Genomic DNA, 216,484 nt, shown 5'->3' on the forward strand with positions numbered 1-216,484 from the left:
CACTACAGGGTTGCAAGAGAGTTGGCTTTAATCATAGTAATTTTCCATCCTGGCTGCAATTTCAGCCAGTAACTTTCCTTGAAAGTGTGATAAAAATGTTGTTCCATTTGGGCTATTATGCAGGCAAGAAAAATAAGTTTTCAAGGCTGTTCATTGAAAACCAGGAACTAATTAGACAGGACAGGTTCCTGAGAGCTTGTGAGACAATTAAGCCAGTTTTATTTTTGAAGTGTTTGGCTACAAGAAGATTTAACTACATTTTTAATAAGATCTAGTATTCCTACTTATATTTTATTAAGATCATCCTTTGGCAAAAAAATCTCACCACCCCCTTACTCCAGACAATTCTAAATTTATAATCCTATTCCCTGGTCACACAGAAAAATTAATGAGGACATGGCTCAGCTCAGCCACTGAACAGCCATGAGGTTTTCAAGAATCCTGTTCTGTGAAAGCATCTACCATGGCACAGTCCTCATGGGAGAAAGAAGAATTAGGGAGAAGAAAAGCAATTGTACCAAACTGGGAAAGATGGGAGAAGTTATATTTTACTTTTATCTTTGTTTTTGCTTTTCTGCAGTACATCTTCATCTTCAGCCCGTGTCCAAAAGCACATGTTGCACACTTAGGGACTTTTTGCTGCAAGCTACAAGCTGGGTTTACTCAAGCTGTAGTTACTAGAGGTGTAAAAGACACTTTATACCACTTCTTCCAACCCACCCCACCCAACCTAAATTGCTTGGGGGTCACTGCTTGCTCCCCCTTGGCACTTCAGCTACCAATAGTTTCTGTGAAAAGCCACAGTCATCCAGGCCAATAAAGAAGATATCAAGCCTTAAAATAGAGAAAAAGAAAAACAGGGGTGACTTTTCAGATGGATCAATTTGTTGTATTTTAGGATAATCAGCTCCTCATGCATATTTCTAAATAGGAATGGAGGTAAGAAAGACAGACTCATAAAAAAAATTCCTTGTCAGGGCTCCTGAGTCTCAGTTAGCTCCGAATTTTCAACACACTGGTGATATACAACCATATAATAAAACATTTAATAATAGGAATTCTAATTAAAGAAAACACACTTTATTCTCTAGAAGATAAAGTTAGATTATTTGGGATTCAAATAAATTTACTCATAGAATATTAGAAATTAATTGTGTAGGTTCAAGTTTAATCAAAACTTGCTTACAGCTTAGCATGAGTGGGCCCCTGCTCAAAGCTTGGCATAGGTGAACTTCAACTGAACTCTGTTAGTACTGAATGGCTGAGCAGGGGAGTAAACAGAGAAAGCCTGGTTATCTTCAGATAAGGGTTGAGGGAGGAGGCCTCAAGTCTGGCCCAAGCTGAAAGATAAGAACAATTGATGGCCTGCCCTGCTGGTCCAAAGTGAGCAGTGTGTGGTCTCTGTTTTGTTGTTCATTCAGGACAGAGTAGAAAGGAGGAGCAGAGGCTGTAAGTGAGATTACCCATCACAAATCCCTGACAATGCAGGATGCTTTGTCCACCTTTCTCAAAAGCAGCCACAAGTGCAAAAGAAGGCGCATCACGGTGCTGGTTTAAAAGCAAACCAGAGGGAGAAATGAACCCAACTCGAGAGATTACGAGTCAGAGCTACAATTTGCTAAGCAGATTACAATAAATGCAATGATACAGAGAAAACTGTTTTTAACCCCCAAAGACAGATATATAACCCAGCGTCCTGGGACAAGAACAGAACAGTGTTTGGTAACCCCTGTGCTGAGCACCACGTGGGCTCCCTGGGGGTAAGGTAAAAGGAAAGGAAATCCTGTTGGTCCAGATGATGGTGGCAATCCTGTTGAAGTAAGGATTGCAGTCCTGTCAAGAGTGGTAGTTGCAGTCCTGTTGGAGTTCTGGTCCTCCTCTTGATCTGACGAGTGGTACCAGAAGTCCCAAAACCCAAAGTTGATACACTCTCAAGTTCAGGTGGGAACAGCCAGCACCTCCCCCAGGATGGGGAGTTTCACAATTTAACTCTGTGAGTCGTGGGATATTTTTGGAATCTTTGGTGGTCTAGGTGTTGCAGCTGGTTTCTTTAACACCCAGTTTGTAGCCTGAGCTTTCAGGTGTGCCCTGGGCAGCTGCTGCAAACAATCCATTTGTTTCCATTGTTCCATCAATTTGTTTCCATTGTCCAACAGTCCACTAGAAATGACATAGAGGGTGTAGAATACACAGTTTTTGTTATACCCATATAGTGATAAACTGGTCCCAGCCCCTGTAACTAGGACAATCATGTTTTGGGATTGGGAATTTTGTGGGGTAAAAGAGAAAATGAAACTTGTTCCTTGCTGTGCTTCCATATCACTGCAACATAATGGTCAGATTTTGCAAAAAAACACCACAATGTAATTTATTCTATCTTCTAGCTGCCCTGAGAGAGTCATGTGAAGATTTGGTGTAATTCTCAGACCTAATACTCTGTTTTTCAAAGAGTAACAAATGTACAGGCGTATAAATAAAGATGTCTGTAGCTTTCCTTGGTCATTCCATTCAATAATTTCTTTATTCCAAAATGGACCCCTCTGATTTTAATAAAAGCAGATTCACTTATTTCCCTCTCTGATACTGGTCAGACTCCTGAGACAAAGGGGCTGCTTCCAGTTGTTGTCATTGTTTACTGCATGTCCTCTTCCTATTTCATTGGACAACGAACTGTTTGCTCTACCAATTTGAAATTGGAAAAATACATTGGATTGTTGTTAGAAATATTCTAATTCTCCTTAAAATCCAAGGTGTCTTAACAATCAGGATATTATGTTTCTACTAAACTGTTAAGATTTAGGTCACTGTGCTATTCCTTTTGAGATTATATAACCATTCTGACCTGGATTTTGATAATACAGGGATTCTCCATAGCAGCTCCTGTAGCTGGCAAGCTGCAATGTGTTAACATGAACATATATGATATATGAATGGGAAGATAAAATGTCTCCAGCAATTATCTATTTGAGTCTGTTTTACTACATGTGTGCACAGATAGGGAGAAATTTAATAGGGTAGTGAAGAGAAAATCAATATTGTATTATTTTAGATTAGATGCTTAACCAGTGCAGACATCAGTACTACAATACACTGCAGCTATTCTTTTATTTCATATAGAAACCAAGCTGTGATAGTTTTTCCTGAAACAGAACGAAACACTTGTCTTGAGTTTTGAGCAGCTCCGCTGAGCCGAGAGAGAATTTGCTTTCTATATTATGGTATAGAAGCTATAATTCACAAAGCTTTATGAGGCAAAAATGAGAATAAGAAGGAAAGAACAAATTTATCTAGGTTATTTGCTAGATAAGGAAGATTGCATCTCTTTATGCATCTATGTTTACCAAATATGAGCTGAATATTAGAGCAAGATCTTGTTGTTTCTTACGGAACATTGAACATGTAAATTAGGAGGAAGCAGAATTAAAAATGGTGTGACATACTGCAGTAAGGAAGACAAGAAAAGAAAAACAAAACAACTCTTCACATGCGTTCACTTTTCTCATTTCACTGGAATAATTTCACAAAAGTTTTGCTGAGAACTGGTGGTTGATATAGGAAAATATCTGATCCAGCATTAGAAGGCAGGATTGTCAAACTCAGTATTTTGTATATATTTGTGGTTCTCTTTGTTGGCTGCAAATCTAAATTCTGTTAACTCATTGATAAGACTCTCATATTCATGAATCCACAAATGGCAGCTAAAGGAAGAAAACCCATCAAATGTCATGAAACTCACAATGAGTTGTCCCAGGCTCAAAACAATAGCTGTTTTTCCCAGGTGCAAGAATTTACAACACTTTAAAGGTCCAAGAGTTTCACCAGGAAAGCAGCCAAAGTCTTTACAACGCATTTGTACAGATTTTATATAAATTTGGCAAAATTACAGAAAGGAACTACTACAAATCTGTATAATTTTGTTGTCTAAATCAATGTTAAGATTAGATCTACAGAATCTGTCCCTTTCTTACATCTAAAGGCTTTTTCAGCTGTAGAGGTAGTATATTCCTAAATTTTTTTCTGAGTAAAATTTATTCATATGTAACACTAACCACAGTGCTTCTAAGGGAATTTTGATTTATTTCCAGCTTGATATATTTCAGTATCTCTGTTATCAGACTGCAGATACATCCAAGTGTAACTGCAGGTATGGAAAATGACTTGATTTCATGTGCAGAAGGCAATCTCTTTTTCAACAGTGTGAAATTGTGCTGCTTACTCTAGACACTAAGGTTCCTGAAAGTGATTGTGCTGTCTGCATGGGTATATTAGCATCCTGCTGCAAAGCCACAGGGGTGGATGGGGAAAAATGGCTTGTTTCAGAGCATTATTGCCAAGTGGGAACCCAGCTGTTTTGTATGGGATGCAGCTCATTACAGGACATAATGGAAGATATAAACTGGATTTCTAAAGGGTTACAGACTCAAAAAATGTATACTGAATGTAACCTCAGCACATGTTTTACTTTCAGTAGGCATTGCCTTTAAAATGCTCTAGGGTGCACTTATGTAGAATGCAGATGCCTCAAACACATAGATGATGTAAAGGAGTAATACATATGCTAACCAAGTGTGAGTCTCCATTGCAGAGAAAAACGACAGTTGCCTGGGGACATAATTTTGCTCTATGTGGTATCCATACATGTGCATGACTTTGGGGTAAAAAGAATAACAATGAAAAATAAATTGAGTGTTTGGCAGGAAAATACTTTTTAAAAGAATTTCAGGGTGTTAAGGGTTTCAGTAGCAGTGTTTGGGGATTTTTCTGTTCTTTATGTATGTCAAAGGCTATTTATTATAAATTTGCTTTTCATTTATTTTCAACCGTTTGTGGCAAAACAGGAATGAAATAACAAAATGTCAGAGGGGACACCACGGGTATGGTGAACTGCAATTGTTTCATTTATTTTCACTACAGTCTTGCTCTAACTTACTAAAAATTTATATCCTTCTGGATATCATTCAACCAGATCTACACTTCAAAGAACCTTAAAAAATCCCTCCCTCTGTAGAGTCTGCTGCATTTGAAGAGCCATTTCACCATCTCCTTTGCAGAACAATCACTTCAGTATTGTATTAAGGAATTTAGTGTGGCCACACAGCTTCCCCCCACGCCCCGCCAAGATGAGCAGGTCAGAAAAATTACTCCTTTAATTACTATTTTAAAATCTGCACTGAAGTGGATCAAGTCTTCAATCCATACTGCTTTAATACAGACCTGTATTGCAGAACATTGCAGGCATGGTGTTATATTCAAAACACCAATAACTTCCATAGACAACATTAGCAGTCAGATGTGCCCACAAAGGTCCTTTTTTTATTTCATTCCATGGTTTTTACTCTGTGACTAATAAAATTATGCAAAATCACAGTACATCAAAAGATGCAATTACCTTAAATGAAGTACTCTATCATAATGCAGAAAAACCCCAACCAGAAAATGTTCCACATCAAAGCCACTTTAGAAATAAACGTAACATTTTAGGAAAGGAATTTGTAAACTAACAACTTGGAAGCCACAGAGGGAAATGGCCTTCCCAAATAATAATTTTTGAAATCTTATATTTTTGTCATCATAAGAACCTACTCTAGTGATAACAGAAATTTTCCTCATATGCTCTTCATTATACATAATTTATGTACTGGTTTATGTTTTGCTGTGCTTTCTAATTTACTGCCTTTCCTTTTTCTTCTGCAGAAAAGAGGAGTTATTCACAAGTATAACTATAGTCCCTCATATCATTTTTTACAGAACAAAGAGGGCAAGTGTGTCTTTCCCTGCAGGGCAACATACAGACCTTTTATCTTGCTAGAAGGGAAATTGTGACCTGATGATATTGCACCTCACCTTCTCTTCACTGAGAAGATAATACTGAATTTCTCACTCCAGTACAAGAGGTAAAATAGTTCTGGAGATGTTGTGAATAGAAACACATGAACTGTTTTATGGTACCCTGCCACTGTCCATCATGACTGTTAGGAAAAAGCCTAAAAGTACATGGCTTTACTGGAGATGCTCTAAGAGCTGGAAAATTACAGATACTTCCAAACATAGTTAACATAGTTGTCCTTCATTACTTGCCTAAGTGCTATTCCAAACTCTCCTGTACTCTGTCCCTCCAAAGGCTGATGACTGAAGATTTTGTCCTAGGCTTGTAGGATCCATAGGTGTCTACACTACCACATTGTCCTTCACCTAATTTTTCTCTTCTTCTTTCCCAGGAAAGCCCTGTGCTCTCTCTATCCTTTTAAGCAACTCTGAAGCTGGTCCTTAGGGAGCTGTTTGTAATGGACAACATGGTTTCTTTTTTAAAGGTAGCAAGTAATTAGAGTACCTTATGAAGTGTAGATAAGGTTAGTTTTTCTTGAAAGTACTACTTTGCACTTACTGACACTGAATCAGATTTGCCCTCTCATTTGCAGTCATGAAGCATAAAACAAATTTTCTTTAGCTCTTCCTGGAAGCTTTCAATGCAAGTATTTGGATAATTTAGTACCACCTCCAAAGAACTAGTGCAGAAGTTATCGGGTTGTTTTCCCATAATTTCATGTTTCTCTATCTAAGCACAAGCCTAGATCCTGTAAGGCATTGAATTTGATCAAAAAAAACGTATTATACTGTAAGGGAATGCAAACCCTGAAAATTATATCTCTGAGGAATTTGTAAATCTAGGTCTGTCCTGTTCCTAAGTATGCTGAATTTATGGTATTGTCTCTGAATCCACATTTTTATTTCGAAAACATATATTGTGCATTTTGTATAATACAATTTATTCTTGTATCTTTCATTTTCTTTAAAGCTTTATTCATAGTAAATTCCAGTTAGATACATAAGTTTCATAACCATTCATTAAAAAAATAATGTGGTTTGTATTTGTCTGACATTTGCCATAGCTCCCGATCTCCTGCACATGGAGAACTTGAATCCAACAGATGAAGGATTTTCACGAATCTGAGGGAACTTCTACAAAAGCCACTGGAAAAAAAATCAGTCTTTGTCTTGTCCATTTCCTGATTTTTAATGTCTTTTTTATTCTTCGTGGAATTATGAGGTACTTTCCATTCCTGCAATAAGGAAGAACGTCACTCGGGAAAAAAATCAGAGACACAAGTTAAATGCACCAGCAGTCTGGCTAACGTTCTGGGTAAATCACTTCATACAAAGACACTATTCCTGTTTCTATTACTGCCCTAATGATTTGCCTCCCTAATGTTGCTAGTAAATTTTCTGTAGAATAAAAATTTTTTTCATAATCTGCTCAAGTGCTTTCATTCCCAACCACTTGTTTCTCCAATGTAGATGCATTATCCATGTAAGTAGCTTTGTCAGAAGCTAGAACAAAGATACATAAACACTTTCACATGTATATAGCTCTAGCTTCCCATGGATAATCAGGGGACTGGAACAGATGACCTCCAGAGATTCCTTCCAATCTCAACCAGTCTATAATTCTCTAATACATGTTTGTGTCTTAAGGGTAAAAATACAGATATAACAAAAAAACCCGAGTTCCACTTGGGCTGATCCTGCTTTAAGTAGGGAGTTGGATTAAATGATCTCCAAAGATTCCTTCCAACTTCAACTACACTATGTTTCCGTGATTACTGTTTACAAGCAGTCACTTTAAAATCATCATTTTTACCTCATTTTAATATTTTGAATAAGAACAGTGTCAAGAGCTATTCTTTAAGTATACAGCACACTGCAAGAAATTTTAATGAAGACAAAGACAACGCAAACAGCAGCCCTTTGACAGAAGAAAATACACATGTCAGAATGCATTATAGACATATAACACAGTTTGAACCACGGAATATAACTTTATGCAACATTAAATATAATCAGAAAAAAAAAAATAGAAACAGCTCATCATATGCAGTTTTCTTTATTTTAAGCTAATCCTCAGTCCTGGGAGTCTGACGCTGTCCCAGTTTCTGCTTATTACAGGTGGAAACCTCACAGTCTGTGACAGTAACAGTTATTATTCTTTGTTACGCACTGAAATGCATTGACATAAGGCCCAGTACCCTGATGAAGAGTAGCTCTCCTACAAATAAATGAAAAATATGCATTTATTGTTCTTTTGTGCAGATCATTATATTGCACTAAAGCAGATCACAGCAACCAAGGCTTAAGTTACCATTTCATTCTAGCTGTCCCTTTTCAATTTCTCCTAATTTTCTCACGCCTTAATGCCTTCATGAATACTTGTCGTCGGGAACAATATTTCCCACACTTGGTCTCTATTTAAAACATGAATGTTCCTCTACAGTATGAGCAAATGCAGTTACTTTCCAATGAAAACATTTATCTCCTTGTATATTCCAAACGGAAATGCCATGCTCAGAAAAACTCATAACTCAGAAACTAGAAACTCCAGTGAAAAGGAAATTAGTTTATTTCATAGACACCACTCATCAAGGACGTAGTATTTTCAGCATAATAATTGTTTAAATTATCTGCTTCACCATTAACAAAAGTTTTCCTCTGTGATTCAAGCCATTTTCACGCTCAGTGTTCACTGTTTGGAGAAGCAGGACGTGATCAGCTTCATGGAGCAAAACCAACCTGACAAAATCCATCTGGAAGTCCATAGTTTTATGGGAGATGAAAAGGTGTAAGTCAAACAGCGTCTGGGAGTCTCTAGCTTTTATAAATTATTCCAGTAGAACTATGAGACCAAAAAGCTTTCAGCAAACAAGTGCATTATTTAAAAAAAGCTCCCCAAATGGATTTCAAAGCAAGACATAGCGAAATAATTTCCTCACGCTATCTTTTTATCCCTCACCCCAACTTAATATTAAAAAACTCAGAGATGTAGAGCCCAACAAGAATTCAAATATTACCCGTGTGCTTCCACTAGAGCTTTCAGGAAATTTGTTTTGTACGAATACAGTGACTGTTGGGGAACACAGAGCCGAATGGGAGGAGTTTCAAGCTTGGCGCAAGATCTACAGCCCTGAATGAGACACTTTACACCGGATAAGACACAACCTCACCGAAATGAACCTTTATTTACTGGACTTGACATTGTACCGGACTGGACAGTTTTCTTGTTATCCCCAGTTTCCCCCCAGTTTGTTGTTATACTGTTATATGGTTGTGCGTACCCCAGTTGTTGTTTTTAAAATCACCCTCCATATTGTCTCCTTCTTCCCCTCACAGTTTTCCCGCCTTTTCCCTGTTTTCCCGCTCCTCTGCCTGCCATTGGTTAGTGTTTGGTGCAGTGCAGAGGTAGCTGTCATTGGCCCATTTCCCTGGTTACACCCAAGCTCCTCCCCTCCTTACCCAATTGTCCAATCACCTTCATCCCTGAGTTGTCAGTCCTATGCTCCTCCCCAGCCCCAACTCCACCCTTAAACCTACCCTATATAAGTTACTGTTTCCCCAATAAAGTTTGGCATTGCTTCACGAGACTTCTGCTGTGTCCCGAACCCTTCTTGCAGTGCCCGATCCCTTTCCTTTCCCCGCGGGTCGTGGCAAGTGACGATGCAGGTAAACCAAAGTAATTACTGCAAGGTCAAGTATTTGGCTTCAGAAGTGTTGTAGGGGAAAAATAGCCTCCAAAAAACCACAACTCAAAACAGTGGAATAGAATTTAGGGAAGCAGCAGTCAGACCTGTAGCTTGCTTCTATAGCCTCAGAGTTCAGGTGTGAGAGCCGCTGAGGAGGGAGATTTGGAGATAACCATTCACTGAGCAGGCTTCCTCCTACAGTTTCAAATTGTTTAAAGCACTGAACAGAAAGAGAGAAGTGGGTATTTTCTTCCTCACCTGTGTTAGAAGGGTTCAGCCAAGACTTCCAGAAGGGGAAGGATTTCTCCATCATATAATGTGTAGTAAATGTACAAGAATGTTCTGAAGAGATGTCAGAACGTGATTTATGTTTTATTTAATGCTCAGCCTGATTTTTAGTTTATTGTTATCAGCTTAGTTCATACCTCCCACGTACACGAGATGTTTTCAGATATGCTCCCTGATACACACTTTTGGAAAACCTGTGTAATTATCTGCCATGCAGAATTAGCAACCAGAGTGTGAGAGGTTAGATTTGTTTCTTATGAGCTTTGTTTACAGCAAAATAGCAATGTGACAACAAGGAAAGGAAACCATTTGCTACAACGAAAACCAGGCCAAATGATTATCTGATTTCACTGAGCCCTAGGTGATTCAGTGGAATTTTTGAAAAGATTCTATTACTAAACAAACAAACAAACAGACAAAAATAGAATAGAGATTACTTTTTTGACATTTTGGACATGATTTTGATTAAAAGCAGACTGCATAGTCCTTGGCTCTTTGCATTAATGGTTTTTCAGCCAGCCTCTCTCGTTTGATGAAGGACTGCAAAAGCTGGCTGAAAGCAATTCAAGGGAATAATTATATCACTCTATCAATTAAATCTCACCACTGCTATTCCCAGAAAATCTGACAAGCAGTGAGAGCAAGGGGAGCTGCACTGAATTTCCAGTGAAAGCCTGTGCTTACTTTTGGAGCTGATATTTTCAGAACATTTGGTTTAACTCATTGTCACAGCCCTCCCCCCCCAAAAAGGCTGAAAACAAAGAGGAGAACAGTGGAATAAAAGTTAACCAAGAAAAATACCAAGATAATTTAACACACTGCCCAAAGCAAACACGGATATTCAATGGCTGGCAATGTGGGGTCCAGTTTGTGATTTCAGACCAACTGTGAACTCATTGAAATGAGGTTGGAAAAACGAAACTAATTCGGATTTTAATTTGCATATTCCAGAATATTGCAAGGTGGTAAGCCAAAAAGAGCCATGTTGAAATAAAATATGTTAGAGTGCAGACCTTAAGGTAATTTTCATAGCTAGAGCTGAGTCACTAAGGCAGCTAGGCCACTCAATGAGATTAAACATAATAAATTAAAGGCACATGTAATTGGCTCTCTGTATGTACCACTCTCTTGCTTTTCACCACATTTGAATATGATCAGGATTGATTTCGTAAAATCTTTTTTGGCAGAATTTCTCTGTTCACTTTCATTTACTTTCCTGTAAAAAGGATCTTGGTGAACATAAAAAACCCAAAAACTATTACAACTAGTATTAAATGAAGTATATATGCAAAATTGTCATTCAGGGGCTTTCAGATCTCTGTATTATTTGTTTTCTTAACTCCACAGGGGTCTCAGAGGATAAAAAATCTGATCATTATGACCTGAACTGAATTTCTGTATGCGCCTTCTCATGCGTTTGAGGCAGTGATATTTTTTAATTTTTTTTTTTACTGTCTTGGTAGAAGCTGGTAATGCAAACAAATATGAACAAGTTAAGGCTATCTTTCCCATACACAGACATTCTTTGATGTTAATAACCTCCCAAAATCCATAATCAGTGCCATAATTACCATAACAAGTTAGAGGTGCTCCTCTTCTGTTTACTTCCACCTGACACATCTGTTACCTGTACAACCAATGCTCCCTTGCACTGACCAGTTTTACCCTAAGTGGCAAGGTAATACTGAATTGTAATAAGTGTATTGAAGTGTAAATACTGAATTAAGAATTAAGAAAAGACAAAAAAAAAACACCTCCAGCAAAAATAAATAAATAAGAGGACAACCGAATATCCACCCACCCTTTTTTGTTTCTGTGCCTGCATTCTCCTACATTTCCAGCAATTCTGTGGCCACTCTCAAAAAAACCCAAAACACAAGGACTGAAAAAAACAGTTTATTCCTATCCTGTGTAGTAATGGAGGTGGATGCTGTGGCTCCCTGGTGAGGAAGCAATAATCCAGAGGCATGTCCATAAAATCGCACTAGTCTGTCAACTACAACATGGCCTGAGGGGATTATATCCTGGACTTTATCACTCAGCATTATAAGGACATGGCAGGACACCAAAGCTTTCACCACATGAAAGTTAAGAGATGACAGCACCTCGTCTCTGGACAGCTTTACTTGTCAACAAGAAGTACAGAGCCTCTTATTAATTTTTAATGGGAACGGTAAAATACATAAATTATTCCATATTACCCTGCCTGACACTCCCAAACCCATAAACGTCCTGCTGCAAAGCCCAAGACTTTAAATGGCCAGCTTTGAACACAAAGTCTACCATGCTCCTTCTTGTTAATGTTTCTTAGCACCATGGCAGTTCTTTGTTTTTCAAGGAGAAGACTTCACCTCATTAACACTGGGCTAATTACTCCGAACAACCTTAGCACGCTTCACAAAGGAAGGAAGCTCTTACCATTTATAAAATAGATAGATTGAGCTGATACTACAGTGAACCAATCTACACATGCAGAAAGTAAAAAGGCACACATCTAACGGATTTAAAAGCCCTTATGCAAACAAGAAGGACCTTCTTTACTTTCAAGTTATTGGAATACCAAGTTTACAACTAGAACTCGTTGTTTCTGGCGGATTCACATTAATTTCTCCAGTATGTGGAGAATTAGCTGTTAGAAAAGTAATTAGGTATTGATTTTTTCCTTCAAGTTTTTTCTTAATATGTCATTAAAAGTGACTAAAAAACTGTCTTCTTCTTTAACCGGTAGGGAAAACAGAACGATTTATTTTGCTTCCTATACCACTTGAACTGCCGATGTGCCAAAAACTTCTAAGAATCATGGCATAATACAAAGAAAATGGAAACTTTTACCAGAAAAAAAAAAAGGAAAAAAAAAAGGCAAAACAAAATTTTAAAAAGCAATATTATAATTTTATATATCACAACTGCTTCACTATATTATTCTTAGCTCTTTAAAGTGCTCAGCTTAACATGGACAGGTCTACCCTGCTATCTAACTCAGCTGGTACTGGTCCACATCAGTGCCTAAGCCAGCTGGTGCAAAGCTGGCTCAGTGCTGAGACCTGTGCTGAATCAGTTGTTCCACCCAGCAACACCAGATTTGCACATGGGAAAACAAGGGAAACACAGCACAGAACCTTCTAAGACTCAGAGTGCCCACCTGTCCAAGCACTGGAGTTGTAGACTTACTTAGAAATGAGTAATGATTTTGCTTTCCAAAACAGATGATCCCACCAAGTGGAGGAAACAGGTTGCTAGGATGGGAACAGGTAGCTCACTCTTTCACTCTTTCATTCCAATTTTCTATTTTACTTAGACTGACTGACATTAATTTACAACTTTTTATCTCTTACTATTTCTGCACATGCAGATTTCTTCTGCTACCTTCTATTTCTTTTTTAAGTAGAAAAGGTGAAAGAAAAGTGTCCCAAAAATATTAGGAAGACAGCACTTCGAAGTAAGGTAGAATTGCTGAATCAATTGTATTGCCAGCTTCAATTTTCATAGTTCATAATTTCCAAGAGAATGATTTAGCAATCCTTCCAGTATTTGGAAACATAATGACTCAATGTTACGTTTCCAATGTTGCCCTCAGGGCCATGGTACAGGATGCAAAATGCTGTCTGGGATCTCCTGGCTGACCATCAGACTGGGGTTCTGCATGAATGTGCCCTGATGGGTTTCTCTTCCGAGCATATTCATCCAGATTCAGGCATCTGTTTGGGGGACTGACACCTTGAATTACCAATGACTGTCCGCTCCCTCTTCCTCCCCTTCTTCAGGAGCTGCTCAGCTGACCTGACAGATATTTCTCTTATTCTTAGGAAAAAAGGATCTGGTTTATTTTCATATGAATCTGTCAGACAGTCTCAATTCATCTGCTTCCTTCAGTGCAAGTAAATCGGTGCACTTGCTTCAAAGAAAGACATTAAGCTCAATTAACTAATTCAACACATTTCCCCAGAGGAGGCCAAGAGAGATGTAGAGAGAAAGACCTCTCCACTGTTCTCTGGTAGAAGAGTTGGCTGGAGACAGGGAGAGATCGTATTAGGTTTGAGGCAGGGGTTAGATCTGCACGAGCATTTTTCCAATTCACTTGGTCCTGAGCTGGGCCAAAGCACTCCAGTCTTCTCTGCCCAAGGGACCACGCCTAGACCTGAATAGGATGTTCCAGTGTACTAGCATATCAAAGTTATTTCAAACCTACTGAATAGAGCCATTTCTTGTGAAACAGCTGTCATGACCTGTTAAAGTTAATACATTAAAGAAGAGTACCTTTTCATGTGAAGAAGTGTGGGAGTGGCTGAAGGAGGATTCTCTTCAGCCACATTGCAGCCCTAGAAACCTCCGAGGTCTGCGTAAGGCAAGGCAATTCAAAGGAAGTGACAAGAAAGAACTCCCTTCTCAAATAGGCAGAATAATGAAAGTATCTGGGTAAATAATCTTAGTGAGGGCTCTTGCAGGTCTTCTGAGCTGTGTTATTCCCAGTACGCCCTCAACACAATGACTGTAATTTATAATTCTGAAAATGAGGAAAAAAAAAAAAGATCAGGTACATTTATTATGGAGTTGTCTAGTAGCATTAGAGACATTTTTTTACTGTTCTTCTCTCACCCACCTCAAACCCATGGATTTATAACAGTGAAAGTTGTATTGAAAAGGAAATAAAGTGGCAGTTGCCTTTATGGCAACTGCAGTTGCCTGTTCCTTCTAGTGTTTCTTTGGAAATTATTTCACCATATATATTCAGAACAGTTTATAATTTATTGATATTGATAATATTTATATGTTTTTATTATCTCCTATAGTTTAAATTGCTGGGAGATTTATTCCTTATACTTGTAAGCCAAAGCCACCACCTTTGTCCACTTGGGAAACTATCACAGCCTTCTTGTTTTGTGACACCAGGCCATTACCTGACAGAGCTTCCTCAGCTTGGGCTGCAACCTGTTTTGTGCCTGAAATCTAATTTCTATATATCTTGCTAGTTGCCACAGGAAAGAATATTGCTTTGGCCAGGAACTAAGCTTACCAATATAAGTTCCAGCTTCACCCTTTATTTTAATCCTAGTCATTTGTGCTTTTAGCAAATCCTGACCAGGTTGGAATGAAAATTTTTCCTGGATGGAAAAATTTTGATGAATTGTGGTTTGTTTTTTTTTTATTTTTTTTAAGTTTTCTGCCATCCTGTCTGCCTCATTCAGGGGCTACATGCAATAAATCTTGTCTGTATGGATTCCAGACTCGTATTTCAGTACATGGAGCTTTATCATATTTATTTTCAAATATTTGGGGAAGGTACAGAAAGGAAATGGAGAAAACAGTGGGGAACACAGGTTTGGGGAAAAACAGACTGCAATGGGGTCATAAGGGGACTATTTTAGGGAAAAATCTTATCTTAGAAAACCTTTATTTCAGTTGGTGCATATCCTGTGAACCACATAGTCAGTAAATTTGAGGAAAATTATTCTGGCAAGAACTGCCATCATGCCTCTGAAAGATGAGCAGTTTTGAATATGCCTGCATCTGCTGCAATTGAAAAGGAAAAGATGGGGTTAGCTAACAGAGATGGAATAGAGTGAGTATTTGGAAGGGGCAAAGAGAAATGTTTTGGTTCTTGTTTTTTTTAATACAGACACTCTCTGTATGAACCTACTATAAATAGTTATTCCTTAAATCACGAGATGATGTTGTCATAGCTATTTCAGGATAATTTACCAAATGTTCATGCTAAAAAAGTCAAAAAGTCATGGAAACTGGTCTTTTAAAATGTGAAAAAAACTACACCACTGCATGAAAAATAACATCTTTCCACTTTGTGTTGAGGATTGGCCTGTGAATGGCAGTAATTTTGACACACCTGTTGTAACTCCGCTCTGGTTCCAGCCTCTTCTTAAGTGTTCCCATCTGGTCTGGTTTTTCACATGGACACAGTTTTTGTTGAGATCCCACCAGCCTTTCAGAAGTTGATGCTTCAGGATCGCATTCTCCACGTTTGAAAATGGTCTAATTCCGTCAAGAAGGAAATTAACCAAAGGTGGCAGGAGGACCACACAGATGAGCAAGGAGCTCTTGACTGAACTTGGACATAAAAAGGAACTGTACAATAGGTGGAAGCAGCAACAGGTGGCTCAGGAGGAGTATAGAGTTCCTGTCACATCTTGCAGAGGTGAGGATAGGAAAGACAAGGCAAACCTGAGGAGAGCACAGGATGCAAAGGGAAAGAAGTAAGTCATCCACAAACACATGAACAGCAAAAAAAGACTAGGGGAAACATGCACCAGCTGCTGAATGGGGCAGGGGAGCTGGTGATAAAGGACACAAAGTAGGCCAAGGTATTCATGATCTCTGAGTCAGTCTTTATCACTGAAAAAACCTACAAGAATCCCAGTCTGCTCAAACCAAGAGAAAGTCTGGAGTAAGGAAGACTTAGCCTTCACAGAGGAAGACCAGGTTGGGGACACCTCAGAACACACTGGACACCCATGTGTCCACAGAGCCCAGTGGGATGCACACGAGTGCTGAGGCAGCTGTCTGATTTCAGTGCAAGGCCATTCCTGACAATCTTTAAATAATCGCGGTGATTAGTGTCGAGGAATACATTCAGTGCAAGTAGCCTGGTTTGTAAGCTGCAGTGCCAGCTGCAGGTTGAGCTCTGGGTGGCAGGAGCCCCAGGCAAGAGGCTGTGAACTGCTGACCCTTTGCAGGGACCTGTAGTGCTGGGCAGGTGACCGGACACGCAGAGACGGCGGGAGCCGACAACCCCATGGCTTTTCTGCCCTGAGACTGTGAAGGAATAAAAGCCCAGGGTTTTCTGTGCTCAGGGTTCCCTCCTTGGAGCCACCTAGCTCAAGCTGTTGTTTTGTTATTTAGTTATTGCACCAAGATTATATTATTTTAAGGATTAGGAAGTCAGAGAGTCCGCTGTGGGAAACCTGGGTTTGAGCCAGTAAGGAAGCCTGGTCTGACTGTGTGAGTGTGTGGGGTGTGAAGCTGCAAAGGGGCTTCAGTCCCAGCTCAGCGGGTGTGAGTGTGACTCCTGGATGGTCAGGCAGGGAAGTTTTCTTAACATTGGTACTGGTGCCCAAGGACTGGAATAAAACAAATAGCACAACTAACTTCAAAAAGGGCAAGAAGAAAGACCCAGGGAACTATAGCCTCGCCTTGGTCCTTGGAGAGGTGATGGAAAACTGATTGTGGAGACCCTTTCCAGACACATGAAGGGTAAGAATATCATTAGCATTTTCATTATTCTTAATGAAACTGCCTTTTACAATGACCACCTTTATGGATGAGGGGAGATCAGTGGATATCATTTACCTTGACTTTAGTAAGGTTCTTTACAGTCTCTCATAACACCCTCATCGACATTATGACAACTTACAGGCTAGGTAAATGAACAGTGAGGTGTATTGGAAACTAGATGAATGTCTGGGCCTACAGCATGGTGATCAGTATATATGTATACTAGTGCTGTACCTCAGGAGTTATTACTGAAATCAACACTGTTTAACATCTTCATTAATACTTGGACAATGGGACCAAGTGTTTCCTCAGCAAGTTTGCAGGTGACCCAAAAGTAGGAGAAATAGTTAACTTGCCATTGTTACCATTCAGGGGGACGTTGACAAGCTGGAGGAATGGACAAAGAAGAACCTCTTGAACTTCAAAACAGCAAAATACAAAGTTTTGCTCAGGGGCAACAGTACACACTAGGAGCTGAGCAGGACTGGAGGACTCAGGTCCCAGTGGACAACAAGTTGTGGACCAGCAACGAGCCCACGTGGCAAAGCAGGCCAGGAGCCTTCTGCACTGCATTAGGACGATCACTGACAGTAGGAAGACTGAGTTGATCCTTCCCCTCTACACAGCACTGCTGAGACACCTCTGGAACTCTGGATCCAGTTCTGGGTTCTCCACCACCAGGAGGCATGGACACACTGGAATGAGTGATGGAACACAGAGATGATTAAGGGACTCAATATATAGCAAGAGGCTGAGATAGTTGTGAGTGTTTGATCTGGAGAAGAGAAGGTTTGTGAGGATCTTAGCCAGGTACAAACACCTGATGGGGTCAGAATAAAGAAGACAGAGACATACTCCTCTCAGTGGTACCCATCAACAGGAATGAGGCAAGGAACAGAATGGAAAAAATCCCAAACAACAAATCAAACGATAAAATTCAATCCAAAAACATGAAAACACTTTTTTTTTTTTTTTTTTGATAGTGAGGATGGTGAAAGACTAGAATGGATTACCCATGGATTTTGTGGACATCAAACTCCAAACTCACTCTGGAGATATTAAAAACCTGATTGAACAGGGCTCTAAGCTACCTATTCTAGGCAACCCTTTTTTGAGCACTGGGAGGTAGACAGTCTCCAGAGGATCATTCTGGCATCAACCACTATGTGATTCTGTGAAACTGCAAGTGCAAGACTGTAATTTTAAGACTGCACTTTATGCGATTCACATCAGCATCATACACCAACTTAGCCACATTCAATAATATTAACTGTCAGCATCACTTGCACCAACAAAATAAGATAAATTTGAGGTCTCAGATCATTAATAATGGAACTTCCAGTTTATTTACTCTCATGTGAAAACAAGAATCTGAAATAAACTGTGATAAAAGATATATGAAATTAAGGGAGAGAATACATTTTTTCTCCATAAAGTGAATAAGAGTTTGGTTTTTCATTTCAACACAGACTATATGTGTATAGTGACAATGAATGATGTTGGAACTCATCAGAATCTTCACAGAACATACAAAGGTGCAGCTTCAAGATAGAGTAGCAGTCTTTTCGTGAATTTTAGTTCTCGCCTTTCTAAAATTGAAACGCTGATGTGCTTGGGGTTTGTTTTTTTGTTTTTGTTTTTTTTTGGTTTTTTTGTTTAATTTATATGGATAATTGCTTTAGCAGCAGTAGGTCTAATTGTAGCAATTAGCAATATCACACTTTTCCGTTTAAAAAAAAAATTCCAGCTGAGAGTATCGAAAAAATTTAGGAAAAAAAAATTAATTTAGCAGTACTGAAGACTTCCCAACATAGCATATTTCATTTATACTCTTACTAAATAAAGAGACAACAGAATGATTTTAATTTTTGAGCTTAGCATGCAGTTTTGAGAAGAAAAAAAACCATGACCACATGAAGGAATCATACAGATCACAAAAAAATTCTTTCTAGTCTAGGAGATCATCTGTTGATCACCTGAACAGATCTTCCATTTCATGCATCCCTTTGTCCTGATGTGCTGCTTACCCAGAGGCAGGTAAGTGATGCCAAATGTTAAAGTTTAGGCAACTAAATGACAACTCATGACATCTGTGCTACATTTTGCTTCCTTTCTCTTCTTGCACCTTTACTCTATCTTGGTAAAGCTAATCAGTTCACTAACTGCTGCATCTTCCATGCATTCATCACAGTAACTGGGAAAAGACATGGAAACTCCAAGTAATTTACATTTCCGAAGAGCTTCCTGAATTTTTTCTAGAAACATGTTGCATGCCCAGCCTATTCCAATTTTGCAAGCCAAACCACACCATCAATTTCTTCATCCTCTTGGGAGGTAGGTAATGAAAGAGAAGGTCTGTAGCTCCTCCTCTTTCCCCACCCTCCATCTCCACAAAGCAAGTGCGAGCAGTGACCAGCAAGGCCAACCCGGATGGTGATGCTCCACCTCCCCTACCCCAGTGAAATGCCAAGGACAGACAGTTTATCACTTACAAAGCATGCCACTGGTCAGAGACAGAGCACAATGCCATGGGCATCAGCATTTCATACTGCTTTTAATGATCAGACTTTACGCAGCAAATGGGTATCCCAGAGTCCTCAAGCTGCTTTTGACTCTTTCTTGCAAATCCATCTCAAAACCTTCTTAATCAATTACAGGAGCATTTTACACAGATTCTGGGCACGCATCTGAAATTAAGTCATGGCAGGTGTATCAGCCAAACTGAAAGAGGAATACATTTTTAAAGGAAGAAGAAAGACATTAGGATTTTGGGAATTGCTACGGTAATTCTTGTACCATTCAAAGCCTCATTTCAGATGTCATTAATATTTTAAGCCACTTTTAAACCTTTCTCCTAGCCATACAGGCTACACCTTCCTAGCAGCCTAAGTGCAATTTCTTCTTTTCTCCAAGCATTTAGCATATTTAATAGTCCATTATATATCCTGAGGTAGTCCAAAGTTATATACAGCAGTTATGTTATGAAACAATGATTTGCAGCTCAGTATCACTTCCTGGCACATCACATCACATATTAACACATTGAATACATCTCTTCTGAGAAGAATATTGCCATAGTCGGGGGGAAAGGACAGAAATACTGCAATAAAATACAGAGTTTCACTACATTTCTATTTTTCCCTTTGTGCTCCAGCAAGTGGGACACACACAGAAAGTGAAATTAACTCTGGATAGTTGCTCAGTCACTTGTGACAGCACTTTGCAGGAGAAAAGAAGGGAACAGTGAATAACTTAGGTCTCACTGTTATCTGCAGATATAAATATTTTCGCTGTAATGAAGAAGAAAGTCAGTGGTTGGAGGCTAAACCATTGTCTGGAGAAAAGACAGAAGGAGGAAGGAAAGAAGAAAGGAAAACACAGCAAGGGGAAAATACAAAATTGGTATAGAGTTGATAGAATTGTTGATCAGGAAAAAAAAAACCAAATTAAACAAAAAAAGTGTATATGAAGAGGATAAGAAAAGTTTGAATATGCTACGTTCTTCAGATGCTTTAAGTTTTGACCCCCCTTTAGGGAACACTTATTATCATCAAGCCTTCAAACTAGAAGGTGTGAATGTAAATTAAATCCAGTGATAAACTACAACCTAGAAAAACTTCTGTTGAAATTGAGGTTTTTTTGGCTGTGAAATGAATACAGGATCAGGATGTGATTCAGTTAGCAGAATTTTTTCTTAACCATCTGTTCCATGTCTTGAATTAATGTTAGAGCCTTCCCTGGAGCAGTTTTGGAGCCTTAAATGTTTTTGCTTCAAGAAAACAGCCAGAACAACAACCATCAGGGATTGGCCCTGATCAACATGAGTGATGTCCAGAACCCTTTGCTTTGGGTAACAGCAGCAGAAGCATATAACAATGTGTCTCTTCTCCAAGCACAGTGCATATTAGGTAGTGCAGATGCCAGGTTTGTAAAGAGAGAAAAATAGGTTATTATTGCCTTCTGATAACACTGCAAATGTAGAAAAGAAGGTGGGGAGGGGGTGGGGGGGATAGAGAAACACATTCGTTTTAATGGCTTTTTTTCTGGTAAAGTGAGTTATTACAGTCATAGAGAAAGTTCAGCTAGCTGAGCAAATGTAATTTCTCCTTTGCAAGTTTTCATTTTAGGATCTTTTCAAAGAGAATAATTTTATAAAGGATAACTTGGTACAGAGTCTCCTTCTCTGGAGACATTCAAAACCCACGTGGACACAATCCTGTACAACCTACTCTAGCTGAACCTGCCTTAGCAGGAGGGTTGCACCATATGATCTCCAGGGGTTGCTTACAAGCCCAGTCATTCTGTGATTCTGTGAACCTTAAAGCAGTGCTCAGGGGAGCTGCACTAAAATGTCTAGCAGCTGAGTTCAGTTTCCTTTAGATACCATTATGGCAATTAAAGACTGAAAAGCAAGATACGTAACACGTTTGTGCTATCAAATTACCATGTCTTGGTTCCAGCCAGGAAGGGGTTAATTTTTGACCATTTTTATATAATCGGATACCACTCAATGCACAGTTAACTTCAGTGCTAAAACTGTGAGAATTTATGCCTTTGTTCTGTTAAAAGTAACCAGCAATCAAATGCAACTACATTTTTCTGGCTTCAGAAAGCACTGCAAAAGCAGTGAGAAAGCTTGGGGGAATTTACTGGTTCATGTAAAGAAAGATGAACACTAAATTCATCAATTTTCATAACAGAACACTATCAGAGTTTCTGGGTGCTTACAGGCTCAGAACTACAACACAATGATGATATGCTACGCTGCATTATAGGTGCAGTTTCTTCACTTAACAAAGCATGGAAAATGTGTGGGAGGGCAGACAAAGACGGGATTTTTAACAGAGCAGGAAACTGTGCTCCTTAACAGGCTTCCCCTTCCCTCTCTCCCTTTGTCACAGCTGTCAGCTCATCTCAAATTAAGGAAGGGCTTTCAACATACTTTTCTGCATTAGCCTGTCATTAGTTTTGCACTTTCTTATTTCATCAGTGGCTCTAAATTACTGCAATTTTGTTCCACAGTCTTTGATAAACACAAGCAGTCTCCCCTTTTCTTGCTTTCATCCTACTGAATTGAAGGTGGTGATTCCAGCAGTTGCAAATGGAGTTAACACAGGAATTCCCCACCACACAGATGATTAGGTACTCACATCATGGCTCCCACTTTAGTTCAGTTATTTCAGGAGATAAAGTTTTGATATGAGTTAAAAAAAGGCAAATATCCAGCATGTGTGAAAGGGAAAACAACAAAATAGGCTTTACTACATTTTATCTGGACTGGGCTGTGGCTTCAGTCCAGTTTCCTGAACTGTTCTTTGCTGCCTGAGTAGGTATGAGATGTCCTTGCCCGCTTGCCAGCAGGAGTGACCAGCAGGAACAGCTTTAGCTGTGTAACACTGACAGAGATGGTCCACTTTGCTAACTCCCAACTGACAGAAACAGTAACAAAATGCTGAGCAGCATTACAAACACAAATATTGTTCTGAGGATAACTTCCAGTTGACAGCTTCAGAACAAGTTCAAAGGCAGGGTGCCCCCAACTAAAAATCATCTCTATATGACAACTGTATTTTCTGGTTTTTTTTTTTTTTTTTTTTTTTTTTTTTTTTTTTTTTTTTTTTTTTTTTTTTTTTTTTTTGCTTTGGTGTGGGGTTTTTTTGTTTGGTTTTTTTTTTTAACTGATCCATGAAGACAAATTTCCTCTTGCTGGCACTATTTCTCTCTCTTCTATTTCAGGTAGGCCACTTGAAAGATAAAAGTGTGCTATGTTTTTATATGCCCAAATTAATTGCATTCTTAAGCCTGTCAGAGGGACACTTAAAGTGGACAATCTACCCAGTGGTAGAGGTAATCTTCTGTAAGCAGACAAAGAGAACAGTTTTCTGGAACATAGATATTTTGCTACTGAATGCTCAGCTATAAACTTCTAAACCCAGAACCATTCAATTGAACTTCAAATTGCAAGGGGACTTAGCTGCAGAACTCATTGATCTTAATATGAAATGCAGAGCTGGAAAGGATATGTTTCTTTAAAAATGTATGTATAGCTGTTCAGTAACTTTTTTATTATTTAGTATTTCTACTTACTGAATCATTTATATATGAAGTGAAATGATTGGGAGTTTCTGTAACAGAAATTTCATTAACGTTCATATTTCTATGATTAATGTTTCTATAACTTGCAAGAGATTGGATGCTATCATATTATAGATAAAAGCATTATCTCCATAAACCTGGCCTCGTGAGATCCTAAGTCAGTATATAATTGTATTAAAGGATGAAGCAACAAATATGATATAAGGCAAAAATCACATGAGGCTAATTTGTTACTGGTGCCTGTTGAAGCCCACAGACAGACTTGGTGCCCCGCTGTACCCGGCACAACACAGACCAAGAAGCAGAATGACCTCAGAGACCTCCTACCCACCTGTCAAAGAAGAGAGAAAAGGAGAAAAATGAAGATGAATTAGTCAGCAACGGCAAGTAGAATCCACTCAGATAACTGCATAAGATGCTTGTTTAAAAAAGTAACAATAGAGTTTGGCAGTAGTATCTTAGTTGACGATGAAAAAGATGTGATGTATGGAGGTAAGCTCAGCTTCAGAAGAGCAGAAAAGCAGTATTCATATTAGGTAATACAGAAGATGGGTAGCTAACATAGTGCTGAGTTCTTAACTTTTGTTTACTAAAAGTACATAATAAAAAAATTTGCAAATTCTGTTTTAGATTTGCCTACGTTTCTAATGGCTGTCATCCTAACTCTGACTTCTAGCATGGCTTCCACCAAATCCATTAAGCTTCTCAAGTCAAAAATAAGGACATTGACAAATTTTTTTCTCATTTCACATTAAATATAAATGCCCTTGTCAAAAACGTGTGTTTCACATGAGTTACAATCTCTCTGATAAAACTTCAGGAAACTGCATTATACAAAGTGGGGCATGTGCTGCAATCAGTCAAAGGTCACTCGAGCCAGACAGGTACTTTCCACAAGCCATTAATGTTAATTGAAAATGATATTGTTGGAACTTGGAGGATTTCTGAAGGGTCAACAGTGATGGTGATGATGATGTTTAATGGCACCCTATTTCTAGGAAAGTGATCTTGATCTCATAGGTTTTAGCAGGTTGTCAAACTGCATTGCTTTTATTAAACTTTATTAAACTTTATTAAACTGCAAACCAATTGTTCCCATAATAAAAAATATAGTAGTGGACAAAGTAAGCCATGTTTGATTCCTTTGACATTTCTTCAAAAACAACTCCTGTGACTTCGAAAGTCTTCCACCAGCTTCTGCCAGCAGGGTCCTTCTGAGCCATTTCAACCCTGATAGCATGGGCTCCCACAAACAGTTCCCTAGTTTCAGTGATGTTTGTATCCTCACCTTTTCCCACGAACAAGTTGACAATCTATTTTCCAGGGTAAGCAGTGCATTTCTTCCTGATTTCTAATTCTTATCTATGTAACCATGGCATGCAGGGGGCTGGGCACAGACCTCACAGAGGTAGGCACCTGTGCACCTTGTCATTATGCTTCTCCATCCCTTCTTTGTATCACATTTGGCCGTATCAAATAATCCTTTTCCTCTCTAGGCAAAGGAAGATGTGGCAGCAAACCTCCCAGCAGTTATTTCTCCCTGTCACTCTGTGTTTCCTCAAGCTCTCCTGTATTTCTCTCTAGCTCTGGAAGCACAGCTTGCCTATTCACAAGGGTAGTGTCTTAGTTGCCTGTGGGATATCAAGAGTGCAAGAAGGGACTGTCAGGTAATCTCCCATCAGCCAGTAAACCCTGGCATAAATTAGAGCAGGTACAGAGTAGCTGCAGTGTGTTCTCACCAGCTGTGTGAGGCTACCATAGGCATTCAGTGTCATCATATGGTTTTGTTGGCTCAGTTCCATTCAGGAAAAGTGAAGATTTGTCCTAACAACCTCTCACAGCCCAGCTGTGGCCTGTTGGCAGCCATTGTTCCTGTCCTCACACTCTACAGACACAGGCACAGTCAATCTTGCCACCTTCTCTAAACCTTTTAGACGTGGATTGCAGTCCCACTAACAAACCTTACCTGAGCGGATAGTTCACAGTCCTCCTCTTACAACAGCTGCAGGAATCCTGCTGCCTGCAAACCTCTTCAGTTCAAGCAATCTACCTCCCCTCTTCCTGAAGCTGGGTGCAGCCTTTTGTAACCCCAGCAATCACCAATCCCTTCCAGGGCCGAAGCTTTACAAAGAGATCGTATGAGCTCTTAAGAAAATTGGCTTAAATTTTTAAAGCTTTCAGTATAATTACATCCAGCAAGCCCAATCCTTTGCATCCATAATCTGCTTTCTCCTAGATGATGATTTTTACATCACTTTTCCAAAAGCTGATCTTGCCCGGTGCCACAACAGCAAAGACACTGCAAAGCTTCCGAGACAATTTAGGAATTTCAAATAATCTTTAGTGTAGCTTTAATCATTCACATAATGTCATCCAAATAACATTCATCCTTTACTCTTATTCCCCTCTCCTGCAGAACTTCATTTTAACAAAAAAGCTCCTTGCAGAAAATCTTTAATAATCCTCCGTTAAAGACTCCTGTAAAAATGGGTTCTTCTATAAATGGCCCATGAAATAACATAAATTCCTTCTGTCTTAGTCTGAAAGTGAGGGCAGACGAAGATGCAGCTATGACTCACTCATATGGCTGAATGACAGTGGTACAGATGTCAAAAATAAATTCCAAAATTTAAATTTTTTTAAAAAATTATATCACAAAAGTATGGTTTATGTATAGGTATGAATCCTATCTGGCAGCAGAAAGCACCTTCTGAATCACTTCATTTTGATAGAGACCTTCTTCGATGCAGAAGTGATCTTCTGTATCAAAAATAAGGTGAACATATCCTGCTCTGAAGGACTGCTTTTCAGTGTCTCAGGAACTGAAGGAAATTTAGAAAAGGCAAGTAGTCCTGCAATTTTGTATCTCTTCACACCCCACCAATCTCATCCATTCAAGGTGTGTGAGAAAGAACAGTAAGCTCTGGTTCACATCAAGTTTTGTTGGAGGACAAGAGGGAAAACACTAAATAATCATGAATTAATATTTAAAATATTGTGGCAGGAAGAATGTAGCAATGAACCATGGGAGTTGTGGTCTCCCGGGTTCTCAGACAATATTTGATTGTCATTGGTTAGAGGGTCACGTGACATGTTCAGGTGTGGTATTTAAACCTTGGCAGTTTGAATAAACGGTAATTCTGCTCTGGCACCTGTTCGTGTCTGAGTGGGGTTCGTGCCTTGAACAGCACCTCAAATGGCCGTCCGATAAGGGACTTCAGCAGGTTACCGGCAACCAGGAGCAGAAGCTCTGGGGAACCTGTCCGGGGGTGTCCATATCGCCAAAACCAAAAGGAAGAAAAGAAAGAATTCAGCGCGCTGGGTTACCTCTGCAAAAAGGAACAAAAAAGGAAGAAAAAAGGACCAGAAGAAAGGACAACAGAGCTTCAGCACAGAGGTAACCAAAAATTGGCGAATATGGGAGGGTGGTTTACCCGTCAGGAGGGAAATACTCCAAAAATCAAACAAACAGCTGAAGCTATCTCTCAACTTTTACAAGAACAGAGCATAACCATAGAAGAAAGTAAGTTATGGGACTTGTTATATTGGATTTCGTTGCATGAACCTGCACTACCTCTGACTGGACCTTGTCAAGTGTCATCTTGGAGGAAAATAGGGAACAAAATTATTGAAAAAGCCAGTGAGGGAGAAACAGACGCCCTCAAGAATTTGGCTACATGGAAGGACATTATGATAGCCTTGAATAAGCACTACAGAAAGGCAAATGCACCCAGGAGAGTGGACTTCCCCCCCCCTCACTCTTTTCCCCTCAACCCCCCCCCTTCAACCCCAGCCCCCCCTTCGACCGAGTGGGGCAGGGGGAGAATGCACGTTGGTCAGGGGGGATGGGGGGGAGGAGGAGCCCTTGGGGGGAACAGTGCAGTGGCAGCGTGTGGTGTGGAGGAGCATGGCTTGGGGGCTGGCAGCATGACCATGGCAGCAGGGGGGGATGCTGGCTTTATACCAGCGCCCATGGCTGCAGTTGAGACCATGCCATACAGAGCAGCAAGCAGTGCTGCTGGAGCCGGGGACCGTTACAGAGCAGCGCCTAACCCTGGACTGTTACGGGACGACTGTTACACAGCAGTTGCACAGTCAACGTGCAGAAGGAGAGTGGCACCGGAGGCACCGCCATGTTGCCCCTCCCGCGCAGCGGAAGTGAGGCCGCCTCCCCCAGGTTCAAGTGTTTCGCCGGGAAGGGGGGAGAATGACTATGATGGACAAATGGACAGCGAGTCTATAGAGGACACACAAGGAGAAACAGCTTCAGGATTGGGTAGAGGTCCCTCCATAGGTTTATGGGATAAATGCAGGGAGGAAGCATCTCGTGCGGGTGATTGGAAAGTGGTAAATGCATGCCCTGTTATAAATCGACCCCGGCAAGGCCCCCAGTACCAAGCTTTATCATACGAGGTGATCAAGGATTTAAGGCAGATAATTAAAGAGAGTGGTGTCTCCTCACCATGCTGCCTTCCAGGCACTTTGCTATTCACTCAAAGCACATACTATTTTTTCTTTAACATCTGTTACTTTTTATTGTTTGTAACTAGATGTGAAAAGTTGGAAAAAATAAATCCTTTTTCAGAATTCCATAAAAAAAAAAAAAAAAAAAAGGGGGGGAAAGAGATATGGGTCTGTTCCCTATGTGTGTAAATCTACATTAACATTTCCTTAAAACAGGGATAATCACAAAGAAGCAATAAATGATACAACAGAACCAAAAGAAACATATAAACAGTAACCAATACAGAACCAAAAGAAACACATAAACAGTAACCAATACAGAACCAAAAGAAACATATAAACAGTAACCAATACAGAACCAAACCTCCATGAGTCAAACACAATAAGGGTTTAAGAGTGCATGTGTAAGGAGAGAATGAAATGGTGGCCACCGGAGTATGAATGGGAAAGTTGAGTGGACGCATGTATGTGTGTGTGAACGCAAGTACACTTTATAGCAAGACGTCTTAAACACTACTTCAAACAACAGCACGTCAGACACAACATCTACAACCCAACACATTTCCCTTTTTAATAAAAATGATGCCATTACACAAAGTCACCCTCAGATAAAAGGTTATCCACACCTACAAACCCTGGGTAATTTGAGATGTTTGAATATTGCACGAACCAATAAAGTTGTAAACAGTTCAATAAAGGCCTTGTGACGATAGGCCCTGTTTTTTATAATTAGTTGAAATAAGATTGGTTATAATAAGAATGTTAAAAATGTATTGTTTCTCAACTTGTTAATAAAAAGAAGGGGGAGATGTGGCAGGAAGAATGTAGCAATGAACCATGGGAGTTGTGGTCTCCCGGGTTCTCAGACAATATTTGATTGTCATTGGTTAGAGGGTCACGTGACATGTTCAGGTGTGGTATTTAAACCTTGGCAGTTTGAATAAACGGTAATTCTGCTCTGGCACCTGTTCGTGTCTGAGTGGGGTTCGTGCCTTGAACAGCACCTCAAAATATTATTTAAAAAAAAGAGATTTTGCAAGAATAATACAGATAGGACACCTAAACAGGTTTCGTTGGCAGCGCTGAAAGACTTGTTTCCTAAGTAAAATTTTATTTCATTAGAAGGTAGATACAGAACCAGATCCTGAGCACCACCCAAATGTGATCTTAGTGCGTGGCTGCCTTGACACTGTCTACAAGTGTGAAGCCATTCCCAACTCATCCATTTCACTTATTTTCTGAGCAAATTCAAGACTACTGAGATGCCACTCGGGCTTCTACATCAAGTAGCAGAAAATTTATGCCACACTTTGATGCTGCACATTGGGCAGGAGTCATATCAGCTTTATGCTCCTCTGTTAGTGCTGAAATGCTCTCAAAAGACCATTTGGAAGCCAGGATACAGCTTTATGTGCTTCATGTCAAAATTTGGTAAGTGAACTAGACATAAAGATGCTGTGAATAGGCCACTAAGTATGTTGATAGGGAAAATCTCTCTCATTTCAGAGATGAGTAAAACATAATCTGTGTTACTGGTGTTACTCTGTAAATTCTGAAATTGCTACAGTAATCTGGAGTGTACAGCTTGCCATTACAAGATCAATTCCTTTTTAGTCATAGGAAACCTCAGAGAAATTTTATAATGAGTTCTAACATATGCTTCAGTCTTAGAGGTATTCCTTAATAGCATCAAAAACCTGTCATTTCTTCCTCCTCCTAACTGTCAAATGCCATCAGCAAAAGTTTAATTGGTCACTTCCTGCTCTCCAGAGTCTTTACCTTTATTTATCTGTTTTGAGAGCCTTATAATGAGACCAATTTGGCAAATATTTGTTGCCACTGCTACTGACCACCCCATTCAACCAGTTTAAGTGACCCAGAGTAGACAAAAAAGAAAGAGCAGTAATTGAAGGAGCCATTTGTTCCCTTTCATAGTTGGAAATGTCACGACCTAACAAATCCTCAAGAACTGACAAAACACAGACTCTCTTATTCCTATAATCCTAACAGATAGCAATGCCCGCAGAACATTTCCTATCAGTGTCAGTGACATTTGCCTATGTGCATTTTCTTCTGTAATCCTGATATTATTATTGTGCTTTGGTTCTTTAGACTAGGTTTGTAGGAGCCAAAATAAGGTCAAAGTTTTGTCTACAGTTATCTGATGATATTAGAAAAGCACATGAAGGAGGTAAATACTCACCATTTAACAGCAGTTGGATCACAGTCCCGGCTTTTCAAATCCCAAACATGCAATGGCTTAGTTTATCAATATAAGTATCATAGCACCTAACAGATATCTCTGGCCATGGTGGTCGTCAAGATGGTCAACTTACTGTCTTAGTTCAGTCCTCAGCAGGTAACCGATTTCTTAACAACAGCAGCACTTCAGTTTATCTTAGAATTATCAATAAAAAAAATTCCCTGAGAAGAGCCATATCTTTTCTGCCTGATCATTTCTGGGTCTTTCCCCTGTGAAGTGTTTGTACCACTGAGCATCCTGCTTACTGCTGCAGGACAGGGTGGATCCCGGGCAGAATGCACCTCTGCATTCACTCCACAGATGTTTTTTCAATTCAGCGGGTTTTTTTAGCTGTAAAAATTACACCTGAAAACACATCCAGGCTACTAAGTCAGAGAGAAATCAGTGGTTTCTACACAGCTTTTAGCAGGTTTGGGGGAGGTGATGATTCAAGAGAGTCAGCATGGCCTTACTTCCTGCCTGACCAATCCAGTGGCCTTCTATGATCAAGTGACTCCAACAGTGGACAAGGGAGGAGCTATGGATATCATCTATCTGGACTTCTGTAGAGCTTTTGACATGGTCCCCCACAACATCCTTTGTTCTAAACTGGAGAGAGATGTATTTGATGGGTGGACTGTTCAGTGCATGAGAAATTGGCTGGAGGGTGGCATCCAGAGGACAGTTAGTGGTCAATGGCTCAGTGTCCTGATGGAGACCAGAGACAAGTGGTGTCAGCTGGGGGACCTGTGCTGCCTAATGTCTTAGTCAATGACACAGCCTCAGAAAATTTGCAGAGGACACCAGGCTGAGTGGTGCAGTTGAGCTGACACACCTGAAGGGTGGGATGTCATCCAGAGGGACCTGGACAAGCTCGAGAAGTGGGGTCATGGGAACCTCATGAGGCTCAACAAGACCTGGTGCAAGGTGCTGCAGCTGGGTCAGTGCAATCCCTGGTATCAGCACAGGCTGGGGATGAACAGATTGAGAGCAGCCCTGCTGAGAGGGACCTGGGGGTGCTGGTGGACAAAAAGCTGGACACATGCCAGCAACATGTACTTGTAAGCCTGAAAGCCAGCCATATCCTGTATCAAAAAAAGCATGGCCAGCAGGTCAAGGGAGGTGATTCTGCCCCTCTACTCTGCTCTGGTGAAACCTCACCTGTAGTACTGCACCCAGCTTTGGAGCCCCCAGCACAGCAAAGACATGGACGTGCTGGAGCTGAAGGAGGTCCATAGAAATGTTCAGAGGGCTGGAGCACCCCGCCTGTGAAGGCAGCCTGAGAGAGCTGAGGTTCAGACTGGAGAAGAAAGCTCCAGAGAGATCTTATGGCAGCCTTTCAGTACCTGAAGGATGCCTATAAGAAAGACGGGGACAAACTTTTTCCCAGGGTCTGTTGCAATAAGGCGAGGAGCAATGGTTTTGCACTCTGAGAGTTGATTTATATTAGATATAAGGAAGAAGGGTTTTTTACAATGAGATTGGTAAATTACTGAAACAGGTTGTCCAATGAGGTGGGAGATGCCCCATCCAGCAGAAGATGTCACTGATCTAGCAGAAGATCTAGCAGAAGATGTCACTGCTTATTGCAAGGGTGATGGGACTAGATGACCTTTAAAGGTCTCTTCCAGTCCAAACTGTTCTCTGATTCTATGAGCTCCAGAGGTCCCTTTTCATCTCAGTTATTCTGTGATTGTGCATGATTCCGTAAAATGGAATGTCTCAGAAGCTAAGCACTCTCCTGCTCCTTCAATGTTTTTTCTCTCTGAGATTTTTGTTCCTTGTGTCACTGAGCCCTTTAATGTCTGTTGAATCAGTGAGTCCTGGGTGCTTCAGACCTAATTTTGGAGATGCATTTTAAATCTGGAAAGGTTTTGTGTTCCTGTTTCTGGCAATAAACTCAAGATGTCATGAGAAGAAACTGAGGGAAGTGGTAATAAAATTCAGGATAGTCTAAAGAGAAGTGACAGGTAAATGGAAAATGTAAATGCCTTGCAACAGAGCTGGGAACTAATTCAACAATTGCTATAGTTCAGCAGTTTTACACATCAGTGATGTCACTACAGTGTCTAACTTCATATTTGTATGAATAAACTATGAAGGTTCTGGAAAATAATTTTATCTGGGATATATCGTTTTGAGTTAAATCCATAACCTCTCAACAAAATTTGTGTGCAAAATTAAATTGCTTGCTATGGTGATATTAAAATTATATAGATTCCCTTAGTTCTCTAAATTTGTCATCAGTAACCAAGTACAGCAGATGCTAGGAACTGAAAGTGTAAGGGAAAGAGAAGTGGGACAAGACTGTAAAAGTTCCTGCTGAGTGCCAACTTTTTGTAACTGGAGGACATTGTATTAAAAAAAAAAAGTGAAGTCATATGGGTGTTAGCATTGGTACTGCCATTTCTCTACCACTAAACTTCAGCTGTTAGTATTAAAGAGAGGTCTCCCATCTTATTGACTCTGCTCAGAAAAAGAAAATCCCAGTAATACAACATCTGAATAGATATTTATGACACAAGGTGGAGGCAAACCAACAGGAAAACAAATGCAGGTATTTCAGGCTCTGATAAAAAGTAAACAAAAGGAGGCATGTTTTAATATTAGCTGGGCATTTGCTCCCTCAGCCACACCCAGGGAGAGCAGTGGGGTGCAGTGCTTCCAAAACATTTCCTGTGTTTTTCAAATGGCACTGCAAAGCATTCTGTACCCAGTGCTTAATGGTTACATCTGTGCTAGTCCTTCGGCTGTTGTTTATTAAACCTTTTTAAGTTCTTCTTTTCTTTCTGCTGTTTCTTTCTGCTGTTTCTTTCCCTCCATTTCTTGTGGTATTTTCTCACATACACTTTAATGTCTACTTTAATTAAATTTTGTGTTTACACAGGGACTGTTTTCTACACTGTACCTTCTCTTTCCTGCAAATTTATGTCCTTTAATTACCCACTGTTCCCTACACATCAAGGCTAGTAAAATTGCTTATGCACACATTACCTTCTGACTTCACAAGCAAAAAAAAGTCTAGTTTCTTGACTCCTTATATGATTTACCACACACTTTCTTTCCCATTGCCCACCACTATCTGCTCCTGCCACAATACACAGCATTTATGCCTTCTTTTTACAGTGCTTCTTTAGCCTGGTGCTGAGCTACATCCAGGCAGACATGGTAGCTCCCTGATGAGTACAGCACCATGCCAAACATAAAAGAAAAAGAAGAAAGAGAATCTTCTCTTTGGTTTCTTGCTTGGTCCCCTCTTTGCCCAGCCCCATGTTTCTTTCAGAGTGGGCTCTTTTCTAAAGGTGTTCCAGGCCAAATCTTATCTCTCTGATCTCTTTCACACCAGAGGGCAAAATCCATGGATCTGCCCTTGTGGCTGTCCCTTAAACACTTGCTGACTGTGGCAGAAGTTATAACGGATATAATTTTACAAGTAAGACAAAGTTTCTGCTACCAGCAGTTTGGAGTGCAAAAAATACAGTGCTTCCCATTCAGTTTTACCACAGACATCTCCCTGCAACTTGTTTGGTTAAAAGCACCTATAGTCTCTGGATGTCCTCCAATAACAGCACATGCTGGAGGAACAGTTCATCACTTGGCCCCAGTTAAACAGATTTGTTCTCTGTCAACAGAAAATATTCAGTCATAACTCATATTCATTCTTAATTTCCCACCAAGCAAAACCATTGTCTGAATGCAGCAAAATAACGACCATAGGTGAATGCACTTTATTTCAGCCACATAGCTGTGGCTGCAGCGTTACATCAGCTGTATTCTTCTGTCCAGAAGCCTTTGCTTAAGGGAACTTCTTCATTTAAAGCAGTGATGTGCCACGTAACAGCGCAATTTATGAAGCTGCAACAGAAACACTAAAACACTGATGCATCTTTGACACGAAGCTGTCAAGGATCCCACTCCCAGTTAAGTAACAGTAAAGTGTGTCATGCCTAAAAAGAGAAGAGGAAAAACTAAAAATTGCCAGCTCAGGTACCACTTCACAAAACTTGGTCTTGCTGGTCAGAACGAATCAGGTGTGAGAGATTCACAGTTTCAGTACTGCTCCAGAGAGTCCCACCATTTGTCTCTGCATGTACAAATGGAATGCAAAGCAACAGGAAAAGCTTTTAGGAAGAAAGTAAAGCAAAGTTCTACTTCAAAACAAATTTTATGCTTCACTCTCTTAACATAAAAAGAGACACATACCTCCCTGAATTTACATCCTTCCTATCTACACTGTCACACAAGAAACACTTTTATTGCATTCCTCACTTGACTGAATTACTCATTTTTTTCTTGAAATGATGGTAGCACTGTGCTCAGACTGCACTGTGACAGCTCCTAGCAATCACAGTCTAGAAGCCTTAAGGTGGAACCCCCCAATGTCATGATGATTTGTACAGATTCAGGCTTCTACTTCTTATGTGTGGATTGTCCTTACCTGGGAGCAGATCTGAGTTTTGGTTTTGAGGCTGAACTACACTCAGCAGTTCTCTCCCTGGTCACCCACAGTTCAACCACCATCTTCAAAGCATTTAGTTAGCTTATCTTTTCTTTAGCCAGCAGTGTATGGGAGGATGTGAAAAATAAGCATAGTTTATTGCTCCATATTACCCTAATCAAGAGTGAGAGCAACAAAACTCAGCCTGCAGTATATAGCACATCTTTGGATCTCTGCCTACGGGGTTAAGCACTAAGTAAACACTGAATCAAGGATGCTTTTAATTTATCTCCAAAGTTCACTTAAATAGCAAACATCTGTCCAGTAACAAGGGGCCTAGAAAACAAGGATGTGAAATTACAATTTCTAGTATGTAGCCCATATATGTGCTGTCTTACATCTTAATAACCATTATTTATTTTATTAAAATTATGGAACTGGTAAGTATGGTTCTGAAATTCTAGATAAAAGACTAGAAGGCAAAAAAAAAAGAAAGGAGATCAAGGAAATCCCCAGATTCTGTTCTTACAGACTTAAGCATTAAGGAGTTTTTTTAATTTCCAAAGTTTTTGCATTTTCTTGCTTTGGTGGGATTTCGGTATGAAGGAGACCAGAGGAAGAGGTGAAGTAATAATATTCAGAACACTTTTAACTTACAGTGACAGGCAAATGGAAACAATCTGAATTACCACTGGAAACTCATTCAGTAAAATATTTTAGTTCAGCAGTTTTATATGGCAATGACATCATAAAACCATAACAGAAATATCATGCTAGCTCAAAAAGTTTCAATACTGTTGTAATATATACTGCAAATGAAAAGACTCAAGAAAAAGGAAAACAGGAAAGTAAGATCTGACTCATGACAAGTCATTTCATTAATCAAATGAATAAATGCTGACAGAAAAAAACATAAAGAAAATTAATCTAAGACATGAAAGGATTGAAAATGGACGACTTTATATGTTACTTACAGATGTATGACAGACATCTGTAATATTCAGTGATATTCACTTATTGTAAATAGTTAGACTTGGTGAAACACCTCATTGTGCTGCAGTTTAGGACCACAACTATCACTGATACCATAACATCATGGCTGATTTTTTGCATGTATCTACTACAGGCATTTTTTATTTTCTTTTTAAAAATAGACCAGAGAGAAAAATCTTTCCCCCAGTCAGTGGCTCAACAATTCTTAGTCCTTATGTTTCTCAAAAAATTTTAACTGATTTCAAGTTGCAGGAAAATCAGATATAATCTGCACATGTGTTTTGTTTGTATCTTAAAGCTGGTATCATTCTTTGGGGCAATATCTTCAGTGTAGCAAACTACATCTCAAGAAGTAATTGTGGTGATTAGTTAAGAAACTGAAAAGCATTTTCAACTGCCTATTTGTTTAAAAGTTTATAAAAAAGTGGTTGTTACCTCGTGCTACTCACAAGTCTCCACAGGCCCTCGGGATGTGCAGTGCACTCCCATGAGTCATTTTACCAGCATCATAATTTTTTGCAAGAGTCTTGAGGCATTGTCAAGCACACACTAGTGCAAAGGCTCCAAAAGGCACTTCTGTGCACATCCCTCTGGTCTTTGGTGAGTGCAGAACGTGCCTCTCTCTGTACTGGCACCTTTCCCCCCACATGTCCCATGATACTGCAGGATCCCAAGGGAATAGTCCAGGACCATGAGCCCCACAAAGTGGAAGGAGTGATGGTTTTGCCCCTTCCTTCACAATGCCCATTCAGAGCAAACAGGGAAGAGGTGTGGGACCAGGCTCCCTTTCCCTGTGGGAGAGGAAGAAACACGATGTGCACAAGACAACCTACCACCTCAGTGCAATGAATCCTCAGTTCGGCACCCTCCTTTCGCTCCTCCCAAACGCTGATTAACGTGGCCCTTTTGCTTCTCAAAAGCAGCTGCTGGCAGCAAGCACAGCTCTTGTCCTGCACTGGCTTGCCCTGCCTGTTCACTGCTCCAAGGAGAGGCACCTGGCAGCACAGGCGGCAGCAAGGAGACGACTGGGGCAGAAGGTGACAACTCCCGTGGCTGAGCTGCACATCTCCCCCTGGCCTTTCTGCTTTTCTTCAGCTTGAGAACCAGTACTTTGATGCAGAGTACATTCAGCAAGTCTTAGAAAGCCCAACCTGCTGTTTCCCCTTCACCCAGGAGATGCAAATGCTCTGCTAAATTAATGAATGGGAAAACATATCACGATGTGGTCGTACAGGGATTTCTAAAGTTTATGGCTGCTGAATGCTGAGATACTTTTTTTTTTTTTTAAGAACAGTAGTGTCTGAAAAGCCAAATGGTAAGCAGTCTGCAACCCATTTCCCAGCAATGAAACCAGGAAATCTATTCCCAGGGTAAGGACGTTTGGGGAAAAATTAGTCTTTTAAGTTCTATTGTGAATTCACTAGTCACACATTTACAAATGGACATCACACACACAGAAATTTCACTTTACAATCAAGATCATGATTTGGACTAGACAAAAGCAAACAGTTGATTAGCACAGACATTCCCATCCTAATCTATACACATTTAACATTACACTAACACTTTTGTGCTTTTTTTTTTTTTAATTTTAATATGATCTTCTTAGAAGGCATATTATTCCTTAGACAAACTAACACAAGTTCTCAAGTTATCTCAGGATAGTTATTTCAAAAGACAATGCAATATTTCATAATAAACATTTATAATCAGGTTTTTAACAAAGTAATTCATCATATAAACAAATGAATCAGTCAGACACTAAATAAATATTTTTACTGGTAAATACTAGCATTTTGCTTATATCATGTAGGACCTGATCCTGCAAGCCCTCTGTATTCATCTTTATCCCCACTGAATGATTGGTTTCATTGCTTGTTCTAATCTACTGTTTTACTTTGAGCTAAGCAAACGCTTTCTGGCCACTAAATTAAGTAATTGAAATAAGCACTGGAATACATCCCAGTAGACAATGATTTCCTTAGATATGTTTGTGAATAATTAGTTTTTTTCTTGTTCATGAAATCATCACAAACATTTATCAACAGGCAGTTTTTGGTATTTACAATGTGAGTTGCATTGGTTAGTTGAGATCGATCAAATAAATGACATGTTCCTTGTTCTTGGCTTTCTTATTGAAAAAGCGTGACCTTTGCACTCAATTTAAAGAGCAGTTTCCATTAATTATTTCATAAGATACTGAATTTCACTTTTGACAAATGTTTGAGCTAACAATACTGGGCAAGGAAGGCAAGAGCTCCAGGAGAACAACAAGCCAGGAACTCTCCTTGAGCAGGGCAGACAAGCATGAATTACCCTCTGTCTGTTCCCTTCTGTCACAATTACCACCCTCTCCAAGGCAAGGGAATGGCCTTATTTTTAAGCATACAACAAGCTACAGCCAGCCCTTTAATTCTGAGTTTACCCAACCCTCTTCAGGGTTGCCTTTTTTCCTTGCACGATGAATCCAGAACAGAGAACCACAGATAAAAGACCCAAACACCCTCCTCATGCCTTGGGAAATTTATCAGGATATCCTATATAAATAGATATGTCAGTGAATTCCAATCTCTTAGTTGTTTTTTTTCTGAAAGGAAATGTAGAAGTTGTTGGCTACAGCTGAAACTGTTCCAGTTACAACTTTTTCTTGCCCAGATCCATTTGAAATATAGGTTAAAATCAAGGGTACTGAAGCTGTTGGATGTACCCATTGCACTATTTTAAGTTTAGCTGAATTGTGATGGTTTCCCGGATGTCTCTCGAGTTCTTACCACAGTATAACATGAAATGTTCCAAGTATGTGGCAAAAATAACAACGATTGTAACAAATCACTGCCTGAACTGAAAAGAGGAACCTACTTTGAAATTAGTGTCTCTATATATCTATATGTATATAGGGATATACACACACGCACACAAACACATGCACACATATATATCCCTATATAAACATTTCCCTAAAATCGGAAATTTATTTTATTATTTCTTCTGTTGGTATCCCTTTAAATACTTCATGAATCCACCATATGACAACTTCAGGCTGTCCGGAGAGCTATATCTGAACACAGTCTTACAATCTCCACTAATATAAATATATAGGCAAGGAACTTTGACCAGCAATAGTGAATTTTGAAACTTAAATAATTATTCTACAACTATTTTAACAACAAGTTGCTGCTGAGTACCAATACTCATGGAAAATATATATAAAAAAAAAAATAGAGCTTTAACTTCTAACACTCTGTATCAAGTGCAGCTTTATGAAAGGAATGTAAAAGAAAATTATGTATTAGAGACTCATTCTAAAAAGAGAAAGAGCAACTTATACTGTTTCAAAATAAGAATACTGTATGCCTGCACTTAATCATACATGATCATGTTAAGTCATAGTTACTTCTTGCCTGCAAATGAAGGATGTTGGCTCACAGATCTTCTAAACTGTATATGAATATTTGATTAAATCCTGTTTGTTGTGAAAGCAAAGTTCATTTACACTTTGATTGAACAACGATGAGGAGTTTGTTTTAATAATAAGACTTTTAAGGACCTTGGTAGCCAGTACCAGTTGTATTTGCAAGTAGCTCCTCGGCTTTACTCTCTTTTTAAAAAATAAAGGTACAATTATAGTTATTCATTTACTTTAAAAATTCTAAAGATGAAGAAAAGTAGCATTTATACATATAAGTCCTCATATAAATTATAAAACTCAAGTTTATCTTACAGAGTTCCATCCCCAGAAGAAGCATAAAGCACTTTTGTGGTACCTTCACCGGTAAATATTTGTATCACATCAAATCTGAGAAATGCAACAAGGATGATACTGCATCTGAAAGCTAAAGGAGAACATTCTTCTGATACAGTCTCTTGTGATGGATATGCTCCATGGGCTTATATGATTTCCATGACTTGACTGAATTTTAAATAAAGGAAACATGAAGGAATTCACCTCACCAGTTCAGTCAGTATAAGAAACATCAGCGAACAGCAGAGTCATCCCGTTTGAGGTCAACAGTCTTTGGAAGACAATGAGGAGGGAGTTTAAAACTACAACAGCAAAATCAAATAAGACAATAATGAGGTAAACTCCCCCAAAAAGGCCAAATAGGCTGAGATGTCAGGACAGAGTCCAGTTGTACCTGACACCCAAATGTTTCTGTAGCCAGAGTCCAGCGAGCTGCATGGTGGAGGCAAATGTACTTGCTTTGGACCCCAAGCACATTTTATATTGTTTCGGATCTAAATTGGGGTCACAATGAACGGGATGAAAAATATGGACAACTCCTACTTCCTGACTTCTGAAAGCTTTCAAGCCAGACGTTATCACTTTAGTAAAGAGGTCTACATCCTCAAGTCCCCAGCCTTGAATAGAGGTATCAAATCCACCAGCAGTAAGCAGATCACTTTTGTAAATACAGGTAATTCCAAATCCATACTCCCTCCAAAATCCAGTTCTTTTTGTGAAAACAAAACTACTGTCAGCTGGAGGGTTGTCTCCATATATTACTTTTGGATCATATTGGCTGAAGATGATAGGATAGTAAACCTGTTCTCCCTGAATAGTGTTATCTCTGCATCGCTGGAGGAAGTCTGGTGTGAATACCAGATCAACATCACAGAATAGCAGCAAAGTGCCATTGTCAAACTGAGATGAGGCCATCTCAAGACCTAAACCTCTAGAAAACTTGCCTGCCATTGGAATCAGGGTCATATCTGCCTTAGGATATTTAATGCTGTATTCTTTCATTAGTTCTATGTGTTTGCTGGAGTCTTGGCCTGGCTCGGAACTGAAGAGAATTATTGCCAACTTTACATTCTGCCTGGGAATCAGACAAGTCTTCTCAAAGTTATCCATAAATCTTGAGAAAATATCAAATCTTCCTGTGATAGGGACGAGGATATGTATTTTCTTGTCACTGTGTCCCCCAATGTCTTTGGTGCCTTGGAACGATGAGGAAAAAATCTTTAAAGAATTTGAAAGGAAAGAGAAAGACTGAGTGTCAGTATTGGTATCCTCCAGCAAGCTTCTTACATCCAGCTCTTCTGCTTCTTTGAAGAAAGGTTTGCTAAACAATTGCTGAAGGTAAGCATGGCGTCTCACTGGAACTGTAACTTTCCTTCCTTTGTGCCTTTTGTACAAAAGCAGCAAATCCAGAATGTACTCCACTCCATGCAGAGGGTCCACCCTGCGGTAGCCATACTGTATTTCCTTGAAATCAATGAGCCTTCCTCTGGATCTGGAGTTCTCGTTTATCATTTCCATGACTTGCATCACAGTGTCATCCAGTGCAGCCCGCAGGACGCTGCTCAGGCTCTGCCGGGGTGGCTGGTTCTCCACCATGGAATACAGAAATTTTCCGGTCAGGAACTCCCACTCGATGACTTCACCCCTTTCACGTGGCTGGAAATGATTGAAAGATGGCATCCCTCCCAGCTGCTGATCTTCCTTATTTACTTCAGTGTTACTGAGCTTGCTCATCAGGGCACTTTCCCGATGGAGCTGGATGGTTCGATAGCGCAGGTCGGAAATCTTGCGACTCAGAATGTAATTGTGTAGCCTGTATTGGTAGGCTGGTCTTTTGTTTGGATGAAGTGTTATGGCTGCGTGAATCTTGCTGTTGTGAAGATCCTGAATGTAACCCTTGCGGTTGTGTTCATAGTTTTCGTGGAACAACTGCTGCATCTAGAAAGAGAGAGAGAGGGGGGTAGGGGGAAAAGAGACATTAAGTGGAAGTGCTTTTACTCACAAAAGGACTCACATTGGCATCATGCTGAGCATTACCAATTCTTATATAGATCTCATGGTGATTTTAAGGCATAGAACTTTAAAGCATTCAGTAGGAAATATTTACACTGTTTTGGTGTCTGTTCCAGTAGTGCCCACAGCAAGCAAATACTGTCCTCTGCCTAAGTGAAAGGCCAGGTATCTTGGGTTTAATCTGTACTTCCTCTAACTGCAGAGCTAAAATAACACCTACTAACTCCAGAGAAATAGAATTATTTCCTATGAGTAGCAGATAAAGGAAAAAAGGTTGTTTTTTTTAATCTGCAAACAGACTGGTCTGTAATTAATACATAAGGAATATGTGCTAATTAGATTGAAAATGTTATTCAATGAGATGTTCTAAGCTTGAGCTACAATCAGATTTTGAGATGGGTATTGAAGTTTATCTTTCATACACTGAAGAAATCAAGAGATATAAGTTCTGATTGCATAACGTCTCACACTCAAAACATTCATCTTGTTCTACTTCAATTCTGCCAAGAACAGAAGTTTTGCTACTGGAAGTAATACTAAGCATAGGGCAATAAACGTAAAAGAACTCCTAACAAAGCTAAGAACCATGAAAGTTATTTAAAACCATTGGCATGTATGAGAAATAAACACTGTCACACTTCAAAACCAGAACTTTAATACAAAACTTCAAGAATGCCCCTCCCATCCCATTCAGACCTCAAATGGCTCTGCTGGAGCAAACATGGTTGCTATTAGTCAGATTAAAATTTTTCAGGCTACAATCAAAGAACATGTAGAAAACCAACAGTCTAACTCTGAGAAATACCTCAAGCTATCTTAAATTTGCCTCTAAAAAACCAGATATCTCTGTTATATTAAAGCAAGAATAAATACAAAAAAACCACACAAACTTATAACCTGACTCAAATACTCTTTATTAACAAAAACTCCTGACTAAAGCTATCAGAGAACATTTGCTCTGTGATGGAAGGTGAGTATTTTCCTTGTTACATGAGATGAGATGAGATGAGATGAGATGAGATGAGATGAGATGGACCAGAGACAGCAGGGGTTGGGCAATTTCCTTGCTGTCACAGAGAACAGGAACCAACACCATCAGTCCTGTTAGTGTTTAAACCAGCAGTGCAGGAGAAATTGAAATATGGCATCCCTGAAGACGAGAGATGGACACTGGCAGGACAGGCAGATTAGAGACTGAATTGGAAAAGAGTGTCTAGGAAAGGGTTTGGTGATGATATTTGCTCTTAGAAAAAAACCAATTTTCTCTTCTCCCTCTATAATTTACATTTTGAATTATGATAAAAGAATTTGATAAAGGAACAGCTGATCTGGTTAGATTTCAACCTCTCCAGTTATAAGGCACACTTCCTTCCTGGCCTGTTACACTTTAAAGCTGTCTCCTGTGACCTCTGCAAGGTGATTATGCTTTTGCATTCTCCATTTTTTTCTGGAAAAAGTTGAAACCATGGCTTTCACATCTAGGATTTTATAGTAAAGTCCCCTTATAGGAAAAGAAAGAAAATGTGCAATGTTGAAGATAAAAGAAAGAAAGGGAGGTTGTTTTGTTGCTAAATGGCATAAGCATCCTTTCTCACAAAGCCTGACACTCCACTCTTCCTAAATCCTCTAATGAAGAATTGTATCTGAGCATAAATACAACAACCATTAACTACCTTCAAACATTTATCTTATGGGACATGATATTTCACAGTAAGTTTTACAGAAAGTAGTATACTGTATTTTCCAAAAGATTTGTAACAGACAACAAGCTACTACTGCAAAGCTAAATGCTGTCCTCCAATTGTGCAAATTCTTCTGTAACCCTCAACTTACTACAAAACCAGCTTCACAGCAGAGTTATTAGCAGCACCCATTTAACAGAAATATTCTATTAACATAATACTGCATTTTTCATACATTCCAATTTCAGATGCTTTGGTTTATTTGATGTGCTCCACTGAAACCACAGAGAGAGGATGTACTACATTATACTAATGGTTTTGCTTTTGATAATCAACAACAGATTAACAGCAGCAATGAAAAAAAATTGAATCAACTCGGCACTGTAGTATTTTCACACATACAAAAACCTGTACTAATACATTTTCAATTATGTCACTGAAAACTTTTAATAGATCTCAATTTGGAGAAAGCAGTTCAGAACAAATATGACACTGAAATCATGAGCTCTTCCTGAAGAGAGCATGTTTTAATCTTGGTGCAATGCAGAAATTTGTTTTCTATACTGCAGTACAACAATGTCTTTTTACAACTCAAATTATTAACATCCATTTGAAAGCAATTCAATTTGATCCTAATTTTGCTTTCAAATTTCTAAGCAAAGTGGTCAAGCCCAGGAGGCAAAGGGAAGTATGATTAAATTTCCTGGAAAATGGATCTGTGTGAGAGTCTGAATTGGTAAAATGCAGTCCAAAGCAATCTGAAAAAGGAGGTGGTTTGGGAAGTGGCAAGATTTACTGAGTATAAATTAGAATTACTTAGTATGCTAAAAGTAAACCTTCCAGTAAAAGCTTTCATGACTTTAAATGGCAAGGTAATAAATTCTGTGTAGATAAATGCAAAGTGTATGTGAAGAACACAGTCCTAACTATACCTGAAGAATGTCAGATTGAGTGCAGGCTGTTAGGACTCTGGAAAGAGAACCTGGTTACACAGTGTGCAATTTGGTGCAGATGTCACACTGAGGTTCAGTAGGGATTAAAGGAAAAGCAAGTAGCTTGAGGACAAGTTTAGAGCAAATCAGAAATATCATTACATGTTGTGGCCATAGTGCACCTGAATCTTGAAGGCTGTGGGCAGGTATCCTGTCAATATTGTGATTGATCTGAAATCAATCACAGAATCACAGAATGTTAAAGGTTGGAAGGCCCCTTAAAGAAGATCTAGTCCCAACCCCCCCTGCCATGGGCAGGGACACCTCCCACTAAACCAGGTTGCTCAAGGCATTATCCAGCCTGGCCTTGAACACTGACAGGATTGGGGCATTCACAACCTCCCTGGGCAGCCTTGTTCTTCTGTTTCTCCACTTTCAGTAAATAATTTCTTCCTAATATCTATCCCAAATTCCCCCTCTTTTGCTTTGCACCCATTACTCCTTATCCTATCAGTACAGTTCCTGATGAAGAGTCTCTACCTGGCTTCCCTGAATGCCCCCTTCACACACTGGAATGTTGTCAGGAGGTCCCTACACAACCCTCTCTTCTCCAGGCTGAACAGCCCGAACTTTTTCAGCCCCTCTTTGTACCTCTTACCAACTCTGTGGCCCTCCTCTGGACTTGCTCCAACAGTTTCATGTCCTTCTTATGTTGGGGACAGCAGAACTGTATGCAGCCCAGGTGGATCTCACAAGAGCAGAGTGGAGGGGGGGAATCTCCCCCCTCAACCTGCTGGCCATGCTCCTTTTTGATGCAGCCCAGGATTCCATTGGCTTTCTGGGCTGTGAGTGCAAACTGCCAGCTCACATCAAGTTTTTCTTTAATGTGAATACAAAGGTACCAACAAGGCCACCACATGATCACATGTATGGATCATTAAATGACTCGGGCAAAAGGGAGTAATCCAAAGACGGTCAACCCCAGGATCAATAAAGTCAGAGTAAGTGAGCACCATAAGGAAAATGGATAGGAATGGTCACCATCTATTCTCACATACAGAACTATGACACCTACAAGAATGCACTCAAGACTGAAAAACAGAAAAAGAAATACATAGCTCAAGCACAGATCTTACTGGCATAGCAAGCTGTTGATGGTAAAATTTTGGATGTCTTTAAAGAGCAAGCCAACAGCTTAGTGGGAGACTTAAACCATTGCTATGAACTCCTGGAGCTCCAGCTGAGGATGTATCACAACATCTTACTGCCCTACACCCCTGTCTCAGCTACTGGTTACTGCAGAGAGAGACTGTTTTGCCAAATGAACATTTAGTTTGGCATGACACAACCACTTCATGTTCACCAAAAGCAGGGAATGGGAGAAGCTGTCTTAAATTCAATGTAATACATGGAGGCACAACATTTTTTTTCATATTGCATGACTTTGTGACTTCCCTGAATAGTTTGCTGTCTTCTGAATGATTCTTATGCCACAACTAATGCAAGAGTTGGCAAGGACTTCTACTTGCCTCTTTTCATCCCAGCTAAAACTGCAAGCTGGCAAGAAATGCTAATAATCTAATCACGCTCTGAGGAACTCTGAACTGCAAGCAGGAATGAAAAAAAAATATGAGAAAGAAATAAGAATAAAGGCAATGCTTTATTTTCATGGCAGAGAAATACAATAGCTAATACGTAAACACAATATAATTTGCATTGCAAGCTCTGAAATCATTGTAATCGCTGTGATTTACTGACGTAATAAAAAAGGAAAGTTCTTATTACATATACACAAAAGCCAAAACCAACCTACTTTATTATTGCAAGACTATCACATATTGAAAGAATGAACACAAATGGTGCTTTTTTAATTAACGCGATTTTTCTTTGAGCATTAAGAACCGTTCCTACCATTTAACAGAGAAGACATAAAACTTAATCCTCCATCCACTCTAGCTCTTCTTAAATCCATGGTAGTACTAAACTGTTGACCACTTTAAACTGGACTTCTAAAAGATGCAGAAATAAGATGGACAAGAACCATTCCTGGTCTTTCTTTCCCCTGCTGTTTAGAGTTTAGCTCCACTAAAGATGAAGATTTATTCACTATTTCCAGTGAGTTTGAGGGACATTTCATCCATATGAGGTACACATGTAAATCTACTGCGTTTGAGATGATATTGTTTCCCTAAACAGCAGCAAGATGTGTGCTTTAGGAAACCCCTGAAATTCAGATGACTGCAGGCACATTAGGATGTTCTCCATAACATGTACTGAAATTAAGTGCAACACTAAGCTACGTGTGATCTTAAGTTTCTGGGCAAGAAAACAGATTTGAGCAAGCTATTTTTGGTCCTATGAGAAATACTGTGTGCCTGGAGAAGATAAGGATTAAGACTGGAATGATGAAATCCGTCCGAACTAAGTAACATGGAAGCAATAACAAGCTATGTTTAAATGGGGAATTGTCAGTTTGGAAGGGAGTTATTTTGGAGGGAAGCTTCTGAGGAACAGTATCATACCTAGAGACACTGGCACAAAGTCTTGGACACTGCTCATGACACAAAGTTGAGACCATTAGGAATAGCTGAGAGAAGACATCCCACAAGAAGAGCCAGAGAACTTGGGAGATGAAACACTGCAGAAATTAAGTCATTATAATAATATAACACACACAATCCTACACTCGTGGTTGTAAGAGGTAGGTGACTAAGTATCTTCAGAAAGTTGACTTTTTAAACAGGAAATAACTGACATGTAAGGAGAACATAAGAATATCAGCAGGCAGTAAGGTGACATGCAGAGATCATGAAACTTGAGTGCGAATCCACTACAGAAAAGGGAAACAAAATTTTGTGTTGCATCAGTCAAAATACTTCTGAAAGACACAGCACACAGTTTCACACAATTCTGGACCTGCATCTTTATCAAATGTATGAGTCCACATCAATGCAAAAGAAACTTGTCAGGACCTGAAACTATCCCATGGGAAGGGTTTAATGTTATTTGGCCTGTTTAACCTCGCAAAATGAAGGACAAGAATCATATTGTCTCTAAACACATGAAGTAAATAAGAAAAGGACGATGAAAGCAAAACAGCCTTAGGTTTACCTGAGTAGGAAATTAAAGGAAAATTTCTAGCTGTCAGAAGAAGAGTTTGGATCAGATTTTCAATATAAGTAGTGCATACAATTTAATCAGGTCATAAGACACTAGATTGCTTGTGAGAATCAATGACTTGAGATATCCATTAATTTTTTCCTAATAATACAGTGCTTGATTTTAAGTAAGAATTAATTACATATTATTAATTCCTACAAAAAAATATTACACTGTAAATACCTAACATTCTCTTTCTATTCACAGTCCTCAGCCATAGTGTTTCCTTATGTTTCCACTTAGTGTAATGCCTAACAAACTAGCTTCATATCTGTAAAAACAATGAATGGCAATGTAATAACACAACCATTTGGTTTTAATTTATAAGGCATCTGAGTAGTAATGCTGTGAAGCATTGTGGCACAAAAACAGAACAAGGATTCGGGTTTCACTGTTCAAATTATTGTAAGGGATTAAAACCTACTGCTGTCTTTAGCATCACTTTGGCACGCAGAAACAGTAGGGAAAACTGGAGTGTAATTATAATCTGTGAATGACAGTAAAATGCCATGTGTACAGGAGTTACATCCTGCTGCGTATTGAAAGGTGTATCTGCTAGTTTTTCCTGGAGAAGGAAGTTTGAGCCAACACAGCCACAGAAGAAAGTGATGAATGCTATTCTGTTTCACACACACGATTAACAGACACATTAAACAACCTAAGCACCGGAATCAAGTCTTGTTGCTGACAATGTCTCCAGGATGAACAAAGCTTGATGTATTGATTCCAGCTCTGATATGTAGGGGTTAGTAATGGGAAGAGTTACAAGTGCATACCACAAATTCAATTAATACTTACTTCAGCATTAAGACTGTTCTCTCAACAGAAAGGGATCTAACTTCTTTTTCACAGATTAGCTAGGTATGTAGCGATCAAAATAAAAACTAAAAAAAAAGGACTAATTTTTTAGACTATTTAAAAGTAGAACAGCACTTATTTATAACTCTTCTGCTGCCCCTCACCTTAATAAATAAAGGCTAATAACAAATCCTTTTGGATAATTTCCCCCACACCTCCTTTCTCACATCAGTCAACTCACTGGACTGAAATAAGCTCAACACACTCTAAATCAAGTGATATCAAGAAAAGCTAAAATAATGTGCTCATGAAACAGTGCTGCTCTGCTAATATCAGTAGGCTTTGCTGACATCTCATAACTGCAAACCAAAAAACCCTGCTCCAAATCCCAAAGTTTTCCTGAAATGTAATATGGGTAATATAGGAAGGCTGTGTAAAGTCACGCTATTTTGTGTGTGATTCCAGCTACCTGCCTGCTATGGAGATATTTAACCAAGCACACAGGGTAATAAAATCTAACGAATCAGTATAGGCAAAAGAAGCATATGTTAAAAAAAGAATGGTAAATACTTTAACTTTTCTAATCTAGCTTGTAAATACACAAATTAAACAGCACTGGTATGCAAGGGCAGCAGCACACACTGCAGGTATAGCAAAACGTTTTAAATCACCCTCTGCATTATCTAAGTGGAACAATTGTGCAAAAGGTAGCATTTCAGTAGTCAACAGGTTTAAGGAAGCTAGACTATCAGCCTTTCAGCTTCCTCAGGTTTGGACTGCCTGGGGTCACTAACCTCCTTCTTTGGTACTAACCTGCCTTCAGAGTAGGAGCATCAGGTGTAACGGGGGAGGGATGGTGTCCATATAAACTGGTAACAGTCGAACAGTTACAATGAACTACAACCCTCCCCTCACCACCAAGCTTTCCACTGGCATGTGAAAGGGAGACAGCTGACTCAGCAGTTTTCACGATTCCAAAGACCTGACTCATTTTCTGTTCTGGAAGATGAAGGCGTGATCACAGAGAAGATATAACTAATTTTCCCATCGTAGCTTAAGCTTTGTGTAATTCCATGATCTTCAGACTTGTGGCTGCTCCTACATACTCAGCCACTGAGAAAGCCCAGGAGAGAAAAGCAGGTCCACACTGCCAGGGAATTACACAGTGAGACACCAGCAAGTGCACTGGGACCAGCCACATCTTTACAACACGTCTTGAGAGCTGAACATGCCCTCCTTGGCATAAAATGAATACACTTGCAGTCCAGCAGGTAGGGGCCATCTGCAGCTTTGCCAGTCGTTTGCCTTCATTACAGAAGGTGAATTAATCACACTACCATTGCCTACTATGGCACCCAGGCCACAACCCTCAGCATGCATAAACTTTGCATCCTTTTGAAGATCTTGGTGGGACATGTGCACTGCCTTGGGCAACAGGTCTACGTTTAAACCTTTTCCAAATGCTAAAATTGTTCTCGGGCTCTTTCCTGTCTGACTATTTCTACAGATATTTTCTCCTCAGTTCAGGCACATCTGCAAGGAAGTCTTTTCATGTCTGAAATATTTGTAACCTGTAACAGTAAATCAGATTACTGATCAAAAGATACCTCGAGCACTGAAACGAGAAAAACTTTAAAAACTTCAAAATGTTTAAAAAGTCATTGAGTCAAGAAGTCAAGAAAAAAAAATGAAACTGGCTGGGAAAAAAATCCCAAAACTCTACATATTTCAACACAATCCATAATTATGCATCTAAAATTTTATTTCTCTCGAGGCACAGGCATGCAGCTTGTTTTCTTCTCTACTGTTCACCAACTACAATTGTCTTTTTTCTTTTAATCTCAAGAAGCTATCATTCCACAGCAAATACACTTCAGAAAACTGCTGGTTTTACCCTTTAAAGAAGCCTTTGAATTCTTTAATTATTAAAAGAAAATTCAATAAATGCTTGCATAGCCAATTAAGTACAGATTTATATTCTGGCACTATCAGATAATGTTGAAATGATGTATGAAGAACAGCATCCATAACCTCCATTAAGTAACGGCATGAATTCTGTGTTTAAATACTTTGTCAATCAAATAAATTAACTATCTGAATTTATTACAGATTTGTTTACATTAATGCCTAAACACCTACAACAAAAACACAAGGTTGTAAGTTTAGGAAAACACCTGGCCTTGAATGTCTTTGTTGTTTCATAATTAGCAGTATTTCACTATTAGTTCAAGCATTTTAATTCCCCAGGCCATTGGCATTATTTGGATAGACTTTTCCACACCAAATACAGAAAGGACAAGCATTATAAAGAGACATATATAACTACAAAACATAGAAGGAGTGATATATAACAGGAGTGATACTTTGTTGTATCTTTAAAGACAGAGAATGGGAATTCAATCTGCAGGATCCATTTTAAATTATGCTCATCCAGGCAATATCAGATAAAAACTCATTGCAATCTTTTAGCAGTGCTTGTGTAAGGACAGAACACAGAATGTGAGACAAAGGTAATACATGTTTTAAAACTAACTAGCAAAATGGACGAAATAAGCATGCTTCTAGGGAAGTGAACTTCTGGAGACCTAAAACTACCTGAAAGCCTTTTGGACACCTCAGAGAACTGACCATTCTTGCTTCAAGCTTAGGCCACGTTGTTTGGATTCCTTTTTTTCTGGTAATAAATGCAACACATTGATAAAATCTGAGGTAACAAATGAGATAAAGGATGATGGAAATTGGCAGATTAAAAAGACAAACAGATCAGGGCTAGTGCATACCTAAGGTTTACCAGGAAGAACACATTAAGATTAAAAACAGGCAATCTTATAAAAGACAGCATTTGTGGCTGAGTACCAACTTTCTGTTTAAAACTCTAGGGGCCTTAATATTATTTGATTTGCTTTGAAGTCTGCATATTTATTCAAACTGTCATCAAAACCTGGCTTCTTGCAAAGGTTCTCAGGTGGATTAGGTGCTCAGATATGGACACACTACAGCACAGGACTCCTGAAAGGCAGCATCTAGGGGGGGGGGGGGTAAGTGTGATTTCATATTATCCATGATTGACAGACAAATGACAGATGACACAAACACTGAAGTGTGTTTAAATACTCAGCCATGACTTAATTTATTCATATATATTTACATGGAAGTGGTCTGGGAGATTTAGAGCTATGACAAAGCGTTGCCTACAGCAGGAAGTACTGTGCTGACTGGTAATGTTGGATCATTAAAGCAATCCACTGAGTAATGCCCCCCTCTGGGTGGCATATCTTTTTATCTGCATGAGGTAAGAGGGAATTATAGAATCACAGAATTATAGAACAGTTTGACTTGGAAGGGAGATTTACAGGTCATCTAGTCCAACCCCTTTGAAATGAGCAGGGACATCTTTAACTAGATCAGGTTGATCAGAGCCCCATCCAAATTGATCTTGAATATTGATAGGGAAGGGGCATCTCCCACCTCCCTGGGCAGTGTTCCATCACCCACACCGTAAAAAATTTCTTTCTTATATCTAATCTAAATTGATCCTCTTTCAGTTTTAAAGCCATTCCCTCTTCTCCTAATACTCCATGCTCTTGTAAAAAAGTCCCCCACCAGCTCTGTTGTAGGCTCCCTTCTGGTACTGGAAGGTTGTTATAAGGTCTCACCAGAGTCTTCTCCAGGCTGAATAGCCCAGCTCTCTCAGTCTTCAGAGGAGAGGTGCTCCATCTCTGATCATCCTCGTGGCTCTCCTCTGGACTCAATCCAACAGGTCCATGTCCTTTTCTTGGGGGCACCAGAGCCAGATGCAGTGCTCCAGGTGGCATCTCACCAGAGCCAAGCAGAGGGGCAGAATCCCCTCCCTCACCCTGCTGGCCACTCTGCTTTTGATGCAGCTCAGGACAAAATGGGCTTTCTGGGCTGTGAGTGCCCATTGCTGGGTCATGTCCAGCCTCCCACCCACCAGCACCCCCAGGTCCCTCTCAGCAGGGCTGCTCTCGATCTGTTCATCCTCCAGCCTGTGCTGATACCAGGGGTTGCCCTGACCCAGGTGCAGCACCATGAACTTGGTCTTGTTAAACTGTGTAAGATTCCCATGGACCCACTTCTCAAGTTTGTCCAGGTCCTTCTGGATGGCAACCCATCCTTCAGGTGTGTCAACTCAACTGCACCACTCAGCTTGGTGTTGTCAGTAGACTTGCTAACAGCACACTTGATCCTGCTGTCTGTGCCATAGCTGAAGATATTAAATATTAAATACCACTGGTCCCAACAGAGACTCCTGAGTAACACCACCACTCACCAACCTCCATTGGAACACCAAGCTGTTGACCCTCTGGATGCCACCATTCAAACAATTCCTAACTCACTGGACAGTCCACCCATCAGTTCTCTCTCTTGTCGGCTTAGAGCCTGCACCTGACTGCTATGACTTTTCAAAAATCTTGGAAAGTGGCTTGCCAACTACATCAGCCAATTCCCTGTAGGGTCCCCCCTTTGCTCACTCAACTAGTGGTGAGGCTTTTTTACTCCCATTATACAGAGGTCTTGACTGCCTGGGTGGAGGGTCTATTCTTCCCAGGCAGGGGCAGGTGATTGAGTTGGGTACTGGGAGCAAAAGCCCAAAGATAACTGCAACTAACACTTTTCTCCAGTGAGATTTTTCTAATGCTATGAATATTAGCCTTATGGAGGAAACATACAGTCATGCAGTAACAATAACACAGCAATAATTTAGAAATAATAATTAAGGACAATCAGGCAAGGATAAAGGGAAAAGGAATAGAAAGTCAGCAAATGGAAAGTGGAGGAATGGGAAAAGCCTGTGTGTGATAAAGCACCTAAGAGAGACAGACAGACACTTTAACATCATTGAAGCTCAGAACTCAGCATGAAGCTAAAAGCATTAAACATACAGATAATAAGAACATCCAAGATGACATTAAAATGGACAAGAGCAATGAGAATCCTTGCTGAATCCAGGGCAAAAGCAATTTGGTAGCTCAGTAACAGGCCATAGGAAGGTGTCAGCATGATCTCACCACAAAGATCAAGCCTACAGAATGTAATATTAATAACTTTTCTCAGAGAAATGTATTTGGTAAAAAATATATCACATCACATTAACATATTGAAAGCAGGACTTTCAGCATCTTTGGGCAACAAAATAATAAACATGGACTGGTGAAAGAAGAACTATTCTCTTTTTTTCAGTTTGTAAATGCATCTTGGGAACACTTACATATATTGCCAAGTCACATTTTAAACTCTCATCTTAAGTAAGAAAACAGAAGTGTCAGCAGACCTACCTAGTATGGACCAAGGCTATCTGTTCCATCTCCAGTAATTAAATACTCCATTTGTATCACAAAATATACACAAAATTTTTTAACAACTCCTACTAAATTTGAGAATGATTGAAACCTGGTTCTGGTGGCTGGTAGACTTGACTTCCCAAAAGTTATCACTGGAGAACTAATGACTGAAGCAGAGCACCCAAAAAGCATGAGTTCTTCCAAAGAAACACTCAAAATCAGTGCAAGAAGACTTCCTGTTAAACTTCTTCATTCCCTTGACATAAAAGCTTCCCATCAGTCTGCAGACTGGCATGATAGGTCAGATTTAATCCTGTTTTTTATTAAATTTTCCTACACTTGTACTACATTCAGTCATTATCCAGCTGAGGAACTGAACAGCATGATCTCCTTGTCAACCAAGTTTTCCCTTCTTGCCGCGCCAGTAAAAGAAAATTCAGAAAAAGGGACACTCAAATTAGGATTTCATTTCTTATGGTGTAATCAAGGAGGTAAGTATGGCTTCCTTCCAGCTGATTATATTAACATTAAAGTTTATGATAAATTATGAACGCCCTTGAGGTAAAGATCCAATGAAAATAACATAAGCATGGCAGGATGTCTGTTATAATGTCTCCCAGCCACCTAGATGGCTGGTGTTGTCTGTCCAGCTGCTCCTACAAATTATACTGCCATTATACTTTTCCACAGGCATAACAGCTGTGTTTTTTGACTGGATGGTATGAAAATATAACATGAACATGACTGTATTCTTATAACACCACTGAAAATCAGTATTACACCAAAAATTAAAAAATCCCAAGCCTGCTGAGTTATATGCTTCACAGGGACCAGAGATCTCAGACTGAACATTGAGTCTGTCTTCATCCTTCCAGTATTATAAAATATCCTTAACAAGGTATTTCATTTTTGGATTTCTGAATTGGGAAGTGCCGTTGATTAATAAGAAGTCTTCCAGCAAGAGAGTGGTAATTTAAAGCCCACTTTATACTCCCTCATGTGTCTTTATGGCTGAAACTGGTTTTAATAGAGATGTCAAGATTTATGTTTGAAAAAAAGTGATAATCACCCTCCTAATTCAAGTCACAGAATTCAAACTGATTTTTTTTTTTTTTCTGGTAGTAACAGACCTGCACATTCATAGATTTGCTCTTCAGTAATACACTCTAGTGATTTTCTTACAGATCACAAAAGTGTTGTCTAGGCTGGGGATTAACTGACTAAGAAATTCATAACCTACATGCACTGTGTCTTGTTAAACATTGTACCACGTCATTCTGTTTATCACCATATTCTGTCACAGAATAATCAAACACACAGAAAAGAGTTCTGTAAGTATTCACTATAAAGATTTTCAACCAAGACAAAGCAAAAAAAACAACCATCCCCAAAACCAAAAATAGATAAGAAATGGGGTACAGAAAATGGGATTCATATATTTAGAGAAATACTCAGGAGAAGTGAATTCCTGGTGAAAACAATTTAGAAAAAAATTAAGGACCTCAGATTTTTTACCAATTCAACTGACCAAATTATCTGAAAATGAGTTGCCTTAGTTTTCATTAAATTGTTGTTTGGCTTGATTTGTGCTTCAAATGGAGTGCGTAGGGAAGAAGAGAACAGGAAAAGGAGAGTAAAAATTGAAACAAAGGGCAAGAATCCATTTTACTGTTCTCTTGACTCTCATTGTAAAATCTTGCAATACCTTGAAGGAACAAGAACAGAACTACAGATAGCTGGGGCTATATCTGTAGGATAACATTACATTTATTTTTAATAGCATGAGTACTAAGAAAATAATTACTCTGTCAAGGTGGCCAACAGTTCTATTTCATAACAATGGTGACACCATATATTAAGATAACCTCTTTCTCACACAATTTATTTTATGATTAGCTTGAAATAACATTACAGAGCTGTTTGAAACCCACCTAATGGGTTTAATACATTTGTCTTCTTGGATGTATGCCTACAGAGGGCTGCTATTACTGTTACAACTCTGCATTGCAAACCCTATAAAAAGTAAACCCAGACAATCATAGAATCATAAAAGGGGTTGGGTTGGAAGGCACCTTAAAGATCATCTAGTTTTAACACCCCCTGCCATGGCCAGGGACACCTTTCACTATATCAAGTTGTCTAAAGTCCCATCCAACCTGGCCCTGAACACTTCCAGGGATGGGGCATCCACAACTTCTCTGGGAAACCTGTTCCAGTGCTTCACCAACCTCCCAGTAAAGAACTTCCTTCTACAGTCTAATCTAAATCTCTCCTCTTTTGATGAGATTCTCCCTTGCCCTATCGCTATCTGTCCACGCAAAAAGTTGCTCTCCCTCCTTTTTGTAAGTCCCCTTCAAGCACTGGAAGGCCACAGTGTGGTCTCTCTGGAACCTTCTCTTCTCCAGACTGACCAATCCCAGCTCCCTCAGCCTGTCATAATGAAAGAGGTGCTCCAGCCCCCCAATCTCATTTTTGTAGCCCTTCTCTGTACCCTCTCTAGCAGGTCCATGTCTCTCCTGTGCTGAGGACTCCGGAGATGGATGCAGTACTCCAGGTGGGATCCAGGAGAGCAGTGTAGAGAGGGAGAATCACCTCCCTCTACCCGACAGTGTTTATTTAAAATACTGAATGAAATGGGGAAAGCAACGAAGAACTTTTTAGAGTGGCAATAACAGAAGTAAGTTCATTGAGATATGTGGCAACAAACTTATTTTTTCCTGCATCGTGGCTGAAGACAGATGTGAAATGAGGGGGTATAAGCAGTAAGGCAGAAAGGGTATTGCCACTCAAACTGTACTGACACAGGTTTAGGAACATGGGTTGATGTCAAGTGTGTCTGCCTCAAAACCAGGTAGACTTTGCATTCTGAGAAAAACTGTATATACTGTAAAACACTATAATGTGCATATGGCCTCACTTGTATATGGATTTCCCAAATTCTATCAAAAAGGAAGAATGAAATGGTGTGTATAATATATATAAAGCCAAAATGCACTAAAACTAAAAATTAGAGAAATAATGATTAGTGTTCCTACCATTACTGTGAATATGTTGAACTGATCAACTGTTTGCTGAAAGTTTCAGCAAGCAAGAAGATGCAGCTATCTTTTATCTGGAAATTAGATTTGGTCTTTTCTTTTAGTATCAGCTGGGTTCTTTAACACTTAAAGCGTCTATCAACGTACTTTCCTTAAAGATATCACCAACAGGAGTTTCTTTCAAAAACAGGCCTAAATATACAGATATGGCACCATTTGGAATTGCAGTGACCTCTTCCACCACATAGACATGTTGTATTTAGTCTGCTTTTAAAAGGAAAAATAATGCTGTTAGTAACTCAGATTTAAGGTTTTTTCTGTATTTATTTATTCTAGCTATGCAACAGGTGCTATATGCTAGCAACAGCTGTTATGTATTACTGTATTTCAATCACTACTAGTTTGAATTATAGTTACACTGGTGATGCAGAACAGCTCAACACCACAACAATGAAAAAAACCCACCTACCAAAAGGATCTTTCTGCACAGATGTACTCAGAAAGCACATAAGTTGTATTAAGTAATTTGTGTACTTGAAGCAGCTGAAAAACTTTTTTAGCCATTTTACAGTTTTATTCTTTCTCCCATTCAGCTGAAAGAAAATGTAAAAAAGAAACCAGTCCTCACTCCTCTTTCCAAGACGTGTTTATAAAGCATATACTTAACTCACCTATATTTTTAAAATGCCTACATTAGAAACCTTAACACATAATGACACGAAATCTATTTTTGTATAAAAGAAATTCAGCATCACATCAGCAAATTTTCATTGCAAGACTTGGAAAAGAAAGCAAAGCCTGGATGCAGCACACATAGCTAGGAGCATCCACGGACAATTATGCATAATCACTGTTTTAACACTGGCATTTCTGGTATAGGAGGTATTATTTTCAGTGTGGTCTGATCTATTAGTTTCATACAGCTGACTTAGATCAAAAGTATGAGAGGAAAACATCAGAACCACTTAAATTATCAAATGGTCCAAAAACATTGCTTCTTATTAGTCAAGACAGTCAAGTGAAGCCTCTGGTGACTGGAAAAAGGGAAACATTACACCCACCAATCTTTACAAAGGGCAGAAAGGAAGAACCTGGGCACCATCCACCCATCCAACCTCTGTGCCTAGGAGGACCAGGGAACAGATCCTTCTAGAAGCTGTGCTAAGGCACATGGAGGACAGGGAGGTGATCCAGAACAGCCAGCAAGGCTTCCCCAAGGGCAAGTCCCGCCTGACCAACCTAAGGCCTTCTATGATGGAGAGACTGCACCAGTGGACAGGGAAGGGTTACAGATATCATTCATCTGGACTTCTGTAAAGCCTTTGACACACTCCCTCACAACATCCTTCTCTCTTAGCTGGAGAGAGATGGATTTGATGGATGGTCGGTTCAGTGGGTGAGGAAGTGGTTGGATGGTGGCATTCAAAGGGCAGTGGTCAACAGCTCAGTGTTACAGCAAGCACGTCAAGATCCTCAAAACCCTCTCCATTACCTACACATTTACTTTCCAGAGATGGATTATAAATTAAATGTGCTCAATATCCGCAAATGAATAAAGATGCAAAGAATAAAACCCTGCATAAATACAGTATTTGCAAATGCAAGTAGATAAAATATGCATTTCCCAGGAACATTACACAAATTACACCCCAAACTAACAATATTTTAAAGTCTGAAAATTAAGACGCAGAAGTCAGGAAACACAAGGTCCTTTAGAAAAATACTAAGTGATTGCATTTTAAAGGTATTAAAATATAATTCACTTCCTATGCTCTGTAAACAAAAAGATCACCTATAGTATACCATCTCATTGGAATAAATTACTTTATCACTTTTTCAATCCTGTCAACACTCCCTCCCACTCACTGAAGTTTTTCCTCAGACAATCTAAGTGATTTCATGCAATGGAAGTGACAAATAGTTCTTTTCAAGTTCTATTTAATTGGAAATTAATGCTGCATTGCAGACTTCCCACCTATATTATGTCTATCTCCAGATTTTTTCTCTTATAAAAACTCAAAAGCATTGATGCAATGAATGAACTAGGCTTGACCTTCCCCAGTTACTGAGTGTAGAAAATTTCAATGCTTCTATTTTTTACTAAATTCTGGACGTAATTTTCCTGTTCCTTACCAAGAAACAAAAATTAAAAACAACTACTCATTATTCCATCCATACTACATAAATAATTGCTCTTATCCAATTTTTGGAATTCACAATTAAATTCAGGATCAAAGGTATGGTGCATGGCAGTCTAGGGCTGGAAGATTAGCAAGTTCAAAGCACAAAGGCTCAAGACTGGTCAAAAATAGTCAGGGAGGGACATTTTGACTCCTGTCCTTTACTAGTAATTTAATTAAATCCTAAAGCCTCAGCACAGGCTTCATCTTTGAATTAATGAAGACCAATCAGAAAAAAACCTGCAGTTTGCTTTTAGCTATGGCCAAACAGAAAGGAGTGTAGAAATGGGAACTCCAACTGTCCACTCCAAAAGGTACGTGCTCTAAAACCAACACATCTTCTGCCCGTGTTCCTGTCGGTACCTGGGATCACTCCTTTATTTTCTCCTTCAGGCTTTGGTCCTGGCCAGTACTCCTCTGCCAGCTGCAGTGCCCACTTCCCCATTCTCTTCCTATCTGCATTCCTCTGTGATTTTTTTCCCCTCCAGTAGTTACCTAATGGGTAACTACTCTTCTCGCCAGACAGGAATTGTCAAATGGCAAAGCATCCTTCCAGCAGATGGTACCTTTCCACAGTGGCATTATCTCCATCTTTCCTACAAAACCACAGTCAGTTTGGAGGTAAATTTCCACAGTGATGGTAAGTATACACCTCCAGTATACACCTTGGCCACCAGCCCATTAATTTTCAAGTAGTCAACCACAAGTATTAATGTGAAACAATTTGTCTCTAAGAAGGCATTTCTGCTTTCTTTAACACAGATCAGCAATACAGTTTCCCTAACCTTTTTCTTCAAAGGACAGCAACATTTAACGAATCTGTTCATGGCACAGAACATTTTACACCTCACTGTTCAAAAATATAAGCAATGAAAATAAAGCGTTTTCATCGGAAGATTTATGCAGCCCATAATTAACAGCCACACAATTAGCGCAGGATATACTAAATAACTACACACACTCTGTAGAAGAACAGGGGCAACCTTGGGCTTCTTATACCAAAATAAATTTTCCTTCTGCTCACTAAAGCTAAAGACAAATAAATGTCTGATCAAAAGTCCAGGTAGGTTTACATGAGGTGTTCTGTTTAATCTGAAATTTCCTATCACTTCTATCACTAGAATACCCTCCTCAGGGTTTGTTACTAGATTTGTAGCTGTCTCAGTACTAATTTAATTGTTTAACGATTTTAAATATTTTGCTTAAGATTTAAAAATTTGCCCGAGATTTAAAATATTGGAATTTTCAATACTTTTTAAACAATTTACTTATATATGGTTCTCTCTTTTTACGTCGTTTTCTATTACCTTTAAATCACAGTCATGATAGATTTTTTTCCCTATTAAGAGAAAAAATATGCCCTGGAACTGGCCAAAATTTGGATCAATATAATGCTCATTTCACACCAAAGATTTACAAAGTTTTGATGGGAAAACACATAATTTATTTCCCTCTATTAGAAAATGTAGGTTTCCTCAATTTTGGCTAGGCATTTTCTGAGAGGAGCCTTTTGGCTTCAGGCTGTGTTCCTAAGTATCCATCCAAAGGTGCATTGGATACTTCAGACTTATGAATACAGGGTATTACAGGCACTAAATACACAATTTGAAGTTTGGGGATTATTCTTGCAATGTGTTACCACAGATTTGAACCATGCTGAAAATGTAGGATAAAACCCTATAATCTGACAATTAAGTAAAACAAAACGGAAAACACCTTCTTTGGATTATGGATCTGATAAGTTCAAGTCCTCAAAGGCCAAAAAAACCCCAAGAAAACAAGTAGGCAATGACCAATACAGTGTTGCTGTGCAAATATATAAAAAAATTGGAAGGGAAATTAAGGCAATGAAAAATTCTTCCAGAAAATGAATTCCTGCACACTATTTTTTTTTCAAAAGCATAACCAGGCAGATAATTACTTTTTCTATGACCTTCAGGCAGGGTGCAACATGGAGACAGGAGACTCCACTAACAAAAGCCTTGAAGCAGTGCTGCAGCAGCTCTGTAACAAAATTTTGATGGAAGCAATCCAACTTAGACTTGTGAGCTCAGCAGTGTATTGTATTGTATTTATAGCCTTCTACTCCTGTAAATGAAATCTCTGCTGATAAAAGCAAACCCATCATCACTTACACTAGTAAAGTGCTTTGCACAGATGTTCAAAAGCTATGAAAAACATTACGAGTCAAGCTGATTTTATACTTGGTTGTATTTTCTTTTAAAACAGATGGGTTTCTTTTTATGGCTCGTAAAGCCAATTTTTATATATATTTTAATTATCTCTATTCGATCTGTGCAGTTTAATTACTGATTTATTTCCCTTTTTAGCAAGCTATCCATCCACATATATTTAATCCCTGTCTATATTAAGGAATGCAAATAACTTCATTTTACTTATGGAAGTGATGATGCATCTCTTAAAGACAGCACAGTTAGAACAAACTTCAGAGAGTAAGCACTGCAACTGCAATTTGCTTCACTAGCCTCTCTATTTTATCAGCTAATTGTAAAACCCAGTTTTGTTGATGAGGCAGAACAGTATATATACACTAGTATTTATACACTAATTCAATGTCCAATTCCACCTCATTTTGCATAAAGCTTGGCAAGGAACATATTACAATCGTGTCTGCATACCCACAAACTCTATCTCAGGGTCTCTGAAACAAAGTCTGTCACTTTTTAATGTAAACACTAAGGTATCAGTAAAATTCCCAGTTCAAACTTGGACAGACTCACTCTGATTTTGATGCAGTTCTAACCCTGCACATACAGCACCTCCCCTTGAGAATGTGTCTTTTTTTAGTAATGCCATAAACCATAACGTGAGTCCTGTTATGAACATTCCAAGATTTTAACACAGCCCTGTCTAAATGGCACAGGTGCTTAAACAGTCACAAGAAAGCAGAGCAACAGTTAAGAAATAGTACAATGGATTCAGTTCACAATTCACAGTTGGAAAGCTACCTACGTGAATATATATAAAATTTAGGAAAATGGTGTAGTTAACTGCCTAGAACTGATCCCCAGGATTATCAAAAACAGCATGGTTGCTTTAACAGACGAAATATTTTCTGGTATTTTTTTAAATCCTGTCACTTCTACGCATGTGGGCTGCTTCCAACCAAATGGGGTGCAAAATGCTATAAGCATTTATTTCTATGGCTCACAAATCTTTTCCTCTCCAAGAGCAATTGTCTAGAAATAACTACATTTAAATAGTTAAATTCCTAGTATAAGCAAACTGATGCACAAAGACTGTGAAAAAGCGATAGTATTGTCACAGGCTAATATGTATATCAACCCAAATTCTGCAAGGCTTTTAAGAATGCATGTACCTTTTCAACAGGCTGATACAAGAAAGACCAAACTATATCCAAACCCATGCATCTTTTACACTTGACCAAGCAAAAGTCAAAAGAAAGCAAAACCTGTATGCTGCCATTTTTTGTAAATGGCAGCTGCAGTTAATTTATATCAGAGCTGCTGTGAAAGATAAGAACTTACAAACCCATCTTATGACAGCTGAAGTGTTTTATTAGAAACAACTCGAGAAGATCCTTCCCCAGGAACTGACAGATTGCACATTCTGAAGCGCATCAAGAACCAAGAACACAGGGTTTATTGTAATTAAATTATTACACTTTTCATTGCGATCATCATCAAAGAAAAATTTCAGACCTCTAGATTGTTGTGCTTTATTGGGTTTATGTGGCCCACTTTCAGTAATGGGGGGGGGGCTACATGGCTGGGTCCTGTGAGAGAATGCCAGAAGCTTGCCCTCCAGGCTCCAAGACAAGGCCAAGCCCATCAGCAATGGTCTGGAATAACCTACTTAAGAAGGGAGTTAAAAACCTACACAACTGCAGCCAGAGAAGAGGAGTGAGAACATACGAGAGAAACAGCCCTGCAGACAGCAAGATCAGCGGAAAAGGAGGGGGAGGAGGTGGTCCAGGCTCCAGGCTGTGGGTAAGGCCAAGGTGGGGCAGGCTGTCCCTCTATAGCCCACGGAGGACCCCACGCCGGAGCAGACGGATGTGCCCAAAGGAGGTGGTGACCACATGGGAAGCCCACACTGGAGCAGCCTCCTGTCAGAACCTGTGGGCCTATGGAGAGAGGAGCCCATGCTGGAGCAGGTCTGCTGGATGTACTTGTGGCCCCATGGGGGACCCACACTGGAGCAGCAGCAAAGTATGAGGAAGAAGGAGCAGAGGAGACTGCGTGACAAACTGACCACAACCCACACTGCCCAATCGCCTGTGGCACTCTGCCACTCCACAGGAGGAGGAATTCGGGAGTGAATTTGAGGCTGGAAAGAAGGGAGGGGTTACATATTGTAAGATCCCCAAAAGACTTCTGCAGACTGAGAAGAAGCAGTTGCTCACCCAGCAAAGCCCAACTCTCCCTGAACATGCCTACTGCAAAATGACCTTCAGATCAGGTAAGTGGGTGCCATTGTCCAACTATCCCAGCTGATACAAACTCCATTTCCAGATAAGGAAATAAGAGGCAAATCCCATGAGGTGGGATAATCCTTCTTAACATGCCAATATCCTCCCTTCCACGATGATTGCTGTGAAAACCCCTCCAGGGAGCATGAAAAACTTGTGACACGTCCCGTGACATGATCCATGGTAAAATTCCCCAACTGGAGGAGGCACAAAGCGTTCCCATCTGAGTTTGAAGTGTGTAATTACTCATGAAATCTTTGAGTTTTGTGGGGGGCTTCCCCAGCTCCAATGGATCAAGGTCACCACTTCAATCAACAGTCATGGAAGCTGCAACTACCAAGTTTCATCGCTGGATCCAGAGGGCAGTGACTATATCTACATCTGTATCTATCTTTCCACCTTTATCTTTCCTTCTCTTCCTTCCCTCATGCATTTCCTTCAGTGTCATTTTTATGCTTCAATATTGCTATGCTTTAATATTGCTGTATTGCTATAGAAGATAACACCCAAAATGGTAATATAACTGTTTACCCCTGAAAAATTGTTTTAAAACAAAGCCTACATATACATGTTTACAAACACCGTTTATTCAGTGTCATTTCACTCTAATCCACGACAAGGGATTTATTAACAAGAAACGGGGTTACCCTCCCCTTCTGGGGCGGGTCATAACAGAGGGGAAGGTTTTTTGAAACATGGGTTTTATTTCTCATCACCCTGCTAGGATTTGATTGGTAAAAAACTAAGTGAATGTTCCCGAATTGATGTTTTTGCCTGTGAGCATAACAGATCAGTGATCCATCCTTTTCCCTCTGTTAATCCAGGTACCTTGGGCTGTATTTTCTCTCTGCTGTCCAGCTGAGGGGACGGATAAAGCAGCGCTAGTGGGTACCTGGCAGAGTCAATCCACCACATGTACTTCACCTTAATTTTAGATTAAGATCGTGCTTTCATGCAAGTTGTCATACAGAATTAGGAAGTCTTCCAGAAATAAAAAGATTTACCAAGCAAATTTACCTAACTTGGTCTTCTTAAGTCAGGGTGAGGCTTTCCTGGAGCAGTTAGCTCAGGTTATTATACATCAGTTGCTCTCCTTACTTTAGCCCAAGTGAAAGCAGTTGTCCTATGAATCAATACTGAACCAAGCATGATTGATTGCAATCTCAAGCACTTCTGTAACTCCAGCTTCCGCGACTCCCTTAAATTAATGTTCAGCTGTCAGCATCCCGTGCTTTTTAGGGACGCCTCCCACGCTCTGACCTGAGCTGCCTGACATCAGCTTAAATGACCACTTAACTCCAATCGAGAATTTCTGTACAGAAAATCTGTAATAGGCAAGACCAATGATAGTCCACCTTCATTATCTTGAGTAATGGTTAGAAAGAGGATTCCTGCGATGATGGGATAAAACAGATCACACGGCATTAGGCAGCAGTGGGAATGCAGTGTCAGTGGCGGTGGGTGGGTATGTTCTCTGTGGGTCTGTGTGCTGGTAGCTGAGGGTTTATCAGCCAGAGCACCCCACTGTCCTGAAGCAGCTCTTGCAGTTCACCTGGAAGCACAGGGACATATCTGTGAAGGCACTGGAGTAAGTACACCCTGCCTGCCCCAAGCCAGCTCGGCACAGAACTAGATCTGTGCCCCACTCAGTATGCAGCTCAAATAATCCAACCCTGACTAAGGGAAGTGACAACCCTGCCCAAGAGCTGGAGCACAGAGAAGGTGACCTCCAAACCAGGTGCTCCACCTATCACAGAAGATCATGAACTGCAGCAGTAGTGTCTCCTGCTTCTTGCAGAATCACCATTTATTGCAGTGACCATTTTAAATCTGAGTTCTGAAGGACTTCTTTTCCCCAAAAAGTACTCATTCATATTCCACTTACTTTAGTAGTTAAAGTCATATGTTTTGTGGTTTTTTTCAAGGTATTTTAGACATTTAAAGCCATATGGTTGGATTTCCTGCCTTAGTGACTTGTAAAAGGATACTAAAGTTCATTTTTTCCCTAGACAAGAACAAAAGTTTCCGTTATTTAAAGAGATTTCTCTTCTATAAGACTCTTTAGAAACCTTGATATTGAAATAAAAAAAAAAAAAGGCAAAATAAGAACAAGACAAGACAAATACATAACAGATAAAGTCTAGTACTTTGCAGAAAACTAACACCCATAAAGATGCTCAACAAGACGGCATTCACTAAAAACAAACAAATGGAAACATAGGAAATTCCAGCGTAAAACAAACAAAGGAGAGAATTTATAACTCCAGAATTTGCAACTTAAGACTTTCTTAAGGCTCAAAATAAGAAACCGAAATAGTTCAGGTGATCACTCTAGCCTCAGATGCTGAGATTTAAGAAACATCCAGATGGAAACAACATCGCCTATGACCATTCCTGCAGAGTTCCAGTGTAAACCCTTGCCACGTCTCACTGCAGAGACAGGACAATCTACAGTGGTGAGCTATACACAAAACCAAGTTCTGAGAAAAAAACCCCAGAAGTTCCAGAAGGTGATTGAATAAAATTATTCCAGATTTGAGACTGTTTGAGTAACTAGTCACAAAGACACACTGCTTCTGCAACGATATTGTGGTAAACCAAGTATTCAACACCTTTTCCAACACATAAAGCAGAAAAAACAAATATGGTCTGTATAGCCCACACAGAAAATAACTCAGACTTACTTTCAGCTAAATGTGAGACCATATTTTCAAATAATGCAGATGAAGCTAAAATATATTACTAAGACATGCATTAAGTTTATACCAGCAGTTAATTTTTTAGGATAATGTCCAGCAGCCTGGAGTTAATCTCACAGCTTCATGGACTATTACATAGAACCATGCACTTCTCTCACTTTGTCCCTACATTCCTCAGATAATTTTTTTAACATTCTGCAATTACTGCAGCTAGATCAAAGTTATAACTTTCATGAGACAAAATCAGAAACAGGGAGGAACATGAAAATATGCATAAAATGATGAAATGAAACCCTAAACTAGTTGGAGAGGAAATCAATTGTAACCAGGTTCTGACTGTTTTGTGTTTTGGTTTTTTTTTGTTTGGTTTTTTTGTGGTTTTTTTGTTTGTTTGTTTGTTTGGGGTTTTTTTTGTTTGTTTGTTTTGTTTGTGTTTTTTTTTTTGTGCCAGGACAAAAAAATTATTCAAGGAATTCGGAAGTGTTCCACTCAGACTAGAAGATAAATATGACAAGAAGTAACAAAGATAAAACTTCGGCATCACATCTGGGAATACTAGCTAGCTATGAATCTCATCAGAGGACATCACTTTCCCTCTCTGCCTTGACTTGGGATGGCTGCTGTAACTGAGCTGCCTTTTAGGCACCCTTTTTTTTGCTTCATCAAAAACCTTAAAAAGAAAATTGCAATTTAAGACATCATTAAATTGAAGAGGGAGCATTCTTGAGTGCAACAACAGAATTATTTTGGTTTGTTTTACAGACTCTGGTAACCTTAAGGTACGACAGCAGAGCTGGTAATCTGCTGAAACTACTGTTCAACATATAATACAAACAACTGACAACACATGGTTAAGCCCAAGCTCACACACGTCAGTGTTTCTAAATCTTTTCTTAACCTCCTGAATCTCTGAAGGAACATCTCAAAATAAACACTTCAGGGAGAGTAAGTTACTGATTAATTTTATTATAAAGTTGGATGGATAAGCTTAGAAAACTAAGCGCTCCTGCACTTTAAAGGAAGTAGGCTTAATATGAGCATAGATCATGATAATTTGAACAAAAGCTCATACACATAAAGCTTAAAAACATTTTGACTGATGAAACCAGTTAAATTTCAAGCAAAACAAAGCCAGCCATTAGAATCAGACATCTTCAGATATTACTAGATGTTACGGTTAAAACAGTGTTGTATTTCACTCAGTTCCCTTGTTATAAATACAAGCTCCACATGTTACTGACAAACAAGGTTTATTGTGAAACAATTTTGCAATAATTTTGTGGCATCTGTTATCCCTAATCTGATCAAAGCATGATTTTATCAGCATATTTTTTCACCTCCTTACATCTTTTCCCAGCTTGTGCTTCTCACATGGAAAAAACTGTAGGAAAAAAACCCCAAAACTAACTCCTTTCTGCAAACAGACTTTTCTTTTCAGCTAAAAGATGGCTGAGAGCAACTAACAGTCCTCTAACAATATAGCAATCATTATTATTGTATTGCAAATGTAAACTGAAATACAGCAATCTTGTAGATTGCATTCACGAAACAATTGTTCTTTAATACCCTTATCTACAAGCAAAGTAACACAGCTTATTTTGCAAAATTGTTTTCCTTGTGTTCTTTAGTCTCTTGCTTCACACAAAAAAAATGCCTGTTTTCATGCTAAAGTAAAAAATGAAATGCATTTGCTCTTACATTTCTTTTCCAACTATTTCCAGTGTTAATAAAAAAACCCTGTAATGTTCCAGACACAAAATTGGAATTCATGTGCTATATTGAAAAACTCACATAAGGAGTTATTCTGAAAATGAATAGTGAGTTGTAGCTGAGTAAGTGCTGGATTTTGCTATCTTCACTAAAGGACAAGGATTATTTAGGAAGAAACTGCTAGTTTCAGATTTGAAGATCCTATGCATTCTCACTTTTCCAGATTTATAAAGAAGAGTACCTCACACACTTTGTTTCAATATTCAGATATACCTGATGGAGGTATTTAATCTAACAGATAAATTATACTCCAAGCCTTGGAAAAATGACATGGCATAATAAACATCTGGTTTTAACAAACTAACCAAGGACAGTGGGTTGTGGATATTGACAAAATCCCATAAGGACATGTGAATTGTAAAATCACTCAGGAACTACCTAAAAAAACCTCCCATTCTGGTCTTACGTCCTCAAGTCTAAACACTGTATTTTCCTCTGGCAAACAGGTTGAATTTGTGCAGCAGAACCACCAGGGATGAAATCACAGCCCACTTGAAGCACTGGTCAGCACTGCAGCTAAAAGACTCTGCAGTGCCTGCACCCTTTCTGCTGCAAAAGGGTCCAGTCCCATGGGAGCAACCTTCTGTCTTATCACCTGCTTTCATCGTGAAACTGTAGTAGTACACTCACTGCGCTTCAATTAGTCACCTCTACACATGTGGCTGAAGAGAAGAAAGAGAGAAGTAAGTCCTTATTACTTTTCTGGATTATTACAATACTTCTTACGCCATCTGACTAAAAAGAAAGGAATCAAAAGCTTTCTGATTTTTCTTTTGAAATTCAAATTCCAGTTTTCAGGACAAAAACAATTTCTAAATGAAACATGGCTAGTTAGATGACAATCCAGTTAAAAAAAAAAACACAAAAACTAACAACAAATTAAAATTAATAGGAATCGGGGAAAAAAAAAAACAACTACAAATTGCTTTTTGTGTCCACTGCCAATTCATAGTAATATTTCTGTCAGAGAGGGAGCTTGTTCAGTTTTTCTGGTTAGTTTGTTGCAATAATTCAGCTCTCCGACTACACACACCATCACAATGTGGCACTAAAGTAACCTAACAATGTGCAAATGTACTTTTCAGTATATTTCAAAATCTATTTCCAGAGTGCAAACTGCAGAAATACTGTTTAGAATAGTTCTTGTCATCACTTTACAAACAACACTTTGCAAATACTAGCTCATCCCAGCAGCTAGGATGCATTAAGGGACTCCCACCCCTAGGTGAAGTAAGGGGATGATGGCTCTCCATTACAGCTGCTGGCTTTCCATCACAATACATAACTCCTGAAGAAAGATGCTAAAATTTGAACTGCTGGCATATGCAAATCTCATTATAGGTAAGCACATCATCTTTGAAATAAATGAATGCTTTTACCTTTTCCGTCAATGTCATAATGAAAAAGTCAGAAAGGTTTCTGTTGTCGTTCTAGAAGAGGTTTTTCTGGATTCTCAGTCATGGAAATAAAAGGATAACTAAAAATGCAGAATACATAAAACCAAACCCATCATAAGGATATCGATTTTAGGTGTCATATTCTACTAGAGATCACAAGTGCTTTTTCAACACAGAGTAGAATACAAAGTGTTTGCACAGAGAGGTTCTCTGGAAAAAGAGAATACCTGTAGAATTCATGTGAAAATTCATTTCCCTTACAGATTGCCACATACTGTTTTACTGTTTCAGTACTATAAATAATATCTTTTATTTCCAACAGAAAAAAAGACATATAAAAAAACCTGTACACCCCAAAATGCTTATAATCGCCTACCTTCTGTTTTTTTTCAACCTACAGGACTCTTACATTGGGTGTCAAAAAGGAAATTCTGAAAAAAAAATTGTGTAACACTAACGACTACTCCAACATGCCAAAAAACATATACAGAAAAACAGCTTCAATGATTCTGTGGAAAAAACCCCAACCCGTCACATTGCACTTTTAAATTTTTCACTGGAAGGAGAACACTTCAGCTTTTCTCTGCTGACTTTTTAACACAAACCATCTACTTTAGGTTAACTTTTTCTGCAGTCACTCTCCAGCACGTCTGACTTGTGTGCCAAACTTGGTTAAGAATTAATAACCTCAAGTTTCCATTAGGGAACACCTTGCAGCTGCAGAATGCTTGCCAAAATATGAATCCTCGCTGCTGTGTTAACACATTTTATCGTGCTCCCTTCTGGTGCCCTGCTTCTTTCACAGAAAGTCAGCCACGTCTTTCATTGCTTCAGGCAGGAGATCAGATGGCAAAACCTTTCTGGGTTCACAGAAATGTATTACTGTAAAATCTACTGCTACATATTGTTTAATGGGTGTCTTTCGGGGGGGACTTTGTTTTTAGAACAGGAAAAACGTGTCTTCGTAATTTTGAAAGCTAGGTATTATTCATCCCAGAAATGGATTGACATGATACTTGCACAAATATCGATCTTCCTCTCCACTGTACCTCAAATGTTCATTAAGCAAAGAGGGTAAGAGCAGATTACTAAAATTAAAGAAATGCCTGTTCAAGAATTCAGTCACTGCAATTTGAGGAAATCTTACACATTTCTTAATGTCACCACAAATCTACTGGTGGCACTGGACACAAGTCCTTTTGAGCTATAATGAAACAAATGAAGGAAAAAGCAAGAAGGCAAGTTGGGCCTCTAAAGTCCCATCAAAATTAGTTTTTAAGCTTATGATAATGCTTGCATATAAGGCAATACTTGCAGGCACTCATCCCAGTTTTGTTGTGCTTGCATGGAGTAGAGCCAACTGCAAAAAGGTATTTAATACATAACATCAGAAACAACAGGTACTGTCTGCAAGTACAGATACACCTCTAAATGCATCATCATACTGTTAGGGCATCACTGGATTGACTCCCAAAGATCTCTTAAGATAAAGCTGGTGCAAAGGTTTCTGCTAAATCTAAATTACCTCCGGGAATGTGAGACTTCTGCTTTTGTATCCTTTCCCTGTCTTTCCCTGTTCCCCTTTCCTATTGTGGAGGGTCCCTTTTTTTTTCTGGTCTCTTCTCTGGAATTGAGAGGAAAGCAATACTCATGGAAGTGAGATTAAAACACATCTCAGTTCAGTGAAGTTCCACCCTTCTCCACACCCACAACTTTCCAAAAGAATGCAAAGAGCAGTCCTTCTCATTAAACACAAACCAAAACAACTCTTTGCAGTTAAGGAAAAAAAAAAAAATAAAGGGCACTAAAAAAACGCAAGCCTTCCTTAAAACTGTGTTTCAAATGCTTTAGTGGTTTCCCTTCTTTCTGCATTTTAATTAAATATTTAAAAGGTTTAAGAAACAATTATTTGAAAGATACAAGTATCTGAATCCCAAACCCTGTATGACTGCTCAGTACTTTTCAGTGAGAGGGTGACACTAATACAATTGAATTTCTGAACTCATTTAGTCTACCAAAATTAAGATACTTAGAATAAATAATTAGGTACTTGCAGTGTATGAAGGAAAACCTAGTTTAAAAGCACAGGAAATCTGTCAGTTATCAACAGAAATTTATTAGTCTTGCCCAATGTGGGAGAAAGCTCCACAAGGCAATGGTTTGAAGTGTACCAACCACTTGGACATGATTTCACAGTACATTTGCAGCAGCTGACATAAACCAAACTCATACATTCCCTCTCGGTCAATTTGTCTGACAATATTTAACAAAACAATGGATTTGACATTTTCTTACTCACTGTGCTGGGCAGTTCTCCCTGTGCTTTAATATACCATTCCAAGGCCAGCTCTAATGATTTCCCTGACCATCACGTAATCATGATCCCTGCCAGCAGTCTTGGGAGTGGAGTGAGAATAAAAACAATGTGAGACAAAACAGAGATGCGAGAATGGATGAAACGACTAATTGTGAAAATGGATCCAGGAATCACTTTTCTGAAAGTTGTTAAGATAGTATCTTGAACACCTAATAAAGAAAACTTCACTATCTACTCCCTGTTCCCCCTTCCAACAGGTTCACAGATACTGAGGATAGCAGGCACCATTGTGAAAATTCACCTTGACCCTCTTACATGTTCTACAACATTTTAAGCTGAAATTCCTGAAACAACATGATGAACCATGACTAAGTCTAACCTTCTGAAAAGACTGTCAACCTTAAAAGGTAAGGAGAAAAAAAGCTTACACACATACGACAGGTGTTCAACACATCTGTTTCAACAGATAATTGCTTTAATTACTAAGCACTGTGCCTTGCTTCAATTCTGAATTTCTATTATTTGAATTTTGTTTGCTTTTGTGATGCCTCTGGGATTGAAAAGTGTTCCCCTAACGAAAACATCCTACCCATGCAAAATCTGCAGTGTTTGCAGAAAAGGGAGGAAGAATGCCTGGGGAATGTAAGATGGAGGCAGTTTTGTGGAATTCCAGTGCTTCCACCCCAAATGACTTAAAATTTGTGTCTTTTAACACATTATTTATACGCACATAAAACAAATACTGCTGGACATTCCAAAAGCAGGAAGGGAGACCATTGCAAAGAAGGGAAATGAAATAATTTCTTCTGTATGCCAGACATGTTCAACTCTTCATGGCTTATGTATTTCTAACTCTCTCTTGTGAGTATGCAATTGCCAGCATTGAGACGAGACCTGGGTATACGTTATGTTATCATTTAACCGTTCCTTTTGCCTCCTTTTTTAATATACAGAACAGTAACTTGAAAGGCAGAAAACCAGTCTGACTTGAATGTTCCAGGAGCATACTAATACAGCTTTAAGGAGGGCTCAGGACCAATCAAACCTGCTAAGGGGATTACCTGTAAACAGTGCAACACATTTCCAATTTTATCAAAACTCAAGACTGACAGTTGATTCAGCCAATATTTTGATCTTCAGTGTTTTACCATCTTCTGAAATAATACAAGGAAACAAATCTCCATTATGTCAAACCAGAAAAAAAAGAATAAATTTTGATCACTGTACAAATCCCATAACTGTACCTCACAAAATCTTTAATCAGACCCTACACATTGCTAAACATCAAAGATGTACACAAAATATTGTCTCAGACCTTAAATCTAGGTTAAGACATGGAGCCCAAATGACAGAAGAATATAACCAAAGTCTATCACTGATTATACAAATCAGCATTATTTGCCTAAGTTTGGACAGGCGACACTCAAGACTGGGTACCTGGCAGCATTCTGAAGTCAAGATAGGCAATGTTAAAAAGAAGGGCAAAGGCAGCATTCCATACACAGGGAAACAAAGAACAAGGGGGAGAAGGGGAGGAAAGACAGATAGTCACCTGTAGCAGAAATTGAAAAAATAGTTAAATGTTTTCTATTTTCAGTGGAGTAGAGGGATTAGGCTCAAGGGAAGGCAAAAGAAATGCTGGCAATTCATTAACTCCTTCCCAGAAAACAGCTGTAAAGAAAAGCAGACTCTCCTTGGTTTTGCTAGATGAAGTTAAAGGTGTTTTGTTTTCAGAGTACAGCTGCGCCTGATACCTATTTGTTTTTAAATGCTGCATTTATCTTTCAACTATGAAATGCAAAATGCCCTATTTTTAGATTTTCTCAGTGTATACACAGTATAGAAACTCTGAACAGAGGCAACATAATTTCTATACACAAACCAGTATATTTAATCTGTTAGTTCCTATAAATTTCTTCTAAGATATTAGTGTTAGCAACATGAACTGATCACTGTTCTGTTCTTCCAGAGAGAATAACTAGTTTTTCTTCTAAATTTTTAGCATCTTACCATACAAAGAATAAGACAATCTGTGAATATTATAAAAAAGTAGTACAGAACAGAATAAAAAAAAGCAATTTACAGGGATATAACTAGATTATGGGAAACTTTTAGATATTTACGGTTTTGGTTATTTTTCCTTGTCAAAACAACACTGGAAGAAATAAAACAATCTGGAAGTTCTACCTGACTTGGGGTTTCACCATTAGTCTCTTTAGGAATTTCTAATTTTTAAAGGCCAGAGAAACTGAAGATGACCAAATCTGGAAATCCCTCTAATAACGTGTAATAAGAGGGTATCTATAAAAGTAAATACCTTTTGACTCTCAACTAGCATAAACTTGGAACTGACATTTCATTTTAATCATACATACAATTTAGTCCCTTTTCAAACATAGGACCTTAGCACCAAATTTTCTATCAGAATACGTAACTCCAGAAGAAAAGTACTAAAATTTGAACTGCCAGCATGCGTTAACTTGACTATAGTTAGGTATATGACCACTAAAATAAATTATTAGTTTTACCTCTTGTTGTATCCATTTCATAAAGGAAAAGCTAGAAAGGTTTATGTTATTCTAAAAGAGATTTTTCTGGATTCTCAGTCATGGAAGTAACAGGAAAATCAAACTGTCTCTTCTTAGAATTTTGTCTTTAGAAAGATTGGATTGACACTGAAAGACCTTTCTGCCTTTACTTGGAGACACTTGGATATTCTGAATCTTTAGTTAATACATAATACTTTCATGTTTTTAAACTTTGAGATCAGCAGGCGTTAAAACAAAATACAGCTTCAGACATTGTGAACAAAACCTGTTTCCTTTTCTCCTTCATGAGTTTATTCCTTAGTTCAAAAGATAACAAATTACATGGCTCTGCCTCTAAAGGAAAAACTATAGGAAAGACATAAAATTTTAATGCACTGAATGGGAAAAGGACAGAGATTGTGTATACTGAAGAGAGGGTAAGAGAAGCAAATGAAAATTTATACATGGAGTATTTTGTGTATATTATATTTATTCCCCAGTTACATAACATTTTATACATAATATGTAAAATAATTTATACGTAGCAAATAAGATATAAAATTTGTTAGCATGATTAGTGGAAGAGAACCCACAAAAATTTGATTTTTCCTACAAACCCAAGCACGGTGTCTTAATGACAGCAGCCTTGAAATAACAGCAAATGTAAGACTGCTTAAGTAAAATGCACATAACAACAGTGACCACCAATTTACTTGCAGATCTGCTATCTGCACAGGCAGATAGCACGGATTCTCACTTTCAGATGTATTCAAACTGATATGTTTCTTCTTCGTGAGGTATGGAAACCAACGAAGAACTCCTGACATGAAACGCAGTCAAGTATGAAAATCCGGCAGTTAGGAAGGGATGACATTTCTATTTTCTGCACAGGTTTAGAGAGACGAATAATGAGTCTTTACATGATTCAATGAACACACTAACTTCCTGTTAGTCTGGCACCATCTATTGTATATATGCTGAACTGTAGATCATTTGTACCTCAGTCTGGTAAAATGTTTTTCAAACAAAAGAGATGCTGAGATAAATTAACCAATCTCATGAATTCAAATGGTCATCTCAGTTAGAAATGCACTTATTTTGATTCGGAGTTATGTGCTCTCAAAAAACTAAAGGTTTTGGTGGCATTTTTATGACTGAAAATATTGCTACTTAGAGTCTATTTTTATCACTTAGTGGATACCTCTCATATTCCTGTGAGTAGACTAGCTTTGAGCAGTTTCCAACTGCACCTAGAACAGACAGGTTGAACTCTACAGTATCTATTAAACTTCAATTTTTTTTAAAAAACAACTGTCTTTTAACATTGTTGCTCGCTGCATCTTCACTTTCCCTCTTCTTAGCACTTCCCAGAGTGGGAACAGTGAAAAGCATAGCATGGATGTCAGCTCCTCTCCATAAACTCAGGGCAATGCATTTAAAGATACTGCTACAAAACTGGATTTATTGCTGCAACTGAAGAACTCCCCACTGTGTTGCTGCTACCCATTTGGGTGTTCACAGCCACACACAGGACCCAAAGGGCAGATACTGCCCCAGGATTTCTCTTACATATCCACTTTGGGTCTCATTCCCAAAGTCTCAGATCTCTCCATGCCATATTTGATTTATTCTGATCATACAACAGCTACCTTCTCTTTCAAGTGTCATTCTGTTCTATTTTTTTGCCCTTTCTGCTGACAGTTTTTGACATTTGTTTGATTTCAATTATCTTATTATTTTAGCCCACCAGGAAGTTACAGTAACACAGCAACATTAATATGGTCCTTCAGCTGTTAAAATTATGTTTCTGCTTATTTCTATTAGCAAAAATACCAGTGGCTATCTCCACATTCTTTTAGTCACTGCCCCCAAGAAATCAGTCTAGTTTTTTAAGTTTTTTACTTTATAAGACCAACCTCACCCCCACCTCACCCAACTTTCTCAGCCCCACCTTCCCTCTCAATTCACCCTATCTCAGAGCCAGCATTGTATTTTCATTTTCTACAGTATCATGCATGCTTTCACTCTGTTGCCTCTGCCATCATTTTTGGAGGCACTGTGCCCTTGCCATTTTCTTCATTTCACTGCAGGAAGATATGAGAAATACAGTTTAAGTAGGTAACACATCCAGAGCAACCTGGCAGCAAGTGAGCCAAGAAGGATCATCCATTTTCATGGACTAATGGAGCAGAACATCCATTAGAGTACACAGTCAAGCTTACAAACCAGAGGTGATTACATAACTTTTAGTTAAACCCAGTATTAAATTCTATATATTAACTTTGGAAAAGAAGTAACTTTCAAAAAGGTGTGCTCTGATTTGAAGGCATCACAGGAAAGAGTAACTGCTGTGTGTCCCAATCGTTGATGCAGGAATTAAACATCTTCACTTAACATTGTAAAATTCTCACCTTGAAATTTTCCTCCTTCACCTTTCAGTCCTTTGGGTTTTGTTTGTTTATTGTGATAAGAAAAAGAATCATTTAGTACCAGCAATTTTCACTTCTATGTTCAAGTAATTCAGTCATGTCTCCATCTCTCTCCTATTAGCTAAACCCCTGAACTCCTATGTTCACTGACATTTTCTCTAACTCCTGGACAGTTTACTGTTTCTCTTCTGAATTATTCTCATTTTTCAAAATGCAAATATTATATGCCCCCAGGTAACATTCACAGGTTTTCTTGGTGGAAATGAATCTATTTTCTATTTACTTCTTTTCAAGGATTTCACTTACTGTGACAGCCACACTGTGAGCTCAGGTTCAGTGTTTTCTGTTCTGACTCCTGAATTCCGCATGGAACTGTTTTCAAGGACAAACAGATTCACTTGCCTCAGTTAAAAACAGACACTGGTCAATTTTGCCATCACTCTTCTCTCTTTTAACCTATGTTTCAATTGTGCCTTTCACTGTCTGTGTCAGGTCAAGCAGAAAATGCAATTCCTAGAAGCAATTGCTCTCTGCCAGCTGGCAACTCTTTTATTTGACACATAGTTAGGTGTATCTTTATGGCTCTCTTCATAGCATACAACACTATTAAGAAAAATTATGCCAAGCAGTATTAAACAGTTTACAAAAATTATTAGTTCTACACAATTTACCTTTATTAAACAAATCTGAATCTCATCAAAGGATGCAAGTGAATCTGGTTGACAGTTTTTATTTTCCGTGTAACAGTTCTGATGAATGTTTACTACATTCTTCACTTTTAATTGTAATGAATTTTTCTTCCAAAAATTACAACTAATAATGGACTATTGAACTTCAAGATGCTAATATAGTTCCAGAATGCATTTACAGAACCAAGTTATGGAAGAAGTACAATCTATGATAAAACAGAGACCTCGAGCTGCCAAAGTGTGAGCTTGCAGAATCCCTCAGAAACAGCACACAAAACAAGTTATGCCCAAGACATTTCCCTTATGCTACCAAACTTTGAAAGTAGTTTGAACTGAAAAGGTTGCAGGGCAAATGATTCCTTATTGTCGTCCCAGAACGCAAGGACAAAACAAGACAACCTTTCCATGGACGTGCAGAGAGGAAACAACCAGCAACATGTGAGAAAGGTACCTGGCAACTGCAAAACAGCCGTCCTGGTCTACAACAGACATGATATGATTCAATAAAGCAAAATATTTCATAAAGTTATTAACTGAAAAAGTAAGGTCTAACCACACCACTAATGAAAGTCCTAATAAATTAAAATGAAAATCTCTCTGTTGCCTCAGCCAAAGCTTCTCCCTCTCCTTACACCCCATAAGCGCAGGATCTACTTAAGAGGTTACAGGAAATACTGAGAACATCGTGCTGCTCTCAAGCACAGTACTCTCTTACTTTTTGCTGAAGACCTATCACAAAATATCTGGGTTAAGGAATTATAAAGACAAGAACAAACAGAATGGCCACAACGTATGAGAAGTCAATACACATTTATGAACTGCAACCATGAAACCTCCAAAGTGAACAGAGTTTCTTCTGTCTGAATGTAACCAACTGAGGCCAGCAGCCAAAATAATCAAATAGTCTAACTGCTTTTACAGTAAATTACGAAATTTCACATTTGCAAGATCCTATTAAGGGATGACATCACCTTTTTGAGTTAATGCCTTCAAACTCCTGGCTCAAATCTACTATTGTGAGTTTACTGTCCAAATGTCTGTAGCTAACGTATGTCCTGAAATCTTGTGTTTTACATTGGATCATTAAATGCACAGACCAGTATAAAATGGTGAATATAGTCATATAAAACCTCACTGTTACTCAGAAAGTGAGGTATTAGAGTGAGGTGCATGCTACCTAGAAAATAAAAAGAAATAAACCACCATAAATAGTTTAAACACAGTGTTTGCTGTGTTATGGGAGAAGACAGGAGAGCCAACTGCTGGTTTGGGTTTTTTTTACATAAACTGCACTATAATTACAATAAAACAGGACTACATTAGAGGCATGGAATATATTATTCAGGTAATATCTTACTAGGAAAGGGTGAATGAAAAGCTAACCTTTAGTCACCATACAAGCAGAATGCCAAGGGTCAGACACACTCTAACATAGTAGCCACTAAAAGGCTCCCTGTAAAAAGGGAGCCTTTTTTAATAAGTGCTTGTGCACTTTTTTAATAAGTGCTTGTGCAACTCATTTTACATCAGAGGAATCATTTCAGTTGATAAGGACACCACATACAGCATTTACTGGGAGTCACAGAAATTAAACACACCATAAATTCTCACCAGTGGCTGCAGCACAGGGATTACAACTGACTGAATTCAGGAAACAGCCTAAAATGGGGCTATTTACATCTACATATTTAAGAGTATACAACTGATTCATCTACAAAGTATATTTTATAAGTTTTTGTCTTTGACTTGACTCTTAAAAATAGAGGTGGAGAACTAAAGATTCTGAGAATTTAAAATAAGAGAAGATTGGAGGAACTGAACAAGTAAGGACAATGAAGAAAAAAGCTATAAAGGAATACAGCATCGAGAAAAAGGCAGTAAGAGGGAATGATACTATTAAGCCAGATTAATGTTTACTGCATGTTATATAAATGTCTCTGAATAATATAAACCCATACATATTATAGTAAAGAAGATATTAAGGTCTTAAGCCTGTATACAAAAGTCTCCACAAAAAAAACCCCAAAAAAACAAACCAACAAGGACAGCAAAATAAACAGGCTCACTAAAAATACATTCTGGAAAGGGGTGAAAGCACTGTCATATTATTCAACTTATTTCAATTTCCAAGAGAGTTTTCAAGATTGAAGGCCAATCTATCTTTCCTGGTGTACATTATTCATAAACAAAACAAGCGTATTTAGGGCAACATCTGTCTGAATTTACCACCAAATGTTCTTTCTAGCCACAAGTTGTAAATAAATCTCCTTAGGTTTAAAAATTAAGATAACTGATTTCTTTTATATCTAACTTTCAATGGTGTCTCTATATAACAAGGACAAAGGCGTAAATGTACCTTAACACACATTTCAAAGTATTTTGTTTCTTTTTCAGAACCTGCGGTAACAAATAAATAAATGTTGGGTTTCCCCTCCCCAATTCTTATTTTACTTTTCTGCACTGATTACTTTTTAGTCCTGCTAAAGCCCATCACTAGTTTGACCATTTCATCCAGATTTGCTTCAACAGAATCTAATCTTTATGTAATCTTTTTCTGTGTTGGTTAAATTTCAGACTCTAAAAGAGTAGGTTATATTCTAACATTTTTATCTTCCTAACCTTTTCACCTTATCATACAGTCCAAGTCTACCAAAAGTGCTTGACTACAACAATACAGCTAATGTGCTAAGAAGGCACAGAGAAAGAACTATGGGTTTTATGGTAGCATTATTACACACCAGAGATTCAATCTCTAAGGGGGGAAAAAATACACATAACCCTCTTTTCTACATTGTTCCTTTTCCAGAAACAGAGCTCCCACAATACTAAATGTATGAACATAACATATAGGAGCTTTGCAATTACAGTATTGTAGCCATAAGATTACATTATATAGCATCACTTTAAGAGGAACCAGATTGATTCTGGGTGTTCTTTTTTTTTTTTTTTACTCAATCTCAAATCCATGGATAATCACATCTGTGCAGGATGAGTACAGTAACTATCAAATACAAAAATCAATTATTTTACAAGTAGATGATCTTGACAAACAGAAGTTTCATAAAAGACAGAAAGCACTCAACATTTGTGGTACATGCAGTTCCCCTACATAATTCCCTACGCAATAGATAAGGAGCAGCTTATCCTAGGTGTTCTTAATTTCTCCACTCTCAGGTACAAGATCTTTGGCAGAGCAAGGAGAGGAAATTTACATGGATCACTGAAGTGGTCTGAAGAGCATATGACATCCTCCGACCCTACACACCATACATGCATGACATTAAATACATCTGCCAAATGTACATCTCAGGATAGCACCCGTAATCCCACTGTTACTCTGCTTTTTCAAGCATCTGCCACTCACAGCTCTCCTCCCTCACCATTTTATTCATCCTGGCAGGCAGCACTGCAGGAGTGACCAGCAGCTGGTGTCTGCACATCCTGACAGTAGATGACAACGTGCTCGAACAACACATGCTGGAGACGCAAGTGCTCCCTATTTCAGTGTGCTCTTTGCAGGTTTCTAAGTGAAAACCAAAAAACAGTCAGGACAAGGAAGTTTCAATTCAAAGGAGCTAAAATAACAGACTATACAAAATGAAGTCTCCCTCTGCCTTCCAGAAGATGCAAAGGCCTTTCAATGCAAAGTAGAGATGCAACTCCTTAATGACAGAGAGCTCAATAAATCAGGCTGCGCTTATTAACAACAATTAGCTTAAGATACTAAAACCACTTTAAAAGTATCATAAAAAATAGGCTTACAGAGTGCCTTATAGACAGCAATGAGCTCTGACAGGATTATTAGCAATTATATTGGTGGAGAAAATCCCAATAATACCCATCCCAATGCTATTAGTATGCCGAGAGCTGCAAACACATTTACATGAAGAAAGCATGAGGCCCTCAATCAATTTATGACCTGTATGCCGTGGAAAAACCTGCTGCTCAGTTTTCAAGAACAGAATCAAACATACCTTGATAAAACAGAAAAAGTTTTCTCTTCTCCCACATAAAAACTACACAAACTTACTCTGTGCTGGGGGGAAAAAAACCCCAAACCGAACACCTAGAAGGAAATTCCACTCAGCTTGCAGTCTTCTTTCCACCACAAAATTACACTGTGAAAACGCCACTATTTCTACGTGCTCCAGCCAGTAGCTAGGCAGATGTCACCTCTGAACCCACCAAGAGAAAAAGCAAAATATGATTTGCATTGATGAGGCAATATTTAAATCTGGACCGCTGGATCAAGGGCTAGGTTCTATCAGTATGTATCTTCTAGCTCCTGCAGAGGTGGGATCTTACACAACACAGCAGACTCCACGTTCTGGGAGTATGGGGTGTCTGTGTTTCAGTGCTGGTGTGGGGACAGGGGGCTGTGCAGTGCCACGTGCCCATCATGGCCAGCTCCAAACACCCCCAAGAGATCCACTGCAGGAGACAGGTGAGCCCATCGGCCTCGCCAGTGGTGCCTCTGTGAAGGCATGCTTAAGGACAGGCAAAAAACACAGACAGAGAGAGAAAGAGGGAATCAAAAGAGTTAGAAGCAGCAGAGAGAACATCACGGTCAGAGAAGGAGGTGCCTTTTTAATTGGCAGTAAATTAAATTATTTTTCCCCAAGCTGAGCTTGCTTTGCCCGTGATGACAATCCGTGAGTGATCTCACAGTCCTGACCCTTTCCCCTCCCACCCACTGAGGAAGGGGAATGAGCAGGCAGCAGGATTTTGGTCCTTAGACAAGGCTAACCCACTACATCAGGTCAAGTGCTTAACAAGTACCTTCTGGTTTACCAGAGCAACTACCAGAACAATAGTGTCCAAACACTTTTTTTGGCATGAAAAGCTTCTACATTCCAGACACAGCACTTCATTTTATGACAAGGCCTGTTAACAACCTACATTTTTTATTTTGTCTGTAGAGAGCTGCCAGGATACATACTGCCAAAACCACCAAGCCAGTTAGGTGAAGGCAAGCTTGAATCCACAGCTGCAGACAGCACCAGCACAATATTAATTTTGAATATACCCTGGCTTTACTAAACTACATAAGAATGTAATCAATAGGTATATCTGAACAAAGACTTAAATTTCTCCCAGTGTAATTAAACAAAAGGACAACCCACTGAGTAGCTGTTTGATACAATATGCTTAGTGAGCAAATGATAATGCAACACTCATTTCAGATGTAAGAATAAATTTAATCTGTTAGTGAAAAAAGGTAACTGATCTATTCAGTCTGTATCTTTTCAATATGCCTTGAGTGATGGCTGACCTCATCTTGAAAATATGTGTATCTATAGAGCATTCTTCAGAGATTCAGTAACACCAAGTGATAGATAAAAATGAGCAGTTGTTCCCTCACTTTTCAAAAAAACCAGCTTTTCACTCAGCCGAGCTTCAGAAGTATTGGTATTTAAACAGGGGAAAGCAAAAATTCTTTAATCGTTATTTGCATTCAGTGCTCTAGAGCAAATAAAGCAACTGTTGCATAATGGTCACCAAAAGACTTTTGCAAAGCCCACAGAGCCCAAACCAAAGCACCTTTGAAACACACCCTATTCACTCCTTTCCAACACATGATAGCTGTATGCAGTCTGGAGCTAATGTGACTATAGAGTATGTGATGATATCAAGAAGAACAGTTTGGGAGCAGTGAGGGTGCACACACCTTCTTAATTTTTAATATTTCTTTTTTTTTTTCTTTAATATGAGCCTAAGACAGACAGCAGCTAAGTCAAAAAATCAGGTTTCACCTTTATTCTCAAGATGTATAGTCAATGTATGCCAGAAAGCACTAAAAAAGTCACTTAGGCCAATGGGAACAGAGTGATGATAAGAGCCTTTGTATTTGTTGAAAAATGAAAGCTTGTTGAAAACAAGAATGCAAATGAGAATAGTAGACATCAAACAGAGGAGGGGATAGAGAAACAGAACAAGTTACACAGACATGGCATCAAAAGGAGAAGAAATGCCAATATATAACATGAGCTCTATACAACATCTTGATTCTTTCTTCACTACGAAAACTCAGTGTCTAATCTTTTAAGGGTGTTGTAAGGGAAGAAGAAAGCAACAAGCAATTTAGTGATCTAGGTGTAATCACCTACTTCTTCACATAACACTGATCATGAGGTTTTCCAACAAATCTTTCAAAAACCTAAATGAGAGAGAGTAGAAAATAATTTCTACAGAAACAACCATCAGAAATCCTAGTTGAGATTTAATCCTTAAATTTAACCTTTCTCACTACTTGAGAAAAGACTGAGGAGAGAATGATGTTTGATGCAAAGAGATGTTTCTTGTCTCCACAGCGGATTGCACAAGTATTAATATTAAACTGCAGCATGAGAGAGGCAGGGAGGAAAAGAGCCAGTAAAAGGAATTTGGCTTAACACTGAAATAGACTTCCGAACGAGGTTATGGGATGTCCCCTCACAGAATGTGCCTGAATAGAACTTAAGCAAAAATTCTTCTGGAGTAACACAGAAATTGATCCTGCAAGCATAAACTAAGTGATCTTGTGAGATCTGCACAAGCCTGATTTATTCAAGAGTTAATATTAAGAACTTTTGCTATCAAGGCCAATAGCAGTCAATATGGGTGATGTTTATCTTCATGGAAGAAGTGATAATATATACATGGAATCCTTGTTACTTATTTAGAAAAAGACAAAAGATTTTAATTTTTTTAATTTAGCCAACTCATAGCTCAAGTTGCTGTTGTTTTTATACATGCAGCTTTCAGAAGACAGACCACATATGGTATGCTGACCATCATTTTTAAAAGGAGCTAAAGGGATCTAAGGATACAAAAACCCCATTCTGAGATATATTGTGCATGGTGACACCTGACCTTGAACATTAACTTCAGGTTTGGACACAAATCTTTTCAACGAAGCTACCAATGATCTACAGATGTTGAGGAAAGCACAAAACCAGCTCATGCTGGAAACACAATCTAGTTGAAAAAGCAGGAACTACAAAGAGAAGAATGAGCAAAAAATAAGAAGCAACCTTCTGACATTCAAGAAAATCACTATCAGGAATGTGGTTATGAGCTCTTCCGCATGTTTATTTGGCCTCCAGGGACAGAACATGAGGAATGGTATTCAATTTGCAGGAAGAGGTTCTTTTGCTTGCACATAAGAAATAGACCCTTCACATACATGTCAGTAAATAGGATACGCCAAGAGTGTCCTAACTGGGACAATTCTAAGAACTTATGTCCGTGTTCTTCAATTTATATAAGGAGTAGTCTAAGTGGACTTAAGCAGGCCTTAGTGAACCGAATCTGTTGAGGTCAGATGACCTTAATGCTTCATTTCTGTGTGTGAAATTCAGCTACTTAAAATTTTGTAGCCATATCAGAAGGAACAAATCAGAAATTAAATATGTTTTAACAGTGAACAAGGTTAAAAAATTATCATTTTAAGAACATCAGAGAGCTCATAAAATAATTTATATACAGAAATGTCTACTTTAATACAGATACAGTTTTAAAAAAAACTTTGGAATTTAAAGCAGTACCAAAAATAATAATAAAAAATTAAGATTAAAAAAACCAAAGCCCTCAAACCTGTGAATAATTGGTATAAGATCCTTAGTATCTGGAAAAATACCATATTCCATCTAGAGGACTTCCAGTAACCTTGGAGTTTTCTAAGCTGCTCAACTCCAAAAGTCAGCTATAAAAAAACTGGTTCTATTTCAAAGGCTATGTTTGTTTGACTCTAGAATACAAAGATAGGTCAAAATATTCATGGTTTCCTCAGAGGAATGCCTTTCATGTACTAAGAAGTTCTGTGTCTACTCTTGAAGTAATCAAACCTTTTACACATCAGGTGGAACAAACTCTCCCTCTCCCTTAGATTTGTCCTCCCGAAGGCCACTACAAAGTCTTGCTTGGAGGCACTAAAGTTCGTTTTCTAATTCCTGTTGCTTTTTTGATCCTGTTTACTGACCTTTTTTTTTAAAAAAAAAAAGTGAAATCCAAAGTTTTCTTTTTAAAATGCTCCCAAGGACAGACAACATGTGGCAACTCATTCATAACCAAATGACAAAAAGGGCTGTAACACTGCATCGACTGCAAGAGCTCAAGCTCTCCAGCATGTGGGCAGCAGCCACTTGTTCCAACACATTTCACCGGTAAAACAGAGGTCAGAGTCGAACCAATATGTTATCAAGGCCAATCTCAATTCCAGAGACTGAGATTATACCCCATCACAGCTCTTTTTGCAGCTCATGTTTAGAGAGGTATAGTTAAATCCACGCTGGGTGGTCCACTTCAGCAGAGATGCCTGGAAATCACACTTATGACTTCACTGTAATCTCCCCATTTCATCAATTTTCCCACTCGTCTCCAGGGTCACTCTAACTCAGGGTTCATAATGACACGTTATTCTGAGTTTCTTCCACCCAGTTCTTTTATAAACAGACTGTCAATGAACAAAAGATTCAGCCATTTAATCCACATTTTCAAGGTGATGTAAAAATGTCATAATGTGACTCTTTGTCACCATGGAACACAGAACATTCAAATCATACATTAAAGAGCCTTCGTGCACTTTGGTCTGTTCCAAATCAATGACCAACAACTGCAAACAAGGTCTGGACGTTTTAATAGGTACTCTAATAAAACTTTCAGCTCAGGTAGGTAGAACCTGGATTTATACCTAACTAATATGTTTTGTTTGCTGGCATGGTTACTATCAGATGGTACATCTTGGTTCATTCATCTGACACCAGAATGGGTTCAGACTGCATTATACACACTCCACTTTTTAAAAAAGGCAGATGATTTCTGCAAAAGTCAATTTTAACAGTTTGGCTAAAGTAGAACTTTAAAGTGCAAAAAATACTAGCAGGATTTCAGCACACCCAAACAAATTCCTTATTAACAGAGGCCAACGAAATTGAACTTGACTACAACCGGGTTAAACATTCATAAAGAAACTTCCATGAGCTTAACATAATTTGTTTACCAAACTTAAACCACCTTAACAATGAACACCAATAGGCCTCAGATTTCTTACCCCCTCATGATTTCAGCACATTCTGAACTTATATAAATACTGAACTTTGACAGCAAATCAGCCCTGCACCATGCAAGTAAAAGTCACAGCTACAGGAAAGGGCCACGTTCTAGAAAGATGCCAGACCTGCCTTTCTTTATGCCTCAGAGAAGCTTTGTGGAACAGCATTAATACATTTTCCATTACTGCTATAATTTTCTAACGCTGTATGGTTTGAACAGCAGTTAAGTGGCATTTTGCCATCTTTGTACTGTGAGTTCAGACCAAGCTACTACGTAAATTTGTACAGATCCCATTTATGGGCACAGTCCTTTACAAAAGCATCCTCCAAATACTTCCAGAAAAACATGATTCCTCTTAATTAGATGGTATTTCAGTCGTCTGTTACAAGGCTGTCAAGGTTACATGTGACGAAGTAAAGCAAGAGCTTAAGAGGCCCCACAGAAGCGGGATGTTGATACAGCAGAGCCTCCCTGTGCAAAGCCCCTTCTCCAGCCCACACTGCAGCAGGAGGTGGTAAGAACCAGCAGCAGCTACAAAGAACACTCTGGGGCTGTCACAGCCAGTGACACACAGACAGCATCTAATTCTTTGTCATCCTTGATTAGACAGGTATTGGGAGAGATTATAACTTCTACAGTGGGCAGAACAGGAGTAGAAGGAAGGGGAAAAGCATCTGACTCTGGAAGACAAACATTTGAACTGCCTATAAACTTAGAACATAATTTAGCCTCCTTCCTTGAATAGAAAAGATAGAGGTATCTTTTTCCACTCAGTATAGAACAAGTCCAAGAAGATGGATACTGACACACAGCAAAATGATATGTAGACTCACAAGCACATGACCACAACATTCCCACCTGTACCTTTCCATCTTCGAACACGTTCTCCTTTGCTAACTAAGCCCATTCTTCTGCACTTTTGAAAGGATAAAAGGAGCACAAACCATTGTTCAAAAGTGCTCACCTAAAAGATCACACTACTTAAAACTTGCATTGCACCATTAATCATCCTGATTTATTTGGCCTCCAGTTTACACTTCACTAAGCAAGCTACACAAGCAGACAAATATTTGGATACTAACAGGGAGCTTGCACATAATATTTAAAGATATCATTTAAATGCCATCTCTTGACAGAAAGTAAGCTACATAAAGACCTGAAATATTGAAAGCAATTAAATATTGACGTAAAATTAGTAGGAATGGAAAGCTGTTAATGAAGATTAGATTCTCGAGGTCACATGAGGAGACACTGAAAATTATTCTGGAACTAGGCAAATATCACTTCTGACTACTGGCTGAGGTACTGCTTTGCTGAGACAAATCAGGAAGATGATGAAGGAAAAAATATTACAACAAGCATCTGAGATGCCAGATTTTATGTGTCCTAGGAACAGTTTTTTGGTTTACAAAAAACAGGAAATTAAACATGCCAATGAGTAGGATAACATTGAGAACACTGGGATCACTTTAAAAGAGTGTTTTATTTGCTGTCTTCCACTTTGCATTACTAATGAAAGAATTTTTACTGTTCTGTGTGGATCTCAACATGAAAAAATAAAAAATTTATGGTTTCTTTTAAAATCAAACATTTTAATATGTGAGATGGTATCCAAGGAGGGGCTGCTGTAAACCAACGCCACTCCAATACATTCTGCTGAAGAAAAGAATAGACTGTGCACTGCACATTTTAACAGTTTATAGTTTCTAAAGTAATTTGAGACTATTTCCAGCACATATTTTCAGGCTTCTTCCCAATCCCCCTCCATCCCACAGCCATTAGAGCAAAACATTTAAAATACGCCATTAATGCACTAGTAATGAATCTTTCAGAGTTCCACCCAAACTCACTAAGCCTGAAACGCAGCTGCTACCTGGGGTAGTTTAGGTAAGGTTGTAACTATTGTGTTGCCTTAGAATCATTTTGCAAGCAATTGCTCCCTGAACTTTGAGAGGAATGAATTCAAAAAACATCTTAAATCCCTTTGAACTTCACTTGGTAGCTCTGTCTGTCTTCATATGTTACCACAAGCTGCAGAAAGAGTGGACTCGCTTGACCTGACTGTTAAAATAGCACGTTCCACTTTCCACACTCAGGATCAAACAAAGGTAAAATGAAACCAGTGACCATCGCTCTGGTGTCAGCACTATCTAACTTCACACAAGGTGAGAATTCATTTTAAGAACCAAGAGCTCCCTCCCATTAGGGTTAATGTATAAAAGAGCTCCTTAGCAGAAGATATTAGGAAATGTGTTCAGCTTAGATAATGGTGAGAGCTGGTCAAACTCTGGATAGGTCATTTGGTTATAGAAACCTCTTCCTAGCTCTTTTACAACCTGCAACAGAATTCCTTGCTCCCCAGAGAACATTGCTCCTCTATGTGCACTAACAGTGAAGACTGAGGAAATTGCTCCACTTTTTTTATTCTGTTCAGCATTCAAATCTCTCTGATCGGTCCATAAAAGATATCTGAAACAATATGCCATACAAGAAGAACTTGCCAAAGGAGACTTTACATGCACAGTGAACATACAAAAAATATAACCTGTTCTCTGTTTTCTGCCACACTGAGGACTGCACTGCAGAGAAGCTTTACTTTAGGGAGAAAACAGCCAGATGGAGGCAAACAACTTGTGTCACACTCCTGCTGATAAACCTTTTTTTTTCTTTCTCTCCCCTGCTGAGTGTCTTGTAGTGAAGTGCTTCCACAACTTTGGCATTTTAGTTCAAAACTTTTTCAGATCTTCTTCCTGAAGGAGCAGAGTTTGTTAGGTTTATTTTTCTTTTTACGGAAGAACATCTGTAGTGAACCGCTTGGACCTTGCGGCTGAATTTTGCCTCAAACAAGCTGTTTTAGAACTAAAAGGGAAACCACCATTAAGCAATAGGTCCTGCAAAGACAGGGCAGGGTGGTTTTTTTTTATGCCAGTCTCTTTCCCAAACCATGCAGCTGCAAAACTCAGAGAAGTTTACTCAGAAACTTTGCCCGGGCACATCCAGACACACAGACACACACACTGACCCCCTCCTCTTGACACTGCCTGACTTCCAGAATCTTCCAGAAAGAAGATTCTGCATGCCAAGAACTCCTCCCGGACGAGGTACTGGAGGACTTACTGGAAGAACCAAGGTCACAAATCCCCCAGTATCTGATGCATATGCAGGTGCCCATCTCCGATGGACCAGGGCTGAGTGTCGCAATCACGATCACTCATGAATTGCTGGAGCCACGGGTGGCATCATCCTCCTGTGTCTTCTCCTCTCTTTCTTTCTCTATTTTCCTCTTTCTAATTTTCCTCTCTTAAATGATCATATGTCCAAGAACAGCTTACACCCTTTCCAGTCCATTTTTTTCCAGTTATGATTTCAAAGCAGACACTCTTGATAAAATTTGCTCGTTTACTGGTTATTTAGTATAATTTCACTTTATTCCCCCTCAAAGGATCCATTAATTACAAACCTGTTGCCCTGCCAAGGTGGGTCACAACAACATCTAACTTCTGTGAAACAACCAGTGTGCATGGTTGACAGGTCAGTAGGATTTCAGTGTTTGGTATCACAAGAAATGAGAGCAAGAAAAAAACCCCAAACAGTACAACCTCCCCCCCCCCCCCAATTAGCTAGTTTTAAAATAAATAAATAAATAAAATTCTTCTATGTTAAGAATACTAAGTCCCCAGGCATCCTGTGGATGATCACCTTCTAAACCACAACAGTATAGTTGGAAAAGAAGAAATATTTTTTGGGGGATGAAGATTCACAGGAATATACAATGTTGTTGTGTCATGTTTAGTACTGATATCTTAACTAGACATTTTAGTTACTCTTTTTTTCCCCCCGTAAAAATTAAGTCTAAATATCTAAATGTACAGATTTCTCCACTAGTTGTTGCATAGATCAACAGGACTTATTCAGAAGGATGACAGACAGTGCTCTAGTAAAACAATTTCCATTTCCAATCCTGCTGGATTGAGTAACAGTCCTGTTACTCAAACAGCTGCACTCTTGTATCTGCAGATGCTGAGGTAGGCACGAAGAGCAGTCACACTTCTCTGGTCTGCTGCTACTTGGCTTCTGGACAGCTGAGAAGAGGAGGCTCAGTGCTGTGCTCAAGCCACTGAAGCTGTTCTGCTGACAGCTCTCTGGTCCTGCACAACTACACCCTCCCACCACTGCTGAGTTGGTGCTTTGCTTCTGGCTGCAGCATTACACCACCCAAAATCCAGACAGGTGTCTTAGCAGGCACACTCACGCTATGGAACCACTAAGAACAACCTAACTCCCCTTATTTTCAAGCTTTCAGTCAACTGCAGGAGAAGCCTGCAGCAATGGCACAGAGCTAACCAGTTGAAAAATACTCAGCATAACACTCTGTACTGGGTCAAAATATATTCAGTCAGGAGAGCAAAGATGCAGTAAGGGGCCGTGACTGGAAGACTCAATTTAAAAGCACACTCTTCCCACAGTTAAAATGCTAACTGGAAGGGAATGGGGGTGTGTTTTAAAATGCTAAGTATCAGTGATTTGTCATTAATCATAGACACGTAATCAAAATTTGTGACTAAGGCTTTCCCTGTTAAGGAAACTTCCCAGCTTAAACATTCAGGAGACTCTGGCAGTCACACTCCTAACATCAGACAGTCACTGCTGGGACCAAAGCCCCTTCACAGTGAGCAGCTCCAGTGAGCCCACCTGACTCCCTGCACAGAATATTCTAAGTTGGAAGGGACCCACAAGGATCATGGAGTCCAACTCTTAGGTGAATGGCCCATACAGGGATCAAACCCACAACCTTGGTGCTATTAGCACCATGCTCTAACCGAGACAACCTCAGGGTCACCCCACTCACACAGTCAGACCAGGTTTCCTGACCAGTTTGACCCCAGGCTTCCCATAGCAGAGCCTTTGGAGTCTTGTTCCATAAAGCAATTTATTCACGGTGCAGTAACACAGGAACAGCCCGAGCTGGTGTCTCCGAGGAGGGCCCTGAACAAAGACACCCCTGGGCTTTTATACCCCCACAGTCCAACCACACTCAGCTCCTGCTCTCAGTGTCCATTCCCCTGGCTGGTGCCACCCGTGTTTGTGCCCTCTGTGCAAAAGCTTGGCAGTTCACAGCCTCCTGTCTCTCTGGGCTCCTGCCCAGAGCACAGTCTGCATCTTGAACTGCAGTTTGCAAACCGAGCTACCTGCCCCAGATGTATTCCTCATTTCCCGCAGTTTTGGGCTTAACACAGGTTTTCCAGGCTTGTTTCACAGACCAAAAACATGTATTAAAACCACAGTGACTTCTATAGCTAGTGCAGATATTAAAAGAAATCTAGATCTATTTAACTAAAACTTTCTTATTGTAATAGTATTTCAGTCATACCAAACATGAAATATGATAAGGAAATCAAAGGAAATTGTGTGTCCTTTTTTAAAGTTTGGAGGAATTACTTTTAATTTCTAAATGTAATAAAGACAACAACTCCCTCAAAAACGGAAAAGAAAATAACATTAGCAAATATTTACAATGTAATCAGTTATTTTTGCTTATTTTCTTGCAGAGCTGGTATAATCATTAAATTATCATCACTGCCTTCTATAGGATGCTGGAAAAAGCATTATGAGTTACATATTGCATTTAAAAAAGCCTGTTGTTTCCAGTGGAAACTAAATTAGGCTTTCACAGTAACCACTTGATTTTTAAACTTATTTCTTAAATGAGTATGTCATTGCCAACCCCAAAAATCTGCAGTCTCGAGACAGAAGGGGCCTCTCAAGGATTTGCCAATCACAGGGATATCCTGAACTTCAGGTCCCAACAAATAGCAGAACAGACTGAGAAGAAAACCTGGCCTTTGTTTCCACGCACAGAAAGCTGATTTGATCCCATGGGGGCTTCCAGAGGTGTAGGCTTGTATCTACTACAGGTGTAGGTGCCAGTCCATGAGCACAGGTATACTTTGGCAGCAGAAGAGAATACTACTGCCCAAGAGAAGAACAGCACAGGCAAGTCATTATTGAGACTTTGCTGTGTTGTGTGGTGCCCAGATGAGTAAATTTTAAAAACCTAGGTAACATGATTCCTACAGACAAGCCTGCATTGTCCTTTCTGTAGGCTAGGACATGTTTTCACAGTAAACAACATTGCACCTCGGAAATAGTTCTCAGTAATTTTGGCAATCCCAAGCCTGCAGAGATGGGCTGTGGCAGATCAGGTTGAAACCCAAAAGAGCCATGCAGAAGGCTGCCACAATGTGCTTTACACAGAATCTATCAATTTGGTATGTAACACTTCATATAATGTAAGTTAGTAATGATTTAGTTAGAATCTATAACTTTTTTCTGTTCTCTAACACGTAGCAGCTATTTCCACCTGGTTAGTGTTTTTTTGATAATAAATTACACAATTCCTTAAACCTCCACTGCACCCTGCTGTCACTGCCAAGCCAGGGTCACCTAGAGCAGATCACACAGGAAATCATCCAGGTGGATTCTGAATGTTTCCAGAGAGGGAGACTGCACGACCTCCTTGAGTAGCCTGTTCAGTGCTCTGCCACCCTCAATGTACAGAAGTTCTTCCTCCTGTTGAGGTGGAACTTCTTGTGTTTTAATTTATGGTCATTACTCCTTGTCCTGTTGCTGGGCACCACTGGAATGAGTCTGGCACCATCCTCTCGACACCTGCATTTGAGACACTTGTATGCATTGATGAGATCCCCTCTGAGTCTTCCCTTCTCTAGACTAAACAACTCCCCTCACCCCCAGAGCAACAACTTCCTCACAAACCTTTCACAAAAACAAACAAACCAACCAAACCAAATCAAACCCTCACCACTCTCTTTCTGTTCATGTTCCAAACGTCTCGTAAAGCATCAACTTCAAGTGTTTCATAGTAAGGTTGCCAACTGCACTCAAATGTTGATAATCTAAAAGGTGAGTTTGCCATGCTTTAAAGTAATGTTCATGCATTTAACACACTGAGGGACATCTGACAAAAGCAGATGCTTACTGGTAGACTATTGCAGGAAAATGGACACATTATGAACAATCTATATTTCTAAGAAGCACTAGGCCTCGCTCGACATAACTTTGGAGGTTGCAAGCCGTGCGGAAACTCTGTGTGTTTATACTTGCAAACTGTGTGAAACTATGTGTGTTTATAGTTGTTAGCTGTGTGAATACTGTATGTTTATAGTTGTAAGGTATGAGAAAACCGTGTGTTTATAGTTGAAAGTTGTGGGAAACTGGAGATAAAGGGACACCTGGAAAGCCTCGGGAAAGTCCCTAAAGGCGGATCAATAGGAGGGACTTTGGGTGGCATGAATGATGTGAGGCCTCGTGGACAGAGCAACAGAACCAATGAACTGAAGGCATGAGAAGCGTGCACAGACTGAGCTATCCAATCACCCTGTTGTAATCACATACCCAGGAAAAGCTAACTGTATAAAAGCTAACTCATTTAAATAATAAATTGAACATCGCCTGATCGTATTGATTGTCTGCGTGTGTTTCCTGAACTCCTGCCATCCGTAAGACTACTCACAGCTACATGCAGGGTCTACACACACAACAAATGAAACTCAAATCATGTTTTATACATACCATACATACTTAGCTTCTGTATAAAAAGCAATCAATAAAATCGGAGAAAAAAACCCCCACAAATCAAAAAGCAACAGTGGAGGTTATTGTCCCAGTGTAGGTTATCAAAGACATCTTAAGATATTGCCTAGCCATAATTCACCCTAAAAGCAAACCTGTGACAAATATTTTCCTGTCCCCATAGGTGTTGAGGATATGCAGCAACAGCTCTATCTATTCCCTGTTCTGTGTAGCTCCTGCAGCTTCTTTCTGGAGGGTCCTTCTCTTCCTTCACAGCCTGCCCCAGCTCCCAAATTCCCCGAATTCGCTCATCATTTTTCTCTGAGGCATCACAGCCTTGCTGCTTGGCTTGAATTACCAAGTAATTTGCTATTAGTGAAACAGAGGAAAGTAAAGGGAGGTGCTGAGGGAAAAGAAGGACGATATGTATCTTTATGTACAAAGCAGACACCTGAAGACAGAAGAAATCTGGCCCCTTTGCAAGGCAACATCACTGTTGAGAGATACAGGCTGTATCTCAGTGATAAGAGTCAGAGGATAGAAATTCATATTGCTAGTCAACATGGAAATGGACTCTTGATATTTATAATCATATATATTCATTTGGTAGACAATTAGAATTACTTTTTTTAACACCATAGTTATTAACCTACACCACATTATTCTCAGCAAGTACAATGGGGAAATTTGCAGTTTTTCAACATGCCTTATGAGAATAAGTTGATAATAGTCTCTTCTTTAAAAAAAGAACTACAGCACGGAAATTAATGTTTTATATTAATCTTGCATAGAAGTCTATTTCATGCTTGCAAACACTTCTGTCACTTATTACGTGCTATTCTTTGTTCCACTGGCAAGAACTCCATCCATTTATTTCCTAAGCATTATTTTTCTTGTATCCAGGTAAAAAGAGTACATGGATATAACACTGGAGATTGCATGACAGTGCACAGGCTGAGGCAAACAAGTTAAGCTGGTGTGGTCAGTCTTCACAGCTTCCTGATGGACTTAGTAATTATTTTGTTTTTACTTTGCTGTATTGCCAACAAGTAGTATCAGAAGATTTGAACCTGCCTATAAAATCATATGCCTTTTTCTTGCTGAAACAATAAAACAAAAAGAAGCATCAAGCGATTTAAAACTTAATATAATTTTCTGATTTGCAGTATGTGTTAGAGAAGAGCATCTTTACTTATGTTTAACAGCTCCTTTGGTAAATCTTTACTGACTGGATCTTACAGTTGTTATCTGCTTCATATTTCCAATATTTTACTTTTATTACTGGTAGATAAACACGTGTACAAATATTGTGTGTATATGCCACTTCAAGCCACAGAACATTGAACTAAGTGAAGGTAAACCTAGTTGCCTTCGTATTTTTCTCCTCTTTCCTCACTCTCTTTATGAGAATGAAAAATTCTGTTACTTGTAGATTTAAAGTAAAAAGGAGTCATTGTTTTCCATCACAAAACTGTACTCATTCTATATCCAAGTCTATTTGTACTGTATCTCTACACTACTGGTTAATATGATCTGAAGCAGGATATGCTTGTAGCAAAAACACTGTATGAACACTGAAATGTAATTATAGGATAATTAGTGCTGAATGTCTTCTCGCTGTTTTATGTTTAGAAGAGAAAAAAAACAGATAAGGGAACAGTTTTCACTAAAGAAGGTTCCACCTGATGTAATGATTACTGTTGAATCCAGCAGAACAATCTTCTGCATCTTTACATAGTGAAAATGTTCCTCTGTCTGTTTTCTCTATGCAGGATGAGGCATTAATTTAAAGATTATATGAGTTACAGTTTTATTAAAAGACAAATCATGTAAGTTATGGCCAAAATTCAAAATAGCATCTCCAGCTTTCTCAGTTTTTCCTGTAAATTCTTAGGCCTATTTTAGCAGCCATCATAAGATCATTTTCTCCTAAGGTGATAATACTGGCAGGTTGTGAATAAGTAATCTGAAATGGAGGGAATAGGAAAATTTAAAATGCCATGCTAGCAATTGCAAGGACACTAGAATTGAGATTCCTTTCACATTTGCTAAGAGTATATTTGCAACTACAAACATCACTAGGCTGGGCAGTGGATTTGCAGCTGAAAGCTACGGTAGACTTTTTGGGGGTGTTTTTTATTTTAAGGCTGTCAGAATCCAGTCAAAACACTAGGTTTCCTCTGGTATCCATTTTTATAAACCTTAAAATATACTGAGAAATTTTATTTTCAATTTGTCAACAACACAAAATTATGAAAGAGGGAAGACTTACTCAAAATAATATAGTATTCTAAAGAACCAAATACTTTCTGAAATTAATCATCAAGTTAATGTAACACCAAAAAATAGGAAGAATCTTATTTCTCTGCTTTCCTTCTACAATGTGTTTTAAGATCAAATGTTTACAGATTTGCACACAAAAGCATAGTGGTAAAATTCTCCCAGCAAGATTTGGAATGGTCAGCATTCCATGTATTTCCCTGCCATGAAGTCTGAAAGGCTACAGGTAAATCCTCAAAGTAACAACTGTTGCAGTGCAACCTTACATCTGATTTTAAGAAGGAATCTATCTATCTATCTATCTATCTATCTATCTATCTATCTATCTATCTATCTATCTATCTATCTATTTTACCACAGAGCAGATACCAAAGGCTGGCAAGAGATTTGATGTCTAGGTTGACTTGAATGAAGAGATGCTTTCAAGTTAACACAGAGCAGCTGGGTTCACAAAGAAATGTAAGGGTTTATCAGGTGAGCTTAGATGGCTTTATACATGCACATGTCCATTTTTAAGCAGAACCAGGTAGGCAAAGTTATCCCTTTTTCACTTCCAAAAGTGACAATTTCCCCTGGAAAACCTATTTAGGCGAACACAATCTTTTTCAAAGCCTTAACAGTAACCAAATAATTTACTTTCAAGTCTTCCTGCTAATGTCTGTGTTCTCTCACTGAACAAACATCAGCAGGAAGGGATACACTGGTATTTATTGATGGAAGAAGGCAGCAACAGGACTTACTGCCATTCTGTATCCTACAGAAGAGCTTCACAGCCCAACAGCCAGACCTCCTGAGTATGGAGATCCATGGGAGAGCCACCATCCTGAAAGCAGAGCATGTACATGTAAAACATGTCCCTGTGCTGAATTACACAGCTTTGTAACAGACACACACCAAACCACTCACACTTGTTTTCCGAAATCAAGGCACAGCTTGTATTTCTTGTAGCAGTTACTACTGTTTGTTATTTCTCACTACTTCTAAGTAAGAATTCAAGTAAGAATTCTTACCAACAGAACTTTCAGTTTTCATTTAAGAAAGCTACCAGAAAGATGTTGTTCTTTGGAGACTATATTCTTCTAAAATGGGAATATATTAAGGATAGTTTGTAGTGTATTAAATGCTACAGGTTTATACTATTTATTAGTAAGCCTTAAAAAACTTCAGTAATAAGGATGATGTATTCCCTCTGTGATGTTGTCAACTTATTTTTATCACTGTCTTAGGAATAAGAATCTCCCAGTGCCTTCCCACAAGACACAGTCATGATTCAAAGCTGCAAAGAGAACAGATATGAGGGGTTATATTTGCTGTCTGAAATGTGACAGCTGCTGGAGTGCTTTGGCTATACAGAGATATCTGACCATTGAGTGGACAATTAACCGAATTCTATTTCTGTAGAAATAACTAGTCCAGAACTGAACGCCATTTTTCTCATACAAAAAATTGCAAACACGGCTCTCAAAAGCTTTGTTACCATTTTCACAATCTCTGAAAGAAGACTGGCTTAAAAGTTTCCTCTCCAACACCCCAGACTCCATGTTCCTCACAGTTTCTACCTACTGAAGACCCTTACAGGGCTAGAGGACAGTAGCTGCATCATACCATCGAAACCTTTATAGCTCTGAAGCTTCTACTCTAATCTGCTGTTGGGTTTGGTATTACCTCATCCTTACTCTTCCCAGATGTCTGTTCTTGTCACTGTTTTGGACTTACGAAGTTTGAAGCCATACATTGTCTCTCCTTAGCCTACATGATTTTTCATAAAACATATGGTTGTTTGTAGTGGTGCTCACACGTTTTTTAATATGAAGAAAAAGAAGCAACAGCAACACAGGTACTCTGGAGATCTCCACTACTGAGAACAGCTGCTATAACACAGGTAACATTTTATGGCCTTTAAGACTGATGAGCAGGAAGGAGAAGGAAGCCCAAAAAAGTTCCCCACTTAGTACAAAACATCTTCAAGTAGTAGGCAAAAATGTATCAGAAGACACCTTTTATACAACACCAAACCAATCTGTCTGGTTTTATGTAATGAGAAGTTCAAATAATACAGATGTAGATGATAGCTTAAGAACAATTAGCTCATAGTCAATGAAACAAGTTCTTACAAGAATATTCTAGTTGTCTGATAATTAAGCTTTATCCTTTGTTTAATTTTAAATTAGCAGTTTCCCTTTCCAAATCAAAGTACGCTGGTATCTGATGATATATTCATTGCACATATTAATTGAATTGCTCTAAATACATACTGAGAAGATGAATCTCAGCTCAAGGGGTATCACAAGACAGCAAACTGCCTGTAAAACATGCCCACTTTATGCTACACTTACTGGAAGCTTTTCTGTGCAACGATCTGTTTCTTCACAACATTAAAAAGTGTAGTTTGCAGTACCTTAATATTTAAAAAGCTATCACTCTATAGAGAGAGTACATTATCAAAATCAGAATACAATCCCAGGACTATTTCTTTAATTCTGTGTAAGGCCCTGTTAGTTAGCTTTTGAACCTCCTCCCCTAGGTCCACATTTTCTTTAACACTCTGGATTTGTGCATTTGCTTTAACACTGAACTTACCTAATATCATCCAGTTAAGATTTTTTCAAATGCATGTGAAACAAAAGTGCTATAATATTATTATAACAATTTTGACAAAGAATTTTAAATTACTCAATAGCCAAACTTCACAACATTCATTTCCAGAAGTTAAATTTAATCAGTACTTCCATGGAGTAACAATAAAATAGAAGTTATAACAACATCAATAATATGAACACCTCTATTGAACAGTAAGCAGACATAAATGAGATATTCTTTACTCATCTTTTTATAAACAAGTGTATCTTACAAAAATGAACTCTGCAACAAAAAGGAAAGTAACTAAGCAAGAAAGAATTGTGATGTGAAGGGCAAATACAAAGACAACAAAATTTGACATCTGAAGCAAAATTATCCCCTGTATGGTGATTTGGCATGGTAAGGATGCAAAGTTTAGGCAATGTACCTATGTTATCAGCCTGCGAACAAAATGGTTCAGGAAACAACGACTGGAATGAATGGCTCTGCAACTGACAAATACAATTTATCTTCCTTACATACACTAGCACAGAAAACAGGTGGAAGACTTATTCCACTCTGGATTCAAATGAAGTATTTTTTCCACTAACTTCAACCATGTACGCACCAATGTGAGAGAAGAAAAAGGATGCATGCAACATTTTTCCTTCCTCAATTTTATATTACTATTTTAATGATTTTTTTTAAATTTATTATGATCCCATTTCAAATAAATTGTGCATTATTCACTATTAGTAATTTATCTTTGGTGTAGAATTCCAAGACTGCAAATAAAAGAATTTTACAAAAAACACAACAGCTATAATCTAAACATATTTCTTAGGCTGTTTAGCTAAAACCAGAATAGCTTGTTCACACACAATATCAATTATAAGAGGGTTAATAGAAAAAAATGTGCATGGAAGAGCCCATTTATTCTCAGGAATGCACATATTTATTCTCTGGAATGCACATATATGTCTTTCAGCCAAATACAGAATCCATGCAAAACAAAAAAGGTAAAAAAGTTACACAAGTAAAGTTATATTTACAATACATAGTGCACAGTAAGAAAATCAATCAAAAAAGAACAACCTTGCATACCAGGTCTGTGCAGTGTTCCCTGCTTTATGGGAAGTTTTGTATGTACATCTCTGTTTGCACCATCAGCTAATGAAGCATCTTCTGCAGCTTACAATTGCTTCCACTGTCAGGTTTGTAAATGCTCAAAACTTCAAATAGAGCCATCACTGCTGCAAAGCTATCTGGCAATCTACATAGGAAGAGAGCGCATTCATTTCATACCAAGAACACATTTTCAGTACATTTCCATCATACAAGAGTCACTATGAAATTAAAAACAAAACCTTATGAATGAAAATCGAGATCTCCCGTAAGAGTAGAACTGGCAATTTTCAACTTGAGTCATAACAATCTTAAAAAAAAAAAAAAAGTAAACAACTGCAATTCTGATGTTGGCACTGTCTCTTTCACGGCTAACCAGACAGAAGGAAAAATAAATAACAAAGCTGCTGTGTCCATCCCTCATCCTTTTCACTCTCCTTCTTATCTCTACTGTAAAATCAACTCAGAACTATCCAAAATGCTTGAAGAACAAGGAGTATCATCTTTACTATAACTTATCATTGTCATGAATATTATCATAAAGGTAGAGGGGAAAAAATACAGGTTCTAATGGAGAACAGGAGCTACTTTTTAATATTTTCTAATAAAAAAGAAAATTAAAAAAGTGCAGATTTTACCGCTGTAATCAGATTCTTATTTTATTTGTAGTTGACTATTTTATAAGTCTCTGAAAAAGAAGTTCTAGGTAAGAAAAAAAAACAAAATCCACAAAAACCAACACAAATTTCCCAATATGTTCTCATGGGAAAGGCATTTGATTCCAGCAACTCATCTCAATGGAGTGTAAAAATACAACCTTAATTTAATGCTCAAGATTACCAGGGCCACAGTGATGAACTATGTATCCAAAATAGAAATTAATTATGCTAGAAGTTCTAAAAATATTGTAAGATTAATCATTCTCTTCATTCACCCAGAGAGGTCAATCTACTCAGCTTTTGCTCTTTATGTTCCAGAAGTGCAGTTTACACATGAAGCGGATAAACCAGCTGTTACAGCTGAGATGATAACAAAACAGATTTCTGTCAGTCTTTTGGTTAATTATGTTACATTCCAAGTTTAAAAAACCAGCAAGGGTATCATACTTACGAAGGTGGTAAAAACCAAGCCTTTGTGAACATATTGGTTGCAATTTATTTTTGTTGTTTCTTTAAATGCTTTACTACTTCTAAATTAAAAGGCTGTTCTGCATTCAAACTCTAGAGTCTTTATAATACCACTGTTAAAAACAAACAGCCTTCTTCTTCTAATTGCATTTATTAAAATTAACTCAACTTACTTTAATTTATCTTATAATTCACGGCAACTATGAAAACATTCATGAAAAGAACTCAGTTTGTAAAGCCATTTCCTAAAAGTGAGCCATCTCATCAGAGCAGTGCCTCTCAGAGTAACTACAGCTCTTTACTGAAGCAGCCACGGACTTTCACTGAATTAGGCTGCTGGTAAGACTTAAAATGTAGAAATAAAACACAGTTGAGAAGGATATGACCATTCTTTACAGAAGAACTGAGGAAGGCAAAACCAGAAAATACCATCTGTTGAGATCTACCTCTTCCACAACTGAAATTTTACAAACCACATTCAAAACTTGCTCTAGGTTTGTTGCTATTTGGGGATAAAAGCAATATATCCTATACCCACAAAGCAGAAGAGAAAAAATATAAACCACAAAAAATATTTTTGTACTTCTTACAAACGCCACACTATTAAGGCAAATAATTAATAAAAATGGAACACTGATGACACGGACCAGATCCTCCTCAATGAACAACTAATTCCCAGTTTAGGACACTGTATCACACATTGAAGCCTGCCTATACAAGTCTATAGCCTATATAATCAACTAGAACTTAAAAAATAATTGTTCTAACTTGATTTTTGTATAAATTATACACACACACATGTATACAGGAATAATGCCCTCCTTCCAACTGAAATACTTCAGAACTAGATTATAATAGATAGACAAACACAAACAGCAGGAGTTAATTAAGGGATTTATCCCCTACAGATAAACTCTTGAATTATATTTTACATTCATATATCAGAATCCAGACACATGTGATCAAAATTAACCATTCAAAATAGTTGTCATCTAGAGAGACTGTGTAATTACCAAGAGTATTTTTTATCATAAGTAATGCACTGAATTTACATCCAAGCTAACAGTTGTTAGCGATCAAATTACAGAGATTTTAAATAAATAATGTGAGAACTAAACAAGGAGATGCTTAAGTGCCTTCTTAATACCAACAAACAAGTATTAGTCTATACCTATGGCAAAAAAAACCATGTGTGTACCTACTACCCACAGAAAACTGACTTCACTGACAGCAGGGTCTTAACTTATCATGTGTTCTGTTTGTTATTTTTAACTTTCCTTGTTTATTTTTCAAGTTGTCTTACAGCTCCTGGCTAGAGGAGAACACTACATTTGCTTCTACATTTAAGATATTTACCTAAATAGCCCCAAAAGGCCAGCTTTCCTAGGGACCTGCTTCTAAATGAGACATGTAAGTCTTGTCACATGTAATGTCTCTGCATATGTATTTTCTGCAGTCCACAGAAGTGTTTACAGGCTAAATGAGCTGCTCTAAACAGAAGAATTAGCAGCTACAATATTACTAGCTTCTAGGAGGCACAAACTTAATGTTTAAGCACTGACTAGCCAAAGGAAAATCAGCATCTGCTAAGCAGATTCATCCTGAAAGGCAGTGTGATCAAATGTATCAATAACTCGTGCTTTTTATGTCAAGTATTTGGTGACTGACAAAGCTAACAGTCAGCTTAGAGCTGGACCACAAATTCCTCTTAGGGCTAGCTATTCCAGCTGACATGACAGCAATACCACTTCAGTGTGTCTGCCACTGCCAGAGACTTCTGGCCCCTCGATTTACCAGTCAAGAGGTACTTAAGGTAATGTCCAAATGAACCCAGTTAATTTTCAATAAAACAAGACAGGGTGCAATTCCAGGGACAACAGTCACAGAGAAAAGCAACCTCACCTGAAATGACAAGGGTAAGTAGGAAGTGATGGCCTTCAGCCTGCACATTTATTAAAATCTCAACTTTCCTTTTAAAACCAGTATATTCCGATCTCAAAAAAGCTGCACGGATAAAACATGGAAAAGGCTTAGAACTGCAAAAGTACTACCATAGTCAACAGCTGAAGGTGTGGAAGGGAAATGCAAACTCTCTGCAATGTCATCACTTTTATTTATATTTTTAACAATTGCTGGTACTTAATTCATGTTTAAAAACATTTTTGTAAATAAGGACACTGAATAAATAAGTTAAGTACAAAGTGGAAGTGCACTCCACTAACTTGAGCTCAGTTCTGTTGAAATTCCTGTAGAGAATGCTTTTCCACAGGGTACTTACAGGGTGCAATTAAGCTCTGAACAGTTCATAATTAAGACATAATATAATAATTAGAAAAATATGAGTCCAGGAGTCCGAACAATGGGGTTTCCAAGAAAGGGGAGCTCAGGTTTCTAATCCTGATATAGTAAGATTAATTCACACAAGGAAAAAGACAGCAGACACACCTTTGTGCAACAACTAGTGTATTATTTTCTGTTACGTAGTAATTTAGTAAGTTATTAAGCACAGATACCTATGTCTGTGTGTCTTTAAAAGCACTGATGTCTACTGTCACCAAAACATTCACGTTCTTCAAGCAGTTCCTTATAAGAGCTCTTGTTTTTATTATTCTTAATAGCCTAAGCCAAACACATCAGTAAAAACAGCTGTGGGGAAAGGAGGAGGAAAAAAGCCTTTGACACAAGAAGGCAACACGTCGCTATCTTTCATCCTTTATCTTTGCATGAACACCACACTGTCAGCTTTTTCTGTCTCATCTTTGATGGGGCGCAGCTCTAACCAGCGGAGTCAGTTTGTTTCAAGTGCCCGACAGCTGCCATCAAAGCCTTTCTGGGTCAATGAACTGTATTCACTGCCACGAAGCTAGGATGTGCTCAGAAACGAAATAAAAGGATGTGATTTTCAAGATACCGACTAATCTCGGCACAAACATCTTGATCGGTTAGGTCTTGAAAAGCCTGAAGAGAAGTTTTCAAAGGACAGCTTTTGGCCCACTGCAAGATAATCATGAACTAAATTGCTGTTACTCCTAGACTCAGAGTAGAACAAAGCAACTTCAATTCAGCTGCAGTCTTGGCATATGCAGTTCATGTCCTTTTGACGGCTCATAAATAAGGGAACAGCTCCCCTGTGGGAGCCTCCCTATGGCAAAATGTCCCTTGTTCCAGTCTTAACCTCGAAAAACAAAGTGTACTTTTCATTGGATATTTCAGAGTGCTAATACTCTAGATTGCAAGACAGCCACGCCACTCAGACAAAGTTCCTTTCATGAATTGATTAACATTTAAAGAAACACACCTAACTAAGAGGTGGTATACTGAAGAATACTGAATCTCACAAGCCCTCACAATCAAAGATTAATTAATTAGGCTGAAAAGCAACAACTGAACAAATGAAATGGAACACTTTTATACAGCTTCAGTCAAATTCAAGGTACACTACACTACACTGATACTATTTCACTGCCTTTTGCACTTCCATGCTGATTAACATTCTGAGTCTAAATCAGATGTAAATCTGTTTCTGGGTGAGGCATCAGAGATGAATTACAATGAGAACTTTCAGCTTAATTCACCAATGTTTGATGTTTAGATTTATTGTCACTTAAGAAGATGTGGGAAATGGAGTAATATGGCAAGACCACCGTCAGTGTCAGTTGTCTGTGTGACTAAAACCATATGTGACTATGGTTTGAAGTTTTGGAGGTGAATCATTAAATAAAATACATACATAAAAAAAGGGTAAAACAAAACAAAAATGTTGCAACCTGTATCACTGTACTTAATATCACTGATTATTACTGGACACACAATAGCAACTGATACCAAACTACAATTTAGAATGTTAACCCTTCATAATGTTTCTTTCTGTCCTTCTAAAAAAATCAAAGCCTTCAAATAATTAAAATGTCCAAGATCAAGCATGTGAACAGACCAGTCAGAAGTATTCACGTGGTCATGCCTAAGAGTATTTTAAACCTGCTGAGTGCATGTCTTTGGCATTTACAATTAAATTCTGCCTTGGACTCACTTGCTCTCAGATCCACAGCTGGAATAGAACTCCACGCCTGCAATCACAGATAAGGATTTTAGTGCTCTGATTAAATTAAAAAAAACCCAACAAACTACATTCTACATTAAAAAAAATGTGGAGTTTTAAGCATGACACAAAGCTGATTATTCAAACTATTAGTGACACTGCGCGTTCGCCTCTAGGATGTTGAGATCTATCTGTTATCTGTAATAGAAAAGCTTGAAACAGCACATATTCTGAAGTGAATACTAAATGTTTGTGTACATGTTTCTTACACAAAGTTTCCAAACTCATCTTCCCTTTCTTTCCATGTAGTACACAGAGCTGCGAAAAGTATTGTGTAGGTAATGGATACAATAAAGATGGTGTGATCAATTTTACATGAAAAAAAGGGTTATAAACACTCAAACCCTCATTGTAACGTTGCATGTTTTCTTCTTCCATGGGCATTTGCTTTTCATATATAATTTTCGTATGAACATGTAATATACAAAAAAAAAAAAACAACCAAAAGAGAAAATGCCAGAGGACTCTTTGTAATCATTTAGACACTACTGGGAGAAAAACTTGCAGGAACTCCAACTGAATCTACTACTGAATGTAGGTAAAGGAAACTACTGAAAAAGACTAATATTCCCTCGAAATAAATATCACTTAATAGCTGAAATACTACACAAATTTCACTAAAAACATTGTTATATATAGTGTAGCAAGTATCTTTTAGTAGTTTCTGTACTTGTAGTATTGCTCATTAGAATCTCCATCAGAAGAAGCCCCCTTTAAAACTGAAGTCTGATTATATACTCAGATTGAGAATAAAAGGATGTATTACTCAACAATATACTAAATGGGTGCAGTTAACGGCTTTGTAATGGATACCTCAAAATTAATCTTTGCCTTTCAATGAAAATGACCTTTATCTTATCCTAATTATTGCTGGAAATTTTCAATTCTACAGATGTGAAAAGAATACTTCCAGGAAACATAAAGAAAACAATTGGCTTGCAGGTCTTTAAAAGTAATATTTTTTTTTAAGAAATTAAAAAATCACTTGCCTTCACTAAGAAGAAGAAATGGCAACAAATCTAAAGTCACATGAAACAGTTTGCTAATTACGGAATAAAGTGTATGCAAGACAAAACGTGTGTACTGTTAAATGCTTTCTGAAAATTGTGACATTTCAACTTCGAAAATCAGAATTCTTACAGGAAGCATTTTCTCACATCCGATTCCTAAAAATCAAACTGAACACAATCTGCAAGACTACTTTTTGGCAAATAAATTTAGAAAGCATCCAACTGAAGGAAATGTGCAAATGCAATCAACATGAAATCTATTAAATTTATTCCAAGTCTTTGCAATAACCTCAAAACAAATGCTGTTGGGCTTGGAAATGGAAAGCATACATTCAAATTATATTTTTTTATATCTGTTCTGTAACAGGAAGCAGAAATGTGCTGAATTAAGACACCTGTTCACGTAGTATTTAAGGAATTTTACACGGTTCTGCAATTGCAGATTTCAAAATACAATTTTAATGTAGCAAGCATGTTAATATGGAGATCATCAATTGTTTTAATAGAGAATGAAATTATGGTACAACATAGCAGCCACTCTATACGAATTTCAGCCATATTTCAAGAAAAACTCTTTTCAGATTGCTATGAAGAAAAACCCTGTTACTTATACATCATCAAAATTCTTTCTAGAGAGCAGTATTTTAACTTAGTGGAGCAGATATCACTCATCTAACTCAGATCCAGACTGAACAGGCAGAAATAAAATAGGAAGAAGTGTATAACTTTTATTTATTCTTAGTTCAGCCTGTGCCTTTTAGAATTGTGGAAGCCTGAATGAATGAACAGAATATGTACTACATAATTTATAATTTTACAATTACTAGCCAAGACTTCATGCAAGATAGCATTTCCAATTTCATTTTATGTTAATAACAAACACGATCATTTAACAAAACACTGGATACCTTCATTCTTTCCCTTTAAACTGACTTCACTTGGAACCTCCATTGATTTACTTTCATTCTCTTTAAAGCATCCTACAGGATTCTTGATTAATTACAACTAAAAAACCAATGCTCTATTTTCTGTAACAGATGTGCAGTAGTTTGAGAGACATGAAATGCTGTGATACTTTTAGAATTCAGTATGGGAACAGGTATCACAGCATGCAAGTGACCTATAGGTTCTCACAGGGTTATGATCCCTTACAACTGAAAACAGTGAAAAGGTTAAAAGATCCTTGTATCATGAAACCAAATGGATTTGAAGTATTCAAAGGTCTGAAAGTCCATGGAGATCTGTTAAAGTTACAAATTCACCTAATCAGTGTAGCTTATGAACATTAGGGCAATTCCGCTTCACGTGGGAATTTAAATTTGGATTTCAAAGGCCTGAGAATGTAACACACACTGAATCAGGGTTTGTCTGAATCAACAGGACACGGCCAGAATAAATTATTCCCATACTAATGTCTAACTTAACAAAAGAATCTGTATTATCTGTATCAAAACCAAGCAAAACCAACAAACTCCCTAAGCATTTTGACCTATTCATAGCTAATTTAGCTACAGTGATAAGTCCATATGATAGTTACAAACTGAAAAGTGTTAACTGGTAGAGTGATAAAACTGGTGAAACAGTCAAAGAGCCTGTGCAAACGCATTACCCATCCTGCAGAACCAGGAGCCTTCCCAGCCTAGCATGGGCAACTGACTGAGACTGGTTTTGCAGGTGAGCAGTGACAAGAACCCAACAAGAGGTCTGTGGACAGTCAAGAAGGACCTCAGGGCCTTGAGACAACTGGTTGAGGGAACTGGAGCACAAGTGACATTGCATTTTAGGCAGACTTGAGTCCATGCCACATGTGTCCAATCCCCCTTCCATCAGCAGTTGTGCACGTTACTCCTCCTCTGGCCACCACAACATCAGAGGCTTCCCTTACTCCGAGAAGATATATACTTGCTGTTGAACCAGGGTGCATATTCAACTTCCATGGCTACATGGAAAGCTAGTTGTAGTACCACATTGATTTTAATCATCTGAATTAGGCAAACTGAGTTACACGAGAGACAATTTTTAATTTCTTTGCTACTAGTAGAGTTGCTAAATGAATTAATTTTCTCTCTGAAAAGATATTTACAGAATGTTCAGTTTTCCTGTAGATATGGATTACGTAGTATTTTAATTCTCTTTAACAAAATAGTGCAACTTTTAGAAATCTTAAATAAGTTTCTTAATGCTATAATAAACTGGCATGTAGCCAGCACATAGCATACATATGTTTTTTCCACTGCTGTGGACCAATTATCTCAAGCAGTAAGCAAGAGGTACGTACAGTTTTAACAATTTCCTCAAAACAAAGACACTTCAGTCTGCAAGTCTACTCTCAACCTCATTTAGAGTTTTTCTCCTTATTTCTCTAATAACCCAGACCTAATTCCATCATAACTGGAAAATGATAAAGCAGTCAAAAGAAAAACACAGAATCATGGAATCATCGGGTTGGAAAAGAGCTTCCAGATCACTGAATCCAACCATTAACTCAGCACTGCCAAGTACACCACAAAACCATGTCCCCATGTGCCACATCTATATGTCACTTAAATACCTCCAGGGATGGTGACTCAACCACTTTCCTGGTTGGCCTATTCCAATGCCTCAGCCCCTGCTCATACACTTACACCACACAACACACCTTACAACACATACAGTAAAATAAATGCCCTACAATACCATACCATACCATACCAAAGAATGCAGGCAACACAAAATATAATGCAATGTCATAGCACACAATATCATGCAGTGCTGTACTATATTGCACAACACATACTGCAAAATACAACACAGAGTAAAATACAGTAAAATGGAGATGATGCTTTTCAAATGCAGGCAAAAGCTATCTTTTCCATCTTCTTAATGCAATGGTAAGTGGGCAACAATGAGAAGGAAAGACCTCCCCGTGTTCAGTTTTATTTTGCTGTGACCCTGCTCATTATTATAACACCTTCCTTGCAGGATAGATTGTCATTGGTCATAAGAAAACACAATGATTTTTCATTCCAGTATTAAACCAGAAATATCTGCCAAGTGTCTTTGAAAGTCCATGGTTACAAATACTATTTACAAAAAACCCTTCTGTTTGAATTTTATAACTGAGTTTTTTAAGGTTCTTAGGAGCAAAGCATGACCCAATCCACTGGGAGATGTGTTGCCCCACTGGAGCCTGGGTAGGGAACATCACCAAGAACCTTCTCAGCCTAGCACGGCCAACTGATTGCTATTGGTTTTTCAGGTGAGCAGTGACAAGATCCCAATAAGAAGTTTATGGACAGCCAAGGAGGACCTCAGGGCCTTGGGACAACTGGTTGAGGGAACTGCAGCACAAGTTGTGTTCTCTTGTGTCCTACCAGGGAATGATGGGGCAAGAAACAGGAAAATCATGCACATGAATACCTGGCTTCAAGGCTGGTGTTACCAGCAGAATTTTGGTTTTTTTTTGATCATGTGTTGGTTTTCACCCAAGTAGCAAAAGGAGGCTGAAGAGGGAATATCCCCACTGGGATACTGATACAATCAAACACTTCTGTAAAGTGCTTGTGCACCAATGCATGCAGTGCGGAGGAAAAACCATGAGGAACTGTGGGCAGTCACAGGGCTCTGATATCACTGTGATTATGGAGATGTGGTGGGATAGCTGACATGCCTGGAATGTTGTCATGAAGGGCCACACGCTGTTTAGGAAAAAAGGACCAGGAAGGCACAGTGACAGAGCTGCTTGGAATTTATCAAGCTCTACCTTGGGATGGATGATGAGAAAGTCAAGGGCTTATAGGTTACGATAAAAGGGCAGACTAGTGAGGGTGACACTGTGGGTGTTTGCTGCAGGCTGCCGATCAGGAGGTGGAAGTGGATGAGGATTTCCACAGGCAGCTTGAAGCAGCCTCAAAGTCACAGGCACTGGTTCTTGTGGGGGATATTAACTACCCTGACACCTGCCAGAGAAACACAAACAGTCCAGGAGGTTCCTGGAAAGCCGTGGTGACAACTTTCTGTCACAGGTAGCGGAGGATTCCACAAGGAATGGTGTGCTGCTTGACTTCATAATACAGGGAAGGCCCTGTTGAAGATGTGAAAGTTGGGGGCAGCCTTGGTTGTAGTGGTCACAAGTGCTGAGAGAGCTGTCTCATACCACAGCGAGGCTGCTTACAACCATCTTTGAAAGGTCATGGGATCAGAAGAGGTGCCTGAAGACTGGAAGAAAGCAAATGTCACCCCAGTCTTCAAAAAGGGAAAGGAGGAGGACCCAGGAAACTACCAATTAGTTAGCCTTACTTCAATCCCTGGAAAGGTGATGGAGTGCCTCATTCTGGAAGCCATCAATATCCACATGGATGACAGCGAAGTGAATTGAGAACTGGTTGAATAGCAGGTTCCAGAGGGTCATGATCAGTGGCACAGGGTTGGTCTAGTTGGAGGCCTGTCACTGCTGTTGTCCCCCAAGGTTCCATACTGGGCCCAGTATTGTTTAATTTATTCACCAATGACTTGGATGAAGGGGCAGATGCCTCCTCAGCAAGTTCACTGATGACACAAAGCTGGGAGGAGTGGTCAGTACCCCAGAGGGCTGTGCAGCCCTGGAGAAGGGCCTGGACAGGCTGGAGGGAGCAGCAGAGCAGAAACACCTGAAGTTCAACAAAGCAAGTGCAGGGAGGAACAACCCCAGGCACCAGCACAGGCTGTGAGCTGACCTGCTGGGAAGCAGCTCTGTGGAGAAGGACCTGGGGGTCCTGGTGGAAAACAAGCTGTCCAAGAGCCAGCAGTGTGCCCGTGTGGCCAAGAAGGCCAGTGGGATCCTGGGGTGCATTAGGAAGGGCATTGCCAGCAGGTCAAGGGAGGGGATCCCACTCCTCTATCCGGCCCTGGTGAGGCTGCATCTGGAATGGTGTGTCCAGTTCTGGACTCCTCAAGATGAGAAAGACATGGACCTCCTGGAGTGGGTCCAGTGGAGGGCTACAAAGATGATTAAGGAATTGGAGCACCTCTCTTATGAGGAAAGGCTGAGGGATCTGGGCCTCTCCAGTCTCAAGGAGAGACAGCTGAGAGGGGACCTCATCAATGCCTGTAAGTATTTGAAGGGAGGGTGCCAGGAGGATGGAGCCAGGCTCTTCTCAGTGGTGCTGAGCAATAGGACAAGAGGTAATGGGCATAAACTGATGCACAGGAAGTTCCACCTGTACAAGAATAAGAACTTTTCTTCGTGTGCAGTAGACCACTCACTAGAACAGAGAGGTTGTGGAGTCTCCCACTGGACATATTGGAGGAGATAGGATGATCCTGCTTGAGCAGGGACATTGGACCAGATGACCCACTGTGGTCCCTTCCAACCTGATCCACTCTGTGATTCTGTGAAAGCATTTCTAAATGTGGTTTTTCTGGCTAAAGATGGCACTTTTGAATATCCCTTTTTTTTATATGTTCCCTTATAGTTGAGCCTCTCTACAACAAGATAATGCTAAGACTGAGGAAACTGAAATACAGAACAGTTTATTCCATTATATTTGTAAAAACTATTTAAACAGCCTATTTACGACATCCTCCTACATGGATGTTTTAAAGCCTTTATAATTCTGTAGAATTTGTAATAACTACAGTGACGAAAAGAATCAGAAAGAACCTGCTGTAGCATTTCACTATGCGCACTTTGGCAAATACTTTAAGGCAGAAACTGTAAAACACACTTCCTGGAAAAGACAGAAGTTCAAGATCCAAAATAAAAATTCTCTGTAGGAGTAGAATTTGAGGGGTGGGGGTTTATTTCCTGCCAAATGCTGTATCCCAGTGTGGTCCTGAGCAACATCCTCCAGACTGTTTGATCAAATCAAAGCCTTGCTTCAGCTTCTTGCTGATTCCTAAAGCCTCCTTCACAGAACAATTTTTCCTCCAGATTTTCAGTTATCCTGAGGTGCTAGGCTACTGAAGTCAATCAAACTAAAAGGAAAAATCCCAATGAAAAAAGGTATTTTTCTCTTATACACTAAGAAAAACCAGATATATCAGTTTCTACCAGAGCTACTATGAACATTTCATCTGATGCTAATACCTGTAGCTGACATCAGTGGTACTCTTTGGTAGAATATGGAGTTTGTGTGTGAGGGTTTTTTTTTAACTTTCATGTGCCCTCTAGTATCTAAATGTTTCGGTTCCTTTTCTTTTTCTGAAATTTTCTTTTTTAGTTTTTTTTTTTTCTTTTTTTTTTTCCCAACTCACTTCCACAGAGCTATGAATATTTTTTAAGGAGATTCCATTTGGATTGTTTTGTCTCCTGGTGGGAATAGGACACTTTCACTGTGAAAACAGACGATGTTAAAAAAAAAAACCAGCTCATCCATTAAATAGCACACTGTAGACACTGCTAAAATAGTCAACCAATATACCTGTATGCTCCCTGGGCATCTACATGGGCACCTAGGAAGCATTTAACATAGAGAACCTTTTTTTTTCCTCTCTCTTGGCCTACGGGAAAAATAATTTAACTTTTTAAGTTTATTTTGTGTATGGGCTCAACCATATAAATAAATCTGTGTACTTCAAAAGAGCTAAGAGTAATAAATTTCAAAATTAATTTCACATATTGACATGAAGAAAGAGTTTCAGGTTTCACCCCATGCCAAAACAGCAGAAGCAACAGTGGAAACTGGAAGAGAATTGCCTGTACTACAAAGAAATAGTCTGATAAGAATGAGAACAGAAAAATATCTTTAAGCATCAACAGTCATCCAACTTGCAGAACAATTTTGATTTTTAAAGCAATTTTACGTAATTAAATATGCGTAATTTTAAAACACTGGCATTTTCTGTCAATACAACAGAATTGGGTTAAGTATGTAGTACCACACATTAATAACAGCATATTAAGTTCCAAGTGTCAGTATCTTCTCATCGGGAACATCACACATATTTCCAGAAGCTGTGAGCTGAACATACAAACTGCCCGCATAACTACATTTCCAATCCCCGTTTTTGAAACCAAAACACAGTATTAAGAGGCAAATGAAATTTAAATTATTATATACCATAAAATTTTAACGAAAATTTAAAGACCAAGCAGAATGCCCTGAGGAGATAAAGTTCACAGTAAACATGTCATTTTTTTTTTGTTTTGCTACAGACATTCTTATATTCAGTCTGATGTACAATCACTTTTCAAGTTAGGATATTTGAATATTATACTAAAATGGCAGGTAAAGTGAAGAGTAATAAAAGTTTTATACATGATAGTTCTGTCTTACCATAAGTGAAAGGCAATAGCACTCTTTCTAACAGGTAATTTCAAGAAAAAGTAATAAAAACTTACGCTTCTGAAATTCTTCAAACACAACACCCAGAAAGCAAAATCCAAAAATATTCCATTTCAGCTAATAAATACTCTTTTCACTCTTTCAGGGACCATGTTTACAATGCTGGGATTTTTTTTTTTTCAATACGAGGAGAAAAAAAAAATCCAACAGAAAACAGAGAGAGAAGAAGAACCATGGATACCCTAAGGATATAAATTTGGAAAACATGAACTTAGCTTGAAAAAGCCTCAAAATGAAAACGTTAAGTTCTTCACTCAGTTGTAAAACTCAATCCAACAGTCAGATGAATGAATTATTCTCCTTCTCCAGCCAGCTCATTTAGCTCTCCTGCTTTCATATTCTTTTCATCAGGAGAATGTTACAACAATATAGCTGCCATAAAATCTCAAAGGTGTCTTATGTGTGCTAATAGAGCCTTAAAAGAGATGAAAAAATCTCAAGTGTTTTATTTTTCAAAATATTCACCAAATATCAAACTAGCCACAGGAAGTTTTCCTCTGAGTTTGCTGGGGTTTTACATGTATTGAGAAATGAGTCAAACTACAGACTGCCTTTCAGAATGAATAAATAGTGAATGAAATCCCACTCGATTTAGTTCCAGGTTCAAAAATAAAAATACTTGGAGAATGCAAAAAAGAGAGCTGCAAAACTAAGTGGTTGTATTCTGTAGCAAACCTGGTGTTGATAAGAAAATCGATAGATAAATCCTCTCTCTGCAAAAAATATAGATAGATCAAGCAAGGAAGGCAGAAAGAGTAAATAACAAAGTAGTAATAAAATATTAACAGCAAAAGAGTTACACCGAAAATTTTTTTTTACTGAGAAAATTTGAAACCCTTCACAATGAAACAGAATTCTCCAGGGAGGCAAAACCTTAATTAGAAGAACTCAGATGGTCTGACTAAAGCAATACAGTAGACAAAAGGAGGTATGGAACAGAGTCTAGACATCAGCCTCATAAAATTTTGAGCAACAGGCAGCTACCCTGACAGTGTTTACCTATCTGAACAATGTGGTGGTTGTTTTAGTGCTGACCCTCACGCCTCCCATCTCACACCTCACAGCCACCAACTAAGCTACTTTACAACAATCATACAAAATAACCACACAATGTTACAAAGCTTTGCTGCTAAAACTTGAGAGTAATGGTAATTTGAAAAAATAAAAAAAAAGAGCTTTAAAACAAGTTTACAAAAACCTTTTAAAAACTGTTTAAAACACCTTTCACAATGCAGCTCTCACTAAACTCCATCAAATCAAATTCAAAACATTCCAGCGGAACATGCATGTTTTTAATACATGCATTTCTAATTAAAGAGATTTCAAGTAGAATTTTTATAATTTTTTCTGCTTAAACAATATCTGAGAAATACACTACTGTATTGTGCACTGCATTAAGTATGAAAATATGTCAGCATATTCCTGGAGAGAACAGGAGAGGAAACAGTAGGAAATTTTTGCTTTCTGCTCACATCCACAAAGTTTTAAGTATTTCTTACTTCCTACAGTTCTCAACACGATTCTCAGTAACATTAGCCATGTATTTAATTTGTATACTTATATATTTATAGTTTTCTCTAAAACTAATCGCTGAAATTTTGTAAATTATCTTGCAAAGGATAATAAATTAGATCATATGTGACAGAAGACTGTGTTAAGAATCTGTAGAATCAATGTCAACAACTTTTTTGGATATTTAGAAAACTACTGTTATGAAAACATGACTTTCCTGTTGTGTGTTAATCAGACTGATAAAGCTTCTTCAGAGCTCCTTTAAAATCCTCAGGAATGGTCATTTTCAGTTAGCATCTGGACAACCAACTTTGAGACTGATCTTTATTAACTGTCATGACTTGTTGCTAGCTGGGAGGAACATGCCCCTGATTAAGTCATTGGAAGAAAAAACGCCAAGATTTTTGTGATTCTCTTCCCATATTTAGCAGTTTTCTGGAGCTGGTTGAAGGGAGAACTCAGAAGAAGGGGTGGAATGAAATGCTTAATGAGGCAACCTAAAAACCAAATCCCTCTCTCTTTCTCTCACATGGGTACAGCACTATGAATAGTCTCATATCAACATTTTAAAAGAAACAGCCAGCCATGTGATACTCTTCTGATGAGTCAGAGCTAAGATTAAAAAACAAGACTAACACCAACCCAAACCACCTAAACAGCTACTACTCTGAACTGTAGGGATTGTAATTTTTTTTTTTTTTAAATCAAAATACATTCTAATGGCAAAAATATTGTTTCACTGTAATTTACACTTTCGAGCAAACAAATATTTTACAGAGGGTGAGACAGTGTTTGTAACCTACACTGATAATCAGCATATGGGAGGCAGCAAAAACGATAACATTTAACACTTGGAATTATTATTATGTATGGAGAACATTCAAAAAATATATCAAAAATAAAAAAAATCAGAACTCAAAAGAAGCAGCCCTGCAACAACCTACTACAGAGGTAGTTGCTCTGAATTTCTGAAATTCCAATTCCTGTTGAAACAAGCAGATGAGTAAACAACTAGTGATTACAATTTAGGTTTAAACATGTTATCAAATCTCAGTGTTACATAATACATAAAGTGTCACAGATTCACGAGAAACGTGAAAAATCTACTATCATTTCCTGATTCCATTAACTTCATGGAAGGAGTATTAGTAAAGTGGACAAAACATAAAAGTAGATTTAGTTAAAAGGTTATTCTCCCAGGGAACAAAACAAAACAAAGTCTTCTTAAAGGTAGTAATTCAGAGAAGCAATTAAGTGCACATACTAAAAGACAGTTCTCAAAAGGAAACAAACACTTTGAAGCTCATTACAGATGGAAGACCAAGTAGTCCCTGATTTCAGAAAAGGCTTCAAGGACTTCATCAATGAGAGGAATTGTAGGTCGATACAAGGAGCTTCATAGAAGGATAAACCCCCCACAATTAGAAAAGATCTTGACAAATAGTATGAAATGAAGTGAAAGAAAACTGTTGATTTAGGAAAAACAGCCTAAGAATACAGGCAGTCTGACTCCATATAGAGAATGAGAAATGTGTGAAATACTTATAGGAAATCTTCTCCTCCTATGAAATGAGGAAAAAAAGAGAGGAAAAAGATCACAGATGAAAAGATCTTTCTTTTATTTTTGCTCCCCAGTTCAGAATTCTAGGTGTGAATATGAACATTAGAGAAGATACACACATTGAAGAGAATGTATGTTGATGCAGACCACCAGAAACACTACCATAATATAAAATGGCATTTTTTTTTTACAAGAAAGAAAAAAAATATACCAAGCCAAAAGATAAAGAGATCAGAAGACTCCGAATACTGATAAGGTTTTAACAAAGACTGACAGAAATACTGACAGAAAAGAATAAGAAAAACAAAATCACAGAAAAAATAATAGTGAAAGACAAAAATAAACACTGAGTAATAGGGGAAGTAATACCCAGTATAAATACAGAAGTTAATAGAGAAAGGGAACTTGAAAAAAAATACTTTTAAAAGCTCTTCCCAGACATCAATCTCTAATAAAAGCAATATAATGTGACAATTCCAACACCAAATGCACTTAAGTACCGCACATTGCAGTAAAGAATCACCTTCAAAAAAATGTCCAGGAAAAGAATTCTTTTCTCCAAATTAAATAAATAAAAAAAAAAAAGCTATTTTTATACAAGAGAAAGCAATGACAGATAAAAACAGCCCATTGTTATAAAAGAAGGATGTAAACAATAAGGATAACCTAGAGATGTTCAGGAAGTACAATTTGATTAACCAGACTGAGTGCAAAAACAGGGAGCTGCATGAAGTCCCAAAGCAACTCACAGAACTAGAATATAAAGGAGGACTTAAGGAGACCTCCAGATATGTCAAAACAGACAAGAACACTATTGGAAGTGAGCACAGACACATTTATTATACTGCAGTTGAACACAGACAAAAAGAGGGAAGGGTTAGAAAATGTTACTAGGTAAGAGAAGTACATTATATGACACATGGATGAAGAGATCACATATTTGCAGAAACAAAAGTGATGGCCTCTCTCAGGCAGAAATGTTAATAAAGGAGCAGATTGAAATAAACACATGAAAAAAAAGCATATTAGCATAGCTTCAAAAGAGAAAGCACCAGCAATTGAATCAGATCACCTACCATTTCAAATACACCTTCTCACCTACTACCTATAACCTCCTAATTATGAACCTGTAAAACGACTACAAGAAAATAATTATTTTTAAATACAATTTGTGTGAACAAAACACGACAGAAATCACTTAAACTAAAAGGTTTGCCTTTTTTTTTTTTCCTTGTGGCAAGTGTGATCCCATGGTGATGAAACTGAAGGCATAATGTATGCTTCTACAGATGGTATGAAAAACAGCATTATCAAGAAACCCGACACTGAAAATAAACTGCGACATAATTGCCGTGATTATTTCATACAAAAATGTGTTTTTCTCCAAGAGAACGCACAAATATCTTGTTGCTTTCAAAATACAGTGTCGCCTCTGGGAATAAAGCCATATTTCTGTTTGTGATATCATGGAGAAAGAGCTGCCTGTGTTAGTGATTACTGTACTGTGAGACTAAAGGAGTTCACAAATTCCTTTCTAATGCAACAGTTGGAAGCGTGGGTCAAGACAGTCACCATAATCTGATGTTGAAATCTCCCTGCAGTTATAGTTCAGAGAAATAGGAAAAAAGAGTACTCCACTGTTTTCATCATTTTAGCTGTTCTGTTTATTTTCTCACCAGATCCTTTTGACAGTATACACACAAAAGAATCCCAGTGTTCCTAGTATAACCGAAACCTTAAAATCCTTCGTAAATAAAAAGTTACTGCATAACACACAATTTAGGAAGTAAGTGTGCCTGCTCAGATAACCTGAAGGACTGGAAGATAAGGTTCATTTAAACAACTGTTACACAGACCTCTACATACATTTGCCCAATGCTCGTACTGGCTTTAAGAACACCAAGTTCTGTGTTTGCTGCTTGTTTATATAAAACTTCACTATGTGATAAAGCAATATTATAAATGCTACACTTCCTTAAAACTGCCAAAGTCTCAAGTTTCATAGTAGATTTATCTACGAATCCCATTGTTTTACAAAGTCCTCTCCAGCAACACAACAACACAAAAAAGTAGGAAGTCTACATGACTACCAACCAGTACAATGATTTTGGATTCCTAGAACCGAGAATCCTCAGTGCTATATATGTGCTCTGCGACCTGCAACATCTGCCTGAAATACTGTCCGAGGTGACAGTGCTCTGACAGAAATAACCACTCTCTTCAAAACAGATGTTCACAGGTGTGGTGAAATGGAGAAGCCATTTATTAAACAGTACATGCATCTTTGGTACTAAATAAGTTACCATAGAAAGTCTTCTGTATAAACACACTCTATTTTGCAGTGGAATGGACAAAGGAAAACAGACACCCTGGCAGCAGTTAGTGGTAATCATTTTGAAAGCACATTTGTTTTGCAGTATTCAAGTGCTTCTGTTCTTCAAAAGGAAAACTGGAACTCATCAGGATCTTCTTGGCAGGCAAAGGACTAAACTGCTCAATGAACAAAGCATGGCTCTGTAGAACTGAATTACAACAATGTGAGCCAATCCCTCATTACAAAATCAGAATACTTGCAAGAGAGCTGCTACTTCAAATTCTGATGCAAATCCAAGAACAGCCATGAAGATCTGCCTATCCAGAATGTGTCAAAAATTTACGTTGCACTGTGTGTACATACAGTGGACAACAGGCTCCTTTTAAAGCAGTAATCCTGAAAACTGTGTTAATGTTCAATAAAAAAAAAAATTGGCTAATTTAATCCTTATCAAGTAGTAAATTACGCTGTTGTAATATTTCTCAGCAATATTTAAACATTGTCAAAATTAAATATAGACTTACCAGCAAAACTAACTGCAACGTACCCGAAACAATCACTGTGGATACTGTGGATTACTGTGGATACTGTGTCCATACTTGCCTTATATTTTACTAAGACATAAATCAGTTAAAATATATTCAATAAAGTGTCACTGTAATTAACTTACTGATTGTAAAACTTAGGTTTCTTCTCTAGTCATTACATATTCTTCCCCTTTCTAAATTTAACCGCTTTAATTTTGTCACTGCTCAGTCTCATTTATTAGACAATAATTTTTCTGTACTACTAAACTGAATTAATAGGTTTCTGCCATCAAACATAAGGGCTCTTTCTCTCCTTTCCCCTCCACAACTCATGCACCTCCTGACTGTACCCACTGCTTACCTTGGCTTAATTCTGACATCTTTCCAAGCAGAAGGTAAGCCAACTGAACTCCACTAAGCCATTTCATAATATTAATGTTTCAGGGTCATTGCTTTGATGCTGCAGGGGGCAGAGGTACCTTCTGCCTCAGAGAAACATAAGCTGGACCAGGACAGGATGGGACTGCCTGTCCTATTATGGTGACACTGGTTGACTGCTCAGCTAGAACTGCGCAAATATGAAACTACACACTTAAGTCTGGAAGAGGTTGAAGGGCCAGGACTCTTGCAACAGGCTTTGCTACACATCTGAAAAACTTTTACATCATTTGCCATCAATATGGCAGCTGCTTTGATCCTACACATTTAAGCAATCCAATCAAAAGCTGACGTAAAAGATGCAACTCAAACACACTCCCATCCTTGACAGGAAAACTGCTAATTATAGAATTTTTTTAAAAAGGATTTTAAGGAAGCATACTTATTTAAATACTCACAGCATAACTGACTGTGAAACTGTTCATTAAAAATGTTAGATTTTTTACTGTAATTTCTTCAATATAAACTTTCTCGAAAATGTAGGGAAATGTTCTATTAATAGTAATGTGCAGGAAATCAGTGTCAAGTCTGAAGCAGAATATCTCAGTTTAGCTACCGCTAAAATTATCACTTATATTTGCTCTATTGATTAAAAGAAAATATCAGCTAGCTGTTTCATTGATAAAATTAGGTTTTACCATCTTAAAAATTATACGCTGAAATATTGTCTTCCTATGCTCCTTAGTTATTAGAAAGATTACCTAATTCTAAGTAAAGAATTACACAAATCAACTTGATTTCACTCAGAATACTGAACACACTCATTTACAACACACTATTAATTGGATAGGAAAAGCTGGAAAGAAAAATACATATTGTGGACGTTGTCTGGATGCTCAGGCTACAAAACACTTTAGAAATCCATAGGAGATTTGTGTATTGGGATGGATGCTGTTTTGCTGTGGATAAAAGGCCAATACAGCCACCTGGCTGCTGTCATGCCACTTGCACAGTGGCATGTATTATCATAAAATAGTAATAAGCAACCCTTAGCTCAGCTTGCCCCTTCATTCCTTTGAATATAACTTCAGTAAATTCTTAATCCTGAAGTTTGAGCATGGTAATTGTCAATGTCTACCTCAGGATAAATACTGTTTCCTGGAGAAAAAAGGAGGGAGGCCAGACAAGGGAAAGGTCATGCCAACTGAACAAAACACTGTTTGAACACATCAAAATTCTTGAGTACTTCTCTAGCAAAGCTGAAAGCAGAAAACAGATTCCTGAAATCTGGCAAAACCTGAGTGTGAGGGATGTTACTTTCTGCTAGCCTCTTGAAAAAACTCTTGCGCAAAACAGACCTCTTAAAAGACATCTTATATAACATTTTAAGGGCTGCAGTTGCAAAGCCCAACACTCCGTAAGCTCAGAAGTAACAGCATGTAAGTTCAGCCTTAACTTGGATCACGTGTATTCACGGAACAGCCATGGGTACACATATCTCCAAAGGGGCTGACACTTCAACGAAGGCACAAAATGCACTGTGGTTGTTGTAATGTTGAAAAAATATTCACTACTCCTTTTTTTCTCCACGTGTTTTATTGTGCATCACATAAACTACGCTCTGAACGAAAAATTATTAGTTTTTCCTATGCTTTTCTGCAGTGATCACAGCTACAGTGAACATGTCTCATGAACAGTAATACCTCTCTCCCTCCCACAGACGATCTGTAAGTTTTTTCCAGTTTAACAAATGAAGCCATAAAAACAGATTAAGATCCTAAGGATGCACAAGCTCTGAATTTCTAGTTTCAGAAATGCAGACATAATTTACCAGTGAATAAATAAAGAAATAAATATTCAGCAGCCACAATTAACATACTAGAGTCTGGGTGATTTTGCACTCCAGTTATTTTTGATTTTGAAAAATCGAATATGTATTAATTACATGTACTGTTACAAGACAGACTGCCCTTTTCACATCAAGAAAATCCAATTTCTGCCTAAGACAACAAAATGGCTTGATATCTGCAATGGTAGAGTCTGTTAGAGTACTTATTTTTACAGTAACTAATTACACATATGATGCTGGGTTTAGACAATGCTGAGGCACCAGAAATACTCCTCTTTTTTTTCTCTACAAATTAAATTTATGCACAAACCTAACTAAAAAAAAATAAAATTAAATTAAAGACAACTATTTTATTATTATTAATTTTCATGAATTTCTAGTTACAATTTTGTCCTTTTTCTCAGTCATGGAGCAATTTTGTTCAAGGTTTTATGAAGACCTAAACACTAAATTTAGAAATTACACCCTGGAAGTTGAACATCTAGTAGAAATCCTAGCTTCTATTTTTCAGTGTTCTCAACTTCTTCAAGTATAATGAGCTCATCAGGGGGCTTAAGGTTGGAGAAGTCTGGTCTCTAGTGACAGTGCCCTGACTGAGTTTGCCATTTTGAGGAACATGGGTCTAACAAAGAGCAAAGTTCCCTCCCTGAACTTTGGAAGAGTGGAATTCCAGCTGCTTAAAGAATTACTGGAAGAGATCTCCTGGAAAAAAGGGACAAAGGAGTTTATCAGAGCTTTAAGGACAAGTCTTTAAGGACACTTTTCTTAGAGCACGGGGGCTCTCCATCTTCAAGTTTAGGAAATCAAGCAAGGCAGACTGGAAGCCAGTATGGCTTGAAGAGCAAGAATCTGCTCCTCAAAGTGAGGAGTAAAAGAAGGAGATGCACAGGCAGCAGAAGGAATGGTGTGTGACCTAGGAAGGGTACAGGGATATGGCTTGGATGTGTAGGCATGGGATCAGCAAAGCTAAGGCACAGATATAATGGGACTTGGCAAGAGATGGGAAGAACAACAAGATGGGATTCTATATCAGCCAAGTACATCAGAAAAGAAGGGCCAAGGAGCATGTACACCCCTCAATAAATGAAAAGGGAAAACTGGTGACAATGGATATGGAAAAGGCTGAGGTACTCAGTGAGTTTCTCTGCCTCAGTCTTCACAGTCTTCACTTTAGGCTGCCCACTTCTCTCAAGTCCATGAAGCTCTGAGTCGGTGTTGAGGGAGTGAAGTCTCCCTCACTGTAAATGAAGAGCAGGTTTGGGACCACAAGATGCAACTGAATAGCCACAGGAGTGAGGAGTCTGTGGAAGTTTGCTACAAAAGGCACCTTTACATAGTTGTTATGAACTACTTTTAAAGGGAAGCCCAAAGATACATGATCATCTTACTGGCTCCAAAAGATATTTGATAAAACAAGCACTCACGCAGACAAACAATTTAAATGTAATTTGAACAAAAGAAATTGCATTAAGCTAATGTACTGAATGAAATAAAATTCGTTGTATTTGTTATATTATAAAAAATAAAAAGAATAATTCTGGCTCAAGAGGAAAAATCATGACTACCACTGTGCTCTCAAATAGTAAATCAACATCTTACAGATTAAATTTCATCTCATGAAGCATACAAAAGATAGCAAATCTAATATTATAAATAAAACACCAGCATATACATCACACTTTCTCTATACATAAAAGTATACACATATGTATTTTTTCACAGTGAATTAGAGAAAGACAAAACTACAAACCAAGAAACTATCCAACTTATTTTGAAGTATATTAAATCTCCAAAGTCCATATGAGCTTACACGACCAAGTAGAAATATATTAATGGACTTGCTTGAAAAGGCTGAAATATATTGTTCACAACTTTATGCCTCACTGAAAACCTTTTCTGGTCTTACTCTTCATGATACCTACCTGCTGCCTCTTTTCCCATCAACTTCTCTCTCCTTAAACACACCTACAAAGCCACAAATCTTCTCTTCTTTCTCTCAGAGCTCAGCTCATTCCAGGAGCTTGGTTTTGTACTTCTTGTTCTCAGGACTGCTACCTGACTCTTGACAGCACAGAATAACTTCCTGAATAAGTAAAACGTGTCATTACAGTAGATGGGTGCCTGTAGCAATAGATCTCTTTTCCAGTACCACAGAACTGCTTTTGCTGATAGAGACATATTTGTGACGAGGTGTGAGGGAACACAGCTCATAAACACTTACTTGAAAATGCACATTACTCCCATTCTAAACATGTCTGTGAACAGACTGTGTGGTCTCAGGGGAAACAGATAACAACATGTGTGCTTGGATAGAAAAAGAGACTGAGTACCATAAAATAATAGTAAAGGTAAGAGCAATAAAAAAGTTAGAATGTTTTCAGAGAGTTTATGTTTATCCAGAAAGAAGACATTAGTTATTTCCCATATTTTGGGACATGGACTCAAAAGGGGGCAAAGTAATGTTACCAAGTGGTTTTCCCTTATGAATGCAACACATTTGGAATAAATAAAGGCAACTTAGATGACCATCAGAGAAACATACCGGTTCAGTGAAACCAAGCTGAAACTTCCAGTTAGTCATTTTTAATATTATATTCTTTATACAATAATGAGTAAAGCTCCAAGAGGCAATTGCTAAAGAATCTAAGCAGAAAATACGGTTCGGCTGTGCTGATAATACGTACTTAAAAGGATTAAATTCCAGGCAGTCAGGAAAACTCATTGAAGAAGACTCTGATACCCTGCAGTTTTAAACTGCACCTTCTGAAAGCAATTACAGAACGGATGGATCTAATCATCAGTTTCAGATGCAGAAGCTCCAGTCCATGACAAGCATTTTTTAGAGGAAGAAGAAACATACCAGACTGTCAGTTCTTAACAGTAAGGCTTCTCTGATGTCTTCTGTTTCCAAAAGCATTACACTGAACTGAAGCTTTAGGAAGTGGCAGATGAGTTCACGGAGGAAAAAAACCTTTAAATCTTGCTGAAGGAAACATACAAAGTGCTACTAAAACATGCCTCATTTTGGCCACTCTTGATGAAACAGAAAATGCTTGCAAGATGCAATACCCCCTTTCCAAAACGATGCTTTTGAGAACAAACTTAGCAAGGTTCAGAGACTACCAGAATCAGCAGCTTCTTGAGGCCAAAAAAGACTCAAGTTATCATAGCTCAACTTAAAAAACCTGCCCATACATTATGCTTGTGTTCTGAACACCAAATTTAAACCTGAGGAATTTGTTACCAAGACTAAAACTTCTTGCTCCTTGTAATAAGCTAATAAAGTCTTATCTTGCCCTGGATCTAACACAGTTGTGGAGACATGGCTGTGGATGTCTCTGCAACTGCAACTGCATGCCCTGCAGCAAAAGGAAGATTTGAGGGGATCACTTGTCAGTGGTCATTCATAAGACTTACCAGGATTGTTACTAAATCAGATGTGAACACATTGATTTTCATGCGCTCATTATAAATGGACCTGTATAATTACAGACACAACTGCTTGTAAAAAGCAGTTTCATACACCTTTGACTATTCCTGGCAACAAAGGTGATGGAAGAAGGAATCTCAGATCGTTCTCCCCGTGCCTAAACTGGTTGTGGAAGAAGGTGATAGGAGTTAATTACCATACGTCACGGAAATAAAGAATGAAAATAGTGATCCTATTTTTTTAACAGCTCCGGTTCTTACCCTACTTTTCTATAAACCTGTTTTCATATTGTGCAACTCCCAAACGTAACTGGTTTTTTGTGGCTTAGATCTCCATATATCACTGTCCAAGAACTTACTGAAACCCAAGTGATGCAGGCTACATTACTGCATGCAAGCTCCGTGCTGCCATGCCTACTGCACCTCTGTTAATCCCAGTTACTTCATGTAGTTCTTTATTATCCTGAAGTCTGCAGCCAGCATGGAAAAACTCAAGGTATTTGAATGGAAAAGGAATGTCACCACACAATTTTGCCATTTATATTATATTGCTCTGCAAGAATTACAGTTTTGCGCTGATCTAAATCCTCAGATGCTAAAAAAATAGCAATTATACAATTGTGTCAGAAGGGAACTCTATCTCGTATTTAACCTGCAGTAAGATTAAATAAGAGGATTACTGAGTTATACTTAACAATACTTTCACATATTTTTCTGTTAAATCTTTTCCTTACGTAGGAGTTAGCCAAATAGGAATTAAGCCACCAATATTCAAGAAACATCATTAAAAATATATTATTTTCTTTAACCCACCTAGGGAGCATTCAAAGCAAATTATAAAAACAGGGAAAAAACAACTGAGAAATAACATATAATAGTTACGATACTAGTACCAATCAAAACATGCAACCTCTAGATCCTCATTAATCTGGAAAAACAGCAGAGACACCAGGTTCCCTTGATATAATTTAAAGTGGGATAACTCTGAAGACACAAGGACTGCACTTAACAATCTCAGTGGGATTAAAAGGGAAAGAACCATACCATTCTTGCAGCAGAAAAAGATGCTCACATCCCAGAGGAATGAGAGCAGACCAGACATGTTATTCCTGAAGATGAAACTGTCAGAGTTTGTAAAACCCAAGTGTCTGTACCAAAGACACACAATGGAGTCGCAAAAGAAATGTCACATATACATTTAATCAAGTAAGTGTGAACACTATTAAGGCAACACCCTCTCACACTCCTAGTCCCAAAAGACATCTCATCAAATTTTAGAGAGTCAAATCAGGCACTATAGATGCAGAGCCAGTCCCTAGGACAAAAGAGGAAGGAAAGAGAGAAATTTTAAAAGGAATGGAACAAAAATTTCTTATTTTTCTTTAATAAAAGACTGCTTCTCTACAGAACCCCTTAATTCATGAGACAACTGAAAATGGAAACCCAGTGGCCAACTGGGAACATTAAGATTCTGGAAAGGTCTAGTTTCTTTCCAGCACATAAATGCTTGAGGAATATTCACCTGTCCTCCACTCTTGAGTACAACACACGTTTAAAATTTCAAGGTTCATGAGGATAAAAGCAATTAAGGATAAAAGAAATTAAGGTGACGTTAGTGTACTGACTGAAAAAATATACATTGCATTCTCCTCGACACAGGTGGCACTGTAACCTACCCACCATACCTGTACACGTGCCAGAAGAAAGCTGAAGTTCCCTGTTTCAAGAGTCCTGTATCTATGAGTAAGACACAGCAGCCTGGAGAGAGCAATGGACATCTTTTTAATCTATTTCTGTTGAGCAAATGCAAGAGAGAAAGGTATGGAGAGTTAGCAGGCTGAAAAAAAAAGGATCATGAGATCAGGAAGTCTAAGAGGTGAGGGCAGCTACTTCTATACTCAGGTTGCCTTCCTCCAGCAAAGGCAAGAGAGGAATTTACCTCTTCATTACCTGATTTCAAGCAGTGCCTAGGGACCCTGTAGAACACTAACCTTCTCACTACCTTCTGAACACACTGACTTCTGATGTATAGTGAGCTGACACTGCAGGAGATCCTTTGCAGCAAAGTCATTACAGTCACTCAAAAGTTCTCTTTCAAAGAAAACTGAATAGTGCATAAATCAAAAATACTTACCCATAATCAAATCCAACCCCATCTCAATGGATATAACATCACAGGAAAAAAACATCACAACCAACCATACTTTAGCATGACACACAGTAAAGGGAAATAAATAAAAAAAGAAAGAAAGAAATAGAGAAGAAAAGTGACATGTCAAAAGCCTTTATATACTACACTTTCATACAAAAGAAAATGGAACAGAATTAATTTTGGTTCATCTTCAGTCCTATCAATTTCTATTTTTCCTCCTCAAATGCAGAAATGCTAAATTAATTTATATTTAGTAATAATGAAAAAAAAAACAACAAAAGAAACCCCAGCACTGAAAAGGTATTATTCATATAAATCAATTATGTCCACTAATGGAACCCATTACTAACATGGTTTATGCTTTGTGAAAAATGATGCAATTTTGCACATTTATAATAAATGATGCAGCATTCACACAACTTCTAGCAATAAAATTTGTTACAAATGCTACCAATGCTTGTTAAAATACAAAGCAATCCCTTGATGAATGTAATGACTTATTACAACAAAAGGGAAATTATTCCAAACAAAAAAATGCCCAGTAACAATTAATGTCTTTATTTCTATATAAGTATCTGTAAGAGTAAAGCAAGGACTATTTGTCTCAGGACAGATGTCACTGACACACTGCTCAGTGAAATGCCACACACACAGCAACAGCATAATTGCTGGCACAACAACAGCAGCAGGCAAGATTAAGGTTTAACTTTTTGTTTTCTTGAGCTGAATGAAAAACTCATTTTCCACCTGCCTTTATGATACAGTAATTTGACAAAGTCCTCAGCTTGACTTAAAATTTGTGTGCTCTAATATCCCACTCTCTAGCATGTAATAACATTAAAGGTGATAGAATCTCTAAACTCCCTCCCATGATGAAATTTTAAACAAATTTAATCAAATTAAATTAATAGTAGTAGCTTTGCACTGTGTTCCACTACTGTGAACACTGGAAATATTTATATGTTAAAATCTAGGCAAATGTTACTTAGAAAAAGACAAAATATACTATTTTTCCAATTCAAAGTGTCTTCTCTAGTTCAAAGTCCTTCCAGTTTTCAAGATGAAAATAATTTTGGCCTATGTGAATTTCCTCTCTCTTTTATCTAAAAATGTCGTGGACTTTTGGAAAACAGCCTGCTTTAGATCTGTGGTTTTTTGGACAAACTTCATGGTCTTCTCCTGGCAGATGCCCTGCACTATTTAGGGGTATCCAATGTCATCCAGAGAGTGAAAATGCAAGGCATATGTTAACAACAAATTTATCCTCTGCAAGCATAAGGCTTCAAGGTCAAAAAAAAATCATACACAGCAGTTCAAAACGCAATTGACCAAAAAGAACTTATTTTCTCATTTAATATAACAGTTTTTAATATTTCGGAGACAAAATCAAGAAATCACATCCAGGAAATTGCTACCCACATAGAGGAAACTCTTTTCATTTTATCCTACTTTCTCCTGAGTTAAGTGTTTCTACACTTACAACTTAAGAACAACTAAAATTTCCTTTCACTGGCTGTACTCAATAGTTGCCTTCCAGCGTAAAGAACCTAATTCAGTGTCCTCTCTTTCTTTTTTTCCCACCAATCCTTTCTGCACTTCTGATATACACATATCAATTTTCTAACAACACCAAGGCAGTTAATAATCACATGGATCACAGGACACAGTTGTAAGACTGCCACTTAAAAAGTAATATATAGCTTTATAGCCTGCCTATCTAAAAGACTGTACCTGGTTGACAGATCCCAGGTATTAAAAACTTCATAAAACGCATCATGGAAGAGGTTCGAATGAGAAATGTAAGTATTCCCAACAAAATACAAGACTAACCAACAGGAGTAGCTGTAAATATGGAAAAACAATCTGCTTCACAATCTTCAGGAAAGATTCAGATTCAAAAAGCTTTCAAAACAACAATAACTACAATCCAGATAACAGGCAACAGAGAAACACACTGGTGGGAAGAGCAACAAAATAGAGTTTTGCAGGAAAAACAAGTGTGTTACGAGCATATGTGAATTCTGCAAGGCTTGATGAGCAGCATCAAAGGCCAAGTTTAAAGCCCCATGTCACGCTGAACTTGCACAGTCAACCTGTTTCAAATAGTTCCCTTCTGTACCTTCCTCAACTGGAAAATCTGCCCAAGAGCCTTCTGCCTCACACCGGGCAGAAAACTGTTACAGAGCTTCCTACCTTTTTTGTCTCCTCTTTTCTGGGCTTTAGGACTTGCATTCCAACGACAGAAGCTGTCACCTCTGATCTCGGTGATCACCTACCCTTGGACAACACAACTGTATTGAGGTCCGTGTCAATTAATAACACACACAAGAAAGATGGGGGGATGCACTCGGGTGTGTTGTTTCCACAACATACTTCAAGCACCAGGTTTCCGGAAATACATTTTCAGAATCCCATTAAAAAAAAAATAAAATAAAAAATTAACAATACTGAGCATAGAAGTGACTAACCCTTGGCCTTCTGCCATCATAAAGTACAAGTTTTCCCAAATTACCCTGTTAAGTTCACTGCATGGTTCATCAAAAGAGCAAAGAGCTGAAGAAAATTAAAACCTGCATCATCTAAAATATCCCTGCCCTCTCCCTGCCTCAGTATGCTGATTATGTCAGTCAAATGAAACATGTAAGAGAGAAATATGCCTGAAATCTCACTGTGACAGGTTTCACATTAAAACTAACGTAAAATTTGCAGCATTAAAACACACCATTAAATCCAAACAGCCTCAAATGTGAACTTCATGAGCTAACATCTGCCAATGTCAATGCTCCCGGACATGAATAATACCAAAGCACCAGACACCAGGTGATTATGATATTCTGCTGACCCAGAAGAATAGGTGAGAATGCACATCTCGGCCTTCAGTATCTAAGTTCATCCCACAGAAAAGCAGTTTTATTGACTCTCTGAAAATCAGAGGGTCAATGCTTAGTGTTGAGGTCTCTGAGAAAGAAGCCAACAGCTGTGAACTATCTTTTGTCAGACAAGCCTTGAATAACTGTAGAATGCCAAGGATAAAACACAAGGATAAAAATAAAAGCATCGGGGTTTTTTGTCCTGGGCAGAGATCACCAGAACAAAACCTCCAGAACACGTGTAGAGATCCTAGTTGTTTCTAGAAAAAGCTGTGTTGTAACAAACTAGAATATACCAAAGTTTTATGCTGCATATACGCAAGACATAAAATTCACAGCTAAGAAATAAACAAATACAAACATTCTGGAATTAACACTTTAAGAGCAAGTGTGGTTTGACAAGATACCAAGAATCATATGACTAGCTGAGTACATTATTTTTTCTGTATTTTAGGTCATACATTTGCTTTAACTGGGACTACATGTTTCAGAACAGTGACCTGCTATTAATCCACATCATGATATCAAAATTAAATCCTGCAGTTAAAATATTCCAGTTACATTCTGATTACTGCACTCCATGTTCTTCATTCGGGAAACTGACTTGTGACATGGCTGGAACAGGAGGGAACAGTACATGCTAACTCACGGTAAAGTAGTATCTTACAAAGTTGTTCTTTATAGTATAAGTGGCCAACTCTTACAGTACATATGCATTTAAAAGATAACAAGTGCCATATGAATGATTCACACAATTAATACTGTATTTTGCTCAGGGATTCATGAAGGATTGAAGATCTTTCCTTGATGCCTTTCCTGAATATACCCAAATTACCTAAGTGATAATTCTACTTCCCAGATTACAATGGATTTACAATTGGTTTATGGACCAGTGAGCACAGATCACTCCAGCAAAGAGCAAGAGAGATTGTGGGTGACTGTGGTTGACTGCGGAAATTCCACAAGCTTTTAAGAGCTGAATATAAGCTTGAAACCTGATTTTATTAGAATGAATATAAAATTTCAACAATGTACCTGCTTCTTTGTATAATCCTGAAGCTTTAAAAAACTATCTGTGGTAAGCTCTTTTCCTCTTCCTGCCAAAGCAAACAATCACCAGAACCTGGAGCTGCTTTACAGAAGTAACTGAAAACCTCTGTGCAGAAGTGCTTTTCTAAAAGCACAGAAGCAAACCACTAAAAATCAGAAAGGGCACTGCACATGCAGTCACTCAGTTTTCCAGTATTTACTATTATCACTTCAAGGTGGTCAGAACAGAATTCTAGTGTCACAAACACTTGCAGTATTTTTAAAGTATGTTACAGTAGCCTCTTTTTTTTAAATATCCAAGTATTATTACTTCCATATTGTGCATCTAGACATCAAAGTAAGCAGACTAAAGACAACTTAGAAAATTTTACACATAGATGGCTAATGGTTACATAAGTAACCTTTATAATAGCTCTTCAAAATCTTACAGGTGTAATTCTTTTAATTCAAATAAGCTATTTAAATAGCTTATTTTCTTGCACAAAAATGAAATAATTTCCTGCCATCTCAATGTTATCAACACCCTTCCAGCTGCCAACGCAAAGCACATCACTGTGAGGGCTACTGTGGGGAAATGACCTCCAGCTCAGCCAGATCCAATACAATCTCCACCCCTTATTCCCTACCATTTACGTCCTACTCAGATCCCATATCTGACTATCTCCTGCACTTGTACAGATCTTGTTTTATGGCCTTCTTCCTCTCCATATCTTAGGCTCCATTCCAATCAAGTTGCTTAAGTGTGATTTCCCTTTAGTGAATCCATGCTGACTACTCCTTATCGCCTTCCATGTGCTTATACATGGTGTTCAGGATGAGCCATTCCATAACCTTTCCAGGGCATGAGGTGAGGGATTTTTTCCTCCCTTGCCCCACAGGAAAAAGTCAAATGCAGACCAGGACCATATTTAGCTTCGGACTGAATGATATATCTTGTTTGATTGAAAGTTTATTTTGGCACACAACGTATTTTTAAATAAAGCTGAAATTAGTTTCCAAATGCAAAGTCATTTGGGAACTCAAGAAACAAAAATGTCACAACTTTCTGATTTTGGAGTAGAAAGTACCTCTATCACTAGCTCAGTTAACTTAGTGAAACTGATGTGAAGTCATCTAAAAAAGAAAACCACACACTATACACTAGAGAGTGTATACCTAAGCTACTTGACTGGAAAAAAAAAATGAACATATGCACTGGTCTGGCACACTGAATATATTTAATACTTTTCAGTTCTTCAGAGCATGCTGTGCACTACTTTTCAATATGGTAGAAAAAAATCTACTGAAGTTTCTGTATTGTAATGATCCAAGCCAATCATTTCCTGCAGTTTGATTTTTCTACATGTGTGTAACAGACAAGCCTCCCAAAGACCAAAGACCCACTGCTACACTGAAAACATGACCTTTTTGTTAGACACTTTGTTTTAAATCTCATCACTATGATCTAATACAAAACAAGAAAATTTTCCATACAAAGTGCTAATGAAATACGAGTTGATCAATGTTGCTGGAAAAAGCACAAGTCTAGTCAGCCAACAACTACTGTGACTCTAACTACTAACAGAAAAAGTATGCTACTCAGTTTCCCACACATACTTCCAGTTGACCAAATCAAGACTTGCTTAAAATAGACACATACTGGATTAAAATATTCCAACCACAGGATCGTATTTGTTGAAAAAAAAAAAAAAAAAAGCTGTCCCAACAGTATTTATATGCCACTTGACACGGGGATGAATCCTTCTGACCATGCTAAGGAACTTCATCCATTTGAGAGTCACAACTTCCAAAACTCACAGGGAGGGAAAAGCCTGGGAGTAGTCCAAGGTTGGAAAATGGCATCTCCCTAAGCATTAGATTCTCTGTGGCTGATACATGAGCTGCCTAGGCCTAGGCAAGTGGTTAAAATGCTTTGATTTTCCTCATTGTAAGCATGATTTTAGATCTTATTTCGAATCTGAGTTCATATAGCTCTCGTTTTCAGAGTGTAACTGTAATTCAATGCTGTGTTTCATTGTTTTCATCAGTTACACTTCCCATGTATGTATTCATTCATCAGTTGTAAAAAAGATCTCTTAATATTTTGTTTTGGTTTGTTTGTTTTCTGTTCATGGACATGAATGAGACACACACAGGAACTGAAACCACAAAAATTAAAAAATTCTGCCCACTGAAATAATTTTTGCAATATCAAAAGCAAAATCAGCATTATTCCATAAATAATTTCTAAACCCAGTACTGGCTTTTCCAACTAAAGAGTGTGTGGATCGGGATTATAATGGTTATATGAAGAAATGACTTTAACTCACAATCCTCTAAAAGATAGGTGCCTCACAAAGAAATGGCATTTAAGTGTGATTCAGTTGCAAAAGATGATTCTAGAAAAAAAAGCATTTGGGTGTTCACTATATGTCTTTTCCATGCAAATTTTGCTCAGGTGGCAGACCAAATGCTTTCCTAACTAAACCATTGCAAATTTCATCTAGGCTCAGAGCCATGATAGACACTTTCCATCTCAGGAATTACCATAAATAATAAAATCTATTACCCATACAGCAACATTTATGAAATCCACTCAAATCTTTCGGGTCAAAAATTTATTTCTTTCAGCAAAGGCAAGGCCCTTAAAATCAGGTTCTCATTTCTCCATCCTGAGACTGCTTTCAGAGTTCTCCAGTAAGTTTTCAGGCCATGTGGTATTCTTCATCCTTTCAGGTAGATACAGCCTCTCTTTTACAGAGAGCACTGGTGTTGGTGGATCCAATTCCCAAACTCTACACCAACACCTTTGGTTTTCTATCCTGATTCAAAGCAGAAAAATAGTGATACTAGCAGGGTCATGTGCAACCCAAAAATAACACACGGTCACAACAGAAATATAACTGAGTGGTTGGCTGCAGCTTCAAGTTTTGACTGGTATTTGCCCTGCCAAAGAGAACTTTTGAATCACTACGAAGCACAAATAACGTGTCTGATCACACACAAATAGGCAGGATGCTCCATGATTAAAATACAAGAAGCTTTTTTTAAAGGGAACTTTACTTAAGGGATCTTCATCATTACTTTTCTTCCAATATGCTACTTCCTCTTTTTTTAATGCAATATAAATTACAATATAAATTACTATGTTATTACTAGTGATGTCGACAAAGGTTACATAGAGACCTTTGTTCTGTTCCCTACACTTCTCTTGCAGTTGTCTGAGAACAAATACCATGTCTGTGGTGCTCCTGTTGGCTCTGAAACCACACTGACTTTCAGGTAGAATTCCTTTTGCAATAGTGGGTATTAGTCTGTTCAAGAGTATTCTTGCCAGGATTTTGCCAGCAATGGAGAGCAGAGTAATACCACGGTAATTTGAACAGTCTGATTTAATTCCTTTCTTCTTATACAAAGTGATGATGACTGCATCTCAAAGGTCTGATGGTAGTTGGCCTAGTTCTCACCACAAACTCGTGAAATTTAGCATGGAGTGCAAGGCCCCCATGTTTCCAGACTTTGGGTGGAATTCCATCAACCCCAGCTGCCTTGCTGATTTTCACCTGCTGTATGGCCTTGAGGGTTTCTCCTAAAGTGGGGGCAGTATCCAGTTCATACTTCACTGGTTGTTGTGTGATGGACCGAATTGTTGAGTCTTGGACTACACGGTCGGTACTGAAAAGAGTCTGAAAGTGTTCAGACCATCGATTCAGAATGGAGGTTTTATCTGTTAGAAGCATTTGACCATCTGGGCTGAGTAGAGGGCTTTGGACCTGATATGTAGGCCCATATGCTGTTTTCAAGGCACTGGTCAGACTATGTGACCAATACATCTGTTCTAGAACAAGCAGCAGTCACAAGCATTGAGGCCATGTTGCTGAGAACACAGCTGTGCTGGGCAGGGCACGTCTCCAGGATGAAGGACCAACCACCCCCTCCCTAAGATCCTGCTTTATGGTGAACTTGCCCCTGGCTGCTGCAAGAGAGGAGCCCCAAAGAGGAGATACAAGGACTGCCTGAAACAACATCTCAGCCTTGGCCATATTGATCACCAGAACTGGTCTACTCTGGCCTCCAATCGGGAGGTCTGGAGACACCCCATCTCTAACGCTGCTGATGCCTTTGAGAACGCAGTAGGATCACCCTTGAGGAGAAAAGACAACGCAGAAAGAATCGTGTCTTGCAGAATTTACCACCTAAGGAGTGTTTCTGCTGTGCCTTTTGCAATCGGATATGTCTGTCTTGTATTGGCCTTTTTAGCCACCAGTGTGTTTGTAACAAACGTGGGTAGAGCCTTCCTAAATCTTCGTTTGCAAAGCCCAGCCATGACTAGTGATGTACGATATGAAAAGGAAGAAGGACCAAGAGTTCTTCCATCCAACCCACAGTTCGTTTCAAAAAAATAAAAGACGGTTGAGGAGAAGGAGGAGTGTCCTATCTTTTACTAATGCTTTTTTTGTTCTTTTCCCATTTTTCTCCCTAATACAAGAGCAAATTTAACAAGAACATCAACAAACTCAGAGGTAGCATATCGTCCACTATTTAGAGAGTTCCCTAACTCCTTTTGTTGGGACATAACTAACTAGGATTTTATTCCTTTATAAAATGCTGTTTCATTTTTCTTCTCAACACACCTATTTTGCCTAAAATTTAAAGTAATTCATTCTTTCTCTCTCTCTGAGCAGTCTATTTTATATTACATCTATATTATTTCATAGAATCATAGAATTGTTTTAGTTGGAAAAGATCTTTCAGGTCATCAGGTTCGACTGTTCCCTCAGCACTGCCAATTCCACTCAAACACATAAAGTGGTATAGCACAATCATATCGAAATCTAAATAAGCCTATTTTTCTTTGGAGCTTCCAAACAACAGCAAGCTACCTTTGCCTCTGCTTTAAACCTTTCACCTAACTCTCCTTTATGCTGTACCACCTAAAGTTTTGAGCCTTCCAAGAGGTTTGTAGAGTGTGATGACCTCATCAGTCAGTACTTCCTCGTGTAAAGAAAAAACGCCTTTAACATTTGGTTCCTTGAAACCTCAGTTGAATACCAATTAATTTAATTCCCAAGTTATTTAATATTAGGCTGTTAAAAATATACTTCTTTCCTTCTAAAAGAATGCAGTCATAACCAAGTTGAAGTATACAACCGTGGCAAGCACAAAAAAGAAAATTTCTCACAAATAATGTGGTTAACAAGGCACAGCATACTCACTGACATATTGTTATAAAATGTGTAATTATATCCTGAACTGCATGCCTTTACAACACAGTAGCATATTACAGAATAACTCACAGTGGCAATTTTTAACAGCTTGTCAACATCGTGTACAGCTTGCGTAGGATTTCACATTACGAGGTATCTCTCTTTTTGTTCAAGATTTTATATATCTTGAAACTCTATTTGGCCTATTCCTCTATCAGAAGCTTACAACAAAGATTTTGAGATAAATGACATGGCAACAAACTAAATTAAAAGGATTCCAAAACCAAACGACAATTCTGGGTGTGATGCTTCAGGTCTTTATAATAGCAAAATCTAAATCTTCCATTTAATTAAGATCTGTCAGTGAAAAGGTGCAATACTTAAGGACAAAACCAGCTGTCCAGACAGCGTGTCTTTGAATTACCCTTAATATATTCACCCAATGCCTTGTGTATAATTAATAGCCACTCCATAAAATCATAAGCCATTTAATGAGATGCAGAAAAAGGTTTAAAGATCTCTAGAGTAATTCTGTCCTGATGACAATTACTATCCTTTTGCTAAGGAATTCCTGATATATTTGACTTGTCCTAAAAAACAGACAGATTTTACATCAACTGAAACTGGCAACAGGTGGCAGACAGTAAGCATCACAAAATGGCATCTGTTTATAAATTCAAGAAGAAATCTTTCAGGATTGAGTTTATATCTCATTCAGTTATTTATTAACAGCAGCACTGAAGAAATGATGGATACTTTTATAGCATGAAGACCTGTTTTGAAGATACACAAGGCTGTACTAATGCCAACAATACTGATACACTGCAGAAAACATTCCACTGTGAATCACAAAAATGACCAACAGTCTAACACTGGGAGAGGGCAAAATGTATTTTCGAAATTCTAATGCACTGAAAACATCTAGCTCCAACATGTTATTAGACATCACAACAAAAAGTGAGTTAAGATTAACATCTTTGTAAGGTTTTTGCAACATTCCACAAAACTGGGCTCCATAACAGAAGCTAGCAGCACTCCTGCAGACAAAAGACTGTGCATCAGTGGGGTGTCCAGCAGCTTGCAGTCATGTTAGTTAAATCCAGGTTTTACTTATCCCAAATACAGGAACAAAAGCAGTTTGCACTCAAATAGATCTGAAAGAAGTTAAAGGATATGGTTAGCTCATGAAATTAAATAGGGGAGCAGAGTCAGAGTGGAATAGAGGGAAACACAAAAAAGTCAAAAGTGTTGTCAAGGTATATGGGCGACAGGGAGGTGATTAGAGTGAGCCAACTCGGTTTCACTAATTGAAAGTTGTGACAATCTAATCCAGTGGCCATCTACAGCGGAGTGACTGTGCTGCTGGACAAGGCAAGAACAACTGTATCACATACCTGAACTTCTGTAAGGCCTTGGATATAATCCCACATAAAATACTTGCCAATAAACTGGAGAGATATGGATTTCATGGATAAACTATTCCATGGACAAAGAACTGGTTGGCCAGCAGCAAAGAGTTGCAGTGAACAGCTCAATAGCCAAATGCAGATAAGTAACAAGTGGTATCCCAAAAGCTACAGCTCCTTCCCAACACATTTTGTCCACGGCTCCACCACGTGCACGCACGAGGTGTGCAGGCTCCAAGAGCACCTTTTGCTTGCTCTACAAGGTTTACAATGGGGGAGAAAGGCAGGTCTGGACACTGTGCAAAGTGCTTTTTGGTAGCCAACCCCACAGAGCACAGACAGGTGCCCAGCTGGTCCTGTTGTTGCTCCACTGCTTGCTGCCTACACTCTTTCCTCTTACTGGTAAAAGAGACGAATGGATAATTTGAGCGTGAATCCCCTTCAATCATCCACCTAGAAATTTGCCATCTTGTTTGATTCTGCCCGAGTCCTGGTGTGCTGTGCCATTCACACCTATGTGAAAGAATAATAAGGCATAACAAATATAACTGTTTCTACCAAGTTGTCATCTCTGTGGCATCCTGGGCCTTAGCATCTGAAGAGCAGCAAACTTCACCTGTTAGGCTGACAAATGGGTGTCTCTGAGAGACACTCTCTATGAGCACTCGTTTCCTTTCGTGTTTCCTAATGTGTGCTGTGGGTGTGGTTTCTCCCTCCAGAGGTTGCTCACTGGTGTCTTCCAACTGTTAAAACAGTTACAGGTCCATGTTCTTCCTGTGCTGGGCACCCCAGAGCTGGATGCAGTACTCCAGGTGGGGTCTCACCAGAATAGAAGGAGAGAATCACCCCTCTCGACCTGCTGGCCACACTGCTTCTGTTCTCATCTTGTCCTGGTTGCTATGCAGGAGGGTGGAGAATGAAGCAGAGTTCTGCTCTTGTGGGTCACCAGGATCTGTTGTGTCTCACTCAGAGTGGCATCAACCGTAAGAGATTGATTACAAAAGCCTCATCTGTCTCTTCTTCAGCCCCTTCAGTACCACACAGTCTTCTCCATGTGTCCTGTACCTCAACCAGCTGTACATGGCCTCATCCTGCTTGCACCTTTCACAGATACTCGCTTGTGCCTCAGGAGGAAGGTCTGGACACTCACCACAACCCAAGGGCCACACTGTGAACTCCTTCCCTAGCACTTCTGTCTGGAAGGAAGCACTGGACATTTTGGGGGTTCTTGCTGCACCAATCTCAGTTTTTGCTCTGAGACAAGTGCTCTGCCAGCACCACAGCTGGTACCCTTGGCGAGCACATTCGTACCTAATTATAAGAACATGACTGGGATTTATGTAAACTCGCCATGGAAATCAACATGTCCTAAATAGCCAAGGAGAAAGTGGAAAGTGATGGCGGCATTTCCACACATGTACATTTTGGTACTCGTGTCCCCAGTTTTTGCCCTCCATGCCTGGCACACCTGTGTTCAAACATCAGCTACTCGGACTGGCTGAAATAGCTGTGTGTTTCATACTTCCCACAATGCAAATGGGGGCCTGATGGTATCAAGGAGGAAGAAAGTGGGAAAAAAAGGCTTTTGTTACAAATACCAATTTTCACTGTTCAGGAAACTGTCTGTCTACTCTGGGAAGTCTATTTCTCAAAGTAGATGCCTCACCAAAACGATGTTTGCCTCAGTTAACTACAAAAAAAGCTGAAACATAATCTTTCCTGCTGCTGAATACCTTCAGAATTACCAACATGGGAGCCAGAATAACTACAGTTCTGAGAATACTGCGAGATTGTCACCACACTGATGGCAATTATGCAAATTATGGCTCAGATTAAACAGTTGGCAATGCACACACCAAAAAGGATCTGTGTGCCATGAAAGTCCTAGGACTATGCTGAGATTGTTTAAATTAGACACTACAGACAACTTTGCTATCTCTACAGTCCAGGAAGTAGTTGCCAAATTCAGCTCAATAGTTCAGCCACAGTCCTTGACAATAAACTGGTTCAGATACTATTTTCAGCTCAAGGATTTGTCAGGATTTTTGCCCTCCATAAAAAATAAAGTGTATCTGAACACACTTCTCCATAGGCAGCATAAAATGCTAGCATGTTACTAACTTGCGGTGCATTTGACATGAATATTCATCTTCCATAATTCTGCTAAAAATATTGTTTAAATAAATGAGATGCCCAGATGACTTCAATGTGAGCAGAGTTTGTGGAAGAATGGAAAGAATTCTGCAGTGCTCATCTCGAGACACAACAGATTCAAACTGGACAGCTTTGCGAGAGGTTTTGCAAATGTGACATTAGGTAACATCCTTCCAATTTAACATAATGGTATTTGTCTTGCCAAAAATACAGGTGAATCAGAGTATGCCAGCAGAAGAGCCCAATCATTGTAATGCATTGCTGTCATCTAAGCTTTTTGAAATAACAAGGTGACACAAAGAAGTCTTAAAAGAGATGCCACAGAGAAAAAAAAAATCATCTTCTCTGCAGCAAAGAAGCTGGGATTTTAATTTTTTTTTTTTACCATTTACTTCAAAAAAATTCCTTAAGAGAAAGTCAGACAAATATGAGTGTCTTGACTTCAGTGAAGCTAAGAGATATAAGACCTAGGAGATTTATAGTAGCATTTAGGCATCGACAGATATTAGACATGTAGAAAACATTAGATACCAAAGTAATCTTAATCACAATTAAAAATGTATTCTTATCCATAAAAATCTAGAAAATAATTTAAATCCAATATCATAATATCTGTTTTAAGATCTGGAGACACATTAAAAATAGGTATTTTCTTTATAGTAGAAGCTCCTGGGAACCCCAATGCAAGATTATTTATTTGTGGTGAGAGGTTTTCAACATTCAGATTCCCAAACAGACCGCAAAAATATTTGGACTGTTTTCTCAAGACTGCACAAGTCTATTTTAGTCACGCTTTTAACAGAAGACAATAGACATCAAACTCTGCCAGCTTCCCATCACTTTTTTGGTTTTTAATTAAATAACTGTTTTCATTTGAACACCCAGGATAGACATCAGTTAACTAACAACAATGAAAAGGTAGAGCTGGGCATAAAGCACCATCAGTTACTTCAAACATCAAAAAAATCTAGGCTTTTGTTGTCTTGATTAGTAACATTATGTTAGTAATAAGTCAATGCATTGCTTCTAGACTGTGACCTAGTAAAAAAAAGTAAATGAGTAATCAACGTGGAAATAAACAACTCAAAATCAAAAGCTCATGGGCTCTTGTCCTGCTGGGGTATTTCAACCACCCCAACATCTACTCTAAAAGTGGAATAGTGAGCAACCCAGGAGACTCCTGAATTGCACAGAAGATAACTTCTTAGGACATACAATAGATTGTCCTACCAGAGGGTAAAGCAGAGATGCACTGGTGGAGTTTGCAGACTTGAGGGATATGGGTGAGGTGAAGAGGAAAGAAAGTCTTGAACCTCAGGAAAGCAAACTTCCAGCTCTCCAAGAAGCTAACTGATAGGACCCCCCACTCTCAGGGAGAAACTGCCCTCAGGGACAAGGAAACAGAACAGAGTTGGCAGATCTTTAAGGACACCTTCCACAGAGCACGAGAGCTAGCAATCCCCAGGAGCAAGAAATGAGACAAGGAAGGCCAGAGACCAGCATGGATGAGTGGAGACGTGCTGGTCAAACTAAAGGACAAAAAGCAAATGAGCAAATGAGCAAAAAAGCCCCTCTCCATGATATTTGAAAAGTCATGGCAGTTAGGTGAAGTTTCTATTGAAAACAGGGAAACACTGCAACTTTAGAAAGGAGGACCCAGGGAACTACTGACCTGTTAGCCTCCCCTGTGTGCCTGGGGATCTTCTTAGAAGCTGTGCTAAGGCACACAGAGGACAAGAAGGTGGTTTAAGACAGCCAGGATGGCTTCATGAAGGGTAGTACCTGCCTGACCAAGCTAGTGGCCTTCTATGATGGAGTGGCTGCAGTAGTGGACAAGGGAAGAGTTATGGGTGGCATCTATATGGACTTCTGTAATGTCTTTGACATGGTCCCCCCCAATATTCTAAACTGAAGAGATATGGATTTGACGGGTGGGCTGTTTGGTGGATGAGGAATTGTTGGACAGTTGCATCCAGAGGTCAGTGGAGATGGAGATAGGGGACAAGTGGCATCCCCTGGGGGTCTGTACTGTTCAATACGTTCAGCAATGACACAGACATCATGATCAAGTGCCCCCTCAGCAAGTTTGCAGATGACACTAAGCTGAGTTGTGGGGTTGATACTCCTGAAGAACAGGATGCCATCCAGAAGGACCTGGACAAGCTCAAGAAGTGGACCCAATGGGAACCTCATGAGGTTTAATAAGGTCAAGTGCAAAAACCTGCCCCTGGGTCAGGGCAACTCCCTGAACAGCATAGTTACCCTGAACAGAACAGTTACCAATATACTTGGGGGGACGAATGGATTGAAAGCAGCCCTGCCAAGAAGGACTTGGGGTGCTGGTGGATGAGAGGCTGGACACAGAATCACAGAATCTGCCAGGTTGGAAGGGACCTCTGAGATCATCAAGTCCAATCCTTGATCCACTACCACCGTGGTTACTACAACATGGCATTAAGTGCCACATCTGGTCTCAAATTTTTTTCTTCTGTGTTTCAGTTTGTGCCCATTGCCTCTGGTCCTGTCACTGGGCACCACTGAAAAGACCCTGACTATCATTTTTGCACCCTCTACTCAGATATTTATACAGATTGATAACATTCCTCCTGAGCCTTCTCTTTAGGCTTAACAGTCCCTCTTTCTCAGCCTTTCCTCGTGGGAAAGATGCTCTGGACCCTTAGTCACCTTAGTGGCCCTTTTTTGGATTCTCTCAATTAAGTCATTGTCTCCCTTGTACTGGGGGACCCAGAAGTGGACACAGTACTCCAGGTGTGACCTCAGCAGTGCTGAATAGAGGGGAAGGATCATCTCCCTCCACCGACTGGCAACACTTTCCCTTATGCAGTCCTGAATACCATTAGCCTTCTTTACAGCAAGGAAATGTTGTTGTCTCTTTTTCAACTTGGTGTCCACCAGGACCCTCAAGGTCTTTTTCAGTCAAGTTTCTTTCCAGCCAATAGACCCCCAGACATGAGCCAGCAATGTGCACTTGCAGCCCAGAAAGCCAACTGTATCCCGGGTTCCATCCACAGCAGTGTAGCCAGCAGGCTGAGGAGGTGCCCTCCGGAGACCCCATCTGGAATACTGCATCCAGCTCTGGGGCCCCCAGCATAGCAAAGACATGGACCTGTTGGAGCAGGCCTGGAGGAGGGCCACAGAAAAAACCAGAGGGCTGGAGTACTCTCCTGCTGTAAAGGCTGAGAGAGCTGGGGTCACTCAGCCTGGGGAGGAGAAGGCTCCAAGGGTGACCTTGCTGTGGCCACCTGTGAGACACGGGATTTGAATCTTACTAGATTATTTAATAACTGGGTCAGAACCAAGTTTGGGTGAGGGGGCCAGGCTGAAGTCCACATGGCAGTCATGGGGCCCACATGGGGCAGCTGTCAGCATAAAGGGCTGGACCAGCCATCACCATGTAAACAGCTCTCAGTGATAACCTATTTTTTTTCTTATTCTAATCTCCTTCTTTACTCCTTGTCTCTTCTTCTCTCTCTTTACTCCTGTTTCTTTTCTTAATCTCTTTTCTTTCTTTACTCTTTTCTTTAATCTCTTTTGGGTAACTTAAAACTGATGGGTTGTATTTTGTGTGTGGGTTGTGTGGGTTAGCATGTGCTGGGTACTTCGGTGAAAGCTTTGTCTTGGTTGTATGTTACCCCTTTTTAACTTTTGCCAAAATGCCTATTTTCTCACTAAATTAAAAGAAACCTCTTGGGAAATCTATACAGCATTTTCTCTTTACGTGATCTCAAGGTAACAAAGAACTACAAGGCTTTGCAAAAATTCAGTGGGTGAAATTTTAGAGCCTTAAATTTAAGTAAAAGGCCTGGTCAAGCACGTGGCTTGGACCTGGGATCTTACATCTTCCAGTACCTAAAGGAGCTTTATAGGAAAGATGGGCACAGAGTTTTTAGCAGGGCCCACTGAGTTAGGACAAAGGGTAATAGTTCTAAACTAAAAGAGGGTCAACTTAGGCTACAGGTAAGGAAGACATCTGTCACAATGAGGGTGCTGAAACACTGGTGGAGCTCGCCCAGAGAGGTGGTAGATGCCACACCTCTTTGGAAACATTCCAGGTCAGTCTGGATGGGGCTCTGAGCAACCTGCTCAAGTTGAAGATATCCCTGCTCATTGCAGGGGAGTTGGACGAGATGACCTTCAAAGCTCCCTTCCAGCCCAAACTATTCTGTGATTCTGCGATAAAGGCAAGCAGATTTAGAAAAAATTAAATTTTTAACTGTAGCCAAAACAATCCTTTAAAAACCCACATTGCTCTGAGATCATGAAGGAAAAAGAACACGTGAAGAAGTAAAACAGACACACAACCTTCTCATGAGAACATGGAAGTATTCCCAAGGTGATTACCACTTCCTGCTTTAGCAAACTAAAAATTAGGGGACTGTAATCCTGAAATATGCATGCTTAGACACAGAGATGAATGTCTTAAATATGGTACTGCTAAAATCCACAGCTTGAAAATGTATTGAGTGCAGTTCAGCATAAAGATTTTTTTTTTAAGTATAAATTATACATTCAAGACTATTCAAAGCAATAAAACCACGGTTGAAAGGATATACAAGCTTTTCACTGTTAGCAGTGGTAGCCTGGAATACTTGACTCATTTTACTAATGTAGTCAAAAGCAAGTAATTCAGCTGTATTGAACATGACACCTACTTAAATGAAATATCCATCCTTAAACTACAATCCAGTAATACAAAAAATTAACTCCCCAAAAATATCTTATCGTTGGCTTATCTGTTCTAACTTGTTCTAACAGTGCAACATATGTCATATCATCCAGGTGGAAAAGCTATTGTGCAGTACTCCATAGAAGAGTATGAATAACAAAAATTTTCTCCTTTAGCATTGTATGTTTTTAAAAGTCGCTTAAAAGCAAGAGAAAAATAAAACACTAATCTGACCAACTATGTTTAAATTTACCTCACAGGCAAGGAAATGGGAGAATGTAATTTCAACCTGCTTTAACAGTTCTGAATAATGCTTCTGTTATAACCTCACTCAAAAATTTTATCATTTTACAGTTCCAGGTTGGACACAGACAGAACTCTGAAATGAAACAAAATAAATCTGTACATATCTGAAGATACCATTTTATGAAGAAAGAGTTCCAGCCATTGGAGAACATTCTACTGTCATAACCAATACTCACTTTCCTCTAACTTGTAAAGCATTATCTGAAGTGCAACTCAGTACAATTGAATGCAAATAGAAATGACACAGCAGATTGTAGCCAGTTATCTCTGAGATGCAGAGACCTGCAGCACTTCAGTTTTACACTGTCAGCAAAGAGTGCCTGTTACACTTCTGTAGAAGTAATTTTACATTTATTAGCTGTCCAAGCCATAATGTGTTTGAAAGCTCGAAGTCAAGAAATACATAATGATTCATCACATGACAAATGAAATGAACAGGCAGTGAAGAGAACATCTGCATATAGTGCTACACAAATTCTCTATTTTATTCAAAGATACAGCTGACTACAAAATAACCAATGGTCCGTAAAACAGGGCTGATTTCAAACATCATTAAATGTTAGATAATTAGTCCACAAATGGACTTTTAAGTTACTCAAACCTATTCAGAAGGCACTTAGCACAAAGCACTATCAGCCACTACCTACTAAAACCATCCAAAATTCAGGCTGTGTTTACAACATTTGATCACAACAAACACTCATCAGGCAGCTTTTCTGCACCTACCTCAATGCTCTCCTCTGGATAATCAAGTCAGAGGCAACCTGCACCGTTCAAACGCTCCAGGAAACCACTGCATATTCAGTGCTGTGCTTTGCTAATATCAGCCAAAGCAAGGTCTGTTTTGTACGAGACCATGTGTGGCCGTCTAACAGATCACACAAAAAGCAGCAGGCCACATGCTACTTTTCATCTGCACTAGCTACACGAGGAATTAGGTTCTGCCAAGTCAAACACACCTCCACGTGTTGGCACTCACACTTTTAATACAAGATTTCTTAACGTCTGTACCACTTTCTTAGTTCTTTCCAGTTAAGATGTAACACTGCTGTAAAAATTACATTTCAAGTATTTTGTTTTATCATTATAAAGTCTTCCTCCAGTGCCACATCGTTTTCTAAAATAATATCCCTTTGGGTCACAGTGTTAGTCCATAATACTGAATCAACAGTTAGTTTTTAACAAGTGAAGTATCAAACTTCATTATGGTCAATAGCCTCAATAATATGCCCCATGACACATTTTGCCTCTCCTATTCCTTTATTTCTTTCATTAAAGTTTCAGTAAAAATGATTCAGACACTTTCAAAATAAATCTTATGAGAAAGTTTTTGCTACGGCATGGCAGGAAAGTGGGAAGAAATGCTTTCAGTTATTTAACTAAGAAACTATGAAACTGTTAAGTATGACATCAAATCAGGACAGACCCCTGAGCTCACACACAGGGTAAAATGGAGTACAAGGCTACCCTACCCATTATTTTCTTTACTGTGTATAAAATCTAAACCATGGTAAGTAGTTATGCTATTAATACATATTTCTATACACTACAAAACATATTATTAAGTAATAGAAATATGCATTCAAAGGAAGAATTTATTATGCATCACACTACCCCACTTATAGGATTATTGCCCTTTGTGATGAGATGTCTATCAGAGACAAAGAGAAATCATGATCTGCTGCCTTATCATGGTCACTTCGTATTACTGTACAGCCATGAATGCTCCACCAGTTTAGGATTTTGTGAAGATCCTCTAAAGCAAAATTTTACTTTTATCCACTGAAAGGACACCTACGTGCAAGCCTATCATTAGAAGAGACTATCATTAGAAGAGCCTATCATTAGAAGTCCTATTTTAACACAAGCAAAACACATTTAAATTACATCCCGGTGCTTCAAGTTTTAAGTGCTTGACAAAGCAACCTTAAATGTTTTAAATAGATAGGTTTTGTTTGCTTTGTATACGTGCTTTTAATTCACTGCCAAATGGAAAATCATTTTAGCAAGTAAACTCATTTAGCATCTTCCAAAATCAAGTTTCAAAGAACTTTAAGAAGGATTAAAAATCCTTTAAGAAGGATTTCCAATTAAGTACATTTAGATGTTTTCTTTCACTCTACTGACAGTAATTTAATAGCACCCCATGGTAACTGAATCTAGTGTAGAGATCAAAAATGCCCAAAACACAACACAAGCCTTGTCACACAAATTTGTCCCAAGTGTTTGTAGACATCTAACATTGCCACTTGGGAGCAAAACACGATTGTGGAAGTAATCTCTAGAATTATCAGTAGGTGATGGAAACATCTAGCCTTGAGCAGGATCATGGTGGTTAAGATTTATCACAAACTTAATTATGAATTCCTATAATAACATACTACACAGTCTCTTCATGACTCTTCAAGTCACATCACTCTATTACTCTTTTAGGCCTATAAAGTTCCAAATGCTGCTTTTTAATAGCAAATGGCAGCTTTTTAAACATGATGATTAAGGATATATCTTTCCTAAAAAAGGTTCCAGATTTTATTATATAATACACAAAAGCAAAAATAAGCTACATTGGGTTTTGAAACATTTTTACATTCCTTTTATGTTTTCACATCAGATATTTACTATAAGCCATGTTACTTGACCACATTTCATTAAATGGTCTTTTTATGCTGACAGATTATTTTAACTGACCTATACACAGGGAGACATCCACAAGGGAGAGATACCTCTGAATGTTTTTACTGCTATGAGAAGTGTATTGTTTCCCAGCAGTGACTTCATTTCATTCTTCTATCTCATCACACTCTAGAGAGGTTACTACAACAGCTACAGTAGTTTGTACAGCTACTGTAGTGTCTGTTTTATTTCAAGACATTACATATATCCCTGTTGTACAGCAGATCTAACAAAAATGGAATTAACCAGAGTAATCCTCAGTAACTATGCTATATTTAGTCAACAGGGGATTTGTAACAAACCACTACAGGTCCTTTTCAAAACAATTAAAATACCATCTTTTGGATATTTCTGCATTTCTTATCAGAATGGATAGAAAAACTTTCAGTAATGTCCAAATAACTTCCAATTTGCAAAAAGATTAAAAAAACCCCATATTAATAAATTGCTTCAGCAGAGTCAGCTTTTAAAACATTTGAGTGTTAAAACCTTAAATCTGCAGTAAATAGCAGCACTAAGTACAAGAATGAGATCCCTGCCTCTGTGCATGTTTACACTTAAACAAGATTACTTACTGTACATTTTGTACAGATGGCAATTTATAATCAATACACATAAATAAATTTGCTGTCCCAAACGTCTAATCAGTCACCAAAGGATAACAGAGGATGATGTGGAAAAAAAAGAATATAGTGAATTTACAAAAGAGAATGTGTTACTCAAAGCATTCAGTAATGATGAAGTTGGATCATCCATCTGTACTTAAAAATGCAACAGCTGGCATTTACAATATCCAACTGGGACACATATTGATGTCTGTAACAGATAAGCAGTTCCAAACAACTTAAGAGGAGTTCAGCTCTGAAAAAGAGAAACCTTATTTGATGTGCTCCTTGAAAGAGCTTCAAGCATGAGCTTCTGCAGTAATCGATTCCGACTAATTAATACTTTCTAGCAACATCCTAAATGCACGCAACTCATATTTTCAGCAAAATTACTGTTTTCTGTATTTAAAGCCCTTCTTAGTCTTCACTTCCTCAGACTAATTTGTAAAATGCATAAATAAATTCAAATAACACAAACATTTCCATAAAGAAGCAATCTGACTCATCTACAGAGTCAGCTTTCTTGCTTGCTTACTCTTCACCGGGCTCGTAAATGTCTGAAACGCAAGCTGTAACAGATTTCAGCTTGTGCAGTACACTGGTGCTGTAAATTATGCTTGAAAATTGGTCTCCTGGTTGTGTAGGATTTTTTTCTCTCCTCTCCTTCAGAGAGGAAAAACTACTTTTGGAGAACCAGACTAGTCAAGTGAAGCTTCTCTGCATATACCATTAAAGTAAAGTATGTACATTATTTAAGGTTTGGAGATTTTGCCCCTATAACAAGAAAAATCTTTTTATTACGAACTGTCCAGTTCACACATTTTTCTTTTTTCATTGTATTCACTAGATATGATTATAAACATGCAGGTATCTTACTTGAATCCTTCATTTATATAAACAACAGTATTATTTCTCTTTGAGTAACACAGTGCAAGACTTTAATAGAGGCTTCCCTTAGACTGCTTCCCTTGTGACAGCAGTCAAGGAAATATTCATACAGAAATCATGCACTTAGGATCATGTCAATAAGATTTAAGAATCTAACTGGGGGACTAGGGTATGACATGGACCCAGACACCACCAAAAACCTTCTGAAATCAGCTTTAAAAGTGGATTATACTCTCATAAGCTGATGTAAATTTCCCATTTTTTTTGCAATACTTAATAAAAGTTTTAAGAGTTATCCTTCCTATTAAAAGGAGAGGAAAGAAAGGAAGGATAACTATTTCTATTACGTTCCTTAACGTTATAAAACTGTGAGTTTGATTTTTAGCCTGGGCCTCTTCCTTTGACTGATCCCAACTGTAGTGTAACCAGCAACTAAGAAAAGCTCACATCTTAAAAAAAAGCAAGAACAGTCATTAGTCTAATTTGTGATCATCAATATTACAAGACCATATTGTAAGACCATAAACTGTCAATGCATGTTACTGACAACTGTTATTACAGAAAGAATTTCATTCTGATGGCAACTGTGCATTGTCATATTTTAAAACATTTGAGTTTGTGGCGCACATTGACAACTGTTTTTGCTAATTACACATTATTAAAATATTAATAATCTCATTAATTAAATAACTCTCTTCTCTACATTGGGAGGAAAAAAAGACTAAGACGGGCAGAAAAGTGACCCTGAGTCTGTATGACTTAAGGCCAACCTGACAAGGAAAAGTCTTTGTTCAGTTTCTTAAAGAAAAAATATTGCTGCAATCTGATATTACCAAAAGGTGCAAGTCAAAGAGTTTATACAATTGACACTACTTTTTATTTAGAGGAAATTAGCAAAATTTGAGACAAATACATGAAACGGGCAGTCTCAGTGGGGTATAAGAGCACTGGAAAAGCATAATCCTGCCTTCTGCCTGAGTGAAGTTTATGAAAATTAAAATGAAATAGCCAATACAACAAAACAATGTATGGCATTCAAAACTGTAATGGAAAGTTAGATATTTTCATGTGTTTTGTATAAGGTTCCACTTTGATTAAAAACAGCTTTTAAGCTACTGACTTACATCATTCTGCCATTTTCAAACATGTCACTTTTTTTTTTCCTGTTTATGGTTTAATAATGCTGAAACCTCAGTTTTTCTAAATATCTGGGGAAATTCCAGTGCCATAACTTTAATGTTATAAATCTTGAAATTACAAAAACAACCCATTTTTTCCCCCCACTATTTGCTCTTCAAGTAAATTTCTGTCTTGGTCCATAGTTATCTTTTTAAATGGTAAATGTATTTTAAGGAAACACGCCTATTAATGCACAGATATCTGTTTATCATGATACATTGGTACAGCAGAGTCATCTAGACTTGAAAAGATAGAATTGGTGTGATGACATTTCACTCAAACAATTCATAGTTTGTACAGATCTCCCCAGCATCAAACAGCATCACCAACTGCTGAAAAAAGTCAGCACCTTAGTGTCTTTTGTGTACAAATCAAATTAGTTCCAACATGCAATCTGTTGTCCAGTCAACATAGTCCAACAAATTCTAAAACTGAAGACTGACATCAAGACATCAAATTTTAAAAAGTGTGGGGATTTTTAATACACCTTCTATTATTAAAAAGAATTTACTTTACTAAATAGGATTAGTATCAAATTCCTAAAATTACAAATATGAAATGTTTAATTTCCCTTTCCTAAAAAGTCTGGTCCCAGTAAATCAGTGATGTACAATACTCAGTTCCAGCTTCTTACTAGTTAAATAGTAAATACCAGGCCTGCACTTACAACCCACACAACAGACCTTTTCTCATTATTTGGTATTTTCTGTTAAGGAAAAAAAAGTACTTATTTTTACCCCCTTTTTCCATATATTTCTTAACCCAGAGTATTTCCATTCAAATTGGATTACAATGCAAGCCTACTCCAGTTTTTTCTTAAATTTTTGTTATTCTCACCATTCATCTCTCTCAGCCAAATGAAGCAAAACACTTTTTACCAGATCAATCCCTACATGCCATATGAAGATGATAAGCATAACACTTATTTTTGCGTGTCCTTAAAATACATTTACCCTTTCACACTTCCTGGAAGTGTAAAAAAAGTGCACTGCCTTATCCTTATCAAATACAAACACTACAATTCTTATACAAGGAACACAAACTACAAATTATCATCATGCTTCCATGAGAACTATATAATCTCTCATAGCTTCAGAGTTCACAAAGCACAAAGCCAGCATATTAATAACACAAAAACATATTCTAAAAACACTTGCAATTAATTAGGTAGTTCAGAACTTCGAGAACATATCAAACATGTAAGTGTTGTAAAGCACTGACAAGAGCCATTTTTAATATAAGCTCAAATAACAAAAGAAAAAAAATCTTAGAAATTTCTTAAAACCCAAAAATTAGTTATCATGACCAGTTTCCATTCTGTTGTCATATTTCCAGACCTGTTTCTAGCTTAAGGTTTCATTTCAAACTGATATTAACAAGTAGTACTTTAATACTGAGAGAAGTGCAGTATTTAAGATGGGTTTTTATTCAAAAATTATGCTAGCATTTCTTAACACACAGTTCCAGCAAAAAAGAAACCACCTCATTGTACCGGTGCACTGAGACGCTACTAAACATTTGGATTAGCTTCTGCTCTGATTTTGCTGCTTTATAATAAAGCTACTCTTTTATGTTAGAAGCAGCAAATATAAAAACAACCTTGCAATTTTCAATGCATTTAGTTGTCACTCTTTTCTTCAGAGGCTGACTACTTTAGATACTACACAAGCAGGAGTATTGGAAGACCACTGTGTTCCCCTTAAGAGTCTGCTGCATTACACACTTGGACCGTAAGTGAGCTCTGCTGTGATCTCGTCGTCATCCAGCATTGATGGATGTTTCTTCTCCATTCTTCAGAGCATCCTCTCTTCACAGACACGCTGATTTTCAGGGGTCTAGTGGAGCACCCAGCACAGCCCCTAACTTGACACGCAGTTTCCAAGCCTTCCTTCGTGGAGACTGCACAACCCCTGAGCAGCCTGTCCCACTACTGCTCTGCCCTCGTCACAGAAAAGTTCCTAATGTGCAACATGAACCTCCTAAGCTGTGACAACTGTCCCCTTCTTACACTGCCTACATGGATTGGGGAGAGCTCAGCTCTATCGCCTTCACCACTTTTTAAAGGCTGCTATTACACTTCCCTTAGACTTGAGCATAATTCTTCCAGCAGTGAACAGAGTGTAACAAATCTTTCCTCAGTCTGCTGACCGTGCTCTTCCTGATGTAGACCAACACGTGGCTTGCTTTATTTGCAATGTGAGCATACTTTTGGGCTCAGCTTGGCATCCCCTGGAAACATCAAGTCCTTTTCAGCACATCTGCTTCTCAGCCAGTCTCCTCCCAGACTGCACAGAGTGGGTTTCACCCTACTGCAACTTCACAGTATTTCTTGGTTAACATATGAGGTTTCTGAAGGCCCCCTCTTCAGTCCCCTCAAGGACCCTCTGCACTGCACATCACTCTTCCATCTGTGTCATTCCCCCAGTTTAATGTTTTCTGCAGACTTGCTGAGAGTACAGTCTTCCTTTCCATCTCAGTGACCATGCCCTTAGAGACAGAGATGCTGAGCAATGCTGCATTCAAAACTGGATTCCAAAGGTTGCCACCTTTCGCCAGAGACTAACTGGATGTTGAACCATCACTTGCAAACATTAGTTTCAGCAGTCCAGATGATTTTTTTCAGCCTATGTAGTGCTCTATTCATCCAGCTCGTGCTTCTTCACTTACAGCTGAGAATAACACAGGAGCATCAAAGTCTTCTAAAGTCTACCACTCGCCCCTCATCCACAACATCTGTCATTTCATCATAGAGGCAATAAGGCTGGTTAAGTACTGCTTGCCTTAATAACATTAACTCTTCTTGATTACCTCCTTTCCCTTTGCATGCTTTCCTTGCTATTCTGCCTGTTGTAGGGAATCTACTGCAGTAGATCCCTGAGGATTTGAGCGAGTCGTGTACAACATCTGCTCATCCCAACACAACTGGAATACTCCTACCTGCTTTACACTTTGGTAAATTCAATCCTCTCCCTTTTTTTTCATACCACCAGGGAAAACAGTTCAAGTTCACTTTCAAAAAAGGTGGTGATTTGCCTACAAGATACAGAGTGTAAAAATTAAAGGTTATTACTAGAATGGTGGTAACATCTTTTCAAATGTGTGCTCATTAGAATTGCATTTTCATTAGCAATTACATGAGATTCTTGGCATTAAAATTAGGCTTGAGCAATTAAAAATATATAAAGCATGAAAACTAAAACACTGACAAAACTAAATGTGCAAAACGGAGAAATTAACAGAATTACAGAAAAAGTTGTTTTCTTTTTTTGTTAAAACACTTTTTTTCTAGAACTTACTATTGAAAAGCAGCTTTTGCAATCTGTATTAAGATTGCCTGAAACTATTTCACCACTGGGAGAAACTATATAATAAACAGATTGTCCTTGCTACTTTTTTTTTGTCATGTGGCTTTACTGTATTTCCTGCAATAAATAAGAACTGTCTCACTTGAAACCAAATATTTAAAGTGCTTTTTTCCAATATATCCTGCCCTTGTGCCCTACTAATGCATTGAAATAAAACTCATTTTGTATATGCAAATTACCGCACCAAAAATATAATGCTTGTAGTCAAGAGCTTAGACAACACTGTAAATAACATGCTTTGAAGCCAATTTAAACCTTAACTGCTTTTTGTGGAGAAAGAAGGCTTCTTTCAAACTTTGATCTTTCTTTTCATTTCCTCATGTAGGGAAAGGAAATTATTTGCACTTGTAGAGAAAGGAAATTATTTGCACTTGGAGTTACTTTCTGAACACAAAGAATATTTACACAAAGGACACTTTCAGTCTGTTTTGGAATATTTATACTTTTTTAACAGTTTTGACATTGTATCAAAAGTACACATATTTATGTATTCCTCTACTTAAAAAATACTTATTAAAAATCAGCTTTCTTTACATAGGTGAAACATATCCAAGAAGGAGTAGCAGAGCTCTTACAATATAAGGGTTTGCAAACAAAGGAACATAAGCATGAGCACAGAACAGCACATTTCAAAACATGTTAGTAAAATAAGGTATCAGGAAAGTGAGAACAGACAGATATACAAGAAGTTTCTTGGTTTTTACTTTTAATCGGCTTTTTTTTAAATTCAGCTGCATTTGATTCTGTAAGTCAAAGCAGGACAAGGATAGCTTTTTTAGCAACCATTTTAAGAGAACACCATCTTAATGTCTCTTTCAGAGAAGGCATAAGGAAAAAAGCACGTGGCACTTACTAATTAAGAACTGAGTGCACCAGAAACAAACTAATCTAATTACGATAGCTAAACCACTCCCAGTGAATTAATCTGATATGTTAGAAACCAGGAGACACCATGCTGAAGATGTGTCATCACAGAAAAAAGTCTATCCATCTCTGCTAAATATTCAGCAGAGTTTACTAGCAGTCCATCCCTTACATGCTAGCCCGAAGACAAGGTTTATTAACCAAGATGAATACTTAAAACTATGTGTTTTCTGTCCCACAAAGCTGAAGTGAATCAATACATCCTTCCATTACTGTATTAACTAAATATTGCTTTTAGTCAACCAATCTGTAATTTTAATCAGAAATTTTACCCCTAATTTTTGACCAAGTTAAAAAAAAAAACAAAAAAACCAAAAAAAACCCCCACAAACAATATCTGACAAAATAAAATCTTGATAAATCTTCAGAATACTTAACAAAAAGGGAAACCTGATAAATCTTACACAGAAGCCTGACAAATTAATTCCTGCTTAATTCTTGTTATAATAACAGATTCTAAGTCTAACATTTAAAGATCTTGGGAAACTGTTTGATAACTATCGAGAGCATTAAGCATAGAGGAAAAACATATAGAATTCAAGAACCAAAATAAATACTTACACCAACAGATGGGAAAAAGTGCAGCACTCTATCTCAGGGATCAACAGAAGTAATAAAAAATAATGTATGAAGCATAAGTAATGCTGTCATTCCACAGCAGTACAGCTCATTAATGCTATGGTTATGAGCTAGAGCAATTAATGCACTCTGCTTGTCTTTGAACAAAGTATATTGGCTTCATTTTTAATGAAAGGTTGAACAATTCCTCTTTGTAAAAGTAGCAGATAGCCACACAGCAAAGCTTAGTCTATGAGCACAGCTGCTGAAATCCAGTGGTAACAAACTCTCCAATACAGTTTGCCACCCGTACACATTTTTTTTAATGGGTCTCACTACCTCAGGGACAAAGTGTTGTACTTCAACTTTTCAGGAAGAACAACATCTCATGACACATCCTCGATCAAAAGAAAATCTGGAAAGGAATTCTGAAACAAAAAGTTGGATGACGAAATGACAGAAGAGGTATTCATACATGCAGTCACAGAAATATTTTTCCATAAACAAATACATATATAATGCTGTCATAAAATAACTGTCATTGCATGGCAGAGAAATCCTGCATTTTGTAAATTACACTGGCCTGCATGTCAGAGGAACATGAAGTATGGTGCTTTTAGTGGCTACAATTAGTCTAGATTTTAAATATAAGGTGGAAATAAAACCCTGAATAAATCCATCCTGATAATGTAATCATGAAACAGAACAGTGCTCAGAGTATTAAATGGGCAACCACAATCTACAATTGACCAAACAATTGTGGATTTTTTTTCTTTTCATTTTTTTCTTTTTTCTTGTGCCTCTCAGGTAGATTCACACAAAATAAGTACAGGAAAGGGAAATGTGCATGCTTATACTTAAAGAAAATCCTGATTCATTTACACTTTGTGGGACAAAATAGCACAATAAATGTCTGTAAAAGTGTTCAACTGAAGGTCAGTCAGGGACAGAAAGGCCTTGCTGTGTCATATACATCCTAGATACTTTAAAATATTCAGATATTATAATTCAAAATTTAAAAAAAGTAATTTAAAAAACCTTTAAATTTAAAAAAATCTTAATTCTTACAGAGCTGGCAACTTGCATGGCAAATTGTACCACCTCAAACCTGCCTCTTCTTGATGGGACAAATCTTGGGATGCTGTTCATGTCAGACAATAAATAAAAACGCATTCAGAAAAGACCTTCCCAATCCCTTTACACATTGTTCTCCTCCTGTTACACAAGGGAAGGACTGCCCAGACTATGAGGACCCTCCCACACACAGGGAGGGTCTCAGAGAATGCTGATATGTGGGCTGACCTACCTGAACTGTTTCTCCCATATACCAGCTCCTGCCTCGTTGCACCCAGAAAGGCAAAACACCTTCCTGTCCCTGTCTGGCTGCAAAAAGGAAGGCTCCTGCTTTTTCATTTGCACCATTCCTGTGTCTCCCACTGCTTCCCCACACTAACAGATGTGCTGTAGGAGAGCTTCCTCACAGTGCCTTCCTATCAAAGAGATTTTCTCAATAGATGACAAGGGTAATGTTAGTGTTGTGGACTATGACAACAGAGAAAAATCAGAATGTTTAGAATTCCTTTGCCTCCACTCGGCTTATAGGGGTTTTTTATGAGGTGGTCATTTGCTTTCATGTTGGATTACTACCTTCATTGTAACGCTCTTGAAATGTGTTGGGACAGAAAACAGACTAATTAACATCATCTGGCTAGCAAACATTTGAAAGAAATCACATTTCATTACCTGTAAGGAAAGAAGAATTACTAAAATTGATTATGATAAATCACTACACAATTGACACGTTATTTAAAGCTACAATCTTTAGACAAACTACTAAAAACCCTGCAAGTTTGTGAACTGGAGAGGAATCAACTACACTGTTAATAACATGTCTAAACAGCAGTTTTTCTCAAGTTAGTTTGCTTTTCTACCTCTGTATCGGACAAAACAGTCTGCAAAAAACAGACAACTTGGCAAGCAACAAAATTTTACCTTTAGCTCACACTTGCAGAAGTTGCTCTAGAATGCAGTGTATTAAAAGCTGAGCTGCTTTTCAGTAAGCTGACTGAAGACAACTGTTGATACAAGTGCAGTTTAGATTTTCAGCTGAAAATCCGTATGAAAGGACAGTATGCAGCATAAGACACATACTGGTACAAAAAGAAGAGATAATGTCCAAAAAAAAAAAAAATCATCAAGTAGAATCAAAAGTTGACTGAAATTTTATGATGAGACTGCCAATGGGGCAAAACAGTAAAACTGACAGAATAAGCAGGAACACACTTTCCACTCCTTTTATTTTTCCTACTGAAATTTTCCATAGGAAGATAATAGATGGGCTGAAAGTAAAAAAAAATGTAAGATGGGAAGCATCCAGTAAGTAGAGAGTAAAAACGAAAACAAAACATGAATTTGAAAGTTCTGGGTTCAAACCCCATACTGCTCCCCATAGTCTGAGAAGACTGTTTGAAATGGCAGGTACCAGAGCCTCTGGACTGAGAGATGCTCCTAACTTGGACTATGGAGAAAGAGGTTCACTTTTATCCAATGCCTGAAAAGCAGTAACTGAAGGAAAATGTGAGCCTAACAAATATTTAATGTGGGCTAACTAGAAATAGTTGCTCTAGAGTTGACTAGAAATCACAACAGCTGCAATTTTATCCTTTTTCTTTTTTCCCTTCTGTTCATTTAGACTGGACCCATACCACAGATTTTTACAGGAAATTAACCTAACCAGAGGCAGACCCTGCACGATGGACACTGTCAGTCCTGTCAGACCTACCTGGTGAAGCAACCAGGTGCTTTAACTGGGTGTTTCAGTCCATCATTCACCTAGTAAGTAAGATTCACATATGAATTCTGAAAGTGAAGATGATGAACATCATCGGCCTACTGCACAGACTCTGATGTGACTTCTTGTTGGTAGCACTGATAATGGTGAAAGGCTGGGGATTTATAGTCCTGAGAAATTACACAGCAAGAATGACTGAGTGACAGCACTAATCCATTAAACTGGGGGAAAAAACCAACCAAACAAAACCAACCAAACAAAAAAACCCTCAACAAAAAAGAAAACAGCAATAGTGGCAAACCCCTATAAAATATACCTTCATAAATTTAAATTTACTCCCACTCTTGCAGTCACTGATTCACTGGGTCACTGATTTTTTGTACAGCTTTATTAATTTTTTGTTGATTTGGGTGTCTAGCATATAAGCTATAGAAATAAAAATTAATTATAAAATAAAAAAATAAACTAAAGTAACCAGGAGAGCTGTAAAAAAAAATAAATTCCAATTTCTTAAGGCTACTCAAGGAGAGGACTTTTTGTTTTTAAAACTGCAATTGACTAAACCTTTCATTCAGATGTCCTTTAAGTTAGGTACAAACCCTTAATGAACTGGCTGTTTTAAAGCACATTAGCTGCTTCTGCCAAACAGATCATGTCTTAACTAGTGCAACTTTAATTTTACACAGAACATCCCATCATCATTACCATTATGTTTTAAACTGACTGCCTTTGGACATTATTAGCATTTAGCAGTCCTTCCAATTTATCCTTTCCTCACCTACCTACAGGAGCACCAAATGGACTTCCTTTGCTGGAAACAAATCATTCAGAACCACAGAAAGCCTCTCTCTGTGTTCAGCTCTAACAGTGTTTGATTGAAAGTCCTCAAGTTCAAGGCCCAGTCCCAAGGGCCCTAGACTGGACATACTTGGTTTTATTCCTTCCTAGGTGACTGCACTTTTTCCTTTCTCTCCATTTTCCTCTTTCAAGCTCTCACTTTGTCACATCCTTCTCCCCCCACACAGGGGGTGTTCCCCTTTTTGTCTCTTAAGAGCTCATGGAAAACTTTCCAATCGAGCACCTGCCTCGTTTTGCCTAACAACAGCATTTCTCAATCCTGCCTTCCATCTTGCCTTCTATTTTCAAAACTGATCATGCACATGCACAGGATGCTCCCGCCCCTCCCAACTCTTTATTACTGAAGGGCTTTGCTGGTACCCAGTTCACCCACTGGGTCAGGGCCTTGTCTTGTGAATATTTTGGAAACAACCTCATTCCTTGCATCTTAACTACAATGCAACTTTTCAGCAGCATAATCTCTAGTAGTGGAAAATACACATGCAAAGACAATTCTTGGTCTGAAGATACAGTTGCCATACGAGCTTCTAAATCATGCAAATGAGAGCATCTGTCAGTTTAATGGTTATTTCTAAATCTAACAGCTTGATAAAACAGTTATTTAATTATATATTGCATAGGTTTTAGAAGAAACATTTATTTTCAATATTTTTTTTTCTTAAGAATAGCTTATTTATGCATGTGTACATACATCTGTATGTACATAAATATACATACATATATATTAACTGTGTTCTTTATTCAAAGACAATTAATTGGATTTGTTTATCCCTTGAGAGCATAAACCATTTGAACATTGGAAGATTTTATAATTACTTGTGTAGAAGTCCAAGGAGTTCAGCTCTTAAACATGGCAAAACCTCATCAAGCTAAAAAATAAACATTATTGAGCTGTTTAATAATGCACAGTAATACTATACAAAATTTTCAAAGAGGTTTATGCAGGCTGATCATAAACCCACAAAAGTTAGACAAAGACTATTAAGTAGATTAACATGGGATTTCTTTGGGTCATTAGTTGCCAGGACAACAACTTGATGTCTCCTGTAGAGGCAGCACCTCAGGAAGCAGTACCCCAAGAACTCCGGTCTTCACTCTGGTCTGCAGGCATTTACTGAGTGTGGATTCAGGAAAGTGAGAACTGCACCAGGTATTGCCAAGATAATTTATTTCAAAGGCCTAATGTCTCCCATAAGTTTCCCATCCAAATAATTCTGAATACTAACCACATTTAACTGATTCTATCTGAAAGATTTAGAACACAGAACATGGCTGTAGGCCACAGTTAGAGGAAGACACTCTAAAAAAACACACATTACCATGGTAAAAGCATTTTCATTGCTTGGCAATTTCATCATCTGGGGAACATTAATGAAATTATTAAATATTAAACCCCTTAAATATTAAAATCCTTTCTAAAAGCTATTATTGCCTCCTATTTGGGAAAAATCTTCAAGACGTGCCCCACGAAGATACCAGTCCTCAGGTTTTGAAAACTGGCAACAAAGAATACTATGTGTCATGAAATTTAATAGCTGAAGAACTATGGATAATGAACAAACAGAAAGGGTGAGTATAAATAATGTGGTCTCATGAGTTCAGCAGCAGTTTCTATGACTGTGCTACTGAACAACAGTACTGAAGATAAACTATTAATAAAAAAATATTCAAGAGGTAGAGGTGTACAGGAAGCCCGAAGAAAACTGAGTTTAACTTAAAATATGTCTGGGTGTCAAAGCAACACTGCAGGCAATGGCATTCAGCTGCCCAGCACCAGAGGACAACAGAAGGAATAAGGCAGAGCACCATCTTCAATGCCTTTATCCCTGTGTGAGGAACACCAATCTTTCATTTGGGAGGGACTGCACGGCAGATTGACACAGCAGTAACCTACACCCCACCCAACTTCAGAGAACTGTTGTCACCTTCCTATAAAACTAAAAAACCTCTTAAAAAACTGTAAGACTTCCTCTGGAAAGCTAAGATTACAGAAGCCATATTCTCAGGAAAATGCACATATCGATTTTAAAAAAAGCTTTTCCAAATAATGATTTGAGGAAGAGAATATACTTGAGAAGTGTCTATTTCACATATTTCTTAATTTAAGCAACCAGCTTAAGAGTTATTTTTCTGGGACGTTGGGGAAAAAAAATTCAAAAACTACATTAAAAAAAAATGTACTTTCTCTTCAATAACCTCCAAAAGTTATTCAGGTTTCATTGTACTGAAAATGACATTTCCCCTTTCTATGGTTGTTCAAACCACTGAAGAAAACTTTAACAGCCCACACCGTTCCTTTAATATGTTTGCATTGCGCATCCATTTCATCAGCAAGATTTTTTTTCTTTCCACAGACAGATTGTAGCTTTTATTGAAACAGTTTCAATCCCACGGTAACACAACACAGAGCAATTCTTTATGGTTTTATAGGCTTTCATGTCACTTCAAAAGTAGAGGAAAGAGTCAGAATAAAAATTTTACTGCAAACCAGTCAAAGTGGCAACAGAACACAAAGGGCAAAGCCATAGAAAGGGACAGAGGATGAAGGGAATGTGAGCTCTGAGCAAGGAGGCAATTTCATGGCAGAAAATAAGTCACTATATTCAGTAGGTGACATACATTTAATTGAACTTTAAATTGAAGAGACTTCCCACAAAGTAGGCTAAAGAGGTCAGACACAGGAATGAACACTGATTTCTCCCTGAATATAGACAGCAAGTGCAATAAGGTAGGAGAGCAGACAAGCTTTCCCTAGGGAAGAACTGACTACTCTTAACCAAACACTTGGGTGAAGTTTCCTGCTACCACACAATTTTGTGTCAGCTGAAAGCAGAACACAAAAAAGTCACTACAGACTACGACAAACTCAAGGTCTGCATCTCCCCTACACAGTGTAGATTTCCCGTTAGAGCTATAAGTAAAGGACATGAAAATATAGTAATTTTGATCAGAGCAAAGAGAGAATGTGGACTGATTCCCTCTCATCTCACAACAACTGTCATGGACAGCAGCTGTAACTGCTGCTACAGGCCATCAGAGTCCACCCAAGAGTTTTATGGCTCTTCTCATAATTTGAATGCTAAAAGGGCACCAAAAACATATCTTTTCATAACTAAGAATGTATCAGCATTTAAAGCTGCCAGAGCTGGCAGGAGCAGACTGCCTCTACACTGCAAAGACTGAGTTGTTTGTTTTGTATCAGTTGCAGGACCGGTGCCAATCCGAAGACACAGGCATGAACTAACCTGCCTAAGGAATATAGGTACACATGAGATTTAACATACATGTATTTTCTACTTATTACTGAAGTTTAAAAGCTCTGAAGAAGCATTAACACTGGAAACAATCCTTGCATTTATGCAAACCTTGTTTTCACAGGAATATAATTTTCAACCTATCCAAAAACCTCTTCTAGAAGTTCGTATTTTACTGGAGATATTTCAAGGAAACTGCCTCAAGCCATCTCATTGAAAAATACTGGCATGCTCTTCTAGTATTTTTCATATGTATATATTTACACACATATATACATACAGGTGTGTGTGTACACATACATAACACAATTCTTCAAGCTTTATTTCCATAAACAATTATTTGAAGTCTTCCACTTGAATACTTCATGAATTAAAGCATTCACGAACAGAACACACAGGATTTTTTTTTTTTTAGTAAAATAGGTATGAATTCAGAGCACGAAAAGATCTGCATTATACAGTCAACATGCTTCAAACAGAAATATCAACTCTACCAGCAGACTCCAGTATTTGTCAGTATTTGTCCTGGCTATAACAGCTGTACAGCTAAAAGGGAAACTACTGCATGTTTGTTTTCCACAGATGTTCAGCTTTAAATTCATGTAACAGACTTGAAAAAGAAAGTCCAATGTGCTAAAATAATCCTTCAGGCTCCCTCGGGGGTTTCTGATAATTTATGTGTTTATTTGCAGTCACTTCACAATGAATGACAAAAAAGAAAATGGCAAATGAAAGAGGACAGAGTTGAAAGACCAAAAGGTGACTTTCTTCTAAGGTGTACTGAATTGCTTCCTTTAGTTGGAATTGAAGCCCTTCACAATTAACATTATATGATAAAGCTCTTTCTGAGATAAAACCTTTTTTATTCTCTTAGCCATTTGCCTATTAGGAGGTACAAACAGACTTGGCACAACAGGTAGCTTTTTCCACATGGGATGTGATCATGCAAAACAACACACTCCCTCTTGTTCTATCACGGCATCTGCCTTTGCTGTGCGGGTCACTGTACCAACAAGGAGCAATCCCTTTACACATGAAAAGACAATTTTTACCTGATATAGCAATATCATGTTCTGGATGGCACAGTTTTCCAATAGTAACGGGATTAAACATGCAACTACTATACTAGTAAATTTTAACACGGGTGAAATATTCTGCCAGTCAGAAGCTCCATAAGTGAAAATGGGCAAAGATGACACTGATCCGGCAGTACTAACCAACTGAGAAATGGTGATGAATTTATAGAGTGATGGAAGCCTTAAAAATGATAAATGGAATCCTGAGCTGCAGTGGTAAGGCTGGACTGGACATTTAGCATTGCTGTAGAAGTTACAGGTAAATTCCCCCACATAGTACCATACATAAGCCTGATCACATTTTTTTAAGAAAATTAAGACTGAGGTAAACGAAAGGAAGGGTGAGTAAGAGAATAAGAGGATCATGGATTCTTGTACCTCACTGAGTAAAAGCTCTGTACTACTTCTCAGTATGTTTACAAGAGACAAAACAAGAGCTTTCTAAAGTAAATAGTAACAACTCAGAGAAGAAAAAATGGCTGCATGTTTGCCTCAAAAAAGTTTAAACTGCTACTTATTATGGCAACTGCATTTACACAGCAATATGCCCGTGGCACAGGGCAAGCAACAACAGAAAACCTTACTATTTCGGATGGAGATCAATAATTTTATAAAAAGTAAGGATGTCTGTAAGGTATCTTAAATACTTTCTTAGACTGTCTCAACTCATGGAAATATCAACCAGTTACATACAAAAGTGCTGCTGGTTTATTATCTGTACTGATTAACAGATGCCAAAAACTCTACTGAACATCTCTCATTACTATGTATTTTTCCCCAGTGAACAAAATAGAATAATTATACCACAAAATACTTAAAAATTTTATGAAAACTGTTTAAAAATATAACAGAGCAACTCTTTATGAGTTTATCCTTGTACTAGTCATTAAACCTACTCTTCCCATAAAACTGAAATACTTAAACCAGCAACTATTTTTATTACCTACCTACATAATCGTTATGGATATGTCAAGGACAAAAAGTTACTTCATTTGTACAGGTTAGTATCTACTCTGCAGAGACAGACTTATTTTGACCAAATTGATTAATGGTTATTATTATTTTTATTAATTCTTTGGTTATTAATTCTATGGTTAAATAGAAACAACTAAATAAAAATCAATGAGGAAAAGAACAAATCCCTTCCTCCACCAACTCAGGGCATCACATTTTATTTCAAGTCTGAAAGAATACACAGTGTGCCTACATTGAAGGTAAGATGGATATAAAAACTAGTAAAAACATCAGCTAGTTTGTTTTTGTTGGCCACTTCACAGATTTATGACACAACCACCAAGTAAATCTTTTCAAAGGCCATTTCCAAGGAAAACAGTAGGTCTCCAAAAGACGTTTAGCAATGAAAAATTAACAATGAGGTTATTTACTAAAATTATGAGTTTAGTACTAAACTAAACATTCCAATTTATAACAGCAAGGCTCTTTTAAATTGAGATGAACAGGAAGCTCCCGCAGTTCTGGACTTACCCTGCAGAAATGCTACTACTGAAGAATACTTTCAGACAAAAAAGTAGGTATCACCAGAATTCAGAACTATGAAAAATTTGACTGCTCCTATTTAATCAATAACTAACATACTCTCAGGAACATATTTTAACATGATTGCTCTGAGGTACTCAGTTAGATTTTTCCCCCTCTGAACTAATGAAATTTTATCAGCATTTTATCAACAGCATACACAGCTAATGGAAATCCTATTCAGATCAATGTAGAAGCTTAAGTGCTTTCACATCCCTCAATGCACTAGCAAAACACGGGAAATAGGTGAATACTATAGAAGATAACTGGCATATTTAACAGGAACATGGATTCTCACATGGGGATTAGGGTCCTACAGTCCTACATACTTCAAGGCACAACAATTGCTATAATAATCACCAGTCTCCAGAAATAGCTGGTAACAGACTAAATGACAAACATTTAATGGTCTTTATGATTATTCATTGCTTAAAGTGGAATAAGAAGGCAATTGACTCGTAGTAGCTCTAATAGGTCGATCTCAAAGGCACGTCTGTTATTCCAACCTACCTTCCAGCATTTCCCTCTCTTGCTCCTAGTATTCATAGAATCATAGAATTGTTAAGGCTGAGAGAGAGACCTTCGAGATCATCAAATCCAACTATCAACCCAGAGTTGCTACCCTTGAGCAAATCAACACTCCCAGCCAACTTAGTGTTGTCTGCAAATTTACTGAGGGTGCGCTCAATCCCCATATCCAGATCGTCAATAAAGAGGTTAAACAGGACCAGCCCCAAAACCAAGCCCTGGGGAACACTGCCAGCAACCAGCTGCCAACTGGATTTAGCTCCATTCACCACAATTCTCTGGGCCCAGCACTCCAGCCAGTTTTTCACCCATCAAAGAGTCAGTCCACCCATTCAAGTCGCAAGCAGCCAGTTTTCCTAGGAGGAGCACAGCTAAAATAATAAAGCCACTGCTGCTCAAAGTATTTCTCCAGCGATGAGTTAGGAAGCTCAGGCTTGGCTGGGCTAGCTGATAAGCACATTGAAGAAACAAGACCAGTCTTAGCTCGCTCAAGGCTCTCTGCCCCATTAAGACTACACATCTTTTACATCTGTCTCCCATGACAGAGCTGCCACCTTCAAGCACACACGCCTGCAGCACAGCACAGATAGGAACTTAAGAACAGAGTCAGAAGTTAGGCTTATTCTTGGACTTAGCAGAGTGGAAAAATCAAGGATTTGGAACAGGGGACGTGAGCACAGATTTACTATGGCCAGGACAGAGGAATGCCCAGTGCATTCAGTACAGAATTCTTTCTTGAAAGTACAAACAAAAACCAGTTCTTGCAAAGATGTAACAGACACACTCCAAAAATCTAAGCAAGCCTCAAGTTTGAAATGAAATGCAACAAAAAAAATACATATACACTTACAGGACCCTCTTGGAAACACTAAGACTACATTTCTCAAAATTACTACAGCCAAACACTAAGAAAAAATATTTTGTACTGTTTGAAAACATTTTCTATTACAGTCAACTATTCACAGTTAGATGCAGTTATTTCCCCCTACCATATGACAAAAAAATAAATTACAAAAATTTTGAGTAGAAGAAAAGAAGAATCAAAAATACCAGCACCTACTTTCATTCATTCTAACAGGCCAGATTCATACCTAGCAGATTACTTTAAAACAACAATTAAAAGTATCAAAAAAGCACATAACAAAACTGTTTCATTTGTTGAGTCAAGCATTTTACTGAAAGCTTAGTCGCCAGCTACATTTGTTATAGCTAAATTTCCTGACTTCTGGAACTGAGACTCACAGCACTGCAGAAATTTTGCCCCAAATTAATAAAAAGTGACAGAAAAAGTCACAGTGTTTTATCTTGATCAACAATAGGAAGTTGTGCGATTCTGGAAGGATAAGAGCTGGTCCGTAAGATGGGCCCTTTCCATGACGAAATTATTAAGATAATAGGTGTGCTTTCTGTCTGTAGCCAGAAAGAAGAAGCTTTCAAGAAAAGCCAAAAAAACCCCTACGTTAAATTGAAGCCAAAATACGCTTATATACAGAACAGAAGGACACAGATGTAACTACAAAGAGAAATTAAAAACAAACTGAAAGCTAAATTAAGCTGTATAGTAGAGGGACTGCAATAAGCACCTAGAAGCACAGCTCATGCTCCAGAGGACCTTCACTGATGCCACCGGAAGCTTGGCTATCAACTAAGCACAAGTTTTAAATACATGCCTATGTAGGTACACACGTACATTTTCGTGCACCCAGATTTACAGTGTATGCCTTATATAGTAGTTAAGGCCACATATATTTCCACTGTAGTTAGGCCATGTATATCGCTAAAGAAATGCTGCATTTCTTCAACGCACCTGCTTCCACACTATGACGTGCTTATTCACACATGCTGCCTCATGAACCAACACCTCCCTTATGCCAGCAAATGCAAAGGCAAAAGAGTGACCTGGACAGGCTGGAGAGTTGGGCTAATTCCACTGGGATGAGGTTCAATCAGGACAAGTGCCGGGTCCTGCACTTTGGCCACAACAACCCCCTGCAGCCCCACGGGCTGGGACAGAGTGGCTGGAGAGCAGCCAGGCAGGAAGGGAGCTGGGAGTGGGGATTGACAGGAAGCTGAACATGAGCCAGAGTGTGCCCAGGTGGCCAAGAGGGCCAATGGATCCTGGCCTGGATCAGGAACAGTGTGGCAGCAGGACCAGGGAAGTGATTCTGCCCCTGGACTCAGTGCTGGTGAGGCCACCCCTGGAGTGCTGTGTCCAGTTCTGGGCCCTCAGTTCAGGAAGGACATGGAGGGGCTGGAGCAGGTCCAGAGAAGAGCAACAAGGCCAGGGAAGGGACTTGAGCACAAGTGTTGTGAGGAGAGGCTGAGGGAGCTGGGGTTGTTCAGCCTGGAGAAGAGGAGGCTCAGGGGAGACCTCCTCACTCTCTGCAACTCCCTGACAGGAGGGGGGAGCCGGGGGGGGGTTGGTCTCTTTTCCCAGGAACCAGCAGTAGGACAAGAGGGCTCGGTCTTAAGCTCTGCTGGGGGGGGGTTAGTTTAGACATTGGGAAGAAATTTTTTACAGAGAGAGTGATCATACACTGGAATGGGCTGCCCAGGGAGGTGGTGGAGTCACCATCCTTGAAGGTATTTAAGAAGAGACTGGATGTGGCACTCAGTGTCATGGTCTAGTAGACAAAGTGGTGTTAGGTCACAGGTTGGAATTGATGATCTCAGAAGTCTTTTCCAAACTAGTTGATTCTGTCAAAAGCACTACATTAAAAAAATAATAATAAAAAAAAAAAGCAACATCTTTCCCTTCCTAGGTTCATTTTAAGACTAAATCATAAAACAGCATTCAAGAAGCCTGTATCAGTTACCAGGCTCCTTATCCTCCTCCAGAATTCCCTAAAATTATACCTCTAGTACAAGATGTTCTTTATTTTCTGAAGTATATGAATGCTTTAAAAGAATTCTTACAGGCAGGCCAAAAATCTTTCCTTAGCGTAATACTCAGAAGCCAAAAATATTGCAGCCGGGGTGGAACTACACATTTACTTGCTGTCCAGTTCTAAATATGTATTAGCAAGTGACCAACTTGTGCACTCATCTGGAGCTTAAATCAGTATCCAGCACTGATTTAGATAGAATAAATTCCTCCAAGCATAGCAGGTCTTGCTACACTTTTAATAATATACGTGTTCTTTGAGTATTTCATGTTATGCAATGCAATGGAATAACTAAATACAAGCATACTGCAGAGAGTACGTTACAGCATCATATACTTATGGCTTAATACATTTCTTCTCACATAAGAACTGAAAAGAGCTGGAAACTACTTTGGTAATGAGAACCACAGAATAAATAAATTATGACGACCTAAAATGACCCAGTTACACTTCATACCTATCTGTGTACTTGAAGAAAACTCCCAAGCAAGACACAAACTGAAAGAGTAGTTTAAAAGCTTATTCTTTTAAAAAAAAGACATATCCTGTTTTTGAAACTTAATGAAATACTGTAATATTTCATTAGGTTTCAAAAGTACATTTAATTAGCGCTTATTTCAAATAATTACCCTGTTTACAACTTCCAGCTTCTCTCTTTGTGAGCATTTTTTATTTCAGTGGAAGTGTGTCTTTTGATGTCAAGAGATGTGATGTTGGAAAGTAAAAGTCAGGAAAAAGTTATCTGTGGGAGATTTTTTTAAGTCAGGATGAGAAGAGATACAAAGAACAGCCCAGAACCAGTACAAGAATCCATTCGCACTGGGAGTTGGAAGGTAGTAGGAGAACACATCTTGTTGACTATTAGTGTCTTTGAGAAGACTAAACACACTTTGAGTAACTCTCCACTATTTAATTTACCTGGTAATCTGCAACAAACCCTCCATCTTCGGAAACACTCAAGTAGGACAGTTAAACAAAACTGTTACTCAAAGCATGACCAATAACCACAACCAGATCTGTACATGTGAAAGGGAAACTTACTTCAGAATACACAGGAAGGAGGATATTTTGAAAATATAGATAATTCTGAAAATATCTGTAAGAATTATTGCTTCCCATGTGGTTTCATTTACTTGATTTTAAGGCAAAGTACAGAAAACTATTTCGGGTTAAAAGGTAAACATCAGGGTTTCATTATGCTTTGTTTCATTAAATCCCTTCAAGCACCAACTCCTCTGTTGACCCTAAAGCAGAGTTCTTCATCTGTTACTCTCTTTTTAGAAATCAATCTTATTCCTTGTATAATAATAAGGTACTGTTGACTGATGACATGATGGGTTTAAATGAGATGACTCTTACAATAGCTGTGCCACAATTTCATCGGCTCATGACAAGCACCATTTTTAAACACACTTGAACACCTAGACTTCTGCACTAGATGTCTGTGGAAGTACCACCTGGATATATTCAATTCCATAAAAGTCTTGAGGAAACATTTCCAATAAACTGAAAGCAAACTTGACGGAAAAAAAGTCCAACATGGTTAGCTTTAAATATTCAGGGAAGTTGAGAGATGGTTCAGGACACCCATATGCAGAACTAAAGACATATTTTCAATCATTTAAGAACTTTTTCTTTTGATTGTCTGTGGGATCCTTTGGTAAGTCAAACAAGAGCTTATTCTTAAGGAGGAAAACCTTTGAAATACTTGCTTTAAGAATATACAAACACTTGCAATCGACTAGAAAGCTGTTAGTTAGCCTGCATAGTCCTGCACATAAATAGCTGCTGGCATGTTAGATGAAAACACATTAGAAGGAAGGTGTAGCCATGCATTCTTCATCATGGACATGAAAACACACCCACAGAGTCTTTGCACCTTGGTAACTCAGCACCAGGTGTCAGAATTACACAGCTGTCAAACTCCATAAAGGTACTAGCAGTATTTCCTATTAAGGCAGAGTAGAAAACACAGGACACCTGAAACCAAGCCAGAAACCTAAGAGAAGCTAGCTCTCAACCAGGCTGAGAAACAGCCCCCTTAGCTCTTGGTTCGACAGATCAGATGCCACCATACAGGGGACCATAGCCATGGGCTTGTGTGTTCTGCTGCACATCTCCGTGGTAGATATGGGAACAATATCCTTCACAATAAAGACCCCTAAAAAACATATCTCCAACTCCTGCCATTGTGCTGAGCCCCATGAGGAAACACAATAACATGTAAGCACCAGGGACAACTCTGTTTTCTCACCACGGACTTCCTCGACTCCCAGCCAAGCTAATCATGGAAGAATCAAGAAGGGGCAAGCAGACAGGGAGTCCCCAGGGTACCTGAACCCAAGGGAGGCAGTGACCACAGGCAGTGTCCCCAAATTCTCCAGATAAATAAGCAAATGAGCGAGAAGAGGTTACTTACAAAGCCAGAGAAAGAGCAGGGCAAGAGTAATGACACAATTTAGCACCATGGTTATTGCAGTAGGATATGCATGATTTGCATTTATTCATTATCATGTACACACAGAAACACTATACTACAATACTATGAAAATACATAGTTCGCTTTGCTGAGCAGGTGAGAATCACAAGTTTTATAAGTACATTTAATGTTACTGTAATCAGACAGATATTAATAGCAAACAGTTATGACAGCACACAAAAAATCCTGTATCGGTAATTGGCCATTTATGCAAATAGTTCTGAAGCCTCTGGATTCATCTGGTTCCTCTGCACGTACCCTCAGAGATGCCTGTTACAGGGGTCCACTCCTCCATGCATTTTTATTATAGGATCACTTCTAGTTCACTCCACGTTTTTGGCTTTTTTTAGTTATGGTTGCATTTATGTAACTACCTAATGAAGCTGCCCAAACTCAACAGCTTAAGTGTGGGTGGGTACTGCTGCTTCAAGACTGATCAGTCCAGCACCCAAATGAGCAAAATACCATTTTATCATCATCAAAGGCACATTTACCTCTAATTCTTGTTTTTCACCAAAAAACAGCATTGAACTCTAAGCTTAGTTGTGATCCACCAACATCTTCATCAAAGTGAGAGATAAAGCCTCAAAAGAAAAATTACATGGCATCGGGAAGAAAAACTTAAATTAAAAGGGAAAATATAAAGTATGTTTAGAGCAAGACAGAAGATGACTTACAAAGGTTCCAGAACCTCCGGAGACTGTCAAAATACCAATGTAAAGGAAATTCTTTTGAGCATGCAGCCTGATCCAAAGAAGCATTTTCCCAAGATATTTACTGTAATATTTACTGTAACTACTAGGAATCAAAAACAAATAGAATATTAGAGAGCTATTTTATTTAAAAATGTTACAGTAATGAGACTGTATTCTACCGTTGTCAGAGAACTTTGGCAAAGGAGAAAAGAAACAATGAGAAAAACAGATGTATCAATAACGTGGACTGCTTGTAGTACAAAGTACCATATTTTCTTTCAACATCAACATACACATTACCTAAAGATCAAAAGTATACGGGGTATTTTGCATAAATGTAGTTTTTGAGTTTAAAATTAATGTAGCTCACTTTGAACTTGATAATCCTTATGGATTCCTTCTAACTTGAGACAGTCTGTGCTATTTTCTCCTACAAAAAGGGAAAAAAGGCCACAAAAGGAAAAACTTTACAAACATTTATTTGAATAAATTTTACAAATACACCGACGAATGGTGTTTAGATATTTTGCTGCATTTGTCATTTTTCATTTTCTAAAAAAAAAAAAACAACAAAAAAACCACAAATCGCATTCTCTGATACTGTTTACACTCTGACAGTGTTTGAGTTCTGCTTCAATTGTTATAGCCAGTTAACTCATACACAGCATTTTATTTTGTCCTCTTCTGGAACTACGCTATTGCATCTGTTAGGAACTTACTTTAAAAATTACAAAATGGCCTTCTGAAACCAGAAATACAATTTAAAGAAAAAAAAAGAAAAAAGAAAGGAAGAAGTAAAGCAATCGGCCCTTTATTCCAAGTGGTCCTCTATAGTCAAATCCCTGCTGAAAATCTAAGCAAGGAACAACACAGCATCTCAGGTTTGTAACTACATTTTTGTTTCAAAATACGGAACATATATGAGTCACTAAAATCAATCTGATTTCTTCATTCCTTTAAAAGGAAACTATTTCAAGGCTTCAAAATTAGTGGAAGAAAGTGACAGCCTGAAATATGGATTTTCAAAGCACAAAAACAAAAAGCCTTTTTTAATCTCTACAGCTTCTGATTTGGGGAAGCAGACAATGCTAAAACCTTACAAAAACTAAAAGACTTTTTATAGATATATTTTAAACAAATTTGTCAGGTTTATTATACCTTAATTATTGCAGCATCACCAAAACTGGAGGATAAATCAACACGTAATTGAAAAAACATACCAGAACAAGGATTTATCTTCTGTTGAAAGAAAATGATGCATCCATAATACAATCCTTCCTCACGAAGCAAGGAAATGGACAAGATTTACGCTACAGTTCAGCTGTTGTTTTGAGCCAATTTGAATGTAAGCTGCTGCCAAGTGAGTAGTTTGACACTCTCCTGGCCCTTCAATCCCGGCTGACTGTGACCACCTCTTCTTTCTTCTGATGCTCGTACTCAGCAAGAGTCTGCCCTGAGCACTGATTCAGATGAAAGAAATGCTTTTGTTCAGGTTCACATTTCAGGCAGAGCCCACCCCTGCTCCAGCTCACCACAGGGCTACACAAGTCCTGCAGAACCTGACAACAACCAAGAGGAGACACCAGCCCGAGGGCAGGTCTTTCTGACCTCCATTCCTCACAAGTGCTCTAAAAACCCTGTTATTAGATTCACTCTCTCAACAATCTAATGAAAAATTCTTTATTTAGAGTGGAGAAGATCCATCAGCAGAGACAGAGAGAGGCTCATCACTGCAGCCATGAGTCATTTGGTATTTGGGAGATCCAACCTTTAGACCTGACTTCAAATCTGGTAGAACTAGAATTAAACTCTAGAAAGTCCCAAATATAAGAGTCGCTCATCATAGGCTCATATACATCTTCTTTTCTTATTCATTCTTACAACAACAAAAAAAAAAAACTTGCCAAGGAAAAAAAATGAAGTAAAAGTTGTAACACTCTCATTGCCAGCAAGCATATTATGCATATAAGCTACCATATGCTTACTTGCTGACCCTAAGTGGCAGCAGAATAAACTCTGACAGGCAGCCAGTCTTAACTACAACAGTTGAGTCACCCAGAAAAGATCAAGCATTTCAGGTTTTCTCTTTAACTCTGATTTATTTCACCCTCACCAAAAAGAGACTTTCTGATCCAGTTCTTAGAAAAGAAATCTAGTAAGAAGTGAGGCAACAGTGATTCAACTCTTCTGGAGATGAAAAGCTTCTATGAATTTTAATGAAACTGTTTGCAGTTGATATAGTCTTCAGCAACACATACAAAATACAAATTATACTTCTCACCAAAATCAACTAAGTTCATAATAATCTTGCAGCTCAGCAGGCCTCAGTTTAATACTTACAATACAACAATAGGACTTCAGGACGAAAGTCCCACACATGCATCTGAGCACACAAAGAGTGTTTCTGATCTAACACAGGAATGAAAAAGCAGACAGTAACAGTTTCAGTGCCCTAGCGAAAAAAAAAGAAAAAAAAAATCACCCAAAGCACAAAGCCAGCTTCTCTCTCCGGACACCCTATTTCCCTCCTTCCTTTTCATATAGATTTAACGTTGGGATAAAATCCTAAGCAGCTTTGTCTTAATCATCTATGTTTTCTGGAGCAGCTTCTGTACTGGCAACAGAGTCAAAGATTCTTCAGAATCAGACAGAAATACTGGTCTGAAACGAGTAAGCGCTTGCAATGCCCAACACATTTTCTTCTTCTTCCATTCTTTATTACGTACACCTAGGTCCTTCAAGAGCAACTGACAGACAGGACTGGTGCCACTCTATTCCAGATCCCATAAAACCATGGGTTTTTTTCAAAATGTTTGTTTTCAGGCCCCAATCCTACCACAAAAATCTGAGCTTCTGGGCAGTCATATAAATCAGTCTCCAAAACCGTATTTTTTTTGCTCCATCCCCCTTAAGCTCAGTACCTGCAGCCAACAATTCCTGACATTCAGCATCAAAAGAAATCATAACCATGGTGATAACGCTATCTATTATCAGTTTTCTTCCCTTCTCCAGACTTCTCCCCAGGAAGACAAACTAGAAAAACAAAACCAAACCCCCTTCCAAGATACGACTGTCAAGGCAGAATCATAATGCTGCCAACCGATACAGATCAGCAGGCATCACATGCCCGTGAGGACTGGAAAACAGCTTTGTACAGACACAGCCCAAACACATCTGAGTGTAAGATTAAGCTGCCAATGTAGCATGCTGTTTGGATGTCTGATTAAGGACCTACATTGATTTCCATCAGCACCATAAATGCCTTCCCTGCTCTAACAGTGCAATGGGTGTATTATTTCACATTGGCATTTACAACACATATCGAAATGGTCTCTAAAAACACCCCTCCATTCCTAAGTAAAGGAGAAGATTACCCCCACTTATGATTTCTACCTAATTGATACTAACTATGCAGTATTTACTTTCGTTCACTTGTTTACATACGTTGTAACCTACCAAACCCATTTTTAAATGGCCACCTTTCCCTAGGACATTGAGAAAAACACTAATCCACAAAATTAATTATTTTTCCTGTCTTTTTATCATCAAATAGCACATAACCTCTTACTGTGGCCCATTTTTCCTGCTTAATGAGGGAGTGCCACAAGGGCAAGCATATATTAATATTAAAGAACTGGTCAAAATAACTAAAATCAGATTCATCATATTAGCTATAACCCTTTACACCTTCTGGTAGTTGTATGCTTAGTCTATTTTTATCTACAAAGACAGTCTTGCCAATAATCACAGTATTTTCAGAGAAACAGGCCTGAATTTTAGTTATGGCATCGCAAATAAACTTTTTGGGTACTGCAACACATTGCTATGACTTCAGAAAATGCTACTACTGAATGAAGTAATTTGTTCCTATTCAGCATAGAAAGAATTGTTATACTGCATATGTCCTTAATACATTTTAATACCGTTCTACGCTAGAAAAAACACAATTCAAGTTGTATCATAGACACAGGCAGTGCAACAAATTTCATTCCTGTACAAAAAAACCCCACCCAAACAACCCCTATTTCTACTTCTGCCAATAACGAACTCCTTTACAATACATCTGAGTAATTAAGACATATTTTAAGAGACTGTGATGCTGAATAAACAGATATGCCACGTGCTTATCCAAACTCAAGTTCTTAGAAAGATCCAACCTGAACAACATTCATCAAATACAGCAGCTCCCTGTCAAGGATTATATGTAGAAACTCTGAAGGTAATGCTCTAGCAACTTACAGCATACCAATGCTTAAACATGGTTGCAACAAGTGTCACCAATGAAAACAGAAAGACACAAGTAGAAATAAACATGCTAACAGCAACATGCTGTGAGTATTTCCCTCTCTTTTTTCCTTACAGCCCGCAGCTCACATTCCGCTGCACGCATCAAAACTGAATTATGGTGGAAAGAGATTGTGGATAGAGCCACTCATGTTGCAAGGTATAAAGCTCTGCCAACAAACAGCACATTGGGATTCCCACCATCACTTACCTCGTACGACCAAACGCACTGCGTTCCTCCGAACCTTCGGACACACCTGCCCACCTCCACGTCCTCGTGGGTAGTGTACATTTCTCGAAGGCATTCACCTATATGTGGCACCATCCTCCTGAGAACCTCCCGACTGAAGATCATTCCTGGCCCTCCCATGCAGAAATTCTCCCCAGGCTCCAGCCCAAGTTTTCCGAGTTCTTCAATATTACCCAGACCAGTCTGTCCCAAATACAGAGGTTTACTGCTGTTCAGTGAGCGAAGAAACTCCTCCAATTTTTCACCTGAAAAAAAATTACTGTTATTTCTCTGACTTCTCTGCCAGCCACCTCTTTTCCTGTAGTTCAAACTTTTGCAAAAATATAATAGGCACCTGAGACTGTCACAGGAAATCTCCTCTAAAGTAGAATCCTACACCTAATTGAAAATATCCTTGGACAAGTTTACCTTTTTTGTTTGTTTGTTTTAATTAACATTACAATGACATTTTCCTTCAGCCAAAAGTCAGAATACGACCAAAATTAAATTTAACCAGTAAAGTTTGCTCTGTTCAACCAATACTGATGGAAAGCACTTACTTTCTAGTTTAAAACTCTCTCCAAAGTCAGACAATTTGGACAATATGGTTCCAGGTTGCTTCCAATCTGCTTCCAGGGAAGCAGAGCAAACAAATTAACCAAGGAAAACACATTTAATTATAGACTAATTGTCAGAAAAAAAAGTAAAGCTCAAGTCCCTTTCAAATTATTTCCAGAGCTACAATGTTTACACTCTTTTCTGTCAACCCCCTTGCCTAGTTCTTTTAAAAAATTCTGATTTCATGTTTGCTTGAAATGGAAAGTTTCTGGATAGGTTTAACTCAGTACTGTGTAACCAGTTAAAGGCAGGTTCATTATAACTTCGAAATGAGCCCAAAGAAAACACTGACAACTTTACATCTGCAGCTGAATATACACACATATATACAAGTGCATATGTTCCAATATTTGACAGGTGATAGATAACTGATGAGCGAGCATATTAACTGACTCAAAATCAAAAGACAAACTGGGAAGGCTATAGGTACCTTCAGTGAACTTAAAACAGTGTAAGCAACCAAGCTCGCAACCTAGGTTTATTTACGCTTACAACTCCAGCTTCTCTTTCCTGAGCGCGGGACGCGACACGAATAACGGCACAGCGACAGGCGCAGACCAAAAGGAAGGTGCGGAGCATCATGTCCTAAAGGTGCTAAGGAACTCGCACGGGAGCAGGGATGGTGCTGTCCGGGGACACGCGCTGCACTGAACAGCAGCTTCACCCGCGGCAGCCGCGTTCGCTCAGCCCAGGGTCGGGGCAAGCGGGTGACAGCAGCATCGCTCCCGAGGAGTCCCGCGGGTGACAGCAGCATCGCTCCCGAGGAGTCCCGCACGGACTCCGCCGGGGGAGCCGGGACGAGGCGGCACCAAGAGACACACACCTCGCGGTCGGGCCGCGACCGCGGGGGCCGCAGCACCGGGACCCCACGCCCACCCACGGGAGCGCTCACCGCGCCCGGCGCGGTACAACCCGCAGCCTCTGCTCCCCGCACGTCGGGGTTCCCTCAGGGACCGCAGCGGCTCTCCATGGCCCGCACGGTGGGGCTGGAAGCAAACGCCGCCGGGCCGGGGGCAGGTCGAGATACCCCATGCGCTCCCCGTCCCAGACGAAAAGCGACACTGCCCTCCGCCCACCACGGGACCCCGCCGCGCTCCCAGATAACGTTCCCTGCTCCCCTGCCTCCCGCCGGCGGGCCGCGCCCCGGTCACCTTTAATGTATACGTCGTCGTCCGCCCGCATGAACCACTCGTACTTGTCCAGGTAGTGGTCGTGCATGTACTTGATCATCATGAAGGACTTCTTCTGCGGCGGGTAAGAGTCGTCCACGCCGGGCAGGGCGACGACAGGCAGCGGGGGTAGCCCGGGGGGCGCGGCGGAGCCCTGGCTGGAGAAGAACTCCACGCGGCCCGGCACCGAGGGCGCCCACGTCCGCTGCGCCGCCACCGCCCGGCTGCCCAGGTACTTCTGGGCCGTCATCACCCCCACGTAGAGGAAGTTGCGGGGCTTGGCGCAGCCCGGGGCACCCCCCCAGTCCCCGCTGCCGTTGTGGCTGCCGCCTGGCCGACCGCTCCGCTTCTCGCCGCCTTCCTCCTCCTCCTCCGGCTCCCCTTCCCCGCCAGCAGCGGGGCTGGACACCGTGCCCTCCGCCGCCGCCGGCGGCAGCTCCCAGGGGCTGCTCCTGAAACTCGTGCCGCCCAGCACCGCCGGTGCCTCCGGCGGCGCCTGCTGCCCGCCCGCCGCCGCGCCCCGCGCTGCCCCCGGCCCCAACGCGCGGCCGTAGTAGGAGCAGAGGCTGGTGCCGCGCCGCTTCTTCTCGCTGAGCTCGGCCACTCGCGGGGCGATGAGCCAGGAAGCGGCGGTGAAGCCCAGCACCAGCCCCAGCACCACGCTCAGCCAGGGTCTCCGGGATCGCGCTGCCATGTCGCGGGCGGGGCGGCTCCCGGAGCGCCGCTACCGCCGCCGGCGTCCCGCTTGGAAGCGACCCCCGTCCCGCGGCGGCCCCAGGCGCGGCGCCTCCTGCCGCGGCTCCCCGCCCTGCCCCGCCGCGGCGGCCCGGGCGGCTGCGCTGCTCCCGAGTCAAACTTCTCCGGGCGGGAAGGCGGCGGAGCGCGAGCGGCGGCGCCTCCGCTCCGCTGGCACCTCGCCCCCGGCGGCGCCTGGTCCCTCCCCGCCCCTCCCACGGCTCAGCCCCCGCCGCACGGCTCCCGGCCCACGCTCCGCGCCCGCCGCCTTCCTCCGCGGCTGCCGAGCGCCTCACCCCGGAGGGCGCCGCCGGTGCCCGAGCCGCGCCGGGGAAGTGGCGGCCGCCGCCGCCGCTCCGGAAGGAAACGATTTTTTTAGGTGCCGCTCGCGGATCCCCCCGCGCCGCGGCCTCGGCCCCCGGTCCGGCCCCGCCGCCCGCCGGCGACCCCTCCGCCCGCTGGGGCCGGGGCGGGGGCGGAGGGCGGGTCGGGGCGGTGGGGTGGCGGTGTCCCCGCCGCCTGGTGCGCTCTGGGTGCCGCGGTGTGTCCCGCTCCCGCTGCCGCAGCGGGGCAGGTCGGGGGCTCATCTGCGGGCGCGGAGCCGCATCGCCCGAGGGCGGCCACGGGCCGGACAGTCGCGCCCGGCCTTCTTCTCCGGAGTGGTGGTCGTGGGAGGCAGGTCCGGGGGGTCGTGTCCGGAGGAGGGAAGCTGTCTCCTCTGCCCCCACTCTGGCCTCTGCTTTCCGCCCCGGACAGTTAACAGCTCCCCAGCGGAGAGCGCCTTGCCCTGTGGCGTGGATTCCCGACCTCAGGGTTACGGCGTTGTCCATAGCCTGGGATGACCGACAGCAGGAATTAAATGACTAGGACACTGTTCCTATAGGAACAGCTGTAATTTTGAAGTTTAAGGTTGCTTGCCTATCCTCCATATTTATATGCATCCCTTATTTAATTGTGCAAGATGCCCATCTCCAGTGAAAGCCATAAACTGCTCATCACGTCCATTTGTTGTTTCACTTAAATACATCCAAGCGACAGAAGATCCAGTAGCGTATATTTAACAGTTTTTCAGCAAAACCACCCATTTTTATAACTAAGTCTATGGCATTGTGTCACTTCATATGACTTTATCAATTGTCAGACACATGTCAAGGTGAGAGGAGGAGTATGGAGGCTGCTTTTGTGTGATGCTAGCAGAAGTACTGGAATAGTGAGAGGAAAACTTCAAGCCGTTTTGGAAAAAGGTATCACTTCGCCCACCTAACAAAGAAAGTCTACTCTGCATAGTCTTTAACTATGAAGAGGTCACCTACTGAAGTAATTTGCAGATTTTCTGTGTGACTGCCACATTCAATGAGCATTTGGTGTGCTCTTCATGGTTTTGGGATGTGCAAGTATCAGGCTCAGTAAACATACTCTGTGGCTTCTCCAGGATTAAGCATCCTTTCCAAAGCAGCCCATCATTAATTTCCTCTCCACATGCACACAGGCTGGTGCATTTATGCCATCAAACAGTAAGGCACTAGGTATTTACTGCAGCTGTCATCACTAAAAACAACAATCCAAGCATTGTGTCTGGACACGTAAACACCACCTGAGATGTTCTGTGAGCAACAAGATAGCAGATCCTGGGTCTGTCTTTACCAAGCTACGAACAGACAATTTGGAAGGATGTCCTCCAGAAAGCCTTTACAATGGCATTGAGAATTATCAGTATTATGAGTGTTTCTGTTTTCCATTTGAGTCTTGCATTTAAAAATACTATCTCTCAGCCCTTCCCCCCAGCTCCTTGCAAACAGCTGGGAATTGATAGGTCCTGGTGAGTCATGTGCAGTACCATCTCCAGTAGTAGGGGCTCCTTTAGACCTGCACAACCCCATCATAATGGTGTCCTAAATTTTCAGACAACTTACTGCTATGGGGTCGCAGAGGTACAATGTATGACGACGCTAAGCCACTTCCATTGCTTATGCATATACTGAAATTACTTCAGTCAGTGTCAACTGTGCTGACTCCTCAGGTCTGACAGTTCTTATTTTTGTCACAGAAAGCGCAGGTAAACCCGTGAGAGGTGACCATAAAGCCCTTTACACGCTTCCAAGATGAAAATGGACCTTAAGGTGTTGTGAGTATCAAAATAGTTTGTAAAGGAATTGAGTATAAGGTGTGTATCTAGATTTATATTTTTAGTTCAATGCTGTACCACTATTTTGATATAACATGGGGAAGTCAGTTGAAGATTTTGTGGGGTTTAATGGACGAAGACACAGAGTGGACCACTTTTATAGGAGCAACGGTGGCATCTAGTGGCTAATAATAACAGTCCTGTACCTGTGTTCAGAATGCCTTTCCAAATCATGTACAGGGCATCTAAAACACCATTCACAATCTCTTCACAGCAGCCATAGGTGGAAAGCACTGACTAAAGCTAGCTTCACTTTAAGTGGGGCTTAGAATAAGCTGTGAATCTGTCTTTGGGCACAGTCTTATATCCTGCTGGTCCCATGCCCTGTGTCGTCTCAAGAAATGACACTTTAACAGTGTAGGTTGATCAGCTGAAACACACATAGCCCAGGAGCACATTAGTGCTGAATAGGGAAAATAAAGCATCCAGTTGAATTCCATAGTCAGAAAGGAACTCACTGAACTATGTTTCCATATTTCATTCAACCTCAGATATCCGACATAAAATAACAGGTCTGCTAGAGTAGTAGGATTTCTTTTCATATTTGTAACCAGCTGCTAAAACTTGCAATTTGTCAAAAAACTGAAGCATGATTATGAAGAGAAATTAATTGCTTCAACTGCATTTGAGCTGTTAATTGAAACAGAACTCCTGACTGTTAATTGTGTTGTTTTGCTCTAAAGAGAGCTTTATAGAATAGTAAGATTCATGGCTAGGCTTCGTGAACGAAGATTTGGGAAGTAAGATTAAATATACACATATAAATAGGTACACATATCAAAAGTCAATAACCATTACACTATTTCTAGATAAAGCAGTTTAGTGACATTCCTGATAAGAGACCATTTAATTAGGATTGTTGGTATGCTGTCTCAGCTTTCTGTATGTGTTTGGTTTATACATGTTGCTACAAAAATCATGTGATGCATGGTTCTGCCAAGGCAGGCTTTAACATATAAATGAACTTTAACATATAATTAGTGGGTTTTGTTTAGATTTTGAGGTATTAAGGACAGGTTAGTTAACTTCAGAGATGAAAAAAAAAAAAAATCAGATTTTTTTTTCTTTTTTAGGCTATCTTGTTAATGTATTGTGTTAATTTTGAAACTACATTTGCAGATGGCTTCAGTTTATGTTGTAGCAGCCACTACAATAAACCCAGGGTCTGTTAGGAAGTTAAGAAAGAATCATTGCAATGAATGTCATTTTCAAAGCAAAAAAAAGCCTTAAAAAAGTGGTGACAAATGGACCTGCTTGATGCAAAAAAGGGGAAACTTAAGACTGGAATATTGATTATTGAAAGGACAGGAGCTATTGCTACCAGACAAATCTGAAAATTTTACAGTAGTCTTTGAAGCCAAACCAAAAGTTCTTTCACTGCTTTTTCACTTTTATTCTTTAAAATATCACCTTGAATAAGTCTGAATAGCTCCCTTTTAGGTGTGTTAAAGAAAATTTATAGCATTTGGCTCTAAGTGAAAGACAATAATATGCCTACACCACACAAATGGCTCACAACTGACTTAGCACAGCCACCTGCAAAAGATAAAGACATTTCAACTGTCTTTGTAGAGCAAACTTTTAGGAACTCTGAGATTGAAATTTCCCTTGAGCACTCAGTTTTATTATGGAAGCATATACACATCACTTGGAGAGCAGCAGCTGCGACTGACAACTGTCTTTTAAGGTTTTTGTAACCGTATATTTGTTCATTGATATACCTGGGTAATCATATGCATTAGTGGCATTTTGACTAGGAAATAGTTTTATTGTCTTTATTTTTTTTTATTTTTATATACTAAAACTCCACAGTGCTTATGGCTGAATTTGATCTTTTTACGTTGTGCTTGTATTATTCCAGCATCTGACTATAGCCATTTGCATTTCTAGGTACAGTTTTATTTTGGAAGGTAATTATGTGGCCAATCTCTTAACCCTCAAATGAATATTATTAAAGCCTTTTCTGTTGATTTTTCTAGGCATGGGGCCCAGGCAGATCTTGGATAAGTATAGCCCTTTCTTTCAAGAGAGAGAAGTTGAGAGGATGAGAATATATCCTTTGTATGTTCCCTCACATTCACAGACTTATGGTCTTACCACCATTTCCTTGCAGAAAAATGACAGCTACTGAAGCAGGAGGTCAACTGTAATATCTTGCTCCTTCACTACTGTCCACAGAGCCATTTCTGATGCTCATGGACTTGGTCCTATTCCAGACTGAGATCAAGGAAGTGCAATAGGCATTACTGAAAATAAGACCTTTATATCTTGTAGAATTATACATAGTTCTGAAAATCCATCAGTAACTCAAATTTTAGATTGAAGGTGATTTTGCAGCATCAACTGTTACCAAACCCAGCTTTTATTTGTGAAAACAAACAAACAAACAAACAAACAAACCAAACCAACAATCAAAAAACAAGAACAAAAAAACCCAAACAAAAAACCCCCACAACGTGGAACTCCATACTCCTGTAATTTATTGTTGGTTTAAAACCAAATTGAAATAGTATATGGGATAGATTGGGCTATGAAATCCATGCTTAGGAAAATCCTTTCAGATTTAACACTTGCTCCGTTATTTATGAAAAATTATTACACTAAAGCTTACACAGGCAATTCATATGTAAATTTCATTTAACCTGCTTTATTTTGCTCCTCTTTCAAACTGTTTATCTTGTCTGTATTTTGTAGTTGTTTTCCCTCTCGTCTTGGAATACAAATAAATGAGACTAAATCACTCTCTTTTATGAATAGGAGACATCCATACATAGCTCCCACCTCTGTGTGGGATACATTAAGCGATCCTATGTGATGGACAGCAGTGTTTACTCTCTTCCTCCTCAGGTGACACAATAGCCATTGACTTGTATGGAAGACATAGTCTCAAGTGGCTTAAATGGGTTTGTCTTAACATTTTTGTCACACTTTTTTGCCTACTAGTGGCAGACATAAGGATGAAGCAAGCAATTTGTGCCATCTGAAAGAAAGTCGGCAGTGTCTTACATCTCCATATGCACTTAGACAGAAAGCCATATACATCAATCCTGGTAAAGAGACAGCTACTACTGTAAGGAGCACAGCAGAAAATACCTCTTTTAAAGACCTCAGAAGAAACACTTAGTTCTCAAAGTACTCTGAGAACAGCCTGTATGGAGGAATATCAAGACTGGAAGTAAAAACCTTCCTTGCTTAACGTAACTTCCCTAAAACATCTGCAGTAGGAAAATAAACTGTATAATGCTTTCTTTCAAAATTGTAAAATATGTTCTTAAGACTGAAAGAGTTTTTGTTGTAGTACCAAAGGTAACACCACCATTTGATCAACCTGGCCACGAGAAGTCTTTTTGTTTTTTCTTTTTTCCCCCTCTTGGAAAGAAGGTAAAATATAAAGTTAATGTCTAACAGCAATGGACATACCCTCTGTACATTAGTGTTTAATCTACAGGCTGCAGCAATGCACACAAGGAAGCCATGTGACATATACTTTGTTGTGCTGTTTTGTGAAGGCAGAGGGCACTGCTTTGAGAAGTGGATGCTAAAAACTCTGAAGGTTGTTCAAGCCTTTTGAAAAGAAAAATCTGTCAGAGTAAATAAAAATTTAATCTAAGTAAAAAAATAAAACAATCCACTTAGAAGAATACCCTAGAAAGGAAACAGTAGGATGTCTACAGAGGTGAGCAGCTCTCCCAGAGGAAGAACTGAATAATTATCTTTCATTATAAATCAACCAAAACAAAAGTGATAATAGACATATACAGGTCCCCTCCTCCAACATTTAGTGTCACTGAACCATGTGACATCTTAAAAGGAAAAATTAAAAGGACAGAACAGTGAGGCCAGAAGTCTGATCCTACCATGTTGTTTTCATGTATTTATGCAATCCTTTTTTTTAAGAACTGTTGAAGAAGATATAAACACACTGATAACAAACTGAACTTTTTTTTTCCAAATTTGCTAGGAATGTTACTCAAATGTGACTTTTACTCAGACTTGGTACCAAAGTCACCTAATAGAATATCCTTCTAGTCTGTGACTTGAAATGTCTGTATGAAGGACAAATAATGATACTTAAAAGACTCACCATCTTCATTAAAAATTGCAATAACATTGTTTTGCAATTGTTATTTAAAACTAGGAAAAAAAATTCATTTGTAATATTGTGTCAGTTTTCCCTCCTGAATCTAGAGATGAATTTTCAAAGTTTGAATTAAGAACGTAAAGAATTGTGCTGTAAAATTAAGAGAGAAAAATATCAAGAATTTTAATTAGAATCCACTTTTTCAGTCTTTCAGTATTCTTCTTTTTAGAATTTACTTAGAAGCAGTCCCATTGAATTTGTAGGATTTTGAATGTGTCAGCTTCTAGTTCTTATTACTAGCTGAGTGTATTAGCAATCATACTAAGATTCCTAAAAAGCTAGATGAGAGCTAAGCGTTATGAGCTTATTTTTCCTGAGAAGTTTAATATGTTGTCTGCCGTAGCTAATCACTCACAGGATTAGAAAGCCTGTCAGGAGAGTTTAAACACACCATGGATAAACTATTACATTCCCATCGAAGACACTGGAAAGCTTCTTATTGATTTCAATAAAGCCTTGGACTGGGCCTGAAAATTTGCTTATGCCTTAAGACCTTCCTTATGCTTTCTTAATTTGAATGCAGGTTGGCTCTTTTACAGCCACACTGGGGGGCTGATTAGATACTAGTTGAGGAAAAATACACATGCACAATATGAAGAGTAGCTGTGCCACCTTGTGAAACAACACCATAGTTGCAGTCTGATGGTTTCTGGCAGCATTTCATTATAATTCAAACCAGCACACAATATCTTAGGGACAAAGTTGTTATTATTACACCATTTTATTTAATACTTTTTTTTAGAAAAATACTTTTAAAGAAGCTGCTTCTCTACTTGCTTTCTGATTTATTTGCTGAAAATTCTAGGACAGTTTTGAAAACATTATCTTTTGCCTGCTCATTTCCCGCTGTATGTACCTGGAATACATTGTGTGAAGAGTGGACAGCTCTGGGTAGCAGAAGATTTTTCCAAAGTAATTGTATTTTTGGCAAAATCAATACTCACTTTGTATAAAGTGTCTTGTTCAGAGAACGTAGAATTTTTAGGGGAAAACACAAACAAACAAACAAACAAACAAATATTCTAAGAGGCATAAGGAGTTTTCTAAGGAAAAGGTTAGATTGTGTAATTTATCTTTTTATAATTGCATTCAAGAATTAAAAAAAAACACACGTAAAGCAATTTAAAAAATCTCTTTTTTATTTAAAAGATACAATGTTTCTGTGAATAAAAATATGTGCATGAAAGGTCAATCATGAAATCAATTCAACAAGGAAACAGTTGTTCTCTGTTGAAAAGACATCATATAAAATATGTACATCACGATTTTTACTAACATTGTTTACCTATAATATGAATAGGAGACTGGACTAGTAATGTTTGAAACCTTCATTTAGCGGAAGAGAACCCAACACTTGAAGAAAGAAGCATCCCACATTTCCATTGCATCATTTCATTTGTGGCATATTTTGGCTACTCCTTTACCCAGTACATTGTGGCCCAAATTCAGGAGAATATATTCTTTTTAGCATGGAAGCTGTACTAACAGAACTAGGACATTAGAGAATCAAAAAACAAAAAATATAGAAGGTTTATTTTGTGCATAAAATTAAGAAGATAACTCAAACTTTTGCATTAGAAGGCTATATTGTTTGATAATGTAAGAGGTGTTACAAAGTAAAAGTACTGGTTTACATTTAAATGCACTGGCTCCAAATCACTAATATGGGTATTAAGGTTGTTATGATTACGGAAATAATGTGCCTGCAATTATGTCCATTTTTTTAATAAGAAAGTTAATAATTTTCTTATGCCTAAACACATTTAAAAGTAGCTCAAAATATAGTTTACCAGTTGAATGGTAAACTATAGACTTAAAAGTGGCTACAGTGAAGAGAGAAATGAAATTCAGTTTGTGAATCATGCATTTAGCAACTTAACATTCTCAGAGCAATGGCATCAAGCATGAGGTCTGGCAAATTTGCTTTGCAGAATCCCACTGATTACATGGCTACTTGTACTTTATGCAACATTTGTGAGAGAAAAGTTTGCTTATTGGGGAACTGCTGTTAACAGCACTGATGAACATCAGCATGTAACAAACTGCAGAAAATATCCAGGACTCAGAACAGTTCATCAATTTAGCTTGTGGCCTCGAGGTGAGAGTGCAGAAAGTTTACGGATTTACATGATGCAAGTTTCAAAGAGATATCTTCTCATAAGTAACCTGAAATTTCAGATGATCATAAGACAAATATGGATGATTTCCTCTGATGATAAAATAAGCTTATCTGTCTCGCTTTCTATTCTGTTATCTATGGCTGTTTCCAGGAACTGTATCTATGCAAAACCTCAGTTAAAGCAAAAAGGCTTTGGATTTCAAAGGCAGTCTAGTTAGTCAGCCTTCTGTCCTGCATAGGAACCCATCCTTCCAGGCTGGAAGATGCAAGGTTTATGACAGTAGGCTGATCCTGATGGATTTTCATTTTGTTTATGCTAGGGAACACATATGCCATGTGGTATCTTAAGCCTCCAAGCTGCTAGGGTAGATGTGGTACCCATACTGAGAGGGGGCTGCAAAGATCTGCTGGGTGCTCTGTGGACAAAGGCATGAAAGTTCCCCTGGGGCAAGAAGGATAAATGTTGATTCCCCTTGATTCACACACCAACAGGCCAAGAAATTCCTCAAATAGTATATTCCACCACTTCCACCCTGTAGACTTTTCCAGATGGTGGGAAAAGGACACTACAGGAGTGATACAGAGGGATACCATCTGACCACCCAAAAGCAACAGCCCTTCAGAATCCTGCAGGAAGGGTTGCACTGCTCGTTTTGCTTGGACTAGTAAGACTGATTGCAGTGGCCACCAAAGCTTACCCTCCATCATTTTTTCTGTCTCATTTTATTCAAGTAATCACCATTAGGAATTTTAAGACTGGAGCTTTTATTTGTCAGCTAACAAATTATTTTCTCTTAAGAGTATTTAAAATGGATTTCAGCTATTCAGCAGCAAGTGCGATATAAAACCATATCCGATAAACTATGCCCTGTCATTTTCAACATTTAGTTTTCTGTCACGGTAAGAAAGGTGATTAACATGCTAAAACAGTTGATATTTGGTAAATATAAGTATTTTTTTGTAGACCAGTTGAGCACGTATCAAGATCTCTGCTCCTACCTTGAGAGTAGCATTCCCCAAGCAGCATAAGGCTGCAGAGCTTATTTGCTGGAGAAGGGCATTTTTTAGAGATCAGCCTCCTTATTCTGATGTGAAGGTACAGATCTGAACTCTTCTCATCCTCTTGTCTTTTCCCAAAGTGTGATTGCTTGAGCAGAGGGTAATCAAAGCATTCCTTATCTGTCACTAGCAAGGTCGGGCAAGAAATTACTGATTTCACTGAAGACTTAAAATTTGCCATTCTCTCCCCTTTATTTAGCTTCACTCTTTTAATCCTCGGACAGGGGAAAGAGTCATATTATCACCTTCAGTGCACTCCATGATTCATCTCTTCTGTTTTCAGGGTTCTATTTGAAAGCCTTTTCACACTGAAGAGTGGTGCTCAGCATGCTGCTTTATGCTTAAACACTAGCTGACAGATCCTACACAAGGAAAAGTGTTTCCTTTTCAAAGCCTCCTTTTCAATGAAGCTGACATTAGCATGGGGGCATATTCTTAGAAGAGAGCCCACCATTGGCATCAGTTTTCAGCAGTGATACATTACAAAAAGGACAGGCATGAATAAGCTCAAACACTGCCATGTAAAAATCCCTTAGGATTCAAAGGGAGCAAAGAAGTGGTTCCTCAAAGAAACAATGCTAAGGATGAGAAAAAGAAATTCCTGTTGCTGCATTTCCAGTGCAATAACTGACCAACCTGACTTAATTGTATTTTAGTGCCTTAAAGTATGCAGAAAGTGAAAAATAAGCAAAATTACTGAAGATAAGGATGAAAATGTCATAAAGCATACAGGGAAAAAAACAGTGCAAGATAAAAGCAGGTATCAGAGGTAATAAGATCTTCTTCTGTAGGCACACAGAAAGTATGTATCAGAAAAGCAATGATGCTGAGTAGGTCAGAGGGCAGATATGTGAGCACTCATAAAATCTTTCCTTTAAAACCCCTTCATACTTACATTTTCCATCAATTTTAACTGAGGAACCTACCTCTGAACTAGTTGATAACACAGACTGTGTCAGCACCAAACACATAAGGATTCAGTTTAGAATAACGAAGGAAAGTACCAAAGAGAACCTTAAGGAAATTTAGGTGTGGCTAAGGTAGTTTTAAACTGCAAAACTTCAGTTAGGGTGCTTGGAGAACTGGGTTGCAGCTGTAAGGCCAGAAGTCAGAATAGCAAGTTTGGTGAGGCTCTAAGAGAACAAAACAGGACCAGTATTAAACTGCTTTAAACTTCAGTTTTTTAAAACTGATCCATTTGCCTAAGTATGGCTTCCAGGCAGAACTACCTGAAGCACATTCACCAATTTTTATTATGCAAAAGCATAACAAGAGCTGAAAGTGGAAAGTTCTCCTGAGTGTGCGGCTCTCCTGAGCACAGGAGGCTACGCTTGGCCCATGTCTATTTGGTTTTGACAATAAAAACATGTCCCAAAATGTCCACAACTGGAAGGGACCCATCAGATCATCAAGTACAACTCCAGGTCCTGCGCAGGACACCCCAAGAGTCACACCATGTGCCTGAGAGTATTGTCCAAACACTTCTTGAACTCTGTCAGCCTTGGGGCTGTGCCCACTGCCCTGGGGAGCCTGTTCAGTGCCCAACCACCCTCTGGGGGAAGAACCTTTTTCTAATATCCAACCTAAACCTCCCCTGACACAGTTTCAGGCCATTCCCAGGGATCCTGTCACTGGTCACCACAGAGCAGAGATCAGTGCCTGCCCCTCCTCTTCCCCTTGTGAGGAAGCTGTAACTGCAGTGAGGTTTCCCTTCAATATCTTCTTCTCCAGCTGAACAGACCAAGTGCCCTCAGTCACTTCTCATAAAGCTTCCCCTCCAAACCCTTCACCATCCTCGTTGCCTCCTTTGGACACTCTCTGACAGCTTAATATCTCTTCATACCAAAAGAAAAGTTTAATTTACAGTAACAAAGTTAAGCTACTTTGTTGAAGGGGGTTCTTTGGTGATTTTTTCAATATAAAGAGTGGAGAGAGAAAATCAAAGATCAGCTCTCTAAAATTAGAGGTTACATTCTTCTTCCTGGTTCTTCTGTTATTTCTACCATGAATAAAAGCATCAAATTAATCTGTGAAGAAAAACTTAAGTATTTAAGAAACTTTAAGGAACTATGTATTACAACAGTAATCGCACATACGTTCCTTGGTTTGATGCCAGTTTTTTCAACAAGGGAATAGCTGTTTGCTGAAGACTTCACTTTTATTTTAACATAAATTGTCATCTGAGAATTCTAGCTGTAGGTGGAGAAATCACAATAAGTAGAAAGGAAATTTACATCATCAAAAAGTACTTTTATAATAGGGCTTACTGACTTGTTTGGTGTGTTAATATTCTCTGGAAGAAAATAAGTGTTTGTAAATTGGACCCCAATCCTGCAATTATAACGCATAGCAGTTACGGTTGATTACCTTACAAAACCAGCTTGTATATTCTTAACTTTTATATTTCTTTCTTTCCTTTTCATCTGAAACTCCAGGAGGAGTTAGAAGACAGAACAAGGCTGTAAAGCAAAAAAATAGAAATGTCTAAGTTTTGTGCAAATTCTACCAGCATAATTTAAATATAACAAAATCCTTGTTTATGAGCACAATGTTGAATTACTGAGAACTTTCTTCACTTTCTTTTTCTGGAATGGATAGTAAGTAATTTTTTTGCTTTAACATTACCACATGCATGAAATTATATGTGCAAGATGAGTCAAAATTATTCACCTCTTTAGAGAATGTAAGGAGAAATATGATAAAATTATTTTATGATAAAAAACAGCTACCAGTTTTTTTGTCAGAAGCAGCATGGTGGTAATTAAGGCAGCGTCTCTGTGCCAGGCAGCTCTCAGCTGCCCGTGTTCCTCAGGAGGAGGATCCCCTCACTCAGGAACTGGGTGAGGATTTAGCCACCAACTCCCAAGGAGTTCCCAGCTTCCCACTTCTCAAAGTGACCCAAGACTGTTACTTAACAGCACTTGTTCACCTGCGTCCTGCCCCTGGGAACATCGTGTTTCAGAGTCTATTCTGTTTTCATCAGTCTTTACTCATTTATTTTGAAGTCTGTTTACTTAACACCATAATGGCCGCTTCTTGAGGTCTCTGGCCCTAACACAAAGCATGACCCTTTGATGTAGCTGCTGGAATGACACTGGTTGAGGCAGATCAACGTGCCCAGCCGCTAGAAAATATTGCGTTGCCTATTGGTGTAAATACGGCGCACATGAAAAACGTGTCAGAGGGAGCTGCAAAAATATACTGCATGATTTTGAAGCTGAAATGTGCTTGCCAAACTTGTGTACTGTCCACGTGCAGCATGAGTGCAAACTGGCTGGTGCCAGAAGCAAAGCTGTGGATGTAGCTGGCCCCGTAAACTTGAACTTCGGCGGATAACCCAATAGGCTGTTGGCATACAGAGATATAACCAGGATGGATCAGTACCAGGATGGATCAGCAAGAACTAGCCTTGTGTCAGAAAAGAAACTTGAGAGGAATCCCATAACTATACTGGAAAAGGAGGATTTGTGAGACAACACCGCTGCTGATGTTACGAAGAACAACTTTCCAGGCATCCTGACATCCTTTCTGAACATCAGGTATGAAAAGAAAGATTTGAAAAATCATAAACCACTGTATATTTTTATGAGGAGAACATTATTCTGATTTGTGAGCAAGTTTTATCAAGTTTTAAAGGCATAGCTGGAAGCACATCTCCTAATAGAGGGGAAAAACAAAGAGTAGGCAGAAAAAGCCTCCAGGACTTTAGTATTTTTGATTAAGTTTGGTGTACTGTACTATTAGTGACAGAATTTAGCTCTTTGTAGAACTTTATAATGGATGCCTTCTTCATCATCTCATTGATCAACAGCTTCCTCAAATCAATTCTGCTGAAATCATCAGTAACAGCTTATTCTTCAATACTTCATAAGCACGTAGCAGCAGTTCCCTTAATTACTAGGTTTGAAACTGATTTTGAAATCTAAGTAACTCCTAATAATTCACAGAAATACATGTAATTTTGCTTTTGCTGAATTTGCACTGTTTCTCACCCTTATGGTCCACATCACCATCCTGAACGACAAAGGCAAAATGGATTAAGAAAATAACAGCAAAAAGAAGTTTTATTTTCAGCAAGCATTCATCCTCCAGTCATAACATGTTAAAACATTCACGGGTGAGAAAGTGAGGGGGACCTTTTTTGTTGTTTAAGAGACAGTGTGCCATGTCCGGAGTGAACTGATGCCACTAGAAGTTTCAGTGGGAGGCAGCAGAGATGGCCAACACTGCCTGCCTGGTTTCCCCCAGCTGCAGGGCTCCCCAGGCAGCCAGTACAACCTGCTGAGCTGTTGCAGCATCCAGCTCCTTGTCTGAGCTGTCCGTGTGACAGGCAGGGTGCCCACACCCCTGTGTGCCCTCGGTAGGTCCAACTCTCAGCTGCATGAGAAATTCAGCATTACAGACCTCTGAATAATTCAGGATTCATTTCCATCTGCCAGTGAGTTACACAGCACATCTCAAAAAGCCACTTCCTCACATCCATAACAAGCAAACTGAAATCATGCAGTGGTCCCTGGCTGGCACTCTAGTTGTTTTCCCTTGCTGTTTGCTAACCAGCCTTCCCCAAAGGAGGAGTAATAGCATTAGTTACCAATAAGTAACAAGAGACTAATGCCACCTGTTTCATAAGCACTATTCTCTGGGTCTTGTCCATCTTGGTATACCCTAACTATTGTTTAAGAACTGCTTGAGTAAAACCGTTCTTGACGCTGCAGATTTTTGCATTGGATGTCAGAAAAAACACTTGACATGTTCTTTTTAGAAGGCAATGGCTTCACAGGGCCAATGTTTCTTTCAAGTGTATACACACACACACAAGTGTCTCTGTATCATACATTCATATGTATTCATACATTCACATACCTACATGTAGACATATACATATATACATCCATGAACTTCACTGGAAAATGCACTTTAACCTGGGTAGTCAAGACACTTGTTCTAGGTGGCAGTGAAGGCAAAGCTTGTCCCTAAATCTGCTACTGGACAAAACAGTTACGTGACTTGAATAAGCCAGTCATTCTAAATGAAAAAAAATCACTTCTAAAACAAAAACCCAAAGCCAAAAAAAATAAAAATAATTAAAACAAAACAAAACAAAAAAAAAAAAAAAAAAAATTGAAAATGCACTGAAAATGAACAGCATGCCTAGAGCCAGAGGTGTACATGACTAAGCCTCCAAGAAATGTCACAGGTGTCAGACAAAGGGAAAGGTCGATCGTAGTTCCCCACTGCCAGGATGCAGAGAGAGGAAGGCCAGGCACATTGGCAGCATCAAACTGTCCCATCACCACAACTGTTCTGTCCAATCTCAGGGGCACAGGGAATACTATATGATAATGGAAGGAGATCTCACTCAGAATGGAAGCAGGTTTTTTGGTGGTAGAGTTGCCTTCTGAAAACAAGGTGACTGACTCCTTGCTTGTCATAGGGGTTTGGACAGAGCACGGGGGAAAGTATGTAACTAACACACATACCATTAAATGGAGTCAGTAAGGTAAAATTCAATGGACATCACTATATAGATCCTACCATCAAATACCTTTATTTTTCTTTATCAAAAAACACCCAAAGAAACCAATTTCTGACTTCAAGGTCGGACACGCATTTAGGTCCTTAGCGAATTCTTCTCTCCCCCTGCAGTTTGCAGTGCATTTGCAACATTTATTTCCACACAACATTACTGCTGTATACCCTAGGTTGTACTCATTTGTTTTCCATTGCCTTGGGATTTGACAACTTGCCAATTTAACTCATTGGCTTCCAGGCTGCAAACAGTACCCCTATTCCATGTGTTAGGAGAGCCCATTTTGCTCTAGCTTTGAGCTTTGCATAATCTTATACTTTCAACCTAATTACTTCTAATGTTTAATATTTTTACCCACATGTACAATGCCAGAGCTACTGTTGATTTAGCTCACTCAATTCTAAATGCCTTGCCCAGGATTTATTCTTTCCACATTTCAACCAGGAATAAAGCCTAATTTACTGTCATAGCAGCCTCTTTACCCTCAGCTTAATCTTAACAAATTTAGAGTTTTCCCACTCCATTTCTCATTATTTTATTTTTTAATTGTCTCTGTACGCTGTGCTATATGGTAACTTAATATTGCAGGCATGTCATAAGTGTTTATGGGGTGCAATGAAGATGCAATAACTTGTTGGACCTTTAGAGCAATACAGACCATTTCAGACAAAACAGAGCTTCCTGATTCCTTACTTGAATTTTTCCGCCACATACCTAACACAAATGGTTCTGAAGTTCAATCTTAAAACACAGTTAATCTTAAAACACCGACATTAAAAAAACAAATCCCTTTTGGCCCCTGACTATGTAAATTACATGCTAGTTTACTAATATTGGTTCAACTCACATCTCCATGAGCTGAGACAATGTTTATAGCCTTGCTCATTCAACAGAAAGAGAACTAATGCAAATTTAAAGATTGAAGGTCCTGTGCTTATTTTAGTCTAACAGCTACTTTTATAAGCCAGTCTTTCCCTTAGCAATATACCACTAACAGGACTAGTCACACACAGAACATTATTCACTTACAGTTTCTCTATCCAGATTGTCTGATATCCAAAGCAGTTTCAAAATGTTATCATACAGTTCAATAAACAAAAAAGCCTAAGAGTGCGAAAAAGAGAAATCAGACTTAGAACAAAAGCAAACATCTCCCACAACAAAACCATTCTCTGTTATTTTCACTATCTTTATCCCTTCCCTTTCTGAGGAAGTGCCAAGTTATTAAAAAGAGAGACTCAAACAGTGGAATTAAAAATACTACTTCAGTGTGCACACTTGTATGTGTGTTTTCAGTATTAAGCTGTGCCTAGAGAGAAGAAGCTTTAAAGGCCAAACAGGCACACCACTCACAAGTATTAAAAACCTAATCTGAAGTCTACCAAATCTGAAGCAAATAAGCCTGATACCCAGTAGATCCTCTGCTGTGTGTTGAGCAATAACTGTGCTGTCATAAAACTCTCTGACTTACACCTTACCTCTACTCTGCTTCCTCCAACAAGACTAACCTTACCACAAGCAACGAGAATTCCCACAGATGAACCCACTTACAGCTAGAAGAGTTTCAATTTACTGCACCAGCTGCAGCAAATTGATTTGTGAGCTGACAAAAAGAGCACAATCAGCACAGAGCAAAGCCCAGAGGGAAACAACCCTTCTGCAGAAAGGCTGGTTCATGTGCTGGGTTGTCTGTGAAGCTAAATACGCAGGTGGAAAAAATAACACACATCAACTTAGGATCTGTGTGTTCTCGTGAAAATAATATAGCATGTCATGCTGCTATGAATTAACTAGTCCCCCCTCTCAACCCAAAAGCTGCCTGCCAACTGGTTTCAGTAATGCACTGAAAATATAACTGTGTACAGGATTTTTGTTGCTGGGTTGCATCAATAGAACATAATATATCAGAGGAGAGGGTGTCCAGCATTTTTTTCCACAACCAGATGACACACATTAGGTTTGGTGAGGGAAAAAGAACACTTAACAATATGTAATTCATAACTGAATATGCTGACTGTTGGATTCAGTGTGTCATGATCAGCATCATACCCATATCAGGATCATTGCAACAAGTTTTCAGCTGCAAAGATTCACAAAGTCAGCCTCCACAACTCGGAAGTCTTGACAAGTACTTCTGTCAGGAAGAGGGTTGTCTGTCAGGATGCACCACCACCACTGACCAGACTGGTTGCTCCCAGGGAGAAATCTACTGAAAGGCAGCTGCAAAAGGAAGAAATCACTGTCTAGAGAGGTCTGGTCAAAAGCTGTTTACCTAAACCTGTGTTCACTCAGACTCCACCTCAATTCAAACTTGAACTACATCTGTCCTCCAGGAGAAATCTCCCTGGAATGTGTTTGTGTTTGGAGAGGAGAGGAGGGGAGGAAGGAGAGAATGATCCCACAAATCCCAAATCTTGCAAGTTAAATCTTTTATAGATTCAGGTTCATAGACTTGCAGACAAGAGTTTAATGAAGAAATTTGCGGTTTTGTGCCACTGTTCTGTTTTCTACTTCCAGGCAATGGACTATAAATGGACACAGGCCTGTCAAACTTGACTTACAACTTTGGGTTTGCAGTGCCACCAGGTTTCTGAGAAATGAGTTGAACCATGGCACGTGTCATGTTCCAACAACGAATCCAGGTACCTGCATCTGGATGTAGCAGTGGCCTGAGTCCGAACCGACGTCGTGGGAAGTAGGAGTTGGAACAGAGAAAGCCTGTCAGTGTAAGCAGGAGCTCCCAGACAAAAGAGTCTTTCCTGCATTCATTAATGCATTCCTCCAGAATGCAAATAACCAGGTTATGGCTGTACAGGTGAGGCCACAGCAGAACTGTGAATCCACAGTTCTGGGTTTGTATCCTTCTTTGTCCACGGGGTAAAGCTTTCTACGAAATCCTAAAAAAACCCAACAAACAAACAAACAACCAAAAAAACCCCAAAAAACTAAAAAGCAATTAGGTAGTGCAAAAGGCATTTTTTATTAAGGACCCTATATAGAAGGAAGTGCTGTTGTTAAACAAAAAAGTGTAATCCACCAAAAATACTGGGTGCTGGGTACTTTTAAAATGTATCTTGTGCCACAAAGAGATGACACACCTTGTGTTACACCTGTTGTTGTTATAGCAGGTAACTGCTACTCTAGTTTTTTAAATCTAGGTGCATCTTCTAACCGGTAAAATCACATAAGAAAATAGCTGACAGAAGAATTACATTTACTGTGCTGGATTGCTGTCTGATGCTTAGTTCATCTGACTAGATTCCCCATGAATTTGTGTTTCAGTGAATTATTCAGTTTACAGGAGCATAACCATGATCCTTGGAGTGGATGTCGTAGTTTGATCTGCTTGGAAACATCTCTGAACTAATCAGTGGCACATTCTTCTTGGGTAGAGGAGTTTGTGGCAGACCTTCCTGACCTTTCAGTGATAGATATCAGAGATGTTTAGCATCCACACAGGTTCTGCTATTATGGTTATTCATTCAGCACTCACAGACCGCAATATCATAACTGAAGGAGTAACTTTTGCCTTACTCAGAAAAGTTTGTAATGGATGACAACTCACAATTCATGTTGCATCCTTCTTTTTCAAATCCTGATGTGACCAAAGTGACTTCACTCGTGGCAAACTCAAAAATGTCCCTTTCCCTCTTGTTTTTCTATTATAGATCTCATTTTATGTAATGAGTGCATTAATAGAAAAAAAAAATGAAGCTAGAAACTTAAAACATGTACCCTGCTAAAGCAACAAACCCTGAAAGATCCTTTCCATGGGTCAGCTCTGTACTTTACTGAAGGGGAGTGGTAGCCGTAATTTTCCCAAATTGTGCCTGTTGGAATGCCAGAGCCAAGCAGGAGTTTGTTTTCAGCAATTTTACAGGCCAAAATCAGATAATATGAGAACTCAGCTGCATATTTCTGGACATTTTTGTGATGGGAAAGATACAGCAAAGAAAGAGGAAAGGTGAGAATTTCCTCAACAGAATCTTCTGAGATGCTCTAGTGTTTTGGGAGAGTAGTTGTACTGAAAGTAATTTAAAAAGTTGCTTGGGCAGTTTTGAAAGCTAATCCTTATTTACTGGAGAGAAGAAAGCTTCTAAAATCAATTGTGAAATACAGTAACTTCCAGTGCAATTATAAGTGGGCAGAATCTGCATGAACGAGTACTCTTATTTTCTTCCAGGTTGCTGCTGTGCAGTTTATAAGAGCGAATTCCTGCTATGTGTCACTGAAAATTCCAGTTTTCTGAGTAAAAGGTAGTATTCTACCACAGTTATACCCTTGTCCTACACCTTATTAGTAGGTGCTGGTAAGATACTGACACACCAACTTGGTGTTGTATGTTAAGTTTGTGCTGACTCCAGTAGGAGACTTTGCTGCTACTTGAGCTGATTACCACTGGAATACAAATTTTAAACTTCACCCAGATTTGTTTCTTTTCTGATGCAAATTTGACTACTTTCTTATCTTTGACTACTTTCTCATCTTTAAGCACCTTGCTTAAATCTTACTGAAGTCCAAGTTTCCCTCAGCCTGCAGAAAGGGCCCTGCGGGTCCTGGTCGATGGCAAGTTGAATCTGAGTCAGCAGTGCCCTGACAGCCAGGAGGGCCAACCCTGTCCTGGGGGCATCACAAGACAGTGGAGGGAGGGGATTGTCCTGCTCTGCTCTGACCTGGGGCAGCCTCACACTGAATATTGTGGCAGTTTTGGGCACCACAATATCAGAAAGATATTAAGCTGTTAGAAAGTGTCCAAAAGGAGGCAACGAGGATGGTGAAGGGTTTGGAGAGGAAGCTTTATGAGAAGTGATTGAGAGCACTTGGTCTGTTCAGCTGGAGAAGAGGAGACTGAGGGGAGACCTCATTGCAGTTACAACTTCCTTGTGAGGGAAGAGGAGGGGCAGGCACTGATCTCTGCTCAGTGGTGACCAGAGACAGGACTCCAGGGAATGGCCTGAAACTGTGTCAGGGGAGGTTTAGGTTGGATATTAGAAAAAGGTTCTTCCCCCAGAGTGTGGCTGGACACTGAACAGGCTCCCCAGGGCAATGGTCACAGCACCAAGACTGACAGAGTTCAGGAAGTGTTTGGAAAATAGTCTCAGGCACATGGTGTGAGTCTTGGGGTGTCCTATGCAGGACCAGGAGTTGTACTTGATAATCCTGATGGGTCCCTTCCAACTCGACATATTCTATGATAGACTCCCACAGACCCCCACCTCCCTACAACTTTCTTTCAGGTAGTTGTAGAGAACAAATAAATTCTCCCCAAGCCTCCTTTTCTCACAGTTTTTTAAGCACTTTTGGAATACCCTCAACATTCTGTTCTCCAAGCACCAATCTTGATCCTCGTTTGTTATGAGTGTTAATGTGATGTCTTCAGTCCCTGTCACTAAAGAATTTAAAAAAAAAAAATCTACCAAAAAACCAACAAAAGCAAAAAACACGATAAAAGAGACAACACAAAGCAATCTTACCAACCAAAAAATTAAATTATTTTTCTACAACACACGTAAACTTACACTGCATCAAGTGGTTAAAGAAGGGTTGTCTCCTTAATTGTTTTCAGAGTAAGCACATGGCACAAAGGATCCCGTGGCTCCACCACTCCCCCCTGAAGAGAGGTCTTTGTCTCCCGGTCTGTTGACGCTGGGGTTTTTTTTCCCTCCTCAAAGTATTCAAGTGTTGTTTATTTTCTCAGCCCCTAGAGCACAGCTCGCTTTCAGGCAAGACAATGCTCTGAAGGGCGCAGCCAGCCAGCCCCTGTCCTTCCCGGGAGGGCAGACGATCCCGCAAGGAGCCTCCTCCTGCCTCCCGGCGCTCCCGGCACCTGGAGCCGCCGATTCCCTCCATCCCTCTGCCACGAGGGGTCACCAGAGGAACCCGCATCACCACGGAGGGACAGGAGAAGTAAAAACATCGAGCAGCCCTTCCCCCCCTCACACACACCGGCAAAAAACCCCCCAAACCAACCAACCAACCAAAAACCCCAGCCCAAACCAACAAACCAAAGCGAAACAACAACACACACACAAACCCCCCAAAACACACACACAAAAAAGAAATCAGCATAAACCGGCACTACCGTGCCTGACACGTTTTTTCTCTTTCCTGGCTCTCCACTAGGTGACAGCAGCGAAACCGGAGTGAAGCATCCCGTAATGGACTTCTGGAGAAAACTATTTTATCCTTTCTGCTAAACCCTCAGAGAGTAATGCAGTCGAGAGACTCGTATTATTGGCTGTTTTCCTGGAAATTACAGAGCCCTTTGCTTTTAGGCTTCCCGCCTGCAGGCCTCAATAATTTACAAAAGTACGTCTCTGCATTGTATGCACTTAAAGCAAATGTACTTGGGCTGGAACAAAGTCAAGTATTGTTGGTTTAATGCAAGTAGTTACTTCATAATGTCAGCGATTAGTCTTGTAAAATACTCCCAAGTTCTTACTTTCATAAGCTGTATGGGCCCGATCTTTCAGACAAGAATCTCCAGCTACACTGAAACTGCAGCAAGGCAGGAGATTGAGTTCCCATTTATATTTACACCTATGTCCATTTTTCTAACAGGGATACTAATTTCATGCATGTGCATTTAAATGCTGCTACTGTTTTGCTGTTGGCTGCTCACCAGAGTAAAGCAGTAAGCTCTTTTATCATGAATCTTCATGATAACCAGATAAACCAGTTATGGTACAAGCTAGACTAGGGTCAGAGTAGTTACAGCACAAACAAGAATCAAACATGGAGCAGATGACAAGGAAGGAATTGGATGCACTTATCTGAAGACAAATCCATCTTGACATGAGTTAAAGCACTGTAAACCTGCTGTAAGGAGGGCACATTCTAGAATTCAGAGGGGACACTACAAACCCTCTGTCTTGGTCCTATTCCTGGCCTATTCCAGAGGTTTTTTTTTTTTTTTGTGGGACAAGAAGTAGAACTGATATAACCCCAATTTTCCAGCTTCTGTGCATCTATGAGATTCTCTTGTGTGAGTAGGGGAAATCCCTTCATAGCTTCTTAGACAGCAAATACAGAGGTATAAAGGGTTTGCAGCACCCAGAATATTTTTCAGAAAGGAAATAATTATTCGAAGTTCTTCTTTTCCTGTCCACTCACTTTTTATTTCGTCATTTTGTATCGTGTTTTCATTATCCCGAATTATTCTGAGGTGTATGAACTTAATTGTCTGTGTGCCCCTAACATTTAACTTTTTGTTTCTTTTATTTACAAACATAGCTTTTCATAGCCTGGCTCTATGACTTTAATATTTTTAAAGTGTATTTTAATTCAAGTTTATAATCTAATACTTCACCAATGTTGTTCCAGTTTTTGACATGTTAGATTAAAAAAAGGTTGTCACTCCATCTTTTGGGATAGCAGAGATGCTACATGTAGAAAAAAGGTCACATAGGGATGCAGAAACTCCGTCCTAGGTCTTAGGGAATTCTTTTCAAAGAAAACTCAGTGATCTATTTTTTGTTTTTCTTCTCTGAAAAAGTGTAAGAAAACATTTATGCTTTTAGGCTAGCTTTATACCAAGTGCTGCATCATTGGAATAATGCATTCAGTCACTAAGTAGGGTTTGAATTTTTGTTTTATAATTCTTTGTGATATCTTAAATGATGCTTTATACTACTTTTCTATAGTCTAAAAATAGCTATCATAAAAAGATGAAGAGGGTGTTTATTAGGACAAATAGTCAGCTAGTTGTCTGTACATACAATATGTAACATACCACACATAATGACCTAAATGACTAGTCCAAAGAAGGCACTAATAAAAGTAGAATATTTATAGTTTTCTATTTAAATTATACCTGTAAGGAGACATTCAGCCATGTTCAGGGTATTTGTCTCTTTTCAGGATCAATTCCTTGTGCTGCACAGGAATTTTCTAAAGTGGTGTTGTCAAACACATTATATTTGTGACAAAAAAAAAAAAAAGGAATTCAAATAAAAGAGGGGAGGGGAATACTTTAATAAAAATATTTATTGGAAAAAAATCCCCATCAGCATCATTTGGCTGTACTAAGTAAGTAAAACACTGAGTGTGACTATGGTAATTAGGATGCAAACAGCAAGTACCATGAGCAGGATGATTCGACAATATTTGGAATGCTTTTTTTCTCTCTCTTTCTTTTTTAACAAGGTATCATACCCAGGAGTATAAATATCCCCCATCCAGAACTGTAGATCATTAGGATTTTCCTAGAAGAAAAATCAGAAAATAAACTCAGTTTCTCTCTGTTGTACATAAAGTCATTAGAACATACCCAGAAGTATTTTGGCTATCATCAGATACTGATTAATGAATTTAAGACATCACAGCACATATGTAAGACACTTTCACTTGAACGTAGGTTGTGCTACTTGCCAGATGCTGCAAATGTTCCACTGGGGAAAATTAAAACCATACTTTTCAGCCAGGAACCAAATGTAGGACACCAGCTATTGAAATGTGATCAAAAAACCTAGAACAGACCACGTTGTCTTCTCAGGAAGAGATGTCGTTGTATAAACACAGATCTCACTCTCTTTCCCAAAAGTGGAACAGTAGAAAAAAAAGCTTACAAAAGTAATCCTAAAAGTGATTTGTGCCAACCCACAGGCAGGAAAGATCCTGCACAGTGTGGATGAGGCTCAGAAAATGTATGTAATTTGATAACAGAATTTTGCTACGAACAGTTATTAAAGTGACTGTATAGTATTTAAGTGCCATATTTATAGCTCTTCCCTATATAAACAGGGACGCTGAGTTGCATAGTGTTGTGGTTTAAGACTTTAAGTCAGAGATCATGTTCTGCAGAGCCGAAATTCCTGGAGTCTCACCAGATGTGCACACTTCCTTTCCTGATCAGACTCACGTTGGTGTCATGTCTGTACCAAAAAAATACCTCCATATTTACTTCTGGAATTCCACCAAAAGGACCAAGCGGGCTGACCAGGCCTCACAGTGGTTCATGCATGCATGACACAGCCCACAGCAGTTCCCTTTGCTCCAGCTCAGCTCAGCAGTGCATTACCTTTATGTGGCTGGCCAAGTTAGAGTGCAGCGAGTGTCTGTCATAGTCCTGCACGGTCCAGGAAGGGGTCTTTTTCTTCTCCTCCCAGTCGTCATCCACCTGGATGTCACTATACAACGGGTTTCTTTTGATGGTGGATTTCAGGGTGATGGGTGTAATGTGTTTCCCCAGGGCTTTGTCTATCATTTCTTGACTGACCCTGTTCAAGTCTAAGCCTGGCAGCTCAGTGACAGTTCTTTTTTCTCTCTGTAAGGCACAAGTTAGATCAGAAGCTGCCTTTATCTTCGTTTACCTACCCCTGCAGAATTAGCATTTATAATACAGCAGAATCCTTTTTAAAATTACACATGATACAATTTTTCTCATTCTGGCAAACATATATAGTGCAGTAAAGGAGACCGACCGTTCTCTTTGTGCAGATTTTTTCCTTCTGGGGAACGCAGGTGGGTGCAACATTAAGTTCTTTTGCAAACTGACATAATGCCTGCTGAAAGAAAGCCTCTGCTTTAGCAAAACAGTGCTATGGAGCACTACAGTACAACATGTAGTTCTGATGAAAGCCACAGGTGTATGATGCAAAAGCAGAGCTGTAAGGACAAAGCAGAATAAGCACAGGGGTAGCAGTGTATAAATGACAACCTCGAATGGAATTGCACCTCAGGCAGCAAGGATTTGATTCACAGTTCTGTTCACACTGTTGAAGGCTAGACCCGTGTTAGGATGTCAAAGAGGCTCCTTATTCAACTGAAAGTCCTTTTTTCGGGCACTGTCAGAACTCACAGGTAATTAAATATCTGAGCAGCCTTCCAGCCACAAAACATTGTTAAATCAGACCTTTTTGAACATGGGGGTGACAAGGGAAGAGGATGAACAACCCTGGTGGGATCACATTTTTTGAGAACTTGCAAGCTGCTTCTTAAAACAGCATCAAGAACCTCTTTATGGGTCAGTAAGATAGTAGCTACCATATTTTTCAATCTGTAATTGCATGGAGGAATGCAATCAGACTCTCCAACTCAGACTGTTAAAAATTTTGGTTCACCACAACCTTCTGTCCACGAGACTTTGAATTAACCTGTCACTGATCTGGGGTTCCATCACACATCAACTTCCTGAGAGATCTGCTCCTGACAGAGCCCTTGCCCTACACTAACACCCCTCCCATCTCTTGGGGGTGCTTCTACAGAACCACCACAGTGCAAATTCGTCCTTCCTCATTAGTGACGCTGCTTCCCCATCGGTTTGTCCTTACAAACTCCCTGTTGAGACAAGGGGAGCCTTGGCCTGACCCAGTGGCCCTGTGTCAGGTGTGCTGAGCAGGGGGCAGTCCCCAGCCCTCTCCCACTCTCAGAAATCACAAGGGTCTGGGCAATGCCTGCTACAAGACTCACATGAGGGAAGTGCACATAATAAGCAACCGGTGAGGAAGCTGGGTCCTGAGAAACTTACTTCCATGGAAGGATGTCTTTCCCAGAGTATTTCACTTTTATGGAGATCTCCAGCTGTGAAAGCACCACAGGCTGGACTTCAGCTGCAAAAGGGCTGGGAGCACGTCCTGCTTCTCCTTCCACCTCTCTGGTGGGATCCCAGAGAATTTGACCTCCTGCACACTGGCTCTGGAAGCTGCTCGGATCCCACATCAGTCAGTACAGGTCCCTGAGATGATAGCAAACTGCTGGCTTCTTCTGCTTGAGTAATTCTGTGCCCCCTTTTGTGCTGGTGAATCCACTTTCAGTGGAAGTCAGCCACTGCATGTCATCACCTACTTAATGACTGCAGTGTCTGTACATCCATAGACACGTCTGGGGTGTCTGGGGCAGGCAGGTGAAGAAGGATCTGTGAGGAATGGTTTCCTTCAGAAAGTGAAGGTGGAGAAAACAAAACAACAGACTTTTTCTAAGAAACCCTGGGAGGAAGCATCATGCTGGCATTCGTATCATTAAATCCTGCAGAAGTGACTAAGCATGCTTCCCATCAATAATTGCCATTAGTAGGTGGGTGGATCCTCAGTGACCTCCTGTCCCTCTGTTAGTTCATAATTTCCACATGTTGTTCCTTAGCCTCCACATATCCTTTGACAATACTGCTCTTTGCATTGCAGTTACAGCTGGCACTGAAGCCCTCTGGGCTGTACTGGCCAGATTTCAGCTGAGCTGGTGTTTTTTAACTGCCTTTTCTTTCTGACTGCATTTTATTTTATTTATTTTATTTCTTACTTAAAATTTGTTATTGACCTTAATGATTCTTCCCTCAGGCTTGCTAGATAGTTGAACTTGGAGAACATTTTGTCGAAGAACGCGAACTGTGTCACCAGGGGATGTTTAGTCTCCCTAGGCTAAAATGTTGTGAAAAGAATGTGACTTGACAGTAATTTCTAAAGCTGTTTTAAATAAAATTCTCTTCCAAACTTGGAAGAGATGGCATGATGCAAATTTTTTTCATAAAGAGAGGGCTTTGTGGCAAAACTTTTTACTCCTTCTGTTTGGAGTACCTTTCTTTTCATAGGCAAGAGAATAGAAGAATGTGGTAGTTTGGAGCAGAGGTAGAGAGGAAATAAACTGGGATGGGGAACAGGGTTTTACCATGAGAACTGGACTGGAATTTAGAATAGGATATAGTTTGCAGAAGTTTTAGAGAACAGACATTAAAGTGACAGGCTAATCGGGAGAATACATTAGAGTACAGGCAGATGCTTGGTTGTAAAACTTGTGCAGTAAATATGTCCTAGAGACTGGTTAGGGAAAAGAAAGGACAGAAGCCTGAAGGACATAAAAAAAATTTTAGGTCTAAGAAATCATACAGAGAATTATGAAGAAGATTGCATTAAACATATGCATGTATAGAAGCAGAGAAACATACGATTAGATAATAAAAACATGCTTGCTAGTATTGATTCTTGCAAAAACTCCTTTTTATTTTCTGCTAAGATGTAAAATATGTCCCAACCATTGTCACAGACTTCTATGTTTCAATTCTGATTCATGAAGCAAATGTTCAAAGAAAGATGAAAGTATTGTAAATTTAGGTATTCGTTACAGAGTTCATATAATATACACTGATTCTAAGAAGTTAGTATGAATTAGGGTGGAACAGAACAAAACAGAGGCAATTTATGTTGTTATTTACTGAATGGAAGGAGGGAACAGCAAATATTCAAGCACTAACTAGGAAGAACACTGAGAAACTATAGATGAAATGAGTTGACAAAATACACATTTAACAAGATGAAAAATGCTCACCTCTGCAAACACATAACTGTGTTTGATCTACATATAGCTCATGAGCAAGAAAGCTGTTATGGTTTATAACTTGTGTTTCACTGAGAACAGTTTGTCCCTCTTTGACAGACTCAGAGAGCTGGCATGTACAAAATTGGGATTCTGTAAAAAGCCCAAAGATCAATAGACAGCCAGTGTTAGTTGATTACTGAACCGACATGTGCTTGCTCCACATTTTTTTCTTGCTGATTATTTCATAATGTGAATTAAGCATGTAGATGCATTACAATACATATAATTAAAATTATAATTTAACCTTTGTTACTAAGAAGTATTTTAATCTCTTTTTTTTCTTGACTTTATCCTTTCATTCCCTCTGCTGTTGTTGTTAGCACTGAAACAACCTAAGAACCTAACCACTCTTTCCTCAGCCTGTGATATGAGACATCACCCACCAAAACCAGGACATCAACAGTTAAGGCTAGGCCTTGGTTTCAAGCCTATCTACCTGAAAGAAGAGAACAAAGAGATACTTAAAAAAAATAAAGGAAATTTACTTCCTGGAATTCAAATTTTTCTTTCCTTGCCCACTGAAGAGAATCAGTTTCTCTTGTCTGGTGGCCAGCCCTGGTCTCCGGCTCATATTGGGAAAGATGCTCAATGAAGGAAAGAAATGCTGTTGATGGGTAGCTATACCTAGAAGTTTTAAACAAGGGAGGCTAAAGAAACCTATGGCCACTAGATATTGCAGTATTTGTTTTGTAACAGCCTCCTCAATCCTAGTGAAGGTGGGTAGCAGGGTGGTTATTATATTTGATAGTAATTTGTTAAATACTATAACCCTCTGTTGTGCAAAAGATTTGTAACACATCCTGGAGGATTCTCCTAGCACTTGGAAGGGCATGTTTCTGCTTTAAAGACCTACTTTGAAGGCAGAAAAAGATCTGAAAGACAAAAAGTTTCTAGGGTGTAACCAAGCATCCCTGTGATAGTTGTAACAACTGCATAGGTATTGCTAGACATTTGGACAATAAAAAAAGTTTATCTATTATGATCAATAATTATTAACGCTTTAGAATATCTTCAACATGTCTGATCTCATAGAGGATGTTATGGAAAAGCAATTGGGTAGGCAAGGAGTAACCAGGTGTAGGTAAGGAGATATGAAAGACAGTAGGGCAGTGAGCTCACATAAGGATTCCTGAGAATGCAGAGTAAGTCCAGAGGAGGGCCATGAAGATGATCAGGGGGCTGGAGCACCTCTCCTATGAAAACAGGTTGAGAGAGCTGGGGTTGTTCAGCATGAAGAAGAGAAGGCTACAGGAAGATCATGTAGCAGCCTTCCAGTACCTACAGGGGGCTGACAAGAAAGCTGGAGAGAGACTTTTTACGATGATAGGACAAGGGGAAATGGCTTTAAGCTGAAAGAGGGCAGGTTTAGATTAGATATCAGGAAAAAATTCTTCCCTCTGAGGATGATGAGACCCTGGCACAGGTTGCCCAGAGAAGCTGTGGATGCCCCATCCCCAGATGTGTTCAAGGCCAGGCTGGATGGGGCTTTGAAGCCACCTGTTTTAGTGGAAGATGTCCCTGCCCATAACAGGGGGGTTGGAACTAGGTGATCTTTACGGTCCCTTCCAAGTCAAACCATTCTATAATTCTATGATTCTAGGAATGAAAGCTTTCTTATAGAAGGAAATGAAGGGATCTGGATTGTTTGTCAGAGTTATTAAGGCAGCCTCATGTACTACAAAGCAACCTGGGAAGTCACCTGACATGAATAGAAAAGAGATCAGTAGATGATTGTAACCACTTAAGCCGGTGTGACAGGGATATTTAGAGAAAAGTAGGCATTCATATGGACTATTTTAATTGTGCACCATTGGGACTACTTCTATCTTTATAATGAATTGTTTCCTTTAAAAAATATGTTTTATCTGTCGCTGGTAATGGAGTTCTGCAGGGTTGTGAGTGCATTACATAAAAACTTTTGTGCAGTCTCAGACCAAAGCTCCTGCCAACCTTGCAGCTGGCTCTGATAGTGGCCAGTTGCAGATGTCTGGGGAAGAATAAGGGAGAGAGTGGAAATACATAACACACATATGGTCCAGAGGACAAAGAAGTGACTCTAACCTATAGATAAAAAACCCCCTAACTTATGAATAGAAAAAAAAAGTCTCTTGTGCTGGTACAGTGAGATACAAGCAAAGGCAGGACACAGGCATTGAGATGTAATACCTGCAGGCCAAAAGAGCACCGTGCCAAGAAGTAGCATGCTGCTCAAAGACTAAGTGCTCTGTGCCGTTTTCCAAAAATAGGCAAAAAAGGGAAATACAAGCAAGAAAGAGCAGTCCGAGAATTGCAGAAAATTACCAGGTTGACTAAAGGGTACACATGCAACCTGGCTATCAGAAACAGATATAGGGGATTACCTGGTGTACACTGTGCATTAAAACATGTTATGGGGCAGAGAGTCAACTGAGACTGGAAATTTTCAGGGTGATCAGAATGTGGTCAGCAGCTATCCATTTGCAAGAGAAAGTCTGTGCTTTTTATGCTGCTTTTCACAAGGTAGGGCCAAGATTCCTGGACTTCTTCATGGTTTGGTTTAGTCAAACTAGTCTATGAAAATACATACTAAGCAGGGAAGATGTTTAGTTTGCCTGATACCAAAGAGGAAAGTGCAGAGAAAAAGCAGCAGCTTTTTGTCTTTACATCAAACTACTTTTTATAATGGAAACAAATTTTAAAACTTGTGGGTGAAGAAAACACATAGGCACTTAAGTGCATTTGCATTTAAGGGATCTCATAATAAAAGTCTGGAAGAGGACAAACACACCACTGGGAAGTCACTTTGCACAGGGAGTCCTGAGTAGCATTTGTTTCTTAAAAGAAAATTAGCTTTTGAAGGGAGAATTTGGGCTACTCTCAAGGTTTAATGAGTTTGGGAATCTTTAGATCATACACATATGTTCTGAAATTAATTCTCCCTCTTCTACCGCCCTCCCCTTTTTCCGTTTCTGAATTAACTAACCCTTAACCTCATTGCTCTCTCATCTTAAAGGAAAATATGTTATTCCTGTGCCGTTAGTTCTCCACTGTGCCATTGTGTTTATTCTAGGGTCTGGAACTCATCAGTACTTTTCCCTTTATTTGATTGTCAGCAAAAGGGGGAAAAGAAGGTGAGCCCTTAAGGTAGAAAGAATAAGGCACAATGATTTTTATCTGAGCACCTTGAATTCACTAGTGACTACACTTAAAAAAAGTATAGGTTGTGTCCTAGGTTTAACATTCATAAAACATACCACATTGCAAACTCCGTTTCTGGAGACATAGTGAGTACAGACATTTCCTTTGAAACAGCCATCCCGGGGCTGGGAACAGAGTTCCAGGAAAACCTTCTCGCTGGTGGCAAAGAGCAGAGCACAAGTCAAAAAGCGCAGGGCTCGCCACACATTTTTAGTCCTCCCGCAGCTCTGCAGCCCTTGGCTCGGTGACAGTGCGTTCTGTTTGACAACAATGGGAAGAAGGATCCCTGCTGCGGAGGAGGCTCTGTGTGTGGCTGCCTCTATCCTGCACAAAAGAGGGGCTTGGAGGGAAAGGGGGGTGAGGAGGGGGGGGGGGAGTGTGGCCAGCATTGCACCATACCCTATTGTTTGGGATCCTTCAGGCTCCGTCCCTCGGTTTGGGCTGTTTGCATGGGAGACTACGGGCGACCGTGTGTTCCCCCGCCCCAGCCCTCCCTGGGGAGTCGCCAACGAAGATTATACAACACGAGCAGAGATGGCTGGAGGCACTGGAGTAGGCAGAGGGAAGGGTGTCTGGGGTGGGGAAGAAGCTAGGGAAAGTAAAGCGGGCGGCAGGAGCGGGAGGACTTTTGCAAGTCCTCCTTTTGCAAGGAGGAGGACTGGAACGGACTCCGAGAGGGAGCAAAGGAGTTTGCGGAGCTGATGGGGAGAAATGTCTAAGAAGGGAGAAGTGTAACAGGAAGTAGCTGTGGGAGACTTTAAGCATCTTTCTCATCCCTTCCCCCAGGTTCACGGTTTTTTCGCTCCTACTCCTCATTCCCCTGGGGAATTTGACCGCCACCCTAAGCATCCTCAGGATGCAGACCCTTCTCCACCCCCTCCACCCCCAACCACTTATGTATGTCTCCATCTCTTGACAAGAAACAGACCTTGGAGCTTTTGCTCATGCTAGGGGTGGGGAAAGGCGAGGGGCTCCCCGAGCAGCAGGAAAGGAGCACTGTGGAGCAGCGAGTGGGGCCCAGAGGGGTGTGAGCTGATGCAGCTGTAGTGCTGCTGATCCAGACATGAACTTCTCCTCTGCCAGCTCCAGGGCCTCTGCTAGGCAATGCACATTTACATTTTTACCAAGAAATTGCTGCTACCTCTGTATAATAACCTGGATTAATGCAGCCAGTGTGTTTCACACTTTCAACAGCTGTCTTTCAGTATAAGGGGAAGGTCAAAGTATGATGAGAAAAACAAGGCAAAATAAAAAGGAAGCTATGGTGAACATATATAAATTTGAAGCAAGAATCTCTAATGCTCTCTGTAATGTGCCTTTTCATCTAGTTTGAGGGATAAGGATATGACCTAACTTTCAATTTGAAGTCTGATTTTTCCTTGCTTCTTCAGAGACCGCATTCCATGCACCCTTTTAGTACAATTAATTGGTGTTTGACTTCAGTAGACTCTTTGGGAAATTCTATAAAAACGGTATAGAGCCTAATGTACTGAAATGAAGACAGTGCTTCCCCTCCTGAAGTGAGTAACTCTTCTCATGGAGCCTGATCCTCACTGAAGTCAATGGGAAAACTTACAGGGATATTAGTGATGCAGATTAAGAGATGCATGAAGCTGAAACCACAGCTGATGTCTCAACCTCACAACATCTGTGCCCTGATCCCTAAAACAAGGTAGAAAAATCAGGAAAAATGGCAGCTCCTTTTAGACCTTACCTGTAAATAGATTCTGTTGTGCCACCGCTGCACTCCAGGTAGAGCTGCATCTGGCAATTTTGCCCAGCTGGCTTGCAGACAGGTAGAGCTTTTCTCTAAAGACTTCACCTCTAGTTGCAGGAATTTATCGGGATGGTTGTTGTTTGGCAAAACAGAGAGGTCCATGTTTCTGTGCTGTAGAGTAACAACGAAAACAGCCTCGCCCCAGCTTCTGCTTCCTGGCTGTGCGTGCTCTTTCTATTATTAATGACGTGAAGAAGGATACGACAGTTTCCTGAAACTGTATCTGACCCCTGTTTGGTGTCAGGCTCACTTATATCATCTACCAATGATAAAAGATTGTTTAGAAGTGGCAGAGCAGACAGGACAAGTTTCTGTAAGTGCCTAGCTTAAGCTTTCAGGTTCAGGGTTTTTTTTGATAGATACATATGTGTTCATTAAAACTAACAGAGTACCAGTGAGGAGATGCATAAGACACTTAAATGCATACCAGCACTTCCTCAAGTGATCTGCCAAAAATGCCAAGCCTACAATACTTCAAAGTAAGCTTTTTTTTCCCCCCAGAAAATTAGAAGCAGCTCCCAGTCCAAAGCAAGTCTTCCTTTTCTGTGGCAGTACCAAGAGGCTCCATTGTGCTGCATAGGTTGGTACCATTTACCATGACAGCTATAACGTGCACTTTTTTAAGTTCAGGGATTTCTTTCACAGCAAATTCTTCTTGACCCTGGGAAATATTAGATTGTTTCAAGTAATTGATAACAGAAGTTTTCAGGGAATTGATTCTGCTCCTGTTCAAGTGACTGGAAAAAACTGTTACTGACTTAAATGGTGTAGTCTCAGCCCCTTCACTTCTATTATTTTATTTTGAGATTTGATATTTTCATCATCATTTTATGAGTCTTAAGTCCTTTTGACTTTCAGCTAATTAAATTCCCTTTCTCATAATGGCTACTATGTACAACTAGCAAAAGTAGCCTTCTCCTATTTATTTTAACCTTTTCTTGAGACTTTATGTTTCTCTAGGATATGTCTCATTTTTGATGACACTGCTGCAGAGGATAGGCTTTTGAAAGTTCATTGCTTGAAATCCAGGAAAACATGTTTTGGATGAAACTTGTGCTGAGAATTAGGGCATCGCAAAACTTTAGTCTTTTACTTAGACCAGAGAATCAAACAAATCTATTTTCTGCACAGAAAATTGCTGGAATATAAAATTAAAATAAAAATAGGAAAATATTTTTTAAATCCTAATGTAATAAATGAATACTTTGATATATATATATATAAGTTAAAATCCTTATCTACTTCAAAAACTCATGGTTTTTCCTTGCATGTATTTATTGGAGATTATTTTATGGCATATCCATTTAAAATTATTATTCTGGCATCTTTCAAGTAGATGCTCAAGTAAGTACCTGTGAGCAGCCACAAAAGAGACAGTAGTGAGTGTGTTTCTAAGTGGATGTGCATGCTTCTGGGGAACCTGCTGCTACATTTACATCTATGTCTCCCCAGTGTAATGAACCCCAAAACACTAATACACCTTGCCAGTGTACTCTAGGGGATTACCATGAAGCTGCTGTTTTAGACTTGCCATGACATGTAGTTCTCACTTTTTCCCTGTGCAGACAGTAATAATTTGTGTTCTAAAATAGGTGGGTATATCTACAACCATGACTTCTTTCTTTAACATACATAGACTTTCCAGCATCTCTCTAAACACAAGATTCTTCTGTGCTACTGTAGCACATAATGTGGGTCTGCGACTGTGTGAATTTACATACCAACACTACTTTGTTTGATTAGACATGACACAAGAAGGTAAAAAACACCTTATTAGGTCAGACCCCTCCCCCCCAGGATCTATCACAGTGTTTGAAAGGGAAAGAACCAATGATGCTTAGGTAGACAGTGTACACCTGGCTACTTTCTGCAGTTCATTCTCCTTTCACTCCCTCAGAAGCCACCCCATTTTTTCGTGCTAAAGTGTCTCTTCCCAGGCCTTTTATTATCTGTTCATAAACTCGTGGTCCATAAATTGCTTTTCAAATCTTCTGATACTACCTCCTCTAGATGCAAGTTTCAGGACCTCATGACCATCTGCTTAAAGTGCTTTTACATCTTTTAAACCAATTTCCATACTAGTCATGGCGAGGATGCCCTCTTTGCAGTACTGCAGGATTTGTAGAAGAGTTCTCCATGCAGATTATCCATTACCTTCAGGATTTTTTAAACCTCACCTATGTTTATATTAGTCTCTTCCTTTCCAATCTGAAGTATCAGCTTTTTCAGTCTCATCTGGTAAGCCACCTAGTCTATTCCCTTGCTCATTCCATTTTCAATGTGTTATGCTGTAATTCCACTACATTGTTAGTGAGAACACAGCAACCATAAATGAATGCAATGCTCAAGTCGTTCCAAAACAGTTACAAAAATGGGAAAAATTATGTCTTCTGACAACATGCAACAGTTTTTGGTGCTTTTTTCCCCTGGTATTCTCATAGAGCTAATAACTTCAGATCACAGTAAAAAATGATACCACAATTTTTCTTCACCTCTATGACTGCCAGTTGCAAGTTCGGTATCCTGTAGGAATAGTTTAGGCTATTTTCCATAGCTATAATACTTGACATTTTCCTACATCAAAATTTATCGGTCAATGTCTTGTCTAACTGCTCACTTTTGTGAGTTTTTTCCCAAGTGAAGCAGCAGTCAGTTAACTAGAAGAGCTTAATGTCACCTGAAGAGCTGGAGAACTCAGTTTTCACTCTCTTTCTCATGCCATGAATGAAAATGTGAAAAAACCTAAGCCCTGCATTATTCTTTGGGGAACCATACTGCTGACTTCTCTTGTTATTGTTTACTGTGGCTGAACACCAGGTATCTACTGGGCCTACACCCAGTCCCTCCAGAGGGAAGGTGAGGGGAGAAGTGGGGAAAAGAAGGGGAAAAAACCCCTACAGAATCTAAGCTGCTAAGAAAGGGTGTTCATGTTTACACAAAGAGGGAAAATGTTATAAACACTGTACGCGCAGAGAAGAACTAAAAATAAAGATACTTCCCCACAGCTGTCGCTCATCTCCCCCGAAGGAACTGCCCAACCACTCCGCTCAGCTGCCTGGAAGAGAAGACAGCCCTTACTTCCTTCCTGTCTTTTATATCTGAGCTTATGTAACATAGTATGGAATATCTTATTGGTAAAATATGCATCAGGTGATCTATCCTAGTTCCGTTTCCCTCTCAGAGAGAGTAACAAACCCAGTACAATCTCCACCCCTTATTCCATACTATTTTACGTCACACTCATATTCCACATGCGCCCATATCCCGCTCTTATACAGGTGTGGTCTTCTGCTTTGTCTCATGTTTGAACACCAGCATCGGCTTAGTTCGGGTCTTCCTCGTTTAGTGACTTTTCCTGCAACATACAACTCAGAATATGAATTAGTTTTTCCCCAAGGTTAAATCTCCTTGAGGCACACACTGGGTTTCCCCATCTTCTCTCATTATCCACCAGGTGTATCCGGGTCCCTGAGCAAAGACAATCCCACAAATGGGTTTGCCTTTGCTCAAGGGAGGGTTAACTCAAACTGCTTTACCTAATATACCTCTAAAGTGAATCACTGGGGCTTTGTCTCCATCCACAGTGTGAGGGGACTCTGTTTGGGCAGGGCTCTATTGACGGAGCCTCTAGTGTTAACCAGCCATGGTTAGGTGCTGATCCCAATTTTTGAAAGTTCCCCCACCCAATGCCTTCAGATTAGTTTTCAGCAATCCGTTACACTGTTCAACCTTTCCAGTGGCTGCTGCATGATATGGGATGTGATATACCCACTCAATGCCACGTTCCTTTGCCCAAATAGTAACTAAACTGTTTTTGAAATAAGTCCCACTGTCTGATTCAATTCGCTCTGGGGTGCCGTGTCACCACAGGACTTGGTTTTCAAGACCCAGGATGGTATTTCGGGCAGTTGCGTGAGGCACCGGATCAGTCTCCAACCATCCAGTGGTGGCTTCCACCTTGGTGAGCACATAGCGCTTACCTTGGTGGGTCTGTGGCAGTGTGATATAGTCAGTCTGCCAAGCCCCTCCATATCTATACTTATCTCGACGTCCACCATACCATAGGAGCTTCACTCTTTTTCCTTGTTTAATGGCAGCGCATGTCTCACAGTCATGGATGACCTGGGAAATAGTGTCCATGGTTAGATCCACCCCCTGGTGTCGCGCCCATCTATAAGTGGCATCTCTGCCCTGATGGCCTGAAAAATCATGTGCCCACAGAGCTAACAACAACTCTCCCTTATGCTGCCAATCTAGATCGACTTGCGACACCTTGACTTGTGCAGCTCAGTCGGCTTGTTTGTTGTTGTGATGTTCCTCATTAGCTCGATTTTTGGGTACATGAGTATCTACATGGCAGACTCTCACAGTCAGCTTCTCAATTCGAGTGGCAGTGTCTTGCCATAAATCAGTAGCCCAGATAGGTTTTCCTCTACGCTTCCAACTGATCTTCTTCCACCGATCCAGCCAGCCCCACACTGGCTATCACGCACGAGTTGGTGTAGAGGTAAAGCCTTGGCCATTTCTCTTATTCAGCAATGTCCACGGCCAATTGAACGGCTTTGAATTCCACAAACTGACTCCTTCTCCTTCAGTAGCTTCTACCACTTGTCGGGTAGGACTCCAGACAGCTGCTTTCCACTTCCAACTTTTCCCCACAATACATCAAGAACCATCAGTGAAGAGGGCATAACGTGTTTCTTCTTCAGGTAACTGATTGTGTGGTGGAGCTTCCTCAGCCCGATCCACTTGTTCTTCTTCTTCCTCATGGGCCAAACTGAAGTTTCCACCTTCAGGCCAATTCATTATGATCTCTAGGATTCCAGGGTGATTTGAGAAGGGCCAAAAATAAAGATACTTCCCCACAACCAACGCTCTTTTCCCCCAAAGGAACTGCCCGACCGCTCTGCTCAGCTACCCAGAAGAGAAGTGAGCCCTTACTTCCTTCCCATCTTTTAAGTCTGAGCTGACGTAACATAGTATGGAATAACTTATTGGTAAAATATAAATTGGGTGATCTCTCCTAGTTCCGTTTCCCTCACAGAGAGGGTAACAAACCCATTACATCTCTCCATCCTAAAAGATGACCAGTTTGCTTCCAATCCTTTAACCACCACAGAGGTTGCTCCTGTAGTTCTGTGTGAATGCAGCTTCTTGAATATCCCGTAATGAACTTTGTCAGAGACTTGTGTCCACCAGACCCTCTTTGCTCAGGACACAACTGAAGCCATGCTGACTCTCTCCCGAGTTCATGCTTATCCAGGTGCTCAGGGATCTTACTCTTTTTTATCAACTATTACAGCACCAGAAAAGTAACTCGAGACTCCCTAATCTGTAGTTCAAAGGATTACCTGGAGATCCCCTTTCCCACAGGCAGGAATTACGTTGCAGTCTGCCAGTCCTCTGGCAGAAATGACACTGTTTGGAATGACACCTTAGGCACCATGGCAAGTGGTTCTGTAATTTCCCAATTGTGTTCTTCCCAAATTCTCAGATGACTGCCACCCTAGAAACCTATTAGCATCGAACGTATTTATTTGGTCATACATTCCTGTGTATTTTGTCCACCTTGATCCAGCTTCTCTGACATCTCTGCTACAAGGAATATGCAAGGTATGAGAACATTTTATCTGGAAAGGCCAACACAAGTAATTTACTGAACTTTCCTTTCATAGCTCTATCATTCCTGACTGTCCCTTTCACACCTGTGTTATCAAATGGACTCACTATCTCCCTGTCTGGCTTCCTGGTTTTGATGTATTTCAAGTTCCTTTCCTATTAGTTTGAGCATCTTTTCTATGGAGTTATTTAAATTCTGAGTACTTCTAATTTTCTTTTTTTACGATTGACCTGTTAGGCTCTAGGGCTGCCTTTGGTCTCAGGATGCAGGCAAGCTTTCAATTTTTGGTATATTTTAGAATAGGCAAATGACTGCTTCTCTGTCACTGAAGATGACAACAAGAACTGAATGAAAAAAAATTGTAACAACCCAAAACCTAAGCCACTTCCTCCAGAATAAAGCAGCAATTTCCCTCCAGAATAAGTGGCAATGTGATTAAAATTCATGTATTTCTTTAAGAAAGTTATAAGAAGTGTTAGGTATTGGAACTTTTGATCACTGCTGTAGCTAGCCAGCACATATGTGGGAAGAAGGAAGCCCACTGTGCACCAGCCTAGCACAAACCCTGTGTACCATTTAAATCCCACTTAATCCAACAAAATAGAGTCTAAGTGGGATTTAATTAGTGGAGAAGCCTACTATGGCCCTTATGAGCTAGAGTGAATTTCACCTTTATATGTCAGCTGAACTTGACTGATTTGACATTCATTAGTTGAAATTTTACATATTCATCAGGCTGGAAGGAAAACATATTAATGCAGAGGGATTGTTGCCGAAGAAGAAAGAACAAATCCAAAAAAGCAAGTAAACTCTGGAATGTCTATGCCTGCATAAGGCTATGGCTCCTCTGAACACAGCTGGAAAGGGCTGCCTACTGCCACTCAGGTCTGTGGAAGGGCTGTGTAGGGCTGGCTGATGCATGCCCTCCCCACAGCATGCTGGGGCTCAGGTCACAGGCTGGGCACATTCTCAGAAGGTTCTTATAATTTTCTGACAAAAAGGGGTATTTCGGTCTGTGCTGCTCCTCTGAATGATGATAGAATACACTGAAGAGTAAAATGAACTTGCTTTCAAATTCATACAGAGAAGGAAGGGGTATATTTGCTATTTATACACCAGATTTCTTCAAAATGATTCACATATATTTAATTAATAATTTTGTTGTACAGTTGCCAAGGGAATCAGAACGAGAACTATCAGCATTGCAACATCCTGATTTCAGTGATTACATTTAAAAAGAATGTCATTTGACTATGCAACTTTAAATCCCTGAGTCCCAACTAAAAGTATTTTCTTTTTATCATGTTGTTATAAAATGATTAGTTCAGCACAAGTCACTCA

General features: G+C 39.1%; 2 protein-coding genes across 2 annotated transcripts; both read right to left on the reverse strand.

Annotated features, from left to right (window-relative positions):
* Positions 1–38,234: 38,234 nt before the first annotated feature.
* Positions 38,235–177,402, reverse strand: CHSY3 (chondroitin sulfate synthase 3). Its single transcript, XM_051777421.1, has 3 exons — positions 176,474–177,402; positions 174,687–174,970; positions 38,235–40,940 (listed from the first exon to the last, which is right to left on the reverse strand). The coding sequence occupies exons 1-3, from the start codon at positions 177,183–177,185 to the stop codon at positions 39,375–39,377; spliced, it is 2,562 nt and encodes an 853-aa protein (XP_051633381.1). The 5' UTR covers positions 177,186–177,402; the 3' UTR covers positions 38,235–39,374.
* Positions 177,403–200,228: 22,826 nt separating this feature from the next.
* On the reverse strand, positions 200,229–213,663 carry MINAR2 (membrane integral NOTCH2 associated receptor 2). The gene is given in 7 exon segments (XM_051777457.1): positions 200,229–200,464; positions 201,280–201,525; positions 209,461–209,658; positions 209,661–209,834; positions 210,119–210,184; positions 212,757–212,878; positions 213,504–213,663. Coding segments are annotated over 7 exon segments (1,146 nt in total). The 3' UTR covers positions 200,229–200,284.
* Between the last annotated feature and the right edge of the window lie 2,821 nt (positions 213,664–216,484).

The sequence above is a fragment of the Manacus candei genome, unplaced genomic scaffold (genome assembly GCF_025592945.1).
Source record: "Manacus candei isolate 608988 ecotype Guabito, Panama unplaced genomic scaffold, ASM2559294v1 h1tg000010l, whole genome shotgun sequence".
NCBI classification, from domain to species: Eukaryota; Metazoa; Chordata; class Aves; order Passeriformes; family Pipridae; genus Manacus; species Manacus candei.

Excerpts from the sequence above, each read along its gene's own strand:
- CHSY3 (XM_051777421.1), bottom strand. The coding sequence starts at position 177,185 with ATGGCAGCGCGATCCCGGAGACCCTGGCTGAGCGTGGTGCTGGGGCTG. Across the intron at positions 174,971-176,473 it reads CGACGACGTATACATTAAAG|GTGAAAAATTGGAGGAGTTT; the intron begins GTGACCGGGGCG and ends ATTTTTTTTCAG. Across the intron at positions 40,941-174,686 it reads AGTGCGTTTGGTCGTACGAG|ATGCAGCAGTTGTTCCACGA; the intron begins GTAAGTGATGGT and ends CTCTCTTTCTAG.